The following is a 288,358-nucleotide window of genomic DNA, read 5'->3' on the forward strand; positions in this document are numbered from 1 at the left end:
GCTTTGCAACTTTTCCTAAACTCTAGATGCAACATCTGTCACACCAAACTCTATTAGGCGGTCTACAGCTGGCTTATTTTTCTTTAAATATATATAATTGGCCTTTAAAACAACCCTCTTACAAATGTATTTTTAAACGCATGATGTCTAAAGTGAGCCAAACTCTTTCTCTTTGCTTTGCTTTCCTCTGTTGCAAATCTGACAAAGTCAATACAGCAAAGCTTAGAGTTGAAATGAAGCATAGTGCAATATGCTGTAAGTTTTCCTGCCAGACAGATTTGCCTAAGCAGCAGTGAGCTCAATGACCCGATTCCCTATCAACAAAAAGGGAGAAGACATGAAATATGTCACTTTTCTTGCTTTATGCTCTGCTAGGGTGAGGCAGATCTGAATGAAAGTGGGAAGCAGACACCTCCACATTTCCCTCTTTCTGCCTCAGGTGGGAATCTGAGTCATGCCGTCTGTGCAGCTTATGGAGGTGTGACATGTTTTCCAAATTGCACGTCATGTCAAATTGTCTGTATCTTAAAAACCCAAAGTCACCAAGCATTTAGCTGCTCCTCTTCCATGATTATCTTTGACTCGCCCCATGCTGTGGATTCAGAGCCTGGAGCCTGAGACTTAGTGCAAATGTTCGACTCACAGCAGGGATATCGCTTTAAATGTAAAATTACATTTTACATACTTGTCTAGAATGTAAACACAACATTTTTAATAATTAAACATACTAGATTTAATTTAATTGCTGCATAAATTGCAGTTTTTAATTTCTAGAATCCATGAATGCAATGTAAGTCGTTGTCTCTGAGCCGAGACGTATTTATGCTCTGAACATTTCCTTACATTAAATCACACACAGCAGTGTCATCGCCATAAAAACATAATTGTAATTTAAAGACAAAAATCTGATTTTTGGGGGTTTATTTTTTATTTTGCTGCACTAAAATAAGTCCCAAACTTAAAATACACCTACCAAATAATTTTCTGTACAACTAGATATCAGACTGTTGGTACTAGGCGGATTAAAATGGTGAACATCACATTTTATTTTAAGAGGACATAAACAAGCAGAAATTGTTTAGTCATATTGTTGGTCTCTTGAAAATGGGAAAGAAAAAAACAACAGAAAACTCCCTAAAGATAATAGAAAATGTCAAAAAGGACTCAACTCCTAAAAGGCTTTACTGGAACTTCAGATGGTCTAAAAAAATTTTTTGAATTCCCTTCAAACCAGGAGTCAAAAAATCGTGATAAAGGTTTCTTATTTTTTCTGAGCCAGTCCTTGAGAATTGATGTTCTGCAATTTTTAGAGTTTTCTCTGGTCCAAATAAGAGAATCAAATGAGTGCATAACTTCCTCCTGATGAGATTCAGCGCTACAGAGTCCTGATAATGACCTGAATATTTAACTGAGGCTTGTTTGAAGCAGATGCATCTAAAGGTTGCAGGACATCGTCCCCCAAGTAACTCTAGATGTGAGGTTTACACAGAAGCTAAATTGGCTCTGTGGATCAAAACCGACACCAAGGACTGAATATACAAAGTATTCATGAAGGCCCGGCCTCAAGCATCTGTGTGGGTGTCCTGCTTTCTTTCTCCTTTTTTTGGAGTTTTCATAGCTGGTAATGAAGCAATGAAAGCTGGACACCATGTTGGGTGAGAGAAATATTAGATATGCAATGAAAATAAGATATTCGAGGGGAGATGACAAAGGTCGACATTTAATTTGCTGTTCTTGATTGAAAATGATGAGAGATTTTCAAATACAGGGAAGTGCATTTGAAAATGAAGTGTAGAATAAAGCTGACCCAGAGAGCAAAAAGCAGAAATTAAGTGGTTAAAATGTATTTATCTGCGTTATTTTCTCTTTTGGTGTGGCCGCTGTGATTTTTAAACCTGCAATACAAAGAAACTGGACTAATTCTGTCATGTTTGTAGAACGTGGCGATAGTCATAATCAAACAGGATGAAGTATTTCATTAAGTATATAGAGTCATGGTTAGTAACATTTTAACAAACTAAATGTAATTATGTAAAATCAAATTACTGACCAATTCTTGAAGAAGTGGAACAGGACAGTTCACATTAATATTTAATTTCAAGTTAACACATAAATATGTGTTTGTTGTGTTTAATTCTGGTAAAGATATGATTTTGTCACATGTTTGTTTTGTGTGAATACAACAAAATTTAGTTAGGTGAATTAGCCCACCGATACCTCTCTTGGCCATAAGGGGGCAGTAATCCAACAATAAAACTGCACTAAAAGAAAAACCAGTTTAAACCGGATTAGTCTGGATGTTCATCCGCAGACTACGGTGGTGATCCCGCCACTTTCTGAGTCCCAATTTTCTCAAAGTTTGATCAGGTAAGGATTATTTTTTCTACCAGTTTGCTGTTATTGTTGTTTATTTATAATGTACTTAAAAAATATGTGAGGAGCGGTTGGGGGTGGCAGCGACAGGAACAGATTCAACGGCTCAAACTAAACAGGCCCGGTAGGATAGAAGAAGTAGTCCGCTCGACGAGTCAAAATGAATTGGCAAGGCTTATGTAACTGGGTCTATATTGTTAGTTGTATATTTTCACAAAATGTTCTCTTTAATTTATTTGTCCTCTTATACTTGTCTGTCTTTGTGTTCCTCTGTGTCTGCTATGAGGGGTTTGGTCCTCCAGCTCCGCCCTACTTTCTTCTTCTTTTGTTGGGGGTCCTCCAGTACCATTATAAATGTTAAGTTGTTCATTTCCTCTTCCCTTTTGTTACTCGTTCCACTGGGAAGAGGCAAGTTTTATAATCTATTGTAATCCTTTCATTTATATTGTCCAAATGTTTATTTTTTTCCTTCTGTATTAATGTTAGGTGTTTTAATATTTTCATTCGAGTTGCTATTATGCATTTATAAGATTTGATGCATGCTAACATTATTATTTTGTATAGATCGGGTTGGAGAACTGGAGCACATGCTACGTGCTAATGCTAATATCTCCCGATTGACAGGCTGAATAAACGGAGTCCGCCTCCAAACCCAGACTCGGTGTTTTTATGGTTTATCCCATCAACACACAACGCAGAAGTCCACCGGTCACACTTACGTGTTGAATTGGGCGATCTGTGCTTCTCTCGTTTTTATTTTTATCATCACCTGGTCCATCTTTCTTTTAAAATGGTCTACCTGTACATTACTTTTGCGGGAGGGTTTGTCTGTATCGGAATTTACATTATCCATCTATGAAGGCTATTTTTCGTTTAATATAAAAGAGAAATGTGTTTAGCCCTCTCTTGAATCTTGACAGAAATCAAACTGTTTATAGATTTATATCAAAGGAGAAAACATATTTTACATAACAGAACATCAGTCATATTTTATATAAATATGGTAGAAATCAGGATGCTAAGACCATTTTTGTGACAGATTCCTGTCAAGGGGCCAACAGGCGAAACCAAACCAGTAATTTATATCAATGGAGAAATCCTCCAACCAAAACAATCGGACGCCTCCATTCTTGCTTATATTTTGTGAAAAAAGAAGTTTTGCTAAGTTTCTTCTTCAGTGGTTTTTGTGTAATTTCCTTCAGTTATTATTGATGCAGCGCCCCCAAAGGCGAGGAGGGGAACAGGAACAGGTTTTTCAATTAGTTTGGTGAAAAAAAACGAACCGCAGCAGCTGAAAATGTAATAAATGTCCGAGTCTACCAAACTATCAGGTGTGAAAACATCCTTCTAGATTTCAACCAACAGCTCTACTGAGGAAAAAGACATAAAAACACAGACTAGAGCTTTTTCTTCCCCGCAAAGCTTAAATTGCATGGAGGAAGGAGCTTTATGCTCGTCAAAACCTCAAGAGAACTGGAACTTTGGTTTGATGTCTAAAAATACACAGCAGAAATTGCCAGTGTTGCAGCAATGTGCCAATTAAGGATGAGGTTATGAGGTAAGCCAGTGATAACAATAAGGAGCACGGCTTTTTCAACCCACCAACGCCGTTACATGAAGGGGAGGAGAAACTGTAAAAACAACTTCCTCTAGTCAAGACATAAATCACATGGCGGTGTGTGATTCACCTGCGGTGTAATAGTTACTGTTCAGGGTGATTGTAATTAGAAGCCTTTGTGTTTGTAGTACAAGCAATCCTCAGCTTCTAATTATTAAATTCTTCAAACATTAATTTCATTTCAGCTCTTGTCAGGTCGGAGTAACATGCTAATCAACAATCTCTTCATATTTCTGAGTATATCTGTAAATGTCAAACAGCTGTTGCTCCTAGTTTTGAATGGGAATAATTTCCTTTGGAGGCTCAGCATGTGGAGTAGTCTTCAATTAATTAGATTAATGGTTTAAATTGAGGGATTTTATGAAAAGTCTCTTTTTCTGGAAAGTATAGCTGGAAAACTAATTTATAAAATACATTTGATGGCATCAGAAAAGGTGGGAGAAACATCCAGACTTTATAAACTAAAACTGTAAATAAAAAGGATACATTTTTATTCAAATCTGACTGGTATTTAAAAAGTCATAAATGAGATAAGTATAATTAATGAAATTATTTAAAAGCGAAAAAAGTCAAAGTGCCATAAAACAACAAAGAAAAAAGTTGAAACTGAAAATCCTCGATTCCTAACGTTTTTATAGGTTTGATATTTCACTGAACCCTAAAAGTTATGTTAGCTTTGCTGCTCCTTCAACTTTCTATTTGACCTTTGGATTTCTGTTTGGAGTAGATGACTCTTTATGACTTCACTTTCATTTAGAAAAGGAATGAAGGAAAAACTGTTTCTGAATGTCATGTTTATCAGGTTTATTACCCTGTTAGTGCAACTTGAGAGGAAGCTGTGAGGACACATCTTTATTGCAGTTATTTCAAAACTTGTGTTTATTGCACAAGCTCCTACTTAGCTTTGTCTTATTTCAGGTGCACTAAGACATTTTCACTAAAAATTAGACCAAAACTACTTGGTAATATTTTGTTTTTGCAGTGAAATAAACCAAATCCTGTCACCTGAGCATAAATCCCTGTTATTATTTCCCTCTGCTTTCCTTTCAGAAACGTAGCTGTGAACTGTCTAATTGTGCTCGTTTCTCAGCTCTGTAGAGGCATGTCTGTGTGACAAAGAAAAGTGTAATTGTGTTTGAGGGTGAGGGCTGTGAGTGTGACAGGATGTGCAGCTGCTCTCTTGTTCACAGCTGACTTCCTGTTTGTATTTGTGTGCCATCGCTGCTGATGAGTTATTGACTGCTGTGTTCAAAGCTGTATAAACAGACTCTTCCTCCCTCTGGAGGGCAACCAGATCATGTGCTCTTGTAGCTACAAAGGAGTCTGGGCAGCATGGATCATCGGTTGTTCTAATCAAATTAAGGTCAAATCAGGAGAAAAAGAAAAACTGTCCATTCAGTGACCCAAATCTGGACCGCCGTAGCTTTTATGTGACTCCAGACGCCAAATTACAACAATTTACTCCAGTTTATAATCCAAACTCAACAAATCCCCAATTAGTGCATAAATGTGCAATTTTTTTTTTTTTTGCGAAAATCGTCAATTATTTGGTTTGTTATGCTAACTCCCACCTGAAGGTGGCAGTATTTACCATTTTTACGACACTGCTTTGTCCACCTTATTTGATGTTGATACTGCAGGTAACAAAAGTCACATTTAATGTCAGATATTAATATTGCAAAATTCCTTGCAAAAATGTCTAAATTAGCAACATGAATTTTGTGATTTTGATTGCAAAAATCCTAAAACAATGAAAAGATGTGCAATATCATTTAGTTTTAAAAATTCCAGATGCAGAGACCAATATTATTTTTGTAGATTAATGGGTTTTATCAAGACATGCTGGTTCAATCGGCCCTTTGAGAACATTAGTGTCAAACTTAATTTCATTTTGTGCCTCATCAAAATCGTTAAAGGATCAAAATCTGTTGACATTTTTAACTTCCTGTCTTCAGAACAGGAAAGAAAACTGTCCAATTTGTTAGATTTTTTTTTACAGAGCAATAAATCAGTTTATAAGAAACTTAGTTTTGCCATGTAGATGCAAACAGGGCTAAAAGTTGAAAAGTTGATCTACAATAAATATTTATTTTTGAAAAAAAAAATCGAACTTCTTTATTTGCTTGATTTTTCGTTGTTGTTTTTCTATTCCACAGTTTTGGCCCATATGACAAAAAGTTTGGATACAAAAAGTTCATCCACATCGTCTTACGTTTTTTTAAAAGCTTTTCCACTAAATTTAATGCAACTTTGAGGAAATTCAAATGCAGAGAAGAAAGTAACCCAGTGGTTTGTTTCTCATCACAGAAATGAACAGCTGGTTAACAAAATGAATAAAATCCATTGCATCTAATGAAATCTTCTGCTGCAAACCGTCTGACCTCCAGTGGAGCATGTCCTCATGTTACATGCATGTGTCGCCTGTCCTTTCTGTCCCATTAGAGCTTTCTTAATGAATCGTGACAACATGTAATGAAGTAATTTTCTGGCAGATATGGTGTGCTGTCCTGCTGTGCTGTCAGCTTCAACACCAAACCTGATGTCTCTTATTTAAAGCGGGAGCCAGATGCAGCTGCCTTCCTTTAAATAATTAACTGCTGAAGACTAAGTTAATGTGCGGACGCGCAGTCTCCTCTTTGACCCATCTGTCAAGCAGAGAGACTAATAAACTGTCAGTGGAAATAAACAGACTTAAGATAACAGCTTAACAAATTGTACGCAGCTGGCAGCCATTGCTTGCCACTTACTCAACACACCTAACACTGCAAAAAGAGAAAACGAGTCTGTCAGTATTATTACTGTTATGTTCCAATTTGGATCCGTCACCAGGGCTGGAAAACCTGCCCATCAAATGTTATTAATGTAATTATAATGCTGTCAACGTTTTAATCAGCAGCGATGTGTTGATACATTCTGCATTTCAACAAATTCAAGCAATAATATTAACCTGATCTGATTCAACATGACAATGCAATTCAGTTAATCTTCATGCTCACTTTCAGACAGAGAAAATGTTTGGTTAGGTTTGTCTGATATTCTTCAAAAATCAGCAACATTATGAAATGATTATCCATTTTGTTTTTGGGACATTTCTATAGAGATGTAAAGATAATGAACCACCTCCATATTGCTCAAAGTAAAGTTTGTGGAATGTGGTTTCTGTCAACTTTTACATTTGTCTAAATTATAAATTGTCACACTGCAAAAACATAAAATCTTACCAACTATTTTTTATCCAGTTTCTGGTGCAAATATCTTAATACACTTGAAATAAACTAAACTAACTTAAATAACGTTTCAGTAAGATAATAACTCCTTAATATACATCAAAAAGTTCTTGTTCCTCTGGAGGATTGTTTCACAGAGAACTGTGCCGTTACCTAGCAACCCCGACCAAGCCCAGCCCGTTATCTAGCAACCCAGTTCTAGTTACATTGGCAGTGTACTTTACTAAAAATGGGGAAAAAATCTTGTAAGTAAAATAATCTGCCAGTGGAGCAAATATTTTTTTAATATTAAGGAATTATTGATTTAAAACAAGCTCATATTTATTGCTGAAAAGTTACTTGGAAATTAATTCTGTTTTATTTCAAGTGTGATAAGATATTTTCACTAGAAACTAAATCGAAACTACTTGGGGTTTTTTCTGTGCATTGGCCAGTAAACATTACTGATTGGATACATACAAAAAGAAAAAGAAATGAAAATGGCAGCTCAACGAAACATTTATATGCTGATTAAGAAATGAAGATATAAATTTACAACAAAACAAAATGTTTTGATTTACATTGGACCCCTGGTATTTGTGGGTCCAGTAGCTAAAATCTGCAACTACTTGAGAACTCCTCTAAAAGCAATTACAGCTGCTTATTTAATAGCTCAAACACAAAATTTACCCTAACATGCAAACTGTTAGCAGTTCAGCCAATTAGCTCCAAGGAAAATAAATGGCGCTTTGGGATTGGCTGATTTGAAAACATCAACCAGTCATGTGAAGTGGCATTCTGTCACTATTTCACCTTCCAAGCTGTGTTGTTTTAAAATATTGTAAATGTGCTCTATGAAAAAAAAAGTAAATTAGGGAATATAAATATCCTTTGTGTGGTTTTATAAATATGTAGTAAGAAAAGAAATGAAAATAATAATCTGGAAACAATTATTCTACTTCTATAAATACGATTTCACACTCCTGCGGTTAGTCGTGTATTCATGAGACCCAGGTTCAGTTTATTTAGAGGACAGTTGCTTTTAACTTAATATTTCTCTCATCAAATAATATTCAGAGATTTGTTTGCAGCTGAAATGTCATGATGTACTTTTACTTGAGTAAAAGTTGAGTATAATTTTGAAGTATTCTTCCCATTTATATACAATACTTTAAGAGTCATTATGATGTAGTATACCGGTCTCAGTATGTGATTTTGAAAGTTAATTTTGCTAAATTACATAAACATGAACCAGTACTAATGCAACTAATCGGTAGAGTTCACACTTTAGAATGAGAAATAAAAATCTATTGCGGTTAGTTTGCTCAGTATCTTTTAAAACCCAGTCCTTAAACCTCAGAGTACTTTAGCTCAAGCTGCGTCTCTCCTAATCTTTACTCAAGTGTTTTCCCACTCTGAGGTCCAAACCTGCTTCATGCTGAAGTGGCGCCTCCTGAAAGTTGTAGATTGTGACGCTTTCTCTGCTGCTTCACAGTCAACAACCAAAAAGTCAAATCAATTTTGATGTTGCTTGGATTGCTTTTGTTGAACAGTTACCCACAAAACAAAATCTAAAAACCTTGATTTTCTATTTTATGTCTGGTTATTTTAATTATTGTGGAGCTTTTGTTTTGTCTTGAGACGCTATGAATTACAGCAACTTCTGTTCCTGTTTGGTGTGTTTTTGTTTTCAGGTCCACACAGTTCACTTCATATCTGAAATCAAATGGTCCCTCATGCAACACATTAACTATATTGAAATTAAGCTTTGATTTCCACCAAATCAAATTGTTCCCTACTAAAATAAACCAACTGCACTGATTTAAAAAAAACAACCCCAAGTGTAGTTGAGTAAATGTAACTAGTTAATGCCCAACTAACTCTGCTGGTAACTGACAGATGGGGTTTGATTAAGGCTGAAATATTTGAGACAAATGGTTCAGTTGGCATAGAAATATGAACAGTGGCTTTGCAACATGTCAATGCTGACCAGGCCTGACAGTTGTTGTGTTTGTTGTTTAGGCATTTTGGTGTTCAAAATATTAAATCAAGTAATTTAGCAAGAGTCAACTATTTATCTGTTTAAAGCAAATTGATGTCACCTTTGTAAAAATCATTGGACAAAAACCATAAATGAACATTTCTCATGATTATTTACTTTGAATGAAAACTGTAATGTAAAAACTTGTGAAGTAGTTCATGGCCTTAAAAACAACCCAATGCAACTTCTGGGATTATGTTTGATAATTAAAGAGGTTAAAATTTACACCAAAGTCTTTAAAGATTTTTAGACTTTATAGACGGCCCACTAAGGAAGTTGAAGATTATGTTACAGTAAGTACTGCATAAAAATGTTGGATTCAAATAATAATCACTAACATATCCTTTAACTCTGCAGTGGAGTAGCTTATATTTTCTGAATTTAGGGATACTCCTTATGCAAACAGCGCGTTTTGAACTATCTGTGTGAGTGTGTGTTAAATCTGGGAAGCCTTCTCTGTCCTGTCAGTGACACACACACAGCAGACCTCCTGCTTTCTGGATGGCTGACTACTGAAGAGGGATCAGACTGAAGTCTTAGTTGTTCCAAATCGGTTTGGGCCGCTGCCAACTGCAAAGCACATTTCATCGTCTGCAGGAGCCTCCACTGCTCTGCAGAGTTTCACTCAGCTGAAAACTGAAAGCTGAGGACTCTTTTTCATCAAATAGATTTGTTCCCTCCAAAATAAATCGGCTGCATTGATTTCTTTTGCTGACAGCAACCAGTGAACCTTTGACTGGTTACATGGAAATTAGAGTTCAGGTTCTGTATATCAAGATGATGTATATCAGACAATGGCAGTTATAACTCAATCAATCAATCAACCAAGTTTATTTATGTAGCACATTTCAACAACAAGTTAGTTCAAAGTGCTTTATATCATAAAAACACAAAAATACAAAGTCATAAAACACAGTCAATAATTGAAGCATTACAATGACCAGATAAAATCTCAGTATCTGAGAACGGTTTTATGCTTAAACATGTTTTATAAAGTCCATAAATCTATTCTAACTTGTTACAAAGGAAGAAGCTCAATGATAGTAAAGTTCTTTCATTTTCTTGTTGGTTGCAGTTTGGTGTGAAACTTTACAGTTTGCATAATAAAACTTTTGTACCAACTTACCAAATTCAGTTAAACTTTTTCAGCTGTTCCAGATCAAATTGGAGGTTTGAAACTTGAGATCAATTCAGCTGTAAGAATAAGACTAAATCATCCTTTATTTGTACAAACGTCATTTTCTTAAGCTTCTTGTGTCCTGAATGGGTCAGAATAATAAAAGCTCTCAGCTGAACATACTAAGCAACAAGCGCCATCTCTTGTTTATATTTCTGGTCTCTTTATGGCCCCAGACGGCACCATAATGTTTATAACTCCACCTTTAATGTTTCACAAAGACGGAGCAAATGGGACTCTTTGTTGTACAGTGTAATGAATTATGCATGTATTCTAATAAACAGAGGTATCTTTGCCCTTTAGAGGGATCTTTCTCTCACGTACAGAATACATAAACGCATTGCTATATTTATATGTAGTATAGAATATTTTCTCTTATGGAAATTTGTTATAAGATTAATGCTGTGGGGGATAAAAGATGTGGTTTTGTTAGCAATTACTGTTAATGGTTTTGAGCAGAAAAGTTAGGTATGTGGCCAAAAAGCAAATGGATTTTTTCATCATAATCCCACAGCAGCTCTGATGTTCAATTTAATCATCTGTGCTTTTGTAAAACGGAATCAACAGGCAGGACACTGAAAACACACTCACTGTTTCTGAGGATTTTCTCCTCAAACAGGAAAAACCCACCGGTGGCCAAAAACACGATCCTGGAAGAATCACACAGACTCACTCATCCAGATTCCCTTCAGTCTGGAGAAACGCAGCTTCCTTCACATTCAGCTGTTACCTTCACATTTCCTCACACAAGAAGAAAATTCAGATTTTCCCAGTTGAAGGATCAAACTCAACAAAAGATTCATATCAGTAAGAATATTCTGTAGAGTATTCCTCAGATGTAAATAATTCATCTTTCGCTTTGGCCTTGCCAACAGAATATCTGCCTCTCCTCTCAAATTTTGACTTTATGAAGCAATAAATCATATTATATTAGCAGCGTTTGACGTCTGTTGTTTCAGATTTCCTGAGTGGCATCTTAACTGTCTTGAGAACAAGTTATCCATTGATACTAAATCAGTCGTTATTTATGACGGTTATTAATCTGTGCTCAGTGAAGTGCCTTCACTCTACGGCTGATATAAGCTCTCTCTCTTACTTGTTTTTGCTCTGATTCTTATTTTATGAACTTTTTCCTGCCTCCTGCCCTCTGGCTGCTGGAAAACCTTTAGATTCATAACTCCATTAAATATAATTGATTGAGCTGGAACATCTTGATTGCAAATTAAACCTTTTTACAAAATATTTTTAGCAGTACTCACAAAATCAGTAATTCCATATAAAATCAAAACACTTCAACGTTATTCTTTGTAATCATTGAGAAAACAGATTCTCTGGCAGAGCGTGGAAAACGTTTGACCTCACATGAAAATAATGAAACATGAAGATTCACCGTCACAAACGCCACAAAGCAAAAACAAAATTAAACTTTGACATATAGAGAGAAACCAAATAATTTATAATCCCAGCATGGCTGTTCGTGCTTTGGCTTCCTGCTCCCAAATTTACCAGAAGGAAAAGAAAACTCCACAAAAACTACATTTAATACAAATAAAAGGGACAATGTTGAATTTAAGTCTGACAATTAATTAATAATTTTAGATATTTTGTAAAACTGAAGCTGCTTTTACTAATCATCACTGCTGATAGAATCAATACATAACATATTGATACATCTTTTTTTTTAACCAGGAAGTTAGTAAATATAAATATGATTATGACACTTTCCAGTCATTTCCCTAGAAAAAGGGCTTTGATTAGATCAGTTGTTGTGCTTATTGGTAATGTAACTACTAACATTTACTCAATTATATTTACTTTAGTAACTTTTTATTTAAAAAGTTTTACCTGAGTAATTTTATTAAGTATCTCTACTCTTGAGTAAAATGTCTGGATCTTCTTGTTTGGGTCCTCTACTCGCCTCTGCTCTGTTTTTTGTCCTACTTGGTTTTTGCTGCAGCCTCTGAACGTTTCAGAGTGAAATGTGGAAACTTTCATCTCTCCGTTTCCCGCCGAGTCTCGCTCTCTGAAACGGTCCGACGACGGAACGTGCGGGTCCCATGATGGATCTTGTGGGTCCCACTGCAGCTGAGGTGTCGGTAATATTGACGATATTATCGTTCCATCTGATGACGGTTGTGATGAAGAGTGTCAGAAATGAAGGTTTGCTCAGCAAATTGCGTCATACACAAATTATTTCATCTCTCAGCACCGGCCTGCAAAGCGCCCAGTCGTCCTTCACTTACTGGTTTGAAACCAAAGGCAAAATGTGACGATTTACCAAATGTTGGTATTTTAATTTATATAAGTAACAAATAATAATAATAATCAGGCAAAATAATTTTTTTCCAAATCAGTTTCTTTCAATAAGAAACTTGTTAAACTGTAACAGAAGCTGCAGGTGTTTTTCTGCTTCTGGTTAAAACATGTTTGTTTTTCATTCAAGGGTAAAAAAATCCAGAAATTTTACTCAAGAGTAGAAATACTTTATGATAAAATTACTCAAGTAAAAGTAAAAATAAAATATAAATGTACATAAAAAAGAAAGTACGTTCACAAGTAAATGTATTGCTGTCCGACTCTAACCAGGATTAATGATGGAAAAGCAGAAAAATGTTTTCCTCTCTGCAGCTGGACGTTGAAAATCTTAACTTTTACTAAACGATTGTATTGTCTGATTATGTTGGTTTGATCAGATATCTTAGATTGTGATTCACTTTGTCCATTTTCGTTAATTTATTTTAATTACATCGCATCCAATATTAGACGTAATCTTAAGACCAAGCTTTTGCATTTGAATAAACCCAAAAACTTAAAGGGTTTATTCAAAAGCAATCCATATTTATAACATAGTTTTAACAATCAATTATAACAATGTTAGTTATAACTGATTGTTTTTGGGCTCTTTAAGTAAAAATGTTGATACAAAACATTGTAGCAATCTGAAAGTTGCTTTCATGGTTTTCCAGTTTCACCATTAATAAATCAGTCTGTGTTTAAACTGCAGGCTTGTGACTGGATGGAAACAAAATGGCTGCTTTCCTGCCAATGAAAAGTGAGACCTGGTGAGAACAGATGCAGAGTTTGTGCTGATCTCAGTCGCTCTGTCATCCCAACGTGGACCTGATCCCAGAACGGTTCACACTCCTGCAGACGCCCTGCCAGCATGAACCGGATAAAAATAAACCTACTGATGAAACACAATCGGCCTATTTAAAGTAAAAAAACACAGAAAAATTAACACATTTTCTCATTTGTTTCTTTATGTTCGCAGGCTTCATATTGGCTGTTTGGTGTCATTAAGGGAAGAAACATGGGAAACAACAAACATGTTTTAACCAAAATCCACCAGACAGACACAAACCTGCAGCTCCTGTTAAAGTTTTAACCCTACAAACTTTAACCCAAGTTTTTTTAAGGACCAAAATTACAATAATTCAATAAGAAATTTTTTCCAAATCAGTTTCTTTCAATAAAAAACGTCTGAAACTGCAGGTGAATTTTTGGTTAAAACATGTTTTTTATTGAGTGGCTGGAAAATCCAGAAATTTTACTCAAGTAAGAGCAGAAATACTTTATAATAAAATTACTTAAAGTGAAAATAAAGTACTCCTAAAACTACATTTTTCAAAAGCTTTACTTAAATACCCAACTCTGATATTAAATGATTTATAATTTGATGAGTTATTCTCAGTACTTGATTAAACTTTTTACCAAATAGAATTTCTTGGACGGAAACTTTTTAGTTTTACTCGAGTAAAATCATGTTGAATTATTGTAATTTCTGGATACTCTTCTCCGTCTGAATGCGGTAACTTGCCTGTTCTTTCCGTCTTTCTTCTCTTTAAAAGCTTTTGACACGTCGGCGTCTTGTGGTTTCACCATCCTGTAATTATCCTGCTGAATGATTACCTGTAAATGCTCTGCAGACAGATTGAGATCTGCTCACTCATTTCAAACCTCCAGGGAGGCGTTTCTTCAGGTTTACACCAGATGTTGAAAAGGTGTAAACGCGCTTCCTGTCAGCGCCGCCGCCACCGAACAGACGCGTTTCCACGTCGCCTCGGCTCACACAGGCGGAGCTGTTTTCACCTCAGGTTTCGCTCGGTGAAGTGAGATCTCCAGTCAGACAAGTGTTTGGTTTTTTTACCGCTATGGACAAAGAAATGGTTCATATGTGAAAACTGGGATTGTGGATGCAAAGTAAAACTGAGTGACAGCTTACAACAATTTGAGAAACTGTTTCCTTTTTTTGCAGAAAGAAGTTTATAAGAAATTTTTACTGTCTGTAAACGAGACTTAATTTACTTTAAAGATTCATTAATCCATGTGCAAACTAACACACTGCATAACTGCTTTAGACATTTGGTAACATTTTCAAAGTCAGGGAAATGTTCAGTTAAATCACACTGCTGCTAAATCATCAGCACCAATCTGAGATTAAACTACCACTCAGAGCTTAATCTATGCTAATCTAATAATCTTAGATTAAACGATGATTGTTAGCGTTTTGAATCTCTTTAGTTCAGATAGTTTATAATTATTTCATCTTTTTAGTTTATAAAAAAACATTATTTTAATCCACTCTTAATGAAAACTATCCTCAGTCAGTTTTGCTTTTTGTAAAACATCCCTGAAAATATTTGTAATTTTATTTATGCATGCAGATCAGAAATGTTTCAAATTAATATTTTAAAGGGAGCTACTAATACAATATCACAGATTAAACTTTATTTGACTGATTTTGTATTTAGATGTAAATTAGAAATGCTGCACCTTTATCATCAAACTTTAACCATTTATACCAACTTAGTTTGAAAAACCGACTCTGAACCACATGAAAATGATTTTAACAATATATTTATTTCCATTTTTTTCTTACAAAACAATTCCCTCATAAACCAGAACACACAAAATGCATAAAGAAAACTGTACAGGTTCATGTCATGTCAGAAGGTGTCCTATCTGGAACAATGTTATCTACAGCAGTGGTTCTATCACACCGAGCAGCGCGGCTCTGCGCCGCCGCTCTTCGGCCTAAAACAGGAACGCTGATCCACAGAACGACAGCAGCAGCCAGAATCATCGGTTTGCTCTCGCTCCTTGGCTCTAGCAGTGGTGTGTCTTACTGAAAAGTGACTTTTACAAGCAGCTTTTGGGCGATCAGTGCGAGGTCAGAGGTCATGTTGCAGAGTTGTTTGGTTACATGCAGGATTCAGATTTAGATGGGAGTGAATTTGGATCATTATGTAGTTGGAACTTCAGGAAGCAGAGCCAAAAACTAGTTTAACATTTATTTAAAAAAATAAAACGACAGCATAACGTATTCGGACACGTTTGTCTTCTCAGTGCAACAGTGGTCTAAGAAACATCAACAAATCGCTGTTGATGTTCTCAAAATTGTCTTTAGTTTTAAATGTTGCATTAGCAGCAAATATCTTCAGACAAATAATTAAACTAAACTGGGGTTGCTACATGCTAAAACCACACTTTGACATCTTAGTTTGTGGATTTCATTTTTAAGATGTTTGACCTGCCAAAATAAAAGCCGGCAACATTTCATTTAAATGGCTGAGAGTACTTGTGATCTGCCGAGTTAAATTTCTGTTTTTCCTCATTGTAGCGCGTTACAACCACAAACCTCAGTGCTTTTGTTTAGATTTATTGATATTTTGTTTGAATATGATGTAGATTTGTGAAGTGAAAGAAAAGAGCATGTTTTGTTTGGGGCATTTCTGCCAACTTTGGACAAATAAAACTAATATTTGCTCTTTTTGTGAAATGGTTCAGGCTCAGATTGGATTCTCAAGCCATTTTTTTGTTGAGATTTTGTATATCCTTTGAATTAAATCTACGTATTGCAGCTCTGTCTGTTAGTGCTGGAAGGTGAATATTCACCACAATCTGATATCTTTTTCTGCCACACATTCATGAACGGCTAAAAGTTTAATTTTAATCTCATCTGATCTGACACTTTCTACATGTTTTCTGTCATCTTCTGGTTTTTAAAAGTTAGTTTCCAAATCATCAGATTCTTGTGTATTGCACCTTTAAATTTAAAGTAATTTTAATGACATGCCAGAAGAACGATGGATTCACTGCCGTTTTCTCCCTCATGTTGCTGCGCTTTGCTGGTCAGCTGGCTCAAATAAATCTTAGGAAAGGTTTAAATAGAATTTTGTGGAAAATGTAGCTGGTAAGCAGCATGTCTGTTAAGCTGGCAGATAATCTAATTAATTTTCCACCTGATATCAGTTTGATGTAAATATAAAATTCTTAAATTTAAAATATACCATTTCTCAGAAAAATAACTATTTTTGTGTCTCTTCCCTAGACTTGAGATATGTGGAATCCTGTTCTAGTAGTTTTGTATTTTATAACTTAATTTTTTGATTAGAGAAAAGAGGATTTAATGCATTTTTATCCTACTTTAGGATGTTCTACGTACTTTGAAATTTGTGGTCGTAACGTCGCAAATATGCAGAACGATGAAAAGTTTAATCTGTACTCACAGAAAAATCACATGAACCTCTAGAAACTCATGTAAAAACTCATAACTGTTGATAAAAATGTCTCCATTCTGCCTCAAACTAAATTGTTGTGGCTGCAGACAAAACACCAAATGCACAAGTTAGCTATTTAGCAAAACGCACAAATCTTCTGATGAGAAATGCTGAATAAGTGAGCTGCCTTCATGATCCAAAGGATCAACGTTTATAGTAACAACATCTTAGCTACATAATGTAGATTAAGGCATTGTGTGAATTTAGAGCAACTAACTAAAACTAAAAAGTAAAGATTTGGATCTCTTGAATTTATCCACTGAAGCACCGCGGCTAATGAGGTTAGCTTAAAAACTGATTACATTTGAGCAAAAGAAGCAAAGTTTCTGTCATGACACACACATGTGACCTAAACAGATTAATTTTTATTTACGTTTATAATTATTAATGTAGCAAGTCACTCAGAATAACGTCGTTAAAACTATAAATGAATAAAACGTTAATTTATCCAGATAGTTTTCAGGTTTTGCTCTCAGATTTGAGGTTTAAATTTTGTAGCATTTTGTTCACTTTGTTCATACAGCGCATAACTGCATGAATAATTAATGTGTACTGCAAAAACGTACTATATTACCAAGTATTTTTAGTCTAGTTTCTAGCATAAATAGCTTTATACACTTGAATTAAGACTAAATTAAATTAAATATAACTTATTAGCAAGATACAGAAGCTGTTTTAAGTAAATTTAACTGCCAGTAGAACAAGAACTTTTTCATAAATATTAAGTAAATATTTACTTAAAACAAGCTTCTATATCTTGCTGAATATACTTGTAAGTTTTGTCTTAATTCAAGAGTAATAATATATAAGCACTAGAAAAAAACACTAAAAATACTTGGTAAGATTGTTTTTGCAGTGTATCTCTTCGTTTTGATTCCTGCTTTCTGCTGTTGAAGACGGAAAGTTAAGTTAAAGTTTTCAGACTTTTTGATAACTGCTGCTGTGTTATTCTAAATATATGATTTTCCTTAATCATCTACAAATAGACCTAGAATCAGCTTTCTGACAAATCTCATCATTTGAGACAAAAGTCGCTCATCAGCCGTTGTGGTCCGATATGTGAGTCCATTAAGCGAGTCGTCCAAGCTGAGCATTGGTGTGCAGAGCAGCCCTGCTGTTGAGAGGCAGATGTGCTTAGTGAGGCTTTCTTGTTCCAGTCATTATTACAGCAGCACAGAAGCTGCAGAGATGTCTGGCTGCTAATAGCTCATCATTGCGATGATTAGTGCAACTGCAGAAACACAATTACACCAAGAATGATGCAGTTCGGCTGGAGAAAATGTGCTATTCTCATACAAAGAGTTGCTGGTGTTCATTTAGTAACTTCTCTAAGAATCCATGAACCCATTGCAGCGTAACGTCACACACCAGATCCGGCCCCCGGCTTCCTGCTGGAGGGCAAAAAGCTGCTCGCTAACGATGACTAGCATTGGTTTAATCACGTTATATCAAGTTGTCAATATAACGTGATAAACATTACATGTTCGCTTTATATATAAAAGAAAAAGAAACAGAGTGTTGCTGCTAATTGTCATCACTACAACTAGATAAGGTAAGAAAAAAGTTTAAATGTAAAAAAAATAGGGAGAGGGAAGAAGATCAGTTATGCTAGCTTGACTATGACAAACGTAACATGTAGATGTGCTGCAGAATTCAGTGGGTTTTAGTTAAATTAAAAAGTAAAGGAAAAGGCGACCTAAGCACCAACTATAACAGATCATCAGTACAGCAGGTGTTTAAATTAGCTAACCAACCACCGCTGTGTTAGCTTAGCAGTTAGCAGCGGTAGCTAATGTACCACAGCGATCACTTATTAATAATCACAAAATTAAGCCTGAAATCATAAAAGTGTAACAGACTGAATGTTCTGCTCTGTGTGGGAAATGTTTGAGTAATTTTTGGTGTTGAATCCTGATACATTAAGTGGCATTGTTGTCAGTTGCTATGGCAACCAGTCTGTGTGTAACGTAGTTGACAGAGCAAAAAAAAAAAAAAAAAGAGGTTTTGAGTTTTTGTTCAACAACTTTTTCTGTGTTATTTTCCCTTTGCTGTGGCGCTCTGCACTGAATGAAAACCAGATCCAGTTAACGGTTCTGCCAGCGCCGCCATGGATGGAAAAGGAAAGAATCGTCTTTTTGCTCTCCAGCGTTGTGCTGGAAAAATGTAAAAAACAGCATGCAACGGGTCCATAGGATTATTAACCTTACAGCTAGCTTATATGCTCAGTGGTTTTGTATAAATTACATATTGCTAATGGTTTTCAAAGATAAAGAATATATTTTAATAAACAGTTACACAGCTTGCTTGAACTTGCTTATATTTTAAAAAAGTTTTACAGCCACAAAATATTTCTGAAGTACCACTGCTGTGATTTAAACTCCTTTCCAAGAGATTTTCTAAACTCAAACTGCAGATTTGAGAATCAGTCGGTTGTGTGTGAAAGAACGAAGGAAGGCAATTCCTGAGAACCAAGCTGATTATTGGATAGTTGAGCTTTCTGCTTCTGTTGTTTAACAGAAACGCTGCGTATAATTTCAAAAACAAGCATTTAAGTTTCTCAAACAGCAGAATATTTGTGTTTCAGCCAGCTGACTGGCAGTGTGCAGAGAAAACTCCAAATGCTTTTTTCTGGCATCTCATTTAATCCTTTAATCCTTGTAGGCCGAATGTGTCGACAGCCAAATTTGCAGTATCATAATTCAGTGACACTTTGCGCCATCTGAAAAAATTCCAACGGTTTCTGAGACGTTGCGCTTTCCAGGCAATGTCAGGTTATGTCACTTCCTGCCAGAGCAGGAAGTGAAAGTAATCTGAGGGCCACTCTTAATAGAAGGTAAATTATGAAAATTACTATTATGTTGAAATTTCCAGTTATGGATAAATGAGCGAATTATTTACTCACAGGAGATTTAAAGCACTTCGTACAGTTAAAATAATCCAGGCGGAGTTTTTAAACTTGGGGCTCAAAGGGTTAAACCATAACTTCTTAAAACGTGGACGCCTGTTGATGTCATTCTGAATGGATGCACAAATGCTCATCAGATTGGATGTTCGGTGCTGCTTTTCCTCGGCCTCAGAGTAAACCGGAGCCGTTGCCTCGATGGATCGGCTAAGTGGCGTTTTTAGGCTTCACAGCGCGGCGCTGTGCTGTAAACATGGCTAACAGCGAGTTGGGGGAGATTAAACCATCGCTACATACTTTCTGTTTCCTCTGCGACTGAAGCATCCAGAGTTACTTAATGGACCAATTGGACTCTTTGGATAGGCAATGGAAATAGAGGGAATTAGATAAGTGCATGAAGCCAACCTCTGCCAGTATGAATGAAAGCTTTCAGACAGTACAGTACAATACCATGAGTGAACATGTTCGCTTTTAAAAGGACTCAGAACACTACACACTAGAGGCAGACAAGACAGACTGTTTGGTGACTATATGCAGCACTGGTGAGAACGACAAACATGAGATTAACAAAACTGGGAAAGCTTTTTATTCTTAAAAAAAAGTGAGCATTGTGCATAGTTCATAGTTGTTACTTTCGCCTCTTCAGGTACCTATTTGCTGTGATAACATGGAAGGAAGTGCAATAATGTACAATTCTGTAGAGTTAAGTGCACATAGATCACTGTTGCACTGAACGGCATTGACACTTTCTCCCAATAGAAATATCACAACAGATTTTCTTAGTATTTTCTCTATTTTTAGGTGTATTTTGATACGTCTCTCAGGCGTGTTTCCCCTCTCAGTCCCAGGTTGGGTTCACGTAAATCTTAATGATAGGTAATTTGGCCTGATTTCTTATTTACTTCTAATTCTAAGTCTCGGTTTTTCCGGCTTTTCTTTTTTACTCATACCTCTCCAACCCAGACCACTGTGTTGGCTCTTTTGATGTCTGAAACCTCGCAGTGCGGCGTTCTCTGTTTGCCGTCCAGGATGAAGAGCGACTCGACCGACGGCGTCACCAGGTACTGTCCGAACAAGCCGCTGGAGACGATCACTCTGTTGGGCCCCCCCCACGGCCAGGCCTGGGAGGCCAGGGGCTCTTTGAGGCTCCGGAGAACCTCCGTGCGTCCTGATGACAGATCGGCAAACAGCAGGTCTGAGCCCGACCCGGACGCCGCCACCAACATGTGCTGGTTCGATTCCGTGAAAGAAGGCTGGAAAACCATATCGGAGACGCTTATGGACTCGTCCAGTTCCTGGTTTAGCGTTAGCTCTCCCTGGAAGGACACCGTCTGAACCGTCAGCTTGGAGCGCCTCGGGTCCGGCGTCACGACGTAGCGACCGTCTGGCGACACGTAAGCCTGGCCTGTGATGTTGTGATTGGGGCCGATGACGGTGTCCGTCACGCTGTCGACGAGGAGCTGGGCCGGAGCGCCCAGAAGGCTCTTGCTCTGACACTGGATGAAGTAGAAGCCGCTCAGGTGTGTGTAGGCCATGCTGGCCGGGATGCAGCTGTAGTTCTTCAGGCTGATGGTCTTGACGCGGTGGAAGGTCTCCAGGTCAATCTTGTGGACCGCCGGCTCATTTTTCAGGAAGACGAATGCAAACCTACACAGACGAAGATCAAACAGGAGGTTAATTGCCTGTCGAGGCTTTTTTGGAGGGGACGGGATTATTACACATGGAAATTCTCATTTGCTCTGATTGAGCAAGCAGGAAGGCTACTGAAGAGTCAGACGTGGCTGGTTTACCTCACGTGAGTTATGATGAGGTTAGTTGGAGGGATGAAGAAATCCGTCACCCTTTGGAAAGTGGTTCGGATGGCGTGATGAACTTCACCCACACTGGCTTGAGGAATTACCTGGAAACACCAGAAATATGCAGAAACTTGAGCTTTCTGTAAACTTTGTTGTACATAGTTCCCACAAGTCTGAACCGGAAGTGATCGGCGCCATCTTGGTAGGCAAGCACAGCACAAACAATAGATGAACCATGGCTTCCCAACAACAAACACAAAGTTTACTGACCAAATTCAAAAGAAATGTATATAAACATATTGGCTGTTGTTGGGATTGAAGGATGTCAGATGACGATTTACTGTGATATATTTCACTACTTAGTGAACAGGAAGAGTTTGTACAACATGGAGGAGCTTTGTAAAGGATGTATGAAATCTTTCTGGTGACTGGCAGAGTGAGTTCAGGTAATAACATCCATGAAGGCTACATGTCCGTCTTAGCTAGCAGAAAAAAGCTACATCAGCTAATTTTGCAGTACGTACTACAGTAAATATCACTGATATTTATCACTTTTACCCAGAGGTGGGTAGAGTACTCAATAGTTATGTACTTATATTGTTTATAAGTAGATTAGAAGATTAGAACTTTGCTGTAGATTAGAGTTTTGTCTGTTCAAGTATATAAATGAATCCCTTCCGATAAGCAGTATGTGATATTTTAGCTCCTCCTGAACACCTTGGGATTTGTTTTTTCTTCTTGTCAGGTAAAACGAAGGCTCATCTGTCAGATCCTAACCACCAGAGCTTGTTCAGGTGACACCCTCATACATCCTGGAGCAGATAAACATCTGCAGTTTATGACCTGAGCCGATGATATGTGGCTCTGCCTCAGTTCTCTGTAGCAGCGTCTCACTCAGAGATGGTTGTCTCAGGAGAACAAGCCGCTGTAAAAGCCTCATCTTTCATGTCAGCCTCCTGGCTCTGAATCAGCAAGTTTGCAAAGTGAAGCGAATGTTCGTCGACCTTTGATTCGCCTCGGAAAGTTCTCAAAACACGAATCATCCTCATAACATGGCGATCAGGTCCGAGTCAAATCGGATCAAAGTGTTTGATAAAAGTAAAATGCCCTTTGACCCACTGTGCCGTCTTCTTTACTTTGCAGACGTTTGTCCTTCTGTCCCCCACAGGAGACTTTAACCCTCCTGTTATGTTCGTTTCTAGGGTACAGCAAAAATGTTCGTGGGTCAATTTGACCCAGGGAGTGTTTAATCATGCTATAGTGTCAGAAACCAAAAAATTCCTCCAAAACATTTTTGTATCTGATTATTAACTCCAATACTAACCATTTCAATCAATATTTGTGCAATGATGTTTTATTATTTCTCAGAAATTAAGGATCAATGACGACAACCTGCTCATTTACTCATTTGGACATAAAAAATGGAATTTAGATTTTTAATGTCCACTGAAAAAAACCTAGACACAAAAAAACAATAATTTCCTTGAAGTTGACCTTTGGTAAATTATTTTATATTATACTTTTTTTTTTTTACCAAAGGGTGATCTTTATAATTGAACTTGAGACACACATACTGTTCTGGGTCAAATTGACCCGCTGATTAAAATCAAGATAAATGAGTCATGCAGAGAGTATTTATGTTTTTCTCCACTTCTGCTGAGTGTCACTCAGTGTGGGTGGAGTTTGTCCACAGGAACAGAAAAGATTCCCGTCAAAGGTTGTGTGAACACCTGCTTTCTCGCAGTTTCCTAGTGAAGTAAAGATAATAGTGAGAAAGTGGGCTTGTGTGTGTGTGGTTGCGTGTGTTTGTGTGTGAGTGTGTGTGTGGTGAAATATGGTTCATAACTGCAAGGAAACATATAGAATTGGACATTTTAAAATCTTTTTTTGCACTTTATCCTGACTGCCGGGTCAAATTGACCCGAACAGTATCGATGTAAAAAGTAGACCTAGGGTTTGGTACAAATGTGTAAAATGAATAAATTTTCAACTTATGTCTAGAGTGCACCTATTAAGACAAATAGAAAACGTTTCATGCAAAAGAAATGCTTCTATTTATTTTTTTTTAATTTGTAAATTTTAAAACGGGTCAATTTGACCCGGAACATAACAGGAGACTTTAAACGGTTCGTTTAAAATGACAGTTTTGTTATTCTTTGTTACTAATATCAATTATTGCCATTTTGGTCCTTAAAACACCAAAATTTCCACTTTATAACTTTATATTTTGGTCCGTCTGATGATGTAAGTTTGTTTTTTTTTTCTTTTATTTTATCTCCATTTTTTTCTCCGAAGAGTTTTTGCGGCGCTAGTGGCTCAATTTTTTTCTACAGAAGGCAGACAGGAGAGGGGGGAGGACACGCGGCAAAGGTCGCCGGGACCGGGAGTCGAACCCGCGACGTCCGCGCCGAGGACTAAGGCCTCCAAATGTGGGGCGTGCTAACCCGCTGCGCCACCACAGCACGCCCCAAAGATGATGTAAGTTTTGAATATTAAGTGATTGATCATTTGATCAGTTACTCAGTATTTGAGTACTTTTCACCAAATACTTTTTTAATCTTCAGTATTTTCTTGGACAGCTGTTTTTTGACTCTGACTTCAGTAATATTTTGGATGTTCTACCAACCATTGATTTCTTTTTAACCAGCTGTACATACCTGTGTGCCCCTATTGCATAAAGTAACCAACTTATTAAGTCAGACTTTATTGACCCGCCTCCTTCTTGGGTGGACAAAAAGAAACAAGTTATTAATGTCTCTGTCCCACAAAATGCTCTTTTTACATTTCTCTGGACAAACCAGCTTGTTTAAACAGAACACAGCTTCGTTTTAAAGAAAGAAAGAAAAAACCTCGTTAACAAAATGTCATTAGCAGCACTGCAGAGCTGTGGCAGTGATGGGAGTTAATGAGTTTAATCTACAATCACTCATGTATTATTAGGCAGCTGCCGTGCTGCAGGTGCTCTCCATTAATGCCACAGGCGCCTTTGTTAAAGCTCATCCACTCAGCGACCCGCTGGAGTTTCACTCCGACCCAAAACCAAACGGGATTTGGTTCTGGCACAGCGGAGAGTATTCACTCTGCAGGGTTTGGACGTTTCTAAATTTAATACTAATCCTAACAATGGTTCTATTAATTCGTCATTTAGAAAATTCAATAAACCTTCCAAGGCGTTTTAATATTACTGCTTGTATTGCGTGTCACACTGGATTACTCTTCTTGTCGCTCCTGAGAAGCAATAACCCGTATTATGGATTATATTATGGATTATGAGGAAAATACTCAATCAGTGTTTGATTCTTAAATTAAAAGTGTAACTTAAGAAAATGATCAAAAGCCTGCAGGATGAATCAATTTTGTTTTTCGCCACATTATTTCAGTCAAATTACATTATAATTACAATTATTTCACTGGAAGCATTTTCTTGCTTTATTAGTGAATTTATGGATGTCACATTTGACCTTTCACCTTTTAACCACCATGGCAACTTGTATTAACCAGAAAACGGTTAATACAATTTGTTTGGTAGGAAGTAATTGTTCAAATGATCATTTATTCAAATGTATATTTATTATGAATTTGCTCCTTTTGAGAAAAGGCAGTTAATCCTAATATCAGTTTTCTATTGACTCTGCATCATGTAGCCTAGCATGGAAACAGCTGCTTAGCATCTCTGTATGTTAAGTTGCTCCGGTTTAAGGGGAAATATTGTTTATGAAATAAATCATAACTTGTGGATTCAGGTAAAGTCGGTAATTTGATCAACACTCAGGAGGTTCGGGTCGGTTTCTAAACTAGCTGTTTAAAACTGTTTTGAATCCCGTTTATGAGCCCAACCAGGTGAGTTACGTTCACAGACACATTAACTCGACTTGAACAAGAAGAAACTGAAAAACTGAAACCGTTTTCAGTCGTTCTGTCCGGTTCTTTCCCTCCATCACGGCGTCTCCAATGATTCAGTTCAAAGGCTCAGCAGGTATTTTTATTTACTACAATGAATTAAATATGTTCACTGAATCCTGTTTATGCAGATGTGTACAGTTAGTTATAATTACATTTTTTAAGGCCATTTATCACCCCGACCTTTAGGTGACCTTTCCTACCATCATTTCCTGTTTCTCCTGTTTGTACAAACTCAAACACTTTTCACCAGAAAACGTTGTTGCACCTTCTTCTACTCAGTTGTGTTGCTTGTTGTGTCATCACCGTGTTGTTTACTGCGTTTAGAAATGAGCTGATTATTTCACCAGTTCTCATGCAGGACTGGAAAGGCCGTGTCCGTCTCTGACTGGGAGATTTCTCCTCTCGTCTTTAATGAATTGACAGCCACTCTGATATTTACTCAGAGTTATTGAACCGTCCTGAAGTCCAGCTGCTCAGAAAAACCGCCGACATGAATTTCCACAGCAGCGGTTCTCAAACCGTCACACGTGTTGGAGCCGCTGAAGCGAAGCCACATCGCTGCTGCCGAACGGGTCAATTACTTTCACTTCAAATGACATTAACATTATCAGAACATTTATTTGCGTTGTGATCCATGTAGCCTGCAATCCATTATGCGGCTTCCGTGCAATTGCGTTTTTTGATAGATTCATGCCCTGCTCTCTAATTATTCATTACTTCTGGAGGTTTGCAGGGACGAGATGAAAAACATTTCTGTGCTAACCGTCTCTCTCTCTCTCTCTCTCGCTCGCTCTCTCTGGTTGTTTCAGATTAAATGAGGCTGAAATTATTTTGTCTGAACAAAATATTTGAATCAAATCCAAATCATTTACCAACCAAAGCTGAAGCACTAAGAACTCAAATAAATTGTACTTTTTCATTCTGCGCTCAGACTTGCTGCCTGTTTGGCCTCACAGATTGAAACTCAGTAGAAACTGTGAAAACCAACACAGATGGTGAGTTTCCCATAGTGGCACCTTTAGATCTGCAGAAAGACAAATATTCAGTAACTAATAGAAACTTTACAGAGTTTGTCTGCAAAACATCAGCATGACGAGGTGAATCCAGATTAGAGATTAGATTCTTTTTTTGCTGTTGTAATTTTAACTTAAATCCTAATTTAACATCATTTTTGTCAGGTTCTTCTGGAAGTTTATTTTCTGTTCAAACAGTTTTCCTTTCTACTGTGACCACATGCATGCTCAGCATGAGCTGCAAATTTAATGTGGTGATGCGATCAACTGTCCTCTGCAAAGTCAGCCAGTTCCTCTGGAAAACATTTTAGCTGCTGGTAGAATAAAGTGATTTATAACTGAGGTAATAAAATTACATCTTCTGTGACGTATTTCTGTAATAAACAGTCTTTGTTTTATTCAAGCATAGTTTCAGAATCAGTTTGGTAAAAGCTTTTGGAAACGTCTCCTGAGATTTACACTAAAAGTATGAAGTCAGTTCTGCTTGAAGGAGAAAACGATCCAAAACAGAAAGAAATGATTCACTGGGCACAAAATGAATATCACCCATTATAATCTCAGATTAAAGATTTAAATATTATTCAAAGTTTGAGGAGTGAAATGAGAGATTAAACGCTGGTTTATGTTAACAGGAGTTCCAATAATTGTGAAGTGATGGATTTTACTAAATATTTAAAATATATTCTTATTTTTAAATGAACTTTGTCTTTTTCCACATCTTTGCTAAACGTGATAATCTGTAACCGTGACGACGCCACCTTCACATTTTTCCACCTGTACTCATGAAAACCAGCAGCTGTGCTGAAAAAAGATTCATTCATCTCTAATTGCTCATTCAAACAGAAACATAATAAATTTGATTGCATATCACCTCTGCATATTTGTTAGAGCAAACAGACAGAACTTCCCCAAAGAGTGAGCAGAACCCGGCTGCGATGGGATCCCCTCCCTCCACAGCGACGCTCATGTTTGTGTTTGTTCCAGAGATTATGATCAGCAAACACAAAACCTTAAAACAACACCATCATCGACCCTCTGCAGCCGCGCTCTCCTCGCTCATCTGGGCCGGTTCCCCTGAGGTGGATTAAACACAGCCACACCTGCGATCATCCCTCATCTGTGAAGCCTCCAGCGCCAGCGGTCCGAAGGGACGCCAGGCCTGCAGCTGCTGCTTTGCTGCTAACCGCTCTGAAACATGGATAGTTTAGCTGCTGCAACGCATCACGTTTAAATCACACCAACACAACTGAGCTCAATTAGTTATCAGGAACGGGTTCTTTACTCTGAGCCGCCTGCATAGTGGAGCTCTGGTGTAAAAACGAGGCAGCAGCAGCAGCGCTGCTTCAACAATCAATATCTCCGTTGCACAAACTGACATTACAAAAATTAATTTGCTTAATGGAAACAAACTCATGTTTTTCCATAAAAAAGCTGCAGGATGATGTGGTTTTTCAGCCGTACTGAAATAGATATATGTCGCTGTAACAGGATGTTACTACTGGCGAAAACCACAAAGAAGACAACAGGAAGTAGTCTTCTTCTTGGTTTGTAGTTTGTTTTTCATAGCATCACAGTTCATTAAAAGTTTTGTTTCATTCCAACGTGTTGAATCCACGTTGGAAAATCAACGACTACAGTTTCCACAAAACGCCGCAAACCTAGCCGCTCCCAAGTAGGCGGGGCTTATTGCCAAGACACCGATGGCTCCTCTGATTGGCTGTTCACATCCACGTCATTCTTATTTAATGTCATTTAATGGAAACACCACAATTACAAAATACAGACTAAAGATTTGTGGACATGTAATATTTTCCATATTGACATCAGAGTATTGAAAAATTTAACGATCACGGCTGATCAATGCAGAGTAATATAACATTTACATGTCACTCTTACCTGGAGCGTTGGGTGAGTTTTGTCCATGTTGCCCCAGGTAAGAATCCACACCTGGTCATGTGACTTATCGTAGAGCATCTTCACAGGAAACGGGTCTGTTGCCACCGCCTAGAGGTCAAAACGAGGAGAAACGGCTAAAATGTTTTAACTACGCCAGAAAAAGATGCAGCAAAAAATAGAGCTTGAAAAACAGCAGCAATAATTCAGATGAAAACTGGAAAAGCTTCAACATCCCTGAAACATTTTTACATTTTGGCACATTAGACCCTTTAATGTGTTTTACTGGGATTTTAGTTCACAGACCAACACAAAGTCCAACTGACTGAAAATGTTTTTCAATCTGAAAAGAGTGGAGAGCATTTTTACCAACAAAACAACATTACCGGTGTGGTTAGTGTCATTATGTTGAGCAAATTTAATTTAAATGAAATTTGTTCCATAAACAGGGAGACCACTGATCTGAGTCATAATGTAGTTCTGGTGCTGCTGGAGGAAACCCTACAGACTAGCCCAAAGTGCTTTGGAGCCTCTAACAGGTCCAAAGAATCTGGCTAAAGAACAGATTTGTGGAGTCAGCAGCTGCTTTGCGTTCTACTTTACTGAACTTTTGACCTCTTGTCTTTAATTTGCCAACTAATGCAGCAACAAACCAGATTCTGTTAAGACTGTAAGGCGTTTGAAATATTTAAAATAGTTTCTGAATAAAAACAATCTGGTATCAAACTACCAGAGAAGACATTTTAATAATACGAAGATATGAATGTAACTACAAGGTTTGGCCTGCAGCAGCCCCTGAAGTTAGTTCTGGGTTTTCTCTGCGGTTACCGTCTGTCCAGCTGAGCAATGAATAAATACAAGGAGACATATTAATTCAAACAGTAAGGTTTTATATACTGAGGATTAACTTTCATTTTTTAAATACATCTAACAGGAGGCGTCGCTAACAGAGTGACACCTTTTAAAATGCTGTGAACTCAAACCTTTGCTCAGGTTACAGATTTTATTTTTGGATTTTAGCTGCTCTGAAATCATCAGATTAATTATCCTGCTGCTTGGAGCTGGAAGGACGGATTTAATGTTGGATTCAGTGCAGACTAATAACCAAGAAATGCTTTGGATACGTTGACAAAACTAACACCAGCTGGGATAAACTTTGCATGAACTGTGAATGAACAGATTTAGAGTCAGCAGAGGCGTCAGGAAAACGATGAGACGCTGTACTGTACTGTATGTACTGTATGTACTGTATGTACTGTTTGCTGCTGGAGACGCTTTAATGATTCTGTCTGAAACGCAACATGAGCAAGAATAGACAGAATACACAATAAAGCAGGGAGAGGAAAGAACACGGAGGGATCGGCGAGGTGAGGGAATAAACTCAACCTCAGATCTGCTGCAATGTCAACAACAAGGAATAACACAATCCATTAGCCGGTCTGTGGCCGGGCGGGCGGCCGGCCGGCGGGGAGCTGCTGACACGCTCACCAGCGGAGCGAGACCAGCAGCTCTGCTGTCAGTAATGGGGGGTCCAGCCCTCTGCTCCGCTCCGGTCAGCCAAGTATCAACTCAGCGTGAGTCTATGAACGCTTTGAGGAGAAGCTGGACGCTCTGCGTGTTTTCAGTGTGATGGGAGCAAAGGTAACGCTGAGGCCGGGCCCTCAATACTGCAGCCTGGGAGCCAGTCCACCAGCATGTTGAAACCGATGGAGCAAGAACTTAGAGGTACTGAGCAGGTAGGGGTCGCTCTAAACATCTTCAAAGTCTGCCGCTGTCTCTTTAAATCCAAACAAGCTGCTGGCCACGCCCCCAACTCAACGCTTACACTCACACGAGAAAATGGCTGCAAACAGATGAACTATTATACAACCGTACATCTTTGTAAAGCAGAAGTGGAGCCTCCTGCACAAACAACCAGAATGCAGCACGTGGTTTCTGGATGTCTTTTCCAGCAGCCATTGTACAATGCATAGAGCGGGAAAACCAGCTGACTAACCGTGCTGGAGAGGCGGGCTCTGCTGCAGTTGCTAGGTAACGGTCAGTGCCTGTGTTAGATTAAAGTTTTTAAAACGGCTCATTTTCCAGACACCAAGAAATGTTAACATATTGCCAATAAGTGGCTGTTTTGTTTGTTATGTTTTTAAGTGCATGGTCTGTTTTCAGAAGCAGCTGAGATTTAAATGGAATTACAAAAATGTACAAAATGTGAATTTTGCAAAATCTCGGTTTTAAAAATGCTCTGGTCATGGATTCTGCCGTCTCCTCTCTGCTTCTAAGGGACATTTTTGAAAGAGAAGTGCATTGTGCCCTGAGACACCAGAGAGGGAGAAGAAAGAGGAGGAGGAATGGAGGATGCATTAACCCTCTGCAGCCAGAGGCCAGCCAGGTGGAGCCGCAGCCCTCAGAAAGGGCAATGCAGGATGGGAAAGAGGTTTTCCAGTGTTTGATGGAGTAAAACAGGGAAGTGAGCAGCTGGTGGGTCACAGGATGATAAAGGTTGAAGCAAAGTGTCAGGAAAACATCTTTATGGACATAATGTGCTTTTCTCCTTCCACTACAGAACTATTATTATTCTTAATTGAAGATAAAATGTTATATTTGATCAAATTAGAAGTTATCTTTGATCTGATTATACCTGAAAGAACTAGGGATTTATTTAGACATGCAGAAAAAATATGATTTTAAACACAATAATGTTAACAATATCTCAGTGTATCAAAGTAACAAGGAATGAAAGTTTGTAAAAACCCCCAAAACACATAAAAACTCAAAGACATTGTAGGGTGACATCATGAATGCAAGATCCCGCCCCCAGCTCCCTGCTGGAGGGCAAAAAGCTGCTTGCTAACGATGATTAGCATCAGTTTTAGCTGTCAAGTTGTCAACATAACGTGCTAAATCTTAAATGTTCGTCTGATATATAAAAGAAAAATGAACGCAGAGCTTTGCTACTAATTGTCAACACTATAACAACTCAGAAAAAGTTTTAAAGAAAATACCAAAGGAGAGGGAAGTAGGTCAGTCATGCTAGCTTGACTATAACAACCTAAACATGTTGATGTGCTGCAGAATTCAGTGTTTTAGTTCAGTTAAAAAACCTAACAACAACAAATCATCAGAAGAGCAGATGTTTAAATTATCTAACCTACCATTGCTGTGTTAGCTTAGCTAATAGCAGCTGTAGCTAATTAACCACCACTGTTAGCCAGTAGCAGAGGTAGTTATTAGCAGCAGCAGCTAATCTATCACAACGATCACCTATTAATAATCACATTGAGCCTGAAAACATAAAACTGTAACGAACTGAATGTTTTGTTCTCTATGAGGGAAATGTTTGAGTGTCTTTTGGTGTTAAATCCTGAAACATTAGCGGCGTTGTTGTCAGTTGCTATGGCAACGAGTCTCCTTGTAGCACAACCGACACAGAGTGCGAGAAAAAAGTGGTTTAGAGTTTTTGTTCAACGATTGTTTTTGCGTTATTTTCCCTTTGCTGCAGCGATCTAAATTAATAAAACTTCATCTCCAGGTTTCATTTGTTAACGGTTTTACGCTACGGATGGAAAGGAAAAGTATCGTCTTCTTGCCCTCCAGCTTTGTGCACAGGCACAAAATTTCTACATGTAAACAATAACATGCAACTATGTCTCTACAACTGAACTAATAAATCACCATAAATTCTAAAACTAAACCAAAAGTTAAAAAACAGATTAGAAACAAATTGTTCCTGATTGGGAGAAAAATCTCTAATTATTGTAAATCAGAACCTGAGATTGAAAATGAGCAACATTTCAGCAGCAGCAGTTTGTTTGGATGACCTTTGACTCGTCTGCCCTCTGGCCACTTGTTCATAATCCCCTCCTTGCATTAAATCCCGTTTTCCCCACATAATGAGGCCGTTTAACTGGTTTATAACGACATGTTTGCTCTGCTGCCTGCACAGCGCCTGTCCCTCTTCCTCTTTGTCTCTTACTCAAGCTTTCAGCTAATATCCTTCCTTCTCTCCCACCTCCTTCGCCTTGAGTTTGGCCAATTTCCTCTCTTCCTGCTCCTCAGTATAAATGATGCTGACCCTCTGAGGGGCCCTGAGGGGCCCTGAGGGGTTCGGGCTCTAAACAGCCGTTACAGGTAAGATAAATGGCAGAGCAGCCGGCACCCACCTGGGCAGCACAACGCTGCAGGTAGCCTGATTTATCTTACCTAGCATACGGCCGAGACAACATGCATGTAAAGATGTGAATATTAGGTGTTTCCTTTAAGTTCTGATTTCTTATTTCAGCTGAGGATAAGGGGTCAAAGGGCACACTGCAAAAACACTAAATCTGAAGTATTTGTGCCCAGTTTCTAGTGAAAATAAAGCAAAATTAACTAACAAGCAACTTTTCAGCAAGAACTATGAGCTTAATATGATTAAAAATACTTGTTCCCTATTATTTCACTTATGACAAGATATTTTTAGTAAAATAATCTGCCAATAGAAGCAGACGTTTGTCATCAATATTAAGGAATTATTGACTCAAAACAAGCTGAAAAGGTCCTTGTAAATTAATTTTCTCTGATTTCAATGATTTCACGTGCATTAAACATATTTTGTGTTTTTGCAGAATATTTTGGAAATAAATGAATAAATCTTAAACTTTTGTCATTACAAACACATACTTCAGAGAATGTTATTTGTATTTTATGCAATAAACCAACAAAAGTTTATGATCATTCTTCACTAGTCAAACCAACTGACTCCACATTAGGAAATAATCTGTGTTGCTTTAATCTCTGCAGAAACGCAGCTCTTCCAGATGTTTCTGGAGAATGTTAGTGGATAAACCATGAAGACAACGACAGACCGCAGCAGATCTGGGACAGATGTGTAGAGATTTTTAAAGCAGAGCTCGGTTATTAAAACAATATTTCACACCGACGGATCGCTGGCCGGTCCATTATCCAGCATCCTGTAGTCCATGCACTTTCCAAACTCTCCTTTTGCCGCCAGTTATAAAGCTAAACCTGTTAGCTTAGCGCTAACAACCAAACCAGATGGTTTGGTCCAGCTGTGAACGTCTGGACCAAACAAACCACTGAATCAGTTCATTTATTGTCCTGGGTTTCCTTTAAAAACAATATTAGCACTATTTTAACAAATTTTACTCCTGTAAAAGTAAAAACTAACCATCCAAGAGTAAAAAAGTCTACTCAAGTTAATCATTTAATATTTAAAATTACATCCAAAATGTAAAGTTAAGTGGAAATTTTGGTATTTTATAAACAAAAATGATAATAATTCATATTAATATAAAAAATAACAAAATCAGGCAAAATAAAATGTTTCCAAATCAGTTTGTTTGAATAAAATCTTCATAAACTTTAATAAAACCAGCAGGACTGAGTCTGTCTGGTGGATTTCTGGTTAAAACATGTTTGTTTTTCATTCAGTGGGAAGAAAATCCAGAAATTTTACTCAAGTAAAAATAAAATACGAATGAAAGCAAATTTTTTCAAAAAGTTCCTGATGGTTTATAAGGCAGGTGGTGAGATCTGTGTTTATAGCTGCAGCTGGTCTCACCTGAACCACTTTCTGGGCCTGGATATCGACGACCAGCAGCCGGCTCTGTAGCGGCTGGGTCACGTAGACGTACTTCTCCCTGACGTTGACGGCTGAAGACCAAACGCAGCGCTGCGGAGACACGCCCTCACCTTTAGGACACATCTCCTCCTGAGGAAATCGGATGAAACAAGCAGAAACGTTAGCAGCAGACGATTCACAGGCACTGGGATCATCACCGAGTGATTCAGTCCGTTTAAGAAGCCATTTTTGAGGGATAATTCAGCCTGTTGGATCAGTTTCACCTGATCTAAGGATGTTAAAGTTTAAGAGGAGCTGAGCTGCCTGTGTAGCTTCTGTAGAGTTCAGTTATCACTTTATGCCACCAGTACAAACATTGACCCTTGACCTGATGTGAAACCAGTGAAAATGTTGTCAGAAAAGATGAGGGAGCAAAAAGTCTTTGCCTGTAAAACATTCCTGTGTATCAAAACTCTAAAACTGTTGTTAACCTTATTAGCTACTGATTCTATTTTATGATTAAAAAGTGTATTTTAATCATAAAGTGAACTAACGGCAGTCCAGATTACTTAAACAGAGTGAAATTAAACTTTAGTTTTGCACAAAAAAATATTTTTGTAACCAAATCGTAACGTTAGCATTGCTAGCTAGTTGCCGTACTTTTACTGTTTGTATGAATCCTTCACATCTTTTCTGTCACTTCAAAATCCTGCTGCACAAAAGATTTCAAACTGGTTCTGATTAGGAGCATAATGAAGAACCACTGTAACACAGACTGCTACAGGAGAAACTCAGTCACTGAAAAAACACAAAATCTTACCAAGTAGCTTTTTATTAGTTTCTAGTGCAAATATCTTAATACACTACAAATAAAAATAACTTACAATTTGTCAGCAAGTTGTAAGAGCTTATTTTAAATATATAACTTCTTAATATTGATGAAAAAGTTCTAGTTCCACCAGCAGATTATCTCACTTAGACATTTTCCCCTGTTATAAGTGAAATAATCTGCGTTTTCATCAATATTGAGGATTTAAAACAAGCTCTTATATCTTACTGAAAGTTTCATCTGATTTCAAATGTACTAAGATATTTGCAGTAGAAATCTGACCAAAACTACTTGGTAATATTTTGTGTTTTTGCAGTGTTGGAGTAACTTACTGCAACATGACGTACAGATTTTATTTTTAAGTTGTTTCCACATTTTTAATTTGACTTATGACTCTTAAAGCAAAAATCACATTCAAAACAACCAAATTCCCTTAAATTAAAGTTCTCCATCATAAATCACATCTCATCCGACCTCAGAGCCGCCAGACGGCTCTTCACCTTGACCACAAATATACGATCTCATTTCCTTCCACTTAATGTTTTGCACTGATGATGCTTTTGATAATTGATCATATAAAAATAATAAATCATCAGGCAGAATCTTTAAAACCTGTCCTGAGCTTTTCTGATCCACTCAGAAACTTTAATTCAGATTTAAACCCAAACTATCCTGGTTTTCTAACCCACCAAGCCCAGAGAAGCCGGACACACACCAACATCTGGACTCAGGAACTGGCCGCCACACGGCTTCCTGCGTTTACATCGAACCTTAACACCATCACACTCCTGAAAAACCCAGTTTTCCTCTGGAAAACAAGAATCTTGGACCTTTAGAGGCTCTCGTTCAGATCCAGTGGATGAAAAGCCCAGGGGTCAAAGGTGGACTGTGTTCACCGTTTAGTTGGAAGCCATTGACTAATGGACACAAATAATCCCATTATATTTAGAAAAGCAAAGAGTCACATTGTGACAGCAGGAGGAGGGAGGACAGAGGAAATCAACCTGGACTGAAAACTGCTGTAGGAAGATTTAATAAAGAACAAATTTAATAATCTGAAGATTTGATATGCAATTTGAAGAGGAAAAATAAGAGTCGTACCAATATTTCCAAATAAGATGATGACTGTCGCCGCTGTTTAATAGAAACTGAACACAAAATGTTCAGCAAAGACCAGAAGCTTCACTGCGTAATACTTTGGTGCCTCTCACACTTTCATCCGCCATTGTACAAAGAGACCGGCCACGAAAACAGCGGCTCGTCCCAACGCATTTAAACCCAAAACGTTAAAACGCTCAGACATTTGGTATGAACACAGCATACTTCCTTTTTCTGAAAAAGAAAAGTCTGGCATGTATTTGTATTCAAACATTCAAGTCACCAAGAAAGGAGAGAATCATCCTACAGTTTTACACCAATAACTGAAACACATCTAGACTTCACCTGGCTTTTCTCTTTAGCATGTTCAAATATAAGCAACAACATGTAGCTTCCCTTTGGGATCTAAAAGGTTTTGCAAAAGTTGAGTTGGTCTGAGCAGGTTTTCATGGTTCAGATGTACGTACGTAGGTCGCGACGATCCTCTCTGTCCGCTTCAGGTGTCTCCGTATTTCACATTCGCTGGGCTGCAGGACGGTGATGCCTTCATCAGAAAACACGTAAAACATGTTTCCCACACTCAACCCTACAGCAGGACAAGAAAGGAAATGTTGTCAAAATGTCGCCTTAAAAAGAACAAATGCAGTCTGAGCCACTCTAAATGCCACTCTTGTCAAATCTGGCATGTGATGGACATTTCAATTTCAGAGGGACTCAGTGGGACTCCTGTTAGCGAGCCATTATATTAGCAGGCTGGGACAGTGTGCAGGCCTTCAGACGCTGCTGTCAGCTGGATGAAGCTGCAGCAGGAGGATATTTAGACACGGCGGCTCTAAATATCCCAGATCCAAGGAAAAAACGAGCCATTTGCATAACAAAATACAGTACCGCTTTTCTAAATTCTGTATCGCAGTCTTTCTCAAACTGTGGTTCCCAGGCGCCCCCTAGTGGTCCGCCAGGTACTGAGTGTAAACAACCATTTATTTAAGGTGGCTTGAGCTCAAAGTCCAGCGCTGCAGCTAGCTTACCACAGCACTGTGTTTAAAAATAAAACCGGGTCACTAAAAAGAAAAGCTGAAGATACCGGTGGAAAGTTTAGAATCCATAAATTCAAAACTCACAATAACTCAAAACGTCCCGAGTCGACTTGTTCGTGGTTTTATTTCGGCCAGTCACATTTACGAAACAGCGCCACCTTTCACATTAGGAGGAACAAAGACAATGAGTTCAGAGACTAATATTCTGATGTCAGGCTGTGTATAGTAAGATGTTGTGTCGTTGTGGGGGCAGTTTAAGGTCAGGTGGTCTGTGAGAGTTTGTTAAATGTTGTAAGTGATGCTCGGCCTGACAGAGTTTGAGAAACCGCTGCATCGGGCTGGGAATCGAGAGCCGGTTCAGTTCCTTGGAACCGTTTCGCTGCTTGCTTAACGATTCTTCTAATCAGATCTCGTAACGTACTTGCATCATGACGTATCGAACACGCTCCGTATTTTGCTTTAGAAAACATCCAAGATGGCGTCGCAGCAGAAGTGCTCCACAACACCTTTATATTCCACCGAAAGATGAAACCGGGCCGCTGGAACATGTGCAGAACTTCAACTCCATTAAAACGGGGAAATACATCCAGCGTCCTCCGGCAGCCTGCAACCAATCTGTATGAATGTAAAGTGTTTGATATGTTGCTTAGCAACAACTGTGACTCTTAAAGGGGCGGAGCTTCAAGCGTTAAGCCGCTGGTTTAATGGTGAACCAGATGAAGATCTTGGACTTCATACCAACTTTACAACTTCAAGATTTCAAACACATTTGCTGGTAAAGTTATGAAAAAGTCTTAAATATATTGGAAAATGTAAAAACTAAAGTTTATTGTGATACTTTCCTACTTATTCAACTGAACCTTAAAGTAAAAATCACATTAAGCTTCTGTTGATTTTGTATAAAATGTATTTATAAAGGAAAACCCACAAAGCTGTTTTCATTGTAGCCACAAAACTGGATCTGCCATAAAATATGGATTGTTTCCCTTTTCCCCCCTCAAAATGATTAAAGTAAAACCTCTGCTCCTCTATTTTCTCTTTCTGGTTGGGACTTGCAGACAACATTTGCCTGGAGGAAACAACTTTGTGGGACCTTTAGGTCAGTGGAGTCAGTAAATCTGCTGACCTCTCAAAACAAGCCTGCAACAACTTCAAGTGCACAAAGAAAAAATATATATTTTAAGAACTGATAATGTATTACCTTCTTCTCTCCAAAGGATGTTTGCAACTGCAGAGAAGAAAAGAGGTGGAAAAGGAAGAAAAACATTAATTAATCTTAGCTTACACATATGCTGCAGCTGCAAATTGTTCCTCACTGGTGATGACAGGCCATGTTTTCTTCCAACTCTGAAGTTTATTATTTTTCCTTAGTGGAGACATGCAGACAGTTTTTCAGTTTAATGAAATGTCTAATTAAATCTCTCTAAGCACTGAACATCATCTCATAAAAGTGATGCAATCTCCTCAAAAGAAATATTTGCCAAAAACAAAGTATTTTCCCAGTAGGATCAGTGTGCACCTTTAAGCAGTCCATAAAACATAAACATCCAAATTTCCATAAACATTTAATTTATCATTTCATTTGAGTCGGCTGAGATAAAGGGGTTTTCTTTGATTTAGATTCTAACATGGTTGCTTATGGTTTATTGATGAAGCTCTTGGTAAACTTTGAAGCTTTTATGGATAAACTAACATTTCACATCAGCTTCTGAGAAAGTGAGTATTTTCAGATTCATTTGGTTTTTTTCAGGGTTTTTATTCTTTTCGTTGACTTGGCTCGTCCCAAAGACGTCCAGGAATTTGATTCTCCATCTAAAATCAAAGCCAAATAAATGCTTAAAATCTTTGCTGCAGTACAATAATTCATTACATTTCATTATTGCTACACAGTTTTTAAATCAATTGTTTGTCTTCCACTAATAAACACTGAAAACACAAAATTGTACCAAGTATTTTTGGTCTAGTTTTTAGCACAAATATCTTAGCACTAACTTGAAATAAGGCAAACGTAAAAGTAATTTTTCAGCAAGATATAGAAGCATGTTTTAAGTAAATAATAATAATGAAAAAGTTCTGGTTCTATTAGCAGATAAATTAACTTGTAACGTGAAAAATGTCTTGTTACAAGTGAAATAATCTGCCAATGAAACTAAAACTTTTCCATCAGCTGCTATGATATTCAGACAATGAATCACCTAAAAGGCGCAAACCTTTGTCAGATCTTTTTAAAAAATATTTGACTTCCACAAAATCTACATTTGCTAAAGTGCTAGGTCAGGCTAATGCTATCGTTTGTACTCGGTTCTGACAAACACCAACTGACAGATGATCAGTAAAGCAGGTAATCTACCACCGCTGTGTTAGCTTAGCTAATAGCAGCTAATCTACCACCGCTGTGTTAGCTTAGCTAATAGCAGGTAATCTACCACCGCTGTGTTAGCTTAGCTAATAGCAGCTAATCTACGACAGTGATCAATTATTAATAATTGCAAAATGAACATGACTCCTGAAAACATAAAACTGTGACGGACTGAATGTTCTGCTCTGTTTCTCACTGTTTTTTTGCTGAATCCTGATACATGTGGTGGCGTTGTTGCCAGTTGCTATGGCAACAAATCTGTGTGTAACGTAGCCGAAACAGAGAGCAAGACAAAAGCTATATCTCCAGGTTTCATTTAGTTAATTGTTAAACTTCTGGATGTAAACAATAAAACGCCAGCGGTGCGTAGCATCTGAATACATATTAAGCTAATCTTGTGTGATCAAGGCTAAACAGAAAGGTTTTAGTTTTTTTTGCTTTGTCTTTATCATAATAAAACATAACCTCTAATGTTCATCCTGAACTGTCCTGGGATATCTGGGAGCTGAAACAGGAAGTCCAGTCTCTTCCAGTGAGAATCAATAAAAAAACCAAATGATAAAAGAAAATATTTGGCTTCTTTTGTTGCACAAACAGTGAAACCAACAACTGGAATCAGAAACTTGGTTGGAAATCAATCAATCTAAATCTGTCCCAGAACCTTTTTTATAATAACTTTTCTTAACATTATGACAAAAGCATCAAACCTGCACTGAACCTGTCATATAAAATGCTACAGCCAAATCCGTCACATATTCTGCTAAATGCAGTTAAGAGAAATCAGACCCTGCTAACCTGTGTACCTACAGATTCACTTCTCCGTTCTCAGAATCACGATCTGCTCATCGTTCCTCTGCAGATTAGAAACAGAGGATCGGCCTTTCAGGCCCTGCGGCTGTGAAACTATCTGCTTTAATCACTCAGTTCTTTAAAAAACACTTAAAAGGAAATCTGTTCTTTCAGGCCTTAGCCTTCGGTACATCCTGGATTTAGCAGCTGTCTATTTGCATATGTTCTTATACCGGCTTCTTTCATGTTTTTATTTCTATTGACCTTTAACGCCTTATGTCTTTAGATCTCTTCTGATCTTAAGTGCTTTGTGAGTGTGCCGATGAAAAGGGTTTTATAAATAAATCAATTATTCATCCATGGTTGGCTCTGTAAATGACGGGATCTTGATCTAAGTGGATGTTATCTAAATGTGTTCGACAGGGATTAGAAATGTACATTTGCATTTCTAAGCTACAGATTCTACAGTTTTAAAAATAAAAACAAATTATACAGTAAAACATTTTTTCAAAGCTTCAGATTTTTTCCAGGAACCTGGTTCTCATACATTCTTCATGAGAATAAATAAATCTCTTAACTTCTTTTTTCTTTTTCTAACCGTCTTTCAAGCATAGAATAACAATATAACTTTGCTCACCTAAGAAAACCAAAAATCTAAATGTATTTATGCATTTTATCTATTCCACACAGGCAGAAAGTTATACATATGATAATAATTGGATAAATATCCATTAGCAAATTTAGCTCCACTTCTTCTGGCCACCCAAAAGCTTCTGGTATTAATAAGATTTTATTAAATGTGGGATTTGACATTAATCCAATGTGAATAGAGTTGATATAAACATTTCAGGCTCAAAGTGTGACATCCGGAAAAATGTAAAAATACATTTCTAATTTGTGCACCATTTTTAAAAAACATCACTGTTGTATAATCCTTCAAATTAAAAATATAAAAAAGTTGTAAATAAACGTTAATAAAATCCTCACTGGAATGGAAAGGAATAAAAACTGTTTCTAAAAATATTCTCTAAAATGTCAGATAATCTAAAGAACTTCCACTTTAAAGATTTACAGATTAGAAAAATAAAACTGTTCAGTTTGTATTTTGTTAATTGTCTGATTCTTAGTGGCAGGCCTGATAAAAGCTAATCTAAGATAATAATTTATCTTAGATTATTAGATTATTTTAAATACCTTAAAATCTCAGTTTACAAACATAAAACCTCAGGGAGCTTTGAAAAAATAAAATGTGATTAAAACCTGATTTTAAAACCTCTAGATTATTAAATTAGTTTAATTTTTAAGCAGTAGTATCTATATTTAGCGTTTACTACTTCAAAAAGGTTAAAAAACAAACATTGAAGCTTTTGTAAAACCGTGACTACATTAAACTAGATTCATCATCTCTCTGCTTGAAACACATTTATTGTCTTTAATCAGTTAAGTAATTTTTGACATGAATTCCCTCTCACATGTAAATTAATGTTTTATTGGTTTCTGCTTTTGACTCCAAATCATTTTATCACGTTAAGAAAAACAAATGAATTAGATTTACTTGTCCTCATTTACTTTTGGGTCAGATCTTTTATTATTTTATGCTGCGTTACGTCATTTGTTTTATTTTTTATTTAGGATGTTTGCTTTTAAATGTAGCACAGAAATAACCCAGGTCCCTCTTGAAAATGAGATCTAGATCTCAACGGGGTTTACCTGATTAAATAAAGAAAATAAAATAAAATAAAAACACTAGTAACAGAATGTTAAATGACCCATCAACCATTTTTGGAAACTTGTGCAGCATGCATCTGAGCGGTAAATGAAATAAAATGTGACTTACGTGTTTTCTTGGCTGAATCTTCCACGAACAGAGAGGAGATGTCCTCGTCCACTCCCACCTCGTTCTTGGCGATGCAGGTGTAAGCGCCGGTGTCTTCGTAACGCACGCTGCCGATGAACAGCTCGCTGCCGTTAGCTACCAGGAGAGCAAACAGAAAGCAAACAATAAACGGCAGGTTCTCTACGCTACAAACCCCCTGCATGTTCTTGTTTACATCTGGAAAAGTCGCACAACGCTGGAGGGCAAAAAGACGATTCTTTTCCTTTCCATCCGTAGCGGCGCTGCAGCCGTAGAACCGTTAATAACTGAAACCTGAGATGAAGCCGTTATTAGTTTAGTGCAGAGCGCCGCAGGAAAGGAAAATAACGCGGAAAAAACGTTAACAAATAACTCAAAACCACTTTTTCCTCGCTCTCTGTCTCGACTATGCTATGGCCGACTCGTTGCCATAACAACAGTGCAACTACACGTTTCAGGATTCAACACCAAAAAACACTGAAACATTTCCCAATTCTATTTAAATCACACATACAGTACATTTAAGATTTATCCTGTTATATTGACAACTTGACAGCTAAAATAAATGCTAGTCGTCGTTAGCCAGCAGCTTTCTGTCTTTTACAGAGAATTATCAAAACATTTCTCAGCTCAATGCGGCAGATAAAACATATTTACACACATTCAGGTCAAGTCAGTGTTTGACCTCTGCATAAACAGCAGACATCATAACAGACTCATGTTCATAATCAACTGGATGTAAAGGAACCAACTGAGCAGAGGGAAATGATTACCCATAAACACCAGCTTCTACTTTAAGGTGCGGAGGAGGAAACGGTTTAATCACCTGGAAAAATGACCTCATGAGATCGTGTGTTACTCCATGTGTAACATAATACACACAACACCATGAATCACTGTTGCTCTGCGATAGTAGTTAATACGAATCAAAAAGCCTCATTTGGATCGCCGCAGCTGCTGGTTCGATTCCCAGAATCAGGAGAAGATTTCCTTCAGCTAAAGTCACAGGAATAAACTGCAGGAAACCACAGAAACAGCAGAGCAAACCTTCTTCATCCTGAACAACACTGCATTGTTCTGGCTCTATAGAAGCAGGTGATGTAGATTGTATTAAGAAAAAATCCACCATCAAAGTCAAACTCTGATGTTTGCAGAAGCTGTGGTGCAGCGGCACCCTGACCCGTCCGGCTCCGATCACCAGGTGAGCCGGCGCCGCAGTACAGCTCACAGGTCACTTTCTGCAGAAACATTAAAGGAAGATCCAGTTCCTGTCTGGGAACAAACACACGGATCTTTTTACTCTCAGTTTGAACCGATTATTTCTTCTTTTATGCTCATATTTACATCCTGATTCTATCAGACGATTCTCACTTAAAGAGTTAGGCTCCATTTTTATGTTATAAATACTTTGAGTTGTAAAATAACGCTTCAAAATACCTAAAGAATTTTTGAATATTTCACAATATATTAAATGCAAATTATTTTTTAATTTAATATATTTTGAATTATACATTAATATATATTTATAAATACATTAAATTCATATTAATATATTACAAATTCTAATAGAATTTAAATGTAATATTTTTTAAAATATCTAAATATATTTTTAAAAATATATTGATATCAAAATATCTTAGTATATATTTTGAAATATAGGGCTGTATTATTTATTAATGTATTAATATATATTTCAAAATATATTAAATTCAGATTATATTACAATATATTCAAATATATTAACTTGGATTTAATATATTTTGAAGTATTATTTACTACATTTATTGATATATTTTAATATATCTTGAAAACAACTGTATGATTTAGTTTTTTTTGTTGCATTCAGAGAATCTGAACCAAACATTTTATTTCTCCAGGTGGTTCTGGTGGTTCGTTCTGAACGTGTTGGTCGTTTATGGGCCCCTGAACCAGAGGAAGCTCTCAGTCTGAGTGTCAGTGGGTTGGTTATAGGCTGTTACCAACGGTAACGACCCACACTGGGCAAATAAACTGTCCTTAATGAGAATCAGGCCGTAAAGGAGCGGCTTCGCTCCGTTCTCACAGAACATCCAGAAAGCTGATATTTTATTTCTAGTCTTTCTTGATCCGCCGTCTCTTTGCTTTTCAGAGCCTTTTTGTTGCCAGAGGAGCAAAATGAAGGAAGTTTGGCTGCAACCCTGAGAGGAGAAGCCGATCGCCCAGGATGACGCTGAAAGTTTTACTTTCATACTGAAGTTCTTTCTCCATGTTTCTGAAAAAGTATTTTATAAAAATCCTCTGCAGTCAAACATTAAATGTCAAGTTGCATCTACTACAGAGGCCACAAAATATTTCATATTTTTAATTCTAATTACATAAACTATTAAGGTTTTTTTATTTTTACGTGGCAAATAAACAAACCAAACATGATAATTTATTGAAATTAGCCAAGAAGTCAGATTTCTGTAGTTTGTTGTATATTTAGAGGATGATGCAGGTTTGAAAGATTAAAAACAAACAAAAACAAAAAACAGCAAAGCCCATTTTAATAAATGGAGCCTCCAAGTCTGGATTTTAGTAAAAGCCACTGGATGTTTTTGGTTGTTGTTAATAAATTAAAGTAAAAGGAAATTTAATTGACCTTTTCTTCCCCCATCAGTGAAAATTTGACCAACATTGATTTGAACTGACTGAACCAGCAAAGTCATTTTGAAGCTTTTCTTGAACTGTGATCAAGACAAAGTTGTTTGAAGGGCCGCTAACGGCCCCCGAACCACAGTTTGAACAACCCTGCTGAGTTATGAGGCCGAATTTGTCTTGATAACAAATCTTGCTGGATAAATTGTCCCAGAAGAAAAACGATAAGTCATGCAAATGGAAATGATTGATTGATTGATTGATAGTTTATTGTACCGCTGCTCTGCAGTTTCTGCTGAAACAACCTGCTGCAGCTGCTCACCTATGAGGGAGAGTTGAGTGGAGGAGCTGAGCTGCAGATCCATGCCGTTCTTCAGCCAGAGCAGTTTGGGGTCGGGGATGCCGTCGGCGTGGCAGTGCAGGCTGGCCGACACGCCGGGCTCCTGGGCCTGCGTCTCCGGGTAAACCAGGATCACCGGAGGGACTGGGCAGACAGCAGAGGGACAAGTGAAGCCATAATTACGTCCCGTTTCATGGTGGGCCGCAAATCCCAGGGGATAAAAAACACAAACACCCAAACTCTCCGTGGTAGAGAGAAATTTATCTCACCCCACCATGAAATATATTCACAAACAACAAGAACGCGAGAGCTCTGGGGGGCCGTTATTACAGCTCCGGCCGGTTGGACGACTCTGCCACTTACTGCGTCCTCTGGGGGGACAAGTGCAAATGAATGCAGAAGAATTGAAAGTCAAAGGAAATATGAGGTAATAGTTTGCATGAGCAGGTAGGATTCAGTTCAACGCTGATGCAAACCTGCTGCTCTCATTTTCAAGAGCCTACATCACTTTAACCTTTAACCTCAGTAAATCTGATGACACTCTGGATCATTACGTTTATTTTTAGTCACTATTAAGATTGGTTTAACATTTTATTATAGTCACATACTGTACATTTTCTTTTTATTGTATCCCTCTTTCCAAAAGTCTTCAAATCTCTGGAAACTTTTCAGGATTGTCTGTCAGTCGCACATCAGATTTATTTATGTAGCATTTTAAAAATGCTAAAAAAAAAGGCACATCAACATGTTGCAGGAGGAAGCTGGAATCGAACCTACAACCTTCCGATCGCAAGACGACTACTCTACCATACAGGGAATTACTGACTTAAAACAAGCGATGTCTAAGCTAGTGCACTGGAAATAAGACAAAACTAAGATTTACACTAGAAACTAGACCAAATTATGTGGTAATATTTTGTATTTTTTGCAGTGTAGTACTTATGTCGAGCTGTTAGAGCTTCAGCCTGCTGACTCGATGAAAACCAGAAACACACCACAGAGCTGGCGGTAAGGACTCGTCGTTTCCTCTTTCAAAAAAAGGAAATTCGCCCAAAATCCTCCATGGATTCTCCTGCATGTTTTGGCTCTTAAAACAACTGTTGTTTACTTCAATGGAAGTCGTACTTTACAACTCCTTTTCAGTGTTTATTAGGTGTTACTTTATGGCGCAAACACCTTTTCAACAGCGATGGCGTCACACTCGTAAGTGCTAAAATAATATAGAGCAGAGTTTTACACTGCAGTTCTGTGTACTTAGGGAAAGCTGAAGCTGCAGCATTGTCATTCTCCTCAGCGAACAGATTGCTTTAATAGCGAAGAGGGATGCAAACCGCCCACTTAGTCTAATGTGGCACTTGGCTCCACTCCATTCCACCTTATCTCACCTCCTCCTATCTGTTTTTGAAATACCCTGAATACCCAAAGCAAACATTTGGTAATTGCCCTCTGCTGATAACGCCTCCCCAGACATCTTCTCTGTCTGCATGGCTCCTCATAAGAAAATCTGCTGTGTTTTGTTTCATATTAATTAGCTTCATTTATTTAGTGGGCAGAAAAACCAAGCGATCACATATTTTTATTGAAAAAGTTTTAATTAGGGGTTGAGGAGGTCAGAAATTTGAAACTGTGTTCTGATGTTACCAGTTTTTCTACCAGCTCTGGTTTGTTTGTGGATTTTTAGAAAAATAAAATATTCTGTGGCGTTTGTTCTTCAAAAGGAGAAGCTTTAAATAATCAGATCTAATACTATATATGCAGGCAGAGCCAGTCCAAAGCATAAGAAAACTAAAAATACCAAAAATAATTTCAGAATATTCTATTTAAAATGCATAGAGCTGTTACTAACTGCTGTAAAATTATTTATTTACATTAATTTGGAAAAGTATTTACAGCACTAAAACTATGGCATGTTATTGTTTATATTCATGCGCTCGACCCTGGAGGGCGAAAAGACGATTCTCCTCCTTTCCATCCGTAGCGGCACTGCTGCAGTAAAACCGTCAACTAAATGAAACCTGAAGATGTAAATATTAACGCAGGTCAGCGCTGCAAAAGGGAAAAAATAACGCAGAATAAAGCAAAACCACTTTTTTCTTGCTCTGTGTCGGCTGCGCTACACCAGACTCGTTGCCATGGCAACTGACCACTTTATGCATCAGGATTCAACACCAAAAAACACTCAAACATTTCCCACGCAGAACATTCAGTCGGTTATGTTTTTAGGCTTTATGTTTACTTTGCGATTATTAATAATTGATCACTGTGGTAGATTAGCTACACTGCTATTAGCCAAGCTAACACAGCAACGGTAGATTAGCTACACTGCTATTAGCCAAGCTAACACAGGAATGGTAGATTAGCTAACGCTGCTATTAGCCAAGCTAACACAGCAATGGTAGATTAGCTACACTGCTATTAGCTAAGCTAACACAGAGGTGGTAGATTAGCTCTACTGATCCTCTGTCAGAGTTGGTGTGTGGGTCGCCTTTTTAAAATTTTAACTGAACCAAAGCAGACCAAATTCCACAGCCCATCTACATGTTAGGGTTGTCATAGTCAAGCTAGCATAACTGATCTACTTCTCTCTTCCTTGCTATTTTTTCCAAAAATTAAAACTTTTTCCTAACCTTGTTATCCAGATGTTGTAGTGTTGACAATTAGTAGATAATCACTGCATCCATTGTTCTTTTGCATATCAGGTGTACATTTAAGATTTGGTGCTTTATATTGATAACAGCTAAAACCAATTCCAGTCATCGTTCGTGAGCAGCGAGGGGCCGGATCCTGCATGCGTGACGTCACGCTGTAACGGGTCCATGAGTTTACATTCATGTTCAAAGAACTCCAAACCAGATTTTATCAGTTTGTTTATCTGAATGAATCACACAGTGCGTGGTTTTATCTTGAAGAGCTGGAAGTGAGAAATTAAGTTGAGTTTTCTTTTGAAAGTTTCCAAAGTAATTTCTTACAGAATTCACTTTGTCTTCATTATTATGATGCTAAAACAAACATGAAATTAATAACCCACCTTCCTGAAACAACCTGGGCTGATAAATTAAAAAGACATGAAAATATGAAAATCTCTGTCAGATCTCTGGATCCATACATACTGATCACTGAAGGCAAAGACTTTTAAATTGGCTTCTGATTGGCCTCTCTAACCCAGACTACCCAGTAGTTTGTTGTTCCATTTTTATTTGAAATGCAACAAAACAAAAAAGTATTTTTCTGCCGTCTTTTCTGGCGACACAAAGTAGGACAAGGACAAATGTTTTTAACATTTCTTCTGGAATTTTAGGAAAGAAATGAGCCACTACTGACCATTCACCTGCAGCACATGAGTCTGATAGAGGTCTTCGTAGCCATAGGCATGGCAGCTGTAGTTCCCCATGTGTATTGTTGTCACCTTGGTGATGTACAGCGAGCCGTCGTCCCCAAAGTCCTGCAACACAAGGAAGAGATGGAAGAGAGGAATTAGGACTGGTGGAGATGGGAAAAGAAGCGAGACTGGAGAAGGTGGTGAAGAATTGGGTGCAGCAGATCCACAGGGAGCCGGTGGGAAACGTAGGCAGCTTGATAGACTGCAGAGAGGAGGACTGCAACAGCAGGGAATGATGGGAAGAGACAGGGCAGAGAAAGAGTGATGGGGGAAGGAAGACAAACCATGAATCAAGGGTTTCCCTGTTGAGCTGAAGCAGGCAGTTGGGGATTTGATCCTGCTCTCCCCTCATGACGCTGCCTCAGTCTGATAAATGGCAAGGGTTAAAAATATAAAGCCCATTAGACTGATGAATGGAGCCAGAGTTGTTGGTGCAGCGTGAGCCAATCAGCAGGGACTTCCTGCTACAAGTTAGCGTGAATTAAAGCATTAAACTCTCTGCTGTCCCACCAAGCGGTAGATCTGATGGATCCGACATGACGTTTAAACTTTAAATGGTAAAAACACAAAATCTCACTAAGTAGTCTGGTCTGGTTTCTAGGACAAATATGAAATAATAAAACAAAATCAACAACAAGAAATAAGAGCTTTTTAAAGTCATTAATTCCCTAATATTGATGAGAACGTTCTAGTTCCACTGGCAGATTATTTTAATAAAAATATGGGGAAATATTTAGTTGGTACTGGAACTTTTTTACCAACATTAATGATTTAAATCAAGCTCCTATCTTGGTGAAAAGTTACTTGTAAGTTAATTTTCTCTTGTTTCAAGTGCACTAAGACATTTCACTAGGAACTAGATGAAATCTACGCAGTGTGATTTTGTGTTTTTTCAGTGTCGTAAACATGACAGTGAATGAAGAATCAAGTCTAGCCTTTGAACAAAAAATGAGCCAGAGGTTATTCTTTGTGCTACAGTTGAAAACATCTTTTATTCTGTCTGAAGAACATGAGCACATGAACTAAAGTCGAGGACATTTTATTCAATTTTTGCACAAATCTACTTGCGCTTTAATTAGTAATAATGCAGAATATATTTTCTGTTAAATTACATTTTTAATTTGGCCTTAGTGTGATTTCCTTGACAAGAACAGTTGATAAAAATCAGGTGAATGAAACATTTATCACATCCAAGTGAATTAGATGTTTTTTTGGAGCCTGATTTATCTGCATATTTTTCTACAATCCGGTTTAAAACATAAAGTCCTTCTCTTCTTCTATTTCCTCCAATGGATCCATGCAGCCAAACATTAAGTTTAATTCCATTCTTTTGTTTTGGCTTCAGCAGTTCGCCAGCAGCCATTGCGCCGGCCCAGGTCTGTGTGAGATCCACTGTGTGCGGTGCAGAGCTGCAGGCTGACATTCCCGTTGGAGTCACGGCCCCAACATGTGAGGCTGTTTATCCGCTCATCACCCCAGCAGACCAACATGCTGCTCATTAACTTGCAATCAGCACATTGTGATAAAGCCACGCTGAGCTTCCACCCAAACAGAAGCCGTTCATTAAGCGCAGAGCTTACATTAATCGTATTGTTTCATGGAGGATGCTCGGCAATCATTGTTCTCTTATTTCCACTCGTTTGTTCGTTTTCTTGTAATTAGTCTTCCACCCTCCTGCAGCCGAATATCGGAGATGAAGGAAGACAACCACTTCGCTTTTGTCTGCAGGAACATAAATTGTGCAAACTTAAACCACAAAGTAAAGACATGAGTATAAATCAGCTGAGCTACTCTCAGGGTTCTTTACGGCTCTCAGCAGCATCGTAATTTTCACATTTTGCATTTCAAAACCGGGCTGTAATTAGTTTACTTTAATATAAATGTGAAGAGAACACCCAGCGCGCCTCTTGCTGCTAAAATCAACCAGATATTAATTAGGCAGCTCACATTAAGTAATAGGTTTTATTTAAAAGTTAAATGTATTTTTATGTGGTAATTATGCCAGAAACTACAAAGTCTCAGATCAGAGAAACTCATCCAGGCTTTAGTTTCTCTTTAGTGGCTTTGATTCCCTGCAGCAGCGTCTTCACAGGTCTGATTGACAACCCAACGGTCCAGAACGCTGCTGCTGGAGTTCTGACTAGAACCAGGAGGATAGAGACACCACCCAGTTTTGCACCACCCGGTTCTATACCACCTGGTTCTGCACCACCCAGCTCTACACCGCCCAGCTTTTCACCACCCGTCTCTCAGTCCTTCACTGAGAGACTCTAAACTACAGCTGGTAGTTTATAAATCACTGCATTAAAGATTAAAGATCTGCTGCTGTTAGATCCTTCCAGATCTCTCAAACATGGAGAAGCAGCTTTCAGCTTAATCTGGAATAAATTTCCAGAAAACTGAAAAACTGCTGAAACACTGAGTTTCTCTAAATCGAGACTAAAAACCCGCCTGATGCTTTGATGAAACATTTGATGATTTTGATGGCAGAACTTGGAAAAAAAGCAATGCTTCAGTAGCAATGCTTCAGTTGTTGATGACTTTGTGTTTTATGATGTAAAATCCTTTGAACTGCCTTGATGTTGAAATGTGCTACAGAAAAAAAACTGATTGATTGATTGATCTGTGTGACTGATTATAAGTGGAAAGAAAACTATCCAAACTATGCATATTATATTTTCATTTTACAAAACCGTCACAAAGCTTCAGACTGTTTACCTACTAGATTAATGCAGCGTTCATTAATCCTCATAACAAATTTCAAAGTGTTCTTAACGCCATGTTAGTATTAACACTTTGTTTTCTTTCTTAACTGAAAGTAAAATTACATGAGTGAAAATTATTTAGTGATTGAAATTAATTGGTTATTGGAGGAATAATGGATCCAGAACCGATATTTGTGGTCTGTACTCTCTGCTGTGGCCTCAGGAAACAAAACATCCAGTAACAGTTTGGACTCACGTTGATGTCCTCCAGGTCCAGGAAGTTCAGGATGATGCCGTTCCTCTTCCAGATGATGGGCGGGCGCAGCGTTCCCTGGATGGCGCAGGTGAGGACGGCGCTGAGGCCCACCGTTACGGTCGAGGTGCTGATTCGCTGATCCTCCGCCAGGCTCAGCTGCACAACTTCTGTTGGTTTGAAACAAATCAATCAGAACAGATGAAGGAGGCAAAATGGAGGAAAACGAGGAGGACGGAAAAACAGGCAGGTTTTAAATCACATCTAAATGTTTGTGCTGATGAGGTGAAACTGCAGCCAACTTAATTGGTCTGATTACCGCCGGAGCAGAGAGGACAAACATCTGCCCACTGTGAAGATGGATCAGAACCACGGATCAGAACCACGTCTCATTCCTCTCAACAGGGACATTTATTTTCTCTCAACATTCCTCTTTGTGTTGTAAATATCACATAATGCACAATTATTATTATCACAAATGATAATTTGATACAGTAAATCCCAACATTATTTAACCATCAGTTTACAGGAACAATCAAACATTTTTATGTTTCCTCTGGTATTTTTGATATTTTATCTCATGACTAAGAAACCATCACCCTAATTTTTAGATTCCTTCACATATTCCCCATCAGATTTAAGTTGAGACTCCAAAACATTATTTTCACTTCAAATCAGAAAAAATATCTTGGTAAAATTAAAAGATTACTAAATAGGACAACTCTGGGCTTTGGAAGAACATGTCAATATGTGTAAACATTCATCCCTCTGGGTTTGGGAGGAGCCAATGGGCGACAGGCGAGGTCACCTGGACGGGTCACCAGTCCATTGCAGTAAAACAACAATATTTTATATATATATATATATATATATATATATATGTACAAGGACGACAAAAATAGAGCATTTCCAAAATTTAAATTGTCTGGGATTTTTTTTTTTTTTTTTTTTACCCCTCCAGGGGGTCTTTTGTGGGCTCTAGTGTCCCTTAAATGACAGTAGGCTGACAGGAAACGGGGGAAGACATGCAGCAAATGTCGTAGGGTCCGGGAGTCGAACCCGCGACGGCCGCGTCGAGGACTCAAGGCCTCCAAATACGGGTCGCGCTAACCACTATGCCACCACGGCACGCCCTGGGATTTTATTGAATGTCTCAAGTGAAGTAAAATATCTTGGCCATGTGTTGACAGACCGTCTGTCTGATGATGAGGACATTTACCGTCAGGTTCGGATGTTATGCGCTCAGGCAAATATCCTTGTCAGTAAGTTTGGATTCTGCTCTGATGAAGTGAAACTGAACTTGTTTAGGTCATATTGTACATCACTGTATACTGCACATTTGTGGTGCAATTTTAAAAAAGCCAGTCTTCAAAGATTGAAGGTGGCTTATAATGATTGTCAAGAAAACTGGCATAGGGTGTGAGATCTTTCCGGGTGCATGCAGAAAAGGTGCATAAGAAGCCTGAGAGAAAATAAGTAATCTTGTAGTTTGATTAAAAGCTAATTAAGTTGAATATGAATGAATAGTAAAATGACTACAAATAATCACATAATAACCTTCTGAAATGTATTTTCTGAAATGTGATCTGTAATGATTTCTGTAATGATTTAACTGTGGAAAGATTATGGTCGATGATTTATGGTTGATGAATTATAATAAGTGAGAGATGTGATTAGTATTAACTGAGGATCAAACTTGTGATAATTTGAAATCAATTCAAACAGGTTTAACAACAGGTTGAATGTGTTTACTGAGTTGTAATAGATAGAAGTGAGTTATAGGAAAAACGACTATGCAGTACAGCCCTGATAACAGGAAATGTCGCAAGCAGTTCTGAACAGATGGCCAGGGAGCACAGGATGGGTGGTGCGGTAAGTTTGACTGAAGCAACAGGTTTGGGGAAGTACGGACAGGTTGGGAAACTTTGGGACTTTTTCACGAGACACAGCAGATGTTCAGGAAGTCACGTAGACCAAAAGCTCCCCATACACACACATAGTAGTGAAGTATATATAAACGGGCTGAAGAGAGGAACTGACGGTTCCCAGTCCAGCGGCGCAGAAGAAGAGACAACCAGCAGGAGCAGATTGAGCTACGGACCGCACTTCAGAACCACGGGGGAGCTCGGACTTCACACCGCTAAGAAAGGACTGGATCCCATCGCCCCATCTCTGGTTCTTCATTCGACCGTCGGTCTCGTCTCAACCCAGCACTTTCATACTCTGCAACAAGACTTGGAGGAAGGACAAAGACCCCTAAGGGATAAAGAACTGGGTTTTGCAAAAGGATTCGGACCCATTCTGCTTTGTTTCCTTTCTAAGGAGGATTTTTCCACACAAGGCAAAGACCTCAACCAAGGATGCTAGAAATTCCTGTTGCCAAAAGATCCACCATCGTTTGGGTATGAGTTGAATCTGCTCATTGAGATTCCATTTCAGAACGTGCGACTTAAAGTTAGGGAAAGGAGACAGGGTAGTATGATTGTACATGAAAATTTTATTACACTGTTTTTGAATTATATACGATTGATTATTGATTTGTATGTCGCATATCCCTGCTTAAGCTTGCTTAATAAATTTATATTATAAAATTCTAATGAGGTTGGTGGACATTGGAATTAATAGAGTCATTTAATCTTTGTCCAGTTCTTTTAATTAAGGTAAAACTAATGTACATGATTCCAGTAAATAGGAGGCTTCGTAATTTCCTTTGGTGAGAGTAAATAATGACCCTGGGACTTACATCTAAGTCACTAAACATAATCTAGCCGGTTCCAGGTGCAAGTTATGATTTAGAAAGTGGGCTACCGTTAACAGAAGTGGTTATTGGAATTATGCAGCTGCGAGGGCTACTCAGCTGATTGTTTCTTAACTGTAAAGGGTCATAACTTCTGGATTGGAGGTAGTTAGAGCTAGACGAATCACTTTCGCCACCAGTTTAAGTAGATTATCTCTTATAGAGTACTTTTAGGGTAATACCCAGGTCTCAGAGATTTTCCGGACCTGTTAGACGGAGAACTGGTCAGTAGGCAGCCCTGTGAAGTAGTGAGGAGTGGGCGGGGCTGACTATTGCAGGATAACCTTCATGGCGCCCCACGTTGGGCGCCACTTGTTGTTGCGCAACACCCCCCCCCTCCTTTCTATCTCTACTGTCTCACTCTCTGCTTCCTCTTCTGAGAGGGGAGATGTGCTACCAGCTCTCCTTCTAACGGGTTAATTGAGTTTCCTAAATCTGCCGGGATTTACCCTGTCCAGGACTGAAGTAAACTCTGTTTAAGCTGGTTTCGAGAAACGATTCGCCTGGTTTCTGACGGCCTACATCCAGGTGTCCCACCCTTCTTCCCCCTGTGAATTAGCCAGACTGAGCAGCCTACAGCCAACTAGTTTCACAGAGCACACCTGTTAACGGTCGCTCGTTCTCTATTTTACAACTTGCATTTGTTATTGAACCAGGTAGGTTTTAGTGACTCGGGCGAGTCCCAAGGATGACGTTTTAAATTTGGGCTACCAGCAACCTAAAAACATTTTAAACTTTTTCCTCTCCAGAATCAAACATCACAGCTATTTTACAACCATCAAAGAACTTTAAGGTGACTCATTAACTGAATGTCCACAACATCTTTTAGATTTTCTTTATGTTAAATATTTTATTAGTAAAGCATTTTTGCAAGGGTCAGTACAGCTTAATTCAGTAGCAGAAATAATCAAATAAGTAAAATCAATCATCTAGTCTATCTTTCCCTACTGCTGATACTGAGAATTAAAAAAGGAACCTTTGAGAGAGACGGACGGAGTTTGGTGTTTCGAACCCCAGACCTGGCTTGATGATGAAGAAGGTGTTGCAGCAGGAGGAAGATGTTGATCGGCGAAGGCCGGGATCTCTGTAGGTCTGATGAGCTTCTTCTCCGCATGGATGCTGAGGTCACACAGGACTTGGTGCTGGCAGGAAAAAAGGCACCAGTTCTTCTTCTTTGTCTTTGCCTTTGTCTTCATCTTTGTCTTTGGGGTCTGAACCCAGCCGATGAGAGAAGTGCGATTCGAAGCCACAGGTTGTAGGGCTGACGGGTTGGTCCCCATGGCAGGACAGTCTTCGCCTCCGTGGCCCCGGCTCTTCTTCAGCTGCAGAGTTCTTTGTCCATCTCTTGGCTCGAAGCTGCCCGGAGGATCCAACAAAAGGTTCCTCTTTTGCACCCACCTTTTATAGGGTTTATCCACCCCCCCTGGTGCGTTTGCTGTCTGCTCAGACAGATGATCTCATATCCATCACTGTCTTACAGACATTTCCGGATGTCTGTGCTAATGTCTCAGGGTTGCTCAACCTCCTATGTCCCGACATTATGTCCTGATGTCTGCTGCCTGCACAACCTTTCACCTACTCTCTACCTCCAACATATCAGTGATGTTTAATTGCATTTACACCTTTTACACCATTTCAAGTTCAATGTCAAAATCACATTTATATCACATTTATTTTCTTTAGCTTCTCTGATTTAGCATTCATTTATAATTTTATAACCATAACTTATATCACATTTATTTTCTTCAGCTTCTCTGATTTAGCATTCATTTATGATTTTATAACCATAACTTATTAATCATACTTATTATAATCCTAATGTGAGTTATTACAGATGTTTTTCTGAAAAGAAACCAAGAATAATCCATGATTCTAATTATTTGATACTAAAGTTACAGTTACTTGTTTTTCTTGTAAGTGTTCCCACAAATGTTCGTGTAAATATTATTACAAGTAAACCATTATTAATATAAGTATTTTACTTTGAATCTTATCAAATTACCAAAATGTTTAGATTTAATTCTTTAAAACTTTCATGCTTTAAAATAAGAAATAGTCTCAGCTATTTTTTATAAATCTGCAGGCTGGAAACTTACTTCCTCTTTTTCCAGGAAACCTGCTTTTCCTGTTTAATGACTCTCTCTGACTGACTATGATTTCTTATGATTAGATAGAAAAAAGTAGAATTAAAGCAAAGTTTGCATGAGACAAAACAACACACACAACCAGATTTATTTTATTGACACCTAAGTCTACTGCTGGGCCTTGATGTCACTTGAGTGATTCATTTTAAAGATAACTTTATTTATTATTACTGTTAAACTAAAATCTCCAGCATGGGGAAGTGGGATGAGCTCGGATTTTCTTGACATGATGCACTGAGACTCTTGTTAAATAAACCCAGATGGACCAGAGCCAGTGAACTGTTTGTATCTGCTCGCGTCAGCACTTTAAGAAAGCTTATGTTTTAAGAAAGCTTATGTATAAATTTATTTGTCGTTTAGACGAGTCTAATAATAGAATTATAATACTGTTGACTAATGTTAAATATAGTGCAGTAAAATACTCATCTGTACTCTGGAGACATTGGTATGATTCTGAATGGCTAGGAGTCGTTTTTTATTGTACTTTTTATTCTTTTATTGTCTTTGTTTTCCTTTTTATGTAATCTGGACTCTGAGCCTGTAATAAAATCTATCTATATACACACACACACACACACACTTTTTCAGAAGCCAACGAAAAGTATTTTTGTTTTATTTGCTCCAAAACCTAAAATTTGAAAGAAATGTTTGTTTACTTTGATACTTCACCCAAACTTGACATTGTAGTTCTTTTTTTATTTTGTAGTAATATAATATAATATACTATGTAGTAATATACTACTACATAATTATTTAGTTTTTGAAATTTGCTGACCTCTGACCTTAACTGTTCTTGTTTTTTGCAGCTGAACCGGGTGAGTACAGCAGACTTATGGCTTCTCAGAGATAACTCTGCTACATTTTTAGACCTCTTCGTTCCCTTCAGTTCTATCTGACACCACTATCCGCATCCATACGTCTGTTTATTGTATCATAACTTTGCAACATAAAGTCAAGCAAATCTTTACTGTTATGACAGAATGCCAGCGATAAGGCCAGTGGAAACAAACCTTCACTCCAGCAGCCACAGGTGACAGTATTTCATTGTCCAAACAGACTTTAGGTAAGATGGCTAACAGGCTCTGAGATGTTTGTGGGAAGCCTCCTGTCACAATGCAGACTTTGACAAAAGCAGTTGTAAAGGACCCGAGGATATTAGCTGTCTGTTCCTCGCAGCTCTCCCAGTGACAGATGAATGTGGGATGACGGCTCGGTCTGCCAGTGGCTTCTCAAAACGCCAAGGGTGCTGTACACCGCCGCTCCAACCAAATTATAACTCAGCACATCAGTAATCTGGGTGGCAGGACAGGCTTTGAGTGCCATGTGACAGATGAGAGATGAAGTGCATTGATCTGGCTTAGAGGGCCAGTTTCAGGTCGCGCCGTGAATCTCAACTAGACGCCAACGATACGAGACCGGTGAGGTTTGCAAAGTCAGCAGGAGCAGCCGACTGTTCAGACGGACATCTGAGGCCGCTTTGTATCGATTCTTTAAAAGGGAGACGAGAATGTAACGGCTTAAAAGTCTGCTGGTGAGAAAATCTCTTTAGAGTTCAGTTCAGCTGTAATTAATAGACTGTGGCAGATAAAGCACAGCGAGGCAAAGAGGTTATTTTAACAGCTACAGCTGGAACATACAAGCAAATACTGCCTCCCTGGAGTCCAGGCTGAAACACGTAAAAAGAGGAGGGTTCGGGAGGAAACAACTGAAATCTGACTTGCTGTTTAAATATTTGCATACATACAAACATACATTTTCCTGAGACTTTCTTTTAGATAATAGTTGTACAGATAGTGATTTCACCTGCAACACCTTTAATAACGCTTGAATATTGGCTTTTTAAATGAGAAAATAAAACAATGAGAAGTATTAAAAACTTTCTCTGCGTGTAATGTGACGTTAATAACATCTAATGAACAACTACTGCTGCCGGAAAATAAATATAACCATTAAAAAATAACTTGGGTTTATACATGTGGAAACCATGAAACCTGCCAATAACTTGATTCAGTTTTAACATTTAATGTTCACTTCTGAATCAGGTCAGGTTACAAAAGATCAAATCGATTATGTTGCACCACAAATGGCCCCCGGGCCGCACTTTGGACACCCTGTCAGCTGAACATGTTTCCAGCAAGAGGAAAATGGAAGAAATTCATACCGAGTTCAAATCTCAGAAACAGGAAAAGAGTTGGATGAAATAAGAAAAATGCAGAGAGAACGAAGAAAAGCATGAAAAATAAAACCTTGAAAAAAAAGGAAAACACAGCTGGAGTCAGAGAGAATTAAAAAAACTAACTGATATTTGACTTGAAACAGGTAATAAGATTTAAAAAAATGTCTTTCCATGTGTCAGGATGAAAAGACATTTGATGCAGAGCAGGTCGAATATCTCAGAGTAAAACTGGAGTTTGTCCCTTTTCTCCCTCCGTACGAGGCGAGCCCCTGGTCAGCGAGAGAGAGACGTCAAACCAGGACGCAGAGAAGCAGAGAGGAGGAGCGCAGTGACGTCTTTTTAAAGAGAAGCAGGAAGGACGCCTGCAGGAACCATGAGGGGGGAGAAAACCGGTAGAAAGGTCAAAGGTGAAGCTGTGGGATGCAGTGAGCCGGACCAGAAACTAAAGAAAACTATTTCACAAAAACAAAATATGAAAAGAACAGGTACATTGTTGTTTTGGAAATCAGTGTACAAAAAAAAAACAAAAAAAAACCTAAAATGCAAAGAGTGCTTCAATACAACACTGCAAAAAACTAAATCTTACCAAGTATTTTTGTCCAGTTCCTACAGCAAAGAAATGGGGATTTGATTTACAAATTAATTGACTTCAGTAGTTAGATACCGAGTTGTTTTAATTGGGATATCAGAGTACAGGTAACTATTCAAATGAATTCCACATTTTCACACTTATTTGAAAAAAAGAAATAGATCTGAAAACCATGTGTTGGTTTAACACATAAAATCCTAATATAATGTGAAAAGTTTTACTTGTAAAAGTTACAGTAAGTAAACATGTTGGTACTGTCAGCAAATTTATAATTTAGTTCCAAAGATTGTAATTGACCTTCAGATGGTTTTACTTGACCTTAATTTGCGCAGGTGGTTTTAACGGGACCCAAGATCTCTTTTACAAGAGAGACCTGCTTTTAAATTGCAAACAGCGGCAAAAAAATGTAGAAGTTACTAAGATATGAGCTAAAAACAAGAGCAAGTTTTAAACACCACAAATGGGAATAAACGATATAAACTTCATACGGTAGAAACAATAGAAATTTAGCCAACAATACAGATCTGTAATCTACCGGCTAACTGCGGTAATGCTTGTTGATGATGTAACCGATCGGCATCAATACAGAGGAAGCAGGAAGCAGCGCAACAGAGGGCAAGGGAAGAGCTCATTAAAAAGGCAGATGCAAAAAACATTAATTATCTTTACCTGGTTTTGGTTTAACCTCCGGCGATTTTAGCGCGAAGCTCAGGAGGAGCACAGCAGATGTCACGGTCAGACAGTGGGGAAGCGAGGGATAAAGGCACAGGGCAAAGTTCGCCGAGTCCAATGGACCTGGTTTCTCACCTCTTACCATGATGCTCAGAAGAAGCACAACAAATTTCACGATCGGACAGCGAGGAAGCTCCAAAACCATGCAAAAAGAAAAAACTCGTAAAAGTGCACAATGCGACCCCACAGGAGCGAGCACAGAGTCAAAACCAGTGCGGTTTAAATGACCCCGTCTCTTAAGACCTCAGGAGGGTTAAACAGTCAGACCAGGAGCAGAAAAATGTAATCTGCAGTGTGTGGAAGAGAGAAAATACAAGCAATTTGTTGTTTAATGAAGCAGCAATGCAGCCGATTGGTTCCAGTCACAACACTGGAACAAAAGGCAGGATTTTACGCAGACATCCATTACATTAAAGTTATTATGTTTCTATATAGAGATATACTGTATTTTCCATTTATATATTTAACTTTGAGTCACCCATCGAGATTTTCAGGGAGACCTGGCAATGATTGGCAGCAGCATAAAACAGAAGATGCATACAAACATCCACAAAAATGACCCAAAAAAATGTTTCAACACATAATATATATATTCCACTCAAGTAGTATGTGATTGTTTTTAGTTTCTAATGTAAGTTTAATACAAATCATATCATCAGCCATCACATTATGATATGAATTTTATGTCACATTCCTGACCACAAACCAGCTGGGCTGTTAAAAACAGCGACGCCTGAACAGCTTTGCCTCTCCTGATTAGTCATGAGCGCATGAACCTGATGACTAAGATGAAGTTGAGAGAGAAACCACATAAACCTGCTCTCTGTGAGAACGAGGTCTTCATGCCTGACTCTTCAGATCCCCCCCTTTATGTCACCGCACGGCGGTGGTGTCACTGTTCTGACATCACTTCCCCTCCGTTCATGTAAATCATGTACGACACGCTGGATTACTCATATTCATGGGAGCTAGTCTGATTCGATCTGATCTGCTAGATTAATTATTTTACCCACTGCAGAGTGAAAAGCATCTGCTGCCAAACCCAACACGGATTTATTAAATAAAAGACTTCTTTAACAGCAACTTTAATTAGACTAAATGTTATTTTTAACATGTTTTGTTCGGCTTGATGGCTGCTATGCAACAATGAAATGTCAGGGTAACCAGGCATTCTTTTGGACTGTAAGAGTCAAACACAAAGATCCAATAATAGTAGCACATGCTAACATTATTAATGTCCTTTAAAGGAGCAGAAAGAAATACTCAAGTGCCTTAAAAGGGGACATATCACAAAAAAATCCACTTTTTGGTCCTTAAACACATCTTGTAGTCAAAGTTCAGGGATGCCAAAGTTACGAGTGAATAAGTTAAACTCTTTGGTTGTGGAGTGAAATAACACACAACTCATTATAATGTCACACAGCCTCTTCAAAGCGCCTGGTTGAATTTCATTTTTCATGGAAATGTCACCACATCAGTGGGGAAAGTCCTCTGTGCAAAGACGAACGCTTCAACAAGCTTCACCAGTATCTAGAAGAATTTGACAAAATAATTTGTCGGACTGAAGGTTCAGTTCATTCTCTCTATGGAAACACTTGAATAACAAACTTTATATTAGATATAAATTCATTGTATGTTTATATCTTAGTTATTGTCTTGATAGCAGTAGCATTGTGCCTTCTGCTAATGTTAGCACTGTGTGCTAGCTTTTACCTCCTTACATACAGTAAATATCTGTACTGTATGGTTGGATTAGGATTATAAATGCATTATTTCAGTCGGTCTTGTTGCTAGCGTCAGCTAACTCATTAGCTAACTCATTAGCTAACTTGTTAACTGTGTTGAGGCTTGTTTATGAGATGAAAGGCATTTTCTGTCTTGAATTTATGAGTGGAGATGGGCATGTCTTCCATCGTTGACCTCTTTTAATCAATTCAGTGATAAAAGGTTGATGGCGTCTCTGCTCTCAAACTACAAAAATGCCCGAATGTGGTGGAGTGGAGCTCTCTGTGATCTGGAGGGGGTGAAGTGACTCAGATGCATTTAAAGAGACGCCACCAAAGTCAGATGCTCTAAGACACAACTCAGATTTTAAAAAATGGTCAAAGACAGAAAATATTCAGTTAACGCGACATTTGACCCCAAAGTTACCTTGTTAAGACACTAATCCTGCCCACAGCATCATAGATCCTCCACTGTACTTAACAGGAGTCTGCATTATGCTTTATTGACATTCATGTTATATGTTAGATACTAAATTATTTTATTAATGTAGACAAAGTACAGTTTGTATTTTCCATTATTTTAGTGTGAGATTACACTGCTGCAGTAAAAGTTCATCTAACTGCATGTTGGATGAGTATCCAATTCATTTCAAGAGTTTACAGAATGTATTTTAATGATCTTAACTGACTGAAATCTGGAAACAGAACAACCCTTTCTGTGTAATTTGTGCAGTTTGAGTATCTAACATGCACCTTGACGGAGAATGTGGGGAAAATCTGCTGCAATTATGCAGGGAATTTTCATGTTGATGGAAAAATAGCTTTAAGTTCCTCTCCAAGTCACACAGACTTTCATGTACAAACTCACAGCTGATGGTGGAAAATGCAGTGACCTGCCCACTGGGAGCAGAGTCAGGGCTCAAGGACGCGCTCATGTGCAGTCAGGACCGATCTTCTGATTAATGGCAGATGTGCTGAACATCCTGAGCCGCAGCTTTTAACCCATACTTCATCTTTAAAAATATCTCCTGTTTTTACTGCAACCCAGCTTACAATTCACCTTCATTACTGCATCCATTTAAAAAACAATTACCTCTGTAAGTGTTGTAAAGTTTCCTGAACATAATGACAGCAGCAGGTACGTACAGTACATGTAATGAGACAGAACTCCCACTGGAACCCGGAGAGAGCACAAATTATCTCGGAGTGTCACTGTGCATTTGTTATGAACTCGGCTCTCTGCAGGCGACCTGCAGCCTTTAGTAAATACATCATCAATATTTCAAACACACTGACACCAAATTAATGACACGCAGCATTTCTCTTCAGCCAATCAATAACTACACACGCTCTTAATCATATGCATACTGTATATACTTCACGTATTATTTAAATGTTACACGCAGCCTGATCATTTGCTGTGTTTCATGCATAAAGGCTCCGGCTCGTCTGCATCTCTTTTGTTAAACAAGCACTTATTCTCTCTCACGGATATGCAGAAAATCATGCTTTTTCAGTGAGTGCTGGCGTGGTGATTATTCATGGGGAGGATAGCGGGGATGAGCAATCAGTGGCCAGCTCATTAATCATGCTGGATGCAGACCCTTAATCTCCTCCACAGGTACAGAGGAATCCTCTGTTAACTCTTCCTCTCTCTTTCCACCCACCAGCTCATTTTCTCCCGTTCGCATCTTCGGCTGCAGCTCTCTGTCCTTCGCAGAACCTCTAACCCTCTCCATATCTATGTGACTGTAACTGCCTGTCAATCTCTTTTTCTCCTTCTCTGTGCTTCTATTATGCTTTTCTCCTTCTCCTTTCGTTCCACTTGATGTGCGTCTTTGCCCGGCTGTCTCTCCATTTGCTGCAAAAGCCAAATGTTAGCTGCGTTTTCCTGAAGGACTCCTTAACTAGGCAGTGAATATGCCTTGTTAGGATCACAGACCAAAAGATTGGGGGCAAAAACGAGGCAAGTATAGTAGAAATGTGAGCAGTAGGGACTATTTTAGGAAAATATGTCACAAATTGCATCAATAAAGTGACTCCAGAGGATTTCAGCTGAATATCTGTCAAAGGCTGATATGCTGCCAGGGAAACATTCAGAAGAAAACGGAGGGCGATTTCTGGTGAGGATGGAACAGTTCAACAAAACTGCTGCACAACATGGAGGCATACAAACTGGAAAGAATTATTTTTATTGCATGAGAAAAACTTCACAGTTAATACACTCACTGGTGCCAAGAGACTAGATTTTTTAAGAACTCTTCTACAGTTCCTCAGCAGCAGAGACAGAAATTTCCTCAAAGGTTTATAATTTACATGACGTCACCAATCAGTCGGTCAGAGAGATTTAGAGGAAAATCGTGGTGCTACCCCGACAGCCGTTACCCAGACAGAGGGCGGGGTACCATTTATTACATACCCAAAACCCAAACGGAGTCTGGAATAAGTTGAATGAAACTGATAGACAATGACTACCACATGTTCATCTGCACAGAGGTAACTGATGGCAAAGATAAAAAATTCTCTCATAAAAACACTTATTGATAGTCAAATCAAAGGTCAATAAGTGGAAGTAGTTATGCTTAACTGTGTGTGTAAATTTCAACGGTAACTATGGCAGCATGAAAACGTGCTGCAGTAACTGCGGTATTTACATTTAAGCATCTTTATATGTTAATCCCTATTTTTAAGCTTTTCCTGAAGGCAGATTTTCACAAGCCAGTATTATTTAAGTCATTGCTCACACGTTTTGTATGTGCAAATTTTAAAAATATTTTTAATTCTAATTACACAAACTATTAAATTTTTTATTTTTACTTAGTAAATAAAGAAACACTAAGCAGTTTTTTGTAGTAATTTCTGTAGTTTTCTGTATATTTAAAGGGTCTTGCAGGTTTGCCAGATTCAAAACAAAAACAACAGAAAACCATACCCTACATTTTTTAAAATCTTTTTTTGGATCCTTTTTGTCTTTTTAGCAACAATAACAGTTTATGACATACTATTGCTTTTTTCCATTAAATGGTCCTCCCCAAGTCTGCATTTTAGTAAAATCATTGGATGTTTTTCGTCCATATTCCTAATAAATTAAATTAAAAGGAAATCCCGGATCAATACTTTATGTTGCACATTTTAAAATTAAGATATTTTTTTTCCATCAGCGAAAATTTCACCAACATTGATTTTAAATGTAGATCTGCATCAACTGTCTGAACCAGCTAAACAATTTTTAGGCTATTCTTGAACTGTGATGAAGACAAAGGGCCACACAAAGTTGCTCTAAGGGCTGCTAATGGCCCCTGAACCACTTCTGTCCCCCATCTAGACAGAAGTTTTTCTTGTGTCATTATTAAAACCTTTTGATTCTCGGAGTTCTGTAAAGGTTGTGGCCCAAACTGGAAAGCACTAACCCTTACTAAAGCTGATGAGTTCGATATGAGTGAAATGGTTTTTAAAACGAGCCTCCATATTTCCATCCAGCTTCCTTTTATTCCTCTCAGCTGCTCGTCTCTGCAGCTGCTAGCATGCACAGCCAAAACTTAACCCAGCTGGCTGGGAGCTAATGCCAGCACCTGGGCCCTTTGCCACTCTTTGGTGTGATTGCTGTTCTTATGCTATTGTTTGGTTCAACATGTGAAAACCTGCAGGGGCCAAACAGACACAGGCTTGATTGTAAAAGTCACACAGACACTGTCCAGGATTTATATGGTTGAAATGGTAGATTTAGAGAGCTGTGTTTGTTTTTATCATCCATTGGTTTGAATATTAACTTTGTTCTGAAGTACATAAAAATGTAACATGTCCTGTTTTTATGCTTTGTTTGAAAGGAAACCAAAGCAGCTTTTAACAGTTTAATGCCTCATTTTCGTTTGTCGGAAAGGATAATAAAAATCTAGTTTAGGTGATAGATTGGAAAGAAAAAAAATCTTATCTTCTCACTTTTATTTGATAAAAGTGAGAACACCAAGTCTCAGAGGCTGAAAAAGCCATCCTGCTCCGGGAGGATTAGTGCCAACAAGCTGACAGTCTGGAGCTAATCTCCCATACTTCATTTGGCCGGATGAGATCCAATTCATTAAAACTATATTCTCATCTGACAGTAGCATAAGATCTCTGACAATCTCAGTAATCTTTCATCTTTATGGAAAGAAAAGGCCTGGATGTATCTGCTTACTGTAAAACTCTGGAGCATCTTGTGACAGCCTGGCTAAGTGCTCTTTCTTGTAGGAAAGCCATTTGAGTTTTGCAGCCAGCAACAACTCGGCTCTGCTGGAGCCGGAGCGTGACCCGACCCGAGGGCCCGCCTCTGCCCAGGCAGAACGCACAATAAGAAGAGTTTGGCTGTATGTGTCCAAATGCATCAGCAGGACTAGTTATTTAAGCTCTGTGGGAAATCTTTGTGAGCGTGGAGACTTTGAAGCATTCACAAACATTTTAAAAACAGCATGGCTACTGCTGCAGGAAGGCCTGTAATGCTCTTTATTTACACTGGAACGAGGGCGAAACACTGAGGGTAAGGAGCGAGGGTATTTTATGCTCTAAAATAATAAACAGAATTCAGTTTCAAACAGGAAATTAGATGTTTGTTTGACTTCAGCTGAATTTTTATTTTTAGTTAAACTTAAGTCTTATATGCCCACTTTTCCCTTACATTTTTAATTAAATCAGTTAAATCCTTACATATTACTTATATTCTATAATTTACTACTGATTTCATATCACATGTTGTAGTTCTGATCCCTAAATTAAAAGATTTGGTCTCTCAGGATGATCAATTTTGCTAGATGATAAATTGTCCCAGACGTTATTGCGATAAACCAAAGGAAAACAAAAAAAAGCGAAAAGGTTGATCTGACCAGAACCAAGCTGTAACTTTGTGACATCTTAAAGACTCAATATGCAGAAAAAAACCCCCACAATACTAAAAATGAGCTGCAAAAAACTGGATTCAGAAATGTAATGTAAAGGAGGACTGAGTCAGAAAACTGCAGACCGAATTTACCTGTCCCAGGTAAGTTAGGCCAGAAATCAGGGAAGGTCAGGACCAATCCAACAATAGGAAGCAGAAAAATCTTCATTTACTTTATTATTAATGGTAAATGATAATAAAGTTTTATTATTAAAACTTTTACTTGTCAATTTCCAAAAACCTAACCAGATAAATGATTTTACTCCTGTTTCTTTAAAAAGTAGTTTCCTTTTATGCATCGGCTCCTCATGGCTTATTCCAAAGGTGTTTCACGGGTTTTATGATTAATGGTCTCAATAGGTTAGATAGTCCCAAAATAGATTCTCTATATTGAGAAAAATGACTTTAAATAAAGTGACAAAGGCCTTATTTTAACAGCAGGAATGTTGGTAAAACACAAGGCCGGACCGGGCCTCATTGATCCGTTCTGACAGAGTAATTTGGGTGAGAAATGGCAGAGGTTCAAGTGTCGTCAACAACAATAACAAAGTGCACCTGTGATGAAATGCAAAAGATAAAAAATGGTGTCATTTTTACATGATGTAAAGTTTGACCTTTATCAGTTTTCCAATTACGGATCAAAGTCTGGTGAATTTATATGACCTGATTCTACCTGCATCAAATTTTCACAGCTTTTAGTTTAGTTTGCTAAACAGCTTATTTTCAGATTTTCATCTAAATGATGACTAATATGCACGATGAAGCTGTTTCCACCATCTTGGAAGGCCAGGTGACATGGCATCGCCACCTCATGGTTAAACTGCTGCTGCCTTACTGCAGTAAAATTCATGCTGCAATATTTTGTCAAAATCAACTCAAATCATTTGGATTTTCAATCTTTTCAAGCATAAAAAATTCATCCATACAACTTGGATCATGTTTTACAAAGGTCAAACACGACACTTTATAACTGTTAATGTCTCAGCTTTTCACATCCAATCTGAAGGCATTTCTTTGGAAACGGCCACAAACGAAGGACTTATTGTAGTTTTACAGACACGCTGAGCAACGCTTTGGCCTTGAATCTGAAACGGTGCAACATCGAGTCCATCGCTCTTGGAAAAGTGCTTCTTCACATGTCAGAGATAATTACCCTCAACTAAAAATACCCTATTGGCTTCATTTCTATATTAAAGTGGTACAGACCAGAGTTTGGTAATAACCAGTTGAAACTTTAACAGTAAAGAAAAGTTAATTTTTTTATTTACTTTTACCTGAGTAATTTTATTATGAAGTATTTCTACTCTTACTTGAGTAAAATTTTCTACCCACTGAATGAAAATCAAACATGTTTTAACCAAAAATTCACCAGAAACAGACTCACCTGCAGTTTTTGTTAAAGTTTGAGACGTTTTTTATTGAAAGAAACCGATTTGGAAAAAAAAAGTCTTGTTATATTTTGTTACCTGTATGAATTATTGTCATTTTGGTTCTTAAAATACCAAAATTTCCTCTTAACTTTATAATTTGGTCCATCTGATATAATTTTTAAATATTAAGTGATTATTTGATCAGTTACTCAGTACTTGCATAGACTTTTTAACCAAACAGTTTTTTACTCGAGTAATTTCTTGGACGGATCCTTTTTTCCTTTACTTGAATAAAAATATATTGAAGCAGTGCTATTCTTATTTTAGTATAATTTTTGGGTCCTCTACCCTTGCCTGGCTACAAGATAAAATATACTCTCAAGCTGAGGAAACTACCTTTGACTTTAAGAATTACAAATTTTTAAATAAGTTTATAGTTCTTCCATATTTTGTATTAATAACTAAACTTTTGGTTGTAGTTTCATAATATAATTCTTGTCTATTTTACTGTAGAAATAAGAACTTATTTATAGATTGTTTTCATGCAATCAAAAACCAAGGTATAATTATTTCTCTTCTGGTCTTTTTATTGTGGGTAATAATAAAACATATGCTGATTAATTGGAAGAAAGTGAAGCAAACAGTGACTGCAGCACTGCTCTATTATATCAGCTAACAGGCTTTTAAAAAGCTGCTGATGAGTTGATGAAGTTGATTAATTGCTGGATAATTTATCCTGAAGTACTCCCTCAGTAATGAATTATGGGAGAGTAAACTTTGTCTACAGCACGTTTACTCCACTCTGCTAAATCATTATGGATCCTCCAAGCATGACAGGAATCTTGGAAATAACTCTGAAAGTTTCAGGCTAAATACCTGCATGCTTGCTGATTAAATTAGACGTAGGCAGCGCAGCAGCTCGGAGGGAGAAGCGTCTGCTCAAAGAAATGATCCCCAAGCGGACCTGTAATGACCCCGTGTGTGTTTACAGCAGATAGTATGCTAATTTCTGCACACACAACCCGCCGCATTAAGCATGCAGGTTACCAAACGCTGCAGCACAGCGTCGGTACGGAGGGTTGCACAGCTCTGCCATCATGGCTGTTCTGCCCATTATAACTGATTTTACAGGTGGCGTCTGTATTGGGAAGTTAACATATTTATAGGCCTGTCACAATAATCCATAAATCCATTAATCGCACGATAACTTAAACTCAATAATTTCCATTTGCATGATTTATTGTTTTTCTGTTTTCTCTCTTTCTACCATAAACTGGATGATAAAACTCTTCAGTCTGGTGCTTTTTAAACAACCTGCTTTTTAAAAGATCATTTTTTGAATTTTATTTGTTGTTCTGTTTATTTATTTTGGATATTTAAAATGTCTTCCAGTTTCAGTGTTAAATGCTCATTAAATGGTAAATAGACTGAACTTATGTAGCGCTTTTCCAGTCATTTTGACCACTCAAAGTGCTTTACACTAGAGTCACATTCACAAACACACACACATTTATACACCGATACGCAGATCAGTAGGCAATTTGGGGTTAGGAATCATTCTGTTTCTCAACACATTTTAAGTTTACAAAATACCAACTAAAATAATATTTTATTATTTTTGCCCAAATATTTGACCACATATTTAGAGAACGCCAAAAAAAAAAAACAACTTTAATTTTAGTTTTATAGATAATTTTTTATTTTTACCTGCATGACAATCCAAAAACCAGAAATACTGGAACAAAATGAAAGAGGCCGTCTGACTGAAATAAATATTGTACATTAGAAACAAAATGACTAACAATTCCCTACATTTTTGGGTTTTTGTCTTAAAATTAGTTTGGTTTAAAATAATTTGTCAATTTTCAGCAACAAGAAGTTGAAAGAATAGTTTCATGTAAGTCTGGTTTTAGTGAATGTTTGTGGTTGAATTATTAAAATAAAGTAAAATTATAAAATTAGTTTAAAAAAAAATTTAAGTAATATATTGGTAATAATAAGGCAAGAACACATTCCTAAAGATCAATAAACTTTCAATTCTAATGAACATAAGACGCTGAAACTTGCAGACGTTTTAAATATTCAAAAATAATAAAACAAAACAAATAAAATTAATTATAATGTTTCTGTAAGCAACATTTTCCTTCAAAACCAGATCTAGTTGAGACCACAGCACCAGACTGGAGACTTTTATCATCCAGTTTTTGGTAGAAAGAGAAAAACAATAAATCATGCATATAGAAAATATTGAGTTTGTTTTAGTTTATCATGTGATAAATTGATTTATTGCTTATTGCGACAGGTTGGATTCGACTGGCTGACAGGACGCATGGAAAGACGCTGAGGTCACAGCAGGTCAGCAGACTGGACGGTAAATCAAAAGGTTGTTTCTGGTCAAATTAATGAAAAATCCGTTTGAAAATTCATTAGGTTTCACAGTTGAACCCAGAAAAACCTAATATTTAACGTGTTTGTGTTTGTTAAACACAAATGGTTTCTATAATGTAAAACTTGGTGTTTCTGATGCGTTTGTTTCTCACGGCCGAGTCGGGCCGTCCAAACAGCTCCACTACTCTGACATTAATATACATTTAATACACTGACATTAAAATTTAAGATTTCCCTCTGCATTTCTGGGCTTCAGTACAACGACTCATCAATGAGGATTGACCAGTTGCTGCTTCTGATGTAAGATTTTGCCTGGAAAAACAAAGCAACTAAACAATGAAATTGGCATTTTGTAAAAAAAAAGAAAGTCTAAACGTAAAACAATCTCAGCATTTGTAGTTTGAACAGACGGATCAGTAGGAGCCTGCAGCAGGTTCAGCAAAGCTCAGTTTTCCTGCTGGGACTCTGCATCCTTCAGCTGCACTCCTGAGAATCAAGACTTTGGTGATTCCAGGTTGCTCTGCTGTGATCAACATCTTTTTCCCTTCATTCTTCAAACTGTTTGACTGTTTCAACTTCCTGAAGCCATCAAGGATGCTGTCTGAAGGTCAGCTGAATGAAATCCTTTGACAACCACTAAACGGTTATGGCTGCTGGTATGAATGGTCAGCAGGACTACTTTAATTCTTTTTAACAGTTAAAGAAAAGCTCCGGCTTCCTGTGGGAAAACTAATTTAAACTTCTCTAAGAAAAAAGTGTCTTCTCCTCAAAGCAACTCCTGCTGAAACACAGAAGGTTATCTGCAGAAATATCTTTCACAAAGTTTAGTGATGCTTGGTGTTGGGATACCGAAATGAAATGAGGACAATTCTGCAGATTTACCTCATTTACAGCAAATTATACTGCAAAACACAAAATCTTACCAAGTAATTTTAGTCTAGTTTCTAGTTCAAATATCTTATTTGCTGGAAGAAGTTCTTGTTCCATTAAAGTAACTTATAAAGCTAAAGTAACTTATAAAATGGAAAAAATGTCATTACCAGTGAAATAATCTGCTAATGGAAATAGATTTAAAAAAAATCAATATTAAGGAATTATTTATTTAAAACAAGCATCAATAACTTGCTAAAATATTATTTCTAAGTTAGTTTCATCTCATTTAAAGTGTATTAGGATATTTGCACTAGAAACCAAACAAAAATATCTGGTAAGGTTCTGCATTTTTGCTGCATAGGCTGCATGTTTTGTTTTTTTCCATAAAAGATTACTTTAAATTTATTTTACAATTTTAGATTTTCAATACTTTTTTAATCATTTTAATGGATTAGGAATTTCTAAAAGGGATTCAGGAATGGTTTTTCTGAGTTTGTAGCGCCCATGTCTCTTTTCTCTGAGAAAACAGAGGACAGATATTCTGCTGGACGTTTCAGGACTGGCCTGCAGATGAACGAGTTCAGACCCAGTCAGACCAGTTAGACTGCAAGAAAATGGACTGAAGAGAAGAAAAGGTCAAAGTTGTCCTAAACTCTGGATTCCGCTGACAGTGAACCGTTGCTTCTCCAAATGTCCAATGGGATCATTTACAATATCACCTAAAAACACCGTCATTAATAAAGAATTGGAAAACATCCCAGCTTCACCCTCCACTGCAGGAGCAATTTAGTGATAGAAGATTTTTTCCAGTACAGTGGAGGAGAAATACGACAGCATAAATGGTTCAGGGATGAAAACATTAAAATGTTGGATCTATGGCCAGAAAACTCTCCAGACCTTAATCTCATTGAGAAATGTTGGTGGAAAAGATGCGACTCTCAGAGCGCTGATGAAGCAGAAACATGTCAAAATTATTCTGAATTTTGCCCATAAGTTGATATTCAGTATGTCAGGGTCAATTCTGGAAGATAAAATTTGCATAAAATAGATATAATTTGCAATTCTTGAAAAAAAGATATTTGTGTTAATTTTTGAAGTTCATTATATGATGTAAACATCCAGAGGCGGGTAGAGTACCTAAGAATTATAATAAAGAAATACTTCATAATAAAATCACCCAAGCAAAAATAAAATACACCTAAAAGTAATGTTTTTCCAAAAAGTTACTCAAGTAACTGTAATGGAGTAAATGTAACTAGTTCCTGCCCGACTCTGCTAACGTCTAGCAGAGTGATGTAACTTATGGCTCCATTCAGACATAAGAGCTTTGACAACTTTTGCTTTAGGCACAAATTCAACGTTTTCTCCCAGTTCTCATCAGAAGAAAGCATTCACAGCGTCTAAATATTCAGAATAAAGTTCAAAAGAATTGAAAAGAAGACAACCCAAACTGTTAACGAGCCTGTAAGAGAGGGAAAGAAAGAAAACCTCCACTTGCGTAGAAATGCGACCTTGTCACAGTTGGTGACCTGCCTGTTAGCGGCTGCCTCTGTTGTATCGCGTTGTTCTACGTTGCATCATCCTCTAACTTATGCAGCTTGGTGAATTTGAGAAAACACATTTTACAGACTCTGCTCCTCACACTGCTAAAAAACAAATACTGTCACAGTTGATAGTCCAGGTTGAGTAACGTGTGTCTACCTCTGTCCTCTTAAAAGCATCAGAAAACAGAGGAGAAAAGCACAGATGTTTTCCTGAATTACTTCCTCAGATTAAGAGTTTAGACGCCCTCTGGCTGAAACACATCCAAATCTAAATTACCAGCTGAGATTGATACATCTGGACACTTAAATCATCCAGATAAACATGCCTGAGCAGGACAAAACAAATGACAAAAACCAACAACTGTCCACTTGTACAAATGGTTCAAGTTTTATTCTACAAGTAGTTTGTAAAGTCAAGTAGATTAAAACGTCTGCTGATCATATTTATTCAGCCCCTTTATTCTGCAACTCTAAATAAAATGCAGTCTAACCAAGTTTTTTAAAGAGCCATATTCACAGATGAAGGTCGAGTGGAGAGCTGCATTAATCACACGGTTAAATAAAAATAAACAATCCACCTATGAACAATGAGAAACACGGCTAACCTTACCCTCAGGGATGAGATGAGCTGTGGACGTCGCTCTATTTACCTTCTGAAAATCAAAAATACAAACATCAATATTTGAGTCTTTACCTTTCATGTCAACATGTACGTCATTACTTTCAAAATAAAATAAAATATTTTGAAATCCTAATATTTAGTCAGACTTTTGGTGAGTGACCTGATAATCACCACTGATGGAAACCAACATCTGCTAACTTCACATTCAGCTTTAAATGCTTCAGTTGAGCATTTTGAATCGTTTCCAAACAGGTTGACATGTTGTTCACACCTTTTCTCTCTGCTCTTCCTGACCTTAAGGGACATGATAAAATATTTATTCATTACCTTCTATTTATCTTCAGGATCTTTATCTCTTTCCATGCCTTGACTTTTCTCCTAAAGGCTCCTAGTTAATAACATAAGCAGGTGATGCATTTTTACAGTCTAAATATCTGCTTTCAGTATGGAAACAGTAAAAAGGAGAGACTCTAAACTTTGTGTTGGACATGATTATCTGAGCGTTTTGGATGTTTTGAAAAGGTACAGGAAGTAAAACCTCATCTTACTACTTTTACTTTCATTCCTCCATAGATCTCCATTATTTGTTTGGAGATCAGTTTGTTGCCATGTTTGTTGGCCCTGGCCTCCATTCAGCCGAGAAAAGAAAAACTTCTTTCATTAAATGCAACCTTATCAGTATTAGCATACCATCTGGAACAACTTTCTGATGATTTGCACAAAACAGATGTTTGCCCAAAGAAAACAGGTCTGACTGCATCTATTGGACAATATTTCTTTCTCTCACACACAGCAGTGTGAGGTTATCCAGCTGTGACTGATTTCATAGCTGTGCTCTCACCTTGATTGGTCGTTTCCCATTTTATATTTATTTTCCAAGTAAAAATGCCTTTCATATCTCTTTACTGTCTCTTCCTTGTTCTGAAAGTGCATTTTCAGAGCTGATAAAAGTGGTTGCTAGAGGGGATTTGCCAAGTATGATGAGAGGAAAATAATGGAAGCAAAGGACCTCAATGCAAGCAGACATTAAGCCAGAGTAGACACACACCCATACAAATACACACTTGTTTGAAATTGAAGAAGGGTGTTAAAATAAGGAGGAGAGAGAGGAGATTGTTTCACCGCAGAGGCAAGACAAAGACCAAATCAATGGAGGCATGATAATAAATTATGTCCTCGCTAGAAACGAGTTAAAGAAGAGAGATAAAAGCAGACCACATGCTGCGCCACTAACAGCCTGGAGGCTGCTGTCTGTGAATTATGGTGTGCTGAAACACACTCGCTGCCCTAGGGGCCCATCGGCTGCAAACCAAAGAGGAACGGGGAAAAAGTCGTAGTAAGAAAGTGTCTGAGAGATGAGGGGACCAGAAAATAGATGTCAGAGAGGATAACGGGTCAAACCGAAGGCCCTGGAGGCGCAGAGGAGCGTGGATTTACATCTCTATGCCTAATTAGAGACATAACGATGAAATTAAAGTGGGGAAAATGAAAGACGGATAGATGGAGATAGAGGGATTCTGAGAAGCGGAAACTGCGGGTGAAATTATTCAGCGTGTGGGTAATTATGAAGGATATTAGATGTCTGGTCGGACGGTGAGTGTGTCACCAATCAGAAGTCATAACTTAATAATCCTAACATGATACTCTGGATGCACCGTCAGAGTTTAACAAGTGGATTTTTCCCCAGTGCAACATTACGTCCACTTAGCGGTTAGGAATACTCAGCTGAACTGAAGAAATGGTCGCCAACAGGAGAGGGTGGAAATTACTCTGAGTCTTCCTCTTGTTCTACCCAGACACCCTGCTGGGCCTGTGGGCTTGATTTAGGTTAGCCTTTACAGCTAAACAGCTAAATGGGCTGAATTTACACACCGACTGCTGTTTTAGTGGAACACTGTCCAGCTGAGGGGAAGGACTCGGCATCAGGAAACGTCTTTTCAGATTTACCAAGATCCTAATCAGCAGCTGAGCTTCACCGGGTGAAGCCTGAAACTAAAATACATTAAAAGTAATTCATATTCTGGAAAACCTAACAGTTTATTTAGTTAATGTAGAGTTTCATTTAAACTTTATGCATCATCTATCTTTGCTGGTAACATACTCAGCCTTTGGTTTGTAATTTATATGCACATATTTCCCTTAAACTCTTATCTTTTTCCCCTTGTAATAAATTTGAAGTTGTTTTTAGTAGTTTTTATAATCCTAAAACTATATTTCATTACGGATCCCAAAACAAAGTGAACTCCGTAAAAACTAGGCTGCACTTATGAGTTCATCCGAATATTTTAGAAAATCAAACAAGTTGATTTATTGATTACAATACTTTGCCCTTCATTTCACATTATTGACAGAAACCAAACACCAGTCTAGTTTATACACCAAACAATGTTCAAGACATATTTTACCATAACAGTAATTGTTTCTTCCAATTAGATGCCTGAACTAAAGTTTCTAAATTAGACACAAATTGCCCACCATGAAGAGGGCAACCAGCATGTCAACTAACGTTTTGCACAAAACCCAAAAACATATTTACCATTTACTTTACAATTATAAGCCAAAATGTAGCAAAGTTCCAGGTTTTATACAAAATTTCCCAAAAGATGTTATGTGAGCTAATAAATATTTGTTATAAAGTTTCAATTCCATTTTTGAATTAAAAGGATATCCCTATCTGAGTTTTTACAGGTGGATATTTTACATTTAGGCAACATAAACTGGTTCCAATTGGTTCCAATTAATTGACACAAAGACTCAGATCTTCTCTAAATCTGGAGAAACAAATCTCCAGAAAAAAAGAAAGACACTCTTTTTATTCATTTATGACTTTTTACATATTTGTGCCATAAAAAATGGAGTAGAGGTGAAAACACACCAACAGTTTCACATCTTAAACCCAAAATGGTCAGTTTTAAGTATGAACAATTAATTTTTAGCACCATAATCACACTCAGCAATCTTTCACTTCTTATTTGCGAGTTAATTACTCTGAAGTACAATAACTAAACCCGTATATGTTGAAGTCTGGTAGAGGTTTGTGAAGCTCAGTGAATAATGCCTAATAGAAGCTGTGCAACAGAAGCATATCTATAACATCATAAACAGGCAGATGGCCCACTGCCTCCATTTGTCCTTTGAGAACTGCTCTCATCTTCCTTTGTGTGGACGCACACTGGAGCTGAAACGTTTCAGACGATCCCTCTGTTTCATAAAAGATGCTCACTGCTGAGCCTGGGAATGTCCAGGGCTGCACCTGAAACTACACAAATCTGTAACGTCTAACTGTTAATCGTTCACTTCGCTCAATTTGCCTCCTTAACTCTAGTTCTCCTTTTATTTTCCGTTTCTCCTATCCGCTGGGAATTAGCTGCATCAGGAAAGTGTTCCACAAAATAAATAATTTACAGATTAAACAGACAGCCACAGTTGCTATGGCAACCTACTGGGCATCTCTTACTATTGTATTCACATCACGGCAAGGTGACCACGGCTTTGAGGCGATGCTTCTGTGTGCCTGTTCCTATGAGACGCAGCATCGTCTCTGTATTAAAGTGTATGGTCAATGTACATTAAGTAAAAATGGCTGAATTACAAATAACTACTTGTGATGAATCTGACTGTTTAAATCCTGATTGTTCAACAATAATTTTATGTTTCCCTGCTATAAGACGTGATTGGTAGCAACGCCCGGTTGACAGAGATGTTTCTGTACCGAGGCATGGATCATTTCTGTCACATGTTCTGCTGCAAAGCAGTTTATGCAAATGCAATACAAATATGACAGAAATTATTCAATTACACCATTTCTTAATCTCATGTTATGCTATGCAAACGCTCTGTCTGTTCGGATGAATTTTCACTCATGTCAGGATGCTGAACGGCACATTTTCTAAATAATTCAGAGTGATAGTTATGTCAGGACTGATGGTCAGATGATCATTAAATCTAGGCGGCTGTGCATCATCAGAATACATTCATGTATTCTTTATGAATAATGCATAAGATTGGGTGGTATAAAGGTTTGTCAATGAATATTGCAATGACAAAAGCAACGTTAACTCACTCTTTTCCTCTCCCTTGGTCTTGGGATCATTAAGATAATATAATGAGTTTCCAAGGACAGTTAAAGTCCATCCAAGTGTCCAGATTTATTCAAGCAGAGCTTTTAATGCCTTGCACTTGAAATATTATAGTCTAGCAAATATTGTGTCATAGCAGTCCCATAAATCTGGCAGTACATAAAACGGAAAGCTTCACAAAGTGTTCCAGGGTTTCTACCAAACTGAGTAAGATTCATTACAAATTAAAGACGAAATTAATTCACTTGATTTTACTTTATAATTTAAGTAAAACAATTTAATAACCTTTGACATGTTTCCAAGCAAATTCTAATTAACTTATACATTTCCAAATCAAACGATAGAAGACAAAAGTTACAAAAATGCTTTAATTGTATTTTCCTTGAGACAACTTAACAGCTTTCGTTTGCAGGCTTATGTGGGAGGATAAATTCTTTCTGACAGTTTTCTGCTGCCTTGCATCATGGGGCTTATAGTTTTGTTACAGCACTAAGTCAGAACTAATTTAAAGCTTGCAGCTCATTTTGCCAAAAAAAAAATAAAAAAATTAAAAATTAAGAAGCAATGAATATATCAACTTACAAATTTAAGACATAAAGTCAAGACCTACAGCAGTTCTGTAAATCTGGGTCTATTTGTGAGATTATTGAATATAAGGAAACTAAAAGCCTTCCAGAAACCCCTTCAGATCCTTTCTCCCCTGGTTGTAAGCCTATTGATGGTTCTTATATTTCACATTACATTTCCTTTCACTCAACAACACGTATTGATCCGAGTGTGTAAACAACCAGAGGCGTTAAAGAGGCGCTGATGTTTTTCATGTTCTTATGGAGAGCCTGCTCCATTTATGTTTTTGCAGAATTTAAATGCTGCATCACTTATTTGAGTTCATATTAACATGACTGTAGTGGCAGAAAATATCATCTTTCTCCATGTTTAAGCTCATTAAACACGTGTTATATTACTAAGGGTCTAATTAAAGTACTGCAGAAAAATCTCATGTCACCACAGCAACTGGCTCGGCTTCATAAGAGGTTAATAACCTCATCTCCATGCAGCACTGTAAATTCTTCTAGAGTTAGAGATTCCTCACAAACATGTCCTTTTCCACATTAATCACATTAAGCTTACAAACCACAATCAATATAATGAGATAAAAAAATGGGATAAACTGGAAATTACTGACAGCCCTCCTTCAGGTGAAGTACACATCTTTTAGTTTCATTTATGGGTGAAGTTGGAGAAGCAAAGTTCAGATTCTTTTGTGAATCATGATCACCTGGTTTCCAGCACAAGTTAGCACAAAGCAGCTAGTCAGTCAAAAGCTATTTTATTTTGGTGGACCATTTACTTAAAGTCTTATATCAGCAAACTGCATTTTAAAGCCATTACATTATTGTCCAAAAATGTTTTTTTATTTCTTTGCATTAGAACAGAACCACCCAATATGGCTTCCTCTGAAATGATCTGAATGTAAACAACCATTTATTTACAGTGATGTGGGCCATTGCAGCTTACCAAAGGATTGTGTTTAAAAAAGAAAAAGTGGCTTAAAACAAAACAATGAGTTGGGAGATTAATATTTCCATTTCATGTTGTTTATATTAAGATGTGTTATTGTGGGGCAATTTCAAGTTAGATGGTCTGTGAGTGTTGGTTAAACGTCCTCGGCCTGAAAAAGTTTGAGAAACACTGATCTATATCTGTGTCTCTTTATAGCTTCCCTCCTAAAAGGCAAACTTTGCTTTCAGTATATTCAGTATACTGAGATATTCAGTAAAATCCAGGCAGGTTTCAGATAAACATGTTTCTCTTTAATGCTGTTCTGAAAGGGGAGTTAAACCACTGCTAACCTTAAAACAATCCACACAGCATCCTCTAGAAAACCTCAAAGTGAGCTTCAGATGTGTTCTGATTGGGGAGCAAACCACCAACGGATCACACAGGAAAGTGTAATTTTTTAAATAACACGAAGCTGCAGAGCCTCAGGCAGAAAGTAAATCTGTCTTGGATTAAAGCCTTTACAGTCCCTTACCTGTTAGTGCGGCTCGTGGACAATGGGTAATTACCCAGGAATAGAGATGACACTTGGACGGCACCATAGCCCCATATTCACACTGGCAATTAGATGTTAAGGTCCAGTGAGCCGTAATGAGGCATCAGACACAGGCGAGGTGGAGTGGTGTGGTAATGATTTAAAATGAGAAGAATTAAAAGAAGAGAACAGGATTTTCAGGGAAATAAATCAGAATTGTGTGTAAAGGTTGAAGGCATATTAAAGTACAACAGATAAGAAAAGGGTACGGACAGCAAACAATGGAAGGTGCAGGCCATGTTCAGAGGAAAGAAAAGACTCCAGGATCTCCATTTCAAAGTGACTTTGCGGTTGACGGCTTGGCTGGAGGTCGCTCACCCACTCGGCTGTCAGAGAACAACAGGCGCCTCTTGTAAAAGTGAGATCTGATCTCAGCGAGATCATTTCAGCAGATTAAGGGCAAACTTGAGCAACATAAAAGATCAAACCCTGGCAGGTGCAGCAACAAAAGAGACATTATCTGGCAACACAGGAATGTAAATGTCCAACATGGAGGCAGAGTTTAAAGAATAATCATTCTGAGACACAAAGCAATGTACCCCGACTGACCACTTAACTGGATACAACACAAAGCAAATCCATCAAACAAATGGCAGAAACTCAATCCTGAAGTCATTTAGAGAAGATGACTCCTAAAGTTAAAACAGAGCATTGGGAAGGAAAAAGGAGATTTGAGTCACTTTGAAAGGCTGATTTTTACACTCTGGGGTGTCCAAAGTGCGGTTCAGGGGCCATTTGTGGCAGCTGACTGCAATCTGGCCATCCAACACTTTTTGTCATATTTAAAGGATGATATTTTCCATGGCAAGTTTATTTCTTCTTAGAAGGAAAATATTAAGTATAGCAGAGAGACTTTTTTTTTAGTTAGCCTTTAATTTTTATTGCTTATTATTGTGTTCTTTTACATTACTAAAATTTGTTTTTATCACATTTTGATAAATTGACTCAAACTGAATGAGTTATGTACGCATAAAAACCTCCTCTTGAGTTAAATTAAAACTTGTTTTTGTTTATCTGCAGACAGAAATGCTCCTTTAATTAAAACCCTTGAAGCTGCTCTTCTACTTGCTGATTCTTTCTTTGCAATTAGATATCCAGACAAAGTGGCTGCAGTCCTCCCCGTTCTGTTTCTTATAATCATTAAGTTCTCCTCTTGTGTTAGTGAAGGTAAAACCAAATTACTGAGAAATGTGAGACTTCGTGACATGAAGCCAGATCCTCCCAATAACTGCTCCACATAAGCATCAGGAGACACAAACCTCTCACCACAAACTGACTGCTTCTCTCACCAGGCCATCAATTACAACTATAATATTTCATTTCCCCATTTCTTCCACAGGTCTATCGCTTTAGATAGGAAGCACCAACACTCGTCCAAGGCTTCCCTCATATCCTGTTCATCCATTTCAGCTCCTTGTCTTCTCATTCTCATCCTCCCTCTTGGTGTCTCCTTTACTTTCTTGATAAATTAGTAAGAGCTGCTGAGTGGTGCTGCCAGTGCTGCTCGGGATCTCCTTATAATTACACTCCTTACTGGAGTCATGGAAAGGAAATACAGCAGAGGATTAGCTGAGAAAGGAGCAGCTGCTTTGGGAGCAGCAGGAGGAAACAATAAGAAAGTTGCCCTGGTTTAAATTACAAACAGTTGTTCTTTTTAAGTAAGAAAAGTCCGTTTTTGCTTAAGATGTATTCCTTTGAAACAATGAATCTCAAAATGGACTTGTTGGATATTCAATCAAAGAAAAAGCTTTAAAAACATGATTGAAGTTCAGATTTTAAGAAGAATGTTGACCTGTGTGTATTTTTTAAGGGTTCTTCTCCCAGAAAAGATTTAAGCCAACGTTGTTATTACAGCCGGTAGAATATAACTCAAAGTTTGCCAGCTTGCGTCGCCACATCAGCACCAAAGTATTTCTAGATGACTAAGTTTTGTTTTCACAGAATTAACTGGAACTGTGCTGACATGTACCAAGCTGAATTATCAGTAAGTCATATTAAAAATGTATAATAAGCATGCTGGTGTTAGAACATCTGTATATGTCTTTACATAAACAAATGCCAGACTATATATCTTGGTGCTGTTATCAGATCACTCTAGCTGTTCTTAGCTGAGTTAATTTTGTGTTGAGCAGCAATAACACTTATATAACCCAGAGTGGTAAACATTTCACATGACCGATTTTTATTTCTGTGGATTATTAGTAAGTAAAGGGCTATATAAATAAATAGGGCTTTGAGAAAATAATATCCTTGTTATTTTTCTCTGTGTTGTTCCTGATTCTGCTGTAAAATGTTTAAATTAATGGTAAAGATTTACAGAATCAGCTCCCGCAGACTGATGGAGCCATCTTCATTCTCCTGCCTGCTTCTGTCTCGGCGGCACCTGGAGGGTTTCCACTGCTCTCCATGTTCCCGTCTTTACGCCAGATGCACCACATTCTCAACAGGATCACACGCTGAGGCCCCTAATTTCTCAGTGGAAAATTAAAGCGCACCAGTGCTGCTGTGCATCAATCCTCCTGTGATGGAAAGTTCCCTTCTGGCATGCTGATCTGACAAATGCAACAGCTTCAGTGACAAAACCAGCAAACAAATCTCCTCCCTGATTATCTGGAGAGGCTCTGAACGCGATGCAGGCCGACAGTTCAGACAAAAGAAATTACAAAATCAGAGCCAGATCTTTATGTATGCTGTTAAAATTTTAAGTGATACTAAAAATTATTAAATATTTTTACAAACAAAAATCCAACAACTTTTATGTGAAGTTGTATTCATCCTTACTGTACTTAGTCCAAGTGTTTGGTAAAAAGTCTACTCAAGTAGAGTAACTGACCAAATTATTAAACATTTAATATTTACAATTTCATTATGAATTGGACCAAAATATAAAAATAAGTTGAATTTTTGGCATTTTAAGGACCAAAATGACAATATTTCATGAGTAGCAACCAATAAAATGTTTCCAAATCAGTTTTTTTCAATAAAAAACTTCAGAAAGCTTAACAGAAACTGCAGGTGTGTGTTTGTGTCCGATGAGTTTCTGGTTAAAACGTGTTTTTCACTCAGTGGGTAGAAAATCCAGAAATTTTATTTGAGTAAAAAGTACTGCGTAGTAAAGTAATTTTTCTCCAAAAGTTACCCGAGTAAATGTAACTAGTAACAGCTCTGTTAGTCGGTAAACGTTAAGCAAGCAAATGTGGAAGAAGGAGCTCAAGCTGGAAGCAACCAAATGTTTTTTTCCAATGGGCCATAAAACTAAAACAGACCAACAGAGACATGGTGGTGGCAGCATCATGCTGTGGGTAAACATTTCTTCACTAGGATAATAAAGTCGATCAGAGATTTTTTGAAGATGGATGCAGCGAAACAGAAGTGATGCCTAGTCAGCGTTAATGGTTAATGATGTGGAGCATTGACTGCAGCTTCTGTAGGGAATTATGTTTGGATGAACATAACACACTGATTTACCATATCCGGCTTTTTCTGTTGCAGTACTATGAGCCAAGAAAGCCATAAAAGCCAAATAAATGCAACAAAGTCTTTCAAATGCAAAGACTTTGAAAACAACAGGATACACATATACAGTGTACCACATATACAGGAAAGACATAAGAGAGCTCTGCATTGAACCCCATTGAAAACCTCCTGGTTATTCCACCAAATATAGATTTCTGAACTCGTCCTGAGTAAAATCATTAGTATTGTTATTCCTAAATGAGTATCAGCCATTCTTCTTTGCATTATTTGAGGTCTGAAAGAACTGCATCTTTTTTTCCTCATTTTCTGCAAATACTAAATTGCTGCTTGGAATTTCAGAGACATGTCAGTAATCCATAGAACAAAAGAACAATGTTCACTTTACTCAAACTTAAGTAGAATCAGAGAAACTGATTATTTTAATTTTTTCCAGAGCTGTAGATGTGATTATAGACGTGAGAATTGGGTGGAAACTTGGATAGAGGTTAGATATGGACCAAAAATACAGATTTTGGTCACAATGTGAACATAGTCTTAGAAATTGTAAATTCCTAAATCTGTTTTAGTTTGTAGCTATCCTTTAGAAATGACTTTCACAGAAGTTTTTTATCAACTTAATTTAGGAAAATGTTCATCAACAGCCAGTACTTTTACTGAGAATCTCACTGCTGCCATTTGAATAGTTTTCCAATAAACTGTACATAACATGCAGATAATGTACTTCTGCACTGTAGCACGTTTCCTTTAGGGAGCTCTGACCTTGTGTGTGGGTGTGTATATATGTATATATTACACCTGTAGGCCATAGAGCTCTCTCAATAATCCCTCTCACTTATCGACTCTACTGTTAATGCACTGCTGCCTTTAGCTGTACAGTTAATGCGATCCGATAGCAGCTTTCATGTCTGTGAGGCAAATTCCTGCACATTTGCTATTGTGTAATTACAGGGTTTTGATTCTGATACAAAGGGCATCTCCTCCTCCACAATAATGACAGTGTAATGAATATTAGGAAACACAAGCCTGTGAACCTGCGAACCATTAGGGAACCGCAGCGCTGTTTCAAAGCCATTACGTTGTTATCTCTGTCCTGCAATAAGCTCCAAAAGAATGGGAATTATTCTGTTGCACAGAGCAGTCGCTCTTTTCTCAGGCTTTATTGAGCAAACCTGCAGAATTATTGGTGTAAAATGCACCAGAGAAAACATTGACAACATTCCCCTCCAGTTTATCTCTTCTTACCTCCAGGAAACGAGACTTCAGGCTCAGATTCCCAGGAATGTGTGATAACCTTGCATCATGAACTCACGCTTATCAAAGGGATTATTACAGGATTTACAATCATTTTATGGCTGCATTTACTGATTGAATTAGACACACAATTGTAAATCTGATTGCTCTGACTACTTTCTGTAGTTAATTATCCATAATCTCTATGGATAAATCAGTTAAAACCTGCAGTCTTTAGGAAAGGAAAAGGTGTTGAAGCATTTCTGTTCTGTTCAGCAGCCGAGCAGACGAGACAGGAGAGCAGAAAACATGACAGAATAAGGAGCAGTGGATCGATAGGAATGCAATCAGGACTATTCGCCAACCATATTTTCTAATCAACTTGTTGCAAAAAAGAAAAAGAAAAAATATATAACAAGATTCATGTGACAAGACAGCAAAACATTGTGATGCGCTTGTCAAGATTTATGTGTTCGATTACTGGTGAGTTTTACAGGACAGGAGGAAACCACAAAACAAGGCAGCACACAAATAAATAAAGTAGCTTAAAAATCAATTTATGACCCTTTTACTTTTCCACATTTTGTCCCAGTGTCACCACACACTTAAGTGGTTTTACTGGCACTGTTTGTGACAAACCAACAGAGAGAAGAGAAACATTTTGAAGTGGAAAACAAATGAGATGAGATTTTTATTCATTTCATTTTTTTAAATAAACTAAATCTGTGGATCCAACTTCAGAAGAAATTAGCTAATAGTCTGCTTGTGTAATTTAATTTGATAAATTTGTTCTGAGAAGGGAAACTGGATCAGGTTTTATTAAAGGGTGTTGGATTAAAGTTTACCATTACAACAACTTTGTCAGAAATATTTTTGATAAAAACACTGAACAGTCTACAGTATTATTATTAATGTGTTGTTTTTACATCTAAAATAAATATTTATCAAATAAAGTCTATTGTTACAACTAATGGATCCTTTTAAAAGATCTTCAACATGTCAAATAAAGTTATTTTAAGAGTTTTCACCTGCTTCAGCCGCCTGTGCTGCTGGCCGAATCCAAATCCTGTCTGACGGGTCACAATAAACATTTCAAAGTTTTTACAGGTCAATTTTTTGTAACCTGGTAAATGTGGCCAGAGTTCAAACTGTATGCACATTTCCTAAAGTTTACATTTTAGTTAAAAGACTTTAAAATGTCACCAAGAGCTGTGGGGAATAAGTTCACCTGAAATCAGATATTTGGCCTGAAAAATAAAAAAACCCATAAAAAAATACCATCATTCAGGTGCATAATTTTCCTGCTTCTTTCCAAGTTTAAATCTGCATTGTCAATTTCCTCCCTGCTAAGCACACCTGCGATTCCTGGCTCTGCTGTTTCCCAGATCATTCACTGGATACAGAATTGAGATTATTTCAAGACATGCACACACCCACACACACACACACACCCACACACACACACACACACACTCATGATAAATTGCACAATTTAACATCATCCACATGACCTAAAATACCAGATGTGCCACTCATACATAATGACTCCCTGTGGTTGTTGCCTTTCCACCGTCCAACACTTAACCTTGAGCTTTATCTGATCAATATCTTATTATTGGTCCCTCCCCACCTCTTCAGCTGCTTGTCAAACACAAAATGCTTTGACAAACTCAGCCTAATACCCCGTGGGCAAATCTGCAGGTAGATAAATAGTCAGATTTCTGCCCATCTGGAAAGCAGCAGCCTGCGGTGAGAAGTTTTCCGCTGTAGCCTCTCGCTGAATTAACGGCTAAGCTTAATAGAGCGTCACCAGATGAAATTAAAGGCTCACAAATGGCCGACTGCCATTGTTAACTGCTGTCCTCACACATTTCCCACCACCTTGCAGGACCTGACCTCTTCTTCTACTCATGTCTGAAGTGACGTTTGGAGGAGGGGCGTCGGTTTTTAAATCGTAACGTGGTTCCCATGGCGACTGGAAAATGTTCAGGTTGGCGTTTCAGTGGCTTTAGTGAGAGGATGGTGATCATTGGTCCTAATGAGGCGGAAGCTCCCAGCGGTCGTTCAGATGCTCTAATCAAGGCTGAGGCCGGGCGCATGGCGACCGCGCAATCATCATTTGATCTGAAACACTTTCATCCTGATTGATGCAATGGTGGCGCTGAGTGGAGAGGAAGGGACGCTGGCCCGCTTTAATTGGTGCAAATGGACAGTTTTTGTTTCCAACTACAGCCGACATATGGACTGAAGTGGACGCAATTCAAAGTGTGTTTTATATAAACCAGATGGTGAAATTATAATCTTCACTGTGGATGTTGATATGATATGGATGGAGTATTTAGAATTAAGTTATCAATAAAACATTAAACAACAATCTGATGACAAAATACACTGCTTTGATAGCCGACTGTGTTTCTATGACTTTGTATTTTTATGATGTAAAGGACTTTGAAATGCCTTGTTGCTGAAATGTGCTGCGCAAACAAAGTTGATTGATAAGTTAGAGAAAACAGATGTGATTTCTTGGTTCTTTAAATTGCCAAAGAAGAACAAGATTTTCCAGCAGATAACAGGAAGAGATAATATGTTATATTTTGTTTTCCGTCATGAAAAAATTCTTGATTTTAAAATGTTCTGCAACATCTTTGCTGTTTTAGTAATGCTTGCTAACCACAATATTTTATAATCATTTTGAATCAAACCTTGTTTTGCAGAACATCTTACTTATACACACACATCTTAACGTTTCTGGTCCTTTAAACATAAAATAGCCACTTCCAGCAGGAATACGAGTATTAAATATTTCCAACGCTATTCTGATATCTTCCTACATAACGGCTCTAATTGAGAAATGAAAAAAACAGGCCAAAGTTCAACAACAACCAGCGATGGTAGATTGGCCACAAAACACTGACTAGTGGAAACAATGAACAAAAACATTCAGATCTCTCTGAAAGCAAAGATGTGAAAACTTACGGAAAGCTGTGTAAAACTCATGAAGGCTCAGATGTCCGTCGTTGTTGTAGTCGTCGTAACGCAGCAGGTCCTGCATGGTGCACTCCAACAGGCTGCTCTCCATCTGCTCCTTCATCGATATCTGCAGACAGATCGCATCAGTAAACTGAAATGTCTCACTAGAACTATGAAGTGTCTTCTTCCTTTTGCTCCAAATATTCCCAATTTGATTATGAAAATTTTAAGAAAATAAACTCAAATGTTAGACAAGATGTCAAATAAAAAAATTTATATTTCAGATCACGCTGTTCAGCTAGGCAGTGGTCCTGCATTATTTCACCATTTAAAGTAAAGAATATTGAAGAGAGTCTCCAAACTGCTGCAGCTGCTCGTCAATATTTTTTCCAGACCGTTTTTACCTGAACGCCTCACAAAATAAGCCAGCAGGGTTGCTGGTTAGAGTCTAGTGCAGCCTCCAACTTCACACAATCACAAAAGTACAGCGTGTAATTTCCTTCCTCGGCGTCTCAGTGGCGCAGCGTCAGATCAACTTTAACCTCCGTTCTGATTCTCTGGTTTCACCCCAAAGGCAACAGAGGAACATCCAGTCAAACCCGAGAACGTTCTGCAGAAAGGAGGGAACGCTTTGGCTTTAATGACCTCAGTTTTAAAGTCAATGGACCATTAACTGTTTAACCATATATATTAAAAAAACCTCATTTGTTTAGATTGATATGTCAAGGATTTATTTAGTTCTCTCCCTTACAATCTACAATATGGAATAAAATTCATATCACATCATACACATTGTGATGGTTCGCGGTAACAATATTTATCGCGATATGATTTGTATAAATCTTACAATAGAAACAAAAATATCACATAATTGAGTGGAATATATACATCTGTATGTGTTAAAACTCGTTTCTTTGTGGATGTTATTTGTCTGTAATGTTTAAGTGTTTTGCTTTATGCCCATCATTGCCAGGCCTCCATTAAAAGTCTCACTTTAAGCACCGATCCCTCCTGCGCTCGCGTCCCCGCTGTCTGCCGCACTCCTCCAGAGCGTCGCACTCAGACCGCCGGAGGTTGAACCCAAACCAGGTCCAGATCGTTGATGATATCTGAGCCTGCATTAATGAGCTCTTCCTTTACGCTCTCCTCCACACGTCTTCCAGCTTCCTCTGTTTTGATGCTGATCAGTTACATCATCGCTGCGGTTAGCCGCTAGACTACAACTCTCCATCGTAGGCCTAATTTCTACCATACATCTCACGCACTTCTACTCTACAGTTAGAGTAAAAAACTAGATTCTTCTATCAGATTCTCATTTAAGTTTTGCAGAATGCATCATAGAAAACATTACCACAGGCTGTTTTCATAACTGATTATTGTACTACTTTGCTTTTTAACAAATAAGTTGCAAATACATGAGGACAGCAAGCTTACATCACACAGAAAGGAGAATTATAATCATGTTGCTTTATATTCAAACTCGGTTGTCAGTAGAAGGAGAATGGTTGTGAATAACAGGGAGCTTCAAAAGGAAAACATTAAGCTGTTTGAAAATAAGACGAACAAAAAACTATAGCTTCCATAACAGAATTACCAATCCTATCAAATCTGCCAAAACACAAACAAATAATTCAAGAGGCAGAGATTTTTCCATTGCCCTATTTGCAAACTCTATAGAAAAACCTCAAAAGCATCCAACACAGCGAGAGAATATTACAGATTTAGAAGCATTTTGCATGAAGAATGAGCAAAATCCCCCAAAGAAGAAGAAAAAGCCTCTTAGCTGTCGCAGAGTTTAAAGGCCATGAAACATGCAAAGCAGATTGTTAGAGTGTAGATGCTGCAAAGAGCTGATGGATTTTTTTTCTTTTGGTTGCTTGAAAGCATAAATTTATCTAGATTAAATTAGTAGTCAGATTTAATTTTATGATTTACAGAAATTAGATCCTGAGAAGTGCAGTGTGAAAGAATCTAAAGGTAATGTAAGGAAAGCTGCATCATATGTCTCATTCCTGGTCTGTAACTATAACCCCGTCTTCCCAGTAATCTTCTTTTAAATGGTTTATATGGACACGCACATGTGACATGGCAGATTAAAGGATGTGAAACTTTTTATGCACCCGCAGCCGACTGCTGCCATATGTCTGCTGTCACAGGGTGCTCTGCCCTGGGGCGTCTGAATAAAACATCTTCAGACCCTCAGTAAAAGGACTTCACCATCCAACATTATCTGTGACAAAAGGCAGATCGCCGAGTGAAGATGCTGCGGATGGATGACTGCACTTCCACTTTGATCCGGAAAGCCGTCATCGATGCAAAGCAGAACTCATGAATTCCTACATGATAAGAATGTCTTATCAAGGGATTTCTCTGCGTTATTAAATCTTTTAATGCAGCGCTGACATAAAAGGGTGAAGTCTCTTAACTTTTTTTTCTTCCTATTGTAAAAACTGAATAAAACTTGTTGGATTTTCACACAATCGTCCAACAAAAGACCAGCATTCTGTAGCACTTTAAGACTATTTGGAGGTGCTAATAAATGCTCAGCTTCTTATGAGATTATTATAAAGCAACGTTTGGGTTTATGACACACAAGAAATGAGAGATTAATGGAGATTTCCATTTCCTGGTAGCAGACGATGCTCACAATTACTGACCAGAAAAATCTGTTGTTTAACTTTAAAGACTCATATCTAATTAAACACACAATAAATGCATTAATATTTGTTAAAACTTAAACAAAAAATCTTGTTAATACTTTATAGTTGAATTGCAAACCACAACACTGGTTTAAGGGACGTATGAATATAAAAGCTGATCTGATTGACTCGTATATGCAAACATTGTTAAAAGTGTGCTAATTTGGATTAACTCAGTTTATTAATCAGAATCAAAAATGTACTTTTAGAAGTATTTCTACTTTTACTTGAGTCAAATTCTGGATTTTCTTCCCACTGAATGAAAATCAAACATGTTTTAACCAAAGATCACCAGACAGACTCACACCTGCAGCTTCTGTTAAAGTTTCAGGAGGAAGTGACGTATTGAAAGAAACTTATTAGGGAAAATTTTGTTTTGCCTGATTTTTTGTTATTCATATGAATTATTATAATTTTGGTCCTTAAAATACCAAGATTTCAACTTAACTTCATATTCTGGATGTAATTCTTAAATTTTAATTTGATGAGTAACTCTGTAGTCAGAGTAGACTTTTTACCAAATACGTTTTTACTCTTGAGTGAAAATATGTTGAAGTAGTTGCTACTCGTACTTTTTAGGCACTCGGAATAAAACTCACCTTCTCCAGTTCGTCGCTGATCAGCCGACCGTCTTCGTTTCCATCCAGGTATTTAAACATGGCGTCCACCAGCGCCCTCTTCTCCTCCATGTCACGCTGCTGGCTCCGCTCGCCGCTCCCCAGCGCTTTCGGTTGCATCTCCAGGAGCGTGCTCTTCAGCTTGTTGTACTCTGACATGGTGCATGCGCTGCCTGCAAGGGTAAACACACAGGCATGGATAAAAAGACATTTAAATAATCTCGATTATACAAGCCTTTGGATTGTAGCTGTAAATTGGATTTAATGTGCTAGTGTGTTTAATAGTGGGAGTAGAGGAAAAAAGGGTTAGAGAGAAATGTAACGTGTGTATCTGCACACGCATGTGTGTCCTTGAGACCTCATCTAAGGAGATGAAGCTTATATTTGCACGGTTTGTTTCAGAGCCTTTTGGTTTCTGAGGTTGTAAATAATTACATATAATCCCTGAATTCACATTACAGACAAAGGTAAATGTTCTCATTTAGTGCATTTTGAACGACATGGCATATTGTTGCCTGGATGTTGTGTTGTGGCTTTGAAGCTTAAATGTAAAACAATATTGGTTGCTGCGGCAGCGCAGAGGCAAAGCACTCCACACATGGAGTCGCAGGTTTGATTCCCAACCTGGCGACATTTGCCGCACGTCTCTCTCATTACCCTCTTTGCTGTCTGACTTCTTTCAAATAAAGGACAGTAGAGCCAACAAAAGACCTTATAAAAAAGGTGTAAAACAGGGTAAAAAACTGTTTTCTTAATTACATTTATCCAAAGAGTCCCAAGAATAACAATACGTTTATTTTTTACTCTACTAAGTAAATGTTTATCCAAAAAATGTGTAAGGAGAAAGTGACTAAGCATGCAAAATATGGAAGAAGAAAGAATGTTTTCTTTCAGTGTGGAGAGTGAAGCTGGTCATAGTTTATAGGAAACTGGATGGAGTTAAATGATTTCCAGTAAAAGTCACATTGATGGAAAGATTTGAAATAAACAAATTAAGCTCACACATTCTAGCATCCCAAACTAAGACCAGAGGAGAGAATCTCCTCATCCAATAAAGCTAATTAAAAACCATGCAACATGCCGAGTTTAACAGTCTGATTCTTCTGGGTTTGATTCCACACCTGTAGCGTTATTTACCAAGGTGTTAACACTGTCCAATAACGAGGTTCCAGCTGGGTGACAGCTGAGAAAAGCTCCTTCCAGACCAGACTCTTTCTAAACGCACATCTGGTTCCCATACAAACACAAACAGCAGAACGTCTGATACCCAAAGAAAAGGTCGAGGTTTAATTAAACCCTCAACAACCTGAGGAGTCCAGGAAGGAGTTTAATAACTAGTAGTAAGTAACTAGAGTAACTAGTAACTCAGGAAAAATACTTTTAGGAGTATTTTTACTATGCTTTACTTTTACTTGAGTAATTTTATGAAGTTTTTATCAAGGTGGATTTTCTACCCACTGAATGAAAAACAAACATGTTTTAACCAGAAATTCACCAGAAACAGAAACAGACTCACACCTGCAGTTTCTGTTAAAGTTTAACAAGTTTTTTATTAAAAGAAACTGATTTGGAAACATTTTGCCTCATTTTATTACCTTTTGTTACTTGTATGAATTATTGTCACTTTGGTTCTTAAAATACCAAAATTTCCACTGAACTTCATCTTTCGTTCCATCTGATGATGTAATTTTAAATATTAAATGACTGATCAGTTACTCAGTACTTGAGTAAATTTAAACCAAATACGTTTTACTCTTACTTGAGTAAAAGATGGCTGGATGGATACTTTCTACTTTTACCTGAGTGAAAATATGTCGATGTAGTTCTATTCTGACTTGTATATTATTTTTGGATACTAATGCTTATTCATGCAATTCATAAATGACATAAAATATTTAATGTTTTAGCAAAAGGAAGGGTTACAGTTTTGCAACTTTAACTACAATAACACGTTTACTTTTTTAAAGAATTCATAAATACTGTATGTACATGATGTAAGTTTTTAATGCAGGATAAGTTATTTCCTTAATTTCCTCCGTGGAATGGACCTTGCTCTGTAATTTAGTGGGGGAACAACACATTTGCTGTAGCTGCAGGAGTTCAGCGATGCTCAGTGATCAGAGTAAAAATGGAAGGCCTCTTGTACCTGCTAATGAATTACTTACAGAAGAAAGTCACATTACAGTCCAATTTGTGAGAGAGCAAACAAGGTTTTAGGGAGGACTTCTAATTTGTAGTACTCAGATTTACTAATCAACTTCATCCATCAAAGTGTTTTGCTAAATGTTGGTCAATTTAAAAAGGTTACCAGTACAATAAATCACATTAAACTCTGTATATTTCTAACTCGACTGAAAAGCGAGACACAAATGACACTGTTGACCCTTCGAAGACTCTGAAAGCCATGCAGCAGAGACAATGCGCATTCTTCCCTGCAAGCAGGCAGTCACGTCAAGGTCTTTGCTAAATCCATGCTCAATGTTATTCCTGCGAGGCGAATGAGGCGTGAGAAGGCTCAGATATTAGGGATCATCACCTGACCGTCATCTCTGTCCTCGCACCGCAGGGACAGAAATAAATTCACCTCCATGCCAATTTAGATCTTGTCATATACGGCAGGAATTACGCTCTCCTTGCCCCAGTCTCACCGCGCTGCTTCACAATCTATGCAGCAGATAGCAAGGGCACCTGTGAGAAAACGGTTTACTAAATATTTAACATACATTCTGCTGCACCAATATTTCAAGACTGAAACAGAAGCAGAGCTGAGTGCTACAGAGAGTCATGTCTGCTCTGTAAACCTCCTGTCCTTTGACTCCAGATTTCTTATTTTGCTGAGCGCAGCAGCTGAAGACATGGCAGAGAAATATCCGTCTGCATTACGGAGGATCCACCTCTTACTGCTGCTTTATTGTTCAGGAGGGACCTGGACTCTCTTTACAGCCTGTTTGAAATATTAGTTATTTAAGTGAGCGTGCCAAAGCGGCTCGGACGCTCAATGTGCTTCTCTTCTCCCTGAAACGTTCTGCAAACTTAAACCCGGGAGGAGTCCAGCAGAGAAACAAATGGAAAGTAGGAGGAAACTACAAGGTGAAAGGAAAACTACTGGTAAAGTACAGAAGCTACAGCAGGAGTCCTGCAGTGTTGTCAGGCAGAAAGCTACAAAGCACATGCCAACTTCAGCACCATTAGCAGGCAGGTAGCTGTAGTCTCTCAAAAATCATTTAAATTTAATCTCTCAGTTTTTCTTGCTTTTGAATCGATAACAGGTCTTCATAAGCCAACTCTGTCAACAACAACTCAACAACTATTACTGTTAAAACGTAGTCTAAAAAACTCACCGTCTCATCTGGGGGTTTTATAATAATGTGGTTCTTTAATATTAAAAGACTTTTTTACACAAACTTTATAAAGTTCCACTCTGACTCTTCATATTTAGAGACAATTGAGTAAACTGTTTAGTTTCTAGAACAGACAGGCATAAACTGCACTTCAATTTAATATCTGATGAAATATGCATGATCAAATTGCTTAAAGGTCACATTTTTAAAACCTAAAGAATAAAGTCAACCCTAAAAAAAGTTAATTAAGAAAAGCCTAGTGCATTTCATAAATAAATCAAATAAATATTGAGCGTAACTCGTCCAGGTTCAGTGTGACTGAGGAACACGACTCACTAGCAATTATCCATCAATATGTGATTTATGCAAGTCAAATGTTGTTTATTGAAAAAATTGTCAAATTAATGTTAATGGAAAAATAGGTCAACGTTGCTACACGTCTAGTAGAAGTAAATTAGTGCATAAAAGGGTCAGTATTTCCTGGGCACTGGGGCGCTTAGCGACCCAAAGCATCAATCCTTCATGTGATGAAACCTCCCACAATGCCCTGCAGCATGTAAAAGTGCTCTGCGTTAAATTTATGTATGCCTGACCTCCTCTGGCTGAGATGATGGGATTATTTACTGCCATGCTGCCTGTATGCTAGTAAGATGCAACAGTGATGGACCTCCCCTCCAGATAATTATGGATATGATGGACACTTTCTGCTCCCGAGGGCAGCTGGGTCTCAGAGAGCACAGCCAATCTGGGACGGGTGACACAAGCCACAGAAGAACCACATACTGCATAATCGCAGCTGGCAGCTGTTTAAATCGGCTTACTGTGAGCTTCATAGTTTATACAGAACTTCCTCTGTGACAGAAACTACTTCAACTTTCAATATTCCTCTTGTTGCTTTTTCCAAATGTTCTTATTTAAATCAGAGAATGCAAAATGTTCATTGACCTATTGACCTTTTGCAACTACGTAACTCAGGAATTAGCAATAAATCAATTAATGACATGATAAATTAAAACAAGCTCAATAATTTCCATTTGTGTGATTTATCATTTTTCTCTTTTCTATCTTTCTACCAAAAACTGGATGGTCTCAACTTAACCTTTTTTTTCTTTTAGGAAAATTTCATTTACAGAGACTTTATAATTCATTTTATTTGTTGTTTCTATTTTGTTTATTCATTTAATGTCTTACAGTTCCAGCATTAAATGCTTGTTAGAATTGAAAGGTTACTGAGCTTAAAGAATGCATTCTTCCATTGTTATGGACATTATCTGAAAATGGACTCAAAACAACATCGTTTTTCACGATAACTTCTGGGACAATTTATTGTCCACAAAAATTTGTTATCATGACATCAATAACGTCGCTGAATTGCTTGAGGGATGGGAGTGTTGAACAGAACGACTGAAAATGTTTTTTCCAGTTTTTTGTGGTTTCTTCTTGTTCAAGTCGAGTTAATTTGTGAACGTAACTCATCTGGTTGGGCTTTGGATTCCCAAACGTTTTAAACAGCTAGTTTAGAAACCGACCCGAACCTCCTGAGTGTTGGTCAAATTACTGACTTTACCTGAATTCACACCACATGATTTATGTCACTGTGTCATAAACAGCGTTTCCCCTGAAACCAGAGATGCTAACCAGCTGTTTTCCATACATGCTAGGCTACATGACGGTGTGGCACTGTCTCCATGGTAACCAATGATTAGACATGTACCTTCTCCATAATGTGATGTTTGGCATCTTTCTCATCATATTTACTTATAAAGTATATGAATGTTAATATTCATACTTTGTAAAAAGTGTTTGCAGCAAATCTGCGATTACACCAAGAGTTGACAATCATTATGATTGACAGCCGCCACAACTTTCCTCACTAAAAATGATAAAATAAAAAGACAAATTTGCTTTCTGTCCTTGCCTGTGCAGCCGACTGCGCAGAACCCTATGAATATTTTAAAGTGAAATCAATTAAATAAAAGCGATATTAAACTACCAGCTGCTTGTTTCTAGATTAGCTTTTAAAGAGAGGACTGGTTGTTTTGACGTCCGTCATGGCGCAGTTCTGAAAAGCGTGACGTCACGTGCAAAGGGTCGGTAATAAAATGATGTTATTTTAATATAGTGAAGACTGCTGTCCAGGAAGTAAGTGGGATTCAGTCTGGGTTGTGAAATATCTTGTGAAGGAGAGCTGGGAGATGCAACAGTAAAACTGAGGATCAGAAAAGAAGGAATATGATTCAGATATAAGAAGGTCAGCAACATCGTCAGTATGTTCAGGGACTGGAGGGATCAGTCAGTGGGATCAACTGAGATGCAACAGCAGACTACTGAGTCTAAGTGATTTTTATTCTCTGAATTAATATCTTACATTAAGTTGCTGCTCTGAGCTATGATCCTATTTCTGTGAAGCAGAGTTGATCCATAGTTTAACCGACTCCCACTCTTCCTGGCAAACATAACTTACAGTAGTTTAAAAACGACACCCTTAGATTTCCTGAGTAAAGACGAGCCGTCTGCCAGTTTGCCTCTGTTCGTACGGCAGAGTGGATCGCTGTGTGTTCAGGAAGCCTTATCGGTCCCTGCAGCTGGGAGCCACTAAATGAGAAACCTATTGCACACCCAGAGTTATTGGTAAAGCAATGAAGGAGAAATAGTAGAGCAGCTTTCACTACCTGCCTACATGCATGTCAGCGAGCCCAACGTTATCGGGTCTGTACACGTCGGACCCGACCGTCTCTCACTCTGGATCAAATTGTTCCAGATTCAAAGCGTTTCCATTATAAATGTGCGCAAATCTTTGTCTGCATTCTGCAAACGTCAAAAAATAAAAACTATTTGGTTCTCGCAGTGTTTCCATTAAACGAGAAATGAAATTAGTCACGTGAAAAAGTTTGATGATGTCATAAGGCATTAAAAATCATGGAAGCAAAGTCCCGCCTACTTGCGCTGTCAATCATGTCCATGTACCCGCTGATCAATGTTTTAATGGCGGAGAAACAACTTACCGTTACATGAAAACTATTTACTCGCTGTCATCAGGTGGCTATGCTAACTAGCCTTAGCATTAATGAAATTGGATGTTTTCACAGATTTTGTTTCTCATATACTATCAGAACATAAAACATTTTCTTTCATAAACCCAGCTTTAAAGATGTTTCTTTAATCAGTTTCTGCACATCTCAGCTGGTGATCCTGGAAACCTGTGACTAATTACCCAACGAGATCGTTATGGTTCACAACAGATTTATAACTCTAAAAGGTACCAAGACTATTGGACCTGTGTATTTATATAAAGTGCAGTGATTTCAGAGCTGATAGCAGCGAGTGACGAAGCAGCAGAAAGCCAGCAGCTGATGCATACCTAGTAAAATGTCACCAATGCACAACATCGAATAGCTTCATGAAGAGAGAAAAGTTCTGCTTTTCTTTTGAGTGTTTCTACCTGCTTCTACCTCTGCCAAGCTTTGTCATTATTTTTACTTTGGCGCTTTAATTTTGCAATTAGCACTATAATGGATTTAGAACGAGTTTTCTTACTCTCATGATGACTCTTTGGATTAATTATCTACAAACTTGAATGGTTTGCAAATATCCAGTTTTCACGTTAACTACAAACACTTAAACTTGAAATGAAGGACAAAAAAGCTGATCACAGCTCATTTTATATAAATTTAAATCTTTAAAGCTTTTCAAAGCGTCAGAGTCCTAAAAAGCACTATATAAGTTTGATGTATTATTTATTATCATCTGTCTCTTCTGTATAAATTTGATTCCACCCTTTACAACATAGGTGCCAAACTCTGGCAGTGTAATTATATTTGGCCCGCGAAGCAATTTCAAATTAATATTAGAGCCGGTATTATACGGTGGCAACGCTGTGACGCCGCATTCACCGCTTATACTACAAATCCCATAATGCTCTGCTGTTTTTTTGGCATGTCAATCAGGACAGAGGCAGACACGCCTCCTCCTCTGTGTCAGTAGCACTTATGGTAGCGGACATGGATGTATTAGGAAGGTGGTGATCCGTCTTCTTGCGCACTCCTTCGGTTGAAAGCCCCGGCGCACCCCGCATCCCTGGGCCTCTCCCCCAAACCTCACTGCGACCTCAAACTACAGCTGTCACTGTGTTACCCTACCAAAACATGGCAAAAGGAAAGACAGAAAATAGAACTTTTCTGGGCAGGGTGGAGACAGAATATCTGTTTACATATGTACAGTTCAGACCAAAAGTTTGGACACACTTTCTCATTGAATTCAATGAGAAAGTGTGTCCAAACTTTTGGTCTGTACTGTATGTGAGCAACTTTTCTCCTCAATGAAGATGACGAAAACGTCTCACAGGAGACGCCTGACTGACGAACACCTTTGTTCGATAATGAAGGTTTCCTCAGCTCAAACTCTGAGCCCCAATATTGATGAACTGGCATCCAAGAAAAGATGCCAGGTATCTGGCTTGGCTGCATCAGAGTAGATCAGTGTGTCGCAAAATGAGCAGTAAATAAGTTTTTTATGCACCTTTTCTTGTTACTCCAAGGCCTGAATGGTTTATTCATAGTTTATTTAATGATTTATTCATAGTTGTTATGTTATTTTATTTTCAAATTTATTAGCCTGTGTACGAAGCTAATTTTGACATTTACCTCAGAAAGGAGGCATTCAATTTTTATTTAAATTTTATTTAATATGCCATTAATATCTTTTATTATCTTTAGCAACTAAATTTTGCACCCCTGCACTTTTAAATTATATAAGCCTTGCTTGTTCAATATTTATTGTTAAATCAAAACTTGTTTGGGTCCATATTAAAAGATTCACTTGTTCAACCTTGGCCCGTGGCTTTGTTCAATTTAAAATTTTGGCCCACTGTGTATTTGAGTTTGACACCCCAGCTTTACAAGAATTTTAAATGGTTTTCCACAAACAGCTGGGAATTTAATGATCTAAAACCCTTTTTTGTTTGTTTTAAATTTATAAAAAGAAAAAATGACCAATACATCCAGTTGTCCTGAGTTTACTGTACCTTTTTATTAACCTACATAAAACTACAGAAAATTGACTGCTTTTATACTTGCTGCAACATCAATTGCCCAATTTGGGATACGAATAAATCTGAAATCTGATTTGTGAAGAAACCACTTATTCTGGAGAACTAAAGGACAATTTTAGCAAAAAAAAAAAAAAACAGAAAATTAAAAACTGTCCAACTAAAAAAAAGTGAAGTAAAATTTATTTTAAGCTAGCTGATCATTTCACAACTTTCATTTAGTACTTTTGCTAAATGTTTGTGCTGATGTTTCACATTTAGCAACTAATTTCTACAAAATACTCAGACAACTCTGGGAAATTTGGTTATTTGTCTCAAATAATATCGATATTTTTAATCACCGAATTTTGGTCCACTTGACTTCTAAAAGTGGGAAAATATATATTTTTTATTTTAAAAAAATGTATCCACTCATTGAATTTAAGAGATTTCTTATGATTTACTGTTAGTAGATTGGTATTTTTAAGCTTTACAAAAATAACACTGCTAGAAACAAACACCAAACAAAAGAAATATATTTGATACTAGGCCTGTCGCGATAAACGATAAATCAATTAGTCGTACGATAAATTAAAACTATCAACGTCATTTTAATTATCAGCATTATCGTCTCTTCCGGCCTTTTTCTCTTTCTGTTAATGACACTGAAAGAAAAAAGGCTCAACTCCGGTGCTCTCCACTGACTCCCCCCTTCCTCATTTCCTTAGTTTAATGCCCAGCGCACACTACACGATCTTAGAGCTGTCGGCCGATTGTCGGCCCATTTTCAAAACCTGACAGACCCAAACATTAGCCGACAGAAATCCTAGGTATAACGGTTCCATCGGGTTCGTTCCTGCCCTGTGGTGTCCAACAATGGGCACAAAATAATGGCTACAAGTTCAGTTAACTAATTTTAAAACCAGGCATTAATCAATGCTTTACTACAATCTACCTGCAATGCATGTTGCTAGTGTCAGCGTAAAGTCCTGACCGAATGAAAATCATTATAACCTATTTATGTCACGTTAACGAAGAACAGCTGAAAAGTTACTGGGTTTATCAACTGCGGTAGCAATTTCGCTCCAACTCCTCCCCTTGTCATTTCTATATTCTTTGCATGTTGAATAAACATTAATGTTGTTTCCACATATCATCTCCAATGTCCGCTGGACTTCAGGTTGCGCCGTGTCAGCTGTTTGGGATTCCCCTCCATAATTTCCCCTCAGAAAGTGCTGAGGAGAATCCGCGCTTTCTGATTGGCTGCCTGTCACATTCAACAGGCTGCGTTAAAGCGCCCAGTCAGGGAAAACCCTGATTTGGATCGGAGCGGAAACGACGATCTACCGTAACACACCACACAATCTTAGAAAGACCAACTTTCTAAGATTGTCTAAGGGGAAAAATAGGAGCAAAAATCTGTAGTGTGAATTATTGCATCAGGTAGTCGATGTGCCCATCTTCTCTATTTAAATCTAATTATTACTGAAGGGCAACATAATATACAGACTTCATAATCTTTTGGTTGAATGCAGTATTTATTTCCACTTTGGCTTTATGTTGTTTAGTTTTTTTCAAGTGCGTTTTTTGTTAATGGAGACTGAGAATTAATTTTATTTTTGTTTTTGGTTGTTTTGTTTATTTTGTTTATCAGCTCCAGTGTTTAGTATTCTTTTGAAAATAAAGTGTATCTATCTTTGGCAGGAAATCGCCTGCATTATTACATCATTTCCATTAAATCAGTGCAAAAAGGTCTTCAAACAATATTATCGTTTATCGCAATAATTTTTGAGACAATTAATCGTTCAGCAAAATTTGTTATCGTGACAGGCCTATTTGATACATATTTGAATCTAAGCATCATTTCACGTTTTGATTTTTTTACTGCACCACCAAACACAGTTATATTTGCCCTTTGCCCCAAAGCTCCGGTGAAGCGGCTCAAGCCCCCAAAAATAATTACAAAGGTCCTGCTTCCGCTAAGAGATTAAGATGGGGAACAAGCGGCGGTGTTGATTACATTTTTAGAGTCTCTCCCTCACACCTGCAGTTCCTGTAATCCCCAGACATTTCCTGGTTCTGGCTGAGGCCTGCGAGCCGCTGCCTGATCATCCCATGAGCATACACATTTTAAATTGCCTGAATGAGGAGGCTGGAGGAAATGGATGCCTCTGGCTGAATGTGCCCCTCTGACAACGCAGCGCCCCGGACCAACTTATCACGTTACCCCTCACAAACAGCTCGACCTTGTGCAGAGTTTTTAGAGGTTGGCGCAGACAGAAAGAGCAAGCAGGAGGCTGAACGCTTTTAGGCAAATAGATTCTTACAGTCTGATGGCTTTTCACACATTTGTAAAGTTTATTTTTTGCAAAACCAACCAAATTAGCATCGCATGATATTAGGAAAGTATGAATAAGCTCAGATGCATGCAAACTATCATTTCTATTAAAATCTGTCAGTTGAGGGCATCAAGAACATTATTTTCTAAATATTGAGCAAAATGAGTTATGCTATTACAATATTACACATATTGATACTTTGGTGATTAAATTAAGACATATTGTGCAGCTTTTATGTAAATGAGTCCTCTGTGCTTCCAGCTGAGTGATATAGTAGTAGCATATCCTCTCTGGACATAATTAGGTGTTTGCTAACCGAAATTGCAACTCAGAGAATCAAACAGCAGCGACTCGATTCCCTCAGACATCTAAAGTAGCAAAGACAACTTGCTATAAACAAACTGAGCATCTGAATCAGGGAAAAAGTGGATTTATTTGGTTTTAAAGCACATTGGTTTTTCCAAAGGCTCACATAACCAGGACATCAACAGTTTGGAAACACTGCAAAAAACACAAAATCTTACCAAGCAATTTTGGTTAGAGTTCTAAAAAAAATCTCTTAGTACACTTGAAATTAAACAAAACTAACTTACAGGTAACTTTCCAGCATGAAATATGAAATTGTTTTAAGTAGGTAATTCCTTAGTATTGATGAAAAAATTCATGTTCAATTGGCAGATATTTTCCCCATAAGTTTAGTAAAATATTCTGCCAATGTAACTAGTAATTTTTCCATCAATATTTAAGAATTATTTACTTAAAACAAGCTCATACTTTGTGCTGAAAAGTTATTTATAAGTTAGTTTTATCTCATCTCAAGTCTACTAAGATATTTGATCTAGAAACTAGACCAAAAATACTTGGTAGGATTTTGTGTTTTTACAGTGTAAACATGATCTGGTTCAACAAATCTGGATTTCAGCTGAAGATAGGAAGCGCAGATCCATCCAGGGTCTTTTGAATACATCAAAGTGGTGGCAGTGTAAACACTTTGGCAGCCTCTATGCTGTAATGAAGTGTTTAAATGTCTCAGTGTACTGTACAAACCTACAAACCTACTGTAGGTTTACTGCTGACCACAGTGACTCGTCTTCTGATTCATACCTCCATACCATTTCACACAGATCAAGCCATTTGAAGCTGGTTTGAACTCCATGACATGGAGTTCAATCACAAGATCCCAATCAACGGAGAACGTTTGGGATTTGGTCAAACAGGAAATCTGTCAGCTGACAACAGGATCCATCACGGTCAATGTGGGCGAAGGAACGTTTTCAACACCTTGTTGAGTCTGTGCAGAATGTAAGGCAGTTCAGAAAGTATCAGAGACCAATCAGGGACTGGTGAAATGGATGTAATAGAGTGGCCACTGAGGGCATTTGTGTTTGGATTCATTGGGTGAATTTGGAGAGGACATTTTAGGAGTTTAACGGTTTTTAATGTTGAGTATTGTCCTTTAGGATGTGCAGCAGTTGCTTTTGTTCTCGCAGTCGCTGCACTTCAGCTCTGAATGAATTTCCCTTATGGGACAATAAAGTAGATCTTAATGTTTTTAACATTACAAAGAGCCGTAATGAGCTCCCTCCGCATGGTGCCTGGACTCTCTGTTAGCGATGGGGCAAGGAGCTCGGCATTCTGGGAGGAACTGGGAGTAGAGCTGCTGCTACTCCACATCGAAAGGAGTCTTTATCTATTCCGGATCCCCCTGAACGCCTCTGTTCAGGTGTTTTGAACCTGTCCTTCCAGGCAGAGGACCAGGACGCCCCAGGACACGCTGGAAGGACATGTCTCTGCCCCGCGATCCGATTCCCTGATCAACAGATGACAACTATGAATATTAACATTTGTTCATTTCTGAACAAATGAGATGGTGGGATTTTATAAATGAAATTTTAAGTCATGAAGAAAAAAAACTATTTTTTCTTGTTCTTCACAAAAGAACATCCATAAATAATGCAACAGTAATAACTACATTTTTCTAACCCGAGTATTTTTGTCTCTCATCATTTCAAGCACTATTTCCATGTTGCTACTCTCTAGTGTGAAAAGTCCTGGCCCTATTTTGGACTGCGTCTTGCACTTGTGTCTCTAAGTGAAGCCGGAGAAAAAATAACACTCTGCACATTTGTTATTTCTGGGCTGAAATGTTGCTGGAATCCTCTGTGGAAAGAATCAGCAGCAAAACATCCAGAGGAGTCTACATCAGCGAGGAAGTCCCTGGGTCTCTTAGCGCCTCACACCTGGCCAGAAACAAAGCGCTCAGCTCAGGACGGCATTTTGTTACACCTTTACACTTATTTATAGCTGAAATGACAAAGTACTTTAACTAGACCACCAAATGCTGCTGACATAAACCGTCTTCAGACATTTGACTAACAAGCAGAGGGACGATTAAAGCGGATCTAAATAGAATAGATTATCCAGTCAACTGTAATCTGAGCCACACAATCCACAGAGATAATCTGCAGGATTATTGATGTTTCTGGAGAATTACATTTAAATTCAGGCACCTGAAAACCTCACACTTATTTTGATACAGATGGTCCAGACTCTGAATTTAAAACTCAAAAAAATCTCATGTAGCTTTACAGAAGAAGAAGAAACGGCCGTAGGTTTGGGTCGAAATGTTTTGCCTGTTTATTAAATTCACTACAACAATCTGTGCTAATGAGAGCTAATTTCAGTCAGAAAATTAAGTTCCTATGCCTGTCATTTTGTTGCTTTTCCAAAAAGTTCTGAAAGTAACTTTAGCTGTAAAATGGATGTCTTCTTGCTAGCAACCCAACCTCTTTACTAACCTGTAAGATTAAATAACTTGGTATCCCAGTTTGCACATATTCCAACAAATCGGCATGCTTGACGGTAGCAAAAAATAAAAAGGGTTTTTCTCTAAAGCCAGAAGAGACCAAGGTTAAGTTATTTCAATTAAGCTAGGTTAAAGTCAGGGTATTCAATGCTGCCTAAATGTGATTATCTTTGGTAAAATATCCAAATAGAATCGTTATATGAACATGTGTGCATAAAAAAAACACACTTGGAGAAGGAAAATGGTGTTTTCTTTCTGAAAACATCATTTAACTCTAATATAATGTCTAAAAACGTTTTAGAAGATAAAAGTCAAGTCAGTTGTAATAAGAATCTGAATAAGTTTATTTAAATATCAAATAAAGAAAAAATGCATCTTTTGCAGCCAGAACTTTTTCTATTTTAACAGATAATCATGACTTTAAGGTAAAAGTTCTGATGGCACCTAAATATACCAACAAAACCCGAGAGAGAAAAGGGAAATGTACGGTGAACAAAGCTAACGCGCTGTCGTTTCAGTCAAGGAGAAAGACGTTTATCTGTTTCATGTGGGTTCATCTTTCATCTAAATTCTGGAGGTGGAGGTACGCCTCGAGAAGAATTCATGAATTTATCTTTTATCCATACAACAGGTCATCACTGTGGTAAAGGCTGGAGGGGTGTGTGCGTGTGCGCGTGTGTGTGTGAGTCTCTTGACAAAATATTCAGTCTCTTTTCTTCACGTGTCATTAAAGCTTCATAAATATTTGACTAAGCATCAATTGACCTTTAAGTATATAAAAATATTTTTAAATTTCATATTTTCATACTTTTCATACAAAAAAGTTTGATCAGTTAAAAACCGATTCAGAATTAAATGCTACATTAATGTTCAAAACATTTTTATTGAATAAAACTTGCATATGGGAAATCTGAACTTTATTTAACTCTAATGAAAACTGACTGAGTAGAAACTTAATAAAGACGTTTTACCAAAGCGGGAGAGGAGAATTGGTTAGCAACATGTGAGTCAACGCAATCATGAAAATAATAGTTTTCATTACCTTCAAATGCATCACACATGGAGCTCAATTTAAGCAGTTATTACTTCAAATTTCACATTTCTGTCTCTGCGTAGTGAAGCGATTCACCCCGAGGGTTTATTAGACCTCATCCATGTAGGTCTGCATCCATCATGTTAAAATATTTAGACTTTTCTTGTTGAACTTGTGAAATGAAAAATATAGTTAATGTATTTTTTGATTTAGGGACGGTAATCAAAATAAAAATTGAAATTTGTGATTTTTGGACTTGTTAAATTGTGGATAAAAGAAACCAAAAAATGCCAATGAAATATTTTGAGAACTTGGACATTTTCTGATGACAAAAAACTATACATTTGTGAGAAAAATAAGTTTTTCATGAGTAAAGGCATAAACTTAGAATATCAAAACGTGGATAATCTGACTTTGTAAAGTTGGAAATTTGTAAGAAAACCAAACTCAAACATTTTCTGAGATTTTAAAAGTAATTTGCAAAAATAAATGCCAGAAGTTCTCTAAGGTTGAGGTGGTTTTGACAGAGAATTTTCATGTTTATTCTTGAAAATGTGTAAAACTATTCTCCAAGTTTCTTTGTTTTTTGGTGTGAATTTACTCCTCTGTGGTTCCAACACAGATCCAAGAAAGAGCTGGACTGCAAGCTTTTTGTTTGGTAAAGGCAGCAGATACAAGGCTGCATGTGCAACCGTCTTTCCCTTATGCAGATGATGCTGTTCACTGCCAAAAAAACTCAATCTTACCAAGTATTTTAGTTTCTAGTCCAAATATCTTTGTTCACTTGAAGTAAGACAAAAATAACTTGCAAGTAACATTTCACCAAGAAATAATTGTCAATAATTGTTCAATTATTCATTGAAAAGTACAAGTTCCAGATTATTTCACTTATAAAATGGGAAAAATGTCTTGTTATAAGTGCAATTATCTGCCACTGGCACTAGAATTTTTTCATCAATATTATTATTGCTAGGGATGTTTAGGTAAGATGCATAGAATGTATTTAGTGCTTCTAAATAAAAGTATCTTTAACAGATACTCATAGTTGAGTTTGTAGAAGCCCAACTAAGGGTGGTTCATTTAAAAAAGAAAATAAAGAAAAAACTAATTTGAGACTGAAAATAGTATTTTCTTTGGGGCTTAGAGTCGGCACCCAGTGCAGGTCAAAGCAGATCTCAGGTTTCATCCACACTGCGTACAGAAACTCACTTGGCTGCAGCAGTAGGCTGATATTGACTCACAGTTTACAGTTGGCTAGTCTCTTCCCAAACAGGTAGATATACTAGCAGGGCAGGTCATTATCCAGAAAGCAGAAACTAATGAAGGGGAAAATTAACAAAAGGCAAACATCACATCCATTTCTGTAAATTTCCTCCCCGGCGCCGGTTCCCAGGGCTTTGCTGCCTGCACACTCCACCTCCTGAAGATATCTGGGTCACAGATCTGCTACCACAAGAGGGAAGTTGTCAAAACCAAAGGGGGGAATGGAAACTGGATTTATTTTCTGCAGTAAAGTCATGATTTACGATTGATAATAAAGTGACCTAAATGAGGAGAGTTATTCAGACCTTTCTACCACCAGAATATTTTTGGAAAGACCGTTGTGTAAACATACAGGTGCATTTCTCACTGGGCCAAGGTAAGACGAAATGAAATTAATTTTAATTTTGTTTTTGGTGACTGGCAGACAAGTAATTCTTTTTTAGGCCTTGTCCACATGGACAGCTGATAAACCAAATAGATATTGATAATATTTGGCTTTTTATCCATTAAATATCACTAAAAACGACTGACGATAAAACCTCCAGCCAAAGTTTTGTGTATGAACATTGGAAACCGGAGATTTAACGGTAAATGCAGTTTGCAACAAATAATGTGGCGCTGATGTCACATATGTGACCATTGTCACCGTTTGTCCATGCAGTGGAGGAAACACGGCTGCTGTCACAGACACTGGTTTAGCAGGTTTGTGTGGATGAACACTTTTCTTAAATCGATGAGGTGTGGATGATACTTGAGATTATTTTATTAAGGCTGTAACAAATCCAGTAGTTCAATTATTAAAATACTTTGTGGCAAATGATCTGCCTTGAAGCTTTGATAAATTTTGTTTTATTGTTTTATTATCCCGCCGTGTTCCAGACGGGTGATTATTTGTATTGCACAACGCTTTCACTTTCGCCTACGAGTTGTTGACAATGCTAATCGGTAGCTTTACGAAAGAATCGGAAAATAAATTTACCACCATCCTGGTCACAACAAATGCGTGGCAGATCTGTTTTTATGAATGAGGAAGGAACCAAATCCTGTCGCCAACATGAAGACAAAAGCTACAAATGTCTTGGCAAAGTGAGAGTTGATCTATGAAACTGACTGAAGATGAATACATAAACTAAAAACTGGTTTATAGACATTTTTATGAGCAACTTTGTGAACCTGCTGCTTTATAATTAAATTGAATTTCATATGTTTGCATTATTTTTGCCCATGTTGACTTAAAAATGGAGCCATTATTGTTGCAGGTTAATTTTCCAAACTGCAGATAGTAATTGTTTGGGATGCACAAATATGAAAATCGGGCTGATGTTGATATCTGATGTTAATACTGCTGTTGTAGCAGTATTTACCAATATTTTACTTTATCAAATTTTTTATTCGATTACTTGATTAATCGTAAGAATAATCAATAGATTATTCGATTGCTAAAATCATTTACAACATCCCTATATTTCATAGAAATGTCTCCTCTACATCGTTTCAGAAAGACCCGGCTATGTGTCATTCAGGAGTAGACACAACATCAGGAATGAAGGACTAACACTAAAACAATGAGTTATTTTTCCTGTCAGCTGAAATCCCATCTTTCACAGTTATTTAAATTCCTTTAAGCATCGTGGCTCACAGATCCCAGACCAAACCTGTGACATCCGTCCCCTTTCGCCCAGCAGCGTCCCTCAGCACACGCGTACCGGATGAGCTGCCTCTGCTGATCATTTCCTCCATGTCATGCAACGCCATGCTTCCCAGATAAATTTACACTCCAGTCGAGTGCTGTAGCGTTTTATTTTCCCATGAATACATAAGGAAGGAAATTATACCGAGCTAAGCTTTGTTTATGATACAGGTTTTTATATTCTATGTTAGTCTATTCTATGTTAATTGTTGATATTCCAACCAGATTCAAGTTTAAAATAAAACCAGTGACCTATATTTGCATTTTAAAAACAATAAAGTTATTTGTTTAAAGCTGTGTTAGATGATGAAGACAGAAACAAAGAAATGAGTTATACTCCTCAACCTTTACCACTTGACTGAATATAGAAATCCATATGCATGAGAAGTAGTTTTGCATATTCAAGGCCAGATAATGAACTTTGATATTAAATGAATATGTTTAAATATGAGAAGGGAGGCAGGGGAACAAATTTAGGCCAGTTGGTCATAAGTAGTACATATGACGTGTAACGGTAAACCCTGGAGTCCTGCTTGTTGAGGTGACTAATTAGAGTACAATAGGGAAACACAGTTCATCACTGTACTTTCTGTAATTACCCAAACCCCAGTGCATGATGAATTATGGGTCAACTCATCATCTCTTGAATAAAATCAAAGCAAGAAAAAGTGAAAAGTGGCAAAATGGAGCCAGTTTAGGTGAATTAATGCAACACAAAGCAGGTGGAGAAATCCTGTGATTCAGAGAAGATCCAGAAATATTTTCAAATATAATAATAATAATAATAATAAAACATGTCTGTATGATCAAAAACACAGAAAATGTTTAACTTAAGTAGAGTGAAATGTTTTCTGTCATGTTTTAAAAAGTGAGAGTCTTCTTTTGCAGTTTGGCTAGTTAATTTCTAAATATACATTTTTAAATAATGATGAGTCCCAACCTCTCAATGACTTGGAGTTCATGGAAAAAAAATATTTTTATGATTATTGAGAAGGATTTAAATCATTTCTTAAATAATCTCTCAGATTTTGTTCTCCTTTCACATTATTTTATCTCTTGAGAAAAACATAATTCCTCAATCTTAATGAAGTTCTAGTTACATTGGCAGATAATTTTACTAAAAATATGGAGAAAATATCTTGTTATAAGTGAAATAATCTGGCAATGGAACAAGTTTTTTTTCATAAATATTAAGGAATTATTGATTTAAAAAAAGCTCAAAAGTTACTTGTAAGTTAATTTGGTCTTACTTCATATTTTGACCAGATATTAGACCAAAACTACTTGGTAAGACTTTGTGTTTTTGCAGTGTTCCTGTTAAAAATCTTGTATTTTGTGAATTGTTTTTCTAAAAATGAAAAAAAAGAAAAGTAGTTGTTTTTATCAAGCCCTTCAGCTGCACGTCGTCCTCTGGCTGCTTTGATGAGTCTGATCCAGTGAGATCGGAGAGCTGAGAATGAATCATTAACCAGTTTCTGCTTTGATTCATCAATCACTGTTTTGTTTTGTTGACCAATGAATGTGTCTGCTCAGGTATGCAGCACAAACTAAAAGCAATACAACTGCAAATTCAGTCAAAAACAGACATTTACAAAGAAAAAACAGTATTTTTTCTATTGATGTCAGTCTGAAGTCAGAACAAAGCTTCACTAGTTTTAGCTCAGTAAAATGACAAACAGTCTTTAACATTCAGGTTAAATCAAGAGAAACCTGTGGATACGTCTTAAACTGCTTACCTCTGACAACATGGAAACAAAAATCATTCAATACAGCAGGAAGAAAACTGCAGTTCTCCACAAATCGATGCATGAAGGGCCACATTCACATACTTAAAACAATAATCATATGCACTTAAAAGCTAAAGTGTTACAATATCTAGTTTTTGAACTGCTTATCTCTGTTTCCCAGAGATAAATGAGTTCTTTTACAAAATGTGTTCATATAAATAGCACAATTAAAGTTATGCTAGCATCAGAATCATGTTTGTCTCAACAACTAAAAAATAAAATGTTCCTACTGGCTGATATTTTAAATTTTCAGCAGTGGTACAGATGGACGGAGTCCGTTCAGTTCAGTGAACCTGAGACTCTGAACTAATTAGATTTTCAATTTAAAAAAGTCTGATTATAGCAAAAAAAACAGTTCATGAAATGGTTCAATCTGAAGTGTTGGCTGTCTCTGGTACTGATTTAAAGTGATGAAATAATTTATGCATTTTATTTTTTCTTCATCTAAAACCCATCAATGATCAGCCATTTGGTTTTTAAACACAAAAAGCTACAGGCAGAAGTAATGTCCGACTTCATCTCTCCACAGAGGAGATGATAAACATTTCTGGTTGAATATATTCAGGTGGCCACGCCTTCATCTGTTAACAGTGCAGCGTTCACTGATTCACAATCTGCCTTGGAGTCGGAGCGCATAACAGAGTTACAGCAAAGCTCTCTCTGGGCTGATGTAATTAATCAGCTGGGAATAATTAACGAACAAAGAAAATTTAAGCAATTACAAGGCCAAACAGCGGGGAAACAGCAACCACCTCTGAGGGAGACAGATAGAAGTACAGATCAGTAATTATATGCTTTAAACTTTAATGAGACAAGTGTTGCTGCAGATTCTTTTAAACATCTAAGATTTCTAATTAAAGCCTCTGAATCCTCAGTTTCATTTATTTGCTAATCAATCATTACTCATTTAAAATGGTGAGCTGATAGTCGCTGCATGTATTTAAATTTAAATATCTGATGTCTTATCTGTGATCAAACCAAATGAAGTGAAGCATGTGGTTATAGTAGAAATATGCTCTTATATTTCTGTAACTGAACGGTAAGCTGCCGTTCAGTTACAGAAATATAAATATAAGTAGAAAAAAACCTAAAAATAAAACCAAAACTAATCTAAATAATTTCTTTTTTTAGAACTGTTAGAAGATGAATGTTAGGTATTTTACTTGAAGGAGGAATTTTCACTGTAAAACACATTTTTACTCTTATATTTCATATGAAACCAACCATCATCCTAGTTGTTACTTTTACTCTTGTTTCTGCAGTCTAGTCAAAAAATATAAGGAATATATATTGCAGCCTGCAGCAATAGATATGTGATTAAAGCAGAATTGTGAATTTTAAGTATTATAGTAATTAAATCTACATATCAAACCATTTATCTGTAAAAGAAAGAGAAGGATGCAGAGAATTGTGAAAGTTTTGGCATAATTTGACCAAAACTAATCCTGTCTAAATAACTACAGAGAATCATAGGTGAATAAAAATGGAGCCTCATTTTTTTAGTTTCTTGTGCCTCTTGCTGTAAAAAAAAGCACAGAGAAAACTTGTTCTTTGGACACAAAAGCTTCGTGTGTTACAGAGACGCTTTGTGTATTAGCAGCATCTGTGGTTGGACTTGGGAGATAATTCATATTATAAGTCTCAAAGCCTGAAATCTTTTCTTAAGATGATATCCTCGTGGGTTTGAAACGGAGCATTTTTCCTACATTATGTTAATCCAGTAGATGCTCCAGTGGCTCTGCTGAGCTTAAAAGGACATGAAGGATTCCTCAGTCCTTAACGGTTTTTATCTCTGAAAATCAAAAAGTTAAATTCAAAACTTTAAACTAAATTTTAATTGATTTGGAAAACGTAATTGAACCCTTTCAACAATCCTAAATGTTAAAACTGTAGTGTGAAAAGAAAAGTTTAATATCCTCCTAACACTATTAAATATGCCAAAAAAAAGAAAAAAAGAGTCAGAATCGCCTTATTATAAATGTGATACCCTAGCCTGGAAAACTGTCTTAACCAGGCTGCCGTAGATTTATTTAGAGCCGTCAACAACCTCTCCAAAATTCAACAGGCATCACAGAAATACTCCACTTCTATTAAAATACATCAGAGCTACTCAGTTGTTACCTCTGACCCAATATTACTCCTTAAACACGATACGCCTTGCATAATAGGCAATGCGTTGATGCAGATTCACTCACCTCAGCATGCAAAATGCTTGGAGTGTCTCCAAAGACCAACTTTCAGAAGAATTAAGCTACTGATTTGATTTGTGAGCATTGTAACTGATCTTTCAGACAGTTAGGCAAACTTTAATATGGATATATCATGCTTTTAAATACTTCAACATATTTTTACCCAAGTAAAAGTAAAATGAAGCCGTCCAAGAAATTACTCATGAGTAAAAAAGTATTTGGTAAAAAGTAACTGATGAAATTATCATTCAATTGATATTGAAAATTAAATTACATAAACAGATGTACCAAAATATAAAGTTAAGATGAAATTTTGGTATTTTAAAAACCAAAATGACAATGACTCAACAAAAAAATAAAATCCAGCAAAATAATTTTTGCAAATGAGTTTCTTTCAACAAAAAACTTATGAAACTTTAACAGAAACTGTAGGTGTGTGTCTGAGTCTGGTGAATTTTTGGTTAAAACATGTTTGTTTTTCATTCAGTGGGTAGAAAATTCTAAAATTTTACTCAAGTAAGAGCAGAAATACTTTATAATAACTCAAGGAAAAGTAAAAGGTACAGGGTAGAAAATACTCCTACAAGTACATTTTTACAAAAATGTCACTGAAATGTAAGTATCAGCTGCCCAGAGCAGAACTGCAGTACAACCATACCAACTACCTATAACATGGAGTGTAGTTTAACTACAGTGTCCATGCATGTCAGATGCCTATTCAAATACAAAAACAACCACAATATGAATGAAGTAAAAAAATATATATATATATATATTAAAAAGCCTCCCGTTAGCCAATAAGGAGTTAGCTAACGGGAGCGTAAAAAACGTCACTGAATGAATTAGCATTATGTATTCCCCAAGAAAAAAACAGCAAAAACAAAGACAGAAAATTATGTCCCAAACATGCAGTAGTTATTATATCCACAAGGAGCTGCTAACAGCTAGCAGAGGCAAAAGGCTCAATGCTACTATCAAACCAACGGCCATTAGCTCATTATCAACTCACACAAGTCATGTCTGAAAATAGCTTTGCTGACATTTTAGCATTATTAGCAGCTTACCGCCTTCCTGCGTCTCTCGGTTCAGTAGACAGAAGCAAATGACCGTCAATCAAAATCCCTCCTGGTACTGGCGGAGGTCCGTGAGTGCTCCAAAAACGGACTTTCCCCATCGATAAAGGTAAATTCCCGAGAAAAATAAAATTTAACCAAACACTTCGAAGCGGCTCTGATTCCGGAGGCCGATGAAAGGAATCCTGAGCGTTAATACACGGCAGAACCGAACATTTTGACTCGATTCATAGCAACTTAGGCAAAACTGAACTTGGACTACAAAATCGCTGCGAAGAGAGAAAATGGCCGATTCACAAAACTGATTAACCGGAAGTCATGACCTATTTTAGCAGTTCCACAGTCGATGCGATGACGTCACAGATAAGCAAAAGGTTATGATAAATAGAGGAAAAATAGATAGACTGAAAAATATATCGCATAAAGAATATAAAGATATCTACGCAGCACCGGGAGAAAATTTATTTATTTTTTTGTTTTGTTTGCACTCCTAAACACTCAATATGTCACCTTTAAATAATAATAATAAAACTTCTAATAAAAAATACATAAATAGGAGAGTGGCATGAAGGCATACTAAAAGCGACACATATTTTTAACATGTAGCTGTTACCAGACGTACCGCTTATTGTCTGCAAATAGTAAATAGAGATTAACTTAATGCAAACAAATCTGTTTTTGTTTTGATAAGATTTTTGCTAAGTGGTATAATAAAATTAACCTTTTATCATTGTGTTGTAAATAGGACTGAATAGGAATTGGATTAAATTGACCAAAAGTGGCTGTAAAGTGCCTGAATTGATAAGCTGAACTTAAGTAAAAATATAATTTCATAATCTTTCAAGTTACATATTTTCAGATATGTGAACTGCAATATTTCATATTTCCATTTATCTGAATTTTTTTAACGTTTTATTTAATGACACTGATAGTAAAAATGATTGAGCATTTAAGAATTTAAAATCGCTTCAGCTAAAACTTTCTACATACAACAGTTTGCTGCTCTGATGCTTCTGTTTCCGTAATGTCCTTGAATGCACCTAACAAGGGCAGTTTGATTACAACCAGATCAAGGGCTGGACTTTAAAATACCTGTTGTTATTTTCAGCACCTTGCAGACATTACAGCTCATTCCAGATAGCCGAAGGGAAGCTGAGCATGTGTCAGGATAAAAGGTACCAAAAGTTAAAGGGCTCCTTTGATGTATTGCCATGATGAGAAGCAGCGCTAGCAGAGTTGAAGCAATTCAGATTGAAAAGCACCTTGGCTTCCATAAACATGGTCAAAGGGGTGAAGAATAATGGTTATAAAGTTAAAGCTGCACATGTCAATTTATACTGGTAAGGAAACAGGAGAACTGATCATGATGGGAAGGTTGTTCAGTGTAAATGTTGGAACGTCTGTCTGGTGAATATTTCCTGGGTCTCTTTCAATGAACGTGTGGGAATGTCAAAACTTTCTCCAGCTGAACAGAAACAAAACTCAAGTTATGAATGAGGAACAAAATCCAGTTATTGATCTAGAGTTATAGATCTAGAATCAATGCACAGCTTCAGTTGTTACAGCTGGAAACTAGAGATCAGGCTGACCTCTGACCTCTGACCTACCCTTCGGTTCCAAAGTGGGCCTTCTAGCAGCTGCAGAACATTTCCAGAACCAGAGGCCTCATGCATAAAAGAGTGCGCAGTTTTCACACTAAAACTTGGCGTACGGAAAAATTTAGGAAAGTGCAGCGCACAAAAAAAGTCGGATTCATAAAGCCGTGGCTGCGCACCTTTCCTTTATAAATCCTAATTTGTGGGAAACAGAGCAGCTGCTGCTCCGCCTGTCGCCTCCATAAATACATATTAATGTAAGTTAGTATAAATACCCGGAAGTCTGCAGCCGCGTAAAGCAGTAACCATGGCAACTTCCTTGTTCGAAGCAGTATAAGTATTTATAGTAATTATATTTTTAATTTAAATGGTGCTTTGATGACACATAATATCACCTCAAAAAAATCCAAATACATTTTAAAGAAAAAAAATCCAAATTTAAAAAATAAAGCGTTCAGCTGCTAAAGACAGTCAGAGAGTCTCTGAGTGGGAATGTGGACGATTATTGTAAATACTAGATGCTTCATGTCCATAAGGCGCATTCACATAGCGGGCGGCTCGACTGAAGGATGACTGCAGCTGGACCGGTACCGGTACCGGTACCGCATGGCTCTTTTGCCTCCAGGATGATCAGTCTGGATTGATCTGAACGCTCATAAATCATCATCAACATTTCCCAGCAGATCGATCTGATCTCTGATCATCGTTCCCTTGGCGATGTTCTCCATCTGAGCCAAAGCTCCTCAGGTAGCGGCTCACCTTTACGCAGCTACTGATATACATGTGACTGCATTCACACCTTGATCACCTTAAAAATAATCAAACCTGTTGATTATTTTTAATCAGCAGGTTGGAGTTAATCTGCTGATCCAACCCTGTTTTCTTCTTTTAGTGAGAATGAAATGACCCATAGATGCATTTTGCGTTTCGGCGCTCGGACCGATGAGTTTCATCTTTATGAGACAAAAACTGAGGATAAGTACTATTTACATTCGAGCGAGGTTTTCACATACTTTTATTGGATGGAGGCCAGATTATCATGGGGATCCACAGATTATGTGATTAAATTGAACCAAAACAATTTTTACTGGAGAGTTATGTGGATTCAATAATTAACTAAACTGCAACAAGATTTAATAAGTGTTTGCTCAATAAAACTGGCTTCTCATAATTGTGGAATCAAAACAAAAACATGCAAAAGCTTTTACAGTTTCAGGGATGCATACAAGAGAGGAGATAAATATTCATCAGTTTGTTTGCTTCTGATGGTTTTATTTTAACAGATGGGAGCCTAAAGAAAGCTGACACACATTCCTTTCTGTATTGATCCGTCTCCCTCTCGCCTGTAATTCTCCTCCTCTAAAGTGTGTTATTTCTTTCTCCTTGGAGTGCTACAGCGCTCGCTGGTGATGGGGCATGTGAGGGCGACTGCCACCAGCGCCGCCGCCGCTGCAGCCACTTCATGATTTAATCAGGATGAGACACACTGAGACTTTGTTTATCCGTTTGATCGGATATTTTCCTACCTGCGCCTCCATCACACATCAGTCCTCCAGCGTTTCTCTGTAATGTCGCTCCAGCGGCGCGGTTTAGAGCTGACGCTGATGACAGATCTATTATCTGTGGCTTCTTGTAAGCCGTGCATGTTCCTGACATCCTGTTCACATGCACAGACACGTGCATTCCTGCAGATTCTTATGCATCAGCTGCAGAAGATGTCTTACTTTCAGATACATCAATAAGCTTCATTTAGCAGAGAATGGTTTATTGTATTTTTAAAACAGAAAGATAGAACTACTGATGGATTACAGTAAGTCATGAGGATTGATGAGTTTTAATGTTTCCCATGTGCAGTAAGGTGTTTCATGTAGGAACTGAAATGGTTCTTGTGTCGCTGTCTAATCAAAGTCCTGATGCATCATGCTCAGTCGGTGCAGAGAGTTGGTGCAAGTTTTCCATCTGCATCAAATTTTCTCAACGATGCAGAAATCTGAATTTTAAATCCAGCAATGTGATTGATGAGCAGTAATCAATTCAAGGCTTCTATCCCATCTTCAGTGTATTTATTATGAATATATGCAGATTGATCTGTCTGAGAATTATATCTAACGTCATCCAAGAAAGTATTAATATGATGCTTTCAAGATCATTTTCCATTTGCATTTTTCTAGAGTTGACATTTTTAAACCCTAAAAAGTTATGAACTGTTATAGAGGTAGTTCCTTGATGAATGACAAAACGCATTTTAACTAAACAAAGGATTTTATTTTATTCATTGTATCAACATCTAAGTTTACTTCAAAGAATATTATCTATTTGAAAAATATGGACTGTGCTAAAAAACCCACTAAGTATGAAATGCTGTAAACAACAGAGGGACTATAAGGCCACAATGTTGGTGAAAAGTCACCAACACGCCTCTGACTCGAATCAAGAACAGCTGAATACATTTTCAAAATTGCTTCGCTTTTAAGTCACAACTATTCTAACGGTAGCTTATGATTATGATAATTATTGTAATCTGTCTTTGTTCAATGGACAAAAAAAATCTGATGACATTTTCTGTAACTTCAAAACCAAAGTAGAGAAAGCGAGACTGAACTCTGACAGAAATTACTCGTATCGTATGAAAGGGATTAATAACATGACATCAACAGCATGATCAGGTTTCAGGCAGAAAAAACGAGACGCTTTTAATACTTTGGTAGACACACAAAAGGCGGAACATCAAAGCAGTTTGTGTGTTTTCATCATGTGGAGAGCAGCTGCTCTGTTCAGGCAGAGGAACTTCAAGAACTGGAAGGATATTAAAACAACAGATCCAACTAAAACACTGGATGAAAACATTAAATATAAGCCTTGCTTTGTTCCCACCAACTGAACTAAACATTGGTAACAAAAAGAAAAAACTTAAAATCTTTAGTACAATCCAAGAAAATGTTTTTCCTGACGATAAAAAAATATGAATGAATGATTCACTGCAAAAACACAAAATCCTTCAAGGTATTTTTGTTTAGCTTCTATTGCAAATATCTTATTACACTTCAAATAAAATAAAACTAACTTACAAATAACTTTCCAGCAACATGTAGGAGTTTGATTTAAGTTACTAAATATTTCTAGTTCCACTGGCAAAGAGAACTGTGCTGTTACCTAGCAACCCCAGTCCATCACCTAGCAACCCCAGCCAAGCCCAGGCCGTTACCCAGCAACCCGATTCTAGTTACACTGGCGGATCATTTCACTTTTCACAAGACATTTTTCCAATGTTATAAATGAAATAATCTGTAATTTTTCATCAATAATAAGAAATATTGATGAAAAATCTCACTGAAAAGTTACTTGTCACTTAGATTTGTCTTATTTTAAATGTACCAACATACACTGCCTGGCCAAAAAAAAAGTCGCCACCTGGATTTAACTAAGCAAATAGGTACAAGCCTCCTATTGGATAAGTACTGCATAGGCCATTATCTTTCAGCTGGCAACAAGTTATTTAACCCCAGCTGATGCAATGAGTAACTCCTCATTTCTTAAACAACCATGGCAAAAGACACATCCTGTGGTCGTGGAAAAGACGTTAGTCTGTTTAAGAAGGGTCAAATCATTGGCATGCATCAAGCAGAGAAAACATCTAAGGAGATTGCAGAAACTACTAGGATTGGGTTAAGAACTGTCCAACGCATCATTAAAAACTGGAAGGATGGTGGGGAACCATCGTCTTCCAGGAAGAAATGTGGTCGGAAAAAAATCCTGAATGATCGTGATCGGCGATTACTTAAACGTTTGGTCAAATCAAATCGAAGAAAAACAACAGCGGAACTCAGGAGTATGTTTAATTGTGAACACAAAAGCATTTCCACACGCACAATGCGAAGGGAACTCAAGGGGTTGGGATTGAACAGCTGTGTAGCCGTAAGAAAACCTCTAATCAGTAAGGCTAACCAGAAAAAAAGGCTTCAGTTTGCTAGGGAGCATAAAGATTGGACTCTGGAGGAATGGAAGAGGGTCATGTGGTCTGATGAGTCCAGATTTACCCTGTTCCAGAGTGATGGGCGCATCAGGGCAAGAAGAGAGGCAGGTGAAGTGATGCACCCATCATGCCTAGTGCCTACTGTACAAGCCTGTGGGGGCAGTGCTATGATCTGGGGTTGCTGCAGTTGGTCAGGTCTAGGTTCAGCAACATTGTGTGCCCAAAGAATGAGGTCAGCTGACTACCTGAATATACTGAATGACCAGGTTATTCCATCAATGGATTTTGTCTTCCCAAATGGAACGGGCATATTCCAAGATGACAATGCCAGGATTCATCGGGCTCACATTGTGAAAGAGTGGTTCAGGGAGCATGAGACATCTTTTTCACACATGGATTGGCCACCACAGAGTCCAGACCTTAACCCCATTGAGAATCTTTGGGATGAGCTGGAGAAGGCTTTGCGCAATGGTCAGACTCTCCCATCATCAATACAAGATCTTGGTGAAAGATTAATGCAACACTGGATGGAAATAAATCTTGTGACACTGCAGAAGCTTATTGAAACAATGCCACAGTGAATGCGGGCTGTAATCAAAGCTAAAGGCGGTCCAACAAAATATTAGAGAGTGTGACCATTTTTTGGTGGCGACTTTTTTTTTGGCCAGGCAGTGTATTTCCTCTAGAAACCAAAATTACTTGGTGAGATTTTGTGTTTTTGCAGTGCTCAGTTTGTTCACTATGTTTAAGCAGGTAAACAATAAAATTCATCTTATTTTATTGATCTGTACCAGATCTGTACCACATCTGTCAAACTGACTTTTTCCTTTCATACAAAACAAACATTTAAACTAATAGACCAAGATAAATACAGCAGAAAAGCAAAAACAAATAACAGGACTGCATTGACCAAACAATCACTCCAAATATTCCTTAATTTAAATCAAACTATATTTATATGAATGGTCCAGTCAAAGTCAGGACCAAAATCCAAGTGAGAATTTGGGGAAAAACTTTCTTCACCCAATCAGAGAAAATCCATCAATCACTTTACTTTTGTTTATCATATAAAACTAAAAAATAGCTTTGAAGTTTGTAATTTAAACATGTTTGAAGGATCAGAACTGCAAACTGGATAAAGTCCAACTCTCTCCCTCTAACACACACGCAATGCAAAGTTATTTCAGATTTTGCAAATATTACCAGGACTCCACTTCTTGCCAAGGGGCCTGTCATGATGAACAATGTTTGCATAGTTGGAGAGCATCATTAGCTCCCTGCTAAGTGTTAGCGCGCGGCGCGGCGGTGAGCGGCCATGTCCTGGCATCTCACCTGATCTCTGAGAAGGGAAATCCTCAGGTGAAAATCTCCTCGGCCTTCTCCTCCATCCAAGCAGAAATCTATTCATCAGCGATATAATGAGGCATGGCCACATCTGCAGTACACCTAGACTGCTGCACACACACACACACACGCACACCCACCGACGCACACACACACACACCCACACACCCACACACACGCACACACACAGGCCTGCAGGCTTCACAGGTTCACATCCATTTCTATGGAGGCCGAAGTTTATTGTATGGCTGCACTTAGAAACTCAGTTTTTATGGGAATGGGATATAAAAGAAAGATTAATGATTCTCTGAAGTGGAAAATATGGTATGAAGAAGAAAAAAGATGTTAGAGGACTACCAGCAGTATTCAACATCATAAGCACATGGAATAAAACAGCATATTGTTATTAATCTATGAGGCAGTGAATTATTGAATGGAAAGCAGGAAGAAAATCAGTTATATATGTATGAGAATATCATATTCCTACTGTTTAAACCTGATTTTTTATTAGTTCCTGGATTTATTGCAGCCAAAAGTTACTAAATAATGAAACAAATACCTGCAGAAACATGTTGGATTATCTAACGTCAAGAATAAATACAAACAAAATATTCAGGCTGTAAAAGGGAAACATGCAGAAAACACAGGAAGGAAGACATGAAGGATAAAAACAACAAATTAATGTGTAAATTAATGACAGAGATTTGGTAGAAACAATGTTGGGACAAAACTAAAAATCAGCTGTAATCAGCTGCCAACACGTGAGACAGGAATGCAAAGGTTTCTTGTCTTGGAAATTATAACTGAATATTCATGGATTCCACTTTTTAAATGTTTTTATTGTCTAATTTTCATTGTCAAACTGAAAAAAAGTTTAATATTAACGTGTTTGGAATCTGTTTTCAATGCATTTATCCTCAGATGAAGTTAAGTGGAGGAGACTGAATTATTTTAAACATTTGGATCTTTTTGGATTCACTTCACATCAAACTCCAGCAAACTGCACAGTGACACAAAAACCTCAAATCTCCTGCAGAGACGGTCGAAACACGGTTCTGTTGATGCCAGATCTGAAGCGCTGACCCGATTACAGACCCATAAATTAGACTCCATTAAAGTCCAGATAATCGTAGTAGTTCTTTATATCTGTGTCGCCCTTTTCCCTCCGTTTTTAAATCTTTAGCTTTCAGTAAACTTAAAATTCCTAGTCACTGACATATGTATCAGTTTGAGATTTTAGAAAATTATGAGGCTTATATTTTAATGAAATGAGAAAAACTCACATATACAACACATTAATTAGATTTAAAATCTTAAAAATAAAGCAGCTAAAAGAAATTAGTGTTGAAAGAAAAGTTTAATCAGAAACCACAGAGATTTTATCCTCAGTAGAATCAAAAGGAAGTTTGAATTTGTTATTTAAGTAAATATAAAGATCTGTCATGATGACTGTTGTAGTTTTTCTCATTTATTACAATAGCTGTATTTGGTAAAAAGTTTACTCAAGTACTGAGTAACTGATCAGACATTTAGTATTTAAAAATTACATCATCAGATGGACCAAAATATAAAGTTAAATGGAAATTTTTGGTATTTTAAGGACCGAAATGGCAATAATCCATATAAGTAACATAAAACAAAATGTTTCCAAATCAGTTCTTTCAATAAAAACTGATGAAACTTTAACAGAAACTGCAGGTGAGTGTCTGTTTCTGGTGAGTTTCTGGTTAAAACTTGTTTTGTTTTTCATTCAGTGGGAAGAAAATCCAGAAATTTAACTCTAGTAAGAGCAGAAATACTTTATAATAAAATAATCTGCAAGGAAACAACCGAGACTCATAAGAGGTTCATCGGTTCAGTGGAAATATTGACAAGACGTCATTTTTTAAAGTGAGCATAAAGACTAAATCAGTGTTTTGTCTGAGGATCAGTGTGATTTCGGTTTTATCTGAAGCAGTTCTGCTTTTATTCTGCTCCCTACGTCTCTCTCTCTCAGAGCTTTTCACGTCTTTTAAAGCAAACTGATCAATATGCTTCCATTTCTCACCATGCTTCCTGCTAAATGGGATTATTTTTTTAAACGATTGCCATCAGAGCCTCTGGCTAAATTTAACTCCTGTTGTTACACAGGAGTTAAAGTCTCTGATTTAGTCAGTTTGTTTTTTTTCCCAACCCCACCAAAACTGAAGCTCAAATAAATCTGGGTAACAATCTGTATTTTTCACTTTTTACAATGATGTCGAAAGTGCAAGCTGCTGGTTGGTGTGTGTGCTCCGCCTGTCCCAACAGAGCGGAGCACACACAGTTAGCGTTTAGCTGCTCAGAAAGCAGCTAAACGCTAACAAACACAACAACCTTTTCTCTAAGTTTCATCTGCAACATCTGTAAAAACAGATGGACAACGAAACACAGCGCTCTGAAATATGTTAGAAATGGAATTATCAACAAGTCAGATCAAAACAGAGAATAAACATGCTAACATTAGCATAGCATTTCAGAAAACTGTCATGACAACAGCAGAAGAAAATGTACAAAATAAATTTACTATAGACTGCAGATGGATTTGTTGAGTCAAATATTTAGGTTGAAGTATGGGTGCGATGCTGTTAGCGCATTAGCTAATGCTAATGCTATAATATGTTGCCTCCAATTCAGTCAACATATTAAGGAAAAAACTGCCTTCAATAAGTATGAATGTGACTTAGATATTTCTGAGAAAATACACATTAATGCAGGTATTGCATGCGTCACTGATATGAAATTAAAAATTAAAAACTCAATTTTTGATTCAAAAAAGCAGTAAGGAAAGCTAGGCAAACCAAAGTCAATGTTGCAGAAAAATGTTTGTTTTAATTAGTGAAAGTTCTCCAGGTTTTTCCAACTCTACAATGAATCTGAATGTAAGGCATGTAAATAATGAAGCTTTCATTAAATAAATGGATGTTAGGAGTGGTTTATATTATAAAATATTATATTAAACCCATTCATCCGGCCTGGAGGATACACACAATGTTCTTCTGAGTAAAAGTCAAGACAAACAGAAAATCCTCCACAGGGCAACTTTAACTGCTCAGCAGTGAGTTTTCAAATCTGCACAGTAAATAATTTAGGACAAAGCAAATGAGCAAACAGGGGACTAACTCACCGACTGTTCATTTTAAAATACAGCCCACCGTCAACACAGCTTAATATAGCGTGATTTTTTATATCCCTTATATTTGTAAAGACCTGTAGAAATGCAAAATTAGCAAACCCATAATCTCAGAAGTGAGTTGCAACAACATAAACAGTACATATTTATACAAAAAAAATATAATGGTGCAAGAGTAAAGAATGAGGAAAATACTCTGTTTTTTCCCACTGCAACAATTTCAGCCTTTCAGTAATTATACAGAATTACAACCAGGATTTCTTTTGTCTCTTTATAATTATATGTCATTTCTATATCCAACACACAGAGATAAGATAACGCTAGCAGGATAAATTCAATCTGTGTGTAAAACAGACTTTTTATTATCTGTAATGCATTAGTTCACGTGTGTCAAACTCAAGGCTGGTGGGCCAAATCTGGCCCGCAATAAATATTTACGTGGCCCTTTATGCTCTAGAAAGTCACATAAGTCAAACTTCAAGGTAACAGTTTTATTTTATACTGGAGTAAAATTACATCACTCTGAAAATATGTTAAATATTATTGATTGATTAAGATACAAGGGATGGAAACTCATCAATCTGGCAAAATAAATATTGATTCTGATTAAATTTTAAGAAGTACACATCAAATATAATATTTTAGCACCTTGTGAATGGATACTTTGACCTTTTTTCCTGCTGTTTTTGGTTTTTTACATTATATATATATATATATATTATATTTATATAAAAATAAGTTACTTGATTGATTGAGACAGAAAAAAAAGCTTATTTTTTAATGGAAACTATATGAAAAGTAAGTTACTTGATTGAAACAATTTAAAAAAAAACAGAGTTTTATCAATCAATTAATAAATCAATAAATTCCCTTTGAGGACATTCGTGATTCTGATGAGCCCCAACGTTCCTGCATTAGCTGCTACATTTTCTCCCCAACAGTAAAATCCTTTATTTACTCCAGACATATTTGAGCTACCAGAAGATTCTTCCTTGTAAGAAAAACACATTTCCGGTTGTTATAATTGACATTAGGTTGTTTTTGGTCCAGATTTGAGTTCTGGAAAGTGTGCGGTTCACAGCAGCAGGGAGCGGCGCCGGGAGGCCCGGTTTCAGCAGAACGGGTTCAGAGCCAGTCAATGACGGGCTTTAGATGCTCGTGGTTTGTTGCATCAAAGACCTGCAGCTAAAAGGCGATCAGGTCCTCAGAAAGGATTCTGGGAAAGTCGGAGAAATTAGAGCGGCTTTAAAACAGGAGTGGATATTCCCATGAAGAAACTGTTTGTTTCATTATTCCAGCTGGAAAATGATGTTTACGACAGGAGATGGACAGATTTAAAAAAATATGACATAAACCTCGATGTACAGTCATATTCAACAAACTAAAATATTATTTAAAGGTTCATTTATTTCAGTAAGTGATTTGTTTACACACAGATGTTTTCAAGCCTTTATTTCTAATAATTATAATGATTTTATGATTATAAGCTTCACATAAAGCATGTTTATAATCTACCTTGAAGTTATAAGATGTGTCAAAATTATGTTGCAAAATCTGTTGAAAATATTTTTAAATAAGTAATTTACTGCAAAAAATTACAAACAAAAATAGTGAAATTGATGTGAAAACAGTTTCAGTTCTAACCGTTTATCGATGCGTTCTGGCCCTTTAAGAACAGTTTGTGATCGTCATGACAACGCGGTTGACGCCTCTGTCCTTAGAAAACACTTTAAATTCACTTCTGCCTCTTCTCATCTCTGTTGCCCCACATGTTTCAGCTGGGGGAACATTTACGTTAAGTTTTTAGCTAAAGCAAACGTGCAGCGCCGCGCCTCCCACATGCTTAACTCTGACAAATGTCAGCAGTAGTTTACTGCCTCCATGTTGCCAAGTGGCTCTGCTTACCAGGAGATTTAAATATGCAGGTTTTATTTTGGCGGAGGGGGGAGGGGTTTGTTTTAGGGTTGTTTATGTATTTTTATCTCTTTCCAGAGTAATTGGTTTAGAAAATGAGTTTGTCCACAGCCCAGGTTTAATTGGAATTAAACACAAATGGAACTGTGCACCTGTCTTGCTCCCAGATAAACAGTCTATAAATGTCTACCTAAGCTAATAGCATTAAAGAAAATGTGCTTGTGTAGGTGAGGCTCCAGGTTTATGTATGGTGCTGCTGACATGAGTGTTTTAGTAAAAATGAGCTCATTTCACTGAAGGTCAGTGAAAACATGCAATCAGCTTTCAGGTAAACGGATTTCATCTTATTGTTCTTCATTACTCCTTAAACTGTGTGGAGTTTCTGTTTAATAAAGTACCAAACATTAAAAAATAGGTTGTAAAAGGTCTATTCAGGTACTGAGTAACTGATCAAATTATGAATCATTCAATATTTTAAAATTACATCTAAAATATAGTTAAGTAGAAAATGACAGTAATTCATCTAACAAAAAATACCAAAATCCATCAAAATAATTTTTCCAGATCAGTTTCTTTCAATAAAATCTTCTGAAACTTTAACAGAAACTGCAGGTGTTTGTCTGTCTGGTGAATTTTAGTTAAAACATGTTTATTTTTCATTCAGTTGGAAGAAAATCCAGAGATTTTACTCCAGTAAGAGAAGAAATACTTCATAATAAAGTTAGTAAAGTAAATGTAATTAGTTACTACCCAGTTCTGTCTGTTTTCCCAGGATATTTTAAATAACAGTCTGAGCGACAAAACCAAAAGGTGAAATAGATTGTAGGGTTGATTTGTTTCTGATGTCCCTTCCTTCTCTAATTACCAGTTGATTCCTCTGTGTTGCCAAATTAAATCAGGAAGGATCTGAAGGGCGATTCCCAGACGGTTATTGATTATAGTTATGTGAGTATTCTTCAAGCATCCATCCTGCCTCAGCGGTAAACACCTGTTTCAGTAATTAGCCTCTGGTGCGTTCAGTCGGAGACTGCTGTAAAATAACAGTTAATACTCTCACCCTCCCCACTGCATGAAAAACAAACATGTTTTAACCAAAAGCCACCAGACAAACACATCAAAGTCTCTGTTAAAGTTTCAGAAGTTTATTGAAAGAAACTGCTGGATTTTGGTGTTTGTTGAATCATTGTTATTTTGGTTTTTAAAATACCAAAATTTCCAATTAACTTTATATTTTAGTCCATCTGATGATGTAGTTTAATTTTAAATATTAAATGATTGATAATTTGATCAGTTACTTGAGTAGATTTTATACCAAATACTTTTTTTCACTCAAGTCATTTCTTGACTTGTTAACTTTTTACTTTTATTTGAGTAAATATATATTGAAGTATTTCTACTCTTACTTGTGTATAAGTTTTAGTTTCTCTGCCTTCCTCTGGGTTTTGTTTCTTTAAATGTTGTTAAAATGACACCAGAGCAACTAAAAGGTTTTAAAATAAAAACACTTATCTGTTTATCTGAGCATATAAATATAAAAATAACAGGTCAGACTGAATGTGCACCAATTTATCCTGTTTATATCCAAGTGCAGCACAGCTGGCTGATACAAGAATATAGAAAAGCATCATGTATGGCTGTCAGGCTTGTCACTGGAAAATCTAAAACTCCAGGTTTTACAGGATAACCTGATGCCTTTAAATCCACACTATGAAGACCAGAGGATGTGAAGGGAAGGTACCGATCCTTGGTAGCTTTATTAGCTAGGTGTGTCAGCTAACTGCTGCTTTCTGAAGGATGGCATGTATTAAAATATATAATATATAATGTATATGTAAAATATGCAGTAAAACATTTAAATGACTATAAAAAGAATAGCAGGAGCCTAAAACTCTTCACAGCCAAATATTTCTGCCCTGTGGTAACCATGTAGAAAAGTAAATATTGTTTTTGGGCATTTTCTGTTGGTTCAGTGTTTTTTAATTCCTGAAAATAAAGCCCTTAATCCATAAAACAGAGGTAAGAAATGACTCTTTTCCACACAAAGTTTCATTAGGGGGCAAAGATACTTCAGAAATACTTTCTAGTCCTGCTGAATTTCAGAAAAAAGATGAAATGCGATAAAATCTAAATATATCCAACAGACATTCATAACAGAAGCTCTGGTCTCTGTGAGCCATTTGAATGCAGTGGCCTGAATCCCCGTCACAAAACTCAGGAGACGGAGCGTCGCTTTGAGTTAGACAGATTAATGCAGGACGGAGAGGGAGGGACGGCCGCATTACGCTGGAACAGGGGTGGGAACGCGCCGGGGAGGGAACGCGCCGGAGAGGGAACGCGCCGGGGAGGGAACGCACCGGAGAGGGAACGCACCGGGGAGGGAACGCACCGGGATGGGAACGCACCGGGGTGGGACCGCACCGGGGTGGGAACGCACCGGGGTGGGAACGCACCAGAGAGGGACCGCACCGGGGAGGGACCACACCGGGGAGGGAACGCACCGGGGTGAGAACGCGCCGGGGTGGGAACGCACCGGGGTGGGAACGCACCGGAGAGGGAACGCACCGGGGTGGGACCGCACCGGACCGCTCGCCTTCAGCAAAACGAAAGACAAAGGGAAGGTGAGGGACAGAGAACCGCAGGACGGGAGAAGAAGAAGAGATCCAACAAAAGCAAGGAGGGAAAATAAACCTGAGAGGAAATTCAAGTAATACAAGTTTACTTTTCGACAGTTTCTACAAATTTACCTGTAACAAGTTAAAAAGTTACACAAAAATCTAAAATTATATTCAATTTAATAATAAAGCAACATTTCTAAAACATGTCTATTCTCCAGTTTTAGTTTGTTTTCAACTAAAACAATTTAATGGATGAACTCTGCCAAGACATTATTTTTTACCCACGTTAGCGACGGGATTTGGCTCCTTTGCCTCAGAAACAGAAACGCATCGGAATCGCCACGATGCGCTCCAACTCCCTTCTGTTGCGATCGGGATGGTAGGAAATTGATTTTCCAGTTCGTTCATAAAGCTGCATTCACGCTAATCGATGAAATATTCACGTATTCCCTGGACAGGACTTGGAAATTGGTGCTAGCAGTTAGCATTCGTCAGTAACTCGATTATTTATGATTCGTTGCGCAACATAAATAATCACCCGGCTGGAACTCGGTGCACTAAAAAATAAAACATAATTTAATGAAGTATCATTCAAGGAATCGTTACAGCCCAGTTTTATATATTTTTAACCAATTCTGCATCCCGTTCATCTGCAAGATAAAAATAGATAAACATCCAGTCTGGTGACTAAACAAATTTACAAATATTTTTAAACCGAAGGAGAACATGGAAACTCTAGAAAATGGGCAGAACCAGGAATAAAAGCTGGGCCATCAGTGACCTCACATCAAAAACATTTATTCATTATTTTAAGCCGAGACGTACCTGGTTGCATCGTTCTAAAAATATCATGTAATGAAATGAAATGATGTTTATACTGAATGAATTAACTAAAAATAAAATGAAAAGCACTCTACTTTTTTACAAAAGAGGACTTCCAGAACTACCCTCAGTCTTGCTTCATCAGATTATGAGAAAAACTTTCCTTTCTTAATTTTTTTTACCAAATGGAAAAACTGTGTTTAGCTTCTACTGGAAAGACGATTTGTGCAAATCAGTGCAGAAGCGACATAAGAGGACATGGAGGAGGAGGAGAGGGACTAAGGGACCCAGAATGAAGCGGATGAGTGAATAACTAGTGAGGGCAGAAGGAGGGAAGAACGGGAAGAGAAGGTGGCAAAGCGGAGGAGCAGAGGGGGACAGAAGAGGAGCATGCAGATGGCTCTGAGAGCTGGGTTGAGGCTCCGGGGACACAAAAGAAGACATGATGTAGCTGTAGGGATGGTTGCTTCATTGGGCTGCTTGCGCTAGAAAAGAAGGCAGAGATGGAAGTCACTTTGTAAGCTCTGGGGCCTCCAGCCCGGTGTGTGTGTGTCAGTTGGGGTAGGAAGTGTGTTTTTGGCCGGCCACCGGTGCAGCGTTGCATGGCGAATTACCCTGCAGCAAAGAGACGCATTCAGATCCGCTTTCCTTCTGTGCTCATTTTTGCAAATGTCTCTTTTCTTTTCTCCTTTTTTTCTGCAGACAACACTGTAGCCATTCTTCAGAAGCAATTATTGAAGCTGGGATGCAGTGTTTGTTTACCATGAAAGTGACCTGCCACTCAGGATTTCAATTATCATCCTCTCTGCCAGCGAACCCAATCGTACACACAGAAGAATAACATCCAGCGCCGATAAGGCAGAACGCTCCGGCGCTGGCCACAGTGGATATTATTACATCAAACCAGATAAGACAACTATTACATTTGACGTGTGCATGAGTAGCTGCTGTTATCTCACAGGTTGTCATCTGGGAACAACACGACAGACAAAAAATAACAAAAGGGTTGTATCATGACTCCTATTCAACTCTTTTTGGATATCATCTTTATGTGAAAACAGAAAATGTTTATCAAAGACCTTCAGGCTGCCAGGTAAGGCCTGAAAAATCAAACTCATCTGTGCAGATGAGTTTGTGTCCATTGGGTGAGAGGAAAGACAAGTGACCGTTCATCACATACACACCACTACCTAAAACCAACGGCTAAGAGAGGAAATTAAAACTCTGTCAGTCTGTTTTTATTCATTTTGTTCCTAAATGTGAGCGGTGGTGGGAACTCTTGGGAATATGGATGTTACGCTGAGGGATGGGAGTGTTGAACAGAGCGACTGAAAATGTTTCTTCCAGTTTTCTTCTTGTTGAAGTCGAGTTAATTTTTCTGTGAACGTAACTCACCTGGTTGGGCTCATAAACGGCTAGTTTAGAAACCGACCCGAACCTCCTGAGTGTTGATCAAATTACCGACTTTCCTGAATTCACACCACATTATTTATGTCACTGTGTCATAAACAGCGTTTCCCCTGAAACCAGAACAAATTAAAAACGTACAAAAGACGAGATGCTAACCAGTTGTTTTCCATACATGCTAGGCTACATGACGGTGTGGCATTGTCTCCATGGTTACCAATGATTAGAGCCGTACCTTCTCCATAATGTGATATTTTATATATTTCTAATTGTGTTTAATTATAAAGTATATGAACGTTTCTCTTCTTACCTGGTAAAAAGCAACCATTTGTAAAGTGAAACAGAAGCGATGTTAGACGTCTGTTCTTAGCTTTAAATGAGAGCCGTTTTGACGCCGTCGTGGCGCAGTGGGCGGAGCTCTGGGGAGCGTGACATCACGAGCAAAGGGTCAATATCTGATGGTGTTTTAAATACCAAAAGAAAAAGGTTACACACTAACTGGACTGAATTCACATCGTTTCAATAAGATTCTGCAATGTCAGGAGATTTATTTCCATTTAGTGTCGCTTTAATTTTTCACCAATATCTCGGATTGATGATGGTCGAGTCCCAAAGATTCTCCACGAGGTTCAGGTCTGGACTCTGCCATCCAACAGGAGACTCGTACCTATTGGTTTATTAGGTCCAGGCGGTGACTTTATTTTTAACCAAGCAGTGTATTTATTAAGTAGCATCCAGTTGATTTTATGCATTTTGTTAAGCAAACTGCTACTAACTGCTAAACTACACACCTGCAAATCTGCAAAGCATTTAAGAAACTAACATTAGATCACCTGACTTACAGAAACAAAGATTCAGGCTCTGCTCAGTGAGCAGTTCAGTCAGCAGTGGTTCTCAGAGAGGCGGCTGCTGGACGACCTGCTTTAAAGTTTCCTTTTTTCAACGTGCTCAAACAAATGCTCAGCCTGAAGAGAGCGACTGCAGATGAGGAGCAGCAGAATTAGCAAGCAGAGAAATAAACAGCACTTTCCTCCATCCAGCTGTAAGTAATTCGTTTGAAGAGCCATGACTAATTCATGTGAAATGCTATCCATCAGCAACGCCTTAAATTGCAATGAAGCCCACTTCAGTAATTTGGCTGTTTTGCATGAAAATGAGGCCAAAGAGAAAAAAACATTAAATGTTACAAAGATCTGGAGTCAACCTGGAACCAGATCTCAAACTGGTTCAGGAAACTGATCACATTTTCCACTTTTATCCTTTATTCAAACATTTATCATTTTCAGCAACTTCTGACAACTTGCTGAGATTTAAGCTTCTTTTAATTTAATAATTTTTTTCTCAGCTTATTTAATACTTTTACATTTCTCACATACATTGAAAATGTGTCACTTTAAAACTAAAAACTTTAAGGTATCAGGTTTAAGGAAAAGGTAAAGCATAATTGTTGCCCATTCTCTTCTGTCTAAATACTTATTAAATAGTGGGAACATAAAACTAAATAAGGAGTAAAAATTATATTTATGATGTATTTAATTTGCCAGAGCTCCTTTCTTGTCATTTTCCCCCAAGATGCAAGAATTATCTGCAATATTTTGAAGCCCTTTGGATCAGTAGCGACTTTCTGAACTGTTTCAATCTATAAACTCCAGCAGAATGAGGAAATCCTGTTTTAACAGAAAGAATCCAGCAGATCTGGAAAAAGGACCAGATATATGAAAATAAAATGGTATGTTCTGCCATTTTTGGTAAATTTACAGCTTAAACATAATTCCAAGAAAACAGCTTCAGTAATGGAGTAAAATAAAGCAAAAATAGCAGCCAGTCTAAAAATAAAGTTTGGGAAACCCTTCAGACAGCTGGGGAACGATTAATCAAGAGCACTTTAAAGAAAATGTAGCCTTTAGGGGAGATTTAATCCTGCAATTTGCTGTAGTTTGAGTTATGATGTGTACTAAGCTGAGCAGATGGTAAAAGCAGCGAAATAATTAAAGATCTGAAGAGTTTATTTAAAGCCTTATTTGGTAACGAGTGTGTTGGGAGCAGGAGTGTGTAGCGTGGAAAACGGAGCAAAAAACTATTTGGTAAAAAGTTTACTCAAGTACTGAGTAACTGATAAAATTATCAATCATTTAATATTTAAAAATTACATCATCAGACGAAACAAAATATAAAGTTAAATGGAGATTTTGGTATTTTAACAACCAAAATTACAATAATTTTAAAAAAACAACAAAATCAAACAAAGGAAAAATTTCCAAATCAGTTTCTTTTATTATAAAACTTATAAAACTTTAACAGAAACTGCAGGTTTGTGTCTGAGTCTGATGGATTTCTGGTTAAAACATGTTTGATTTTCATTCAGTTGGTAGAAAATACAGAAATTTTACTCAAGAGCAGTTATACTTTATAAAAAAATTACTCAAGTAAAAATAAAATACACCTCAAAGTAATTTTTTTCAAAAACGTTATGCAATCTAATGCAACTAGTTACGACCGTCCAAGTAAAGGAGCTGCAGGTGAAACCCGATTAAAATGCGTCTGACAACCTGCTGAATAAACCTGCTGAGATCCTCAGAGACAAACTCCTTAAAAAACAACAGAAGCTACAATCGGCTGCGGCGCTGCACCCGGCCCAACGGCGCAGCGCCGGGACCAGATGTGTCAGAACAAAATCCAGCTGAGGTCGCTTCGACGGCTCCGACACGAGTCCAGAAACAGGAAGGTCAGCTGTGCTCAGGTTTTCAGAGGAAACCTTAAGGGACGAGCGTGAAAACAATAACAGGCCTGATGAGTTCCCTCCAGCAGCTGTTGGGGTCGTCACTCCCTCCGGATCGGAGAGCTGCAGCGTTCTCCAAAGTCAGCAGCTTATGAAGGAATCGTAACTCAATGATGCAAATCGCTTCTGCTGTGCTGAGAGACCAGTAACCAAGGTCAAGGGCGTCAAGTGACAGCTTATTGTTTGGATGGCCTGACCATGAAACAAGAGGAAAAGATAAAAAATGTCTAGTTTCAAAGACGGTATCAAGTGAAGAACAACCTGTTTTAGAAGATGACTAATGGTGAGCATTAAAACCTTCCTGAGGGTCAGCCATTAGAACTACTGAATATAGGGACGAACCGATCCACTTCTTTACTTCCAATACCGATATCTGAGGGTTAGTATCGGCCGATACGATCCGATACTGGAGATCAGAGCTGAGCTGACTTAAAATGTTACAGATAAATGCATTTGATAACTCTGCACCAGTACAACCAATTAAATACACCAATAGCTTCACAGGGTTGGTCAAACATTTAAAAACAACTTTAATCCATTCAGTGCAATTAGCAGTAAAACAGACAAAAAATAAAAAAAAACTTTCAAATGGATCAGAAAGTCCAATTATGTGTACAGCAACCAATTAAAGTAAATGTAGAAACTAAAACTGACAAATACTTCAGTGCAATCAAAGTAAATATATTTAATAATAAATAATAAGCATAAGGTCAGAACTCAAAACATAGAATTAGAATGAATAGATCTGCTCTTATAGATCGGGGACTTTGTCATCGATACCAAATCTGTAATTTTTAAAATTTTGATATCGGATCGGTGCATCTCTATTGAAAAATAAAAGCTTTTCATTGTAATGCAAGAAAAAGAAACATTGAATGTATTAAAATAGATCATAAATACGCAGAAACAAACTGGTTCTGACTGAACCTGAGGGAGCCTTTCGTGTTGCTAACGCAGAACAATCAGGGAGATAAATCTCTGATGCGCAGCTTTTAGAGAGAGCAACACCAGTAGCTGAAGTGCCTGGGTCAAATAAAGGCCGTGTGGGAACACTGGGAGTATTTTAGCTGAGGATTCAGTCAGAGAGCTGGAACCACACTGAGCTGCGCTCGTTGGCGATGCGGACTCATTTTTCTGCCCTCTGGTCAAACTGTTGAGCCGGCAGGGAGGAAATGTAAAATCTGACAACCCAGATTAGACCGGACTGAGGAGAAGAAAAGCATGAGGTTTTATGAATGGAGCAACGTAACAGCAAAGATGTTCTGATAAAAAAGAAGAAGAGAATCATTTAATACAGGATTAGAGAAACTACTGAACTGTAAAAATTTATCTAAGGGTTTCTCCCATCACATCCTGCTCCTTTTTTAAGCAAATATTTGTACATTTCAATTTTAACGGTTTTTCCATTTGTTGTGCTCAAAACAAAATAGAATAATAGAGAACTATCAAAACAATACAAATGATTACTTCCAGTTATACATTTAGATTTGGGATCCAATAAGTAAGTCTTTCTAGTATTAACTGTTTAAGTATTTTGCTGCTCACTAACGATGACTAGAATTGGTTTTAGCTGCCAAGTTATTAACTTAAAGCACTAAATCTTAAATGTACGCCTGATGAATAAAAGAAAAAGGGACGCAGAGCTTTACTACTAACTTTCAACACTGTGTATGACAACTAGATAAGGCCTGGAAAAAGTTTTAATTAAGAAAGAAAATAGAAAGAGAGAGGGAAGTAGAGTTATGCTAGCTTGACTATGACAACCTTAACATGTAGATGTGCTGCAGAATTCGGTGTGTTTCATTTCAGTAACAATTTTTAAAAAGTGAAAAACACCAACTCTAACTCTAAGCCAAAATCATCAATAGAGCAGATGTTTAAATCTACTACTGTAGCTAATAGCAGCTAATCTACCTCAGCGATCAATTATTAATAATTGCAAAATAAACGTCAATCCTGAAAAGATCAAACTGTAGCAGACTGAGTACTCTGTTCTTTATGTGGGAAATGTTTGACTGTTTTTTGGTGTTGAATCCTGATATGTTAGTGGAGTTGTTAGCCAGTCGCTATGGCAATGAGTCAGTGTGTAGCATAGCCAACACAGAGAGCGAGAAAAACGTGGTTTTGAGTTCTTCAATGGTTTCTGAAGCACTAAATGAATAATATCTACACCTCCAGGTTTCATTTTGTTCACGGTTTCAACGCTATGGAAAGGATGGAAAGGAAAAGAATCGTCTTTTTGCCCTCCGATGTCGCATGTTATAAACAGTAACATACAAATACATATAGCGAGTATTTGCTACCATTAGAAAGACTTATCAGCAAATCACTACGTACACTTCAGTTTGTTTAAGAGTTATAGACTGAACATATTTGGGAAATCTGGTTATCAGGTTTTATAATATGTAAACATTCTCTCATGACATTTTGTTTAAGAATAAGTCAAAATGAATCAGGAAAACATTTCAGAAAGATGTTGATCTTGCTAAAGGTAGATTTTCCATCAGGTTTATCTTTCTTTTAGACCATGAAATGCTGTGGAAATCATAAAAACAATGAGCTCAGACTCCACAGGCCAACTTCATTTCAAGGCAGTACAGTTGGTAGGTAAACACTTGACAAGTAGACGGCCTGTTTTCTCTGAAACAGAAATGACAGCATGACTTCTGTTTACACAGCCTTATCTGAGAAAGACTTCCTGAACAGCACATTTCTGACAAACCAAACTGGTGTGCCCTTATTTTATCTTTTCTGGATACGTTCACAGTGATTGGTTGAATTTTCATTTGCCTGCTGTGACCAGTCAGAAATGCAGGCAGGAAGTCAGGAGGTGATGAAGCTCATGTTTAGTGTTATTCATGTTAGCATGCTCTGCTTCGCCGCAGTCTCACCTGGTGTTCATTTCTCCCTGCCAAAGCTCATTCAGTTAGTACATTTATTCATTTAGATGGATTATAAACAGTGATGATGGATTTTTATTACAGTTTAAACAGCAGGTTTAATCTGAGAGTAACTTAAAGGGATTTTTTCTCATTAAACTCAGGGCTGGACAGCAACTCAATAGCAATATGTATCGTGATGGAGACGTGATCAATATCAATAGATAATAGCTGATAGAATATTCAATAATTTCACTAACTCCAGAACCGCACGGCATTCTGGGAGATGTAGGAGGAAGAAAAGCTCCAGCTGCAAAAACTCTCGAGATCAGCTAAGTTAGATCGGTGGAATCGACCAACGTTCTCACTCTTTGGTTACCTAGCAACTCACTCACTCTTTGGTTACCTAGCAACAACCTGCTGGGTAACTGGTGCAGCAGCAGTCTCAGGTTTCGCCACCGTTCCTCAAAATGTCACACCACCAATATGGCAGGATTTCAGACATTAAAAACAATAAACTAATCAATAATTATAGATATTGGCTGATATATTTAAGCTGCAGGCCAAGACAAACAGAGAGTCTTTGGTCATGTAGTAAATCCTGAAACATTTTTTAATTTGGGTTTATCTGAAATAAAACAAACAAAAAAAGAAACCAGGTTGGAGATCAAATCATAACCAACAAAAAGCAAAGTTCAGGTTTAAATAAAAGGCTTGTAGTCGGGTCATTATGGACTCTCTGTTCATATCTTACTCTGGGAACAAGTGACGTGGAACCAAACATGGTACATTTTTAACTCCAGGCTTATTAATGCGGCACACAGGCAAGTGTTAGCATTTGTCAGAGACATCGCCTACCCAGCCAGGGTCACTTTGCCTCAAGACGTTGTTTATATTTTTATTTATTTCTCTTTTTTTCTCCCAGGCTCACTTTCTGCTTAAGCTCTGAACCAATTTAACACAGACCGGGAATGTAGGGAGAAGCTTGACAGAGTCACTCAAATCCCCGTCTGCACTATATTGGGGGCATAGCTGGAGAAAAATGAGGGTAAGAGATAGAGGAGAGGAAAGTAGTGTGTAAGGCGGGGTGAGATGAGGGGAAAGAAACAGATCTACATTAGGATGAAGGGTGAGCAGTGCGCTTATGTCTGGTGATACTAAACAAGAGCTGCTTGGCAAAGATATTATTTCTCTTGTTAGCAATTGGAATGCATCTTTGCACTAATCATTAAATGTATCCATTAAGCTAATTAATGACTATTTAAAATAATGAATCATTTAAGTCTTAAGGGACATTTCTCTGTAAAAGAATTAGCAACAGTAGAATAAGTATGTGACTAATGAGCATTCCTCCAACAAGGCAGTTGAAAGTACAAAAATACAAAGTCATCAACAATTGAAACATTTTTCCAAGTGGCATCATTACACATCAAAATGTTGGTTAGTGTTTTATTGATAATGTTTCTAAAGCAACTCTAACCAGCTGGTAAGAATCACCTGCTAGAAACTTTGTTGTTTTGCTCATACAAATGACTCAAAGCCTTCTGGAGAGAAATGTTGAGGGCACAAATGTAGCTTCTTTGGAAGTTGTTTTCGTCTTCAACCTAAACAATAACTCAGGTAAAATTAGCCTTCCTGTGTTTACTCTGTAGATGAACCCATCCGGTGAAAAACATATCAACATCTGAACCGTTTCGAAGTAATGATGAGTTTAGCGCATCACAAACAGCAATTTTTTTAGTTAATAGGAAAATTACAACATATTTAGTCCAACATGTTCAACTAATCACTTTAAAGAAACTCAGTGTTTCTGCAGTTTTACAGTTTACTGGAAGATTGTTCCAGATCTGTGGTACTTAGAAGCTGAATGCTGCTTCTCCATGTTTGGCTCTGGTTCTGATGCAGAGTAGAACCAGAACCAGAACCAGAAGACCTTAGAGTCCTGGAATGTTTTTTTTTTTAACATCACAAAAGATAAAAGGCAGAAGAAACATTTGATAAAGTCAGCATTAGGCGTAAGCTGTTGGTGTCTAGTTTCCTTATTTCATTTCATAATAAGTTAAAGTTGCTTCTTCTAATTTGCTAATATCTCCTATTTCAATTATGAATGTGACCCGACAGAGGAGGCAGGCGAGCTAAGCACATGAAAGGCTAATCATCCCAGAAGCTAAATGTAGCGCCTCAGAGTGCGGCTCATGTCTGGGAAGGCCGAGCGATAGGCAGCGCCAGCGCCGTGACAGGCGTGTCAAAATCTCTTAGGCGTGAATAAACATCCACCTGAATGCAGCAGCACACGTATTAAACCTCTGAATGTCAGAGCAGCGGCATATCCAGCTCAGAGTGTGTGTTCTTATGGATTAATAGTCTTTGAAAAGGATCGGAATCGGTGCCAGAGAAAAGCAAAGAGGAGAAAAATAAAAATAAGTGAGTTATACAAAGAAATCAACATGATGATCATCGTCAATTAAAGACGGGACAAACGTACTGCGCTTATTCTGCGCTTCATTAACAAAATTATTTACAGCTCTACATTGACATAAAGTGAATAAACATCTGAATAAAATTTCCTGGCTTGGAAATTAATTCTTCTACCTTCTACTAGGTTTTGTTTTCCTTTAACTTGATGGTGAATAGATGGTACGTTCATATTTATTCATTTGTGCTCATGATTCACACAAGCCACATAATTGAAATAAAATACTGAAATTTATGATCGGAATGAAATAGCAAACGAATTCAATCATTTTTACGTAAATGTTGGTCCAAGACTTGCTGCTCAGATACCAAAAGATGATAGCGATGTTACCCAAAAAATTGGGAGTTGTCCAAACAGCATCTTTCTTGGAGAAACGGATGAGAAAGAAATACTGAGTATCGTAAACAAAATGGCGGATAAAAAATCAAAGGATTGGGTAAATATGGATATGAAATTTGTAAAGGAAATTATGTCTTATGTAATTAAACCATTCACCTATATCTGTAATTTGTCATTCTCATCAGGAAAATTTCCAGACGCCATGAAAATAGCAAAGGTAATTCCCATTTACAAAAATGGTGAGAAATGTATGTTTAGTAATTACAGACCGATATCGTTGTTGCCACAGTTCTCAAAAATTTTGGAGAAACTATTTGTAAATAGATTAGATACATTTATAGATAAAAATAATATATTAAGTAGTAGTCAATATGGATTTAGAGCCAAAAATTCGACATCAATGGCCCTTATGGAACTGATAGAACATATAACAAATGCTATTGATCAAAAACAATATAGTGCTAGCATTTATGTCGATCTAAAGAAAGCATTCGACACGATTGACCATAGCATTTTACTCAAAAAACTTATTAAATACGGGATTAGAGGGCCGGCATTACAGTGGATTTCGAGTTACCTGGAGAATAGAAAACAGTTTGTACAAGTACATGATACTAGATCCGAATTTTGTGAAATTACATGTGGAGTTCCACAGGGCTCAGTACTTGGACCAAAGTTGTTCATTTTATATGTAAATGATTTGGTAAATGTATCAGGGTTTTTCAAATGTATTCTATTTGCGGATGATACCACTTTTTTTTGTCAGGGCAATGATATAAAAGGGATGTTAAAAGAAATGAAAATAGAATTTATGCAAATACATAAATGGTTCAAACTAAATAAATTATCTTTAAATTTGGACAAAACAAATTATATGTTATTTACAAGGAGACAAAGAATTGTAAATACTCCATTTAAAGTTGATGGTGTAGAGATTTGTAGAGTTAGTGAGGTGAAATTTTTGGGTGTGATAATTGACGAGAAATTGTCATGGAAATCCCATTTGAATTATTTAAGAACAAAATTAGCAAAATCAATTGCAGTGCTTTATAAAGTACGGGATTTTCTGAATGATCATGCACTATTTATGTTGTATAATGCACTAATTGTTCCACACTTGGTTTATTGTGTTGAGGTATGGGGAAAGGCATGTTATACTAGTATAAAATCTGTTTTTGTTTTGCAAAAAAGGGCAATAAGAGTTATTGCTCGAAAACATGGTAAATATCCAACAAATACATTATTTTGTAATTTGAGGTTTTTGAAATTCAATGATTTAGTTGATTATAATATTTTGTTGGTTATGTATAAGGCACACCTAAAAACATTACCCTTAAACATCCAAAAAAATTTTGAAAAGAGAGAGAGTGGTTATAACCTTAAGGGGACACAGATTTTTAAGAAACCTAAATTCAGAACTTGTTTGAAAGAACGATGTACTTCGATACAAGGAGTCAAACTGTGGAACGACCTGCAAAACGATGTTAAAAATGCTAAATCATTACACATGTTTAAAAGAATGTTAAAGATTGTTTAATAAAATCACTTTGTTTACATCAGAAACACAGAATCCTTGAGAAAGTAAAGTTTCCAAACAGTGTGGGAGGTCAGAGGTCAAAGAGCGCTCCTGATGTCCCTGATGTTTCTGAGGCGGGGGACCAGAACCGGGCCGGGGGAACATCTATCTGGGCCATAGCGTCCGTTCCACAGCAAATGAATCCCAAGTAATGACTCTGTGGGGAAGAGATCTACCTAATGAGGAAGGAGTCACGTGACTGCTGGGGGAGAACAACAGGAGAGGAAGCAGCAGGATGGTGCGGAGTGCTCATTAATAAACACGCTGTCAGGGAGAGTTTGTGTGAACAAGTTGACATGTTAGCAGTTCATCCTGGCCTGATAACCATGTTAACCTAACAGAGCTGCTGGATGGACTTTGGAGTCAGACACTTGATATTTTGCGTCAAAATCACTTGATGCTGTTTTTTCATCGCCAGTCTCTTTGTACAACGGCGGATGAAACAGAGAGTGGCACCAAAATATTATGCAGTGAAGCTTCTGCAATCATAACGGAGGCTCAGACGTCTCTGTTCAATATTTTGTGTTCACTTTCTATTGAACAAACAACGGAGACGGCTGATAACGGCTCGACGCGCGTTGGAGCCTTTCCTTCTTCCTTCTCTCGGTTACTTTGAACAATGGCGGATGAAATATTGAGAGAGTTTTGGTTTTATTTACTGAAATCAACAGAATGTCGCCGTCGTGTTTGAATTCATCAGATAATTCAAAGGTTCGTGAGTTTGGTGAGTTTCACAAGCTAGCTGGGCGCTAACGAGCGTCGCTGAGCTGTTTTCGTCCCACCTGAGCCCAGTTTGATGACCTGCTAACCGCATCGGAGCCTGCGTCTCCTGGCCACCTACAGGCCACTACATCACATAGCAGAGTGTCTCTGATTGGTCGATGGTTCTCAAACTCCAGCGTCAGCCATGTTGGATGCGCTTGTCAAAAGCTCAAGACCCTCAAACTGCTTCAACTGCCCATCACTAAACGCGCCGCAACACCCCTCGACTCGACGCGTGTCCACATGAACGTAAACCAGAGTCTCCTGATGCTCAAATCGCGTTTGCTGTGAACGCAGCACTACGATTTAAACTCAGGATGCACCAATTGCATTTTTATGGCTGATCAACGATTATCAACCTTTAAAAAGCCTGACCAATTCCAGCTTCAGCCGACACCAATATTCTTTGTCTGAAATGTTGCTAAATATAGTAAGAAAGTCGCTGATTTTGCAACAGTGAGGCGATTATTGTTACTGTAAAGGTTTGGACATGACCTGTCAGTCAGACCTTCACTACTGAGCAGTAGAGGACGGAGGCTGATTCTTAAACCTTTTCTGATGTAGATGAGATCAGCTTCACATGGAAAAATCAGCCCATCTCCCAAAATGAAGGAAATCTGCGCTGATAAATCGGTGCATCCCTAATTTAAACCTGTATTGTCGTCTAGACGTGTCCGCATTCAATCTGCTAAAATCGTTTCAGTTTTAAACAGAATAAATCATGAAGCATTTCTTGTTGACAAAATCATCTGACATCTCGTCACCAAAAGAGGAATCCAAGCAGTGCAAACACAAACAGAAAAGTCGCTGATTCGCTGTACTGTACAACCTCTGTGTACACAGCTGAAGTTACAGAGACTGAACTCGTGTCAGACGTTAATCCTCTTGGTGAGTGCAGAGCGTTTGTGTGGCCCAGTTAATGGCTGCAGTCACAAGAGGAGGCAGAAGGTTAGTGAAGACGGAGGGACAGCGCTCCTGGCTGATGCAACAACTGCAGCTGCTACATAAATCCTTCTCTGATGGGTTGAGGCTGCTCTTACATTGAAGGCTGTGTAGAAAATGGATGGCTATTGCCTTTTCTACACCGATGTGGGTGTAGCAAAGGGACTGGGAGAAATGTATAAAAATAGACTTGAAATCTGGAAACATCTTTTGGATTCCAGATTATTTAGATTTCTGATAACCAATTATTACATTTCTGACTCCCAGGATTTACACCACAGCTGCATGCTAACACACAGTTCCTACAACAGGAAGTGATCTGCGCCATCTTGGCAAACGTAGCACAAAACATAGCGGACCCACGGCTTCCAGACCAACATCGAGAAAATATGTAGAAACTCTTAACCAATGTGTGAGAGAAAGATACGTGAACAAAATGGCTGCTGTCGGGATCAAACTGAGACAGAAGAGAAATACGTCACATAAGCTGCCTCCGATCTCAAACTACGATATATTTCACTACTTGGTGAACATGAAGAGTGTTTACAACATGGAGGAGCTTCAGACAATCAATGTTTAAACAGATTTATAAAGGACGTCCAAACGCTTTGCGTAACAAGGTTCTGGCAGAGAGAGAACATGTAAAACACGTAGGCTACATGTCTGTCTCAGCTAGCAGGTAAAAGCTACACTAGCTAAGCTAATGTTGCTAGTTCAGCAGTTAGTACTACAGTAAATATTACTGATATTTATTTATTAAGTTAGACATGAACAAAGTGAGAGCTAGCTCTAAGCTTATGGCTTGTTTATTGTTGTCATAGCAACTTGCCTGCCAAGATGGCTGAAAGCTGTAAAGTTCACGGATGTGTGACGTCACATGGGAGCTATGTATAGCTTTAGCAGGAAGCTAATCTTTTAACAACAGTGGAAACCATCTTAATTATGCAAATAATTTGGAGCTACATGTCACAATATTTGATTCTCAACACATTCTGTCAAACTTTGCATGTAAATAACAGTTAATAACTGAAAGAAGGAATTAAATCTTTATTTCCAACATGTAAAAAATAGTTTCCAGCAGAAAATCTCCTGCCTGCATCTGACTCATCCACCATAAGTCAGGAATATCTAAATCTTTTCCATATTATGAACATTTATACCTATTATTTGAGCTGTTAAATCACCCAGTCCCAGAAATGTACAGATACAATTAATTAATTGCTCTGCAGTTTATAGAGTCCGGTTCCACGTAGATCAAACAACCAAACATTATCCTCCTGAAAATAGTGTCCTTAAAACTTAGCAATATTTTATTATATTTTTTAACACCAAAGAAACCAAGTAATACGCATCACTTTTCTAAAAAAAAAAAAAAGGTCTACTCTCTGTAAGAGAAGCGTGTGAATTATTTAACAGACAAGAAATCTATACGTTCTATGGAAACAAGCAGCACCATGAAGATCATGTCAAATATTTCTCCAACAGGGTCTATAATTCCAAAACCATGCATCACTTCACGATTATCCACAACTTTGTGTTTATCTCATAAAAATAGCCTGAATTCTGCAGTTCTTATTGGACCAAACGGGATTAACAGGGAATCTTAACATCCTGTGAAGTTCAGACATTCAGGTCAAAACCTAAATATCAGTTCAAAAAGTCAAATAGAACCAGAACACATTAATTTTTCTGACTAAACTTTCCACTGGTAAAAGATTCTGCAAGGACAATGTCACCAGGAACAGACTCATGAGGATCTATCCCAATAGGATACCCTGGATGACTAAGGAGGTCCGGGGCCTCTTGAAAGCCAGGAACGCTGCTTTCAGGTCTGGGGACAAAGCACTCTACAGATTACGTCAGAATGCTCTTCGTGGACTTCAGCTCAGCATTTAATACCATACTTCCCCAACGTCTGGTGTCCAAGCTAGCAAACCTTGGGCTCCCATCAGCCACCTGCAGTTGGATCCTGGACTTCCTAACAGGTCGCTCCCAGAGGGTCAGACTGGGCCCCCACACCTCCACTGCTCTGAGCCTGAACACCGGATCGCCACAGGGTTGCGTGCTCAGCCCACTTCTCTACACCCTCTACACTCATGACTGTGTCTCCAACCACCTCAGCAACAAGATCATAACGTTTGCAGATGACACGACTGTTGTTGGTCTCATCTCAGGCGGGAAGGGGGAGCTGGAGTACAGGGATGAGGTGAAGCGGCTGTCAGAGTGGTGCAAAGTCAATAACCTGCTCCTCAACACCTCCAAAACAAAGGAGCTGGTGATCGACTTCAGGAAGAACAAAACGGACATCCAGCCTCTCACCATCAGTGGGACCTGTGTGGAGAGGGTCCCAGTGTTCAGGGTTCTGGGCATGGAGTTGGAGGACAAGCTAACCTGGAGCACCAACACCAAGGAGCTGTTGAAGAAGGCACAGCAGAGACTGTACTTTCTGAGAATACTCAAGAAGAACCGTCTCCCCTCAGACCTGCTGCAGGCCTTCTATCACTGCTCCATAGAGAGCGTGCTCACGTACGGTCTGTGTGTCTGGTACGGCAGCAGCACATCCGCGGACAAGAAGGCGCTCCAGAGGGTTGTTAGGGCAGCAGAGAGAACCATAGGCTGCCCCCTCCCCACTATGGAACAGATTTACACTTCCAGGCTCCACAAGAAAGTTTTGGACATTTTAAATGACTCTTCACACCCTGGCCATGGTTTCTTCCAGCTGCTGCCATCAGGCAAGAGATACAGAGCAATAAAAACCAGGACAAATCGCCTAAAAAACAGTTTTTACCCGATGGCAATCATGGCACTAAATTCAAAGGCATAAGAACTTCTGCTCTTGACACCACTTTGTTAAAAATGTAAATTCTGTTGCGACACCTCCAGGCGCTGCAACCATCTTCTGATGTCTATTTATTTCTCATTTTGTACTATTTATTTCTTTATCTTTGTATATTATGTATATACACATAACCTGCATCTTAACTCGAGTCGAGCAAATCTCAATCTGGTTGTAATCTGTTGATGACAATGACAATAAATCTTATCTTATCTTATCTTCAGTTTGCTTTCAGGAGAAATGTGCATGATAGACGGATAAATCACTGTCCTGCTTTAAAGAAAACACGTCATCATAACCCTAATTATGACCTGAAGGTCGCTGAAGGTCAGCAGGTCCCCTGCAGAGCGTCATTCATCACTGATGAAGTGCTTCTACCTGGACGCACTGAAGAGCGAGCGTCCTAAACAAAGTCCGTTTGGACCGGAGGCTTCCTATTCATCACCATGATGAGAGCCATTAATCTGCTGCAGAGGCTCATAATCACAGGCAGGATGAGAACGAGACAGAGACCCCAAACATCTGTGATTGTGATGCTAATTTCAACAATCAGTCCACTGATTGTCAAATGTAATGAGATTTTTAAATGTGTAAATCAGATTATGTCCCTTTTAGGCTGAAATGCCTAAAATGCAGCTCTAATACTGCAGGTTCCTGATTTCCTGTTTTATTTATTCACTCACATTCCTAAAAAGGTAAATTATTAATAATTCTCATATGATCCAGAATGTTGGGTCTTAAAAATGTTTGTTGTAGGAAAAACAAAATGTTGACAAGCAGGAAAAACCTGCATCTAAACCGTTTACTGACCTTAACTCTCTGTATTTTAGTCTGTAATAAAATACAGACTAAAATATTTTATTATAAATATAACGGCTGTGATGAGCCGTTTGTGTATCCAGCATGTTAATAATTATAAATGTTTTTTACCAACAGCCCTTTGTGGAAATAAATCTAACATAAATTATAATATTATTGATGAAAACATTAAATGTTTTGTGCAACTATTTAAATAATTTGATAACTTTATTCATGTCTTATTCATTCAACCATTTGTTTATTTTTTTGGTAATTTATGAAAATATGTAAATCTTTGAACTTACAGCAAACAGCAAATTTGGATTTGCTCAAAATAATCCAATCTTGGCAAATGAAAATAAAATACAATTCAAAGGAAAAACTAAGAAAAGTTTCTTATTTAGGCACCATTTAAAACTGTGTATAATTTAAAGTATTTTTATATAACCTTTTTTAACAACTCCAGTGAAAAATCACAACAGTACGGAAGAGGATCAGGGCCACCAAAAAATAAAACAAATAATTCTGACTTTAATCTCAGAATTATTTTTATTTTATTTTTTTTCGGTGGCCCTAATCCTCTTCCGTACAACAGAACACAAAGTTTTCTTAAATATTTTCTGAAAAGTAAGTGAATAAAAGCATCCAGGTGATTATAATGCTCTCACGAAAACAGGACTTTCTGCAACTTAGAGGGAAAATGATGCTCACATTGTAGCCACTTAATGTCAGATAGTTTTGTTAATTTCTGCTCAGAAAGCAAAGTAATCTCTTTTATGGCAAAGTCTTTGTGCTGCTGAAAACTTTTTCAGCTCAGAATAATCCTAAAAATGCTGCACAACAAATCCTGTTATCCTGCTTTGTCTCTATTTTACTCTGAATCATCTGTCACTTTTATTTGTATATGGGAATTTATATTATAATTTAAAGTACTGAACACAAACAACAAAGTCCCATCAAGCCAGAGGTTTATTACCATCTTCAGAAATCATGTGCAAAACATTTTTTATGACAAAAATCCAACCAAGTCAGAAGAAAACCTTTCCTTCTGCTTCAAAGAGAATATTTGGTTTCCACAGACGGAGCTAAACTCCTTCACCTCGGCTGCCATGTTTGCCCCAGCAGGGCGACTGCAGCTCGGAGCGCAGAACCAAGTTACCTCGCCCCAACTGCCTGAGGATAAAGTAGATAAAATGTATTTTTAATAAAACACATGAAACTAAGCATCTCAGGCCTCTCTCCTTGAAGAAAGCTGAATTTTTCTTTGATGCTCATAAGAAAACGTGAAGTTACATGATTTACACTGGAAAGTAAAACAGAAAACACAGGAAACACCGGATTACCAACAACGACAAAAATACAGCAAAACTGTCTGCTTACTGTAAATTCACCATTACAGAAACTAGACTAAAAAATAGTTGGTAAGATTTTGTGTTTTTACAGTATAGAAATGATGATGTAAACACTTAGATGAGATATATTCATAATTCAGCCTATGTGGCACTAGCGCTCATCATCTATCAGCCAATCAGAGAAGACGTTGGCATCTCATTCAGGAGTGGGAGCGCTAAGCCCCGCCCACCTGCTACCAACCAAAAAGACTTCCTGTTGTCTTCTTGGTTGTTTCCACCAGTAGTAACATCCTGCTGTTGATGGTGTGACTACGTGTTCCAGCTGAAAAACCTCCTCACACCAGCACTACAACTTTCGATCAGAACTGGTGTGTTTCCTTTAAGCAAATTTATTTTCGTAATTTTAATTTGTGCAGTTCTATTGTTAATGGAAATGCAGATATTGTCAAAAAGTTGAGAAGCTATTCCAAGATCTATTCCTGAACAAATTAACTTTCAGTTAGAACAAGCACAGAGAAACCAGAACTGACAAAATGCTACTTTGTTAAAGATTTGTACTTTTTAGGAAAATTGCTGCAACTGAAATCAAGTAAGTCTCGGTTTTTATTCCTTTTTAATCAAACTTAAATAAAATTTTTATTTTGTCATTTATCTACCTGTGATGTAATTATTGAGAAGCCTTGTGGTCAGCTGTAAATGAGCTTCATGAATAAATTAAACTTTGTTGGCAGTGCAGCGTGAATAAATAGATGAAAGTCAACTGACTGGTTTTGGCCCTGAGCTGCAGGAAATCAGTTTTCAGGTTTATCACATTTAAAAGTAAATCTTCCCTCCAAAACCCAGAAAACCAGGATAAAAGTTTAGTTTTTTTACAATGTGCTTTCAATGCCTCTATTTTTTAGGCATACAGATTGTTGGGTTTGATTAAAATGAACCAAGAGATAAAACTGCAAGCGCTAAATAAAAGTAAAACTCTACTTTTTTTCAAGTTGAGGCTGAATCTGAGCCACATGTTGTTGGATCCAACAGTCGTGAATTCAAATGAACCAACGTTTCATTTCCTGATCTGCGTCCGCCAACACCGACTGCGATTGTAAAAACCACTTAAGCAGCCAAAGTGAGACATGTCTACCAATGATGCCTTTGTCTGTCAACTGCAATAATTACTCGCAATTTACAAACACACACAAATACGATGCTCAGGACTTATTCCCAGCGTTTTCAATCTCCCGCTGGTTTGCATTCAGACATCAAGTTTAAGCTTAATGTGGCGACTGAACATCCCAAATGTGGATTAGATATGCATGGCGGTGTCTGCCAGCAACGCTTCCCTCCCTAATGTGACATGACAAAAAGTGCTGCCAGCTCCGTATGTGTGCATCTGTTTTTTAAAGTTGTGCTGACATGCAACCAAAAATAACCAGAGCTTTAACTTTCTTTTTTTAAACATCTACTGTGGAAGGAACGATTTTAAAAGGTTTCATGTGAGAGTGATCTGACAAGCAACTGGAAACAGGAGAAAACTTCTCCAAACTCCTGATCCAGTGCTTTCTAAAACTGGCAAACAACAACTTTAAATTTTAACATCCAAATTAAAACCACTGATGTGCAACATCTATAACTGACCCATCTGGTTGTGTTTAGTAATTTATAAAAATGTGTTTGTAAGTCTTTGCAAGCTCTGAATAATCTGAGTTTGGTACATAAAATAAAAAACAGCTTAAATAAAAACAGATACTGTTGCTTATTTAGGCACCATTTAAAATTGTTTATGAATTAAAATATTTTTTAGACAATCTTATTAAATCATATTGGCTGATTCTAATGAAAAATCACAAAGTTTTACTTAAATATTCCTGTGAAAAAAAAAACTGAATTAAAGCATCCAGGTGAATATTTATGTTTTATTTGAGTGTGAAACTTTTTTTGCCATTTAATGTCTGAATGCAGCATGAGATTAAAAACACTGAGAATAAGTCAAGGGTTTTGTTTTTTGGTTATTAAAAGCTTTAATATCCAACTTCAAAAGTGTAATTTCTACCGGATCAGATCTGAAACTGACCTTTTATTAACAAGAAAAAAAAATGCTCATACAGGAACAACTGTCAGAAATAAGAAATAAAACGTATCCAGCACCAAACAAACTTCATAAACTGCAGGATAAACCCAGATCACGTTCTACTTTTCATCAGTCCCACCTATTAATCCTAATAAAGGTAAGTTTGACTCAGACCGAGTCGTTTCAGTTTTCCAGCCGGAGCTCTGAGCTCAGTGACCAGACTGACCTTTGAAGAAGCAGTCTTTGCTGTGCACCACGTAGATCCGCCTCCTCTCCAGGCAGGCGGTGCGGTAAACCTCGCAGTGGTTCTCGTAAAACCTGCCGTCCGAGCCGCACACGGGCACAAAGGAGGGCCGACATTTTTCCTGGCACACGCACTCGGCGCGCCCGCTTTCCGCCATCAGCACACACTGCCGGCCTCTTCCACAGTAGGTCCTGTGACACGGGTCTTCCTCTGCATCAGAATGAGCTGCAGGAAACAGAAAGTACAAGATTTTACTGCTTCCTGCGTAAAATTCAAAGCAGAAAATTACAAATTTCTAACTAAAAATCATCCAAAAATGCAGTTTTATTGTAGTCGTATATGGACCCGTTGCAGGGTGACATCACACTGTAGATCAGTGGGCAAAAAGCTGCTCACTAAGTCTGGCTAGCTTTGGTTTAGCTGTCAAGTTACCAACATAACGCGCTAAATCTTAAACGTACGCCTGATGTATAAAACTAAAGGGATGCAGAGCTGTGATACTAACAGTCAGCACCACAACAACTAGATAACATGGTCAGGAAAAAGTTTTATGTAAGAACGAAAATAGCGAAAGAGAGGGAAGTAGCTCAGTTACGCTAGCTTGACTATAACAACCGTAACATGTAGATGTGCTGCAGAATTTGATGTGTTTCTGTCCAGGTACAAAATAAAAAATAAAGTCGACCTAAACACCAACTCTGACAGATCATCAGCAGAGCAGATGTTTACATTAGCTAATCAACCACCGCCTTCTTAGCTTAGCTAATAGCAGCGTTAGCTAATCTGCCACTGGTGTGTTAGCTTAGCTAGTAGCAGAGGTAGCTAATCTATCACAGCGATCACTTATTAGTAATCACAAAATAAACATCTAGAAAACATAAAACTGTAACCGACTGAATGTTCTGCTCTCTGTGTGGGAAACATTTGAGTGTTTTCTGGTGTTGAATCCTGATACAGGTAGAAGTGGTGTTGTCAGTTGCTATGGCAACGAGTCTGAGTGTAGCTTAACTGATACAGAGAGCAAAGGGGAAAAAAGTGGTTTTGTTGTTCTTAACAGTTTTTCTGCGTTTTCGTCTCTTTGCTGCTCTGCTTCACCTCCAGGTTTCATTTTAACGGTTTTACTGCGGATGGGAAGGAAAAGAATCGTGTTTCTTCGCTCCAGCGTTGTGTTTATGTGGGAAATTTCCAAATGTAAACAACAACATGCAGTTATAAACTCCATTGGTTGAATAATAACTGATCTTTGACAAATATGTAAAGAAATCAATAATTTAATTTAATCTTGATGACAAGTTAAACGTCTCCATCAGTAAAAGAAGGAAAGGCTGTAAATCAGGGTGCAGATTTATACCATGAGACCAGAAATAGAAAAGCATAAACTGACGTTATACACCTCAGATTCAGCGCTGTGTTAACAAGGAAATACTTTTTTTAACCGCTGCTTACCAACTGTTAGGTGTCCGTATCAACACCTCTCTGCACTCATTTACACATTCAGATGTGAAAACTATGATATTCATACAGGAGCAGATCCTGGTGGAGCTGCAAATGTTGCAAAGCTGCTTGTTTTTCTTGTGTGTTGGACAGAAACCAAAGTGAAGCCAAAGCAAACCCAAACGTGTCGGTGACGTCATCGTCTCCATGGCAACAGAACAAACTTTACGGCACCATAACATCGTTTTAGACTATTTTAAATAATATATGGGAATGGCTTTCTCAACAATCAATAAACTTTACAGTCTGATGGACATTTAACACTGGAACTGGAAAACATTTTAAATATCCAAAATAAATAAATAAAAATGAATTATGAAGTTTCCTAGTTGAGACCAAAGAACCAGACTGAAGACTTTTATCATCCAGGTTTGGGTTAAAAAAAGATCTAGTTTTGATTTATCATGTTATTAATGAATTGATTTGTTGATTATTGTGACAGCCCTGTTCTGTATATTTCAATGTCTTCAAAAAGTCAATTTATTTTCAGTAATTCAGTCAAACAAAACTAAAACATGGTTATTTGTTTATTTCTGTTCATTTTTTATGACAGATCGTGAAAATGATCATTTCAGTTACTTTTTATGTTATAACATTATATAACATTCCTATATTCTAATTTGACTATTTTATATCTTTTTTCCAAATTTAATGAATCATTTAATTAATATTCCCACCGATTAAGGAAGTTTTACTACAGAAATGCTTTTGTACTAGAAAGTATCCAGAAATATTCCTTCTCCAGCAGATTTATAAAAATTATTTTTAATTAACTAAAGTTTATTTTTGGCAGGAAATGAGACGGGTTTATATGAAAATATAAAATAATATAAAAGAAGAACAAAATCTTATAAAATGATTTCAATCCTTCTCAATAATCATAATGTTTGGCGTTGAGCGGTCGGGTCTGAGCCTGGGCCTTTATTTATGCATATCTGGAAATTAACAAGATAAAACACTTTTTTAAAACATGGTGGAAACACTGCAGAGAAACTTCACATTCTGCTTGGGTTTGTGTTTCTGATCATACAGACTGATTTTTTTCTGTCACAGTTATTAAACTACTCTTCAAATTATTATAAAACATCAAAAAGTGCCAAAAATACATCAGTCCAGACGCCTGTAATAAGGATCCAGTCCTCTGAAACGAGCTATTTTGAGATAAAATAAAAGACTGAAGCAAAGCAATCTCCAGCCCTGCTGAGTTTCTTTCCTGTATTTCCTTTTAAAAATTTAAGCACTTCTTTCTGTCACTTTATTTTTTCACCTTTTGATGTTAACAAGCTTCGCTTTTTAGGAATCCAGGCCAAACATAAAGGAGCTGCTGGCTGCAGCAATCTGAGCAAACAAATCGCACAACATGAAATGTTCGGAGTCGAGCAGAAGGCACACGGACATAAACTGTTACCAAAACAAGCTAATGTGTGCAGCTAAATCTGATACTGCTGCTCGTAACGTTTCATTGTAGTTGAGAGACGACAGAAGCGGATCTGGACTGTTAAAGGAGTAAACATTCCTCCCAGCTTCATCCTCGTCCTCCGCTCTATTATCCCTCTGTGAAATAAGGCTGAAAAGCTAAAAAGCATATTGGCTTAGCGTGCAGGAAGCTCAGGCTGTGCTCTTATAATCAAACTGCTGAAAACAGAAATTGAATTTGCCTCAAGTATAATCATATCTCCACTCTCAGCATATTAAATAACAGAGATAATGCGCCGCCGTCGGAGGACAATAGTTTAGTAATTGCATGAAGGAGATTTCAGGTTTGGTTGCAGAGGTCACCGGCAGCACACACACATTTCACACACCTTACCTGGAAGGACCAAAATATTCATTCAGGTTGGTGTTGCAATAGAACAACGTTCAATGTATTCGTTTTATTTTAGGTGAACAAGAAGTGCAGAAAGAAAAACACTCATGAAATTACAAATCTTAAAGTTTATCCCTCTACAGACGGGGAGATGATCTGGAGAAACTCAACAATAAAACTAGTAATGCACTATAAAAATATGGCCTTGATAAGAAAAGCTACGGTAAGTCTTTCCCAAACAAAATTTGCTGAAACGTAAATGTTTGGTGGTGAGGTGACACTGAACATCAACCTGAACTACAGTAAAACACGGCGGTGGCAGTATTGTGCTGCTGGTTAGTGGAAACATTTGAGAGGCTCAGAAATTTCTGGTTGTTCTGTGGAAACATTCAGCTGGATGAATTTTAACTGATACCAAACTCATAACACATTATTTCACTCACAGGCCAGTTAGTTTTGTCTCTAAGGTATTTATATTGGAAATTACTGGAAACCAAAATGACTTGGTAAGACTTTGTGTTTTTGCAGTGTAAACTGTTTGATTCAGGAAAACCTTCAAAACCATCCAGGAAATTAAACTGAAAACATTTTTTGAAAAATGTTTAGGAGTATTTTATTTTATTTTTACTCTTAAATGAGTAAAATTTCTGGATTTTCTTCCCACTGAATGAAAATCAAACTCGTTTTAAAACTCCCCAGACTCAGACACACAACTGCAGTTTCTGTTAAAGTTTCTGACATTTTTTATTGAAAGAAACTGATTTGGAAAAACTTTATTTTATTTTGTTACTTATATGAATTATTGTTTTTTTGTTCCTTAAAATACCAAAATTTCCACTTAACTTTATATTTTGTATGCAATTTTTAAATATTGAATGATAATTTTTAGACAATACATTTTTACTCTTATTTTTAGTTACTCTACCCTCCTCTGCTAATATTACACCATTCATAAATGTTGGAAAAGTAATTTAGCAGTAAAATCGATAACCCCAGAGCGAGAAAGCCCACAGGAACGCCCCGCCTGACCCAACATGGCCGCTCTTTGTCATAATTAAGTGTTGGAAATGAGAGGAGGCCGTGGTTTGGGGTTCTGCCAGGTTAGCGCTCCGATGGGAACGCGAGGCGGACGCTGCGCGTAAGACGGGCTCAGCTCCGTTTTATCCAGTTGGCTAATTGTTCTGCGTGTCTCGGCCAGGCATCTGTGGGAAATGCAAAGCAGGCCCGCTCCCTCGCCACCTCGCCGCGCATGTCAAGGTCAGGGACGATTACAAGATCGTTTGTATTCTCCAAGCACGAGAGATTAAACGCTTAGCAACAACCGTCCAGCGGCAGCAGCCCGCTTCGTCTTCCTCTCAGCGTCTTCGTCACGTCGGAGAAACAGAACATGAACAAAAGCAAAACTGCATAAAAGCTACATTTACAAAACAAAGCTGTCTGACATTTAGCTAAGTCTTTCATCTGCTTTGTCTCTGTGCTGTTTGCGGCTGCGGCTTGTTTAAGAGGCTGAAAGTGGCGTCTGGTAATCCTCCCTGTCTAAGCTGCTGGCACAATGTTGTTCAATGGATGAGGCTCAGAACAGTGCCAGGACAAACCCGGGCTGACCAACCGGGTCCAGTCCAGGCCTCCTGTCACTCTAATGCCGTCATTTCTGTTCTGGCCCCCGGGGCGCCGTCTTTTCTCCTCCTCCTCAGCAGACCGAGCATGTCCACTCTCTTTGCTCTTTCAGGCTAAATCTGCAGATTTTCCATAAGAAAACAAAACTCCAGCCGCACTTTTAAGAAATAACTAAAGTTCTGCTGTGAAGCTTAAAAGCAAAACTTTCTCCAGCTGAACAGAAACTCAAGTTATTAAAGAGGAACGATCTAGAGTTATAGATCTAGAGTCAACACACAGCTCCAGTTCTTCCAGCTGGAAACTAGAGATCAGGCTGACCTCTGACCTGACCCCTGGGTTCCAGAGTGGGCCTTCTAGCAGCTGCAGAACATTTCCAGGACCAGAGACTAAAGTCTCAGATCAGAGAAACTCATCCAGGCTTTAGTTTCTCTTTAGTGGCTTTGATTCCTGTAGCAGCGTCTTCACAGGTCTGATTGACAACCCAACGGTCCAGAACGCTGCTGCTGGAGTTCTGACTAGAACCAGGAGGATAGAGACACCACCCAGTTCTACATCACCCAGTTCTACATCACCCAGTTCTACACCACCTGTCTCTCAGTCCTTCACTGAGAGACTTCAAACTACAGCTGGTAGTTTATAAATCACTGCATTAAAGATTAAAGATCTGCTGCTGTTGGATCCTTCCAGATCTCTCAAACATGGAGGAGCAGCTTTCAGCTTCTATGCACCATAAATCTGGAACAAACCTCCAGAAAACTGAGTTCCTCTAAATCTAGACTAAAAACCCGCCTGGTTAGAGTTGATATAGATTTATAATAAATGACACATTGACCAACATTTTGATGTGCAATGATGACAACACTTAAAGTAACTGTGTGTTTTATGACTTTGTGTTTTATGATGTAAACAATTTGAACTGCCTTGTTGCTGAAATGTGCTACACAAATAAGATTTGATTGATTGATTGATTGATTGATACCATCATCATAGGCCTAAACTTCATATTTATTTTAGGTTTTGATTTTTTAATGTCCTTCAGGAAAGATAATAAAACATTTGGTTTTATTATGGATTATTCAATGAAAAAACTTCAGATTCTTTAACAGAAACTGCAGGTCTGAGTCTGGTGAAATTTTGGTTAAAACATGTTTGCTTTTCATTCAGTTGGTAGGAAATAAAGAAATTTTACTCAGGTAAGAGTAGAAATACTCCTAAAAGGAAATTCTTTCAAAAATGTTATCCAAGTAAATGCAGGTAGTTACTGCCCAACTCTGGAAATAAACTCCAAGAATTGGCTACAAAAAGTGTGTCGAAGATGCAACTAGGAGACATTTACCTGAAAGTGAGTTGAAGTTCGATCCGATTAAAGTAAATCAGCACCGAGTTAAAACTCATTTCGCCTGACCAGAAGTTTGTCTGAACATGAGTGACAAGGCAGCAGCCATTCAGCAGAGCCACTGACATTTTTCACAATACTTTCCTTCTTCAGCTCCTTTCCCAAGTAGATGAAAGCGTAAGAGGCCCAGCATGTCTGATTCTGCCGGGAGAAGCCACAATGCAGAGCCTCAGCTCTGACTGAGTCATTGTGGGAAAGCAAATGAATCCAGAGTGAGGTGTACAATGCGTCTCGGCGCCCTACAGCGAAACCACACAGACCACAGGGAAGGAAGCAGACTAAGAATGTCACTTTTCTCTTGAAGCAAATTCCTAAATCCGTTTAATAAACTTAAGCTATTGCATAAGTACCTCAGGCTAGGGTCTGGATTTAACATTTAAAGACAATCACCAAAACATTATTTATTTTGTAGTTAATCCAGCCTCACTGTATTTGCAGCTGCTGATATATTTCCCTCAGAGACGTAAGAATACCACTGAGCATCCCACTAATTAGACTGGAAGTTCACTCACCCTGCTGCTGTGGGCCGCCGCCTGGACCAGGGCTATATTATTCATCTCTCCAAGCTAAGAAACGCTACACCATTCAGTCACAAATCTTTCAGGACAATTTACGACATGTTTCTGTTTCTTTCAGATTTTCACCCAAATGATCTGGAATCAACAAAAGGAGTGGTGTTTTCATTTTACGAGATTTTTTAAAACTAAAGGAAGGACAGACGAACGCTGGATGTGTTTCTCCACCTGGGCAGAGCCCAGGGACGTCTGCAGATCGGACAGATGATTCTATTTGCCCTGTAGCAGCTGTAGATAATTAAATATTGAGACACACTGTCAAACACTGTCTTCCCTGTGCTGCTCAGTCGGACAAAGCGCTCCTGACATGCACACAGCGCTTGAATATCAATGGATACCTGCATCCCTTGGTGCTAGGTAAGATATGCTGCAGTGTTCACGCAGAGATAACAACTAACTTATTTTTGCTGCATTGTACCAAATAATTTAATTTTTCTGTGTAAACAGAGGGATGGAGTAGGAATAAGATTTACTGGGCAGGATTCAGGATTCAGTGTGTATTTATAGGCCTGACATGATAAATTGTTACAGAAGTTATTGCAATAAATGATAATATTGTTGTCTTGAGATCATTTTCATGTAATATAATGGCAGTATCATTGTTATGTTGACTAAAATGGACTTACTTTATTTAGTATGGAAACACTAGTGTATCAGCTAAAATGGGCTAAAATGCTAAGGTTAGCTTAAATGCTGTCAGTAGCAGGTTGGCTAACATTGACTTTTTCCATTCAGTACCTGTGACCTACTAGCATGTTGACCTACTAGCATGTTGGCCTACTAGCATGTTGACCTACTAGCATGTTGACCTACTAGCATGTTGACCTACTAGCATGTTGACCTACTAGCATGGTGGCCTACTAGCATGTTGACCTACTAGCATGTTGGCCTACTAGCATGTTGACCTACTAGCATGTTGACCTACTAGCATGTTGGCCTACTAGCATGTTGACCTACTAGCATGTTGACCTACTAGCATGTTAACCTTCACTAGCATGTTGACCTACTAGCATGGTGGCCTACTAGCATGTTGACCTTCACTAGCATGTTGACCTACTAGCATGTTGGCCTACTAGCATGTTGACCTATACTAAGCATGTTGGCCTACACTAGGCCTGTCACGATAGCAAATTTTGCTGAATGATTAATTGTCTCAAAAATTATTGCGATAAACGATAATATTGTTTGAAGACCTTTTTACACTGATTTAATGGAAATGATGTAATAATGCATGTGATTTCCTGCCAAAGTTAGATACACTTTATTTTCAACAGAACACTAAACACTGGAACTGATAAACAAAATAAACAAAACAACCAAAAACAAAAATAAAATGGATTCTCAGTCTCCATTAACAAAAAACTCACTTGAAAAAAAACTAAACAACATAAAGCCAAAGTGGAAATAAATACTGCATTCAACCAAAAGATTATGAAGTCTGTATATTATGTTGCCCTTCAGTAATAATTAGATTTAAATAGAGAAGATGGGCACATCGACTACCTGATGCAATATTTCACACTACATGTTTTTTTGCTGCTATTTTTCCCCTTACAACAATCTTAGAAAGTTGATCTTTCTAAGATTGTGTGGTGTGTTACGGTAGATCCTCATTGCTGCTCTGATCTAAATCAGGATTTTTCCCCACTGGGATCTTAACGCAGCCTGTTGAATGTGACAGGCAGCCAATCAGAAAGCACGGATTCTCCTCCCTGTTTTCTGAGGGGAAATTACGGAGGGGAATCCCAAACAGCTGAAACGGCGCAACCCGAAGTCCAGCGGACATCGGAGATGATATGTGGAAACAACATTAATGTTTATTCAACATGCAAAGAATATAGAAATGACAAGAGGAGGAGTTGGAGCGAAATTGCTACCACAGTTGATAAACCCGGTAACTTTTCAGCTGTTCTTCGTTAACGTGACGTAAATAGGTTCTAATGATTTTCATTCGGTCAGGACTTTACGCTGACACTAGCCACATGCATTGCAGGTAGATTGTAGTAAAGCATTGATTAATGCCTGGTTTTAAAATTAGTTCACTGGACTTGTAGCCATTATTTTGTGCCCATTGTTGGACACAACACGGCAGGAACGAACCCGATGGAACCGTTATACCTAGGATTTCTGTCGGGTAATGTTTGGGTCTGTCAGGTTTTGAAAATGGGCTGACAATCGGCCGACAGCCCTAAGATCGTGTAGTCTGCGCTGGGCTTTACACTAAGGAAATGAGGAAGGGAGGGTCAGTGGAGAGCACCGGAGTTGAGCCTTTTTTCATTCGGTGTCATTAACAGAAAGAGAAAAAGGCCAGAAGAGACGATAATGCCGATAATTAAAATGACGTTGATAGTTTTAATTTATCGTACGATTAATTGATTTATCGTTTAGGCCTAACCTACACTAAGCATGTTGGCCTACTAGCATGTTGACCTACACTAGCATGTTGACCTACTAGCATGTTGACCTACACTAAGCATGTTGGCCTACTAGCATGTTGACCTACACTAGCATGTTGACCTACTAGCATGTTGGCCTACTAGCATGTTGACCTTCACTAGCATGTTGACCTTCACTAGCATGTTGACCTACTAGCATGTTGGCCTACTAGCATGTTGACCTACACTAGCATGTTGACCTACTAGCATGTTGGCCTACTAGCATGTTGACCTACACTAACATGTTGACCTTCACTAGCATGTTGACCTACTAGCATGTTGACCTACTAGCATGTTGACCTACACTAGCATGTTGACCTACTAGCAGGTTAATCTACTAGCATGTTGGCCTTCACTAGCATGGTGGCCTACTAGCATGTTGACCTACTAGCATGTTGGCCTACTAGCATGTTGACCTACACTAGCATGTTGACCTACTAGCATGTTGACGCTACGATAAAAACATGTTCCATCTCAATCATGGAGTTTTTGTCCGAAGCCAAAAGGTGTAGAATAATAAGCGCCTGCCATGCCATGGAGAGCACTGTCCTTAAAAAAGGTTCACTGAGACCAAAACACCAGACTGAAGACGTTTATCATCCAGTTTCTGGTAGAAAAAGAGAAAAGATTTAAGCAATAAATCATGCAAACTGAAATTATTGAGCACCTTTTAATTTATTGTATTACTGTGTTTACAAACAAATACTTCCTGTTCCTACACCCACATCCTCACTAAGACTCCAACTATCTGCATGTGGGTTAAGCTGCTAGCAGCTGTTCGGCTCTCCTGGCAGCAGGTGGAGGCGCCTGATGGAGCCGTCAGCCGACATCATGTCTTCAGGCACACCGACTGATTGCTGTACCCAGGAAACGACGGCCATCACAACCGTTCAGCCCAGGAACTTACTTATGATCCTTCCATCCACAGTTAATGAATTACATCTTTAAGTTTTACGCGCAGAGCGGAAACTGCAGCACCAAGAGCTGGTAAGGCCTCGTAAGCAGCAGCAGAGGCCAGATGCTCTTTACATTTTCCTTCATTTGCATCTTCCCTGATCAATAATCCCGGGACGGCGAAACAAACATCAGGACGAGAGAAAAGTGGAGTCAGCACATCTTAACAAGAACAATTAATCAGCCTGGATACTTTCTGTTTCTGTTTATTGATCTTTGGCTGTGTGTTATTGCATTATTATTATTATGCCATTACCATTACATTACATAAAAATGATCAAAACTACGATACTATCATTTATCGCAATAAATTCTGGTAAATTTTATTATCGTGACAGGCCTGCGCACAACCTGACGGCAGAAACGCTCACTAGTTGCCATGGTTACCTGCAATTATCTGGCTGTTTTAGGGTTAGCTAGCAGGTTGTCAGCGTACTACTACTGTTGATCACATCATTGATGTTAGTGACCCACTAATGACCCAAACGCATTGCATGCTGGGTAGTGGATAAAAGGTGAGAGAAAAAAGCCCAAACTTTAGCGACAGGATATTACTATCAATATTAAAGCCATTTCATTCACAGTGAGACCATCAGAGAAATGCTGAGTCGCTCTAAATAGGATGAATGTATCCATGGTGAGCAAAACACCAGAACAGGGTTTTCCTAAAACAAAATCTCATTAAAATAAAGAACTCAAATTTAGCCTGAAAAGAACAAATAAAATACAAAAATTTCTTTCTATTTTGTCACATTTAGTGAAAAAATAAACATGTAGCTGCAGCCATGAAGGCAGGAGAAAAACCAAACCATCAGAAATTAAAAATGAACTGGAAGTGGTGCGTCGTTTACTGGGCTAAAATTATTTTATTAGCCTAATTGTAAATAGCTTAAATGGTTGGACAAACATATTCTTGCTTGATTGATGCAGGCGACATGTGCAGCAGTCAGCGCCGACGTCCACTGATGATCGACCTATAAGATGATTCACAGTAACTAGTTTAGTTATAAACTTATAGTCAAGTTTTTAAATGTGTTTTAGGTAAAAAGTTATGAGCAGATTCTGTCTCATCTGATGTTTCTAAATTTCTTGGCATCTCCAGAATTCGTTCCTCCTGGAGGCTGGAGCTGGCAACCAGCGGGGTCGAGACTAAAGCCAAGTCAGTGGGATGCACAGCCTCCCACTTCCTGTTTAAATAATAATCTGCTTCTATGGAAGAACAACTGTGCCAAACCATTCAGGACAAGCTTAAAGGTTTAGAAAATGGTGCTAACAGAATTATCTGTTAGCTTCTACCAGGTCCAACTAATCTGGTTAAAACAAATCAAGATAAATAAAATTAGAGCAGTTCAGGGATTAATGACTTTAAACACAATCTTACTTCAAAGATCTTGAAATATCACTTTAAACATCTATTTTTATGAAATCTATAGAGCGCTGGATAAATCTGATGCCTTATTTCCTTTTGTTTATGTTTTCAATTCTCCAACTATAAACTGCTCTTCATGAGTTATGAATTATTTTAATAAATATGTAACAAACTTTTCAGAGTCACAACTGATGATTTAAGGATGAGCAGGGAAAATATCTGATCCACATAAAACACTAAGCACAGTTAATTGTGGGAATAGAAAAAATCATAAAGCTCCAAATTACCTGTAAAGGGGACAAAGTGCATTTTATTTTTTATTTCTCTGAGAAAAGATGGGCTGATTTTGGCTGCAGGTGATAAAATGAGCAGAAGAATAAAAGCTAAAGTTAAATATGTAGAGGCAGCAGAACCTTGTGCAGCGTGGGAATGCTAAGCTTTAGCAGCACATGCAAACCGCTAGCAAGTGGCATGTCAAAGCCCGACAGGAATCCCTTTTCCACTCAGTGGGTTGCCCACCTCAGAGGACTCAAAATGATTAGGTAGAAAGCCTTCACCTTCTGGAATAATGAATTTCTGATTCAGCCTCAGGAAAACTACGGTCATTAAATATCTAGAAAAGCTAAGAAAGAGTAAAAAATGTGCTTCTTGGTCAGGCAGTTTGTGAAACTTTGGAAATTGAGCCTTTAAATTAATTTTAACTGGTTGGAATTAAACCCTGAAGGAGGAGAAACTATTGACTTCATCAACGAGTTACATCTGATAAGTTATGTAAAAACAGCAAGCAGGGAGAAACCAACAAGCCAGGAAGATCTGGATAAAAATAAAACTAATTATCTGAGCAGGTTTCACAAATTGTGATGGTTAAAATCTGCAGGCTTGTGATGTACAGTGTTAAGTATGTATTGAAAAAGGTTTGGAGGAACGGGCCGGAGGTTCTGGTGTCGTTCAATCAAACTGAAAAACTGCAGCAGCGAAAACTGCAGAACTTAATGTTGGTTATGACAGAAATGTGTCAAAATAAACAATCACACAATAAATTAAAAGGAGCTGAATAATCTCCATTTGCATGATTTATAATTTTTCTCTTTTCTCTCTTTCTACCAAAAACTGGATAGTAAAAGTCTTCAGTCTGCTGCTTTGGTCTCAACTAGCCTTTTTTTGAAGGGCAATTTTGTTTCATAACTTCATAATTTGTTGTTGTTTCTGTTGTTTTGTTTATTTTGGATATTTAAAATGTTTTCCAGTTCCAGTGTTAAATATTCATTAGAATTGAAAGTTTCTTAATCTTTGAGAATCTGTTCTTGCATTAGTATTATATCATTATGTTACTTGAAAATGGACTCAACAACAACAATATTACTGTTTATCGCCATGACTTCTGGGACAATTTATTGCTTCACAACATGTGAAATGTGACAATATACATCAGGAACAATGACCTGAATTGGAGACACCAACTTGAGTCGAAAAATGAAAGACTTGTGATCTAAAGACTTGACTTGGTGAAAACGTCCCAGTTTCACTGCTGAAAAGTCCAACAAAGGGAACATCAGGGTCAGAAACGGAGCGTTGGAAGAAGCAGTGGTCAGATGAATCACGTTATCTTTTATGTCACATGGACGCTTTAAAGGGGGAACATTACGAGAAGATGGCCAGCCTGCAGAAGGAAATGTAATGTTACTTTGACAGCTAGCTAAGCATTGTTGCAGATAATGTGCTACAGCTCAGGAATAATTCACCTTCCCACAAAACAAAAATGGTTCAGGTGAGATTTGAGGAGCAAACAGAGTGAGGTGCTCAAAATTCCCCAAATCCTAAACCAGCTGAGCATCTGCAGGATGTGCTGAACGATTAGTCCATCCACAAGGACTGCACCTCACAACCAACAGGACGTAAAGGATCTATGGAGCACGTTTGATCGGTCAGGGCAGTTTTGTCAGCTAGCAGATAAACCACCTCAAATTGACAAGATTCACCCTCATAAATCTTCTCTAAATTCTTTAGTGTACTTTGCTTCACAAGCCTCTCAAAGCTGCTGGATCCATTGCAGCGTGACGTCACAAGATCCCGCCCCCAGCTTCCTGCTGGAGGGCAAAAAGCTGCTCGCTAACTATGACTAGCATTGGTTTTAGCTGTTGTCAACATAATGCACAAAACCTTAAATGTGTGTCTGATATATATAAAAGAAAAACACAATGCTTTGCTACTAATGGTCAACACTACGGCAACTAGAAAAGGTCAGGTAAAGTTTTCATTTTAAAAAATAGCAAAGGAGAGGGAAGTAGCTCAGTTATGCTAGCTTGACTATGACAACCTCAACATGTAGATGTGCTGTGGAATTCTGCATGTTTAGGTTCAGATGAAAAATTTAAAAAAGGCAATTTAAACACCAACACTGACAGATCATCAGTAGAGCAGGAGTTTAAATTAGCTAATCTACCACCGCTGTGTTAGCTTAGCTGTTAGCAGCAGTAGCTAATGTACCACAGTAATCACTTATTAATAATCACAAAATAAACATCAAGCCTGAAATCATAAAACTGTAACAGACTGAATGTTCTGCTCTGTGTGGGAACAGTTTTCATTTAGTTCACGGTTCATGTTGCTACTTGATGCTAGCATGATGGTAGCATGGTGCTAGCATGGTGCTATCCAGGTGAACCTCTTTAAGTGTTCAGTGAGTGAAGATGTGTATGTATAATAACGTTTGTCTATATTTCATGCAACAACTCAGTGCTTTAAATCCCAGTAGTTTTCTCCTTTAAACTGAGAAGCTGCCATTTCAGATCTGAGTTTTCACAGCAACATTTGCACAACAAAAGCAAAATACGGAGAAAAGCTCCAACATTCCTCCTTTAACTTTTCTACATTTATGCATGTGTCTGTAGCAGAAAGTCCTTTTTATTGATCTCTGGTTGACTTTATTTGCAGCGTAATTCAAAGCTGCACTCCCATACAAACCAACAGTACGGTGGAAAAGGTCCGCTCACCCTGCATCCCTCCTATTTACATACTTTCACCAACGCAGCAAAGATTAAATAAGAATTCAACTCTATTTTTCAGAAGCAGGCTGAACATGTGAGTGTTGGGAGGTAAATAAAGCTCCTCTGGGACTGTGGTGGAGAAAAGATGGAACATCCCTCTTGTGCTCATAATCTAAAACTTCAAGCACTGAATTAAAATTTCATCTCTCTGTTTGTCTACAGATGCACCAGTGAGACAGAAAGGAAAAACTAAATTCTTGCTCTAGCATGTAAACAGCTGTTTCTTTTCATGAAAAATGCATCATTTTCGTAGCTGGGGAAGCTCATTGTTCCAGCTCGCTGCTCCTCGTCTCTTCATTATCAACAACATCTTAATCCCATTAATCCATCTTCAGCCTCGTTTTGTTTCCTCCTTCCTCCATTTATCTCTGTATTTATACACCTCTCTACAACATATAGAGCATTTCTGCTGACACCACAGCAGCACCTCCCTCGCTGCGGGACTCTGGGAAAACAGAGACCGAGGAGACCCGATGGCCTTGCTCCTTCAGCAGAGATGACTAATAACCCCTGCAGGGCAGAGGCCTGCAGAGCCGCAGCGCGGAGGTTCCTCTGCTGGGTGGGCTTCGCTGCTGCGCTCCACGCTGACAGCTTTGTGCACAAAGTATTTTATGTCCATCTGGAGGGAGGGAACATCCCTGGCAAGAACAGGTTCCTATTAAAGAGTGCTTACTCAAATATGGGAGTTTTACGCTGTTCAAAGACGACAGGGCGGTTATGCTTCAGTGATTACAGGTTATTCTGACTACTTGCATTCTGTGAAAAAATGAGAAGATAAAACTTTATGAGACAGAAGTTCCTTCAAGACAATTTGTCAGTGAAAATATTTATGTAGCATATGAGTTCATTTTTACAGTACGGAGCCCATAGCAGACAGGGGGAAAGAATTTGTGTTCCCTCGCAATAAATTAGCAAAAAGATCATAATCTACTTAGTATACAGTCACAAAAGTCAATCTAAAATTACACCTTTAAAGAGAATGAGCGAAAATATGCTAACTCTGAAGCAAAAAACTGATTAAAAATCAATTTCTTCCCTGCATGTTTATGTCCGTTTGTGTGAGGTTGGGATTGGACCGTCCCTTTAAACCGTTCAGACTACCGGCACAAAAATACTCAAACTGTCAGACAGACAGGGCGTTACTATAACAACTCACAGGGTAATAAACTGTTTCTGTTTCTATCTTAGAAGGGATGAAGGAGATGCAGAGCCTGTGTTTGACCTTTGTGGTGCATTTCTATCCTGAAGATATAAAACTTCAGATTTTTCACAAACGAGATATTATCATGCATGGAAAACCTTTATGAAAACCTTATAGAGCAGAACGTACGGTGGCCACCATAGAAAAACATTCAGTACTCAAGTATGACGCGTGAACTGTTCAGTGTGTTACTGTGAGAAAACACAAAACAATAAAAATCCTCCTTAAAATGGAGCCCCCTAGAGGACTGGAGGACTTTTTCCTTTTGCGTTAAAGTACTGCGTTCCCTCGCTGTGATGTGTCGGTCGGTTCATGCAGCAAAACTGAAAATCCTTGTGCTAGAAAGTTCAACATTATTGGAATACAGACACATTTACATACATTTGAAATGGAGACGCAGCTCTACAGGGAGCAACTGCAACTGTTTCTCCTCCTTCTGTGGACCAATCAGACAACGGGACGGATTATTTCCTGCTTTACTTTATGATCATCCAAACAGCAGCTGGATGCTAATATTCCCACATCCTGATGATAAAGGATGGGTCTGCTGTCAGAGTGAATGTTTATTTTCCTTGCTGCCTCCCGTCCTGGTCGAACAGAAAACCCGACTCCTGCACAACGACGGCCCAGGAAGCCAGACAGGTCCGCTGTACTGAGGAGAAGGACAAGATGTTTGGTCACACTGGCTGCACCCGCTTGTCCTTCCACAATCACAAACTTTCATCACCATCCTCAGAGGAATTTTCCTCTCGCTCTGAGTCCACCTGAGAACAGGTGAGTTTTCTGAAGTGAATGTAAAACGTGGCGCTTCGTTTCAGGATGAGGAAACTGCAGACAGATCCACACAGGCTGACGTTTCTCTCACTGCGCGACGTTTTCCTGACGCTGTAATCCAGATTTAACATGTTTGACTCACAGTCATGAAAATACACTGTAAAAACACAAAATCCTACCAAGTATCTTTGGTCTACACTGTAAATAACTTAGTACACTTGAAATAAGACAAAGCTAACTTACAGGACACTTTTCAGCAAGATGTAGGATCTTGTTTTGAGTTCATCATTTCTTAGTAATGGAGGAAAAGTACTATTATTATTTTACTTATAAAAAGGGAATCCTATGTTGTTACAAGTTAAATAATCTGCAAATGGAATAAGTATTTTTGTAGCAATATTTAGGAATTATTGACTTAAAACAAACTTTTACACGTTGCTGAAAAGTTACTTAGTAGTTTTCTCTCATTTCAAGTGATACTTGGTAAGATTTGTAAGATTTGCAGTGGATTTATTGTACAGAATCAGTTCCACATTTCACTGGTGACAAATAAAAGTTTGTGGTTAAATTGGATATAAAGTTTTGCAGTGCACTGTATTTTTTTTAAAAACCAAACCCATTTAGAGACAAGAACAGAAAACTGCAGGGTTTTACCAGAGTCCATGTTCTGCAGCTTCATGCAGACGGAGGCAGCTGCTGTTTGTCAACTTGCTTTAAATCTGTTGAATAAATTAACTAGCGCGCCGCAGCTTTAAGCTAAATCTGTCTGTAAACAGCTTGAGAATCATGTCAACAGCCTTTATGTCGCAAAGACCAAAAATAAACTGCTGGAGGTTTAAAAGTTGGCAAACAGCAGGGGAGAGAAGAGAACGAAAAAATTATAATCAAGAGTAGAAACTTGTTTCTCCTCAAGGAAAAGTAAAGAGTAAAAAAGTATTTGGTATAAAATCTACTCCAGTACTGAGTATTATCATTATCCATCATTTAATATTTTAAAATTACATCATCAGACAGACCAAAACATAAAGTTAACTGGAAACTTTGGTATTTTAAGGTCCAAAGTAGCAATAATTCATATAAGTAACAAAAATAACAAAAGGATTTTTTCCAAATCAGTTTCTTTCAATAAAAAAACTTCAGAAACTTTAACAGAAACTGCAGCTGTGTGTGTCTGAGTCTGGAGGGTTTCTGTTTAAAACAGGTTTGATTTTCATTCAGTGGGAAGAAAATCCAGAGATTTTACTCAACAGTAAAAATACTTTATAATAAAATTACTCAAGTAAAAAGTACAGCGTAGTAAAAATACTCCTAAAAGTACAGATCTTCAAAAAAGTGACTCAAGTGAAACGTTACAGAAGAAAAAACGAGAATCCTTCAGGGTTTCATTATTTTAGCCAAAACTTAACAAGTTTTGGCTAAAAGTTGTTAAACCTGTTAAACTAAAGGCTGATGACTAAAACATCAGATAAATATTACTAAACTGTGACTTTTTTATGATGAAAAATCAGCATCTGAGTCAGTTTAGTGTTTAGTTTATCAGTTCAGACGAGGAGGGAACATCTGATGTGACTTCATGATAGCAAACCAAAGAATTTCCTCTGAAAGTGCCGGCGTTTAGGTTTAATTATCTACATCAGGGGTGGGCAACTCCAGGCCTGGAGGGCCTAAAAGTCTCCAGCAACTTTTAGATGTGTCTCTTCTTCAACACACCTGAGTCCAATAATGAGGTCATTAGCAGAACTCTGGAGAACCTGACTGCATTTAGGAGGTGATTCAGCTGTTTGATTCAGATGTGTTGGACCAGGGAGACATCTAAGAGTTGCAGGACACCGGCCCTCGAGGACCAGGATTGCCCACCCCTGATCTACATTAAGCCCCAAAAAAACTAAATTAATGCTTTGAGATACAATAACTGTGAAAAAGGCGAAACATTTAGTGATAAAACAGGTCATAGTAACAATATCAACGCTACGGCAATCTAAAAGCAGAGTAAACAATATGAAAAGAAACACATATATGTAATTATTCTGTAAATAAATGTACATTTGAGGAGAAGCAAAAGGTTTCAACTTCTTTTTTGTCAACTAGGAGCTGAAATGATTTTCTGTGGCTTCACAGGAAACAGGAATAATTTATTCAGTGCATGCATTCTGGATTTAAAGAGCATAAATTATATACAGAGTGTGGATGACATTTATGAATATGGTTTCATGAAAACAAGTGTCATTTCAAACATAAAAGACTATTTGCATTTCAAATATGGAAAAACCCAAAGAAACTCTACAGAAACACAAAGCTACATTTAAATAAAAAGCTACTCTGATGAAAATATCTACTCTGTCAATTTTACATTAAATAAACACTAAACAACTTCAGCGCGTTTAAAAACTCTGATCAAGTAAAAGTAGTGCAGACATGGTTAAATCTGTTACAATAAATAAATTAATCGCATAATAAATGAAACTCAATCATTTCCATGATTTATCGCCTCAGTCTGGTGTTTTGGTCCCAACTAGCCACTTTTTTGCTGTTTTTTGTTTTGGGTTGATATGTTGCATGTTTGAACAATTATTCCTCTTGGTTTTAGATGGAAGGATTTGTACTTTTTTACAGGCTAACATTTTATTTGAGTGACTGTCAGGAATAAGAAGGAGTCTTCATGAATAGTTAGGGTTCCTGTCATGACGTGTCATTCAGTAAATAATGACTCTTAAGACAAAGTTGCATTAAAAGTGTCATTATTTACTGAATGACACGTCATGACAACAGTCTGATGAATTCATGTTCATGTCAGTTTTATGCACAGCCCTTCAAATGAAGTGTTACCTTTCACCTTTGAACCGTTTCTTTACTTTGACAGAGCCATGCTCCCAACAGGCAGAGTCATAAATTATTCCTATAAAGAGAGACTAAGGCAAAACTTTTCAGCCCTGAAGGTCATGTCAGGACGCCAGAGTTACAGAAAAATAATCACTGAAGCTCAAAACATGACATCAGCTTTATCTGATCACTTCGGTATAAAAACCAAAAAGTAAAGATGATGCAGCTCAGCTGGCAAATTAAAATAATGCTGAGAATTCGAGTAATTTATTAATGGATGGTAGATGTTCTGGTAATTACAGAGCAATGGGAAAACAAATGTATATTTATTTATCAAAACTGATATTAATGGTTTCCATGTTGACACCAGATCTATAACCTTATTGGACGAACTGCAGACAACAGCGAAGGAACGGCGCCGACAGGACCAGACCCAAACCCGACAGGATCAGAACCAAACCCGACAGGATCAGAACCAAACCCGACAGGATCAGACCCAAACCCGACAGGACCAGACCCAAACCCGACAGGATCAGAACCAAACCCGACAGGATCAGAACCAAACCCGATAGGACCAGACCCAAACCCGACAGGACCAGACCCAAACCCGACAGGATCAGAACCAAACCCGACAGGATCAGACCCAAACCCGACAGGACCAGACCCAAACCCGACAGGATCAGACCCAAACCCGACAGGACCAGACCCAAACCCGACAGGATCAGAACCAAACCCGACAGGATCAGACCCAAACCCGACAGGATCAGAACCAAACCCGATAGGATCAGACCCAAACACGACAGGATCAGAACCAAACCCGACAGGATCAGAACCAAACCCGAAGGCCCGAATAAAACATCCACATCTATTCCCACTTCCAAAGCTGGCAGCTCTGATGTTAAAGTTATGATTTGCCTCCAGGTGCCCAACAGGCCCAACGGAGAAAACAGATGTAGACGGTTTTAACTTTTTTTGTAACATATTTAAATGACAGACAAGAAAAGAGGAAAGAGCCAAATCAAGAGTCCAAACAAAAAAAACTTCAACAATGAAAGTAAATAAATAAAAACAAAGACATCTGGTGACCGAGTTCTTCGGCTCCATAATGCCAGAAGACAAAAAAATATTAAAAAAGAGCAAAAAGTGGCAAAGATCAGCAGAAATGTGACCTTTCACTGTAAAAACACAAAATAGTACCAAGTAAATTTAGTCCAACTTATAGTGCAAAACTAACTTACAAGCAAGATATGAGTTTGTTTTAAGTTAATTAATTCCTTAATATGAGGGAAACGTTCTAGTTCCATCAGATTATTTCACTTATAACCTGGAAAAATTTTGTTATAATTTAAATAATCTGTAAATTATCCTCAACTTTATTAATGAGGATAATTTGACTTAAAACAAGCTCATATTCTGAGGAAAACTTACTTGCAAGTCAGTTTGTATTATTTCCAGATATTTAAACTAGACCAAAATCACTTGGTAAGGTTTTGTGTTTTTACAGTGTTTGATCAACATTTCTCTCTCAGCTTGGCCTCAGTCTAACATTTCATAATTATGTTTCTGTTTAATTCATTATAACGAGAAGTTCAGATGGTTAGAACTGAAAATGTTTTACAAAAACAGGATTTTTTTCTGATTTCTTTGTTATTACAATATTAAAAATAAACATAAATAATTTCAGACATCTTTCAGTTTTTTGACTGAATAAATTCTAGGATTTCTACACATCCTTAGCAGTCCATGTGCAAATACATTTTCATGTTCTGTTCTTAAAATCATTAAAGTTAATGATTTTTATGTTCATTAACTTTAATTCGCATCGTTCAGGTTTTATGTGCTCGAACAATTTGTAAAAATGCATAAAGTGGGAAAAATGAATTTGTGAATAAATTAAATTTCTGTTGATAATTTATTGCCATTTTCAACAGATGAATCTGTAAACAGGTTGGGGTCCAGACGAGTTTCAGCTAAACTTTATTTAGCAGCATCAGAGTAAACATGGTTTTATATTTTAAATGTTTTCAGAAACCTTCACATTTTCTCACTATAAATGTGAATATTGAGGTTTTTAATGTGACTAATCAACTCAAAGTCACACATAATTGGGTCATATTGGTATGTTTTACTTTTTTTTAAAGTTACGTAAAGAATATGAAAACTGAGAAACATGGAAATCTTATTTTTGTGCGGCTCTACCTCTAATATAAAACCTTGCTTACATTGGCAGCATTGTCTCCTAATTTAAAATCTAAATCCACGGAGAGTTTGGAGAATCTCCACTCCTCTGAAACCAGAGGAGATTTTATGGCCTTAAATCCCGTCGGATCTTCTGCTCGTGTTTTTCTGCTTTTGAAATCCCTCCTCCCCGCTCTGTGTCACCAGATTGGGTCTCGTCCGTGATGAGAAGGGCCAGACAGATGCACCGCTGACCGCTCGCTGCTCCTCCCTCAGATGCCTGCCTGGCTTCGCCTCTGTTCCCGTCCGTTTGCTTCAGGTTTCATTCCTTTAGCTTTTCTTTTCATCCTCTGCTCTGCTGCTCCACTTCTCTTACATCAGGGGTATCCAAACTTTTTCCACGTGGGCCAAAACTGTCGACGTCACGGGAAAAAACCCACATAAAAACTAAAATATAAAAACAATAAAGTAGCCTGATATTTATTGTAGATACAAAATTGAAAGGGATTTTTTTGACTGATTGATTGGAGAGAAAAAACGAGAAAATTTCCGCCAGAAAATCAAAAGTTTTCTAGAAAATTTTCAAATTTTACAATTGAAATTCAGAAATTTCCTTTGTAGAAATTTTTTTATATTAATCTAAAAAAATCTGAATCTTTTTTTTCTAGAAAATTTCAGAGTTTTTTTTGGCATAAATGTACTAATAAATTCGCTGTAGTAGATTTTGCACATTTGCAGTTTTAAAAGAAAAGCGTCTAGTTCTCAGTTTCTTTTGGACTCAATTTAATAAATTTATTTTCAGTAATAAGAACAGTATTTGGGTCACTTCCTTTCTAAACACAAGCTGTGCTTTGCCAAATTTAATAGAGATAAAAAGCTGCTTTGGTTGCAGCAAACTAAAAGTCTCTGGATAAACTTTACATTTTGTTAAAACTTGGTTATAAAAACACAAATACTTCGTGTCTTTACATTTTCCCGTGTAAGAAAATTATGCTGGTAACAACTTTTTTTTTTTCCTTTTTTTTTCTCTGAAGAGTTTTTTTGCGGCGCTAGTGGCTCGTATTTTTTCTACAGTCGGCAGACAGGAAGGAGGGTGAGGAGAGGGGGGAAGACATGCGGCAAAGGTCGTCGGGACCGGGAGTCAAACCCGCGACGTCCGCGTCGAGGACTAAGGCCTCCAAACGTGGGGCGTGCTAACCCGCTGCGCCGCCACAGCACGCCCCGCTGGTAACAACTTTTACCCTGATTACAGATTAAAAATCTCCATCTGCATCTATGGGTCAAATTTGTATCATTTTTTAATCAGTCCCAGGGTCACAAACGGCCCCCGGACCTCAGATTGGACACCCTGGTTTAAAAGGTGGTTAATGTTGAACTGACTGGAGATCAGCCATTTAGTAAAGAATGACAGATACATGGAAAGATGCATTATTGGACTATAAAACCATTTGAAAATGTCCTGGAACAAAACTCACTGAACATTTGCCAATATTTGGCTAATTTTTCTGTTATTTCAAGGTTAGTTTTGTTATATTTGAGATGTATGGAGAGTAAAGAAAGTTTAAAGTGCCACACAACAACTTTAATTTTTAGTTTATTGGTCTAGACCCTAAAAACTTGGTGCTGGGAGGTGAGTTCACAGAAAGGGCAAGACGGGAACACTCAACTTCAATCAGATCACAATCCATAATAGATGGTCATGTAAATATCTTATGAGAAGGAGCAATGGAGAAAATTACTTAGGACCACACACACATGCACACACACACGCCAACACACACACACACACACAACGAACCACAAGTGTAGAATCCGCGCCGGGAAGCAGAAGACAACCATCCGAAAAGAAAAAAACCGTGTAATAGAGGGCATTTATCTAATATTCATGCTGAATCTTAATGGAGCTGCTCTTGTTTTTAAGGTTGTCACAGTGAATGCTCAACACAAACAGAACCGCAGAACAGCGAGACTTCTCCAACGGGATCCACCTCCTACATCACAAACAAATCTCTCTCTTTGTGTGCAACTTTAAATAAATAAAACTTTAAAAAGGTAGTTACAAGAAAAATGTTTGGCACTAAAACCAAACACACAGTGTTGTAAGGCGTCCGGCCAGCCACCGACCTGCTTGGTTTGTCTCCGGATTAGACCGGAACGGGCCGCAGTGCTGGTGAACTCCTCTCAGACTGCCTGCTATTCCTCCCAGAGAATTTATATGTTTTTGTATAAATTGTTTGCATAGATCCGCTCACCTGTCTCCCATTTTTGTCATCGCCTTTAAGCCAGGCGTGACAAATGGGGGCTCGTCCGGGACGACAATAGTAATGAGACTGCCAGGCAGCAACAGTCTTCAGTCAGAGGCTTTTTTAGAGTCACCGCAAGACTGACTGCTACTGTAGATCCTTTCTGACAATTATTTAGTTTATGACAACATTTAATTTCCCGTTGAGATTGAATTGATTTGAAATCCCAAATTAATACACAAATGCTGCAAAAACAAACCAAAATGCAAACTTTTACCAAATATTTTTAGTTCAATTTCTAGTGCAAATATCTGAATAAATTTGAAATAAGAGAAAACTAACTTATAAGTAACTTTTCAGCAAGAATAATAGCATGTGTGAAGTCAAAAAATCCTTAATATTGATGAAAATGTTTTAGTTCCATTGGCAGATTATTTTACTAAAAATATGGCGAAAATATCTTATTTTACTTTCTTAATTCCTTTCAGATTTTTTCCAGCCCTCTCTATTTCCATTCACTATAAAGTGAATTTCACTCCCATCTGTCAAAACTTCAGCTACAGTTATATTTTAAATAAGTGACATCTAATGTGGTTGTCTTTAGGTTAGCATCACTTTAGCTAACTTCTTTAGATTTAGCTCACATTTATTGTTTTCAGACTTTATCAGCAAAGATTCACAGCAAAACTGTGTCTAAGCAGAGAAAGTCATCATATCTTCACACACAGTCGAACCTTTCAGTCTCTGCTGTTCGCCGTCTGGGCGGCCGTGATACTATGAGTGCTGATGCGGTGCTAAGCCCTGCAGAGCTCCCCAGGGAAGCACTAAAAGCAAACCCTGACCCTGTTGACCATCAATAATTCAGCAGAAATCAGGGTTAGAGTAAGTGCACTGAAAAACGGCACAGTGTTTCTACAGCCTGCAGTCTCCGCCATCATAAAGTTTGCATAAGGCTCAGGCTTCTGGTAGCCGTCAGGCAGGACGGATGTTAGCTCCATTACCGTTAAAACAGATGAACAGTAGAGGGAGGCGGAGGGGTTAACCACGGACCAGACTGGGCCCGTTCTGAGACCCAGTTGGCCATCAGAAAAGCACCAACAGAGTGGATGTAGGAGGCCATCTGCAACTGGCTGACCAGCTGGCTGTCCTACTGGGAACTCTGTCAGCCGAGGAAGAACGACGGCAAACTGACAAGCAGGTCTGAGAGCGATGAATAAATGAGGAAGTGGAAGGTTCAGGAGTTTATATTTGCTCTTGTTTCAGAGTGAAGACGTCAAAACTATTCCTGTAATACAGAGAGGCTGTGGAAATGATGGGACAGGAAAATATATTTAGACCAAACGCTTTTAACAGCAAAACTCTGAAATGTAAGATACGATTAGCTGCCATTGACTACATAGTTGGGTAATTTAACATTTTAAAATAAATTTGCTTAATGGAAACACAACGTTTTAAAAGAAACTAGTAGTTTGATAAGTTTTGGTTTTTCAGTCGTATCGAAATGAATGTATTTCACAAAACTGCAATGGAAAAATTTTTCTGCATCACAAACCATGAAACGGACGACAGGAAGTAGTTGGAGGATCATGGTGCCATATTTCTTTTATTGACTTATCGCATAAACAAACCGTGATTTCAATTGAGTTTCTTAATTAATGGAAAAACCGCAATCGCAAAATTGTTTTTCTGCGTCTATATTCAGCAAATATTGACAAAGTTTTGTGCACATTTCTAACGGGAATGTTTTAATAAATAAATAAAATCTAGTGCAACTGATTGTCTTCAGAAGTTGCCTAATATGCAAACAAGGACAACCTGAGTGCAGCTCAACTAATTCTGTGGTTCTGTGAAGGTTTCATACGTCAGTTTAAAAGCAGCTGTGAACAAACAGAAAACCTGAATAAGAAACTGCAGGAGGGGCAGAAATGTGGACGAACCTCAGGACACATTTATATCAAGTCAAGCTGACGTCCAGACTGAACTACCTGGGAATTTGTTAGATTTAATCTGATTGTCATTATCTCTCTAAAGAGCTGAGAAGAAATCTTATCCAAATCTGATGACCTTCATTTCTACAAAGTATCAACTTTTTAAGAGTTTTTTATTTGATAAAAAATTCTAATATGCATCATTCTAAACTCTTTCTGCTTGTCATCAGACAAAACAGGAAAATGACTCAGCATTTTCTGTTTTCTTTGACATTAAACTTGTAAACATTTTTCAGTTAATGCAAACAGAACCAATAACAAACGTGTGGATTTAATGTGGGCGGTTTAAATCAAACAGGTTTAAAGTTCTGTTGGCATTAAACAGGTGAGCAGGATTTGCATTTTTATGGAGTTTCTCTGGCCTTCCTGCCCTCAGCGCTCTTTGAAGAGGAGAGACAGCAGATAGGATGTTAATTAAGGACCAAAAGAACCACAATGGGAACGATATCATGGCTGCATTGTGTTATCCAAGATAGCAATAAATTGAATCATAGTGAAAACTGTGGAGGAAGCAGTGCAGAGGGAAAAAAAAAACAAAACAAAGCCAGAACGGTTCAATAATTTAAACATTTTAACACGTTATGATTTAGGATGAGGTCACAATTCAAGGTTATAGATATTAACTAGAATAATGTAGACTTACATTGCATTTATCTTAACAAAAAATAGAAACCACAACACTGACTCTCTTGATCAAGACAAATTATATCTCACAGCAAATATGTCCATTATGAATAAATAACTAATACTCGAGCAAAAACAAATCAATTTTTGATGCTTTATCCTTTTGAAAATCTCAGTTGGAATCACAAGGTTTGAATTCATGACTGTAAATAAACAACAGAGTTTAGAGATTAAACAAAAACAGCAATAAAATATTCAGATTTATAAAAACACCAACAGCAGAAAGTGGGACGTTGATTGATTTAGAATAATATCCGGGTTTCCCTCAGTGTATCATAAGCCTGGTGGGCCACCAGGCTTAGCATTGTTAATTTATTAGTTATTTTAAAGATTGCCTTTTTTTAAGACTTTATAGTTGGTGTTTAGGTATTAATCTTCAAGTCTTCCAAAAACACATAACTATCAAATGATATTTTCAAACTTCCTGTCAACTTTAAACATGTTTAACTCAAAAACCCGGCGGGCTGGACGGCTGACCTGGCGCTCTGAGCTCCAGGCCCAGCAACTTTTCTGGGGGAAACACTGAATATATTTACAAAAATAAACAGGCTGAACATCCTACAAGTAATTTTACAACATTTGTTGTTTTTTTTTTCTGAATTTGGGTGAGAATAAAACCATCTCTCTCCAGAGAGTCACACAGAGATAATGCAGCCGCTGCAGAAACAAAACCACTGCAGCCACAGAACAACAAGGAATCCCACAGGATGAGTGAAAATGGAGAAAAGGATTACACACATAAACAACACAAAGAGCCACTACAGCATGTCCTCTGAACTCCTCTGCCTTGGTGTTTTTTAACACCAATTCTCACCATTTCCCTCCCTCTCTCTGCTCCTTTGCTCGCCCGTTGAAATGCTCTCATGCATGGATAAAGACATTAATTGTTTATTTCTCTTTGTCGGCAGCTGACAACACCCGTAGAATAAGAGACACGACTCTAATGGAAGTAAGAAATGACTCAGTTGGCTGAATAAAATCAAAGTGACATGAAGCTCAGCTGGAATCAGAGCAAAAAGAATGATAGGTATTCATTGCTGCTGACAGCGTCTGCAGCCGGCGCCGCAGCAGATAAGGAAAGTTGGCAAAGCCAGAATAAAATGGCAAACACTGCCAAACCACGTCAAAGGGTATTTGTAATTGTATTCTTACTTTGCCAAGAGAGACGGAAAAGAAGAACGACTCCACAGATACCTCATGCATCGACCAAAACTGCTGACAATGTTTTGAATCAGAAAATGTTAAATATTTTATAAAAATACACGTTTGCATTTCAGATTTAGTTCAGTTCCTTAAAGTGCAATAAAAGTAATTTGCCTCCCTTCAGTTTTTTTCTGTCACACTAAAACAGAAAAACAGAAAAACAGAGACAATACAAAACAAAACACAGCTATCTAAACAAATGTAAAAATAAAGCCACCCTGTTTATTAAATCATAAAAGAGATGATTAAATTTATTTTTTTGGCTTTGTCTCACCAGTTTCATGCAGACTTGCAAACTGTTTGACCTGCAGACTCAACAAATCACTTCAGTAGAAGAAATTAATCTCAAAAAGCAACACGTCGTAATCTGAGCTACAGAAATTATAGAACAAATGAGAAATGGTCACTAACTAACATCCATCCATCTGGAACAGGTAAAGTTATTCCAGCAGGAAAACCAGATGAGGAAAACCATTATAACCACCAGAGAAAACATGCAACAGTGGTGAAGCTTTACGACGATCGAGTTTATCAAACATTCATCCAGAAAGTCACAAAACCAGCAGATCATCATCTGAAGTGCAGAACGCCTCATAATCCAACCAGAAACTGCGTCCAGTAAGAAAGAGAGGAAGAAACAAAACACAAGAACTGGATTTATTTATCCTCAGGTTACAGTAGAAATACCTCAACATGTTTCTACTCAAGTAAAAAAATCAAGGAATTTAAAATTTGATATTTATTGACGCTCTCATGGGACCAAAAGCAGAAAATAGTGAAACAAAAAAAATTCATGAAATTGAATTTATTCAACCTCATTTTCCCCAGTGATGATAAATGATCCAATAAAGGCTCTGTGAATGTTGCATGTTTTTATATATAAAAATAAATGTTTTAAAGCTAAATAAATAAACTTATTCCCCAACAGCAGCAACACTGAAAAGGCAAAAAGCAAATTATATTATTAATAAATTATGCTGATCAATTACACAATTAATTACTTTAAAAGTTAAATAGTCTGTACTTGGATCCTTTAATAGTTTCTTTGTCACAACATTATAAGATCTAATTTGTTTAATTGATGCTATAAAACATTATATATTGATCAGAATTATATCTTTTGTTTTACGTGATTAATAAATTAAAGCTTGTAAATCAGGTCTATTCTTCAAAAAGGAAACATTTCTGATCTTCTCTGGTGCTGCTTTCCACTCAAACAGGGAAGCAGCAGCAAACATGATTTATTCATTTTTTAAAAGATTTAAAAGAATATTACTTTCATGTCTGGTCATCATTGTGTTTCAGTAAAACCAAACGGCTGAATTAAAGAAACGTAATGAAGCAGAGAAGGTCTGATCATTAAAAACGCTGCGTTGCGTTTTTTCAGACGGACGTTAACCTTCAGTCATAATTACTCAGCAAAAACAAAATCTTAATGCAACGATCTTAGTACAAGTACAATAAGAAATCTAACACACAAGTAACTTTTGAGCAGATTAAAAACTCAACTATTCCTCAATATTCAGGTGAAAAAGTTATTTTACTTGTTATGAGTTAAATAATCTGCCAATGTAATAAGTACTTTTTAAAATGAATTTTAAGAAATTATTTACTTAAACCAGGCTCATATATCTTGCTAAAGGTTTCTTTTAAGTCAGTTTTATCTCTTTTTAAGTGTATTAAGATATTTGCACTAGAAACTAAACACAAATGCCTGGTAAATTTAGTGTTTTTGCAGTGGAAAACATTCTGTTGTTAATGTTGGCTGATTTCAAAACGTTCCCAGAAGTTTCAGTTCTTCTGACTGTGATGCTCTGCAGACAGAGAGAATAATTCAGTGACTGCCAGCACTTTTACTCCCTATAACAGGTAATCCAAAGATCATTAGTAACAGCACAGGCTTTTTTATTTATGAAGCATTAAAAACCTTTGCTGGAAGGTGACTGATGCAGAGCTGCTTTCATGCATCTGTGAGGCTTCCTGTTGACGCATCGCCTCATTTCTGCCAACCAGACTCACTTTTTAAGTTACTTTATGTTTCCAGACTTTTACATCTTCAAACTTTTACACTCACGTTCAGCAACAAGAGGGAAATAACTTTTCCTCCTGCAGTAGGAAAGCTGTTCATCTGGAGTATTGGATCTGTGTCAAAAGCTACGTCTCAATTAGTCTCAACAGGATTTGTTTGGAGTTTAAGCAACAGCAGACAGAACTCAAAATACTATCTTTATAAAAACAGACATTTCCATGAATTCTTATTACAACAACTAGATAAGAAGGTCAGAAAAAAGATTTAAGGAAAAAAATGGTGAGGGAGAGAGAAGTAGCTCAGTTATGCTAGCTTGACTATGACAACCGTAGCATGTAGATGTGCTGCAGAATTCAGTGTTTCGGTTCAGTTAAGAAATAAAAAACTGGTCGTCCTAAACACAAACGCTGACACATCATCAGTACAGCAGGTGTTTAAATGAGCTAATCGACCACCGCAGTGTTAGCTCAGCTAATAGCAGCGGTAGCTAATCTACCACAGCAATCCATAATTAATAATCACAAAATAATCATCAAATCTCAAAACATAAAGCTGTAATAGACAGTTGTTATGGCAACAAGTCTAGTTTTTTGTCTAGTTTCTAGTGCAAATACCTTAACACAATCAAAATAAGACAAAATAACTTAAGTAACTATTCAGCAAAATCACAAAATCTTACCAAGTAATTTTGGTTTAGATTCTAGTGCAAATATCTTAAATACAACAAACTAGCTTACAATTAAGTCTTAAGGCTTGTTTTAAAGTAATAATTCCTTAATATTAATGATTAAGTACTTGTTCCACTGGCAGATTATTTTACTTATAACAATATATTTTCCTATGTTATAAGTTAAATGATCTGCCAAAGGAACAAGAACTTACTGAGAAAAACCTTGTAAGATTTTGGGTTTTTGCAGTGTAAACATAGAGCCAGAGCTGCAATTATAGATCAAAATACATCATGTTTTTGATTTATCTGAAGCAAAACTCAAAAATGTTTTTTTTGTCTGACCTTGACTTCATCATGTCAGAAAAAATGAGTAACGTATTCAGACTTGGTTGCAAAGATCTTGTGATTGCAGTGAAATCTGGTTCTGCAGACTAAATATATATAAATAAAAATAAAAAATGCATTCCTCACCTTTTGCAGTTCCTATCATTTTTCTTTCACTTCTCATTTTTTGCTGCTTTGTGTTGGTCCATGACATGAAATCTTAATTAAATCTACTGAAGTGTGTTTTTATACAATTTCATAAAATGTGAAAAAAACAAAATTCAAGGAGTGAGATTGATTTTTGCAAAGCACTTTGATTTTTTTGTGCAGGCAAACACTTGATGTGTGGTATTTTAACAGTTCCATTACTGTGGAGAATCCACAAAACCAGCAGCAATTCTCAGGGAAGAAAAAAAGTAAATGGCCAACCAAATCACCCTGACATTTCACGCTGATACTCTTCCCCTGATCCATAGAGCTGCCTGCTGTATGACAGCCAATGGAGACAGATGAGTCTGCCAGTCTCTGAACAATATAGGATGCAGCCAACCATGCAAGCAGTGATAAGAGCCGACGTTATCACCCTGCAGACTTTCTCCCATGGGAGAAGTTTTGCAGCGTTCACTTCTTTTTACTCATCCTGTCCAGAACCATCCCAACATGCCATCATTTCTCATACATTTAAAGAAGCAGCAGGTCTTTAATGATGATGTAATTGAGAAAATGTCAATGCTTGGAGGCACTTTGTCAATTTCTAAATGTCACACTAAAACTCACTTCAGATTCCCAAGAATGAAGGATCATTTTAGTCATTTTACCACGTCTTTTTCTAATATTATTATCAAAACTGTTTATTGTTATCATATGTCTTGCAGCACCAGGTGGTTCTGACCCGAAACACAGTCAATTTATACTGAAGCCTCAAATAGAGAAACAAAACTGTCACAAATAGACCTGGCACTTGATTTCATGCTTCATGAGAGAAGTGGCAACCAGCAGCCTCAGCAGCAACTGCAGCAACCAACAGCCTTAGCAGCAACCAGTAGCAACTACAGCAACCAGCAGCCTCAGCAGCAACCAGCAGCAACTGCAGCAACCAGTAGCCTCAGCAGCAACCAGTAGCAACTGCAGCAACCAGTAGCCTCAGCAGCAACCAGCAGCCTCAGCAGCAACCAGCAGCAACTGCAGCAACTGCAGCCTCAGCAGAAACAGGAAGGAGCCACTTTGGGCCAAAACTTAAAGGAAATGGGAAATATAACATTTATTTTAAATTAAATGAAAGAGTGAGAGGCAGTACTTGAAAAAACAATAGATATAAGTTTGATCAGCAGAGATCTGTTCAACAAAATGCTCAAAAAGTGAGAAAAAATATTTTAATTTTAAATGATAAAAAGTTAAATCTGCAAACTAATAAATTGTCACCAACTGAAGTGCAATAACTGTTATTAGAAGAGCTGCTTAAACAGTCGACACTAAGCACATTAACTAATAAGGGTATAAAATAAAATATCTCCCTTTTGATTTTTTGACTTCATATTATATGTATATAATGTTCTGCACATATATATATATATATATATATGTACTGTATATATATACAGTACAGACCAAAAGTTTGGACACACTTTCTCATTGAATTCAATGAGAAAGTGTGTCCAAACTTTTGGTCTGTACTGTATATAAGTAGTATTTTCATGTCTAAAAAGATTTTGTTTGTTTGTATAATAGGTTTGTTAAAAGTAGTCAGAAACGGATATCGTTTTAGACTGAATAAATTTGAAATAAAAAACATAAGTGAGATATTCTGATCTTCATTTCTACAGGTTTGGTTTTATTGTGATAATTATCTGAATTTGCTTCACTGATTTTTTTCCCCTCACTGTATTTTCCTGAAAGGAGTAAACTTCACAACACTGATCCACTTTTTTCACTTCCGATACGATATCTGATGTTTAGCATCAGCCGATACAGAAAAACTGTTATTTTTAAAAAAGGAACGTTCTAAGTCAATTCACTGACAGATGTACTAAACTGTGACTTTATTTAATGACTTAAAAACACCAATAGCTTCACAAACTTGGTCAAACCTGGAAAAACTTTAATCTGTCCAGTCGATGCAATTAGTACAACAAACTGATAAAAACAATAAAATAAACATGGAAAAATAATTCAGAAATGCAATTAGGAATCCGATTATAATGTAAAATAAATAAAGCATGAGGTCACTCAGAGCACAAAGCATAGAATTAGACTGAATAGATCTGCTTTTATAGATCACCAATATCTCACCTAGATTTCTAGTCAATATTGGGACCGATACAGATATTGATATCGGATCACAACGGCTGAGGGAGGATCTTTAGATCTTTGGTGTTTGACTGAATCTGTGTAAATATCAGCAAAACGGGATTTCATTTATTTATAAATTATTTAAAATTAAAAATTATGGCATTTATCTGAATTTAGTTCAGAGAAGATATTTCCTTCCAAACCTTCAGAAAGAGGTTTCTGTTCCTCATCGTTTAGCTTTAACTGGACTGGTAAGCAGCTTTTTATGTCCATGAAAATAACCTTTTAAATCAAAAAAGTGAAGTTATATTTATTATTTTACATGAACTTAATAAAAAAGCACTTTGGATATTACTGAAATGTTTTTATTTCATTCTAAAATAAAACCAGATAAGAATAATTATTGTGTAATAATAAACATCTTTACCGTTGATCCTCGTCATTTTCCACCATTTAATCTTAATAAAGGTTAATTTTCTGCAGTTTCAGAGAAGCCAGCTCATCATCTGCCTTCCCGTTGGACCATCGCTGGAAGCCGGTCCATCAAACCAATCAAACCTCCTGATTGCTGCTGATTAGAGGTGAACCAGCCAATCAAACGCTCTGGAAAATCAAGGTGGCCTTCCTGACAAAATAAAAATAAATCCTCCTCCTCATTTCAGTGTAAATGCTTTCCATCTCTGCACTCAGACGATTCCTCGGCTTGTGAGACGTGAAAACAGCAGCCAGCTGAATATTTGTCCTTCAAGCTAAAAGTGAGGAGAGGAGACAGAGCAATTAATGAAAACAAAGCCGCGATTCCCCGATGCCTTTGAATCATCCTCTCTTCGGGTTTGTTCCCGTTTTTCCCAACTGCCATCGAGGCCATAAATATCACTTATCGCGCTAAGCGACTTCTCTCTGGAGAGAGAGACTAAAGAGGAGCAGAGAAACGTCCACAGGTTGGACTGGCTGCCAAGAGAAATGGCATCCATCAACGTTAGCTGAGCTGCAGATTCAGTAACGACTGAATCCAGTCATGCAGATACAGCAACGGGGGCGGGAGGGGCAAGAGAGAGATTCAAGAGACTCTCATTGTCCAGTTGGTTGATGCTGAGAAAGGAGGAAACGACAGAGGAGGCAGAGCTTCCAAAGGCTGCAGGAGTAGAGATACTTCACCACATTTACACTCAAGTAGAAGTGAAAAGTATTTGATAAAAAGTTTACTCAAGTACTGAGTAACTGAGCACATTATCATATTTAGAAATTACATTATCAGATGGAGCAAAATGAAAAGTTATAAAGTAGAAATTTGGGTATTTTAAGAACCAAAACGAGGAAAAAGTCACAAAATCAGGCAAAGCAAAATTTTTCTTCCAATAAAAATTTTTTATGAAGCTTTAACAGAAACTGCAGGTGTGTGTCTGTGCTTTGGTTAAAACACGTTTTTTTCATTCAGTCGGAAGAAAATCCAGAAATTTTATTCAAGAGTAGAAATACTCCATAATAAAATTACTCCAGTAAACGTAGCAAAAATCCTGCTAACAGCACATTTCTTCAGTAAAGTTACTCAAGTAAATGTAACTGAGTAAATGTAACTAGTTACTGTCCAGCTCTGATAGTAACTGACGTCCAGCCACTGAAGCTTCGGTCATTTTCTCGTCGTTTACCCAGCATGCAATGCGTTCGCGTCATTAATGGGTCTCTAATATCAAATTAACAGCAAAGCTTTTTTTTCACGCTGTGATAAATAGTTACGCTAACAACATGCTAGCAGATGCTGAAACGGCGAGATAAATGCAGGTAACCGTGGCAACCAGTGACAGTTTAAAGGTCGAGCGGCTCTTTCTGCAGCGAGCGTCCGCTGTCCTTTCAACCAAATAATTCCTCTACAGTGTTTGTTGTTTAACACTTTTAAGTTAAATCTGATAACTTTGCCGCGCTGATCAGAGCAGCTGTGTAATAAAACTTCTCCTTCAAACGAAGCTCCGGCAGCGAGCTTTTCTCTTTAAATTAGCCGGAGTTAGTGAGCTGAGCCCGGGCTCCTGGCTCGGCTCCCGGAGCGAGCAGAGGCTGCCTCGCCTTGCCTACTCATCACTGCTCAGCAGGACCTGGCAGCACCGCTGGGGCCTGAAGGGAGGCATACTTCTGCACCAGCTCTCTGATAAACCCTGCTGTAAATCTCGCCTCTGGATCCCAGGATCCCATCTGAGGGTTCCTGCCATGCTTCCTGCTCCACATCTGCTAGTTTTGTTCCAACTTTCATACTGCAGACAAATTAATCTCTTATGAGATTAGTGGGTTTTTCTGTCGTTTGTCATTAGCACAAACAGCAGGAGGTATAATTATAAATAAATAGAGCAGTACGCAGGGTGGAAATTTTTACAAATCAGCAGAACAAGAAGAAGTAGATGTAAAAATAACCAACATGGTATACCGTCAACTCCAGTTTATTATAAATAGAAACTTTGAAGAGTTACAGAAAAATGGATCCAGACGGTTTATAGTTCAAAATCAGCACCGATTTCCAACAAACATTCAACCAGAGGGAAAAGTTGCCAAAAATATTACTGAGGCAAGAGCAGCAGCACTATTACGCATTTTCACTCCAGTGAAAGCGAAAAGTACCAATCAAAGAAATTACCCAAATAAAAAGTATTTGGTAATAAGACTACTCAAGTACTGAGTAACTGATCAAATTATTAATCATTTAATATTTAAAATTACATCTGAGATATAAAGCTAAGTGGAAAAAGTACAATAATTCACATAAGTAACAAAAATCTACCAAAACAAAATGTTTCCAAATCAGTTTCTTTCAATAAAAACTTCAGAAACTTTAACAGAAACTGCAGGTTTGTGTCTGAGTCTGGAGAGTTTCTGGTTAAAACATGTTTGATTTCATTCAGTGGGAAGAAAATCCAGAGATTTTACTCAAGAGTAGAAATACTTCATAATAAAATTACTTAAGTAAAAGTAAAGTGTTAGTAAAGTAAAGTAGTAGTAAAATACTGCTAAAAGTATATATATATATATTTTTAAATGTCACTACATAAATGTAACTGCTGCTCTTGAGTTCAGTTTTTGGGTGATCTACTGACCTCTGCTTATTACAATAATTCAATAATTCTTTAATGATGAAAAATTACTTGCCTGATTATTTCATTTCTAAATGGGAACAATGTCTTAGTGGAACAAGAACCTTTATCGATATTAAGGAATTGCTTACTTAAAACAAGATCCTATATCTTCCTGAAAAGTTACTTGTATTTTAGTTTTTCTTATTTTAAGTGTGCTAAGATATTTGAAACTAGATCAAAAATACTTACTAAGATTCTGCATTTCAAAATCAAAATACTTTTAGTAGTTTGCTGCTCCTGTATGGTTAAAATTAACACTGATATGAGGAAAGCTAATTACAAATGATGCTTATGATACACATAGGCTTGATGAAGCATGTGCTGCAGTGGGTGGCAGCAGAAGGCTGAAGCCGTTGTGTTTTATGTGAAAACAAACTGCTAAAACATCGATTTCTGCAGGAAAGAGAAAGAAAAACAGTAACTGTGGAACATGGTACATGTGAATAATCTTTGTTTAATGTTATCAATATTACATCAAGGACAAAGCAACTTTAGTGCTGCTGTGTTTTCACTGTTTCAAGTCTCTTGGAAGGAGAACTGTGTTATTTAGCTGGGCTAGCGTTGGCTGTGGGCACCGAGCGAACCGAAGCTCACTCATTCTCCTCGCCTCATAGACTCACATTAAAGCTGAGAGTCTTTCAGACGCCGCTGGGTTCACTTCAGAGTCAGGTGGACTGGGATCAATACTGCGTAGTGATAAAGCTGCAGCAAGGAGGCACCAACTCTATTTTTATCTCTACCTCAACAATTACAGAAAGAAAACAAAGAAGTGTTTTCTCATAAAGCACAGGTCAAATTTTATGGGTTGAATTTCTTGATTTGATTCACCACCGTCGTAGAGCAGAGGGCCAAACTTTTAAAGTTGATGCAACTTCTAAAGTTGCATCAACATTTTTAGTATTTTCAATTTTAACTACAAAAACCATTAATTTTTTTTTTTTACTTTGTAAATAAACATAATATTTTAATGAAACAAGCAAAGCAGTGCGATTTCTGTAGCTTTTTGTACATTTGAAGGATGGAGTTCACTCAGCGTCTAGTCTAGGCATCATGATTGCTTTTGAGAAAATTCTTCATAAATGGGAACAAACTGGAGCAAAAGTAAATTTTATAGCATAAACTGTCAAAAGACATACTGCTTTCATTTTATGCTAAGTTGAAGGTCCAGTCAAATATGAAACTTCTGATATGGGAAACTACATATCAATGCTTTTACGTCTGCTGGAGGAAAAAAGACGATTCTTTTCCGTCCAAAGTGCCGCTGCACCAAAAATCACTCAAACATTTCCCACAAAGAGCAGAACATTCAGTCTGTTACAGTTGTATCTTTTCAGGCTCAAAGTTTATTTTGCGATTATTAATAAGCAATCGCTGTGGCAGATGTTGCTACTGTTAGCTATGCTAGCACAGCGGTGGTAGATTAGCTAATTTAAACACCTGCTCTATTGATGATCTGTCAGAGATAGTATTTAGGTTATAGTTTTTATATCTAACTGAACAGAAACAACAAATTCTGCAGCACATCTACATGTTAAGATTGTCAAAGTCAAGCTAGCATAACTGAGCTACTTCCCTCGCTATTTTTTTCTTAATTAAAACTTTTTCCCGACCTTGTTATCTAGTTTAGTTTAGTGTTGACAATTAGCCAAAGCTCTGCGTCCCTTTTTCTTTTATATATCAGGTGTACATTTAAGATTTAGCACGTTATGTTAACAACAGCTAAAACCGATGCTAGTCTTCGTTAACCGCAGCGTTTTGCCCTCCAGAAGGAAGCTGGGTGTGGGAACTTGGGCGTGTGACGTGTCACTGCAGGGGATCCATAGCAGAGATTTATTTGTGGAATTGATTTACAGAACAAATAAAAAGTATTGGCTTCAGTTTCCTTTAAAAACATCCAGAGCTCCGGCCTGAGTGACGATATTCAATCTGCCATCAAATATTTAAGATTTCAGTCCAACATGACTGCATACATGCCAAATAGAAGAGTAACGGATGCTACAGAAGCATTTAAAAACGCACAGCTGAAAGCAGGAGTCCAGGGCTGCAGATACTGAATCAACAGTCTTCCACTGAATAACTACGATTAAAGTTTAATGGTTTTAGTTTTCTTCTCTGCAGCCGTTTGTGATCCATGTCTTGCAAGGAAACATTTTTTCCTTGAATCTTTTGATTGTAGGAAGAGTGTGTTTACTCTCATGAGGTAGAAAAAGTTTTATGTTGCATCTGAATATGAATTTATGATTGAATTGTTCTGTATCAAATCATGTTGAGATGACATCTGTAGAGATTTGCTGCTTTATAAAGAAAATTAATTCAAACTGAACTGCACTCACATCTGCACTTCTGTTTAAGTGTAAAGATTTTTAATATTGTTGGTTTGATAATAAATATTGATGTCTCATGGCAACACAGTTTCAACCAACAGGAATCTAGAGCTGTAATGATTCGAGTTCCTCGATAATTAAAATTCCTCTAAGCTTTGTTAAATTATGTTTTACAGTGTAGCCCACCATTAGTGCACTAAGAAATCTGACGTAGAAACTAGACACTAAATACCTGGTAAGAATAGATTTTGTGTTTTTGCAGTGTGTCAACTCATCTGCATTCATTGACCAAACTCAGGTGAATTCATAACAGCATCGGTCTCCTGGCACAACGATCAGCTTTCCACTCTTTAGCATTCAGGAACTGATTACCAGCCAGCATTCCTTCAAGCAATAAGTTTCAACGATAGCTCATTTGTTATTTTATCTTGAACCTCAATAGAAGTCCTTTTCATAACCTTTTTTTTTATTATTTACAAAATAAAACAAACTAGTTTCCCCCAGAAAAAGGTGCTGGACTATGCAGCATTGTTTTCCAATTATTGCTCAGTATTTGATATGCTTTTCAGTCTGAAACCATTTAAATTTGTGGCATTCAATGTTATTTACTCTCAAGATTGTACTAAAATCCATTTGAAGAATGCATGACAGTCCATAGAGGAATGGATATAATTCATAAGGTTCTACGTTTTATTCCTGGGGAAAATAATGAGAAGCCACAACAGAGGAAGCATAATGTTTTATAGCAGCTCCATTCCATACTAATGCTCACAGGTTTCTGCTTGCATGAATACCAACGAAGAAGAAGCATAGATCTGAACAAAGGCACAGCCTCTAATCCTTGATAAGAATGGCTTCTTGTTTTTTTATTTTCCAGAACGAAGCATCTGCCTCTTAAATGCAAATAATGGAAAACACTCCTTTATGTGGGACAGCTCAACTCCACTGAAGATTTCCTATAGAAAACATTTCAAATGTACAGAAATAAAACAACAATGTGTAAGATTCAGGTGTGATACAACTTGATCAATAATCTAATTGCATTTGTTATTAAAGGGTAATATTGTTATATTGTTAATCCAAATGAACATTTTGTAAAGACAGTCTGTTATTTCTTTAGATCACTCACTTCTGAAGGAAGACAATTAATTACTTACAACAAACAAAAGGTTACAACAATAAGAAAATAAATAAAGTACCAGAGGTCGAGTACTTAAAAACTATAGCACCACTTCAACATATTTTTACTGAAGTAAAAGTAAAAAGTGTCCAAGAAATGACTCGGGAGTAAAAATGTGTTTGGGGTGCGTGCTGTGGTGGCGCAGCGGGTTAGCACGCCCCCCGTTTGGAGGCCTTAGTCCTCGACGCGGACGTCGCGGGTTCGATTCCCAGTCCCGAAGACCTTTGCCGCATGTCTTCCCCCCTCTTTCCTGTCTGCCCAATGTCAGAAAAAATACGAGACACTAGCGCCGCAAAAACTCTTCGGAGAAAAAAAAAAAGAAATGTGTTTGGTAAAAAGTCTACTCAGGTACTGAGTAATTAATCAAATGATCAAATATTTAAAAATGACATTAAAATTATAAAGTTAAGTGGAAATGTTGATATTTTAAAAACCAAAATGACAATAATTCATGTAAGCAACAAAAAAATAGCAAAATAATTTTTTTCTTTCAATAAAAAACTTTAACAGAAACTGCATGTGTGTCTGTCTGGTGACTTTTATTAAAACATGTTTGTTTTCATTCAGAATCCAGAAACTTTACTCAAGAGTACAAATACTTCATAATAAAATTACTCAAGTAAAAAGAATAGAGCAGTGAAAATACTTCTAAAAGTACTTTTTTTTCACAAAAAGTTACTACAGTTACAACTGGCATTGTAAATTTAATCATGCAAATGTGAGTGTGCAGGAGCCGGTCCCTGATTGGCACCCAGAAAACGACGGAGACGTCCAATTGGTGGCCTACTGGAGGTGACGGATATAAAAGCTGCCGACTTCCTGCCATCCATCCTCAGCTCATCTCAACCGGCCACACCGTCCGTTAAAAACGGCGTCCGTTAAAAACGGCTTGTAAAAATTCTTGGAGTTTGTAGGCGTGAGCTGCCGTTTATGTTTCCTTAGTTTTCTCATGTTTTTCTTAATTATTGAGGTAAGTTTTTGTCATTTGGTTTATTTACTTTCAAGTAGGTAAGTTCTGGTTAATATTCGGATAGTTTCCTTTTTGTTTATTGTTTTCGGCACTATAGCTCACTCTGAAGCTGTATATTCCACTGGTTATAACAAATAATAATATTGTAATAAATAAAATGTTTATCTTTGTGTGTGTCAGCTGCTTGAGATCTGAGGAGGATGGATCCTTCATGTCATGATCTGGCCACCCCTAGACGGGTCACAACACTACCCTCCTCTGGAAAGACGATACTCACTCATCGAGTTGCAGTATTACTACGCTGCCTTGCAAGAAAATTTAATGGCGCCTGCTTTGTCTAGCATTACTGTTTAAATTTCATGTGTGCTGCTCTGTGCAAGTGCAAAAATCAAATGTAACAATCCCTGTAGCCTCTGCCGACCTCCAGGAAAGGAATCGTTGCATTATTCAGTTGACTTTGTTAAATCGAACTGCGACTCCGACAGAGAAACAGATGTTGCCTGGCGCTCTGACCTCTCACCATTAACAGCTGGTACAGAGTTATACTGGTTAGGGGGGCGACCTTTACCTCCAGGCCTTGGGGACAAACTGCTTAGTCGTTTCTTCAAACCAATAATCACATCAATTTGTCAGGTTGGTGAATATTACACTGCAAAAACATGAAGTCTTACCAAGAAACTAGACCAAAATTACTTGGTAAGATTTTGTGCTTTTGCAGTGTAAGTAACATCCAGTGAAACTAGGGATTTCATTTTACAGTGAAAAATCATAAAAAAACAAATTAGTTTAAGGAAAAATCAGAGTTGTGCTGAATAATCTGAGGCGTCTTGTTTCACCAAACAGAGAAGTTTGTTATGATCGGTCCCACGCAGGATGACAGCTGAGTTATCACTTCGCTCTCCGAGACACGGCTCCTTCCAACACTTCAACATAACCACGCTATCTGATTTCACACCATTCCTGCTGCTGAGTAGCAATTTCACCAAAAAGCTCTCCTTTCTGTTGTTTCTTTAACCAATGACACCCTAATTCATTCGCTGCCCTGGTTGCAGGGACCCGGAGTGTCGGCGCTGATGCACTCAGGGTGAAGAGCCTCTCCACCGGGCCCAGCTGTCGTCAACACACCTGGAAGTCTGCTCCGCTATAACACTTTCTATTTGCACAAATTGCTCCATTTGTGTTTAAACATGACAGCCAATTCCCAAAAACGACTGGAGGCCGTGTCTCGTCTCCAGGGAAACAGAGACGTGAGGGATAAATGAGATAGTCTCTTCATTGCTTTGTCGTTAAGAGAAATTTTTATTTTATGCTCTAAAAACTGCATGAAAAAAATCTGAAACCACTGCTTCAGTTTAAATGTTTTTCAACTGGGAGCATCAAATTATGAGCACAGTTTCATTAACAGCATGTGCTGGACTACAATCAGAGTAAATTACATTTACTTGAGTAGACTTTTTACCAAATACTTTTTACTCAAGTAACTTCTTGGACAGCTACTTTTTCTTTTACTTGAATAAAAATACGTTAAAGTAGTGCTACTCTTACTTGAGTACTCTGCCCTCCTCCGGCTAGATGAGCTCAATTTAAATCAATAATTGTTTAAAGTTGAGGAAAACGTACTTGTTCAATTGGCAGATTATTTATAGAATGGAAACAATGTCATGTTATGAGTGAATTTATCTGCCAATTGAACGAGGACTGGGTTGCTAATGGCTGGGCTCGGCTGAGGTTGCTAGGCAACGGGCTGGGCTCGGCTGAGGTTGCTAGGTAACGACGCAATTCTTTGATTCTGAAACAATCCGCCAGTGCAACAAGAAGTTTTTCATCAATATTAAGGAGTTATTTACTTTTAAAAAAGCTTTTAGATGTTGCTGAAAAGTCACTTGTAAATTTGTTTTTCTTGTTTCAAGTGAAACTAGACAAAAAAGGCTTTGCAAGCTTATGTGTGTTCGCAGTGCATTAAGCAGAGAATCTACTCCATATATCTGGCACCAACAGAGTTAAAAAGAGGAACAATAATGAAGCAACTTGTGGGCATAATGTTTTAAGACTGAGCAGCAAAACTAAACTGGAAGATTACATCGTTCAATTGTGAGTAGAAGAAAAACAGGTGAGAATCGGATGAAGGAATCGCTTCAGAGACGTTTGATACGTTTCACAAAGCAATTCAGGTCCGACAGAGGGAGAGAGTTACAGGAGCGCGTGAGGCAGCTGTGATTAAATTTGCAACAGAACATGAACAAGAAGATAGCAGCTTGTGGTGTTTAAATCCAGCCTACATGCTCCTGTTAGCACACAGCCTGTTTGGGGTGTGGGGGGCGGATTCAATCAAAACTGGAATTTCACCACCCACACAAGACGTTTAAAAGGTAGATTTACTTTTCAGGAGAGCGCTTAAACTTTTAAAATGAAAGAGAAAAAAACAACAGAAAACATGATTCAAGACGATCAACTGCTTGAGGTGGTGATGTGTTGAAACAACCTGCAGTCACGACAGGAAATATGATAAACAGCAGCAAGAGAGTAAAACCGTCTCGTCTCACAAACCGAGTCTGAGGCCAAAGGTCAACAATGTGAACAACTGGACACTGCAGACAGACCGGAGTTCACTAAACGCTGCACAGTGGGAGCATGAACAGAATAACGTTTCAGCACATCATGCAATCAAAAACAGAGGATCAGCAAACCAATCTGATCAGTTTTATTTATGCATTCAAATTTATCCGTTTTATGACATAAAGTACACAGTTCTCACTCAAATGTGTCTAAATTTTCATCGTCAGGAAGCCAAAAAGCAATGAGGGAAATATAGTCATATTCAATGAATTTGAATGTGTTACAATGAGGCTCATGTGGCAGATTAAAGTGGTTTGGAAAAAAAAAACTCTGTAGAAATGGATAACATTTTTGCTAAATAATCAAGTTTTTCTCCCAAATGATTAGACAAATCATTGCAGAAATACTTACAACAACTTCAAACCACTTTCATTAGCAATAAATACTTAGATTACAAATAAACTGTAGAAAGTTACTGAAAAGATTTAATCAGATGAGAAGTACAGTAGCTCTATAGTTTCCTAAACTCTTAAAATCATCATCATTCAGCTACTTCCTGTCATCTTCTTCGGAGTTTCCGCCAGTAGTAACATCCGGCTGTTGATCATGTGACTCACGTGATGTAAAAAAAGTGTTTCAGTAGCAGTTTTGTGAAATAAATCAAAAGAGAAAATAATAAATCATGCCAATAGAAATTTAGGTTTTTTATTTATGAGATTAATTGATTTGTTGTTAACTTTAAAACTGCCCTGCTGAGTCGCTCCCTGATGCTCAAACATTTAAACCAGGAGTGTCCAAACATTTTGTTGGAAAATTAATAGAGAACCAAGAAAATAAATAAATCAAAATCAAGCAAATAATCCTCCAATTCAATTTTGTTTTAAGTTATTTTAATCATAGATACAAAACATAAAATGGATTTCGCAGTTTTAAAAGAGCTTTCATCATAGTTTTCACATTATTTTGGACTCGATTGAATTTATTTCCAGTTATAAGAGCAGAATTTGGGTCACTTTCTTCCAAAATATTTGCTAAATTTAGCCAAGTTTAATAAATTAAATAAAAGCTGGTTTCTGTACAGCAGAGTCGGCCTTCAGTAAAAATACGTGGATAGACGAGATTCTAATTATTATTTCCATTGAAACAAACTGGTATCATTCTTGAACTGCAGCTGTGGGCCACAACAAACAGCCCAAGGTTTAAAACCCCCGTTTTAAACCTTGGTGATGAAATATGACAAATATGTGACATCTTCTACATTTATGTCAATAAATATGTGAGACTGCAGCTAAATTACTTTGACGCTCCTCATAGATGGTAACGTTTGGAGAATCTGCAAATGTTAGATTCTCCAAACTGCATATTTAATTCTCAACACACCCTGAAAGGCAGAATCCTGGCAAGCACACACACGTCTGCTGCCAAACCTGGACAAAGGTAATTGCTTGTCATATTTAGGGAAATTACGTGGGAAACAGGAACGCCTCATTAAAACGCTCTTTAGATTCCATACAGTCGGTTTGATTCATGTTGGTGTCGCTCCGTCCTGACAGGCTCTGCCGCTGTGATCACCATGTTGATTTCTCACACTCACCACTTTATTGTTGCATCATTTATTTCACCCAGGATCCTACTTCACTTCAGGGCGCTACGTCTGGATGAACGTCTTCATTTAAATACAAAAAATAATCAATTTGTTACCAATACGACGTCAAGAACTGTTTGAGAGAATGAATACAAAATACTGAATAACTACAAAATAATTTCAAAGGTTCACATCATGTGGTGAACTTTTGTGCTATACTGCTTTTTATTCTTTTTAAATTTGTAACTAGATATGCTTTTTTTAGATAAAAAAAACTATAATTATCTTTATTATTCTCTTTTTTTGTTTATATGTCTGTATTGAATTGCAATATATTATATTTATGCTGATTGTATCTTTGATAACTAGCCTTTATCGCTAACTTTTGGATATCGTGATGTGAATTGTCTCTTTCGAGATAATGAATAAACACAAACATTTGCCATAAATCCTGTGAAGGAGACACATTAGAGCAAAGTTAATACAGCTGAATGCCACATTTTTCAGATTTGCACTTGCTAAAACATGCATTTATTTTTTTCTCTTTACAATAAACAACCAAACCTATTTAATAGAAAACATGTTCACCTTTGCACTGTGTTTTTTTAGTATCTTCAAACTGAAAATGGCTGAATCGTTTCACTAATGTGAAAAATAAAGTCGATTTTAAATCCCAGCCTGCATAGACTCAGGATTTCAGCCTAGTTGCACACCGATTGGACGTGTTAGTATTTTCTACAAGACACCAAACAAGTCAATATTTCTTGAAGAGCAGCATTAAATCCTCCATCAGAGCTCCAGAAAGTGGAAGAATCGATTGAAAAGCCGTTCAATATAAAAGGTTTTCATTCAGCGCGTCGCCTTTCTGTATGCAGATATAAATTCAGACTATAGATGCAGATGTTTGGACCTGCAGACAGACAAAGGGAGCCGAGCGCACAGGCATATAATCTGAAGTGAAAAGCAATCATTTTTGTTCTCAGGTCATAAAGCCGTCTGTGGTTGATGTGTAAAACAGGAAAAATTGAAGGTAAGAAGAAAAGCTTTGCAGCGACACCAAAGATCACACAGCAGCTGCTGCGTCACTGAGGATTTGACCTCTGGATGAAAAGGTGACAAGTAAAGGAGAGTGGAAGATAATTGGAATAATTAGAGGTGATTAGAATAATTTAAAACAATTCTAAGCAGCATATCTGTTAAGAACAGATTTTCTAACAGAAAATAGAAAATCACAAATTAAAAAGTTACTTTGTGCTTCACATAAAAACATATAACTCAACTGGAGGATAACTATTCCCTAATTGCAGAAAACTGTCAATATGTGGGAAATAGAACATTTGTGTGTAAATTATCCTCTTTTATTGGTCTTAGATAATATTCTTACTTTATGAGAAAGAGAGTTGGGAATTTTCATCATTTGTAAGACATGCTGAAACTCAAAAGATAACAAAAAAATCTTATCACTGCATTCATTGAAAGAAAAAGTCAACTGGACAATAAATCAATATTTTCCATGATGGGCTTTAGCTAAGCCAGGTTGGTGGAATCAAACTCACAATGGCAATCAGTTTATCAGTTTATTTTTAACTGATTTAAAAATAAGAAACGGAGTGAAAACTTTGAAGAATTTGAATTAATGCGTTCCAACAACATTTCATTTCCCTTTGGGATCCATAAAGTATTTCTGAATTAAAAACAGGAAAGGCAAGTTTGGCAGCATTATGTTCAATTCAAAATTAAAATTTTAGACATTTTAGACATGCTAGATGAAGTGTTAGTCAACAGGCTGGTGATAACCCACGTCCCACTGCTGTCGTCAACATGCTAATCGCTCTATAAGCTCTCATGCTAACATTAGCCTTACAGCTAAAACAAGAATTTTAGCTAATTTTTGATTTATTAGCAATATTTATCATACTGAATGAACTAAGTCAACATACTGAATGTAGTAAGTATGATTCTCTGAGTACGTTAGCTAAGCTTAGCATAGGTGCTAATTTTCAGCATCAGGATGCTCTGTTCAAACAGACAGGACCCGTTTAAAATTCTTCAGAAATTTTAAAATACAAAATTGATTGATATGAAATGCTTCCTCCACAAGAAAATGAGTTAAAAATTGAACTTTTTGTGAATAAACTGAACCTTGTTCTCATGTTGGTGCGTTTTTCTATGAATCATTTCCTGGTCGTTGTACGAATGTGTCCATCTTTCCAGTTGCGCTGAATCTTTGTGAGCGTCCAGGTTTGGCTGCTGCTGCTTGCAGCGTCAGATTAAGTGTTATGGAGAGAGACGCTGTCCGTCCCTCTGACCCCCTGGAGGAGCTGAACGTCCTCCTTTAGCCCGTCATCAGGGTCGTCAGGCAAACTCAAAATGGAGTCACAACTGTCACTACAGTGAAATCACCTTTTTGTCTTTGACTTTCAGACTTTTGCTAATAATTATGATAACATAAAACATGTTCAGCCTGTGAACTGAATCAAATCTCAAGCCTGACCAGATTTATGTTCATGAGTATTTATGCTCACAGCTTCACCTGCAGGTAGTTTTGTTTTATCGAAGTGGATTTTATTTCAGTAATTTGATAATGTCCTCCATGACTCAGTGAACCTTTTGCCTGATCATTTTTATTGCTTCACAGTTAAATCATTTTTCAAACATTCCTGACATGAGCGAGGTAGTGACGTACAACTTATGGGAGTGAAAAGTTCTGCTTATGCAAACTAATCATCTAGTGCAGTGGTTCTCAAATGGGGGTACGCGTACCCCTGAGGGTACGTGGAGGTACTGCAGGGGGTACGTGAAGCTTTTCAAAACATCTTTAAAAAAATCAGTAGGCTCCTCATAATAAGTCTTGGAGCAGCTGCTACCCTTTGCATCCACATATTTATGTGAGGCCTCCTTCTCAGCAATGATGCTGATCAAAACAAAGCAAAGAAACAGACTGTGCCTGGAGAAGAGCTTGATCACTGCAGTTGCCTCCCTGCCACCAAGAATGACAAAGATCCTCAGTGAGGTGCAAGCCCATATTTCTCACTAAAATGTACTGAGTAATTTTTTTCCTGTTCATAAATCACTGCCTGTTACATACTGTTCAAATCAAACCAAATGTTCAATGCAAAGTGATTAAAGTGCAATCTTCTTTTTTTTGATCCTAAAAGAGGTACCGTTTATTTTTTTTGTGAGCAAATCTTTATTTATTAAGTTAATTTATTTTGTAAACAAAATATAATTTATTTATAATTAAGTTATAGATTTATTTCTGTGAACACATTTTAGTTATTTATGTATATATTTAATTTTGTACCATTACAGAGACCAATATAAATTAGCAGCGTTTTGCATATTTCAGTTTTGACTGGTTTTATACCTTCCTGGTGGTCACCGTCTTCTGCTTTTCTTTTTTCTTTAACCATGCAATGTTTGCAATATGGATGTATTTGTCAGGTTCACTGATATAAGTTGTTTGGCTTTAATAAATCAGACAGTGATTTTACAGCACTGTACCTCTTTTTTATTCCAAAAATGTTTTGCCCATGTCAGGGGGTACTTGACTAAAAATATATTTTTAAGGGGGTACATCACTGAAAAAAGTTTGAGAACCACTGATCTAGTGCTCACACAAAATGTCATCATTTTTACATTTTCTGAATCAAATATAGATTCTTCCAAAGAAAAGCTTAAATCATTTGATTCCTTACAGTAAATTAAAACCTACACACAGCTGATAACCTTTTAAAACTATGTAAACATATTTTATACTACAAACATTGAAATCACAATAGCCTCCACCTGCAGAGGGCGCCATTTTGATTCTTTATCAGAGGCGTTGAAAATTAAAATTACTGAGAACCATGAAGTTAGACTTTTTTTAAACAATAAAAAGGCATAACAGTCATTTACTCAATGAATAATAACTTTATTTCTGTTACTTGTTTACTTTTGTTTCTAATAGTAAAATAAAACTAAAAATATTTTTCTAAAATTTGCCGCTGATGGTTTGTTTGAAGACTTCTGTCCATGTTTTTCATTTTGGTTGTTTGTTGAAACTTTTCTATTTTTTAAAAAGTTTAACAACTGCAGTGATTTTTTTATTATTTCAGACATCTTTACTCCTTCACAGTTAAATCATGTTTCAGTCGAGTTAGTGAAGGACAGTTTATGGAAGTGGCAACAAACTTATTAACATTGAGCAACATGCTTCAGTCAGAGGCCTCTTCTGTTTTGTTGCAACACTGACTGCTACACAAGATCTTATCATCATCTGCAATGACTCTTTGAAGATAGTTTGAGTTGAAATATTATTTATCCCAAAGGGAAATTGAAAGTATTTTTACCTGAATTGACGTTGCTTCATCCATTGACTCCTGTCTATATGAACATAAATTATATGTAAACCGAAGACGAGTGAAGAAATCTGAACCATAAGAACAGCTGTTAGCATCTGGCCACCACTCATCCATCAACACCAGCAGCTGAATTCATTGTATCACTAAAAACTTCCCCCACTTTGTGACAGGCCATTAATAATAGCTCACACTAAATATTAACGTCTTTTGTTCTACATGCCCTAGATTTACTCAAACATTTGTGTAAGTGTTTGCTGCGGCTCAGCAGGGGACTAAAAAAAGAAAAACAATGTCAAGATCTCCTGACACCTAATAAAAAACGTGCAATGAAATATTTTCTATAGGAGTTTAATAATTTGAATTTTCCTGTCACTACTCTCTTCATGTTTTAGAAGCAGTTTTACTACAGAGGTGGGAAAATGTCAACAGCATGTCATGAATGAAATCATGATTTATACATCAAAACATTGATTATTAATCTTCACTAATTGGACCAAAATCCAGCTCACTTTCCTCGTTTCTTTGTCACAATCTGGTCCAGTTTTTATTTCTTCTTTGCTCTTAGATTCTCCATCTCCACAGAGAAGCTGACAATGGCTGAATAATTAAGGAGTCGACTTCAGATCCGTCTCATCCCCTCCACTCCTCTCCATGCTGCCTCCGTCTCCTCTCAGCTTCCTGCCCAGTCGTTTGCTGCTTATTACAGAGTCTCTCTGTCAACCTTGTCCCATCTAATTCTCACCCAATTACAATCTAAATGAACCACAGGCCTGCTTAACTTGCTTTGCCTCTTGCCATTGTTTAATTTGTGACGGTAACAAACTCCGATTAGGCCTCTGCAAAGGTTCATAAATTAAGCACTCAAGACCAAATTAATCTCCATTCCCTGGAAAGATAAATGAGGAATATTCAATTTTTCCACATGGATCCCACTGACAAGAATGAGGAGTAAATAATGTAAAAATGACAAGAAGTGACCTTTAAACCACGAGCTAACCTTTATGCACAATCTCTGTAACAAAGAAAGTTTTGATTAGAAATGAGTCGAGTTGATTAATGTCACCGTCTGAGTGGGAGCTAAAAACACAAATATGCCGTTAAAAACACAAAGGATGACAGAAAATTTAAAAACACAGAAAGTCATTTCTACATTATAACTGAAATTTTCCTATTTCCGTGATCATGTTGTCTTTCCAGTTTCTGCATCAATTTGTACCTTCAATTGTAAAGAAATGTGGTTTTATTTTTAACTACTTTGGTTGATAAGTGTTAATTATGGGTCGTATTTAAAAAATAAAAAATAAAAATAAGAGTTGAGAATGTTATGAGTATTTCTCTTCAGATAAATAAAACTGGTGGGAAAGGGAATCATTCTTATTCTTATTTTTTGTTTTCCTTCATTTAGTTTTTTTTTTTTTTTAACGAAAATCTAGAGATCTTTTTTTGATAGAATTAAAATAATAACCTATATAAATACTAATCATTATATTTGAGGACTGTTTTGTGAGAGATGTCTGCAGGAAACTGTGGGAAGCGGCCTGCTGAGGAGTGAAAAGGAGGAACGAAACATTCCGGCGTTGATTGTCCAGAGGAACTGCAAACCTTTAGTCTTATCTTATGAAATATGCTTTTGAAGATTGTATGAAAGAGTTGTGTTCATGTCAGTGTGCAGCTGTTTTTGCTCCCCGTTCCTTCAGGGCTGCACACTGAATGTAACTGAAGAGTTCCAGTTCCTAACCCTTACCCAGATTGAATAGCATGCACTAGGATGATTGACAGCACTAAGCCCCGCCTCCTGGCTCTGATTGGTAGTTTCTGGGCAATCAGAGCAAGTGGTTCATTTTTGCAACAGAACTGGGAGGAAGAGGAAGAGTGCAACTTGTTTCTGACTCATATTAAACTGACAGTTTTAACAAATATGGAAAAATATATATGCAGCTCTGGAAACAAAAATAAGAGACCACTTAAAATGATCAGTGTCTCTGATTTTACTTATTATAGGTATGTTTAAGTAAAATGAACATTGTTCTTTTATTCCATGATCGACTGACAACATGTCTCCGAAATTCCAAACAAAATTTATATTTACAGAAAATGAGGAAAAAAGATGCAGTGCTTTCAGATCTCAAATAATGCAAAGAAGGGGCGTGCTGTGGTGGCGCAGGGGGTTAGCACGCCCCACGTTTGGAGGCCTTAGTCCTTGACGCGGACGTCGCGGGTTCGACTCCCGGTCCCGACGACCTTTGCCGCATGTCTTCCCCCCTCTCCTCACCCTCCTTCCTGTCTGCCTACTGTCAAAAAAAATACGAGCCACTAGCGCCGCAAAAACTCTTCGGAGAAAAAATAATAATAATAATGAAAAGAAAAAAATTTCATATTCACTTAGAAACAACAATACTAATGTTTTAACTCAGGAAGAGTTCAGAAACCGATATTTGCTGGAATAACCAGGAGGTTTTCAACGGGATTCATTTTAAGTGATTTATATGAGTAACTTCCTCTGCAGTCACTTTACAAGGTTTCCATACATAAATATATTCAAAATAATGCAATCATATAGATAAAATTTTAATTAGATTAATGTCATGAAAACCATTTTTATATCAAAGGGAACTTAAAACTGGAAATTGGTCAACATTCAGTAGGAGGACGAACCAAATTATGTGATAAAAAAAAGCACAGAAATGATCAAAATATAAAAAATAAATAAATAAACTTCCTCCCTACAGGAAGACCAAAATCCTGAAGATAACTGTTGTGTTGACTTGCAGTGCATAGACCTCTCCGTCTGTTCTGAACGATCCAACCTTGTAAAATGCTCTAAGATTAAGTGCCGTCCTCTTGGCAAATGGAGGTCGTTCAATACCAGTCACTGTGCAGGCAGCGATTCTGTTAAAAACGTTTCAGTGTTGGGATTTTTCCCGCTTCATCAACATTATAGAAATGAAAGCTTACATTTTCTGGTCATTTCTGAGAATAAGATTAAAAGACTGATGGAAACTGGACTGATTTTTAGGCTTTTTTGTCACTTTTTAAACCATCAGCACCAATAAATGTGGCTGACGCCGACGTAAAGCTAACTGGCTACTCAGCGTAACGACTGAGATCATGACAGGCACAAATCACTAAAGCTGAATGCCAGGAAAAAACTCAGAGAAACATCGTTTTCCACGTCTGACAGGGACAAACAAACATCTGACAGCAAAATAATTAGTTACATGTCAGAGAGGGTGTCACTAAAAATAGACGCAAAAACACAAAATGTTTGGTCTAGCCTCCAGTGGAAATATATTAGTACACTTAAAATAAGACAAAATAATTCACAAGTAACTTTTCAGCAACATATAGAAGCTGATGAGGTTCTAACTATTCTGAAAGCTGGGTTATAATCTGTTACTTTGAAATAAATTAGTGTCATTCTTGAACTGCAGCTGCGGGCCACAAAAAAAAAACAACAAATGGCCCCCGGGGCCACACTCTGGACACCCTGAACTAAGATATCTGCACTAGAAACTAGAGCAAATGTACTTGTGTTTTACTTGTGTTTTTGCAGTGGTTTTGTGCAGATTTCACACATTGGTTTGTGGAGCAAAGTTACATCAGAAACCATTTCCAATAAATAAATCTCATGGCGCTGGAGCAACAGGCGGGATTTCTCATGTTTTCAGAGATATTTTATTATCAAAAGCCCATTTTATCAGAGCCATTTAGAGCAGAATTACTTGTTTCCCAGTAATCAGAGGACAGAAGCACAGCAGAAGAAAAACCATATTGTAGACGGCATATTCTGAAAAATGCTGTTTTGGTTTGAACACTGTAAGCGTACTCACATTGATCGATGCTCCCGTCTGCTTTCTCCTTCTCCTGCAAACAGAGAACACACACAGGATTGGTTATTACACGAGCTCAGAGGAGCGAGGGCAACACAGCAGCCGCCTCTCTGCCACTTTTCACATGTCATCCGTTACTCTGCCTTCTCCTCTTCCCTGAAACAAACAGACAACGGCACAAAGCAAGGGCAAACAGAGAAGGAGTAAAAAACGCTGGTGGGTGACAGCTAGGCCTGTCACGATATCAAATTTTGCTGAACGATTAATTGTCTCAAAAAACTATTGCGATAGACGATAGTATTGTCTGAAGACCTTTTTACACTGATTTAATGGAAATGACGAAATAATGCATGCGATTTCTTGCCAAAGATGTATATCCTTTATTTTCAAAAGAACACTCAACACTGGAACTGGTTAATAAAATAAAACAAGCAGAAATAAAAATTAAATGGACTCTCGGTCTCTAACAAAAAATGCACTTGAATAAAAACTAAGCACAAGATAAAACCACAGTGGAAATAAAAACTACATTCAACCAAAACAATACAGATTATGAAGTCTGTATATCATTAGATTTAAATAAAGATGGGGAAAACTGCCATTTTACAAACAAATAGTGCAAAGAAACAAGCACATTTTTAAATAAGACCAGATGCCTCAACAATCTTTAGGCATATCTGTAGCTACTTTAGTCAGAGATTCCGAGCAAGAAATACCAACATGTTGAGTTTGTGTGGCTTAAGGCAAGATCTCTCAGGAGTAGCAATGTTTCCAGCTGTGCTAAACATTCTCTCTGAACTGGTGCTTGTTGCACAAATGCACATGTATTTTTTAGCCAAGTTTGCCATCAAAGGATATCTTCTTTGATTGTCACACCACCACATCAAGGGATCACAAGAGGCATCAATAGCATCTTCTTGAAGGAACTTTGTCAGTTCTGCATCAGCCTGTTCTCTTTTTGGATATGTAGCTTGTGTCTGAACTGTGAGTTCAGCTCTTCTGTTTTGAAGAAGGTCACTTAGCCTCTTCTTCTTGGTGGGTGGGTCAGCTGTAGATTCATGTTTGTTTCCTCCAGCAGCTTGGCTGGAACCCTCACCACTTGCACCTTCTTCCCTTACTTCTGGCCCTTTTAAGTCCAGTAGCTCTTGCACCAGCTGATGTTTGACATCATCCAATGACCCTGCCTCCTCCATGCTGCCACGGTACCTTGGATCCAAGATGGTGGCCTTTATCAGGAGATTTTGGATGCCAGGTGAGCTATATTTTTCAGTCAGTATCTTGCATACGTTTTGTTTAATACTGGCAGTCATTGTGCTGTCATCAGGGCCTGGAGAGAGAAGGTCGCCTTTAATCAGTTCTAGCACAGGCTTAACAGAGGACACTGTGACGTATGTTTCTCCTGAAAGGACATCTGTAAAGTCAGCCAGTGGCTTCAAAGCTGCATTGATGGACTCCAACACCGCAACATCCTGCCAGGTTGGAGTGAGATGGCTGTGCTTTCTGTCTTGTACCAGGACTCGTCTGATGGCTGGGAGTTGCTCCAACACCCTCTCGATCATCTTCTGTTTAGTGCCCCATCGTGTGACAACATCCTGTGGAATATTGAAAAGGTTTTTATTAGAAAAACATATAGAATTATTATGTTACTCATTTAAGGCAAAGCTTCACCAGTGACGAGTAAAATATTACACCCCTTGTGCTGACAAGTAGAAATAACACCAAAATGGCTCTAGCAAAAGACATTAATACTATATTAGAACCATACTATTTTTTATTAGTTAATTTATTTCAACTTGTTTAAAGAAATGATACTAATTCTCCTTAACAATTTGTGTTGTTATATGTAAAATTATTGCCAGACAACGGTCTTAATTAGATTCTACAGGTCTACATGCTACAAAAATAAAAAATAAATAAACATGGCTCTGAATATTTTGAATAAATGAATTTAAAAACTCACCAGAATGAGATTGTGCTGAGGGAGATTAGCTTCATTCTGTGCCTTCCTCAGATCTCTCTTTTTAAAGAAACTCAGGTTGAAAGTGTTGACCAAACTTTTACAGAGTCCTATGGCACGTGCTGTACGTTCTTTGTCACTGTCTAGACCATGGGAAACAGCAAGGTGGAGGTTGTGGCCAAAGCAGTTGAGCCATGGCCAGCCAAGATTTCTTATTGCAGCGACAATGTTAGGGCCATTGTCTGTTGTAATGCAGACCAGCTTGTCCTCATCCAGTCCCCAGTCTGCTAAAGCAGATTTCAGGTTTTCTCCCAGGGTGTTAGCAGTATGGTTATCTGGGACATACCTGGTCTCTAAACATTTAGAGTGCAGGGTCCAGTCAGCAGCTATATAGTGAATGGTCAAGCTCATATAAGGAGTCATATTTGAACTTGACCACATATCCGACGTAGCAGAGTAAAATGAAATGTCTTTTATCTCCTTCAGTATGTCCTCTTTAATACTGCTGTAAAGTTGTGGAATTGCCGTTTGTGATATGTATGTTTTTCCGGGGATTTCGTACCGTCTATCAAAAGTTTGCAACATTTTTCGAAATGCCGGCTTTTCAACAATATTAAATGGGAGCATCTCTTTAGCAATTAAGCGAACTACGCTGTCTGTGAGCGCGCACCACTTTGCGCCGTCCTTTTTGTATGCTTCCTGTCGATGAAATGTTTCATTGACGGTGGACTGTCGCGAACTTGAAGACGAAGACGGGCCACCGGTTGTACTTTTCCTCCTCAGCTGGAAAAACTTTACTGGATGGTTGTGCTTTAGGTGCACGTACAAGTTGGTTGTATTGCTACCCTTAGTTGCTACTATTTTATGACAAATGCGACATACCGGCTCGCAAAGGTTCAGCGGTTCGCCTCGGTCATTTGGTTTGAATCCAAAATACTCCCACACTGCGGCAGTTGCGTTCGGCTTTGAAACGAGTTCCATTTCGAGTCCCTCCTCCCCCAATATGAGATAGTGTTTCTTTACCTTGCTAACTCCTCACGGGGCTCTAAAGCTGCAGCAGTACAAAATGATGTGCGCGCTGACTACCTGACGTAATAGTCCCCTCCTCCTCCCTTCTCATTTTTCCCTTCCTAAAAAATGAGGAAGGGAGGGGTCAGTGGATAGCGCCGGAGTTGAGCCTACACATCCAGCGTCATCAATAGAAAGAGAAAAATACAAGCAGAGACGATATGGACGATAAATTAAATGACGTCGATAGGTTTTTTTTATCGTACGATTAATCGATTTACGGTTTATCGCGACAGGCCTAGTGACAGCAGAAAAAACTCAATCACTAATTGGAAACACAAGGCGTCAACATATTGTTCAGGAATCTTTATTTAGATGTCAAACCGGATGAGCGGCGCGTCATTCAGCGGTTTGAAACAGACATCATGTGTCCAGCTGGTGGTATGTCTGTCATTCATGACATTTAAAGATTTAAAGCATTTTTTGGATGATGGAAGTTTTTTCTGCCCTGGCATTTCTGTTTAGCCGTGACCATTGGTAACTTTTCAGCAGATTACCTGAGGAAAATCTAGGAATTTTACTCAGGTAAGAGTAGAAATACTTCATAATAAAATTACATTGTAAAAATACTCCTAAAGGTAAATGTAACTATTTCCCACCCAAGTCTGTATGTAGAATATATGTGTAATATTTTAGCATATGAGATGCTTTGCTGCTTATTAGTGACCAATCAGTTGAGCTTTTTTTTAGGATTTGAAGAAACGTGTCATCTGGAGACGCGCTTCATTAGCATATGCAGGGGAAACAACCATCGACATGATATTTGAAAATAGAACAGCGCAGTCTTTCAGAGCAACGCCACTCCAGAACAATCCGATATCCGGCAGCATTTGAAGTGCAGTGACATTTTGCGTTCTTGTCCCTCAGCATGGATGCCAGCAGGTAATGAGCCTCACTGATAAAAGCAGCGTGTGTGTGTGTGTGTGTGTGTGTGTGTCTGTCTGACGTCCAACCCCAGGAGACCCGGACTCCCACGGGGAACGCAGCGGTTGTCAAACCTTCTGCATCTCCATTCCTCTTTCCTCGCCTGCTGATGCCATCTGTCTATCTTAATTGCAGACATTCTTCCTCATGATGCCCAGATAAAACTGAGCGGTTTGATCAATTGATTAAAGATTTAAATCAAGCACAGGGGTGACAGCACGGCTCTGAGCTCCTTTCTAAAAATACAGTTTGCTCTGACAAACAAAAGCTGTTTTTGTCACTTTATTTTACACATTTAGACTTTAGGTGTTCATATGTAATTAGCAGTAACCTGATTTTCTTGCTGCTGCTTTCTGTGCTTGGATGAGTTTATAGTTCCCATCTGATTTAATCTGAGCAAATAGGACAAATCAGCAGGGTTTAAGGGAAAAAGGAGCCAGTTCTTTCTCCTGGAAATAGAGGTTGGCAGGTGTATTTTTAAATACAACTTTTGTTTTTCCGTCAAGTAGATAAGTGTTGCAGTCCTGACAGATGCGGTGTGAATAATTGGGAGTAGAGAGGATTCAGATCTTTTAACCTTTGTTGCCTCAGGCTGGCATCTTGACTTCAGGCGATATCGCAGACAGGAATTAGAGGAATACGTTAAATGAGGGCAACATCTTTACCATAATGTAGGGCAGGGGTGTCCAAAGTGAGGCGCGGGGGCCATTTGCGGGCCTTAGACTGATTTTGTGCGGCCCCAAACTGCAATTCAAAAATGATACAAATTTGGCCCGTATGCAGATGTAGACTTTTAATTTGTAATCAGGGTAAAAAAATGTTACCAACATACTTTAGTTTTCACAAAAGGTAAAAATGTTTTTCCAGAGACACTGCTGCACCCAAATCAGCTTTTATTCTGTATTAAGTTTGGCTAAATATAGCAGGCGTTTCCTGTTATTACTTAAAATAAATGTGTTCAATGGAGTCCAAAAGAAACTAGATGCTTTTCTCTTAAAACATCAAACATTTAAAATCTGCTGCTGAGTTTTAGGGCCACAGTAGAAAAAACACCAGGACATTTCAAACAACAACAATAATCTGAAATTTTGAATTCTCAATTTTTTCCAGAAAAAAAATGATAGATTAATAGAAATTTTATACAAAAAAAACTTGGAAGTTTCTGAAAATTCTTCTAGAAAATGTCTGAGTTTTTGGTGGAAATTTTCTCCTGTTTTGGCACTAATAGAGCGGCGTAAAAAATCCTTCTCAGGTTTTGTATATAAATATCAGGCCTCTTTATGTGATTGATTTTAGGTTTTGTGCAGAAACTAATCGCTAAAACTGGCATTTAAAAGGTCAAAATGCATCTATGAATATCTGCTATGGATAGATGTTATATGTGGTGACGACTGGAATTGAAAATGGCGTTCATAAAAATATTGAATTGCACATTTATCAATATGCTAATCAGGAAATGGACACACATCCCATCATATCCTAGTTTATGCAGATTTTTTAAACCAGGCACCAAAGTGATGAAATCAGATTTACTGTAACTTAATTTACAACATTTGGCAGTTTTAATATAAAAGTGTTGCGTTTATTCGACTCATATTCTGCTTCACACTGAGGAGAGTTTAGTTTACAAACCCAATAGCTTCTAGATAAAAATACCAGAAACAAATATCTGAGCATCCCTTTAAATCCCCCATGCAGCAATAATCTGGCATCGCTATGGAGACTGACATTTTGTGCAAAAGCAATTTGAAAAACAATTCAGATTGTAAATATTGTTCTAAATCCACGGCAACGCAGGCAGGTTTCATTAAAGATTCATGTTTCTACATGTATATAAATATGTTCCTCTCCTGTTTTATGTTTATCAGTTATGGAGGAGTTTCAATGCATTAACACTTTATAATCTGAGATCAAGACACAACAATAACCCCAGAAAAACAGCAAGGACAAAAGAGGAATCATTGTTTTCACAGGATTAATGAACTACTACTACTAATGATTACAATATGTCTAATCTTCCTTCCTTTTTATAAAAACTTGGAAATATCCTGCAGCTTTTACTGGTTTTTCCTGTGATCTTAAAAAAAACAGCAAAGAAACATTTTTTATTGAAAGTTTATTTAAATCCTAAATAAAGTGGATTTTATTTTGAACTAGGCCTGTCACGAAAGCAAATTTTGCTCAACGATTAATTGTCTCAAAAATTATTGCGATAAACGATAATATTGTTTGAAGATCTTTTTACACTGATTTAATGGAAATGACGTAATAATGCAGGCGATTTCCTGCCAAAGATAGATACACTTTATTTTCAACAGAACATTTAACACTGGAGCTGATAAACTAAATAAACAAAACAACCAAAAACGAAAATAAAATGGATTCTCAGTCTCCATTAACAAAAAACACACTTGGAAAAAAAAACTAAGCAACATAAAGCCAAAGTGGAAATAAATACTGCATTCAACCAAAAGAGTGCAGATTATGAAGTCTGTATATTATGTTGCCCTTCAGTAATAATTAGATTTAAATAGAGAAGATGGGCACATCGACTACCTGATGCAATAATTCACACTACATGATTTTTGCTCCTATTTTTCCCCTTACAACAATCTTAGAAAGTTGGTCTTTCTAAGATTGTGTGGTGTGTTACGGTAGATCATCGTTGCCGCTCCGATCCAAATCAGGGTTTTTCTCCGACTGGGATCTTAACGCAACCTGTTGAATGCGACAGGTAGCCAATCAGAAAGCGCGGATTCTCCTCCGTGTTTTCTGAGAGTAAATTACGGAGGGGAATCCCAAACAGCTGACACGGCGCAACCCGAAGTCCAGCGGACATTGGAGATGATATGTGGAAACAACATTAATGTTTATTCAACATGCAAAGAATATAGAAATGACAAGAGGAGGAGTTGGAGCAAAATTGCTACCGCAGTTGATAAACCCCGTAACTTTTCAGCTGTTCTTCGTTAACGTGACTAAATAGGTTCTAATGATTTTCATTCAGTCAGGACTTTACGCTGACACTAGCCACATGCATTGCAGGTAGATTGTAGTAAAGCATTGATTAATGCCTGGTTTTAAAATTAGTTCACTGAACTTGTAGCCATTATTTTGTGCCCATTGTTGGACACCACAGGGCAGGAACGAACCCGATGGAACCGTTATACCTAGGATTTCTGTCGGCTAATGTTTGGGTCTGTCAGGTTTTGAAAATGGGCCGACAATCGGCCGACAGCTCTAAGATCGTGTAGTGTGCGCTGGGCTTTACACTAAGGAAATGAGGAAGGGAGGATCAGTGGAGAGCACCGGAGTTGAGCCTTTTTTCATTCGGTGTCATTAACAGAAAGAGAAAAAGGCCGGAAGAGACGATAATGCCGATAATTAAAATGACGTCGATAGTTTTAATTTATCGTACGATTAATTGATTTACCGTTTATCGCGACAGGCCTATTTTGAACACATGCAGAGGTTGAGGTTCAGACAAAACAGCAGCAAATAAACTATGACAGGACAAAATATCAGATCTATGATCAATATATCTATAATAGTCTCATGTGAGAACAAGAAAACAAACAAATTGGCTTGAAATGACCAATAATTTAAACTACGTTGTTATGGTGACTGATTGTAGAGTTACATCCAATAAAAAGGAGAGAAATTTAATTATTAGCTCATGTAGGAAGTTTGATTATTTTATTTTAATACCAATATATCCAAATACCTGACGAGAGTCTGAGAAAAATAAAACAATCATATCTGTGGATGAGGCTGCAGAGACTCCAGGCATGTTTGATTAAAATACCAAACCCATATTTTACCCGTTTCTTTCCTCTCAAATGACTCATTTCCACCCAGATCTTTACTTTATTAACCAACATGTAAGCTGCAGAAAATGCTATCACTATTATTTGTCTCTTGTTGTTAAATCAGCTTCATGAACATTAATTTCTGAGTTAAAACCAAAACTATTTTATTGTCGACTTAAATTGCATTTTCAAGGTGGAATTAAACCACCTTCAGATGTTTTACAGTGTGTAGCAGGTCAATAATGCAGCTTTAATAAACTCTCCTTTACATAGTAAGGAGGATGAAACTCTCATAAGCTGCGAACAAAATGAATCACTATGATCTGTGGATAGTTTGTATAAAATCTTTACCATTTTGTAAAAATCCCTTCATGCAAAAAATAACTTCCCATTTGTTCCAAGCAAGAATTTAAGGTCAAATCTGGGCAGATTCACATGAATGCATTCAGGTTTGAATAAGTTGTGAGGTTTTTTCCTGAACCGTTGAAAGGTTGGAGTCGGTTGGGGCTGCAGAAAACCAAAAAAGGAAAACTGAAGGCTTTCTTATGCAGATAGCTCTGCCCCAATTAACTGGGAACACTTAGCATTTAGCTTTCCTCTGCACTTAAAGCATTTTCATAACACTTTGAAGAAGTGGAGGATGGCATATATTTGACTAAAAGATTATAATATTTTTGTGGAGTGGTGTTTATTTAAGAGCAGAGTGGTTATGGGATTTGCAGAAACCATAAAGAAACACTAAATGTGCTCATTGGATTAAAGGCTTATGAGTAAGAGGGTTATGTGTAAAACAAACAGGGACAAACTGCATAAACAGAAATGAAAAGAATGGAAATTGGCCCCTGCCTGTGATGGCAGATCCTCATGTTTTCGTTTTTGAAATGTTTTCACATTTTGATTACGGCCAGAAACTGGAAAGGTTTGGTTTTTATTCTGCAGCGTTTCCTTCCCCACAGTCCTTCTGATCCAATATTCATTCAAACTGAAGAAAAACTTTAACGTTAGTTATCTTGCATATTTCTTAGACTTTTATTTACTTTTTTCTCGTGTGCTTGACGTGTGTTGTTCTTAAATATATGATCATTTTACCAGCTTGTCATAAAGCATAGGGGCCATGGTTTGTTAAATTTTAACAAATTTAAAAATTTTAGCTACATTTTAAAAATTTTTACATTTTTGTTACATTTTAACATCGGCAACTATGTAAAATGAAATGATTGACCAATCAGAGAGATGGAGTGGCCAATCCAGGAACTTTGCTTGCAATGTCCACACCCAATGAAACTTTATTTCTTTTATTCTGAAAAGCCGTGAGGATGCTTACCATGGAGTGTGACTCCTGGTGGGAGGTGTGGGACTTGGCGGCTGCATCCGTGCCGCCTCGTCGGCTGCTCCTGTGACCTTCAGCTGTCCAGCATCCCAACGTTCCCAGCAGAACCACCACAACCCAAACACCCAGGATGCCCATTTTATCTGGAGAAGAACACGAGAAAAAGCCCAAAACAACAATAAATACATCGACCAATCTGCTGCACATAAAAAGATCCAACATTTCCATAAACCCGCTGCATGTTGTTGATATCCAGAAATTTTGCACATGCGCAGAACGCTGGAGGGCAAAAAGACGATTCCTTTCCTTTCTATCCATCGCGGCGCTGCAGCAGTAAAACCGTTAAAATGAAACCTGGAGGTGAAGCTATTAATGTAGTGCATTAAACCATTGAAGAACAACACAAAATCACTTTTTTCTCGCGCTACACACAGACTCGTTGCCATAGCAACTGACAACAACGCCACTTCATGCATCAGGATTCAACACCAAAAATCACTGAAACATTTCCCACTCAAAGAGCAGGTTCATGTTTTTAGGCTTGATGTTTATTTTGCGATTATTGATAAGCGATTTGAGTGGTAGATTAGCTACCGCTGGTAGTAGCTAAGCTAACACAGCAATGGTAGATTAGCTACTGTTGCTAGTAGCTAAGCTAACACAGAGGTGGTAGATTAGCTACTGTTGCTAGTAGCGAAGCTAACACAGCGGTTGTAGCTAATTTAAACACCTACTCTACTGATGATCTGTCACAGTTGGTGTGGTGTGTGCCTTTCTTTATTCTGCAGCACATCTACATGTTACGGTTGTCATAGTCAAGCTAGCATGACTGAGCTACTTCCCTCTCCTTTGCTATTTTCTTTCTTAATTAAAACTTTTTCCTGACCTTGTTATCTAGTTGTTGCAGTGTTGATTATTAGTAACAAAGCATTGCATCTATTTTTCTTTTATACATCAGGCGTACATTTCAGATTTATCGCGTTATGTTGATAACTTGCTGGAAGCGGGATCTTGTGACGCTGCAACAGATCCATAAGTAGTACCTTGATATTCATCTGTTTTTGACCATAATCTCTTTAAGTAGATTAAGTAGATTTAAACATTGTTTGAAAATTGTGTCCAACTGATTTTTATTTGTAACTCTGACAGTGTTCCATCACATTTTAGCTCCGAGTTTAATCCGTTTTGAAAGGAAACGCTTTTTGATGACTTGCAGTGAATCAGTTTGCCTCTCAGAGGAGATTACAAAAGATCAGAGGAAATTCAGATCACTAGCTTTGTGATTTTAACAGCAGTCTAACGGACATGAGCATGAGAGCATGAAGCTAGCAGTTACTACTACTCGTTTCTTGAACAAATGTATTCATACTGTGCCTTATAACTGTTTTACATTCTAACATTTTCTTCTGATTTACAAATACAGACTATGCACAAATGTATCCAGGTAAAATATGAAGATTCACTGAAACCATAGAGTACAACCAGAGGCTTGTTTGCACAGACTGTATAATGAAGCCGTGCACACATCAAAGGCCAAACTGATCAAGGATAATTATCTGTATTACAAAAGAACATAGAAAATCTTTTGATGTCAACAAAGAAGCAACACTTTGATGAGTCAAAAAATTAAAAAATAAAAGAGAAGCGCTGGCCTGTGAGCTTAAAATATAAACTCAATTTTCACACCTTCTCATTGACACACATCCAGCTTTAAAAACGGGATTTCACCTGAAACAGAAACGCTGCATTGCATTTATGTTGCATTATTGAGTTTCCCATGTCACAGAAAAATCATAACATTTAATATCAGAGAACTCATCGTCAACATCATTAATTGCAAACAAAAAAATCATTATAATTGACAAAAATAAAGGCTGTAAATTATTACTGCATATTAATATACAACTACTAAAATATGAAGTTAGAAGCTAAACTTATTCAGCTTTTCAGTGGCGGTTGGAAAGAAGCTTCTATTAGCCTTTAAAAAACTGATACTTTCGAGAAGAATTTGTCTAAATTATTACAGAAATAAATCTATTTCTTGGTGACCTTTTTCATTATATTGCCATCTAGACACTAAAGGAACAAAACCCCAAAGTGACATTGCACTAGAAGTATCTGCTGGTATAGTATTATCAAAACTCATGACTCCAGTTCTGAAAGTTTTTGGATTTTGGAAAAAGGTTATGCTTTCTGTGTGCAGGAACACTTGCAGGAACACTTGAGGGATAAATAATGAAGACAATGGAGGCTGCAGAGTTTGGGGAAAAAAGGCCGGAAGCAACAGAAAAGTTTGGGAAACGGCAGTAAATCGAGAAGCTTCTGCCATTTCCTCCTACTTTAAGCTGCCAAAACACTGTAAATAACTATCAATTCCTGTAATATTTACATTTCTACTCTTTAATCTGTGGTCTTTTTCAAGGCCACCGTAAGATGAATCTTTTGTCTTTCTCCTTTGGTTCTGTTAGCTGATCTACTTTACTTTGGGTTTAACTGTACAGACTCAACAGATTGTTGTTGACCTTCCAACAAATATGCTTTCATCCAAATATTGTTTTCCATTATTGACCATTTGCAACTGCGTCACTTGATCACAGGCGCCATAATGGAGGGGAAATGACATGGATGGGAGTATTGGACAGAGCGACTGAAAATGTTTTCCTAAGTTGTTTTTTCGTGGTTTCTTCTTGTTCAAGTTGAGTTAATTTGTGAACGTGACTCACCTGGTTGGGCTCATAAACGGCGGGATTCCCAAACGTTTTAAACAGCTAGTTTAGAAACCGACCCGAACCTCCTGAGTGTTGGTCAAATGACCGACTTTACCTGAATTCACACCACATGATTTATGTCACTGTGTCATAAACAGCGTTTCCCCTGAAACCAGAGATGCTAACCAGCTTCTTCCAAACATGCTAGGCTACATGACGGTGCAGGACTGTCTCCATGGTTACCAATGATTAGAGGCTAACTTTTAGACGCGATATTTGGCATATTTCTAATCATATTTACTTATAAACTATATCAACGTTAGTCTTCTTACCTTGTAAAAAGCTTTCGCTGCTAATCCATGATTGCACCGAGATTCAGCTGCTATCCATCGCCTCGTATCTTCCCTCTTTAAAAGTTATACAACAAAATAAAAAGCTTGGTTTCTATCCCGGTGTATTTATTCAGCCCGCCGCGCAGCTCCGTCACCATTTTAAAGTGAAATCAACTGAATAGACGCGTTTTGAGGCTCCCGGTGATCTGACTGACTGACTGGCTGTTTTTAGCGCTTTGGTCCGTCATGGCGGAGTGGGCGGAGTCCGGAGAGCGTGACGTCACGTGTACAGGCTCAAGTACACGTTTGGTAGCGCAGCGCTGAGCAGCATGACTTTACTCTTTCTGTTGTGTTTTGAATTTATGACGGTATAGAAGTGGAATTAACAACAAAAACTCAGCAAAATACTTGCAAACATCTTAGTGTTTTTCTTTTTAAATGTCTAAAAAAAAGTCTAAGTATTTTAAAGCTGAATTGTTAGTGAAAACCAGCTTTTTGTTCCTAAAATTGCTGTTTGCTTGATTCTAAAAAAGGTTTAATCAGTGGAAAATCAGTTGTAAATACACAACTGACAGACTAATTCAAAATATGTTGACATGTTCTGGGAAGCCGTCAGCCGCTGTAATGATCGCTCTTACATAAACAGCTTTATTTGTTCACATGATACCTTCAGTATATTACATTTTATAAAGTTATTTACATGTATCTTGTGTTCATGAGTATTTTGTTGTTGAGTTGAACTCTAAATCCATTTTTAAAATGGGGATTTTCTTTTATGTTAGTTTTACACATAATGTTTGAGTTCTTCAAAAATATGAGGATGAAAAACTTTTCACCAGCTCGTCTGTCAATCTGTTTAATTTGTCTAGCTATTTAATTATTCAATTTTTTCAATTCACACCATTATTATGTACTTTTTGGGTTAATAAATATATTTAAAATGGAAACATAGAATTTAGAATAATTAAGAATGGAAAACTGGTTTTATAAAGCTCTATGAATGAGAATAAAGTGCTTTATGTCTTTTTAATTTTATCTTTTATTTTTCTATACAGCAAGTTAAGAGGTTTCTACTTAACTTAATAAATATGTAAGTTTAATAGTGAGAGAAACCCACAATTTTCTGTTTATTCAGTCAGTATTTAATACAGCTGAAAAAATAATAATGTTTTGCTTTAATTCATAATTTTCTTTAAAAATGTAACCATTTATGTTATGGAAAGCTATCAGAACTCTTGACACAAGAAAAAACATTTTTTTAAGAAAATGGTTGCCAACATAATTAGTTGTTGGTTGATCGATAAGATTAGTCACCTTTAGATTAACTTATAAATCGACAACTTTCATCACTAACTTACCAACGTTTTGCTCAAAGGCCTTTAAATGTGTCTAATTAACAAAACCAACAGGTTTTGGAGATAAATTTAATTGTTCATGAATATTATGTGTCTATTATTGATGTTAAACGAACAAACATCATGAGTCCTGTGAATGTAAACATCACTTTGAGGAAACAAGGACAGTTTTCAGCTAGCCTGTTAGCCGGCGGCTAGCGGGGCATCATAGATGAGAGCTGGTGAAATTAAACACCAAATGAGATCTGCCAGTCACTGTCGTAATGTGCTGGCTTGGCCTCCAGGCACTGACCCACACACACACACACACCCACACACACACACACCCACACACACACACACACACACCCACACATCTGGCTGCATGCACTGAATGATGTTAAATTCATCAGAAGTGAGGAAAAAACATCAGCAGACAGTAATTTGACCAGATTATTAAAATATAAAGGGTTGTAGAAGAGTCTTTTTAACGCTGGAACAATCATTGGTAGCTCTTCAAACTCAGTTTGATTCTCAGACCTTAAAATGCACTAAAATTACCCATCAGAGCGTTTTATTTATGAGTCTCTCTTTTAAACGTTCAGTTTTCAGGAGATAAAAGTATCCCACTTGGCCAGAGCGTCTGGGAATGATTCATATTCAGGCTCCTGCTTTTTGCTAGAAAGTTTCCTTGCCACTTTTTTGCTGAAATAACAAGAAGACAGCAGGCAGATAGTCCAGTAATAATGTGTTTTGAGATGAAAATTTCGAGAAAAAGATCATAAAACAGGAGGATAAATGCAAATCCTCTTTAGTTTCACAGTTTATTCTCAACTTGGACGAGTCAGCGCATTAAATAAATGCAATAACTGAAGTTAACCTTTAACTGCAGTCATTTTTCCAAATCAACTCGAGTTTTTAAAGCATACTGTCAACCTCAAAGCCCCGGGACCAAATCTGCTCCGCCGTAGCTTTTCATGTGGCCCTTTAGACTCCAAATTACTTCAATAAGTTCCTCCAGTTTTTCACAAATCCTCATCAAAATCAACAGATTCCCACATTTTATCAACACATTCTGGCATAACCGGCCCTTTAAGAACATTCAGATTTTTCATAAAGTGAAACTGAGTTTGAATTTTAAATTTTAAATTCAAGTTAAGTCCAAGTAAATGTTTAAGTCTTTATGGGATCAGATTACGTAAAGTCTCAAATCAGTTCTACTTGGATAAATTTGTCGCGATAAATTTTGCTGAATGATAGATTGTCCCAGATGTTAATGCAATAAATGATGAAATTGTTGTCTTGAGATTAGGCCTGTCACGATAGTAAATTTTGCTGAGCGATTAATTGTCTCAAAAATTATTGCGATAAACGATAATATTGTTTGAAGACCTTTTTACACTGATTTAATGGAAATGACGTAATAATGCAGGTGATTTCCTGCCAAAGATAGATATACTTTATTTTCAAAAGAACACTAAACACTGGAGCTGATAAACTAAATAAACAAAACAACCAAAAACGAAAATAAAATGGATTCTCAGTCTCCATTAACAAAAAACGCACTTGAAAAAAGAAACTAAACAACATAAAGTAAAAGTGGAAATAAATACTGCATTCAACCAAAAGAGTGCAGATTATGAAGTGTGTATATTATGTTGCCCTTCAGTAATAATTAGATTTAAATAGAGAAAATGGGCACATCGACTACCTGATGCAATAATTCACACTACATGATTTTTGCTCCTATTTTTCCCCTTACAACAATCTTAGAAAGTTGGTCTTTCTAAGATTGTGCGGTGTATTACGGTAGATCGTCGTTTCCGCTCCGATCCAAATCAGGGTTTTCCATGACTGGCCGCAGCCTGTTGAATGTGACAGGCAGCCAATCAGAAAGCGCGGATTCTCCTCCCTGTTTTCTGAGGGGAAATTATGGAGGGGAATCCCAAACAGCTGACACGGCGCAACCCGAAGTCCAGCGGACATTGGAGATGATATGTGGAAACAACATTAATGTTTATTCAACATGCAAAGAATATAGAAATGACAAGAGGAGGAGTTGGAGCGAAATTGCTAACTTTTCAGCTGTTCTTCGTTAACGTGACATAAATAGGTTCTAATGATTTTCATTCAGTCAGGACTTTACGCTGACACTAGCCACATGCATTGCAGGTAGATTGTAGTAAAGCATTGATTAATGCCTGGTTTTAAAATTAGTTCACTGAACTTGTAGCCATTATTTTGTGCCCATTGTTGGACACCACAGGGCAGGACCGAACCCGATGGAACCGTTATACCTAGGATTTCTGTCGGCTAATGTTTGGGTCTGTCAGGTTTTGAAAATGGGCCGACAATCGGCCGGCAGCTCTAAGATCGTGTAGTCTGCGCTGGGCTTTACACTGAGGAAATGAGGAAGGGAGAGTCAGTGGAGAGAACCGGAGTTGAGCCTTTTTTCATTCGGTGTCATTAACAGAAAGAGAAAAAGGCCGGAAGAGACGATAATGCTGATAATTAAAATGAGGTCGATAGTTTTAATTTATCGCACGATTAATTGATTTATCGTTTATCGCGACAGGCCTACTTGAGATAATTTAAAAATGGTAATATAATAAACAAACTAACAAAAACTGCAAACAAAAGGAATTGTGAATTCTCCGTAAACAAAATTATCCTTTAAAAAAAGGTTTAGATGAGACCAAAACACCAAAGCATAAATCATGTTTTATGCATGATTTACTCAGATTATTTAGTTACTTCCACTCCTGAATTAAGTTAAGGTCAGTAAGCAAGAAGCTGCTTTTTCACAAGGTAAAAATATTATTTCCACTTAAAGCTTAAATTTGCTTCTTAAGGATCGCATGGAAACATAAACATACTGAAGACTAATTACTGAAAGGAAGCTGCAGAAAGTCTTAATTTAAAAAGGACTTATTTTAATTCAAAGTTAAATATATTGAGGAATTTATTTTCAGAAGATGCAAACAAAACTCAATCTCCCATATTTTGTAGATAAAGTCTGCTTGCTACTGACATCCGTCTGCTTGATGAAGACGAATCAGTGGAACCCAGAGACAGAATATTTATGTAACTACTTCTCACATCAACGTTGTGTTGGGTTTTTAGTGGGAAAAAGTTCAAGGTAATGGACAAAGTGCAGGATCAGAGTTATAATATATCACATTCTGTCAAAATCTGCCATTTATTGCAAACGCCCTGGGGCCGAAATCACCTTCAGAGGTTCTTATTTCAGAAACCGCTGCTCAAAGTTGAGACATTCCTGCTATTAAATTGATGCAAAAACTGTCAAAATACAAAACAGAAACCAATTTGACTAAATTAAAATGAATTTTGATCTTAAGCCAGGAGAAGAAATCGATCTTTTTGCATAATGATGTGATTATGTCTAATTATAAAACACAGAAACGTTTTCGTTCTCCTAAGCGAGAAACTCAGAAACACATCTGGTCCGGTTCTGGAAGCAGATGCAGGATGTCAGGTTTGACTGGAAGTGTCACCAAAACCACATCAGGATCTAAGGAGGGATAATCTGCAGCACAAAATCCACCGACTCGTTTTCCTCTGGCTGCACAATTCTGCAGAAATTCAGTCATTTATATCAGTTATCTAATTATCCTAGAGGAGCTCCTTATGAACAAAAACTATATTCTGACTGAGAGTTTATTAGTGATTCCAGAATCAAATGTTGTTAATTTACTTGGAAACAGTTTTTACTTTGTAATGTTTGAGGTTTTAAATGATCAACTGATGTAAGAAATTTTATTTATTTGTGTCAAATTAACAGACACATTTCTCTGATGTTTATTGGTCAAAAATGAGAAAAACTAAACATTTTCCTTCCACTTCACCGTTATAAACTGACCTGTGATGGTGCAACGTGTCAAACTAACGGTCCTTGGGCCAAATCTGGCCCGCTGTAGCTTTTCATGTGGGCCTGCAGACTCCAGATTACATCAATAAGTTCCTCCAGTTTTTCACAAATAAACAATTTTTTATGATTTTTACTGCAAATTTTTCTCAATATTGACCAGAAACATGGGGTTTAATTGACTGCTGCCTCAGCCTCAGTAAGAGTCACATTTAACATCAAACATTAGCGCAAGCGTCGTAAAAATATTCCTAAATTAGCACCACAAAATCTGAGGAACCAAATCCTGGAGGAACTGATCAGTGTGAAAAAGTGTTAAAATATTAATATTTTAACAGTTTAATGGGTTTTATCACCACATTCTGGCACAACCGGCCCTTTAAGAACATTCAGATTTTGATCAAATGAAACTGAGTTTGAATTTTAGAGCATCGAATTCCCTGAAAACACAAAGTAAACCGTAAGAGATCTGAGTTCTCCTTCAAGCTGCTGTCATCAGAACAATATCAGCTTTAAGATTTAAAAGCAGAGTTTTGGCCCCAATAACCAGATTTTGTTTAAATAAGAAATGGAGCATTTTTTTATTAAACGAAAATCTCTCTTCAGGAATAAATTATTCATTGTTTGAGCTTGTAAGGCAGCAAAGTTACAGAAACCAGGAAGAAAAGATTTAATTTAATATTTCTTTAGCACTTCTTGAATTAAATATTGTCCTAAAACACAAATGTTTCAAAATTATAAATGATATCTGTCAACATGCCAACTGTGACAAGAAGATGCAGAGCGGAACCAGAACCAGAACCAGAAGGTTGATCCAACAGCAGCAGATCTTTAATCTTTAATTCAGTGATTTATAAACTACCAGCTGTAGTTTAAAGTCTCTCAGTGAAGGACTGAAGAACAGGGTGGTGTAGAACTAGGTGATGCAGAACTGGGTGGTGTAGAACTGAGTGGTGTAGAACTGGGTGGTGTCTCTATCCTCCTGGTTCTAGTCAGAACTCCAGCAGCAGCGTTCTGGACCGTTGGGTTGTCAATCAGACCTGTGAAGACGCTGCTGCAGGAATCAAAGCCACTAAAGAGAAACTAAAGCCTGGATGAGTTTCTCTGATCTGAGACTTTAGTCTCTGGTCCTGGAAATGTTCTGCAGTTGCTAGAAGGCCCACTCTGGAACCCAGGGGTCAGAGGTCAGAGGTCAGCCTGATCTCTAGTTTCCAGCTGTAACAACTGAAGCTGAGCATTGACTCTAGATCTATAACTCTAGACCGTTCCTCTTTAATAACTTCAGTTTCTGTTCAGCTTGAGAAAGTTGTGGCACATCCACATATCTGTTCAGTGATTGGATGGGTTCAAAGGTCACCTGGTGACATCATGATGTAGAGCTGTGTATCACCTGTGTAGCTCTGGTAGCTAACCTTATTTCCTGCTAAGCCTGAGCCAATAGGAGCGTATGGGGTCCTAGGACTGAGCCTTGGGGTTCCCCACATATCACAGACCTTCATGCTGTGGCTCAACACCTGGTTTGTTTGCAGGTAGCAGAAATGCTTTTTACAAATTACAGTACATTATAATACAGGAAACTAAAACAGGAAGACGGCGGGACAGAGGCTGAAATACTTTAGTTTCCCGGTCAGTAATGATTTAGACCAAAGCCTAAAATCATGACTGAGCGTTCCCAGTGACTCCATCCTTCTTAAAAAGCTGAAACTCCAGTAGAAGTGAAGCTGGAGCGTAAATGAAGACAAGCAGTCGTTGCTCTCTGCTCTGCAGCTCTCCAGGTAGGATTGCTGTCACAGTTACAAATGACACACGCAGTTCCACTCAGACACTCGTTTCACGCTCAGCGTGCTTTTTTCCTCCCTGCAAGTTGCTGAGTATTTAAAAAACGATACAAAAGAAAAGAGCGCTGGAAGGATGGAGAAAGTATCATGTGTGAGTGATTTCCCCGGCTAGAGTCAGAGCTTCATTTTTAAGCTAAACTATTGAGAAGAGTCATGCATTAGAAATATCCACTGGTTAACGTTTTCCCAAATACAGTAAAAAATAAATGGCCGTTGTCAATCCCTCCATGTTCCCCCCAAATGGTGCATGGCCCATTTTGGAACAAACCTCTCTACACTCGGCTGCTCTAAGCGACGCCTCACACTGACGCCCGTCTCTTCAGGAACATCGCCTGCCTGCGCTCAGGTTTCACACAGACACTTCTTCACCCTGATCCAAACAGAACCAGGGGGAGAATCGCGTTCTGCCCGATCCGGGTTTCTCTGCTTCGTCTTCCTCCGCCTGTGTGGTTGGAGGAGATACCAAAGGTGTCAGTCTGTCAGACAGCCGCGCCTCAAAAACCCACTCTGGTTAGACTGAACAGGATCTGCAGCTTTCAGGCTTTTCTCTTTCAATGTTTACTTTTTATTTCCATTTTTTATGAATTTCAGAATATCTGGATCAGTATATCTGACAGTCTGTCCTTTGGAAACAGGTTTATGTTTAAACATGCAATGAAAACAGAAACATTAGAAAGAACTAATGAAGGAATAAAGAAATTCTGGTATGAAAATAAATTTACTTAATGGAAAAACTCCAAGTTTATTTTTCAATAGATTCTGTGCAGATTTTTCAGGTGCATTGAAATTTGTTTATTTTACAAAACTGCAATGAAAACACTTTTTCACATAACAGCCAGATGTTACTACTGGTGGAAACTACGAAGAAAAAAAGGCTACAATTCACACAAGCTAACGAAAAACAAGCTAACAAACAAGAAGCTAACAAAAAACAAGCTAACAAACAACAAGCTAGTGACCAACAAGCTAATGAACAACAAGCTAATGAACAACAAGTTAATGAACAACAAGCTAATGAACAACAAGCTAATGAACAACAAGCTAGTGACCAACAAGCTAATGAACAACAAGCTAATGAACAACAAGCTAATGAACAACAAGCTAGTGACCAACAAGCTAATGAACAACAAGTTAATGAACAACAAGCTAATGAACAACAAGCTAATGAACAACAAGCTAATGAACAACAGTTCCTGGTCCAGTGAGCCAAAGATTCAGATGCTACAGTGAGAATTCAGGGTGAATTCACACCAGTTCTGTTTATTTAGCTTTAATCCAACTCCAGTCAGTTTGGCAAGAATCTCCGTTCCGGTTCTGGAGTTGTGAATACGCAATCGGACTCTCGTGAACCAATAAACTAACTCTGGTTCGCTACAAGCCTCGGTCTGGGTTTGGTTGAAGTGAACTCTGGTTCGGTTTGAATGTGAACGCCAAGCGGAGCAGAGACCACTCCAAAAGCAGGAATTGGACTACAGCCCAGGGCATTCTGGGTAACTACAACCAAAGCTAGCGTGCTAGCCTAGACCTAGCAGCAGAAATGGCTCCTGGTCTTCAGCCAAAGACTAAAGAGAAATCCTCCAACACTAAAATCTGACGCCTCCATCTTGTTTCCATCTGGTGAAGAAGGAAGTTGCTCTCAGCGTCTTCAGAGGTTTTTGTGTCGTTTCCTTCAGTGGTTCTTGGTGCAGCGCCCCCACAGGCCAGGAGGGGAACAGGTTGGTTTGACTAAGAGCCACACTAGCTGGAGGTGGAGCAGATGATGGAAAACTCTTTTTGTATTAGAGGTCATTTAAATATTTACTTTGAGGTATTTCCGGTCTCTACATATTTGGTTAACGCTGCAGTAGATCCTGTACTTCATACTCTGAGTCATGGATTTAAAATAATCTCTTCTACTGGAGAGTCGCAGTAATGATGAAACATGGAGACGCCAGCAGAGATACGGGATTTGCAGATGGTGCTAGTTAGCAGGAATGACCATTTCATTTTATCACTGTGGTTTTATTAACGATGAAACTAATTAAGATTCATCACCAAGATTTAATAAAGCTGCCAGCAGCTGCTGTCTTACACAGTACTGTAAAAAACAAGAAATAACAGTTAGTTCATTTAAAAACAACAGAAACTGACCATCACAGGAAAAAGGTTTAGATGGTGTGTCAACTGAAGGCCCGAGGGCCAAATCCGGCCCACCAGAAGTTTTCATGTGGCCCTCTAGACTCCAGAAGGACGAAGAAATAAAACTTTATGTGCTTAAATATTTTATCAATCAAATCAAAGCAGTTTTTTTCTGTTTGCCAAATTACATCAATATATTTCTCCAATTCTTTGTGAATTCAAGCAAAATCAATTCGTATTGCAAATTTTCTGCAAAGAATGGTCAAAACCCTTGGGTTAGCAGATGCTAACTGTTTCTTCTTTCTACTCCACTGCTGCCTCAGTCTGTGATCGATAAGAAATAAAATAAAATCACATTTACTGTCAAACATGAGTGGAAATATTTCAGATTTATCTCCATAAAATCAAAGGTAAATCATGAAAACAATTCTGGAGGGAAAACATGTTGAGTATTTAAATCAGTATCAAACACACACACAGCTATTTATTAATATTATTAATAAAGTTTTATACCTTCTGGTTCAACCGGCCATTTAAGAACAAAAGAGGCTTAAATTGAAATAAATATTTCAAATAAAAGTCACCATTTAGGAAGAAAACCTCCAACAGAGGAGGAAAAGTCATTACAGCAATTAGAGGGTGTGACCGCAGCGTATGGAGATTAGATCAGTTAATGTTTTCATTTTGAAGAGAAGCAGCAGCACATGAGGCCTTTAAGACAGAAAAGTTGCAGTCGCTTCTCCGAAGCATCGGCTTCACAAACAGCTTCCAAACCAACCAACGTTCGTCCTCAGAAACGGAAGAACAACGGCAGCTGCTTCTCAGTAACATAACATAGTTTCCATAACCAGACTGGAGCCGTTGGCGTTGAAGCCCATCATGGCTGTCAGGTGAGTCTGAAAGGAGCACAAACGGAGAGCGACTTGTTACATCCAGAAACTCCCTGCAGGCTTTGTGACAGAGCTGAGGGGGAAACGGATACCGGGGGTTTTCTGCTGCTTGGCCAACACCACTGCGTCTGCTCATCACAGAACCGCAAAAATACCATCCAGACGATATGAAACAGGAAGAAACGGCTGCTGCATGCAGAGCCGACCGGCCGTCTACATTCACCAAACATGAACCTTTTTTCGTTCTGCGGTTTCTAAAGATGCAACTGAACTGAAAATATTGATGTATCATTTTGAATTTATTCCAGTTTTTCCTCATTCAAACAGGAAACCCCAGAGTAACATGAAAAAGTTTATTGCTTTTTATCTGAGACGGCAGAACTCATCTGGACGCACTGTGGATCTTCTACGGAGCTACATTGGTGCCATGATGTTTGCTCAAAAGAAAAACAGAAAAAAGTAAAGAAAAGATCTGAAACTGAAAAATTATTTTGAAACTGAAAGAAATTGAAGATTTGAAACTACTTCTCAGCGCTTATTTTCAGTTCCACATCTTTTTTCAGTTTCATTTTCTTTCCTTTTGAACAAACCTTATGGCCTGATAAACTCCATACTCTTCAATCATTCAGAAAGTCGTCCAGAACCAGAACTGAAGCGGGTCAGGATGTGCAGAATCAACTCAGTAACTTTTGTCCAGAGCAGAAAACGAACAAACTGAACCAAAACCTTCAAGCTGAAGTCAAACTGACCAAAAGCACAAAGAAAGAAAGAAAAACAGGATAACCTGGAACAGCGTAGCAGCAGCTAAGCTGGTGCATAAAAAGAAAATTTAATCTGTAGATGGATGGATCGACGGCCATGAAGAGGATTTCTCTGTGAAGCATCAATACGCCTCGATGCTCAGACACACAGATGACATAAAATAATAAAGTTCTCCTTCAGAAACTCAGAGTTAATATCTTTATTCCCAGCAAGATTTAAGCTTTGGGAGGCAGTCGGATGTAGTCTGCCTCTTCTGCAGGAGTAAAAACCCTTTAGCCAAAAATAACATCAAAGCTGTTCAGAGTCTTTAAAGCGTCAAAGAATGATGCACTTCTTACATCACTGGTCGAACTTTTCTACAAAGTCAATCAAATTCATTTAAACGTCACCGAGGAGACGAACATGTGATGCTTCGTTTTTGGCATTTTGATGAAAATATTTCTAATTATTTTATTATTATTATTCAAGTCATCAGATCAGTTCTTTGCATTCATCTTCATGTTTTCTTTCTGTAAATGTTTTTACTTGAATTTCTCCTGCAGAACAAGCTGAAGCAGTTTGATAAACAGGACAGATTTATTTATCAAAGACTTTTAGAAATTTGCATCATCTGCCGTTATTTCGGTCAAAAATGATCTTATAATAAACCAGTTGTACCTGTTAGCAACCTGTGGTTCTTCTGAACCTGTAGCTGTTAATAATGTTCCTCATGTTCCTCCAAAATGTAGAAAAATGACTTTTAATGTGTTAAAATGTAAAGATGATTAAAAACATTCTTCCTGGGCGTTTTCCTGCTGAATGCATAACATTTCCATGAACAGTAACACCAATAAAGTAAAGAATATTCTTTCTTTTCAGGTTGAGAATCACTTAACACAAACAAACACCTTTAAATGTGTTTAACATCTTAACAAATACAACCTAAAATTAAAATATTAGTCTCTTAACTCACTTATTGTCCTGAACAAATCGACTCGAGGCGTTTTGAGTCATTTAGATTCTGAAAGTTTGGATTTTAAGCTTTCTAATGACATCAAATAAATGAAAATAAAAAAGAAGTTGTTTCACTACCAAGTGTTGTGTGTATTAATAACATTTTAGGATATTTGTAATTTAGAACCACAATAAAATAAAAATATATTCGAGTTGATTTGGCAGAAACAAAAATGTTCTTCTGCACCAATAAATATAAAATTATCATCCTGTTCTATCTGTTGTATTTATTCACCGATTAAATCATTTGAATCAGTTAAAAACAATAATAGCTGTTGACATGTGAGCAGAGCATCATAAGTAAGCAAAGTCGTAAACGACAGAACAGTTCTCTGAGACTCGTTCACGGCTCCACGCCGTTCAAAAGAATCAAAACGTTCGTGAGCAACATCAAAAGGTCTAATCATGAATAATCCTGGAGTTCTTTCTCTCCATCAGTATCATCATCAGTGACCCGGTTTCAACCCACTTATCCATTATTATTTGTGAGCTGACGTCACGACGTCAGCTTACATGCAGTTCCTTCCAGACCACTAGGGGGCGCCTGTGGACCACCAGTTCACAAATCAAGTATTTAAAAGGAAACAAGCAAAATTCAAGATTTACTCAGATTCCCAGAAGCACAACACATAAAACCCGATCAGATGGAAGAATTATAATCAGATTATAATCAGTTTTATTCCAGTAAATAATCTGAATATGATTATTGTCACTGTTTGCATCAGCAACCATCTACAGCGGCGTCCATCAAACACATCAGGCTCAATCTGAAGAAACACAAATGCAGCTCAGATAAATCTACAAATCCATCGAAACGTCCTCATCCTGACATCTGAAAATAAAAAAGCAGAACAAGCAGATTTTCTTCCTTCTGTTTAAAAACCGGACATTTTGTGGATTTCTGCAGTGTTAATGCATACTTCATTATCCAGCTGTGTTTTCTATCATTAATGTCTACAAGGTCAGCAGCACTGATCCAAGGTCAGCAGCACTGATCCAAGGTCAGCAGCACTGATCCAAGGTCAGCAGCGCCGATCCAAGGTCAAGGACAGGAGTGAAGACGTGACAAAAAAAGTAAAACTCCATGTCAGAGGAAAAACTCAAAATGAATATTTCAGAGAAATCGCCTCATCCTGTTTGCTTCCTTTCTAAAACTCCAGGTTCAAATGGGTCAGGGTTCAACCTCTGTAAGTCAAAAGGTCAGGGTTCGACCTCTGTGGGTCAAAGGGTCAGGGTTCGACCTCTGCAGGTCAAAAGGTCAGGGTTCGATCTCTGTAGGTCAAAGGGTCAGGATTAGATCTCTGTAGGTCAAAAGGTCAGGGTTCGACCTCTGCGGGTCAAAGGGTCAGGGTTCGACCTCTGCAGGTCAAAAGGTCAGGGTTCGACCTCTGCGGGTCAACACAGACACAAACCATGAAGATCTTCATTATCTGAGCTTAGTGAGTTAAGAATTGAGTTTCTACTATTTACTTGAGTTGCTTTTTTGAGAAAATGTACTTTTAGGAGTATTTTTACTACGTAGTACTTTTTACTTTTACTTGAGTAAAATTTCTGGGTTTTCTTCCCACTGAATGAAAATCAAACATTTTCAATAAAAAATTTACACAAACCTGCAGTTTCTGTTAAAGTTTCTTTAGTTCTTTATTGAAAGAAACTGATTTTACTTGATTTTGTTACTTTTTGTCCATAAATTGCAGAAATTTCCACTTAGGTTTATATTTCGGTTCATCTGATGATGTCATTTTTAAATATTAAATTATTAATTTGACACTTTTTACCAGATATATTTTGACTCCAGTCATTTATTGGCCACTTTTACTTTAATGAAAACGTTCAAGTCGTGCTCCGTTTGTCTCCGGATCAGGACTCTAACCACCCGATGTGAGCCCCGGTTAGAGAGCAGAGCTGGTGAGGCGACCCAGACGCTGATCCTGTACAGCAGGAAGAGCCTCGGTTTGGGGTTTCCTCCAGGAGGGCAGAGGGTCGGGGCATAAAAGAAGCTGACAGATGGCTGACTGAAGTCGATGCTGAACACAGAGATGGCAGCTGACCTTTCGCTAACCCCTCTCCACGTTTCTCACTCTCTGCTGACTCTTTCCAGGCGGCGGCTCTGTTTGGGCTGAGCTGCTCTGAGCTCATATGGGATGCAGCAGAAAAGGTCATTTCTAGAAGTTCAACATCACTGATCAGAATTTCAAGTGACCGGCGATGTCGGTGACCTGAGGAGATCCAACCAGCCCAGAAACGAGCAGGAAGGTGCAGCGTTGGCCGAGTGATTTCCATCTCCAGGGTCGAGTTTTAAATCCAGAAGGAAACATTTCATCTCTTCAAATGAAAGCTGATCAGCGGCCTGCGTCTGATCGGGTGGCAGCAACACCACAGAAATCTTTGCTTTTGTTTCTGAGCGCAGCTCGACAGAGCCGAGTCACCAGGTGTACGAACCGGTTCACCTGAGGGGACCGCCATGTTGGGCAGGGAAAAATAAGTCACCTTTCTGATAAGATGGCGGCTCCAGCTCCCACTTCTGTTGAAAAACAATTGTTACTTCATTAGAAATCAAAAAGCTGCGAGCATCTTGTGGAGCAAGTTAGCATTTTTCTACTCAGCTACAAATGAGGGAAATAGCAATAAAAAACCAAAACTGTCACTGTGAGGAGAGTCTGGACCTGTTAGTACGTCATAGAAAATATTAAATAAAAAGACGCACAGATGTGTTGGACATTTTTAACTTATGAGGTCGGAAACAAACCGACTGGATCTCCTCTGGAAAGTCACAACAATCCGTCCAAAACCAGCCGAGGTCGTTTGAAAAAAACCACAAAGGGCAAAAATAAATAAAACGTGTAGTTTTCATTCAACTTTTCATTAAACTGCAAACCAAGGTGAAGCTATTCTTGTTACATTTTGTGGAACTTTTTTTATTTATTCATAGAACCAGAACCAAGCAGCTTTCAGCTTCTATGCACCACAAATCTGGAACAAACGACCAGAAAACTGAAAAACAGCCGAAACGCTGAGCTCCTTTAAATCTGGTTGGAGCTGCTTGTATTCCTGATGGAACATCGATCAACATGTCTGACGTGTTTTGATGATGTGAAACATTTTGAACTGCCTTGTTGCTGAAAGCTGCTGCACAAATAAACTTGATTGATTAATCAAACCATTTTCGTTCCTGTAACAATGATTTGTTTTGTTCTGATGACATTTTATATAGTGAAATCTGATGGAGAAACAAAAACCACGCAGCTGCTGAGTCCAATGACCGCTCATATTTATATTATTATTATTATTATTATGCTACATGTGAGGCTAATTCTGAGTTTTTTCAGCATCTCTGCATCACCCAATCACAGCAATCTGAAATCAAATCGCGCATTAACGATGCAAAACAACAGCGACGCCGCGCAGCAGCTCATCGTAGTGGAAAAGTCGCTGCAGCATTTATTCTGTCAGCGTCGCTCAAAAGGTCAATTACATGCTTATGATGATGAATTTAAATGCAGGCTGGAGACCTGGATAAATAGCCTGCCAGACTAAGAGGAGCAGAGCATGAAAACCTGTAGAAAGCCTTTCTCTCACACGCTGCAGCAGAAAGGCGTCGCGCCACCGCGGATGAAGTGAAACAGAAGTTACTGTCAGGCGCAAAACGCGTTTAAGCCGCTTCCGCTTTAATTGGTCATCAGCGAAGCTCCAGGAGCCTAATTCAGCTCTAATGACTGGAAGTGTTACGGTAAGGATTGGTGTGTGTGTGTGTGCGTGTGTGTGTGTGCGTGTGTGTGTGTGTGCGTGTGTGTGTGTGTGGGTGTGTGTGTGTGTGTGTGTGGGTGTGTGTGTGTGTGTGTGTGTGTGTGTGTGTGTGTGTGTGTGAGTCATCCCACTATTAAGCCCGTCTGTGAAGCAACAACCAGCCGTAATCTGCCGGACTCGGTAATGACTCTCCGGACGGCAGCAGCAGTTCTGACTCGGTTCTGGTTGACATCAGACCCGGAGGCTCGGCTTGTTTAATCGCTGCTGACTAGAAGTGGCTTCATCTCCACTTTGATGCTGCTGCGTTTCTTCTTCGTGGCCTCTCCACTGAGTCAGCAGGTCCTCCAGCGAACAGGAAACGTGTCCAGGTGAGAGTGAACCTGGAGTCAGAACTGCACCAAACCGGAAACCAGGGTCACATATTGATCCTGACGCGTGCACGTGCTTTTTGCTGTCCATGCACGCGCAGATGCCCGCAGCTGCACGTGTTGTTTATAAGCTGAAAGGTTTTCATTAAATGCCTTTTCTGTGCGTGGATTCACATTCAGGCAGCCTGATGCGGAGCGGAGGATCCGGGGGAGGCGGGCAGGTTCCCGGCGGCAGCCCGCTCCACCGGGCCGGCCTCTCCTCACTCCCACTGGGGTTTCTTGGCGAAAGCAGCTGATTTAAGTCGATGTTGTTAAGGATTCTCTCCCTTTTCCACTCCTGTGAGTTTTTTCTGCATGTCTCCAGTTAAAGGTGAAGTCCAGCCTGATGAACTGAGCGGGACCGGGGATCCACGCCGGAGCGTCCAGCGCCGCTCAAACCCTGGAGCTCTTTAGTTGTTTTCAGCCGCTGAATGATTTACAGCAGCTGTAGGTAGACCCGGTCACTGCCATCGCCCTGCGCTGTGAGGCTCCATTTCAACCCAGCTGGATTTATTTTCAAATAAAACTATCGCAAAATGTAAGAAAGAAAAGGAAAAACAGCCTCCGCTCACTCAAAAAAAAAAATCTAATCCACCAAACTTGTATCTGCTGAATGTTAAACCAGCTGCTTACCTGAGATCCTCCGAGGAAACGCGCAGAAAGAAACAGATTCCCCGCAGCGGTGAGTCCGAACTGTTCTGCCTGTAGTCCCACTGGGTTAATTTCGCGCTGGCGGCTCTCAGACGCGGCTGTTTCAGCGGCGGGCGGCGCGTCCCCAACCCTCAGCGGCGGTCCATCCTGCGGCTCTGCGCGGCTGGTTTCCTCTCCAGCTCCGCTTTCTGCTCTGCCCTATTTCAACTCCTCTCGTGCCGCTCCGCTCCTGACGTCAGCCGCTCCGCGCGCAGCTGCGTCCCGCGACGGAAGGCGACACCTGGGCGTGCGCGCGCGCGCGCGAGTTTTGACGTCTGTGACGATCTGACAGCGGAAGTCAGACAGAGTTTGGCTTTGAGTCGATCAGTCGATCATTAATTCATAATGTTTGTGTTGTTAAGAGGCGCAGCTGCATTAAGCAGAGTAGTTCTTTTATTTCTGATTCGATTCAGAAAGCAGTTCAGTTGATTTACACACCAATTCACAAAAAACTGTTTTCTCAAAAAGCAGAAAGATCCAGTTCATATGGGACAATATATAATCAGTCCAAGTCAATGTGAATGAGTCAGATTCAGTTTATAATGGTCAAAATTATTCATTCCACTGATTTTCTTTGCAGCAATTAAAAAACCCAAGTAGTTTTCAGATCAACCCTTAAAGAGATGCTTTAAAATCCCCACAATTCATCCATTAAGTTTGGAAACTATGACGATCATGGAGGAAGGCTGATTTTTTTAATGGTGGATCAAGTTTGTGGGAATTTGTTCAAAGTTTTTCCCCTTAAGAGTCAAATCTGGTTTAAATCATTAAACTAATGATTTGTTCATTGACATTTCATTTATTTTGTTTGCATCACCTGCATAAAGAATCATTGTATGAAATCTGTATGTATGTAAAGATTGAAAACATAAAAAGGGTGATGGATGTTTACCTTATTAAAACATAAAGACAATTTTCAAACCTTTGGGGTCACAAATTATTTCCTGTTTTGTTGGCCAAAGTTTTTCCATTCTTGGCTTCTGGTCAGGGGCCAAACAAAATCATTTAAAGGGCCACCAATGGCCCGCGGACCACCCTGTGAGCACACTGGTAGATTTTACAGACTTTCTGAGTTAACATGGTGGCCACCATGTTAACTCAGAAACATGGCTGGTTTCTTTAAGCTGCGTTTCCACTGCAGGCTTTAAGGCTCAATACCAGTTTTTTGTGAAATCAGATGTTTTTGCGCGACTGTTCACATTTCCAAACATATGTGACCTGAATCTTATTCTCTTAATGAGAACTAAATGTGTGGATCATGTGGAGGCTGCAGGAGCTTCACATGCTCAGTATTTGCAGACATTAACATGGATGCTAACGGTGGAGCGCATCGTGTGATTTTAAAGTTGTTGTCTGTCCAGAGCAGCACTTTAATCCTCATCATAATCCACATTTTTTGTTGTTTTCTTCCTATTTGTTTGTATCAGGATGCAGATTAGAATCAATGACACGGGTCCGACATGTATCGGATTCAGAACCACACATCCAGGAGCCTTAGGCTGCATTTATAAAAATCCACTCAGTTTTCAGATTGCCATAAAAAGATCACATTTGGTGTCAGTGAGGTGATTTGGATCCCTTCAGGCTGCAGTTTGAATTGTATCGTCTCATTTACACTTTATAAAAGGTTTGATGTGGTTAAAAAACTCAACTTCTGGGACAAGATTAAGAAACTATTTCACACTGAATACTACAGATTAAAGACTTTCACCAGTGAGGGTCTCCAGTCTCAGTCCGCAGATCTACTGTCCTGCTGTTGATGGAGTAATCTCCAACACACCTGAGTTTCCTCATCAGCAGGTCAGGAACAAAACATTGATGTGACTGAGGTCAAAGAAAGGTGCAGCAGCTCTGCAGCATCAGGCCCTCCTGTTGGGCAGCATCCTGTCAAATCCTGCAGAACAAGGTTCCCCATCGGAAACGTTGAAACAATAACTCAGAGAAACGTGTCTTTCCTTAAGGCTCTTCGATTAAAGGCAACATGTCGTACAAAGAAAGCATCATGAAAACCAATGAGACTGTAGATGTAAGAGCACAAGTTTAGACTGGAAATTCAACATCTTTTAACAAAATGATAAAAGTTTCCCCAGTCCTGGGGATCAAGAAAAATATATGTGTGAGAAAAAGTTGGAAGTGTAAAGCCAGACTCAACTGTTCAGCAGTGAGAAAAGACTGAATGTCGTTTAGTGGCAGGAAATGAGCTGGAAAAATCTGATGTGTTTCTTTATCACCTCCCAACGACAGTCTGAAATAAAATATCTATGAGCTGGAGAGGATGGCAGAAACTGGACAAACCAGTTCTACAAATAAACTCGAGTTGACCTTCATACGTTTTGATACTGTCCCAGAATCCAACTACTCAGGAAGTGTGTTAATAAAATCATTAAGGCGTCCTGGGAGAGCGCATAGAAATGTTTTCCACCGCTCTATTTCTGGATGATCTTCCAGGGAAGCAACAAAAACCTGCAGAAAATATTAATGGTTGGAGGAAGAAAGGATAACCCAAATATAGTTACAGCTGATCCACTGAACACTGACATGTTTCAATTCAATAGAATATCTCAGACCAGAGGTGGATGGTAACTAGTTACATTTACTTCAATAACTTTATTTTTTTAAATGTACTTTTTTATTTTTACCTGAGTAATTTTATTATGAAGTATTTCTACTCTTACTTGAGTAAAATGTTTGGGTGAAATCCCAAAACTAAGCTATGACACGTTTTTAATTATTTCCCTCATCTTCTCTAAAACGCCATAAAAAATTACACTGCAAAAATATTTTCCCTAGTGTGGGCAGGTTCCAACCAAATCCTGCTGAAATCTTTTCTTCAAACAGAAAATGAATAACTTTGGGCTGTTCTGTTCCTCTGGCATCACGAGGAACCACAGAAGTCCAAACTCCACTTTTAATTTGCTCAGTTTAAAGCTGCAGGTGCTGCAACACTGATTCAGATCAACTCTTATGTGTGTCGTGTTTCCATCACGTCGTACGACTGCTGATTTTGAGGAGCGGCCATATTGAAAGGTAAAGTTGGCCTTAGCAGTATTGGGAAATCTCACTTCAGAGAACGTTCCAGTTGATTTTCCCAGATGAGAAGTCCAAATTTCCCGATTCCCAGTATGACTGGAACGCAACATGAATTAGCTTTCAGTTTGAAAGACGACTTTAGACCACTAATGTGGAGGATGCTCCTTCACGGTTCCTTCTCAAAGTTAAACACGGGTTACAAAGAAACGTGTTTTTTCCTGTCTCTTAAAATCTGCTGACTTGACGTTGGAAGGACTTTTCACCGAACAGAAGCTGGTGGTCTGACCTCGGCTCGCAGAAAGCAAACGGGAAAAACTGCACAGCACAATCAGGCTCAGACAACAAGGACTGTCTTCTACAGAGACACCAGGATGCAAGTGGCACTGAAACATTTATGCTGGTTGTAATATTTATCAACACAAGGACAAAAAATAGGGCACACCATTTCTTTTCCTAAGGCACGGAAACAACAAAATGTTATCAGAGATGATTTTGTTCCTTTTGTTTCTGTCAGACTGAATATCGCTGGCATCTGTAATCCATCAGTAACTAACAAAGACTTTCCAGTTGTTTTATATCAGTTCTTCCTCCAGGAGGCCGTAGATCACAGGATCCACACGCCGTGTCCTCCAGGCGCTGAGGCTCCTGGATGATTGGATGGAATCAAAAACTGTCACTTTCCTCCAAACTGTCTTTGAGAAATATTTCAACATTTTCAAGACTCAGCAAAGTTTAGTCTCGTAAAAATCACTTTTCTGTCATGATTACATGTCATTGTATTTTGATATATTAGATCAGGAAAGTTTGAGGTAAAATGAAAGAAAAATAAATAATAATATCCAGATTTTTACTCATGTTAAGTTATTTCAGCATCATGGACAGAGACTCACTGGGAACCAGAATGTTTTAATAATTTAGTAAAAATCTGCTGAGGAATTAACAGAATCTCCACCAGAGTAATGTGGGCATATTCTGCCAAACGAGTGTAATCCTGATTCAGAGGCAAAGCACAACAAGATCAACATTTAAGAAAAATAGGCTTACATTGCATTTAATATTTTACTCCTACATTGTTTGTTGAAAGTGAAATAAAATCAAATCAGTTTCACTTACAGAAAAAATAACCTTTTTAAAATATGCTTTAGTTGCTAGTGGGCTGTTTAATCCATTATTGATTATTTATCTGTTTATTTTACTTGATTGAAACCATCTAAAACCACGATACTATTACTAAAGCAACAAAATGTTTTTCAGATTCCTTAACTGAATGTGTGTGAGAGTTATGACCTGCTGAAACCTCCAACGCTCCTATTCATCTGGTTCTGTAACTGAACGGCCGCGCCGCGCCACGCCACGCCGCGCCGCGCTACGCCACACCACACCACGCTACGCCGCGCTACGCCACGCTACGCCACACCACGCCACGCTACGCCACGCTACGCCACGCCACGCCGCGCTACGCCGCGCTACGCCGCACCATGCCAAAACCAAAACAGACCCAGAAATCTGGGCTTTAAGTGAACCTGAGCTTTCCAAGACCGACAGACACTTTCATGATGGTTTATTAAGATTATCTACCAAATGACACCAATCATCTCTACTTCTTTACAAAAACTGGAAAAACAAAAACCAAAAACCAAATAGTTTTAATTTAATAGTTTTAATTCAACTTCTAGTGAAAATATTTTACAACACTTGAACTAAGCCAAAACATATAGCTCCAGTGGTACCGTTACCTAGCAACCTAGCCAAGTCCACCCCGTTACCTAGCAACCTAGCGACATTACCTAGCAATGTCTAAATCTTAAGAGCACTAAGATATTTGTTTTATGAACTGGAGCAGAAAAACTTGGTAAGATTTTGTGTTTGTGCAGTGAATCATCTTTATTTCTTTAACAGCAGATCCCATCAGTTTAAAAGCTTCTTGGTTAAAGATGAATTCACATCTCACTCTTCAGGTGTTATTTATAAAGAAATTAAAGGAAACCTGCAGAAATGCAATTCAAATTGACAATTAAGGACAACTTTGTGTTGCTGCTGTAACATGAGAAAAAGAAAAAGTACTTTGGCGAAGCATTGTACATAATAACTACAGTATGAGAAGCTTATTGCTCTGAACGAACCACAGAGTGAATATCCTGACCCGAGTCCAGCTGGACCTGGTCTGAGACCAACGTGGCTTCATGAGGAGTTAGCATCATCATCATCATCATAATCATCATCATAATCATCATCATCATCATCATCATCATCATCATCAGCTGCTGCTTGGGACTGTTTGCGCTCGCCGTCGTACATCAGAAACATAATATCTTCTTCCTCCGACCTTAAAGGAGCTGAGGCATGTGTCAGCACTAAAAGGTCTCTCACACACACACACACACACACACACACCCACACACACACACACACACACACACCCACACACACACACACACACTCAGGTGCAGCTTTGCAGACAGTAACACTGGGAGATAAAACCATTACTCTTCTTTATGTGCCGTCTCCTCCGGCGCACCGCTGCTCATATTGATGCAATCCTCTCACGCTAAACATACACGTCTAGATCTCCCACAGCATTTAGGACTCTATAAATATCAGCTTCTAGGTGGTAAAAATAGTCCAACGAAACTTTATTTGCTCTCAAATTTCATTAAAGATAAAGAGTTTGGAAGAAAACTGACAAAGGAGTTTTGCTGTTTTACACTTTGACCACAACCAGCTGATCTGTTCCTGCAGGGATTAAAACCTGCAGCTGGGACTCGACCGACTCGCCCCAAAAACGGTTAAAAGTTACAAATTACCCTAAAATTTGCATCTGGGAGCTCCAGTTCATCCAGCTGGAAACTAGAGATCAGGCTGACCTCTGACCTCTGACCTGACCCGTGGGTTCCAGAGTGGGCCTTCTAGCAGCTGCAGAACATTTCCAGGTCCAGAGACTAAAGTCTCAGATCAGAGAAATTCATCCAGGCTTTAGTTTCTCTTTAGTGGCTTTGATTCCTGCAGCAGCGTCTTCACAGGTCTGATTGACAACCCAACGGTCCAGAACGCTGCTGCTGGAGTTCTGACTAGAACCAGGAGGATAGAGACACCACCCAGTTCTACACCACTTGGTTCTACACCACCCGGTTCTACACCACTCGGTTCTACACCACCCGGTTCTACACCACTCGGTTCTACACCACTCAGTTCTACACCACCCAGTTCTACAACACTCAGTTCTACACCACCTGGTTCTTTAGTCCTTCACTGAGAGAAGAAACTTTAAACTGCTGGTAGCTTATAAATCACTGAATGAATTAAAGATCTTCAACTTCTACAAACCACAAATCTGGAACAAACTTCCAGAAAACTGCAAAACGCTCGAAGCACTGAGTTCCTTTAAATCAGGACTAAAAACCTGCCTGGTTAGAGTTGCTTTAGATCGCTAATAAATAAAAGACTGACCAACATATTTGATGATTAATGCAATTAACAAAATGTTTTCTGGTTTTCTCAGCAGCTGACTGTTTAGTGTCTCTTTGTATTTTTGTGTTTTATCTATTTCCAAATAAACTTCATTGATTAGTTTCTCTGTGGTTAAAATTGTGAAAAAGTTAAATACCTTTTAAACAACAGCATGTTGAGCTGATTTCATCCTGAAGTCGTCTGTTTGCATCGGCTCACCGTCTGCAGATGACCTCTTAATGTCAAAGCAGGACTTTGATTTCTACGCTGCCCTTTTCATCCGTTTGTTCTAATACACACAAAAAAAATCATGTGTGAAGAAACTCACTGACTCTGAAGAACATTTCTCACTCCAGGTCCAATACCTGAACCACACACCAACACATCTTGTATAATGGCCTTTGTTTCCTCCTTCCTGCTCCAATTTGATGGCAGCACGGCCGCCGGGTTCCCCAGATGACCATTGAGATAGAGCTAACAGATGAAAGCAGCAGTAAGACGCTGGCGGTAATGGTGCTACAGCTCCGGCTTACAGCCCATATTTCTCACTGATGGCTGCGCTGCTCTGCCTCCCTCTGACACCTGCAGGAGTGAGCCTCATAAGAGAGCTGTTAGTATGAGAGAGGGAGAAACATCCAGTGAAGTAGGATCTTGTGCTTCCAGAAACATCTGAGGTTTCTGACATGGTTCTTTTTCCTAACCCCTGAGCTTCACACGTTGTAGCTGATGCACTCTCAGATCATTAAATCTCTCATTGTCATCTGTGGAGTGCAGCAGAAACTGCGAACGTACCGCACAACGTGTTGAGGTGCAAACGAGGCAAACGTGTAGATTAAGTAGATTAAACGGCATCAAATCAACAGAACTGCACAGATTAAGACAGTCTGAGTTGTTTGTTTGGATCAGGACCAGGACAAGTTGCCTCACCAACCAACAACTGTTTCTGGGTAACGTTCACAAACACTGGAGTGTCTTTGAATTACTTGACCGGTTATAATTTTAACATCACAATTATTTTAAAAACAAAAGAAATTCCCAGCAAAACTCTGTTACAGCCTTCATAATGTGTCATAATGTGTTTCATATTAAACAGTAAAAAATCAAACAGGAACAGAAAATCAATAGTTACCCCCTCTTTAAAACCATAAATGCAGATTTTAGTGGTTGGTAAAAGTCTCCAGTGAGCAGAGGAGAGTTGAGGAGCAAAACTTCAGCAAGAGTAAAAAAGTATTTGGTAAAACGTTATTTATCTGTACTGATCAGTTGATCGGTACTGAGTAACTGATCAAATTGTCAATCATTTGATATTTAAAAATTACAGACCAAAATGTGACAATAAGTGGATATTTTGGTATTTTAAGGACCAAAATGACAAAAAAGAAAAAAACAAACAAACAAACAATAAAATGAGGCAAAAAAAATTATTTCCAAATCAATTTCTTTCAATATAAAACTTATGAAACTTTAATACGAACTGGTTATGTAACCGGGTGTTAAATCCAAACCTTTCCATTTCCTCTGTAGTATCTTCTGTTCTGCTTGCTCCCAAGGCAAAATCTCGCGATAGTTGTAATATATTGAATGGCAGTTATCGCGAAATTATTCAAAAACCAATCGCTGTGGGTTATCAGGGGTCACGTGAGCTACCGCAGCCAATCTGCTATGCATATGAGTTGAAGCGGAAGAGTGTTAGAGATCGGACGCGTTGAGAGGAGCAGAGCTGCAGGTTAGTTGTGTTTGTGACATTTTTCGCCTTAATTCTTCGTGATATTCGCACATAATGTGTTGCAACTATATAACCCAGCTACAATATGCTAGGCTTGGGTGAACAGAGCGTTGTTCTGAGGTATAAACTGCGGAAGTGGTGAGTGTCGTTGCTACATTTAGCTTAGCGGTTAGCTCATTGATTTCAGTGAGCCTAATTTACAAACTTAAATATAAATCCAGACGTCCATAAGAGATTGTTTGAAAGAACAATTGAGGAAATTAAGGTGCCTTAAATATTCATTGAGCACTTTGGTTTAGTTTTGCTGCTAATTGTTGAACAAACTAATTTATGTGGTTTATATTTTACATTACTGTAATTTATGTTGAACTTTCTATTTATTGAATACACAGACTGAAAATGATTATATTTAGAAATATTTATTGTGCAAAGAGTGATATTTATTATATTTGTGTGCACACCATGAACAATTGGATTAAATTTATTGAAACAATGCTCCAGTCTTATTTTCAGGCCAGGTGTGACGGCGAGCTGATGGTCCAGAGCTGGAGTCTAAAACCATCTCAGTGTGAAAACTTCTGCTTCAGGAGCCAAAAAACCAATCAAGACGTAATGATTTTAGGGTTGAATAAAGTTATCAAGCAGTTCCTTGTTTGCACCTTCATGACGTCCTTGACCGTTTAACTCCAAGAACTTCTTTAAACGCTGTAAAGGCTTCGATTTAAGGATGTATATTTCTCTGGTGTTTGAAGCAGTCTTCTCTCACTCTTCAGGATAATTTCCAGAACAGTGTCGGCACTCGGCCAGTTTTTGGTGACACACATGGTGTCCATGCATTTCCTGACCAGCATCTCTTGTCGTCCTCTCTCCTCCTTACTGGTGGAGACGTCCAGGTTGCTGCGACCAATGGGATTCTTCCACGTCTCGTCGTCGTAGGGCCAGTAAGGCGCAGTATCCTGACTGGACACATCATCTTCTGTGCTACACTCCAAACCCACTTACATCTTCAAACCTGGTCAAGAAGCTTCTCTGCTCCACTGTGGAGCAGCCAGTTCAGTTAATTAAGGTGCATAAATATTCACTTAGTTTTTGGTGTGCCGACACTGTTGAATTATCTTTAACAAAGAGCGAGGGAAAACTGTTCCAAAACCCAGAGAACATATTCTTGATCAGTATTTATTGGACGGTTTTACAGCGTTCAGAGACTCTGCTCACTGAACAGTATAGAGCAAAGAGTGATATTGAGTTTGTGTGCACAAATACTGTGTTCTGATTGGCTTAACTATTCATTTCTTTATGAGCATTTTACTTGACTGACAGATTTCCACTGATTAATGTAAATCTCTCTCTGTAAATTCAAGGCACTTGCTGCAAACTTCCAGTCTCCTAATCTAGTCCTGAGAAACTGACCTATTGACCTTGTTGTTCGTCAATCATTTAAAGTGATAAATTGCAGAATATTGTTAAACAGAGATGCTGCATCATAAGTCAGACAAAATCTGTCAGTTACTCGGCTACATTTGTGCAGTTTTAGCTCTTAAGATATGAATGAAATTTAAGAGTCAAAAGGTCGACCTAAAACTAAACAAAATTAGTGTCAAATGTTTCTGCAGCATAATATTTTATTTGTCGCTCTTTAAAGTTTCCAGAGGTCAGCCAGCTGCCCCCTCATATTTACAAAATTAAACAAATTTGGTGTCAATCAACTCGGCTACATTTCTGCAGCAAAGAATGTTTGTGCTACTTTTACTTTCAAGAAATTGACGATGACCTCAGGAAACGTCTTAAAAATGATGGTGGCATACAAATTCTTGCTGCACAAACGTTTAACACAAATTTTGTTGTTTCACTCGGGTAAATTCATCACGTTGCATCGCTCTTTGAGCAAACGAAGGTTTCTGAGCAAAAAGAATCGTCCAGATTCTCCAAGAATCCCTAAAAACTAAAATCAGACGGCATGAAGCAGCGTTTATGCTAAACCAGAGTAATATTTGAAAAGTGAATAAAAATAGTCAATGTTCCTCTTTACATACTTAGTTGAATTATGTGGGTTTACTAAGAAGCTAAGGCTGTTTGAGGAGTTAAGATGTGGAAAAGTTTGGGAACTCCTGGTTTAGAAAACCTGATTTATTACATTTTTAGGTAATTTAAAAAATGTTCAACTGTCTCTTAAAGTGCAAGAGTGATTTCATAGTTTTGAGCAGAACTGCTTAGCTGTTAAGTGTAATTTCCAGTTCAGTTGACATGAATCGCTAACGTTGGTCAGACTGTAAATCTGTTTGCTCTGCAGTTCAGTCATTTCTGGATGCTTTAAAAATAATTCTTCTTGGATTAATCACAGATTTCTCATCTTAATCTCCTGCCGCTGGTGGAGTGTCGACATGTAATCTCAAGCTAATTAGCTTCTTAAACTCATTTCTGTTTTTACATCCACGTCCAAATATCAGCAGTAAATGTATAGCTGTGAAAATAAAACGGATTGACTGAAATACGAGCCTTGAAATGGAAAACTGTCCACAACAGGGTCACTAATAACATTATGTGTCCGAGTGGCATCTAACGGTTCTGCTGTCATTCAGAGCCGTGATTCCCTGACTGAGACGATCTGCCTGAGAGGATTTACCACACCGGAAAACGGAGGCAGATCGCCATTCCTAACAGCTGCAGCAGCGAAGAAAAGCACAAAATGACACATAAAGCAAAAGCTGATTGAGAAACGGGGGATAATCAATGATCCTGCTGCTGGATCCAGTTGGTTTATTTAGTTTTCAGCCCATTATGAAGCAAAACGCTCAAATTCCTAAAAGCTGAGCTGCACCGTCAACAAAACCAAAAGTTAAAGGCTTCTTCTGCGGTGATGATGTTTAATTGGCTTAATGGATTCAAAGTCCTAAAAAATGGGGGGAAATACTGATGTTCAGAAAATGCTAAAATGTAGCTGTGACATTTACTTTATCTAAAGCAGAACTTTGTTTTTTTTAGTGTAGGATCAGATCTTATTGGGTTCTGGCCATTTTGTACTTTTACTGTTTGTCATTTTGTTAAGAAATGGAGACATTTTGTTGTATGTGTGGAAAGTCCTCAAAATAAATTTAATATAATCCTGTTTTTGGATAGCTGTGTGTTTTGGTTCACTTTTATTTTTGTTGGATCTTGAGTCTAAAGCAGTTTCTACGTTTCTATTTTGCTGTAACTGAATTCAGTCATGTGACTTTAAATCAGAAATTGCATAAAGTTTCCATTAGGAGTCAAAATTTGCTTCTAGAAAACAATCCAAGCGCTTTAAAAGAAACGCTCAGCCATGTTCTGGCAGGAAGTGAATGTGTTTTGGTGTCTGGAAAAGAAGCAGTTTAAAAAACCTTAAGTTAAGTGACACTTGGTGGGCACTGCCCCGTTACCTAGCAACCCCAGCCCCGTTACCTAGCAACCCAATGAGACCTCAAGCAGATTTGGCCAGTTGGCTTTTGACTAATAGACATTTGTTTAGTTAAGTCCAAACAAAGAAAGAAGTGAAAATGCAAACATGATTCAAATAATAAATAAATTGATATGTGGACAGAAATGTCAGAATTGCCACAGTCATGTTTATTTTTTATGCCTCGCTTTGACCCATTTTGATGCGCTTAGAAATTTAGCAGATCAAAACTTTGAGTTTTAGGAGATATAAACTAATTCCTCTGGAATCATAATGTCATCGTCCTAATGGGTTTATAATCCCGAGAGGCTCAAACGATTGAAGCGAGCGCCGGCGTCCAAGACGGATTATAAACGAGCGTCAGCGCTGCCAACGCTTGGAGTCGGATCGATTCTGTAGACGTGATGTTAGTCATTCGGGCTGAACTGCGTCCAGCTCGGCCCAAAGCTCAGGCGTCCCTGTGAGATCTCCATTAGTTATTAAAGATCTCCATTAGTTATTAAAATGCTAAAATGGAACAAAAAATCCAAATGTTCAGTTTTTGCTCATCATTACAATGACGTGAAGGATTCAGTTAAAAAGGACATTTTCTGTTAACTTTATCATTTATTCCAAACTTTAAAACTTTCTGGCAGAAATAAAAAACACACAGAAATGCATTAATGTTTTACAAATCCAGACAATATTACTTTATCTTGAACGTTCGTCAGACAACAGCAGACAGAAAATTAGTTACAGAAAAACAGCTTTTACAGATGCTTTGTTGAAAACTTGTCAAAAATATATTTTTCACATTTTATTCAACTTTCTGTTCAACTAATACAAAAATTAATTAACAGCCAAACTGATATTCTGTTAAATGTCTATAAAATAATTTCTTTTCAAATAATTGAATGATATATTTTGTTTCTGTTCTGTTAGCATGTTGGATTTAGTTTCACAGAAAAGGAGCAAATTAAAACACACACACACACACACACACACACCCACAAACACACACACACACACACACACACACACACACCCAGTTCACAGTAACAAGCCCAATGTATTTAATCGTTAAATGGAGAAAATAAAATCCTTTAACATTCTTCCATCTAATAGAACGATCTTATCTGGATAAATAGGGAGATTTATTAAAAATAGATGAAATGTTTTATACCCCAACCTGCGAGTTTTGCCTCTTTTAGCTCAAGCCTTCATTAGTTGAGATCAAAAACCTCCTTTTAATATTAAAATGAGCTTAGAGCCATTCTGAATTAAGAGATATGCAGAGCAATTCCAGTTGCAGATTTTGTCATTTTTTCGTTTTACTCTTTTATCGCCTGATGGAAACTACGGCGCTGCTCACAAGCTGCGGGTCAGAACCGGGTCACAGGAGGCGTTTACAAACCAAATAAAAAAAACTACATTTAAGCTTCATTCAGATCCTTCAGTTTAGCTGCTGCTTCACATGCAGACAAATAAATACTGTTACCAACTCTGAAGCTTCACAAACCGACTCAAATCCAAACAAATGAAACATTCAGTTTTATTAAACTGCATTATTTATGTATAAAACATAAATGTTTAACGAGAGGCAAATTCAAAATATGTAGAATCCGCACAAATATGAAAAGATTTTGTCTCAGTAACTGGAGTCAATGGGATGAACTGAGTACGGAACTAAAACAATGTCCAAACATCAACCAGCTTAAAAATAACGACTAAACTATAATACTGTTTTTGTTGCTATTATTAGTTATATTATTGATAGATTATTATCCATCATTATGATCATTACATTTTATTTTAAAAAAATATATGTAATGCAGATTGAAAGAATTTACAGGGTGAACATTAGAAATTAGTTGGTAATTATTCTGATTTTGTATATCTGGTTATTATTATTCTGTAGATTTTTCTGTCTTGTTATATTATCATTTATTTTAGCACAGTATATTTACACATTTTTGATCATTACTGAGTCGATAAGTAATATATTTCATTAAATTGAGATTAGATAAATGTTCGCTCCTTTTCAAACAGAAAAGTAATGCTGAGCTAATTATTTTGTTCTTGCATGTTTTCCCTCCTATTGATTACTTATTTTATTGTTAAATCTTTATATGATAAATCTCAGTGGAAGCTTCTCCATGTAAACATCCAGAATAAAAACCCGACTCTTCATAACACCCACACTAAAAATTATTTTATTTAGAGGCCGACTGCGACTGGAGGCTGGAATGAAATGAAACTGAACTAAAATGAAAAGTAACACGGTTACAATCAGACGAAGTGTGGCGACAGTGGAGGGACGTGAAGTCTGCTTGTTGAAGCAGGAAGTGAAGCTCGTTTCACCACCAGTGACAAGAAAAGGTTAATATTGACGTTAAGTTGAAACGTAAAGCATGAGCGTGAAAAAAAGATGTTTTTATAAAAACCCATTACAGAAAATAAATAGGAGCGAGTTTGCTCTAGTTTGTGTGTTCTGGTTATTTTTCTCCGGTTTGTGATCGTCAGCTTCACCTGCGTCTAATTAACTCCCGTGTGAATAAATGCTGCGTTTTTCCTTCCTGCTGCGCCAGCCGCTCTTCGATCTTGTGACAATCATTCAGCTCCGTCTTCCTCCTGCTCGCGTGTTTTGACCTCACTTTTAGATTGGAGTCTTGGATAACTTTTGACTTTTTTAGACTAATTACCCGTATATTTATCTCCACTATTTTTAAAACGCCTGTCACTTTGTTTTTTAAGTTAAGCTGCCTGGTTGTTTTTCATAAACATAGAATCCACTGAGACAGGAGGAAGGAAACCTGCAGCAAATTGGGGTTTGTAGAGCAGCCAAACATTTAATGAAGGAAACTTTCCACAAGCTGGAACAACTAAAGACACGAAAGGTTAAAATTTGGATAATTTATAGATGATATTTTTAATATTGGAGCATTTGCAGATCACAGAAACATGTCTTTAGTTTGAACTCCTGGACTGGGTTAGCTTGTTGGCTTGTCATGGCCGCCATGACACTATCATACAGCGACCGTCTTCAGTCAGAGGCCTCTACAGATTCGTTGGGACACTGACTGCTACCACAGCACAGCCCGTTTAATCCGATGCTAACATGTGGTAAGCTAACATGTGGTAACGTGTTTTTCTGAGCTGCCTTTAAACACATTGTGCTTGTGTTCATCCAAACGGTTCTTTTCAACTGTAACTGAAAGTGTTTTGGAATGTATAGAGTAGGGCTATATAATTATATCGATTCTACGATATTTATCGATTTTTCATCCGCGAGTGTCGATACGTTAAACCATAGGGGTCCATAGGCTTATTCCGTCTTTTTAACATGTCTGGTTTGTGACGGCGTAGCAGCAAGACTCCGCCTCCCCCAGTCTCACTTTCAGCTTGTGCTTAAAGTGCAAATTATAAACTTCACACCAGTTTTTAAATTGTGTAAATAGGCCAAGTAAAACCGGAGTTATGCTAAAATAAGTGAACCATATTTTTCTGAATGTCAGAGAAATGTTAAAAACCGGCTTTTCCGGTTATGTGAAAGGAAGCGAGCTTCAAACGCAAAAAACGCAACGCAACATCAGATTCCTTTGTTTTTAGAAATCTCAAATAAATAACAACAGAAACAACAAATAACGATGGGCTGTATTTTGTTGCTAAGAAACTAAGTAAAGTTGCACAAGTAACCGTGAAAGAGAAGCAGAACGGAGCAGCGGCAAAAGCAGTGAGATTGTGAAATTGATTTGTCTACAGAGGCTGATGATCTCCCCACTCAGATCCTGGATCACTGTGGAAACTTTGAGTTTTATCTCAAATCCACATGAATTAAATGACAGAAACTAATTTTCTCACTGCATCTTTGATTCATTTTGTCCAGCTATAGACTGTTAGACTCTGTCCAATCAGAGTCAGGTATTGTGTAGCTGGTGCTTTTAATCGGTTTTCAGTTAATTAAATCCAAGTCTATGGAACACAAAAGGTCACTAAAATCACTCTGTCCTTCTAAAATCTTTCAGAAAATCGGAAAAGTGCATCTAATCGCATCGTTTGCCAAATATCGTGATACATATCGTATCGTGATCAGAATATCGTATCGTGAGATTACTGCCAGTATTTTACTAATTAATAATGAATTTTCAAGATAATAATCACAACAACTCTGCTCCTAAAAGCAATTTAAGTTCAGAAGAAGTTGAGCTTTTATTTTAAGACTTAAGGATTTAAACTGCTGGGAATTTCAGTGAACCAACATCTCAAATGTACATAGAACACAGTTCCTCATACAGCGAGACGGAAAAATTAATAAATTAATTCAAATGCAAATGTTTTGATCTTATGTGAGAAATTAAATTGTCCAATTTTCACATATCATGTTAGAACACAATAAATTATCAACTTAAGTTTTTGTTTGCTTTTCATTACTTTGTTTCATCAAAACAAACTCATTACTAGATAAACTAACCTTTTTGTTAATTGTATTTCCCTAAATGATTACCAAATGTGTAAATTAGCAGCTTCTTGTACTTCAATTTTCCTTTAATTAAAAACACATAAATTCAGAAAAATGTAAATAAACGTAAAAATAATAAGCAGCATTATCCTGGTAAAAGAAAATAAAAAAATAAGTCCTTTATTTAATTTAATTGCCTGTCCACTTCATTTCCAGCCTCCATTTTACGGGCTCGTTTCCTACCGGATCAGCACTTTTCCCTCACATTGCCGCTGGAGCAGGTGTGCAGCCATCGGATTATCACCGTGTTGTAAAGTCAAGAAGGTTTTTATCAAATGCGACTGAACGGCGTCCTGGAAATGACCCGTCCTCCTCCGGTGGGAGTGGGTCGACCTGTCCGGATCTCAAGGACTGAAAAGCTGTAAACAAGTTCTTTAAACGCTCGTATAAAGACGCTCAGCTAATAGACTGGAACCCGCCGGGTCATTTTCCTTACCGCAGGGTTTATGTGCAGCTGCTGACTTTGCTCCTGGAAATATTTTACAGATGACTTGACACATTAAGCACCAACTTCTGCATGCAGAAAGGAAAACATTTTGACTTCACATCTTCTGCTCGGCGACCTGAGAGAAGGATTTGTAGTCCTACGGAAATATTGGGTTATTTAAGCCTTTTCCTCTTTCTCATTTATCTCAGACAAACAAACTCTACCTGCGTCTCCATCAACCATAGAATTGTGTAAATTCAAACTACAAAAATTTGCTTAATGGAAACAGATAAAAAAAACCCTGATGTTTTTCAGCTGTAATGAAATACGTTTATTTTGCAGATTTGTAAATTAAACACTTTTTTCGCAGAGTTTCAGCATTGCTGCTTGCAGCACTGAAGGCCTCATGATCGGCTTAGCTAGCAGGTAAAAGCTACATGAGCTAAGCTAATGTTGCTAGTTCAGCGTCAAGTACAACAGTAAATATCACTGATATTTATCTTCGTACTACACAGATGTGGTAGAGGACTCACATTGTAATCCAGTAATGGTTGTAATGTTTGGTTATTGTTTATAAATTAGGAATGAGCTCCACGCTGCAGATTGTTACTGTCGTAGCAACAGCTTTCCAAGATGGCTGCCAGTTCAAGAATGTGTGACATCACATGGGAACTATGAATAAGACGCCAATGTCTCGTCTGATTGGTTGGTAGATGATAAGCGCTAGCGCCACCATGGTTGAATTATGAATGTATTTGTAACGTGATCAAGCTTATTCACTCATGACTTTAATGTTTTATTTAACGTAAACACCGCAGTCATGGCGTCTGTATCCTGACGTTAGCAGAAACGGAGCTAATGATGACGAGCGGCGGCCGCTCCACTGCGCTGGTTTTATCTGAAAGGTATCAGTTCATCTCAGATCTGGGGTCCGGATGGGCGGCGGGTTCATAACTCCTCCCCTCCGAGCGGAGGGCAGCGAGGAGAAGTGGCTGTTTTAGTCATTTGAGCTTTATTGAAGACCGAACAAAAGCCTGCCTGGGAGGTTTTTCCCGCCTGCCCTTCGCTGACAGATGCGTCTCTGCTGCCTGTGCCGCATGAAATCGGTTGAACCCTAATTATCACACTTTTAGTTTGGACGAGGATAAAAGTGAGAATTTCTTTCTCTAACGTATTCCAAAGAAACAAAAAAAGATCCATTTATTCATCCTTTCATTTTCTACGCTGACGGGGTCACGGAGGGGTCGCGCTGATCTGCTGCTTTCATCAGGTGAGAAGCGAGTTTCACCCTGAACACAAAGAGCAAAAAACTTAAATCCGCTGATCACCGCAGCCAGACTGTTAAAGAACAAACCAGGAAATTAGTTAAACTCAATTTGTTAGTTACCGCGGCAACATCTCCTTTTCTCCTTCATTTGATGACAGAACAAGTTTCTGGTGGGGACCAGAGGAGTCGACAACATGGACAAGCAACAACAAAACGCTACAACAAAAGCTACAACACAAATGCCAGAATGGAAGTTATGCTAAATTTCCGAGCACAACATCTGTTATGATTTATGTTTTTATAAATCCGATCTTTCCCAAACATTCTTCTTCTTCCTCTGACTCTGTGAGGACAGATCTGTAGCTGCTTACATTTCACCTTCTTTGCTACACAGACAGGTTGTAATTAAACATTAGTATTTGTCCGTCTAAAACCGAGTTGAATATTTTCTTCTGAAAACGTGTTTCTTAAGCTGCTGTTGTAAAATGTAGTTTCTGACTTTGATCTGCTGAGTAGCAAACATGAAGGAAAACCTGATCCACAGTTCTGGGTTTCAAGTTAATCCTTAGATTTATTCTTTTTTCTTCAAAGACTGGACACCTTAAAACAGCCTCTTCTGAGAAACGCTTTGTTCTCTGCTTGCTTGTTTGTTGATTTGCTTATGAAGCTGTTAAAATGAAATAAAAAGATCCTAAACTCAAACAATGGACCAAAGTTTTTTCTTTGTGTGAGAAAGTTTAGCACAGAACCAGGCAGAGCATCACATGTTTTTACATTTTAATAAACTCTGACTAACCAGATAAACTGTTCATGCTGCACATCTGAACCACAACTTTAGAAACTGAAAGGCTTCCCAAAAGTCTCACCAGCGACTCAATAACACGGTTTCTTAATCTCATGCTACGCTAGTCTGAGGTTCTGTCTGCACTGACGAAGTGTCACTTCATAAATCATATAGTGGCTGATATTATGTTACTCTGGTAAAGCATTAAACTTTCATATAGTCAGGCAAATATTAACCATATGTTAATAAACATCCCAATTCATATAATTCATGTTATTCAGTGCAGATTCTTGATATTTGTGTGGCAGAACTTCACTGCTAATTTGTATAAATTAGGCTCAAACAAAAACCATTTTTAAATACATCAACATACTTGACCAGATAAACTGACAGCAGCAATAATAAAAAACCTTAATTATAATTTATTTCTACACATTTATAGTCCAATATGTAGTTTGAAGAGTATTAAATATTTTCATACCAATGACTTTCAAACTCGCTACCAGATTTAAAATGCAGTAGTCTTTAGAAAATGAATAAAGTGGAAATATAAAAAATGTCTGAAACTCACAAAGGACCAAATTGTTTCCTACGAAGTCTGAAAATTACATCACTGGTGCAAACATGTGGTTTTACTCTCGGGAAACTGAAGAGGCTAAATTTAATTCTGCCAATAAAGTATCAAATGATTCAATTCCAACTGGTTCATCACCAAACTGTTTATGATTTTTAAACACAAACATAGAAGAGAACGACTCCCGCAGGGATCCAGTACAAATACATGAAGATGGCTCAAGACTTTTGCACAATACTGCAACAATCTGCTGTAATGCAACTTTCCCAAACTTTTTAAATTAAGCCAATGGGTTTCTCTCTGCAGAAAAAAAGACTAATTTCACTTTAGGCACCACAGAAATCAGTATGCAAGGTTAAAGGAAAAAATACACATATCAATCTCTCTTTAAGACAGCCATGAATCATGATTGCTTTACACAAAATTTTATGACAGCAATCAATGTCACTTTACTGATGGATAACTTGAGTGAAAAAGGAAACTCATCTCGAAAAGGCAATAACATTAGGCCGTTAAGTCGTGATGAATGAGGAGACAGTGCAGCAGTCAGGAAGGAAGGAAGGAGGGAGGGAAGGAAGAAAGGAGGGAAGGAAGAAAGGAAAGAAGGAAGGAAGGCAGGCTTCTGATTCATCTCCAACACACGTTGGGTTTACCTGCCGAGTAAAGCAGCAGCTGGCGCTCTCAACTCGGCTCTAAACCTGCATCAGCTGCAGAAACCACATAAAGCTCTGCAGCCACTCCGTGAGAAAATCAGAACCAGAAACGAGTCCAACAAGTGAGACAGACAGAGACTGATGTGCAGAGAGACGCAGGAAACACCGAGGAGGAGGAGGAGAACACGACAATCAGACTAAAATAAGAGTCAAAAGTAGCCATTCAAAAACTAATCCAGAGTAAAAATGTATCTGGTCAAAAGTCTCCTGCAGTACTGAGTAACTGATCAAATGATCAATCATTTAATACTTAAAAATTACATCACCAGACGGACCAAAATATACAGCTGAATGGAAATTTTAAGGATGAAACCGAAAAAAATAATTCAAATAAATAAGAAAAAAATAAAAACAGGTAAAAGAACAATTTTCTTTGATTAAAAAACTTTTGAAACTTTAACAGAAACTGCAGGTGTGTCTCTGAGTCTGGAGGGTTTCTGGTTAAAACATGTTTGTTTTCATTCAGTGGGAAGAAAATCCAGAAATTTACTGGAATAGAAATACTTCTAAAAGTATTTTGGTTCATTTAACTGATGAAGTCTGAAGTTCATATAGAATAAAGGTTTAAAATAAATCACATTTTCTCCATTTACCGACACATTAACATTCAGGAGAGTTTGAATCCAACATCTGGAGCCTAAAGGCGCCGGCGCCGCTCTGAAGTCACCAAACACACGGCATTGTGGGATTCCTTGAGGCCGAGGCTCGGACGCTTACGGACTCCAGCTCAGATGGGAACATCCAACCCAGTGAGGCAGAGGAAGTGATGCGATTCCTCCCTTCCCAAGGTCATCCCACGCTGCAGCGACTCCCATAAACCGTTTCCCCGCTGCAGGGAGAGCGAGCGATGGCCGCTGCAAGTCCTCCAGTTTGAGGCTGAAGAAGAAAATAACTCGTCTGAATTACTTCCTGCTCTCTCCCTTCTTGCTGGTGTGTGGTTAGTATCTACAAACACACTCATTTAGTTAATGTCTTAGTAAAGTTCTGCACATTAAAATATCATCAATTACTTCATTCACAGCCCAGAAAGGGCCCAAAATCAAAGCTCAGAAACTTCCTAAGCTTCCTCTCTGACTTCTTAGTTTTTTTGGTGAAAATTTGCAACTTTTAATTTTTTTCTCTCAAATCTACAACGACCCTAATACGCCATCTTAGACTTTACTGTTTCAAACTTTTTTTATCTGAAGTGATGCACAGAAATGGCCAAAACGCTGAACTGGAAAGCAATCTGCACCAATCTGCAGACGGACAGCGACACGGTTGGATAACTTAACAACAGAGAGCAAAGCAACGTGTGAAATCAGCACACAGCATCTGAGGAGCGCAGCTTTCTCTCTGGCTTCATCACGGATCTCAGCACCAGACAGACGGAAGGCGGCGTGGATTATCAGACGGCTGGCAGGCGGCGGAAATGTTTAGCGCTCATTTTAAAGGATCAAAACGTCCAGAGGGGATAACGGCCCGGTAAATAAGAAATCAGATTTCAGTTTGCTTTACCTGAGCTGCACTGTCGCTATGGAAATGAGCACATCTATAAATCATTTCTATGTTTTAATTCTTAACAGTCAGAGCACATCTACTGTAGATCTGAAGCATTAGAGCATTTCTGTTTTATAAATTTAATTTACATCAGTTTCTGCTCCAATATGTTTCCATAAATCTCCACATAACTTCTGACACAGATATGAACACGACTGTTTTTATCTGTCAGTGACTTTATTCATAAATCTTAATATCAAATGTTGTGATCAGTCGCTCTGTATGTAAATATCTTTTACTCTGACTTTATTCATTTTTTGCAGTTACTTTTTACTTTTACTTAAGTAAAAACACATTGAAGTGTGAAATGTTTGGGTACGGCGCCCCTTTGCTGACGGACGGAGACATTTATATCTTGTTGCTGGTTTCTCTTAATAAAATATATTTAACATTTTTAAATTTAAAAGAAAACAATTTTATGTTTCTGCACAAATGATGAGAAAAACAGAACTACAAGCTATTACTGGTACCTTTAGTGTTTAAGTTCAAGTTTATTTATTTATGTATTTATTTATTATTTTGTCAAAAAGAAAAACAACCATCAAAAATACAAAAAAGACACAACTAGTAAGAAATAGACTATATTTATTCTACTGTGGGATTTAAATGCAATTAAAAAAACTGCTTGGTTGATACATACAGTATATATATATATATATGTATATACTGTATATACATAATTCTTACCATTCTTGACAACCAGAGGCCAAACAAGATCCTTTCAAGGGCCACAAATGGCCCCCAGACCTCACTTTGGACACCCCTGCATTAGAGTTACATTCCCTATTAAAACTTAAACGTTTATCTGCGATACGAAGGATAATTGGGGTTAAAAACAGTCGACATGTGAAAGAAGGAAGCTGAAATCGAACTGTAAGACGCCCGCTGTCCCACTGAACCACCGTCAGCCAGACACATAAATTTAACCTGGAAACACGAAGAAACCCATTTACTTTGTAATTCAGGACTTCAAAATGAAATGGCAAATGTGGCTCCCTAAGAAATGGGATCGATATCTGAATCAGATGAAGAATCACTTCCATCCCGCTCCCTGGGACGCCCGGACTCGTCTATGTATCATCGATGGCCGGCTGACGGAGCGAACGGTTACACAAATACGGAGCGACTGCAGGATCAAAGCACTTCCTCAGACGGAGTCCAGAGACGAAAAACACGCATCATTTATCCGACTAGATGAAACTACAAAACACGGTGCAGCTTTCTGCCTCCTGGAGCGAAGAAAACATGACAAAAACAGATCAAACACAAAGTAAAATATTCAGAGTGGAAGAAAATTACAATCAAGTAAGAGTAATAATACTTTAACATATTTTTATTCAAGAGTAAAAAAGGATTTGGTAAAAAAGTTTACTCAAGTACTGAGTAACTGATCAAATTATCATTTAATATTTAAAAATTACATCACCAGACAGACAAACATATAAAGTTATGTGGAGATTTTGGTATTTTAAGAACCCAAATGGCAATAATTCATATAAGTAGCAAAAAATAACCAAATTCTTTCACAAAAAAACTTCAGAAACTTTAACAGAAACTGCAGGTGTGAGTCTGGTGGATTTTAAAACGTGTTTGTTTTTCATTCAGAGGGAAGAAAATCCAAAACTTTTACTCAAGTAGGAGCAGAAAGTAAAAATACTGCTAAAAGTAACTTTTTACTCTAGTAAATGTAACTAGTTACTACCCAACTATGATCAGCTGCTAATTTGGATGCTGAACATGCTCTATATGCTGACGTGTATGGAAGACCAAAACTGACATAATTAAAAATAAAATCAGAAATGAATATAATTTCTTTCACATTTTCTTTAAATAGTTACATTTCTTGACAAAATGCATGTGTAAGGAAAAGGAAGAACAAAATACATTTCTGCTTCTATTTTTAATCATATCAGTTTTGGTCTTCCGTAGATGTGACGTTATTTTAGCCATTTATTTTAGAGAAACGTGGAATATTTGGAAACATCCAGTCTGATTTGGTATCGGAGCCGTTTTTATGACCCTGCAGCAGAGCTGGGGAGTAACTAGTTACATTTACTTGAGTAATTTATTTGAGTACTTTCGTGAGTATTTTTACTATGCTGTACTTTTTACTTCAACCTGAGTAATTTTACTATGAAGTATTTCTACTTGAGTAAAATTTCTGTTTTAAAATCCACCAGACTCAGACACACTTTTCTGTCAAAGGTTTTAGTGAAATAAACTGATTTGGAAAAAATATTTTGTTTTTCATTAATTATATGAATTATTGTCATTTTGGTCCTGAAAATACACAAATTTCCACTTAACTTCATATTTTGGTTTGTCTGTTTGTGTAATTTTTAAATAATAAATGATTGATAATTTGATCAGCCACTCAGTACTTCAGTAAACATTTTACCAAATACTGTTTTTACTTTTCTTTGACTAAAAATATGCTAAACCTGAAGTATCTCTACTTCAGTTTGAAAAGTCTGAGGAAGTGTGAGGTCAATCAGACCTTCAGAGAGACGGAGAGCCTGACTCTTCCCTCCAATTACCCCGGCCTGCCCCCAGGGGTATTTAGCGCTAATTACTGCCCCCTGGTGGCAAAGGCCAATCACCGCAGGTTAATTGTTTGATCTCTGCCATATGTACAGCCTGCCGTCATGTTGATCCACCCGCCCAGCTGCTCCAGTCAAATCACCAAACTTTACTCACAAACCAAAACCTGAACTGATCTCTGCTTTTCAAAATGGCCGACTTTCTTTTCCCATTTTTAAATGAAAAAATGCAAAGGAAAATTCCTGAAAAACATTTTCAATCAGCTAGCATGTTAGCAATTCTTCAGCCTGAGAATTAACCATAAAAACGACTTTTTTTTCTTCTGCTTCTGGCAAAGTGAGAGTGTCTGCTGCTTTAATTTACTCTCTAATTTAAGGTGAATTAGAGAGTTTAATTAAAAACAGTCACCTGACGCTGGTTGACGGAGCCACAGGCAGAAACGCAGACAGTCACAGAAAGATCATGTAAAACTGTCCTTCCTCTCAAAAGCCTGCAGACGTTTCACAGATCTGCTACATTACGTGATTATTTGGTGAGTTTTAAATGAGGCCGTCAGCAGAGGGCGGACCAGGGGTCCAACGTGCGGCGCGGGGGCCATTTACGGCCCTGTGGAGGATTTTATGCCCAAATAAAAACTAAAAATTCAATCTGAAAAAGTTTTAAACTGTCTGATAACGTAAATGTACAAAACCTTTTTTATGTTTTGCATCTACAAAAATCAGACTCTGTTGATTTAAATCACATTTTACATTTTTAACAACAGCAGAAAAGTCTGTTTTAAAGGGGCGGTGTTTATGTACTTGAGTACTTTTTAACCAAATACGTTTTTACTCTTACTTGAGTAATTTACCTCTGATTATCTCCAGTTCTCGTTTCTGAAATTCTAGATTTGGTTTTTGTAAGTTCTTCTGTAAGATCTTTATTTTTCCACAGCCATTCTCCTCATGTCAGTTAATTTAGCTTTATTTGCTCTAAATGCGACTGTTTACACGTAAATGACATTATCTGCAAATAAGACTTGTCTACATTTGTCATCATGGAAGATCAGATCAAAACTGCCATTTCGTTTTTGCATGTACAGAAAATAAATGGTTAGTTAGTCATAATTCGTGTTATGAATATTGACACTATCATTGTATAAGTGCGAATGTATGAATGCTGCTTTTTAGAAATAAGTCATTATTTTGACCTTATGTAAACATTTTCTTGCAGGATATTAATGTTATACAGTGCAGAAATGTTGATTTCAGGAAGTGACGTAAATTGGACAGTGTTCACTGGAGAATAAATGGAAACAAATATCTTCTATAAGTGTCAAAAACCTTAAAAATACATTTTGTTTTGAAGGTTATTCCTCTGTTTAGAGCACATAAGACGAGTGTGTCCTCGTCTGACTTTGTGTTGTTGTTTAAAAGGGTCAATCAGGTGATTTAAGAAACGGCTCACACACACACACACACACACACACACACACACACAGTGCTCTCGAACAGGAATCCAAATGGTGCTCCCTTGATGGAAAACAGCACATGCAGGGGAAAAGGACAGATATTACACGGATCATTAGTCTCAAATATAAGAAAGGGAGCATCGCCGCAGCCTAATGACGCTTTGATAAGCCCTGTTCTGGAAGCAAACATAATCTGTTGACTTTCAATTCTTTTGTCACACCACCAATGGCAGTTGAGGCAGAATGAAGCATTCTGCAGTAAATGGGCTGCTGTCATGCAGAGCAGCAAAATGTGGGACCCTCTTGAAAAGATAAAAGGAGCTCATGGAGGGGAACGTATAAATATCTGTTTTTTTAGCATTTTCAGCCGAATGTTTACAGCTGCTTCTCATCAGGGCCGACATAAACGCCTGCTGTCCGCCGCCGTTCCATTAGCCGTGAATCATAACAGCGGCTGATGGCGGCAGCAGTTCTCACCTGTCAGGAACCAAAGACAACTACATATTACAGCCACATTACCGCGACACCCAGTAATCCTCGTCTGCTTAGGAGGTAAGAACTGATATCGGTGACGACTGACTGCATGGGAAGAGAAATGCATTACTGTTAACTAAAATGATTTTTTGTCCTCTTCTCATGATAGGAAATGACCCATAAATTCAGCCGCTTCACATTTCATAGAGTCGATATGTTACGTTATTCTGAAACCTGATTCTTACTAGAAAAAATAAAATAATGAAGATAAACATTTTCCAACAATTGTTTTGAAAAAACATTTTATTTTTCCTGCACTTCCATCCATTAGCGCCTGCAGTTGTACGAGCCTTGAGATTTAGCTTAAGCAAAAACAAAAAATAAAATTATTGGATTTTTTATTGTCTAAATCTCTTTAGTATTAACTAAATTGTGGAGAAAAAAAGGTATTTTGTACGTGTGAGGCTGTTGGAGTGTGCTTGTGTCCATCAGTTTAGGTTTGTTTCTTTGGCAGCTTTTTCTGCAAATTAAAAGTGAATGAGCGGAGTTTGAACCCTCTGGTAGCTCTAACGCTGCGTTCACACCGAACGAGTCTGATGCTTCAGTTTGGACGTGTTTGCACTTTGAAATCAGACTCTTTACATTTTGCTGTAGACGCGAGTTGCAACGAGTCGTTGCTTCCTGTTGCCGGTTTCTTTGTACAATAGTGGATGAAACCGAGAGAGTGGCACCAAAATATTATGTAGTGAGGGTAAAGGCTTCTGCAATCATAACGGAGGCACTGATGCTGAACATTTTATGTTCAGTTTCTGTTGAACAAACATCGGCGACAGCTGATAACGGCTCGACGTGCGTCGGAGCCTCTGGCCAGTTTTACCTCTTACTTTGAACAATGATGCATGAAATATTGAGAGAGTCTTGGTTTTATTACTCAAATCAACAGAATGTTGTCGTCGGGTAATTCAGGTAATTCAGAGGTGTTGTGACTTTCACAAGCTATCTGGGCATTGAAGCCAGCATCTTCTCCTCTGGAAGTAAAGAATAACTACGTTGTTTGTGCAGTTTTAGCCAGGAACAGGCTGTGGTAGTGATCCAGGTCACTCTGACCTGAAAAGGATGTTTGCGTTCTTCAGTAAAGTCAGTCGCATCCAAGAAGTCAGAAGGGAGTTCATGTTTGGACAGATTGAATCCTAACCCAACTTGAAAAAGTCCTCCAGTAGGATGTTGAAATGGACCAGATGTGACTTGTGGACAAAGTCTCCAACATACATTCAAAACACACAATCATTTCCGTTGTGTAAATCAATGGGAATGATGCCATTGGTAGAAATGTTCAGGTACACACCAATAGAGATGACTTCCTGTCTTCAATATTTAGTACAATCTTTTTTTTAAAGTAGATTGGATCCACTCTTTGTGTGGTTCAGGTTTGTGCTGGTTGTGTTCTGGTGGGTCAGGTGCAGTGATAGTTCCTGCAGGCTCCTGAATCCATCCAAAGTCAAATTATTTGCACTGGACTTCCAGAGAGTAGGCCTCAGTTAACCTGTCTCATGCTGTTTGCACCCCGAGGCGTCCTGTCAAAAAAACAGCCTGACGACAACCTGACAACTCCATCCATCTCTTCTACCCACCGGAGAGAGCAGATCGGATATGGCAATCAATAACATTCGCAATTAGTTTCCCCCCTGAATGCAGGTTGGAGGGGGTTCTGTTGGGTTCTGCTGGGTCCCTGGCACAGCTGGACGGAGTGGAAATGCAGCCACATGTCCTGACATTAGCCAAAGTCTCTGGAGAGCTGCTGACATTTCCATATGTCCACCAAAAAGACGGAGAGGTGTGTCTTTCTAGTGCAATGTTTAGTTTTTCACCTCTGCAGGACGGTCCAGACGTGGCTGCTGGATCCGTATCAAGCTGTAAAAATAGATAAACGTCATTCATCACTGACAATTCTGGACGTTAACCCTGACCAACAGGGCTTAACTGCACAGAGCATACAATTCCCAGCATGCCTCTGTGTCATCTGGACGCCCTCAACAGCCTGCCAAGGCTGCAGAGAGGTGATTGAAATCAGTTTCCTCGCTGTGATTATGTCTTTATGTGAGGAAACGGATTAGATCGGGAACAATATGAAGGACAAAAAGATATAGATATATAAACAAAGACATATTTCATAAATCCTGGTGATTTATTAATCTAAGCAGGTGACAGAAGCAAAATATGACCTGTCATTCACGAATGATAAAATGCTCCCCATTTGAGTGTGTAGCCAAGGGCATGTGGAGGCTGCTGGAAAGAAAAGACAGATTAAAACCCTCCATCAACAGCACTTTGATAGATTAGGCCAAACATCCCAGCATGCTCATATTTTCATTTTATAGTGACTTTAAATGTAGTCTGAAAGTTTAACTATTAAAATCCGTCTCTGGTGAGAAACATCTTCCAACAATTTGGTTCTAACTTGACTGAATTCGATTGGGAACAAAAACTCCAACATTTGTTACATTTTCAGCTGCTGCGGTTGGTTTTCTCACTGGACTAATTGGAAAAACCTGTTCCCCTCCTGGCCTGTGGGGGCGCTGCAGCAAGGAATCAACACATAACCGTCTGAAGAAGAAACGGAGTTCAACTTCCTTCTTCACCAAATGGAAACAAAAATGGAGGCGTCAGATTTTGGCGGTTGGAGGATTTCTCTATTGACATAAGTTACTGGTTTGGTTTCACCTATTAGCTGCTAACGCTAGCGACGCTCCTGCAGCCATTACTGTGTATTATTTATACCCACCAAACCAGACTGTCCCAATGCAGAATGAGCAGAAATATGTCACAAAATGTTTGTAGTTCCCTGATTTTTTACTACATTTCGATAAAATATGGCTGAAATTAAAGCTGAAACATGTAAAATATGTTTTCTCCCTGGATATAAATATATAAACAGTTTAGTTTCTGTCAATATGAAAGAGAGGACTAAACAAATATATCTTTTATAATGGTCAATAATTACATTTTACATAATTGCCAGTTAAAACTTGTTAAAAGCTTAAAAAACCACAGCTCCAATACTTTATGAAATATTTTGATGATTGTGTTGAATATCGCCACGATCTACAAACAAACAAGGGAATTATTCCAGTTTTCTGTTGTTTACTGAAGGTTTAAAAACCACAGCAAAGGGAAAACAACAACTTTGACCCACTATTGTTCTGCTTTTCCTCGCTCTCTGGGTCGGCTTTCCTCTACATGCAGACCCGTTGCCATGGCAACCAACAACACCTCCGCTAATGCTCTGCACTACAGTTAGCTTCCTGCTTTTGGAGCCGTTTCCAGTCCGCTTGGCGTTCACACCGCATTCGAAGTGGGTCAGAGTTCACTTCAACCGAATCCAGACCGAGGTTTTTAGGAGAACCAGAGTTTGATTTTTTGGTTTGATTAGAGTTCAATTCACATTTCTCCAAATGAACCGAAAAATGAACTACAGTTTGACTGAAACGGACCGAACAGGGTTGGTGTGAACGCACCCTTTTGATAATCCAAGTACTTTATGTTTTTTCCCTTTGCCTGTCTTCTATCCTTTAGTTACAATCACTGGAACTGAAGTGAAACCCAGCATTTCTTTAATCTGTTTCAGTTAGTAAACTCACTTCTAAAATCATCCAAATGCTTATCTACAAAAAATAAAACAAACATACAAAAAATAAAATAATAAAAAACAATTTTCCCTTTTTTGTTTCGAGAAATTATTAATGTTCCTTCAGACTTTTAAAATCCTGGGAGAATGGCAAATAAATATTCAATTTCCCCAGAGGGTATTGGGGGAAAAAAGACTACACAAGCAAGTTGTTCAGAGTTATTCTGCACAGGAGTGAAAATGCATTAACTCAGCATATTAATAACCTAAACAAATAAGGAGAGATATTCCTTTTTAATAAATGAGGCTTCAGCAATGAGGATACTGATGAAAAGGGATTCTTAAAGCAAAGACAATATTTTATGCAGAAGGAAGAATATGCTGCTTTCTAAAGCCTCATAAAGCAAAAATTATGCTTAGCTCTTGAACTTGTTACAACCACAAACTGCAAATTGTTTTATTTGGATTGTACAATAAAGAAAAACACAAAGAAATGTGGAAATGTGAAGGAAAATAATACACATTTTTTATATGCGAGTTATGCTTTTACAATATTTGCACAGTAAAAATATTTTATTCTTTTCTCTGCAAAATCTCATAAAATTGAACAGATTTAAAGTTTGTGGTTTTATTGTGAAAATGTTGAATGGTTTATAAGGAACTTATGATAAAAATGTACTCACATTTTCTTTTCAGGGTCTCTAAATAAACTGTAAAGAAACATAAATGTGTGTGAAATATAAGTCAGTTTAACTGAACAGTGTTTATCATCGACCTCGTTGTGTTTGAAGGTTACAGACAGAAATATCAGCAGCGTATGCAGCCATTAAGTCAGAGTTCAACTGTGATGATGACAAATGATGATGTTTTCATGTGAGCCTGCGAATTGGACATCAATAAAGTCTAATGGCATGTCAGACCTATTAATAGATTACCGCGCAGAGCTCATAAAAACACAATATCTCATCAGGCCTACAGGCTCTAATGATCCTAAAGAGTCGAGTCAAGTCGCTGTGGGTCGTCCCCGGATGGACCTCAGCTGAGACGGTGCTGCCAGACCCGTCTAAACCAGGGAGTCCAAACTGTTGGCCATAAGGGCCGAAATTATTCAGTAGAAATCACTTCGGGGACACAAACATTATTTCATGCGTTTTCGAGCCACATTGTGTAATTTTATAGCACAATCCAGTAATTATTTCACCTTCAGTTGATATAAAATGCTACATATATCAAATGTATTAAAGGGTCTCTGTCTCTTTAAGAAGCTCCTATTCTGGGACTCCGCCTACAGGAAGTCGTCACAACATAAATACTGCCCCTTTAAAACAAACATTTTCTGCCTTTTTTAATTTTATCTGCTAAGTTATAAACTAAAAACCTAAAATTTAATTTAAATCAACAAAATAGTCAAATCTTTGTTGAAAAATTTAATCTTTGTAGATGCAAAACAACAAAAAGGTTTTGAACAGTTGTGTTATTACCAGACAGTTTCAAACTTTTAGGGATTGACGGTTTTCTTATTTGGGCTGTAGATGATTTGCGTTGAGTAAAAATGGGTCGAAGTTCGTGGTTCTAGTTTCTCCAAAAGCTAAAATGAAGGCAGAACATTGATAATCGTCATTTATCTATAAAAATAAAGTTTGGAAAATGGTCCATCTGCAGCAAACACCTACACCTGTGCCAGTGGAGGTCAGGGGAGGCAAGTGAGGCAGAGCCTCACCTGTCATGATGGAAAAATATGATAAAATAATTTATATTGCCATTTTCAACCTGTGGTTTATACTGTAAAATATTTATTTTTTATTTAGCTTAATCAATTTTGATTATTTTTTCTTCAAAATCGCTGAATTTTTGTGGTCTACATTTGTATATCTGATCATGATTAAGTCAGTGCCTCACCAGCTCTGAACCTCACCGCACGTCACCGTCCTGTGCACCAGATTTACTCCTTTCTAGAATTGAGGGGACCGCACAAAATCCTCTGCAGGGCCGTAAATGGCCCCCGGGCCTCACTTTGGACCCCCTGGCTAAAAGCAGGAGCAGATAGATATATCAGTGAGTGTTTATAAGAAGTGAATATACTGACAGATATGAGCAGCAGTGTGCAATATTTCTTGAGACATAATTAAAAATAGCTGCTTGCTTAAGAGCCTCAGCATTGAAGGTTTTGACGTTTCGGGTTTTAAATCTGCTTTCTGCTTACTTGACAGTAAATTTCACTATTTAAAGAACAAAATCCTGTTTCTAAATTTAGCAGCTCTTCATATGCTCTGACTGCTCTGCCATTATTTTATGGCTGGTTCAGCTGCATGAATGCAGATCTCACCTTCAGCCCTTTATCCTTAAATTCAGCTCAAATGTTTGCTTAATCTATGCAAGTGTAACATGAAATAAAACTACAGATTTTATTTGACATTTATGTAAATCCTTTTCTCACCGTGTATTAAACTTTCTTTTCTGAGATGTTTCTCTCATGACTGTTGAACCTAAATATCCACGACACATAAATAAAATGACAAAGTCAATAAAAACACAGCAGGTAATGATCAGCTGTGTTGATCTGCTATCATTCCTCCTGCATATATTTGACATTCTCCTTTTTGTATGACGTAATATTTAAAATACAGATTTTGTCCATACAATTCTACGTTTTTATTACGTTATATGAAAAATATATCAATAAATTGAGCAAGTTTATCTGTGTAGCACATTTCTCAGTGATGGACTGTACAGGGTGGTGTAGAACTGGGTGGTGTAGAATTGGGTGGTGTCTTTATTCTCCTGGTTCTAGTCAGAACTCCAGCAGCAGCATTCTGGACAGTTGGGTTGTCAATCAGACCTGTGAAGACGCTGCTGCAGGAATCAAAGCCACTAAAGAGAAACTAAAGCCTGGATGAATTTCTCTGATCTGAGACTTTAGTCTCTGGTCCTGGAAATGTTCTGCAGCTGCTAGAAGGCCCACTCTGGAACCCAGGGGTCAGGTCAAAGGTCAGAGGTCAGCCTGATCTCTAGTTTCTGTCTGTAGTAACTGAACCATTTTAGTTCGTCAGACTTGAGTTGTGGTCCGCGTCAGTATGTGTTCTCTCCTTTTTCAGTAAAGACGTTCTTCAGCCACTAAAGCTAAATGTCTGACATGTTTCACTGCTACAGGAGCAAATTTTAGCTCTGCAACATCCTGCTACTCAACTGGTGAACCTTTTCTTAAGATGCTGCCTTGTTTTAATCTTACAATAAGCGTCATATCACATCCCAACTGCTCTGTTTTGGCGATTATTGCTTAGCTAATTATTGTAATTATTGTTATTTTAAACAAATGCATACAGTTTTCAATTTAGAAATTAAGTCTTTATTTTATTTTTGTCCAAATAGAAGCATTTTGAGTTCTCTTATTAGAAAACAGTTTGGTATCTATTAATTTTTAAATATCAATTTGAATTTATGGTGACAACAGATCAAAATTCTTATGACAAGATATTTATCACGATAAATGATCAACTATACGATAAATGTTAAAGTCTGGAAAGTAGTTGATCTTGTAAAAAGGTTTGAGAATTAGTAGTGTAAAAGTTTTTTTGTTCTTTTTAAACAGAAAGTCTTTGTTTTTTGAGTAAAAACCCCTCAATGGTCCTCTTGGTGAACTGCTTTGGAACAAAGTGGACTGTCATTTCCAAAGCTTCAAATGATCACTTTTCTTTTTGCTTCTTCTTCTCCTGCTCCCTCGGGCCTCCCTGCCGTCTGCCTGCTGTTAGATTTCATGTTCAAGATCTCGACCGGGGAATTGAACTCGTGTTTGGAACGGTTATCCTAAATGATAATTAGCGTGGTATTGATACCACCGGTCTAATCTTCACACGTGGGCCTCCAGCCACCGAGGTAAACATGTGTTATGATCACTTCCCTTAGTGAGAGAAACAAGAGAGGTTTCTTCCTTCAGCTCCCAGTGTCAGCTAATTATTTCTGGCCTCCTGCTGTTCGCTCTCTCCGACTCATCTACTCCAAACTCTCTCATTAGAGTCCACAGGTCAGCTCTCTTCTTCTGCATCAGCTCAATCCTTCTTCTTACTGCCGTTTATCTATTAGCTTAGTTTCCATTATTCATAAAGAAGCTTTTTCTTTGCAAAATATTTTTATTATAACCAGTCAAACACATTTCAGCGTATAATTGTTATTGTACTTCCTGCTGGAGGACAAAAAGCTGCTCGCTATCGATGACTAGCATTGGTGTTACCTGTAAAGTTGTCAACAGCTAACTCTTAAATGTTCACCTGATATATAAAAGAAAAATGAACGCAGAGCTTTGCTACTAATTGTCAACACTATGACAACTAGACAACAAGGTCAGAAAAAGTTTTAATTTAAAAAATATTGAGGGAGAGGGAAGTAGGTCAGGTATGCTAGCTTGACTATGACAACCGTAACATGTTGAGCTGTGGAACTCTGTGTTTTGGTTCAGTTACAAAGTAAACAGAGGCGACCCACACACCAACTGTGACAGATCGCCAGTAGAGCAGGTGTTAGCATTAGCTAATCAGCCACCACTGTGCTAGCTTAGCAGCTCTAGCTAATCTACCACAGCGGTCACTTATTAATAATAACAAAATAACCATCACTCCAGAAAACATAAAACTGTAACAGGCTGAATGTTCTGCTCTTTGAGTGGGAAATGTTTGAGTGTTTTTTGGTGTTGAATCCTGATACATTAGTGGCGTTGTTGTCGGTTGCTATGGCAACGAGTCAGAGTAGCGTAGCCGACACAGTAAGAAAAAAAATGTAATTAGGAGTTGTTTATAGTTATAAAAGTTAAAGTTAGATATGAAAGGAAACAGGTTTTTTTTTAAATCTTTGTCTACATCCTCAAAAAGTGTTTAATTTTCTTAGGATTTAAACACAAGGATGTTGAGGGACTTTTATCAGCGTAGCAATAAAGAACATCTAGCAATTAAAGATGTAAAAGCAAGAATATCCTTTGAGCAGAATTTGGTGCTAAAAGAGCTGAAGACACATCAGGAAGTTTTTTAAGCCGTTTCTTCAGGTCTGATTCCTGCACCGTCACACCAAGCAGAGCCTCAATAATGAGCAAATGCAGCAGTGAGTGTGTGTGATGAATGATTCTTTTTGTAAATCTACCAATGAGAATTAATAAAAGGCAGCACAGGCTAAAATTGACTTTTTCATGAAATAATCCACAGACGAAGAGTCTGCAGGCCAATTTAAAAAAGATTTTACTGCCATCTTAAAATGCTGCTAATGATTCCTAAATCAGTGACTAATGGGAATTTATGCAAAATGAATAACTTAAGATAACCAATAAAGAAATATAGAATTCAATATTTTAATGATTATTGACGCATTAAGTTAGATGCTAAATCTTAGGAGTTTCTTCCATTTCTTTAACAGGTTTTGTTCTTTTTTGGACAAGAAATTTCCACTTCCTGTTTGACTATTTTGTATTATATTGAAAACAACAGCAACTCATTCATCTACAGATTACTCAATCATTCTGAAGCACCAAAATCAGTTTATGCATAAGAAAAACATATTTATTTAATAAAAAATTACATCACTAAGCTGTTGTAAAACTCTGCTTCACTTAGTTTAGTTAGCAATTTAAACTGTTAGACTATAAATGTTGTTTTTTTACACTTCTAGAAGTTATCAGCAGCTGTTTTCAAAAATAAAAATAAATAAAAATGTAACATATTATTTTATTGGAGGCCTTAATTTTGTAGTAATTTATAAAAGATGTTAGAAATTACTGAAACATTTTAGTTCTGAACATTTTTATTCAAACATTTCACAGTAAAATTCATCCCAATTCAATTTGTAGACAAGTTACATTCGTATCCAACTATCTGAATATTCTGAGTCCAGTTAAACCCAGATGCCGTTTGAATGAATAATTATTGATTATCTTTTGAAGGAGACTCGGCACTGAGCCAGGAAAACTTTCCATGGCAAAGGAAACATTCGGTGTTGTGAAGGAAATATATTTCCTAAATTGAAACATTTCTTTCTTTACATTTTTGTCATTCTTTGACAAACTAATTTTAATGTTGAAGAAATTGAAAATTCAAAAAGGCAGATTGATGAAAAGCTGTAATTTACTTCAGCTTTTAGCAGCAGAACTGAGAGACTGTTCAAGATTTTAATCTGTTTTAGAGATAATAGAGAATACTGAACCTGAAACAACCTGCAGCAAATAAATCATTTTCCTCCTGGTTTCAGTTTAATGCTTTTTGTTCACTATACAAATTAAATGTATTCTATTTAAAGTGGCAGTATAATTATATCCTTGCAGGCAAACAAATAACTATCCTTTGACTGTAAACCTCACTTACTGAAAGCTGCATGGACACAAACAGAGGAGCGTATCTTTCATGTTTATCAATGCCGGCTTGTTGAATGCATCTGCATAATGTCCACATATTTCTGCACACAGGATCTGCTGACTCACTTCAAAATAATGAGGTCAATGTTATCTTTCCCATCAAATGTCTTTCTTCATATGTCGGTGGCATTCCCATTAAACAGACAATTTCTTTTTGTTTTAACATATTTCTAAAAGTGATTTTGATTGGCAGCAGCTGAGGAGGAGCGAGGTGAAGGACAAGCAGCCATTGATGCTCTTAGGCTGAAAAACCAGCCCAAATTAGCTCCATCATAAGCAGGTTTGCCAGCTGTCCATTTAAGCTTCTTGTGTCCCTAAAGTCATTCCTTTATGTCAGGATCAGACTATAAATGTGATTTGGGAGGAGAAGCAGCGAAGCCGTGATTGGCGAGTTGGAGCTCTGCGTGCGATCCTGAAGGTCGAGCTCCAGGCGGCGTCAGATTTGGTCTGATTAGCCGGGCTGCTCAAAGATTACTTCAGGTACACACCCTCCGCGCCTCGCTTTTATTAGAGCCATAGGGGTCTTTGCTGTAATTCATGTGAATAAATGGAGTGTTTAAATGATTTATGATTGATTTAGTGGAGATGGAGGTTTCTGCAACACAGATATCAGCATCTGCAGGCGTTTTCCAACTAGGATCATTCATCATCACATGGCCTTCTATGACTAAATCTATTCCAGGGGACAAAATGTGCATTTAGATGTCAGACTGTGTAGTTGATGCTTTTACATCTACAAAAAGGAGATGGTTTAATATTTTTGACAAATTAAATATTTGGATTATCTTTTATTTTTTGGTTTATTGAACAAGTCATAAAATATTAGAAGCAATAATAATGAAATGAAGAGCCTCATGTTAATAAATGGAGCAAAATTTAGACATAATAGAAAAACTAAAACCAACCACCTACAGGTGGTTGGTTGTAACCATCACAGGTTACAACCTGTGATGGTTTCCTTTTACACAATTATATATGATGAACATCAAATGAATAAATGTCTTGGGATAAAAATGTTCTGTACATAAATTAAAATAAATATTAACCTAACCCCAAAATGATTAGTACATTTTGGAAATTATTTTTATACAACAAAAAATTATTTTTCCAATAGAAAATGAGACATTTTTCAAGATTAACAGAAAAGGTATTATTTTCTTTTAAAAATGATTGTCTTAATTTTAAAAAGTACATTTAATTTTAAAAAAATATGTCAAAAGATATGGTTTGTATAATTTTGTTATAAAACTGGCATTAATTTTCTAAATACCTGTACAAACATGCAAAAAGGTCAAAAGCAAAATAAAGATTGTTTAATTTAAAAATATGGGCGAGTACTTATATTTTATAACATTTGTTAAATAAAATGTAAATTATAAGAATGAAAAAATACTCATTTTGTATTTCTTATTAATCTTGAGAAATGTCACATTTTCTATCAGAAAAATAACTTTTTGTTGAAATAAAAATAATTGAAAATTTGGTGAATCATTTTGGGTTTAAATAAATAATCATTTTATTAAGATAAGTAAAATTTTGCTCCAGACATTTATTCATTTGATGTTCATTATATAAAATCAGGTTAAAGGGAAAAGATGAATTTATTTATAACTTGGGAAAAATGTCTTGTGAAATAATCTGCTAATGGAACTCAAACTAGGTTGCTAGGTAACGGGCTGGGCTTGGCTGGGGTTGCTAGGTAACGGGCTGGGCTTGGCTGGGGTTGCTAGGTAACGGGCTGGGCTTGGCTGCGGTTGCTAGGTAACGGGCTGGGCTTGGCTGCGGTTGCTAGGTAACGGGCTGGGCTTGGCTGCGGTTGCTAGGTAGCGGGCTGGGCTTGGCTGGGGTTGCTAGGTAACGGTGCAGTTCTCTTTGTGAAAATCATATTTCTTGCTGTAAGTTAGTTTTGTCTCATTTGAACTACAATATTTGTACATTTTGTGTTTTTGCAGTTTGGGAAAAAAACTAACGAAGTTCTTTCAGGAAATGACCGTACCAGAGATGAATCTGTTAGTAAATGATACAAGCAGTCAGGGACATCCTGATAATTGACCAAAATTTCCAGCAGATTTTGTATAATTTTTATTATTATTATTATTATTGTTAATAATAATTTCTTGTGACTGAAGGAGATTTTATACAAAGTCTACAAATTTCAAACTGGGTTGCGGTCGGTATTTTAGAAAGCCACTCAAAAAGCTTAATGAAAGTTTCATAAAACTGTACAGAACTGGTCTGAACAGAACCTTAATTCTGTTGAAAACTAGAAAATGTTTTAACTGTCCGCATTGAAATAAGTTTCACATCTACATTGACCTTGAAGTGCCTGATCCTCAAACATGGAGAAGCCAAAAATCATCTGGAGAATATTTAATAACTGCTTTATTTGGCCACAATGTAAAGAAAAACATAAACTATTAAGGTTGTAGTGGCTTCATGTTGCTGCCTAAAGTACTGGGTCATTACACAAAGTGAATGAAGTAATGAAGACATGAAGATATTTTTGACTTTCTACAATGAAAACAATTCAGAAAAAAGTGAAAACTAAACAGAGTGAATACATTCATGTTTTTCCTAAATATTTGTAATTATCTATGCAGCATATCAAATCAAATTGCAAGTGAAAGATAATAAAAATGTAAAACTTCTTCTGAGATACTAAAGTAAATAATAACATATTTAAACCCCAGGATGCCCAGAAAGCAAGAACTGAGGTAACACAATCTGAGTAAGTATAGCGCTGATGCATAAAACATAAACTGCACACACATCACATGCATTTTCATATTTGCATATCAGCAGGCAAAATCACAAAGCAGAAATGCTGATGGTAAAGAACGAGGCGGAGAGCGTCTACAAACCGCAGCAGATGCAGAGGAGTGAGTGCATTAGAGCTGGATGATCCGCTTCTCTGCCTTTGATTCCTCTGTTTTTGGAGCTAATAGACACACAAACATTTATTCATTTTTACCTAAAGTGGCCAACTTTATATTATTCCTATCTCGATTTGATACAGTGGAGCAGCTGTGTCAAGATGCAAATGCAAACTCATCTGCATTTTGGGTGAAAGTGAACCTAACCTGATGTTTCAGGTTCACAAAAATAATTTCATAAAAAATCTCTGTCATCACACCGGACATTCGACAAACAAACGAACGACCTCCATCACACCAGGTCTGTTCTTAAACACTTAAAGTAATGGGAGGGTCTAAAAGTTACCAAAGTAATCTAAACAATTCCAAATCTAAAAATTTATTACAAACTTTGGTTCTCAACTAACTGAAGCACATCCTAACTCCCCAAAGAAAAAGCAATAAATTAATCAATTTCCATTTGCATGATTTATCGTTTCCTTTTTCAACTAAAACCTGGATGACAAAAGTCTTCAGTTTTGGTTTCAACTTTGTTTTTGTTTAGAGAGATTCATAATTCATTTTAATTGTAGTATCTCTTGTTTTGTTCAGTCATTTTGGATATTTAAAGTGTCGTCCAGTTCCAGTATTCAATGAAGTTAATATTTTTGGACCTAAAGAGGAATGATCTAGAATATAGATCAGGAGTTATAGATCTAGAGTCAGCGCAGAGCTTCAGTTATTCCAGCTGGAATCACCCAGTTCTACACCACTCACTTCTACGTCACCCAGTTCTACGCCACCCAGCTCTACGTCACCCAGCTCTACGCCACCCAGCTCTACGTCACCCAGTTCTACACCACCCAGCTCTACGTCACCCAGTTCTACACCACCCAGCTCTACGTCACCTAGTTCTACACCACCCGTCTCTCAGTCCTTCACTGAAAGACTCTAAACTACAGCTGGTAGTTTATAAATCACTGAATTAAAGATTAAAGATCTGCTGCTGTTGGATCCTTCCAGATCTCTCAAACATGGAGAAGCAGCTTTCAGCTTCTATGCACCATAAATCTGGAACAAACCTCCAGAAAACTGAAAAACAGCAGAAACACTGAGTTCCTCTAAATCTAGACTAAAATCCCGCCTGGTTAGAACATAATTAATGAAACTGTGATCAACATCCTGATGTGTCACAACAGCCAAATGTAATGTTTCATTTATTGTCTGTGTTTTATAACTTTGTATTTCATGATGTAAAGCTCTTTGAAAAACCTTGTTGCTGAAATGTGCTGCACAAAATTTGATTGACGTTGACTAGAAAGTTTATTAATCTTTGAGAAAATGTTCTTACATTATTATACCATTATTGTTATAGTACTTGGAAAATTATCTGAAAACAACAATATAACTTCTGGGACAATTTATCATTTTGTGACAACCCTATTTATGTAAATATATTAAATAAATTAAAAGCCCGCTCATGGTGTGTCCCCCCCCAGCTAATATTTTCTGGAGCCGGGTCTGCTAACCGTCTCTGAGCGCTAACTGCCTCCGACAGTCTGTGGAGCAGCCAGGGCTCATCTCGCCTAGCCGCTCGCTCACCTCTAAACGAGGGCTGTCAGGCGCAGCCATAGTGACGCCTGCCACCTCTAATTGGCAGTGCATTAACAATCAAATCAGGCTAATTATCCGGAGCATGGCAGCGAGGAATAATAATCTCAGTGTATGCAACTGTGGCACATTCCTGCTCCGCTGCTGCCATCCTATTTTGCATTTTCTAATTTCTTATGGACAATAGAAGGAAATTAGAAAGCTGGAGGAGTACAACAGATCCAGTGAGAAGGAAAAGACGGCACTGACAGAATGTTTAAGCAAAGTTTGTTCAGCTTTGTTAAATCTGTTACGGTCTATAAAATGTTTTGTATAAATTCGTGTTGTGTTCCTGTTTTTCTCTGTAGTTCAGTTTGTCTTGGTTTCACAGTTCTGTGCTTTTGTCTCCATGTTTATTCACTCAGAGTTTTGCTCTTTGCTTGCCAAATAAAGCTAACTTTAATTGCCTATTACAACACCAGTGTTCTTGTAGGAATACACTCCTTGGTGTATAGATCAACAATGTTATCTTTTGTCCCATATTATGTTTAAAACATGTTTTGGAACATTAGTTAACATTAGTAAATGGTACAAAATATGTTTTTTGCACTAGTGGCCTTTATTGAACAGTAAATAGACAGAAAACAGGATGGAGAGAGAGGAGGAAAACGCAGCAAATGGTGGCAGACCGGGAATCAAACCCAGGACTGCAGCCTACAGGCGCTCCAAATAAAGACACTTTATGGAGGAACATACAGTTAACACTGATTTCAGTGATGTAATGATTTAATCTATTACAGAAGAAGGTTTTATAGCATTATTAAAACAGACAAGGCAACTTTGGAAGAAGGACAAGAAGAGGGAGGAACGTAAAGTTTCTAAAACAACGATTATCATATTCAGAGTTGGAGATGGTGGATAAGTCAGGTTGTTTATTTTATGTCCAAGTAACTTCACACTTTGCATTTGGAACCATGCATGTTTGAGAAATCATTTAATCTCCATGGCAACCATTCAGCAGTGAAAGTGCCTGAGTGGACCTAGCTCCGCCTTTGAGGCGCAGCTCCTCCCCCACTCAGCTCCTTCAGACTAGCCAGCAGCAATTAGCAAACATCTTGTGAAACTGTGCATCTGCTGAGTTGGTCTAGACTAAAAACCCACCTGCTTTTGTACCATAATAAATTAAACATTAACCAGTTACTTGGAAAAATATATTGTTTCAGTTGATATAAAGCAGTTTGAACTGACTTGTTGAAATGTGCTCAGCAAATAAAATATGATTTGAGCTCCTCCTACTTCTCAGTGCAACACTGGTAAGAATGTTAAAGGGTTAATAGAGGAGCCATGTTGGGATGATGTCCTTCAGAAAGAGCAGGAGTTATTAAAGAGACAGATGATAAATCACCAAGTCAAATTTCTTCTAAGTTGTATTTGATATATAACAAATGCTATGAATGCTTTAACATTTGTTATAAAAATGTTATAGCATTTTTATAACAACTTAAGGTAACAAAGCTACTTGATTGTGCTAAAAAATGATTCTATTTGCCTGGAAAATACATAAAGCAAAGGGTACGGTTAAAACAAAAGTTTTCGTCACAACCAAATCTAGATTCCTTCTGGCTCAGTTTAGCTTTTTTTCCTTTTTGCTCTCAAAGACCCTGAAGCTAGCAACTTCCTGGGTATGGAGACAACAAGAGGGCCTGATCGGCCAATCAGACGTAGGCTTGATTACCATAAAACCAAAATGATGCCGGAATAAAATAATTCTCTTATTTCTTCCTTCCACACTGTAAAAACAAGCACTGAAAACAGTTTAACTAATCCAGCCAGGTAAAACAGAATGTAAATAACTACTGAATAAAGGGACATGTTCAAAACTCAGTGCTAATATTTAAAGTAAGAATCATTTGTCAAAATAAAGGAGTACTTTCAGACAGGAAAAAGATTAAATCCATCAGGGATATTTGAAATATGGACTTTAGATTTCATAACTATTATTAGTATTAGCCTGAGGGGAAACAAATTATTTGATGCAGAACTTTCAGAAACTAAAACTACACGAGGAATTTACAGAGAAATGCCAGTAGAGTGATTTTCATTTTATTTCAGCGTCTATAAATGCAAAATAAATTAAAACGATTAAACATTAACCATTCAGTGAGCACACAATCCAATTCTTTAACAATCTGTCCTATTTTACATACTAATAACAAAAACACACATGAGCAATATCAATATAGTCCTACTGCCCAAATGGATGCTTTGTTTACTTTGCATGTGGCTGGTGTTATGTGGGTCATCCTCTGCCCTCCGTTTCATTTGTTTGGCCTGTAAACCATGAAAGGTTTTGCTTTCAAATGAGTAATTGGGGAACTGAGATGCAGAGCTTTGTTTTATTTGTTTTCCCCTAAAGAGTCTAATAAAGAGCTGAGCGAGAAAATAAGAGAGGTGGAAAAACGACAAATTTGGTCACAACAGATAAGATAAGATTTATTGTCATTGTCATCAACAGATTACAACGAGGTTGAGATTTGCTCGACTCGAGTTAAGATGCAGGTTATGTGTATATACATAATATACAAAGATAAAGAAATAAATAGTACAAAATGAGAAATAAATAGACATCAGAAGATGGTTGCAGCGCCTGGAGGTGTCGCAACAGAATTTACATTTTTAACAAAGTGGTGTCAAGAGCAGAAGTTCTTATGCCTTTGAATTTAGTGCCATGATTGCCATCGGGTAAAAACTGTTTTTTAGGCGATTTGTCCTGGTTTTTATTGCTCTGTATCTCTTGCCTGATGGCAGCAGCTGGAAGAGACCATGGCCAGGGTGTGAAGAGTCATTTAAAATGTCCAAAACTTTCTTGTGGAGCCTGGAAGTGTAAATCTGTTCCATAGTGGGGAGGGGGCAGCCTATGGTTCTCTCTGCTGCCCTAACAACCCTCTGGAGCGCCTTCTTGTCCGCGGATGTGCTGCTGCCGTACCAGACACACAGACCATACGTGAGCACGCTCTCTATGGAGCAGTGATAGAAGGCCTGCAGCAGGTCTGAGGGGAGACGGTTCTTCTTGAGTATTCTCAGAAAGTACAGTCTCTGCTGTGCCTTCTTCAACAGCTCCTTGGTGTTGGTGCTCCAGGTTAGCTTGTCCTCCAACTCCATGCCCAGAAACCTGAACACTGGGACCCTCTCCACACAGGTCCCACTGATGGTGAGAGGCTGGATGTCCATTTTGTTCTTCCTGAAGTCGATCACCAGCTCCTTTGTTTTGGAGATGTTGAGGAGCAGGTTATTGACTTTGCACCACTCTGACAGCCGCTTCACCTCATCCCTGTACTCCAGCTCCCCCTTCCCGCCTGAGATGAGACCAACAACAGTTGTGTCATCTGCAAACTTTATGATCTTGTTGCTGAGGTGGTTGGAGACACAGTCATGAGTGTAGAGGGTGTAGAGAAGTGGGCTGAGCACACAACCCCGTGGCGATCCGGTGTTCAGGCTCAGAGCAGTGGAGGTGTGGGGGCCCAGTCTGACCCTCTGGGAGCGACCTGTTAGGAAGTCCAGGATCCAACTGCAGGTGGCTGATGGGAGCCCAAGGTTTGCTAGCTTGGACACCAGACGTTGGGGAAGTATGGTATTAAATGCTGAGCTGAAGTCCATGCAGAGCATTCTGACGTAGCTCCCCTGCTTCTCTAAGTGGGTCAGGGCAGCATGAAGTGCAGTGGATACAGCGTCCTCTGTGGACCTCTTTGCTTTGTAGGCAAATTGGAGAGGGTCCAGCTCAGCAGGCAGGCCAGCGAGGATGTGACTCCGCACCAGTCTCTCGAAGCACTTCATGATGATCGGTGTGAGTGCCACTGGGCGGTAGTCGTTCAGGGTGTTGATGTTGGTTCTTTTCGGCAGGGGGACAATGGTAGAGGACTTTAGGCAGTAAATGGGCAGGAAGTAAATGTTTCCTTAACAGACTGTCTGCATGTTTAAGCTGTAAGCCAACTGTTTTTATGTACAATGTAAGGGATGTAGAGGAGCTTTATATATTGTTACCAAATTGTTTATCAAAATATGACCAGCAGCAACACAAACACATCTGGACATCGATGATGATGTCCAGTCCATAAACTGGATTAAAATGGACACATTTTTTTGTTAAAGATTCTTTAAATCTAACAAAATTCCTGTGAAATGTTAAAAGCACACTAACATTTTAATAAAGAAGTTTCCAGAGATCCAATATATTCAAAGCAAAATCAGCACAAACAAAACATCTTGTGGCACAAATGTAACTGAGTCGATTGAAACCAAATTTGGGGGTGGGGACTGGTTGACCTCTGATGACCTCTACAAACCTTTTGACCAGTGATGTGCAGTCAGGGGAGTCATCATGGAAAAATTATATATAATAATAAAATCATTTATATTGCTATTTTCACCCTGTGGTTTGTATTATGAAGTATTTATTTTTCATTTAGTTTAACCAATTTTGATAATTTTTTTCTTCAAAATCGCTGAATCTTCACATTTTCCTATTCAAATGCTCGGAGCGCAGCAGGTGAGGCAGCAGTGAGTTGAGCCTCACCTGGACTGATCAACCTCTCACTAACTGCACTGGCTGCTATTCTATGGGAGAATGCTCCTCCTGTCTGTACGTCGCCAATAAAATGGTTAAAACATTTAATATTTAAACTGATTTTCCATAATTTAGCTTACTTAAATAATGTTCAGTGTTTGTTGTCACCAACTGTGTGTGTAACGTGTTTCTGTGCTGAGCAGCGATCAGAAACCAGAGAACAGATTGGAGGTGAGGCAGGCAGTTCTCTGGCCTCATGGCAGGGGGCGCTGATGATCCCAGACATTGTGACTCCACAACTGCAGAGTAAGAGACAGTAACAGCGAGCTAGCCACGGAGCTAGCCAAACAGTAAAGAGCAGCGATATATTTATAGTTTTCTCCTCATACCACAGCAATCACTTATTAATAATCACAAAATAAACATTAAGCCTAAAACCAAACCACTGCAACAGACTGAATGTTCTGCTCTTTTTGTAGGAAATATTTCAGTGGGTTTTTTTTTCTGTTTTTGTTTTGTTGTTGTCAGTTGCTATGGCAACAAGTCTGCGCATAGCTGCGAGAAAGAGAGCGAGAAAGACGTGGTTTTGAGTTTTACTTTAACGGTTTTTCCCTTTGCTGTGGAGCACGAAATTAATAATATCTACATGTCCAAGTTTGATTGAGTTAACAGAATTATTCTACGGCGGCAGCGCGGCTATGATGACATGAAGAAGAAAAGTGTTTTTGCCCTCCAGTGTTGTTCACATGCGCGAAATTTCCTTATGTAAACAATAACATGTAAACAATAACATCTATATTTGTAAATCTGATTATGATTAAGTCAGAGCCTCACCAGCTATGAACCTCACCGCACATCCCTGCTTTTGACCTAAATGTTATCATTATCTTACATTATCATTGTAAGATAATGATAAAATAATACATTTTATCATTATCTTACAATGATAAATGATAGTTTACCATTATAAGATAAACTTTCATTAATATCTTCAAAGCAAAAGCAGCAAAATGATATATTTTGCTGCACAAATGTAGTGGAGTTGATTGACACCAAATTTGTTTGATTTGAGTAATGCTGGGGGACTGGTTGACCTTTCATGACCTCTGGACACGTTTATTATTATCTTTAAAATTATAGCGGCACAAACAAAAGCTTTGTACTTATATGTGAGGGAGATTTCTGATTGAAAGTTCCTGAACTCCTTACCTAAGAAAAACAATTTTGCAAAATGCTTCAGTAACATCAATTTCAAAGCCACTTGATGTACTCAGATAAAAGGTTTGACTTTTCTGAATTTGGTGGAAGATTATGCTCTTGTAATAAATAAAAATAAAAACTGCACTTTTATCTAAAGGTGGAGAGTGCCGCATGAATAAAATGTTCTCCTTTGTCTCTTAATGATTTATTTTCTGTCATGACCATGAAAACAAACTCATCCAATCCTCCTCCTCCAGACGCTGACACTGAATTCAATGACCCTTTTATTTTATTCTGTCTCTATTGTTCAAATTACTGTCAGCAGAAAGCTGCAGTTTACTGTACATCTTTTTCTTTTTAACTTCTGCTGAAAGCATAAAAGATCATAATCATTTATGTCATATTATGCAATCAGCATGCCATTTTCAGAAATGACAGGGTTAATTAAGTTGTCAAAACATTTTCCTAGGCTGTCCAATCACAGCAGCCGTCTTCTCGTGTTACAATTGACTCAAACCATTGTCACGTCTTTGATAGATGTGGGAAAACAAAACTGCAATTTCTCATTGTAAGATAAAGCTGCAACTTATGATTACACGTGTGGTTGAACTAAATCTGTTATTTGAAAGCTGCAGATGAGCCAACATTACAGAACAACGATGGTTTAAACTGAACCAGTGTGTGAAAGGTTGAGTTTAAAAAGACGATGCGTTGATGATGTTTTAATGTTTTCAAAGCTCTTTGAACTGCCTTGTTGATGAAATGTGGCCTACAAATAAACATGATTGATTCATTCATTCATTAACTTCTTAAATAAAAGAAAATGGAAAACAAGACGACTACTGTAAAGGCTTTGCTTTTTGAAACCAATTACTGCAGCAAATCTGCTTTTTTTGCAGATGGCAGCTCACACACACACACCCACACCCACACCCACACACACACACACACACACACACACGCACACACACACACGCACACACACACACCTTACTCTCATTTAATTTGCTCACTTTTTACCCTCACATACAAATTGACAAACGTGTTTACCATCATTACCAAAAGCTCGCCTGTGCCTCTGCATGCTCGTCAGCACAATTAGCAGAAGGGGAGTAATCGCAGCTCTTTACCTCACCCAGCACAGCTGCGAGCGGATAGAACACCGAACACAATTAACATCCAAAACCCAATTAGCAAACAATGAAAGGTAACACAACCCGATGGTGCTAGTTAACCACAGAGGAGCTGGATGCTGACAGCGTGTCAGGACGGAGAAAGGTCAAAGGTCAACACGAGATCAGTAAGCGGTTTGAACATTTTATCTTTTCAAGAAACTAAATAGTATTTCTTTAATTCTTCAACTTTTGGAAAACAATATAGAAATTAAAATATGTTTTCCTGAATATTGGCCAAGATGTGCTTAAATATGAAATGATTGTTTTTTGGAGCCAGTCCAAGCATTTGGCATCTGGAAGTGAGTAAACGTTAACCAGAGCAGACTGAGCATGTGAATAGTGTAGAATGAGATTAACAGAGTTTACTGGTTTGTTACTGTGAGATTTAATTATTAGCTTTTGTTTACATTTCCTAGCACTGGTGCATATGGGTGGCAAATGATGCCTATAAAACTAAATTTTAACATGTGAAAAGAAACCCTTAATAGCCTAGCTTAGCAGGATGCTACAGTTCCACAAGGAGACAAATGTTTAACTTTATTTAGCTAACCCATAACAATTCGATTGTCTGATTTTGATCAAAACTTATTGTTTTATGTAATTACAATTTTCAAAGTATGAGATTGCTGCAAAGTAAAATGAATTAATACATTTTTACCTATTGGGGGAAGTTTTATGCAGTTCCTAGAAAATATGTTGACTTAGTCAATTTGCTAAATGTCAAAATAACAACAGAATTTATTCATTCACATTTAGATTTTACATATATTAAGATTACCATACTTTTAAACAATTTGGGAATACCCAAAAATGACTTTCTTTTTTTTTTTACCCCTCCAGGGGGTCTTTTGTGGGCTCTAGTGTCCCTTATATGACAGTGGGCTGACAGGAAACAGGGAAGGAGAGGGGGGAAGACATGCGGCAAATGTTGTCGGGTCCGGGAGTCGAACCCGAGACGGCCGCGTCGAGGACTCAAGGCCTCCAAATACGGGTCGCGCTACGCCTTACGCCACCATGGCACGCCCCAAAAATGACTTTCTAACTTTTATTTTACAACACGTCAAACGCTGCTTCCAATCACAGGTAAAAAATATTTTAAAAAGTTGGATATCAAAAAGATCATTTTGGAACTCCAAAACGTTGGAGTTGTTTTTTGACCCAAAAAAATGTTCTGGCTTTTAGGAAACAGAAATAAGTGATGATTCTACATGAATCATTTCAGAAAGCAATAAACACATTATAAACAAATATCTAGATTAGCCTAGAGTTCAGATCTCACACCATATTAATATAAATATTTGAGGTATGTGCTTTTACTTTTTAGCCAGTTTAGCAACAAAATCTGTATTTAATTAACGGCATAATTGATCAGAAATGTTTCAGGTCTTTCCTGTACATTCAGGAGATATTGAAGGTAATATCCCTGACTCTGTTTTTGTTGCAATCTATTTCAATCTGGAGAGACTCAGACGGAGATAAGAAGACAATTAGAAGAGTTTATTGACAAACAGAATTTAAAGTCTTTGGCGCTCGGGCCCCGGCTGGGGATAACGGTTATCGCAGCGTTAGTGATAGGCTTCAGATGAGCATCCCGATGCTGTTAGGAACGTCATCCCCCAGGGCCCGGCACTGGTGGTGGAGGTTGAAGAAGGGTGCGGGCCTCAGGACCGGGCGAATGGAGGAGAAGGGGTGGTGGTGGGTTGAGCTCGGCTGGAGAGCGAAGGACACCATGAATGAAGGTCCTTATCAGCTGGGACTTGGTCGATGATTGGACGTGACGTGGCTTGGTCCGGCGTTGATAGGTCGACGATTGTGGGCAGGTCGCTTCAATTAACGGGTCCCGGTGGGGATAAAAGAGTCTTCCAGTTTGAATTTGCGCCTAGGCTTCATTTCTATTAATACAATATAAATTTCACTCAAACATTCAGCATGTAAAGTTGTTTGTTTTGCGCTGCATCCAGAAAGATAATTGTTAGCTGTGTGGTGATGTGGTCAGTGGCTGAACTGAGGTAAAGAGAAGAGACAAATATTACAGAGGAGGAAGGAAATAATGTAGTCCAAGATAAGGATGTGATTAAAGTGGAAATGACAGAAAAGGAAGGGTTGGATGTGAGCCTGCAAGAGGATATGAGTGGCACTGACCAAGAAATGTTGGACAGGTAATTATCTTGGAACTGCAAATCTCAGAAATTTAATGGCTGCAGAAAAAAGGTAAAAGACGACGATATAGTGCAGATGAGCAGCAGACTGCAGGGCACTTCTTTTAGAGACGGTTCTTACGCAAGGGACAATTTAGTGAATCGTGTCCACACTATGCATAAAGAACATCCTTGGTGAGATAAGTCTTACATATCGAGGTGGATTAGAAATATGAAAAGAGCCCAAAAGTTAAAGCTCTAAAGTTCACCGCCTTTCATATCAATATCCAGAAATCCCAAAGTCAAGGGAAATCTGAACTGAATGGAAGAAAACACGAGTACAGATGGACAAAAGAGACAATTTGAAACTACAGAAGATCCAACAAATTTATAAGTTTAAACAGCCTTCTTCCCATAGAAACAAATGATTGTTTGTAGTGTGTAGCTATGGCGTGTGCACTTATTGGAAAATAATCCAAATGTTATATTTGTGACTGGCTGATCAAGGGCAAGCCCAGACGAACTGTAAAACTGCTTGATTTTGGTCACATTTCTTTGAGAAAGAAACGGATTTTCTCACAAAAAATAAATCCAAACAGTTTGGACAAACTAACCAAACTGTTAGGCTAGCTAAGCTAGTCTGTGTAGCCAGATTAGCCTAACTAGCATATTCAGTTCCAAAAACATTCAGTAGCCTTTCTACTTAAAGGAGAAAGACTAATTTATGCGCTTTCTGTGGGACAACACTGTGTTACTATAGAATCTCAATTGATTCGCAGCATTTCAATTGGCTAAAGACACTGATGACTCTGCTGTTGCTGGGCAGATTAGAGATGGTTAAGAGGCTGAGTACAGAGAGCTGGTGGACAGTGTTGCCAGATTGGGTGAGTTTCCATCCAATTGGGTTGCTTTTGAACACATTTGGCTGGAAAAACTATTTTAGAAATGTTTCAGAGAAAAAGTTCTTTCAAAACAGCAGAAATGTTTTAATAAAATGCAGTGTTAGTCCACTGTTACACACACTGCTATACAGCCACAATCATCAGAGTCTACAACTCTGAAAAACCTTAGATAATGTTAGATACAACACTTCATTTCCCTTTGGGATAAATAAAATACTTCTGAATTGAACTAAAGTAGGGGTAACATAGGGAACATTTATGCAAAAACCACTGCATAAAAGGTGCAGTCAAGTAATTTTCGAAATTTCTTTATTGAAAACGCATAACGCATAAGGAAAAGGAAAAACTAAATATATACATGTCTTGTTTAAAACATGTGTAAAGAGTGCAAAATCAAAACATAAATATTTCTGCTTTAATTTTTAATTACGTCAGTTTTGGTCCTCCGTAGAGAAAGGAGCAATCGAGTTGAAGTTAAGCAGCAATCCTCACTTATTTGTGGTGACAAATCAGTATCTGCTCATTACAGCAGTGTATATTTAGGCAGTTCACTTGGGAGGTTTACCCTATTAAAATTCACAAGGACAGGCATGAAGAGCGAATCTGGATGTTGTTGTTGTTTTGTGTCGTGTATTTGATCAGTAAATAGTTGTATCTGCACGCTCATGCAGACTTGAGTCGGCATATAAACACTCAGCGCATAAATGATGAAAACCCTGCAGTGAATAATAAGGTCTAGTAGATGAGAGGTGTTTCTAAATTAGGACATTGCATCTTTCATCAGAGCACTAAACTTTATTTATAAGAAGACATAAAATGTCATTTCTCATTTCTCCTGATGGCTCATCAAGAGACTCCACTCCCAACAGTTGAAAAACAAGAGATGCCGACTACAACGGCTTCAGGAACCATTAGTTCCTCTGTTCATGCAGGATATTCAGCAGAGCATTCACAAAGCTCTTTGGTTAGAGCCAAACCAACATGGCAGCCTGTTCGCCGCTGTGCCACTCTCCAACCAAAATGTCCGTCAAATTATCCACAAAACAGCCAAAGAGCAAGAGGTTTTCTAACCAGAGTATATTGAAACTGTGGTATTCTTCTGGAGAAATGAATAAATGAATCTGATTTAGGAGTGTGTGTGTGTGGGGGGGGTGGGGTGGGGGGGTGGGGTGTATATTTTTATTTTTTGCTCCCCCTAGCAAAACATAAAATGAATACTCTGTAATCTCTGCTAAGATTACAGAGTATTAAAGTTACACAATTTTATATTTCTGTCTCCAGCAGTGGTGACACTTGATAGTAGAGCTAAAACTAAAGTAAAATAACTGACAATGTTTTAATTATTGTGCAGTGAGTGGAAACAGGAATCAATAATTTAAGAAAACATGGCTGAACACTAGACATGCATGCTGAAGGTTAGAGTTAGCTGTACTTCAACATATTACTACTCAGTATTTGGTAAAAAGTATTTGGTAAAAAGTCTACTCAAGTACTGGGTAACTGATCAAATTATCAATCATTTCATATTACATTATTACCAAAATATAAAAATAAGTGAAAATTTTGGTATTTAAAGAACCAAAATGACAAAAAAAAAATTTATGCAAAAATGTTTTTTTCCAAATCAGTTTCTTTGAATAAAAAACTTCTGAAACTTTAACAGAAACTGCAGGTTTGAGTCCAGTTTGGCTAAAACATGTTTGATTTTCATTCAGTGGGAAGAAAATCCAGAAATTTGACTCAAGAGCAGAAATACTTCACAGTAAAATTACTCAAGTAAAAGGTAAAAGTTCAGTCTAGTAAAATATTCTTAAAAGTACATTATTATAAGTCATTCAAATAAATGTAACTAGTTACTACACAACTCTGGTTGTGCAACAAAAAATATACTGAATTACACAGAAAATAACTTTCTTCCTTCCTGCCAGAATATAAACATATAATGTAACTTTGGGAACTTCCAGATGATTATGTTAATGCAATGCTAGAAAGTGATTTTGCAATAAGTTTGAATTTAAAATTCAAAGTTATTGCAAAACATATGATATTGCTAATCTGACTAAATGTATCCGTGAAAAACAGATGGATATTTAGACGACAGTTTTGTGACGGGTTCCTGTTGGTTTCCTCTGAACTGAGCAAAATTAATCTGATAAACGTTTGTTACTACAACGTTTCATCCTCATCCTCAGTGATTGTTTCTCTGGTGGGACGAAGGTGAGAGGAAGAATCGAGAATGTGAAAATTGGGAAACGTGACGAGGAAAACGTTTTCTTCCTCCGATCTACACCTGCTTCTGCACATCATCTGAAGTCGCCCATTTATTTTCCATTCCTGCTCTTTTACATAGTTTCTACAAAAAGCAGGTTGAACTTACTAAAAACTGGAGAAATCGATGCAATTTGCCATTATACAGATAAAAACAAATACAATAATATTTAAGCACAAACTGTTATGTTAAAGGTTTTATGTATGCGTCCCTCTGGAGTCCCCAGGGCCACATAAACGGCTACGGTGGGCCAGATTTGGCCCCTGGGCCAGGAGTTTGACACATGTTGTAAAGGAAATTTCTTTTTCTGAATGTATGTGAGGCATCAGAGAACCTGAAATGGATTTAATGTTCTTAATTATTCATTTAGATGATGCAGATCTCTGTGGTTGTTTCACTTTTCATGATCAGTCAGCTCAGTTTTATTAAATCAGATCATTTTAATTACCTTCCTCCAGTTGGCCAAGAAGTTTCTTCCTTCAAAAAGAGATGAATCCTTTTTTCTGTTTGCATTTTTAAACACAGTGAAGCTAAATGACAATCAGACCCCTGTGTCGACTGACTGACAGGAAAACTGATCTCCACAGGGTTCCACCCTCTTTGTTTTTGTCTGAAACAAATGACACGACACTCATTAATAAAGCTGCTTAAATATATTCAATTTTAGCAACATACTGCGCCTTGCTAACAGAAAGAGAACGCCTTCGATCCGTTCCTCACACTCAAATATTTCATAAATGAACAGTTTCCTCCACAACATTTTGCAGTTATTCTAAGGAATAAAGCCTGAACTTCACAGACGATCATAAATCACGCGACTCAACACACCATGTTATCCAGCTCTTCTATCCACGCTCCTGCTGCGCATTCACAAAAATCAGCTCATCCAGCTACTTTTATAGATAGGTTACAGAGAGTCTGGCTTGATGTTCCCCTGAAGTGCATGCTGGGAAAACTGCAACTCCACTAAAGCAACGTGTTTATTTCTCCGTCTTCCAGAGGAAAGTGGAGGAATGGAGTTATTAAGGCATCTGAATAATCCTGCAGCTTAACAGACTCTGAAGGGCCATAAATACATATTTAAAGTGAGATTATGTTTCGCAAACATTGTGCTTCATTACGTTTCCAAACCAAAATCAATGTCTATCAGGCGAGGTGTTTTAATTTATTGCATAACCAATAAGCAACATTTTCATTTTAAGGGACAGGATTTTTTTATCCGATAAAACTGAAGTTGCCATGTTTGGGTCGTATTATTTATAGCTTAATGTGGATGAAAAAGATTGATGACTGGACTATCTTAGTCTATCATAATTTCACAATAATGTGTGCCAGTTGTTCTTTCATTATTGAGTCAGGCATATGTTTAGAAGTTTTACAAAAAGTTTCCACATTTTTAAGTTAATCACCATAAATTTAGTTTGTTGTATTTAATAGCTGAAACCTCTTACATGAAAGAAATTGTGATTTTCTGGAGATAAATTAGAAATATTTGCAAAGAATTTTGAAATTTTTGCTCTTATGTATGTCAGTAAATCTGAATTTATAATTACTTGCTGCTGAAAGCTGATAAATGAAGATTCAGTTCTTCAACTAACGATTATATTGAAGCTTGGCAACACAACGTGAAGCCAATTCAAACTTGAGTTCCTGAGCTTGTAGTTAGAAAAATAGTTTTCTTTTAAAGTTGTATTTGTAAGAGATGATAAAAACTCATCACCAAAACAGTTTGAGATCTGCTGGTTTAGATTTGATAAGAGAAATATGAAAAGGTCCATGAAGGAAAAATAGAAAAATTAAGGATCTAAGAGCGAGTTTCTGAACCGTTTTCAGGCTGAGGATCACTAAACCCATTTAACACTCAGAACCACCCAACTCTAAACTGCCCTGCAGTAACAACATCATCACTTATACGACCTGAAATGAAAATATTAGCCTCTTAACGCACGTATTGCTGTTTTCTATGTTCATATAGATTCTGAAGGTGTGGATTTTAAACACATGAAAATAAAATAAGAAGTTCTTCTTTACTACCAAGTGTTGTGTATATTAACATTTTAGGAATATTTGTAATTTATAAGGACAATTAAAGAAAAATAGACTTGAGTTGCTTTGGCAGAAACAAAAATCCTCTTTTGCACCATTAAATTTTAAATTATCCACCCATTTCTATAAATTGTGTTTATTTATTGCATTTATTTGAAAATTAAACGATTTTTAATTAAATAAGCAGAGCCTTATAAGCTAGCAGAGTCGTAACAGACAAAGAACAGTTCTCACCAACTGAGACTCGTTCATGGCTTAAAGCCGTTCAAAAGAATCAAATGGCTCATGAACGACATCAGTTCTCTCAGCAGGAATGACTTGGCTTCTTCTAAACCTACAAATGTTTTCTTTCCATCAGTATCTTCAGTTTTAAGCCATTTATCCATTTTTATTTTTAAACACAATCATTTGGTAAGCTAGCTCACTTCACGGCAAATAAATGGTCGTTTATATGCAGTTCCTTGCGGACCACTAGGGGGGCGCCCGTGGACCACCAGAGGTCCGGGTACCACAGTTTGAGAAACACTGGTCTAAGTGAATAGATTCAGGAGGAACGACAAGAATTGGGAAAAACAAATGAGAATGACATAAGAGCAGAAACTTCTTTTAGAAAAGTTTAGATTTGAGCTTCAATCAGTGGAATAAAAGTCGCTTATTGCTCTTAGTTACCTCACGATTTCTGCTGACTTCTAATTGTAAGCTATGTCACAGACACTTTTCACCATTCTGAATTAGCCACAAAACAACTTATTGCCATTTCATATTCATATTTAATGGAGGTACAATAGTGAGGAGGGAAGAAGATGCAGAGGATTGGACTAAATGGAGACACGATTCACTTTCTGTGCATCATGAAATGCATTTGTGCTGCTGAGGCTGAGAAGAGCTTTATTATTTTTATAATGACTTAAATTAATTCAATGCAACTGGAAGCATTGCTGTGTGTTTATTTAAACATCATCCAACTACAGGTTAGATTTATGTTTATGTACAGGTAAAAATGTGAAATGTGTTGCATGAACATGCAGGTCACATGTCAGAGTTTTATTTGTGATAAAATGATGAGCAACGCTTCCTTTTCTTTGGCTATAAATCAGATAAAATCCCATGACATTGCCTCTACATCGACTTTTACAACCAAGCTAAAGCCCAATCCAGACAGTAAAAACGCACAACAAGCTGAATGGAAGATGCCTGCGAATAAACGTTACGGCTTTAAGAACACCAAGCACCATTACAAGGTTTATAGCCCCTCCAGTATAAGAAGCAAGGTTACAGCCGTTAATTCAAAGATCACATAAAGAGGCTTACAGCACATCGCATCAGCTCCCACTGACAGACTCCACCTGGTTCTACACCAGCAGCTGCAGGTAGCTGCCTGGCTGTGATTAGCGCACACTGCTGGGGCGCCGGCCCAATAAGACGAGCTGCTGGCAGGGCCGGATCAAGAGAAACCAAAGAGGGAGAGGCACCAAAATCAGCTTTCATGTTTTTTATAGTTATTACTGAAGTTGGCTAAATATAGCAATGTTTTTTAAATAAATCCTGTTCTTATAACTGAGAATAAATTTGTTCAGTCGAGACGAAGAGAAGTTGAAAACTATGTGAATTTAATTTAGTGCAGCAGAATCCAAGTTTAAGTTTTGATTCTATTATGAATGAAATCAATTTCCTACAATAATAATAATAAAATATTGAATGACTGCTTGATATTTTTTTATTTTGAAAAGGTCTGGATCCCCTGTTGTGGGTAATATAAAGCAGAGCAGAGTTAAATGTACGTGTGTGTTAAACATTTCTTACTGCAGTGTCCACACACACACGCACGCACACACACACACACACACACACACACACACACACACACGCACACGCACACACACCCACACACACACACATACGGGTTTTGGTGGATTAGAGGGACACTTTTTTCAAACCAGTTTTTTGCAACACTAAACAGTCACCCCTTTCCACTTGTGCTAGGAAGACCTACTAAGTTGTCAAAAATCTTGTTTGAGTTACACAACATAGATCTCACTTGAAAATTTAGATACACACATCAGAACTCAAAATACAAGAACCTGACGCAATGCTGTATTAAAAGGACAAACGATAATGAGGTGCTTGGCTCCGCCCATGACACCAACAGTAATTGTCAGGGCCAACTTTATTTATCAGGACCACGGCATACACAAACATGAAATGTATTTGTATTAAGTCCAAACATGGAAATATGGAATATAACTACACAGAAAGTGGACTGCATTTACAGCACCTTCTGCTCTAAGAACTAGAGCAACAATTCTATTTGTGAACATAAAGGAAAATCTGTGAATGCCAAAATTAAATGAATTACAGGTCTATTGTTAAATCAAAAAGATAAAAAATTGTGTGAACAAGATGAACTTACTCATAGTATCAGTAGAAATACTGGATTAATTTATTGAAAGTACTTTCAATGTTACACCCTGATTTCTCACAAAATCTCTGATGTTTTGGATATCACAACTAGCTAGAGCAGGATCCTCAGCCTTTTTGCATTGCTGGCATTCTATCATAGTGGCCAGTTGTCCTTTCTTGATGTGTTCACCAAAGTGCCTCATGACCGCAGCGACCTCTACGGGAGACCATGGATGCTTTTTTGCTCTCCTAGCACTTTCCAGAGATGCTAGAAAAAAGACAAATAATTCATTATTAAAAACCAACTCCAATTGTTAATTTTTCTTTGTTATAAATTATGTAATGCCTGTTTATTCCCCTTTTCAAATGAGCATTCATAAAGAACTTACATTAGTGGGACAAGCTACAGAAATGAGCATGTAGGTTGCACCGATGAAAATTAATTTCTGCAAATGTCAAACAGCTTATACTGCTGTTAACACTTGGTATGGTTGCTTGGTATGTATGACTGATTATTTGACTGAATTCTGGAAAAACAAATATTTTTCATAATCTAAATTTGCATTTGTTTGACAAACAGGCCTCAGCAGCTGGTGAAGAACCATCCAAAGCCAAAAGTTCTTGTTCTTCCTTCTCATGCTGGTTCCTAGTCTTTTTTCCAGTGAAAGAGATCCCACTCAGAACCATCTCACTGATTCCACCAAAATACATTTCTGTACAGGTGCAGCATCAGCAAAGGCCCATTGATTGATATCTCTGATTTCCTTAAACCAGAGATTA

The 288,358-nt window shown here is 37.8% G+C and overlaps 2 protein-coding genes and 1 long non-coding RNA gene across 3 annotated transcripts in view; all 3 read right to left on the reverse strand.

Annotated features, from left to right (window-relative positions):
- Positions 1-15,256: 15,256 nt before the first annotated feature.
- fstl4 (follistatin-like 4) lies at positions 15,257-231,648 on the reverse strand. Its single transcript, XM_032576485.1, has 16 exons — positions 230,488-231,648; positions 210,834-210,982; positions 201,752-201,785; positions 148,727-148,969; positions 90,317-90,507; positions 87,025-87,145; positions 51,303-51,469; positions 48,284-48,404; positions 44,945-45,106; positions 41,989-42,123; positions 38,205-38,231; positions 36,434-36,552; positions 34,040-34,189; positions 28,486-28,593; positions 21,668-21,777; positions 15,257-21,524 (listed from the first exon to the last, which is right to left on the reverse strand). Exons 2-16 carry the CDS (start codon positions 210,975-210,977, stop codon positions 20,822-20,824), a joined length of 2,535 nt encoding a protein of 844 aa, XP_032432376.1. The 5' UTR covers positions 210,978-210,982; positions 230,488-231,648; the 3' UTR covers positions 15,257-20,821.
- LOC116728398 (zinc finger BED domain-containing protein 1-like) lies at positions 202,298-205,013 on the reverse strand. The gene is made up of 2 exons (XM_032576486.1): positions 203,712-205,013; positions 202,298-203,343 (listed from the first exon to the last, which is right to left on the reverse strand). Exons 1-2 carry the CDS (start codon positions 204,687-204,689, stop codon positions 202,444-202,446), a joined length of 1,878 nt encoding a protein of 625 aa, XP_032432377.1. The 5' UTR covers positions 204,690-205,013; the 3' UTR covers positions 202,298-202,443.
- Positions 231,649-287,791: 56,143 nt separating the features above from the next.
- LOC116728031 (uncharacterized) overlaps positions 287,792-288,358 on the reverse strand; it is a 3,793-nt gene continuing 3,226 nt past the window's right edge. Inside the window, exon 6 of the long non-coding RNA XR_004340928.1 lies at positions 287,792-287,846. This is a non-coding gene — a long non-coding RNA (uncharacterized LOC116728031). The remainder of the gene's footprint in view (positions 287,847-288,358) is intronic.

This window comes from Xiphophorus hellerii, chromosome 11, assembly GCF_003331165.1.
Source record: "Xiphophorus hellerii strain 12219 chromosome 11, Xiphophorus_hellerii-4.1, whole genome shotgun sequence".
Lineage (NCBI taxonomy): Eukaryota > Metazoa > Chordata > Actinopteri > Cyprinodontiformes > Poeciliidae > Xiphophorus > Xiphophorus hellerii.

Excerpts from the sequence above, each read along its gene's own strand:
- LOC116728398 (XM_032576486.1), bottom strand. The coding sequence starts at position 204,689 with ATGGAACTCGTTTCAAAGCCGAACGCAACTGCCGCAGTGTGGGAGTAT. Across the intron at positions 203,344-203,711 it reads CTCAGCACAATCTCATTCTG|GATGTTGTCACACGATGGGG; the intron begins GTGAGTTTTTAA and ends AATATTCCACAG.
- fstl4 (XM_032576485.1), bottom strand. The coding sequence starts at position 210,977 with ATGGGCATCCTGGGTGTTTGGGTTGTGGTGGTTCTGCTGGGAACGTTG. Across the intron at positions 38,232-41,988 it reads AGATTCAGCCAAGAAAACAC|TTGCAAACATCCTTTGGAGA; the intron begins GTAAGTCACATT and ends TCTTCTCTGCAG. Across the intron at positions 21,525-21,667 it reads CTCATCATAACTCACGTGAG|GTTTGCATTCGTCTTCCTGA; the intron begins GTAAACCAGCCA and ends TCGTCTGTGTAG.